Source organism: Dasypus novemcinctus, chromosome 13, assembly GCF_030445035.2.
Source record: "Dasypus novemcinctus isolate mDasNov1 chromosome 13, mDasNov1.1.hap2, whole genome shotgun sequence".
Classification (NCBI taxonomy): Eukaryota; Metazoa; Chordata; class Mammalia; order Cingulata; family Dasypodidae; genus Dasypus; species Dasypus novemcinctus.
Genome location: NC_080685.1, coordinates 48,934,476 through 49,222,833, shown reverse-complemented (window position 1 = coordinate 49,222,833; position 288,358 = coordinate 48,934,476). Strand labels below are relative to the sequence as shown.

General features: G+C 39.0%; 1 protein-coding gene and 1 pseudogene across 4 annotated transcripts; one reads left to right on the top strand and one right to left on the bottom strand.

Annotated features, from left to right (window-relative positions):
- Positions 1-96,065: 96,065 nt before the first annotated feature.
- On the bottom strand, positions 96,066-235,362 carry PRRX1 (paired related homeobox 1). 4 transcript variants are annotated; one of them, XM_004451537.5, is made up of 5 exons: positions 233,957-235,352; positions 180,500-180,675; positions 175,823-176,004; positions 171,947-172,018; positions 96,066-98,474 (listed from the first exon to the last, which is right to left on the bottom strand). In XM_004451537.5, exons 1-4 carry the CDS (start codon positions 234,195-234,197, stop codon positions 171,964-171,966), a joined length of 654 nt encoding a protein of 217 aa, XP_004451594.1. In that variant the 5' UTR covers positions 234,198-235,352; the 3' UTR covers positions 96,066-98,474; positions 171,947-171,963. The 4 variants fall into 4 exon arrangements, with proteins under 4 accessions (XP_004451594.1, XP_004451592.1, XP_004451591.1 ...); XM_012522576.4 differs by lacking the exon at positions 96,066-98,474 and adding an exon at positions 166,053-166,185 and having other exon boundaries at positions 233,957-235,349; XM_004451535.5 differs by lacking the exon at positions 171,947-172,018 and having other exon boundaries at positions 233,957-235,362.
- Positions 235,363-238,269: 2,907 nt separating this feature from the next.
- Positions 238,270-281,524, top strand: LOC101426043 (thiamine pyrophosphokinase 1 pseudogene; annotated as a pseudogene).
- Positions 281,525-288,358: the final 6,834 nt, after the last annotated feature.

Genomic DNA, 288,358 nt, shown 5'->3' with positions numbered 1-288,358 from the left:
GGGCAAGAAACAAGTACAGAAGACTTGGGAAAAGCTGAAGAGTTAAACATGAGTGGCTCTAAGGCTTCATATAAACTTGACCAGGCATCAAAGAAGAGATTTAACACATAGCCAATTTATAGTAAAACCTTTAGCAAGAGGGAGAAACTGATTTTTCAGAGTTAGGAGATCAACATAATCCAGACATATGCAAAAAGTTACAATCCATACTAAGAAATAGGAATATATGGCTCAGCCAAGGAAACAAAACTTCAGAGGAGAGACCGACTTTGGAACAGCTAATCAAAGATGTTCAGTCAAATCTTCATATAATTCAAGGACTTGAAGGAAAATATGGCTAGAAATACACTAAATATGAATTTAACGTTAAAGGTTATTAAGAAGACAGTGTGTGAGCAAAAAGAAGAATTAGGAAACTTAAAAAGAAACAACAGAAAATATAGGGCTGAAAAATACAATAAAGGAAGTTAAAAATACACTAGAGGCATAGAACAGATTTGAACAGGCAGAAGAATCAGCAAACTTGAAGACAGGATCAAAATCATACCATTGAAAGAGCAAAGAAAAGAAAAGAAAAAAAACAGAGCAGTTTCTAAAGGACATGTGTGACCACATGAAGCTTACCAATGTAAGCATTGGAAGAAGAGAAGGGAAAGAGAAAGATTATTTGAGGAAATAATGACTAAAATTTACCAACTCTTATGAAAGACAAATATACATGTCCAAGTAGTGCAATGACTCCAAACAGGTTAAACCCTAATAGACTTTCTCCAAGATACATACTAATCAGAAAGTCAAATGTCAAAGATAAACAGAGAATTATGAAAGCAGCAAGAGAAAAGCAATTTGCCACCTACAAGTGATCTTCAATAAGACTATGTGCTAATTTCTCATCAGAAACCAGAAATTAAGAAAGCAGTACTATATTTAAGGTACTGAAAGAGAAAAACTGCCAGTCAAAAATATTTTATCAAGCAAAACTGTCTTTCAAAAAAGAGAGTGTTTAAGACATTCTCAGACAAACAGAAACAGAGAATTTGTCACCAAATGACCTGCCCTACAGGAATTGTTAAAGGTAGTCCTTCAGGTTGAAAGAAAAAGACAGGAGAGAGTGGCTTGAGGCAGTGTGAAGAAGTGAAGATCTTCAATAAAGGTAACTAAGTGGGTAAACGCAAAATTCAATAGTACTCTGTCCTCAATACATACTCCACTCTTTAATTCCTATAAAAGTTAGAATCCAATAGGAAATAATCATATTTTCTGATAATGGACATGCAAAATATAAAGAAGTAGTGTGGGACAAAAACTACATTAAGAGGGGGAAATGAAGGGATATGAGAGCAGAAAATGTGTATGCTATTGAGGTTAAGTTGATATCTTTTCAAGCTAATAGATTAAAGACATAGGTTGTGTAGTACAAAACCCAGGATTACCATAAAGAAAATATTTTAAAAATGTACAGAAACTGAAATGATTAAAGGATCAACAAGATATATAGCAAAAGATCAGTTATAAAAAAGGAGGATGCAAAAAAGGAAAAGAAAGACAAAATAGGTATAAAACATATAAAAACTAAATAGCAAAATGGTTGAAGTAAATATTGTATTTACTGTAATAACATTGAATGCTAATGGATTAAACTCCCCAAACAGAAGACACAGATTGGCAGAATGGATAAAAAGCATGATGCAGCTGTTGTTTACAAGAAGATAACCTTAGAGCAAAAGGCACAAATAGGTTGAAAGGGAATGATGGGAATAGTAACCAAAAACAGCTTTATGTCAAAAGCTATTATAAAAGACAAAGGAGGACACTATATTTTAACAAAAGGGTCAATGCACCAAAAAGAAATAGCAATTATAAATATTTATGCACCTAATTACAGTGCACCAAAATACATGAGGATAACATTAGCAAAAAGGAACGTAGAAATAGACATCTCTAAAATAATAGTTGGATACTTCAACTCTTTTTTTTAATCAATGGATAAAACTTCAAAACAGAAGTTCAATAAAGAAACAAGGAACTTGAATAATAGGATAAGTGAATTAAACCCAATAGATATACATAGAACCCTGCACCCCAAAAAAAGCAGAATACATATTTTTCTCAAGTGCTTATGGCCATTTTGTAGGCTAGAACACATGTTAGGCCATGGATCAAGTCTCAATAAATTTTAAAAGATTGAAATTATAAAGTTTCTTCTTTGACAATAATGGAATGAAGCTGGAAATCAATAACAGAGAACTGGAAACTCCACAAATATATACAAGCTAAATAACACACTCAAACAACTAATGAGACAAAGAAGAAATCACAAGGGAAACGAGTAAATATCTTTAGATGAATGAAAATGAGAACACAACATACCAAAATTTATGGGATCCAACAAAGTCAATATTAAGAGGGAAATTTGTAGCCCTAAATTCTTACATTAAAAAAGAAGAAACTGACAAAATTAAAAACCTAACTGCACATCTAGAGGAACTAGAAAAGGACAGAAAACTCAACCCAAAGGAAGCAGAAGGAAAGAAATAAGAGAGAATAGAGCATACATAATTTAAATAGAGAATAAAAAGGGATAATCAACAAAACAAAAATTGATTCTTTGAAAGGAACAATAAAATGGCAAAACTTTAGCTAGACTGACAAAGAAAAGAAAGAGGATGCAAATAATTAAAATCAGAAATGAAAGGGGAGATATTACAACTGACCCCACAGATATAAAAAGTGTCATTAGAGAATACTATGAACAACTATATGTCAAAAAATTAGACAGTCTAGGTGAAATGGACAAGTTCCTAGACACAGACAAATAAGCTATATTGACTCTAAAAGAAATATATTTTTAGGACTTAGAATTGTCCTGGGTGGTATTGCAGGGACAGATGCTGGACATTGTATATCCTGCCATGGCCCACTGGGTGGACTGCAGGAGAGTGTAAACTACAATTTAAACCATTATCCATGTGGTGCAGCGGTGCTCCAAATTGTATTCACCAATGCAGTGAATGTCCCATGACGATGAAAGAGGATGTTGATGTGGGAGGAGTGGAGTGAAGGGGGTGGTGGTGGGGTATGTGGGGACCTCTTATAATTTTTGACTGTGACACTTAAAAGAAAATAAAGAGAAAAAATTTAAAAAAAATAAATAAATAAATAAAAGCAATGGAAGATCTCATCAGACCAATTATAATTAAAGACATTGAATCAGTCATCAAAAACCTCTCAACAATGAGAGGCCCAGGACCAGAAGACTTCACAGGTGAACTGTTCCAAACATTACAGGAATAATTAGCCCCAATCCTGCTCAAACACTTCCAAAAAATTGGAGAGGAAGAAGCACTTCCAAAATCATACTATGAGAACAGCTTCACACTATGTAGCTGTTTGGCATTGTATATGAATTCCAAAAATAGATATTGGATTATGTTTGTAAACTGTTCTGTTCCTCTAGGTGTGTTCCCCTTTGATTGTATTAAATTCAGAGGTTTCACTTTTACTTCATTAAATTATGGTGAGGACTTTGATTTGGCCAAGTCAGTAGGATGTTGAGTCACTGCCCCCGTGATGGGTGGGGACTAACAGAAAAAACTACACAGCAGAGGGGAGAGTTTTGAGTGTTCATGTTGGAGCACCTGGAAGTAAATCCACAGGAGAAGAATACAGAAGATTAGAGACAGCTCTGTAGACATGGCAGAGGCCCTGGGAAGACAATGAGCCTTAGAGCCGACAGCTGCAGCTGAGCCCAGAAAGAAATGAGCCCCCAGAGAGAGACAAAACTTATGACAACCTACAGCTGAGATTGGAAGAAGCTGGGACCACAAAACCTTAACAGGAATAGGAAGGCTGAACCCTTGCAGACACCACTCACCATCTTGTTCAACATGTGGCAAATGACACTGGGAAAGAAAGTATCTCTTTTGGTACCTTGAGTTAGCCTCTTTAGGGCCTGGTAGCTGTAAGCATCTACCCCAAATAAATACCCTTTATAAAACTCAACAGGTTTCTAGTACTTTGCATCAGCACCTCTTTGGCTGATTAATAAACGCTAGTACAAAAGTGAGATAAAAATACCACAAGAAAGGAAAATTGAAGACCATTATCTCTTGCAAATATAGAGGCAAAATCCTCAACAAAATATTAGCAAATCAAATCAAACAGCACATCAAAAGAATTACACACCATGACTGTATTAGTCAGCCAAAAGGGCTGTTGATGCAAAGTACCAGAACTCAGTTGGCTTTTATAAAGAATATTTATTTGGGATAGAAACTTACAGTTACAAGGCCATAAAGTGTAAGTTACTTCCCTCACCAAAGACTGTTGCCACATGTTGAAGCAAGATGGCTGCCAATCTCTGCAGTCTTTCTCTTCCTTCTAAGGCTCCATGGTCCCAGCTGCTTCTGATGTCATCTGTAGGCTAACATAAGGCTTATCTCTTTCCCTGAGTCTCATTTCTTTCCTGGCTTAGCTGTTTTGTTCTCTTCACAAAGTCAACTGTAGACTATTCAGCTCATCTCTCTTCCTGGGGCCTCTGCTATGTGTAGTGAGCTGTCTTTCTCTCTGTGTGTTCTTCTTTTTTGTGTATTTACCTCTCAGGGCTTCAGCATCAAAACTAAAACTCTTTCCTCTGTCGTGTTGTTTTCTGACATGGCTGAATCAAAGCCCTAATCATAATTTAATCAGGTAAAAGTGAAACCTCTGAATTTAATATCATCTAATAAACCCAGAGGAACAGACCAGTTTACAAACACAATCCAATATCTATTTTTGGAATTCATAAACAATGCCAAACTGCTACAAAGACCAAGTGAGATTTATCCCACATATGCAAGGGTGAGTCAACATAAGAAAAGCAATTAGTATAATGCACCACATTAACAAAATGAAGGGGAAAACCACATGATCATTTTGATTGATGTAGAAAAGGAATTTCACAGTATCCAGTATTCTTCTTTGATAAAAACAGAAAACTATGAATAGAAGGAGACTTCCTCAACATGATTAAGGACAAAGATGAAAGGACATCACTAATATCATAGTCAATAGAGAAAGACTAAAGGCTTTCCCTCTAAGATCTGGAATAACATGCCCACTGTCACCATTGTTATTCCACATTGTACTGGAAGTTCTAGCCAGAACAATTTTGCAAGAAAAAAATAAATAAAAGGGATCCAAATTGGAAAGGAAGAAGTAAAATTTTATTATTTGCAGATGACATGATCCCATATATAGAAAGTCTTGAAAAATCTGCAAAACTACTATAGCTAATAAATGAATTCAGCAAAGTGATGGGGTACCAATCAACATGCAAAAATCAGTGGTGTTTCTGTGCACTAGTATTGAGCAACCTACTGAGGAAATCATGAAAGAAACTCATTTATGGGGGCAGGGCAAGATGGTGGCTGAGTGAGCACACCTGAGATTCTCTCCTGCAAAGAAGCGGCTGGGCAGCGTTGGAAATTCTTCGGGACCAGGCTGTTTCAGGATTTTGCAGGGCAGGAGGTGTCTGGACATCGATTTGGTGGGAAGGTAACAGAGAAAATTCATGTATAAGATATAATTGAGACTCTATTACATGGAGGTGGGAGCTGCACGCAGGACGCTCCCTCCTGGGGTGGGCAGATCCATGGCACCGGCGCTGCAGTGGCGATTCCTGGAGGCTCTGTGGTACTGGGGAATTCATAAGCCCTGAGTGGGCTATTGAGGGGTTAATAGGACAGGAGGCCTTCGCAGACCGATTTGGGGAGACAAACTGGAGTTTTTTTGTGAAGCGGGGAATTTTTATTGCGGACACAAATAATAGCGCTTCCACCTAGAGCCCCGCCCCCTGAAGGCCGGCTGCTGATGTGAAGCCTTAAATTTTGCACAATAAAGAGACATCATCAGGAGACTGTTTCAGGGCCTGCAGGGTGGGAGATGTCTGGAAGCCGATTAGGGGAATATTTTGTGAAGCGTGGGAATTTCAGTTTTGGACTCTGTTATTGGCTTTTCTGGCTGGAGCCCCACCCCTGGGCCTGGCTACTGATCTGCATCATTAAATTGGCTGCAGTGTAGAGGCTCCCCCAGGTGGCCGTTCTGGGGGCTTACAGGGTGGGAGGTGTCCTGAAGTCGAACTGGTGATGCAGCCACAGAATAGACCCAGTGGGTGAGTGAATTGAGGGGTTCAGACACATAGGTCAGAGTTTGCGGAAGTGACCTCTCCCATAGGGCTGGCACACAGCTGCGGGGATCCTTGAAGGTTGTGTTGCACTGCGGTGCTCCCAGGCTCCCTGTTAACCAGATTTGAGGGTGCCAGGACTGAGTCCCCTAAACCCTGGTGGCCCACACCCCAGAGACTCACACCTCTTGAGTCTTCAATATCTCAGACTTTCCATCCCTGAATCCATCATGTCCTGAGGTCCATCTGAGGTCCTTGAATGTCCTAGCCCTCAACGTTTGTGTTTTTTCTTTTTTGTTTTGTTTTGTTGTGTTTTTATTTTTATTTTATTTTTTTTAATTTTTTAATGTCCTGATTGCTAACATTGCATTATCTCCTAGTCTTTTCTCCCAGCGTATCCCCCAAAGTCTTTTTTTTTTTTTTTCAGTTATTTAGGGGGGTTCTTTCATTGTTGCTGTTGTGGTTGTTCTATATCTTTTTTTTCTTTTCCCTACTTGTTCCCCTCCCTTTACCCATGCCCTTTTTCTTTCTTCCTTTCTTCTCTTTTTTTTCTCTCTCTCTCGTGCCTCATTTTCTTCTTATTTTATTTTATCTTAATTATACAATAGTTGCTGCAGGGAACACCTCACATTTGCTGGGTTTCCTCATCCTCCGCTGTCTCATTTCTGTGTGAATTGATTTTGGCTACCTACACTTTCCCCTTTCCCCTACATCTTGATATCCTACATCATCTACTGTCTCTCCTATAGTCCACCTCCCTTTCTTTGATCCCCAAAGTGTCCAATTCTTAATTTCTAATACCTTTGTTTTGTTTTCTGTCTTTTATCCACTCTTGAAACTATTGCCTTTCTTTTCTCTTTCCCTCTCTCACGAAAACACTAGCTTTTTAATTCATACCATATTCCCCCCATATTCAGTTGACTACCTCATTATAGCTACTCTACCTATGGCTATAACTCTACACAACTTACATGAATCTAATATCCATCCTCCCAGATCTCATATTGTTGCTCTGTTAACATTTATCACCAATACTACTTTACACTTTTTCCTTGCTTACACAATTGCCTTTCCCTGGCCCTAATACTTTCCTTTAAAGTGAACTCAACCAGCAATAAGAAATTAGAATAAGAAGAACAAAATGACAAAGAGAAGATATAACACTTACTCAAAGACAACAGTTAATTAATCCCCAAGACTAGACAAAGAAGCTAAGGAACTGATTAAACCCGTCAAGATAAAATGATGATCAGACAGCAACAAAAATCTACAAACCAAACCAGTAATCAGGAAGACATGACTGAATCCAATGAACAAACTAAAAACCAGGAAGGGGAGCAGAACTTCGCACAAGCAATTAAAGATCTCAGAACATTTATCACCGACAAATTTAATGAAGTAAAGGAAGAGGTTAACAACATGAAGACAACATTTGGAGGGGAAATTGCAGACATACGCAAAAAGATAACAGATATGATGGGAATGAACACCACAGTTGAAGAAATCAAAAATACACTTGCAGCAAATATCAGCAGACTAGGAGAGGCAGAGCAGAGAATTAGTGATGTGGAAGACAGTACATCGGAAATCAAACAGATAGTAGAATTGATCGATAGAAAGATAGAAAAAATCCAGCTAGGACTTAGGGACCTGAATGACAATGCAAAATGCTCAAACATATGTATTATAGGCATCCCAGAAAGAGAAGAGAAGGGAAAGGGGTCAGAAGGAGTGTTGCAGGAAATAATGGCTGAAAACTTCCCAAATCTACTGAAAGAGACAGATGTACATAGCCAAGAAGCACAGCACACCCCAATTGTCATAAACCCCAACAGGCCCACCCCAAGACATATACTTGTCAAATTATCCAATGCTCAAGACAAAGAGAAAATTCTAAAAGCAGCAAGAGAAAAGAAAATCATCACATACAAGGGAGGCTCCATAAGATTAAGTGCTGATTTCTCATCTGAAACCATGGAGGCAAGAAGGCAGTGGTATGATATAGTCAAGGTACTAAAAGAAAAAAATTTCCAACCAAGAATACTCTATCCAGCTAAACTAGCATTCAAAAATGATGGAGAGTTCAAAATATTCACAGATAAACAGAAACTGAAAGAGTATGCCAACAAGAAACCTCACCTTCAAGAAATTCTGAAGGGAGTTCTGCAGAAAGAAAGGCAAAAACAGGACAGGCAGAGTTGGAGGAGAGTGTAAAAGCAACAAAAAAGACAAAAAGAAAAGGGAAAAAAACAAACAAACAAACAAAATATGACAAACACAAGTCCAATCAAAATATGGCTAACACAAATAATTCCTTGAAAGTAATAACACTGAATGTCAACCGATTAAACTCACCTATCAAAAGATTCAGACTGGGACATTGGATAAGGAAATATTACCCATCTATATGCTGTCTACAAGAGACACATCTTAGACCCAGGGACTCATGGAGGCTGAAAGTGAATGGTTGGAAAACAATCTTACAAGCAAACAATAACCAAAAAAAGGCAGGAGTAGCTATATTAATATCAGACAAAATAGACTTTAAATGCGAAACAATTGTGAGAGACAAAGAAGGATACTACATATTAGTGAAAGGGACAATCTGTCAAGAAGATCGAACAATCATAAATATTTATGCTCCTAACAAGGGCGCCTCTAAATACGTGAGGCAAATGCTGGAAAAACTAAGTGAAAGAATAGATGCATCTACAATTATAGTGGGGGATTTTAATACACCACTATCAACTCTGGACAGAATATCTCAAAAGAGAATCACTAAAGAAACAAAATATTTGAACAGTATATTAGAGGAGCTGGATCTAATAGACATATACAGATCATTACACCCAAACACAGCAGGATATACATTTTTCTCAATTGCACATGGATCATTCTCCAAGATAGACCATATGCTAGGCCACAAAGCAAAGCTTAATGAATTCAGAAAGATCAAAATCATACAAAATAATATCTCTGACCACAGTGGAATGAAGCTGGAAATTTGAAAGGGCCAGAAGCCCAGATTTCACACCATAATTTGGAAATTAAACAGCACACTCTTAGAAAAACAATGGGTCAAAGAGGAAATCTCAAAAGAAATCAATGACTACCTTGAAACAAATGATAATGATAACACAACATATCAAAATTTATGGGATGCAGCAAAAGCAGTACTGAGAGGGAAATTTATAGCCATAAATTCATATATCAAAAAAGAAGAAAGAGCAAAAATTGAAGAACTAACTGCACATTTGGAGGAATTAGGAAAAAAACAACAAAGTAATCCAACAGGAAGAAGAAGGAAGGAAATAACAAAGATAAGAGCAGAACTCAATGAAATAGAAAATAAGAAAGCACTTGAAAAGATAAACAAGACCAAGAGCTGGTTTTTTGAGAAGGTCAATAAAATTGACAAACCTTTAGCAAGACTAACAAAGAAAAAAAGAGAGAAGATGCAAATATACAAAATAAGAAATGAGAAAGGAGATATCACCACTGACCCCACAGAAATAAAGACTACCATAAGAGGATACTTTGAAAAACTATATTCCAACAAAAATGACAATTCAGAGGAAATGGACAAATTCCTAGAAACACATAAGCAGCCTATATTGACGAAAGAAGAAATTGATGATCTCAACAAACCAATCACAAGTAAAGAGATAGAATCAGTCATTACAAAACTTCCAACTAAGAAGAGCTCTGGGCCAGATGGCTTCACAGGTGAATTCTACAAAACATTCCGGAAGAACTAACACCAATCCTGCTGAAACTATTCCAAAAAATCAAAACAGAAGGAACATTGCCTAACTCCTTCTATGATACTAACATTACCCTAGTACCAAAGCCAAACAAAGACACCACAAGAAAGGAAAATTACAGACAAATTTTGCTAATGAACCTAGATGTAAAAATACTTAACAAAATACTTGCTAATCATATTCAACAATGCATTAAATGAATTATACACCACGACCAACTGGGATTCATTCCAGGTATGCAAGGATGGTTCAACATAAGAAAATCAATCAATGTAATGCACCATATAAACAGATTGAAGGAAAAAAATCACATGATTATATCTATAGATGCAGAAAAAGCATTTGACAAAATACAGCACCCTTTCTTGATAAAAACACTCCAAAAGATGGGAATACAAGGAAATTTTTTGAACATGATAAAGAGTATATATGAAAAACCTACAGCCAACATCGTTTACAATGGAGAAATCCTAAAATCCTTCCCTCTAAAGTCAGGAACAAGACAAGGATGCCCACTGTCTCCCCTTCTATTTAACATTGTCTTAGAAGTACTTGCTCGAGCACTGAGGCAAGAACCAGATATAAAAGGCATTCAAATTGGAAAGGAAGAAGTTAAAATTTCATTATTTGCAGATGACATGATCCTATACATAGAAAACCCTGAGAGGTCTACAACAAAGCTTCTAGAACTCATAAATGAGTTTAGTAAAGTCGCAGGGTATAAGATCAATGTGCAAAAATAAGTAGCATTTCTGTACACCAATAATGAACAAGATCAGGAGGAAATCAAGAAACAAATACCATTCACAATAGTAAATAAAAAAATCAAGTATTTAGGAATAAATTTAACTAAAGATGTAAAAAACTTATACACAGAGAACTATACAAGACTGTTCAAGGAAATCAAAGAAGACCTAAATAAATGCAAGAATATTCCCTGTTCATGGATAGGAAGACTAAATATTATTAAGATTTCTATCCTACCAAAAACTGATCTACACATTCAATACAATCCCAATAAAAATCAATACAACCTTCTTTAAGGAACTAGAAAACTAACTATGAAATTTATTTGGAAAGGAAAGAGGCCCCGAATAGCCAAAGACATATTGAAAAAGAGAAACGAAATTGGAGGAATCACACTACCGGACTTCAAAACATACTACAAAGCTACAGTAGTGAAAACAGCATGGTATTGGCATAAGGAGAGACACACAGACCAATGGAATCAAATTGAAAGTTCTGATATAGAACCTCATATATGTAGCCATATAATATTCGATAAAGCCACCAAACCCTCTCAACTGGGAGAGAATGGCCTATTCAACAAATGGTGCCTGGAGAACTGGATATCCATATGTAGAAGAATGAAAGAGGATTACCATCTCACACCTTATACAAAGATCAACTCAAGATGGATCAAAGACCTAAATACAAGAGTCAAGACCATAAAGACCTTGGAAAGCAGTGTAGGGAAACATCTACAAGACCTTGTAATAGGAAATGGCTTCATGAATATCACACCAAAAGCACGAGCAGCAAAAACCAAATAGATAAATGGGACTTCCTCAAAATTAAAGCCTTCTGCACCTCAAAGGACTTTGTCAAGAAAGTAAAAAGGGAACCTACACAATGGGAGAAAATATTTGGCAACCATATATCTGATAAAAGACTTATAACTTGCATATATAAAGAACTCCTATATCTTGAAAATAAAAAGATAAACAACCAATTTAAAAAATGGGAAAAAGTTTTAAACAGACAGTTCTCCAAAGAAGAAATACAAATGGCTAAAAAGCACATGAAAAAATGCTCCAAATCTCTAGCTATCAGGGAAATGCAAATCAAAACTGCAATGAGATGCCATCTTAGTCCCATAAGATTGGCAGCTATGAAAAAAACAGAAGAATACAAATGCTGGAGAGGATGTGAAGAAATGGGAACACTCATCCACTGCTGGTGGGAATGCAGAAGGATCCAACTATTCTGGAGGACAGTTTGGCGGTTTCTCAAAAAACTAACCATAGATTTGCCATATGACCCAGCAATACCACTGCTGGGTATATACCCAGCAGAACTGAAAACAAGGACACAAACCAATATATGCATACCAATGTTCATAGCAGCATTGTTCACTATCACCAAAAGTTGGAATCAACCCAAATGCCCATCAACAGATGAGTGGATCAATAAAATGTGGTATATACATACAATGGAATACTACTTGGCTTTAAGAACAAATACACTACAAACACACGTGATAACATGGATGAATCTTGAGAACCTTATGCTGAGTGAAGCAACCCAGGCATTGAAGGACAAATACTACATGACCTCAATGATATGAAATAAGCAAGCTGCCTCAGAGAGCTAGAGACTGGAAGATAGGTTTACAGGAAATCGGGGGGTGGAGGAAGGATGTGAGCTGACGTCTGCATGGGTGGAATCTATGATAAGCTGGCGGTAAGTATAAGCACAAAGAAGAGATAAAATGGGGGCAAGGGGTTGCCTTTGGGTGGGGCTTTGTGGGTTTGAGGGGGGCTGGGGATGGGCGGATGGGTAATATTGCCCAAAAAATTGGGGGGAAGGAGGGGCAACATATGAACATAGGAGAGTGTCAGGTGTTGGTTGAGAGTAAAATGATGAGAAAACCGTATCAAAATATAATTAGGAGGGTTACCTGTTTAGGATGCTCGGAGGGGATGGTCTGACGCAGGATTGACTCCTGGGGAGTGTCTGAGTGCTCATTTTGCCAGGGTGGGTTGTACCATTGGGTAGAGACCCAAGTAGTGAGAGTGGGGGTGGACCCACATCCCGGGGAGGACTAATGCCATCAAATAGAGGGAACTGTATCTCTCAAGAGAAAGGGTGGCTCCCAGGGCATTAGGGCAGTTGAGCAAGTCAGGCCCTGAACACTGTTGCAAGTATCTCTGGACGTGGCTCCTTGGGAAATGGAGATTGGCTGTCGCTGTGGGCCCCAAGGGGAGGAGAAAATGGATGCTGAATGGATGGAACCAAGGTAAATGTGGGGGCAAGAGAGGATTTTCATGAGAGTACACAAGGATGGATATAAAACATGTAATATTACACCAAAAACATATAGGGGACGACAGACTAATAATGTAAACCATAATGTAAAACATAGGATAACTAAAAAATTTAGAAAACTGTATATCCTAAAGTATGGACCACAATGTAAGCAGAGATGTCACCTTGTTTGAAAGCTATTTTCTCAGAGTCTGTACATCAGTTTCAGTAAATATGATATGAATAAGTTAAAAGATTATCGCTGTGGAAGGGAAAAGGTTTTATGGTGGATGTGTGGGAGTACTGTATATTGTATATATGAATTACTGTGATCTAGGGCTCTTGCGAAGAGAAGCTCAATAATTAGGAAAAAAAGAAAAGAAAAAGATAGGAAGTAGAATTTTTCCAAATCAATATGTATTCTATATCTAACCTTTAAACTCATCGCTATATTCCATTTTACTAGTAAGGGAACCTGACATTATATTGGGCTTTACTTTTCAGGAAGTTTTGGATCACAGAGTGGTTCAACAATGGCAGCAGAGGAATACTGGTATGGGATGTTATTGACAGGCGATATATGGTTGACAGGGAGTTATACAGGGCATGTGTCCAGGGTGCATGGAAATGTTTGGATATACTCATAGTGGAAACAATTAAAAACAACAGTTGGGGGGGGTACTGGGTTACTGGCTGGGGGGGGCTCTGTCGTCGTCCCTAGGGGAGCAGCAGCAGTCCCCCAGGTGCAACGGTAAGGACCAGGAAGGAATGAGGGTCCAACAGTGAGCCCCTGATACTAAAGACTATGCTTATGAGCCTATACACCTGAAATAAGAACAAGGCCTAGAGCAGCACTGTGCCTGAGAGTTGCCTACTGACAGCCTCCGTGTTACTCAACTGTGGCCAGTCTCGAAGCCAAACTCAGCATGTAAATGCAATGCCTTCCCCCCAGCATGGGACATGACACCCGGGGATGAGCCTCCCTGGCACCGAGGGATCACTACCAAGTACCAGCTGATGACGTAACTAGAAAATGACCTTAAATTAAAGGTTCAATGCGGACCTGCAGAATATCCCTGTCTACATATAATAACAGGAGTTAAAAATGCTGTTTGACCTAAAGTAAGGGGGAAATGGAAAAGACAAATGAGTTCATATGGCTATGAGTTTCTAAAAAAAGAGTCTGGAGTTTGTCAGAAGGATTGCCCTTATGCACACCTGAGCAGAGTCTCAGAGACAGATAAAGTAGATACAACCCCAAATATTGGTCCTTTTGAGGGCTAAAGAGACCCACAGTTTCTATGTTCATGACAGATGGGGTTCACTGCCATGCTAGTTTGCCCTTCTTTGGTGCTGGTGTTTCTGCGTGATGGAGCTGGACTCAGATGGGATCTCTTTTCACAAGACTTTCATGCTACTTTACTGGAATTGTAGTTGGTGCTGGGGCTTAAGATATATCTAGGGGATTTGAATCTCTGGACTGACAATATGATAGCCAGGCCCTGAGCCTCAACAGACTTCAGCTCCTACACTCTGATTTATTGGACTTACTCCACTCAGCTAACATGGAGTTGAAGAATGTCAACCACCACACCATGGAGCCTGGAGTGCCTACAACTGAGAGCAGGAGGATTGCATCCAATATCCATGTGGAATCTAAACCCCCTCTTGACATGATGTGGAATGGACTCAACCAAGCCAAGGTCCACAGGAAGGAGGAATATAGTAAGGATCAGAGTGGACTTAATGATATTCTATTCATGAACTACTGTGGTTAATAATCGAGAGAATGTGGCATTGATGTGGAAAAAGTGGCTATGGTGGCTGTTGGGTGCGGGGAATGGGAGGAAGAGAAGAGATGTGGAGGCATTCTCGGGACTTGGAGTTGTCCTGGGTGGTGCCCCAGGGATAATTGCCAGATGTTGTATGTCCCCCCATGGCCCACTGGATGGAACGTGGGAAAGTGTGGGCTATGGTGTGGAACACGGGACATAGGGTACAGTGATGCCCGGAGATGTACTCACCAGATGCAATGGATGTGACATGATGATGGGGGAGAGTGTTACTGTGGGGGGAGTGTTGGGGTGGGAGAGGTGGGGGCAAATGGGAACCTCATATATTTTTTTAATGTAATATCTTTTAAAAAAATGAATAAATTGAGTAGAATTTGGAAAAAAAATAAAGACAAAAAGGATAGAAAAAAAAAAAGAAACTCACTTACACTAGCAACTAAAAGAATAAAATATCTATGAATAAATTTAACCAGGATGTAAAGGAAAACTGCAAGACTATGAAAAAAAATCAAAGAAGAGCTAAATAAATGGAAGTACAGTCCATACTCATGAATTGGAAAACTAAATAATTAGATTTTAATTTTTCCCAAAATGATTTACAGATTCAATGCGATCCCAATCAAAATTATAACAGCCTCCTTTGCAGAAAGGAAAAAGCTAATTATCAAATTTATTTGGAAGAGTTAGGGACCTGATTAGCTAAAACCTTCTTGAAGAAGAACTAAATTGAAGGACACATAGTTGCTGACTTTAAAGCTTATTATATATCTACAGTGGTGAAAACAGTATGGTATTGGCACAAAGATAGATGTATAAACCAGAAGATTTGAATTGAGTGTTCAGAAATAAACCCTGTCATCTATGGCCAACTGATTTTTTTACAAAGCTGCCAAATCAACTCAATTGGGAAAGAACAGTCTCTTCAACAAATGATCCTGGTAGAATTGCATATCCCATATGCAAAAGAAGGAAGATCCTTATCTCACATCATATACAAAAATTAATTAAGAATTAATCAAAGACCTAAATATAAGAATTAGAACTATAAAACCACTGGAACAAAATGTAGGGAAGCCTGCTCAGGATCTTGCATTAAGCAATAGTTTCTTAGATTTTACACTAAAAAAAAAAAAAAAAAAGGAGATAAACAGGACCACATCAAAATTTAAAATTTTTGTATCAAAGGACTTTATCATGAAAGTGAAAAGACAGCCTACCCAATGGGGGAAAATATTTGAAACTACATATCCAATAAGGGTTTAATAGGCAGAACATATAAAGAAATCCTACATCTCAAAAATGAAAAGACAACAACCAATTTAAAAAATGGGCAAAAGACTTGAATAGACATTTCTCCAATGAGGATAAACAAATGGTAAAAAAAGCACATGAAAAGATGTTCAACATCATTAGCCATTGGGGAAATGTACATCAAAACTACACCAAGATATGAATTCACACCCACTAGTGTACCTGCACAGAGCGCAGACAACCGGGGGGGGGGGGGGGGGAGAGGAAGAGAAATTTTAAAAAATAAATAAATCTTAAAAAAGAAAACAACAGAAAATTATAAGTGTCGGAGAAAATGTGGAGAAATAGGAGCACTCATTCATACAGGTAGGAATGCAAATTGGTGCAGCTGCTGGGGAAGACAGCTCTGCAGTTTCTAAGAAAACTAAGTATGAAATTACCATATGACCTGGCAATCCCTCTACTAGGTATAGACCGAAAAGAATTGAAAACAGGACTTTAACAGATATTTTCACACTGATGCTCATAGCAGCATTATTCACAATGGCAAAATAATGGAAGCAACCCAAGTGTCCCTCAACAGATGAAGAAACAAAATGTTATATATACATACAAGGGAATATTATTCAGTATAAAAAGGAATGAAGTTCTGACTCATGTAACAACATGGATGAACCTTGAAAACATTATGTTGAATGAAATAAGCCAGACACAAGTACAAATATTGTATGATCTCATTGATATAAGCAAACTTATAGAGTTAGAATCTGGAATGTAGGCTACCAGAGGCTGGGCTGGGGATGGGGAATGGGGATAATGCTTAAAGTGTACAGAATTTCTTTTTGCATTGATTATAAAGTTTTGGAAATGGATGGTGGTGATGGCAGCACGTGGTTAAAAGGGAAAATTTTAGGTCATATATATATTATTAGAATAAAAATTAAAAGATAAAATAAGGAACTATGTGACACAGTGAACCCTATTGTAAACAATGCACTCTAGTTAATAGTATAATTTAAAAATTCTCTTTCATGAATTGTAACAAAAACACTACACTAATGCAAGGTGTTAATATAGTGTAGTACATGGGAAAAAATACACCCTAATGTAAACTATGGGCTATAGTTAATAGTACAAATACAATATTCTTTCATCAATTGTAACTAAGGTACCATCTAATTCGAAGTGTTAATAATAATGTTAAAATATGGAAATGCTATATTTTCTACTTGATTTTTCTATAAACCTACAACTTCTCTAATTAAAAAAAAAACTTTAAAAAGAGTTGTATAGACATTTCTCCAAAGAAGATATACAAGTGGTCAAAAAGTAAGTGAAGAGATGCTCAACAGCATTAGCCATTAAGGAAATGCAAATCAAAACCAAAACATGATATCACTTCCTACCCACTAGAATGGCTACTATTAAAAAAATGAAAAATAACAAATGTTGGAAAGGATGTGGAGAAACTGGAGCACTCATTTTGTTGGTGTGAATGTAAAATGGTGCAACTGCTGCAGTAACACTTTGGTGATTCCTCAGAAAGTTAAGTATGAATTACCAAATGTCCCAGAAATCCCACTTCTAGATATATACCCAAAGGAGATCAGGGACTCAGTCAGATATTTGCACACTGATGTTCATAGAGGCATCGTTCACAATTGCCAAAAAATGGAAGCAGCCCAAGTATACAGCAACTGATGAATGGATAATCAAAATGCAGTAATGAAATATTATGCAGCCATAAAAAGGAATGAGGTTCTGATACATGCAACAACATGGATGAACTTTGAAGACATCTTGTGTGAAATATGTCAGACACACAAGGACAAATTTATGATCTCACTGATATGAATCACTTTGTATAAGCAAAAGTTCATCCAGTCAGAAATTTGAATATACTTTATAGGGCTTGTGGAGGCTGAAGAAAGCAAGAATAAAAGCTTAATTGGTACAGAATTTCTATTGGGACTAATGGAAAAGTTGTGGTAATGGATTACGGTGATGGTTGCACAACATGGTGAATTTAATTAATACCAGTGAATTATATATCTGAATGAGGTTAAAAGGGGGAATTGGGGGTTGTCTATATGCTATTAAAATGAAATTAAAACAGAAGACTACCAAATTCCAAGGGAAAAGTCCCTATTTTTTTATTTTTTACATTTTTTTTAGAGAGGCTGAGGAAGAATATTGGCTATTGGATGAACAACCAATGATGTCCTTCGGTTTTGTATTTGTTTTAAATAGTTTCAAGGCAAAGTCATGTGTGGAGAGAGGTTTCCAGTATCTGTGTAGAATACTAGAGAGCAACTGATTTAAAGACCCATAAAAACCTGGAGAGAATTGAAAAGTAGCAAAGAGATTTTGATATGGAAGATACTACAAAATGATGACATTGGACACAAAGCTGACATTATAGTATGAGGCTGAGAGGGTAAATGAGGAAGGGGACTCTGATTCGAAAGCAAGCAACAAGCTAGACAAGAGAACGTGGCCCTGGCTCTGCCCCTTGCTAATGTCATGGCCTTCGTCACACAATAAATTTCCTTCACCTTAATTAGTCTGTAAAAATACATAATGCTGCTTATCTCACAGAGTGTTTGTGAGGGTCAAATGAGATAAAGCATTCTTTTTTAATATACTTTCTTTTTTTAGAGAAGTTTAAGGTTTAAAGAAAAATTGTTCAGAATGTGCAGAGTTCATATGTATTCCCCCTTCCCCATCCTCACATTTTCCCATATTATTAATATCTAGCATTAGCTTGCTTCATTTGTTACAAATGATGAACCAATACCAATACATTATTATTAAGGATTCCCTCTTTGTATTGTGTAGTTTTATGGGTTTTGAAAAATGCATAATGTCATATATCCACCATGACAAGAACACACAGAATAGTTTCACTGCCTCCAAAATGCCTGTGCTCCACTTATGCCTCCCTTTGCCCTCCTGAAACCCTGGCAACCACTGATCTTACTATCTATGTAGGTTTCCTTTTCCCAGAATGTCATATAGTTGGAAGCATAAGATTTTGGCTTTTCAGACTGACTTCTTTCACTTAGCAATATGCATTTAAGGCTCCTCCATGTCTTTTTCTGTGATTTGAGAGCTTATTTCTTTTTTTAAAAAAATTTATTGCTGAATAATATTCACTCATCTGATTGTGCCACAGTTTGTTTATACATTCAGCTATTGAAGGACATCTTGGTTGCTTCCAATTTCCGGCAGTAATAAATAAAGCTGCTATTTAAAAATCATGAGCTGGTGTTTTGTGTGGACACTAGTTTTCAAACCATTTGGATAAATATCTAGGGACACTACTGCTAGATTGTACAGGAAACACATACTTTGTTTGGTAAGAAACTGCAAACTGTCTTCAAAAATAGCTGTACCAATTTGCTTTTCATCCAGTAATGAATGAGTCCTCCTGTTGCTCCAAATCATTCCAAGGATTTGGTGTTGTCAGTGTTTTGGATTTTAACTATTCTCATAGGTATGTTTTAATTTGTGATTCATTAATGACATATGATGTTGAAAATCTTTTCATATGCTTATTTACCATCTGTATGTCTTCTTCAGTGAACTGTCCAAATCATTTGACTATTTTGTAATGGGATTGTTTATTTTCTTGTTGCATTTTAAGAGTTATTGTATATTTTGGATACAAGTCCTTTGTTAGATATGTGTTTTGGTAATATTTTCTTTCAGTCTGTAGCTAGTCTTTTCATTCTCTTAATATTACTTTTCACAAAGGAAAAGTTTTTATTTTATTTTTATGAAGTCTAATATCAATTTTTCTTCCATGGCTCATGCTTTTGGTGTTGTATCTAAGAAGCGATGCCAAGCCCAAGGCCACCTATGTTAGCTTCTAAAATTTTTAGTTTTTCAGTTTATATGTAGACCTATGTTACATTTTGAGATAATATTTGTGAAAGATGTCCAGATTCTTTTTTTTTTTTTTTTTTTTTTGGCATGGGGATGTCCAGTTATTCAAGTGCCACTTGCTGAAATGATGGTCCTTTCTCCACTGAATTACCTTTTCTCTTTTGTCAAAGATCAGTTGACTGTATTTAGTGGGTCTGTTTCTAGGTTCTCTATTCTGTTCTCTTGATCCACTCACTGTCTATTATTTTGCCAAGATCATACTGTCTTGATCACTGTAGTTTCATAGTAAGTCTCTTCTTTAACACTGTGTTGGCTCTTCTGGGTCTTTTGCTTTTCCATATAAACTTTAGAATCAGTTTTTGGCATCCACAAAATAACTCACTGGGATTTTTATTGGTATTGAGTTGAAACTATAGATCAAGTTGGGAAGAATTAATACTGATTAATAGTGAGTCTTCCTATCCATGAACATCAAATATTTCTCCATTTATTTATACCTCTTTTTGTATCTTTCAGCAGCTTGTAGCTTTCCTCATATGCATCTTGTACATATTGTGTTAAATGTATACCTAAGTTTTTCTTTTTCTCTCTCTCTCCCTTTCTTCCTTGCCCCCCCCCCCCACACACACACACACTTTGGTGCTTATATAAGTGGTATGGTGCTTTCAATTTCAAGTTACAGTTGTTCATTGCTGTTCTATAGAAAAGAATTGACTTTTGTATATTAACCTTGCATCCTGCAACCTTGCTGTAATTTCTTATTAGTTTCAGGTGTTTTTCTGGTGATTTCTTAGGATTTTCTACATAGATAATCACATCATCAGCAAACAAAATTTTATTTCTTCTTTACCAGTCTGTGTAATTTTTGTCTCAATGCATTAACTAGGACTTCCAGTACAATATTGAATAGAAGTGGTGAGAGGGGATATCCTTGTTTTATTTCTGTTTTTAGGGAGAAAGCATTTAGTTTCTCACCATTAAGTATGAGGTTGGCTCTAGGATTTTTACATATGTTCCTAATCAAGTCAAGGAAGTTCCTCACTCTTCCTGGTTTGCTGAGAACTTTTATCATGAATTGATGATGGATTTTGTCAAATTATTTTCAACATCTATTGATAATGCCTACCTGGAATAAATCTCACTTGGTCATTGTTTCCTGGCTGCTAAAACAAATATCATACAGTGGGTTGGCTTAAATAATAGGAATTTATTGGCTTACAGTTTTGAGGTTAAGAGAAGTCCAAAATTGAGGCATCCACAAAGCAATTCTTTCTCCCTTAATACTGTGGCATTCTGGAGCTGGCTGCCAGTGATTCTTGGTCCTTGATTTTTCCACCACATGGCAATGCACAAGAAGGCATCTTCTTTCTCTTTCAGGTTCAATTGACTTCTAGCTACTGCCTGCCTCCTATAGCTTCTCTCTTCCTGTGTCCTATTTCCTTTGCTTATAACAGGGGTTCTTAACCTCTTTTGTTCCATGGACCTCTTTGCCAGTCAGGAGAAAACCAGGACCCCTTCTCAGAATGTAGCAGCAGATAGTTTTATGTCACGCAACATTTGCATGTCTTTAAATTAAATTTAGGATTATTCAAAATTATGTTTTACAACTTTCCCATAATTTCAAAACCTGATAACCTAATGCAGTTCAACATCTGTTAAAATGGCCATTTTCGACAAACATTCAGAAATTCAAGTTTTTCCATGACGTCATAAAACCATCTCCACCATCCTTACCAACTGTTTGCTGGCAGTTAACCACTATTCTCAGAACACACTACATCAAAATAAGAATAAAACTAAGTCCACACTATACTGTGTATTATTTAATAAATCTGTCACACCCGCACCAACATGTCCCCATAAGAACAATGTGTTTTTTCTGAATTTGCAATTCAAGCTCATGGACCCCCTGAAATCTTTCCACTGACCCCTTGAGGGTTCATAGACCCTGCGTTAACCCCTGGCTTGTAAGGACTTTAGCCATATTGTATTAAACCCCACCCTCATTCAGTTAGGGCACACCTTAATTAATTACATTTTCCAAAGTCCCATTACAAATGGTTTCATACCCACAGGACCCTTAGCTGGGATCTGAACATGCCTTTTGTGAAGGACATGGCTCAATTCCCAACACATGGTATTATATATAAATTCTTTATATACATTGTTGGCTTCAATTTGCTAATACTTGGTTGAGGATTTTTGTTTCTATGTTCACAAGAGACATTGGTCTATAATTTTACTTTCTAGTAATGTCTTTGTCTAGTTTTATGTTAGAATAATTCTGGCCTCATAAAATAAGTTAGGAAGTATTCACTCTGCTTCTATTTTCTGGAAGAGATGGTAAAGAATTTGTATAATTTCTTCTTTAAGTGGTTTTTAGAATTCACCAGTGAAACTATCTGGGTCAAGTGCTTTGTGTTTGGGAAAGTTATTAATTGTTGATTCAGTTTCTTTGACAGATATAGGTCTATTCATATAATCTGTTTCTTCTTGTGTGAGTTTGGGTAGACTGTGTCTTTCAAGGAATTTAGATAATGCATTCTTTCATTCACAAATTATTTAATAAATGCTTACAGTGTATCATGATACAATCTCTGGCCATAAAGAACCACATCCTAGAGAGACTTAGAAAGTGTTAATATGGGGCTAACTATTTAGAGTCTTGGGAGAAGAGAGGAATGACTCTTGACCCAATCTTGGTGAATCAGGAAAGTATCCCAGGGAAAATAGCATGTTACCGAAGAGAGAAAGAAGGAATATGAGTTAGCCAGGGGAAGAGTAATTCTAGTGGAGTAAAGTGCTGGAAAGTAGAGAAAAAGAGGGGGTAGGGGAGATAGAAATAATTCAAGACCCATAAGAAGTCCAGTGGGACTGAGAAGGTAGCATTAATGTGGGGGAATAATTAAGGACGAGGCCAGAGAGTGACAAATATTTTAAGTCAAATTAGGGAGTTCAAAATTCATCTGGCAGATGTCACATGGAGTCAGGCATTCAAGAGTTTTAAGCAGTAAATGACTTGACTATGCTTACCCTCCAGGAAAATGTCTCTGGTAGTGTGGCAGAGACTGCTTATCCCACAATATCTTTTCTCTTGTCCTTCTTAAAAGCAGAAATCACATTTTTAGCTAGACCCATGGCCACTTGAGATAAAGCCCACATTTCCCAGCCTTTCTTATGGATTAGTGTGGCAATACGTCTAAGTAGTATCTCTAATAAGATGTAAACAAAAGAAGTATGTTAAACTTCAAGGAAATGGGAAGCCTTCTTTGTCCTTTTCCACATTCTGTTAGTTGAAACATGCTTGAAACTGACAGCACTCAGGCACAGTTTGGGACCATGTAGAGAGAAAAACAAAAACAAAAAAAAAAACACCCCATATTCTAACAATGGCTTTAGATAGAAGGATCCTGTTTCCTTGCTAAGGAACTCAAGTTTGAAATATGGACTCACTTAACTTTAGCCGTCTTTTACATGAGAGAGAAATAAATTTCTATCTTGTTTATTTTAAGACATTTTGAGTTTTTTAAATTTTCATTTATAGTTAACCTTAACTTATATATGATGCATTCTGGAAATTGAATTGGACAGCAAAAAAATTGGAGACCACAGTTAAAAAAACGGACAAACCGAAGAGATATTTGGGAGCTAGAATTGACAGAAGCTGGTGATTGATGGGATGTGAGGGATACCAGAGAAGGGTGATGACACTAATGGCATGTTAGATTAGATAATTATTTGTTGTGGAGGGCTGCCCTGTGCATTGTAGGATATTTAGCAGCATCTATACTCTCTACTTACAAAATGCTAGTAGCAACCCTCTCCAATTGTAAAAATAAAAAATGACTCCAGACATTTTCAGATGTCCCCTGGTGATGTAAAATTGCCCTCAGGAGAGAAATCACTGATCTCAGAGAAATTTCAACTCCTTTGTAAGTAAAGCATTTGCCTGGTATTCCTCTGGCCTCTGGAATGGGCACATGACACATAATTCGCACCAAGAAAATGTTACAGGTTTTCTGGGAGTTTCTGGGAAAAGTGTCTATGCTATCAAAAGAGTGAACCAAGAAGGGATGGCTTTTCCTTTTTTAAATGTCTTCATGTGCTGTTATGAAGCCTGAATCCACTGCTGCCATCTTGCCTCCAGCTGATTCACATAGGAGTACAGACGTGAAACCACTGGATTGAGTCATGTTTCCTCATTCTTACCCCTTGTTGTCTAATTCTCTGAGCCAATAATCTTCCTTTTATAGCTTAAGCCAGTTCGTGTTGGGTTGACTATTATTTACAGCCAAACAATATCAGTTCCAGAGGAGTCATGAGGCAGAAGCCAGACTGGGATGGCTGAGGATTGGATGGGAGTGAGGAAGAGAAGACAATGGAGTGATGAAAACTCTTGGAAAGTTTAGCAGTAAAAGAACACAGATAAGTCAGTAGATGTGGATAGAATTTAACAGTTTTTTGCTTATTTAAATGTGTAGAGGAATTGAGTATGTTTAAATACTAATGGGAAAGGGCCAGCAGAAAAAGAAGAGGTTGCAAATTGAGCAATGAAGGGAAATTTTCAGTAAGCAAAGTCCTTGAAAAAAGGAGAATAAAGAGATGAGGTTCTGGAATAGGGGGAGTGGCTCATCCTGGGTAGAAGACAGAACAATACTTGCACATCAGAGATGGAAGAAAGAAAGCAAATAAACTTGTAAGTGTGGAAGTAAGCTATTAGGACAGTTCTTTTCTTACAATTCCAGTATTTTGTGTGACATAGTAGGGATAGAGGGGAAGGGAATATGAATGAAATGCATGAAAAATCCTTGAAAACTCTAAGGAGCTATCCAGATACAAAGCAATATGTTTAATTTGGAAATATTAGGGTAGTAATCAGCTGAGTTAAGATCACATCACTGGGCAAAATGAGATCCTGCTCATTCTCCACATCCTAGAGGATGCCCTGGAAACTGGTCAAAAGGTATGTGTGTGAGTGAAATCAAGCCTGTGCTTCATGTAATGAAAACTTGCAAAGGTCAAAGGGGGTCCCCTGAATGCTGGCTTTCTTTTCCCTGAGAAACTATTTCCTCTGTTCCAGGCCCTTCTCCTGAGATGGAGTACAGAGCTGGGAGAGTCATTACAGCTATTGGTTACTGAGCAAATGTGAGAAACGGCTGTTCAAAGTGCATTTTAACACAACTTTCCTCTCAAGCCTCTTGTCTGGACTTTAATAATCTAATGTTTGGAAATCGTTAAGTAGCCGCCTTGACTTGTTCAACTTGATGACCACAGACATTTCATCGAGCTGACATAGGATTTATGTCTCAATAACACAATAACATCTAGTGAGCACCATGGTTCCAGTACAATTTATGCCTGATCTGCAATTGAAGAATGATTCATGCTTGAGTGAGGGGCAGAATTATGAGAGGCTCCCTAAGACACCCTGTATCCTGTTGCTGGAACGCTTTCCACTGGGTCTGGAGTGGAAGATGGTGATGTTTGCGCTCTGACATATTTCCTTGATCGTTTTTCATTAGAAAAAATTAGAAGTCTGAACTAGCTCCTCTTTCTCTGCAAAATGTTTCCAGTCACTCTGGTTCCCATTAGTGATTCCTATAAACTCCAAATTTGTCTTGGGCAGTACAAGAATGAAAGCAGTCACAGGAACTCAACACCAGACAACACTCTTCAGTTTTTGCCATCACTAATTTGGCCTTACTGAAGGTACCACGGAATAGCTACACTTTGTGCATCTAGGTGTAGCCTGAATCAGTGACAAGGTCACTGGGTGCTCTTTTCAGGTCTGTCCTGCTATCCACAACAAATCAGCTAGTGAGTCTCTAGAATCCTAGGGAAGGATTTAGGACCCCCTGGATATGCAGATGCAGATGCAGAGGTAAACATCCCCAGTGGTTCGAGGTGGGCTTTGGAGTCAGCATGTCTGAATCTGCATCCTGGCTGCACCATTCACTAATTCAAAGATTTGTGCCTGCTACTTAATCCGTTTCTGCCTCATTTCCTCATCTATAAAATGTGACAATAGTACCTAACTTGGGTTTTTCCTGAGAAAATTTGACTCTGGGTATATAAAAAATGTCAATGGTGGGACAATGAAAAGGAAAAAAAAATAGAGACAAGAAGTGAGCAAACTCGTTTTTGTACATGAAAACAGTTTTAAAGCAGCAGAAAAAGAATTGGACTTAGAAGTCCTGGGTTTAAATTCCAGTTCTGCTACTTGTTAGCTATAGAAATGATAACAGGAATGCCATGGGGCTGTTATGAGAGACACATATGATATAATTTGTGAAAACACCAAATACATGGCACATATCGCATATAGGCTCATTTCAGTCTTTCTTTCCAAGCAAGAAGAAAAAGTGGATGAGCTCAAATATTGATTACCAAAGTGTTAGGTCATGAAAACTGCGTCAGTTTTGCTGGAGAGTCAATCCTTGCACAAAATTGTGAAGCAGGCATAGATTTTCTCTGACCTCCCCCCAATTTTTCTGTTAGGATCTTTTTCTCCCGTCAGACACAGCTATTTCCTGTCTTCAGACAGATTTGCCTTTTCAAATTGTCACAAGTAAAAAGCAGTCTCTAGTTTAGTTGTTAACCAATAATGGCCGAAAGGCTATGAAAACCAGGGGACTAGAACTTTAATATAAAACTCCAAGGGGAAAAAGAAGGTCTTAAAGACTCACAGTGCACTATACTGATAATGATGACATTTTAGAAAGACTTATTGGATGCAGGACTTTTCTAGCCTTTCCAACTTTTTCAGAATATAATCAAGCTAGAGAGCCTAGGGGCTGTTTCCAGGCTCCTCCGTTTTTTTCCCAAACCAGTTATCACCAATCTATTTTGCTGTCATGTGGCTTCATCAACTCTGATTCATTTCCTAAAAGATTCTGTCATTCCCCACATTTGTCACTAAACCATTTCTGGGAGTTCGTGCACTGGACTAGAAGGATGATGAGTGCATGTTGTCATAGCTCTTTTTCCTCCTTTTCCTCAGGTCACCTACTTATTATCATGCAAATAAACACCCAAATTAATAAAAATTTCTCATAAAACAAAGCTACAAAAGTTTTAATGCTCTCCATTTCTAGTTTATTAGAAATTTTCAGAAGTTGTTGGATTTAAATTTGTTCAAGAATTTGTTTTCTAAGCAACAAGCAAATGGGTAATAAGTGATCACAAGATTTGTAAGATTTTTCCAAATATTTCATTTTTCTTGGAAAGTGTATAAAATTATAATTGGTTTACTGCAAGCAAAATGTTTGAAGGTGAACAGAATTGGCTGATAGAACCAGGGTTACAATATTTCAATTCAATTCTGCATGCAGTTACTTTATCACCCACCACATACCTCACATTGCTGATATTGTCCAGGACACAGGTTAGACCTGGCTTCTGCTCTCCGAGAGTTTATAATAAATCCTTCTGCATATATAGGCTATGAGTGTTACTTGATTACATTCAAATCACCCATTTAAGTTGTCTTTCTCCCTATGTTAGACAGTGTGATCTTCTCCAAGGCAAGGAGAATAACTTAGTTATTTTTGTGAATCAGATGATTTTGACCCCTCAAATCAATTTTGATGCAGACTTCAATAGTGCTTAATATTCCCCAAAGGAAAAGAAGTCCTCTGCACCAAAAGCATTATAAAACAATAGAAATTATCCTGAAGTTTTTGCCAGAAATTTTGAGATGGGAGCTTACGCAATAAACCTGATAGTAAAAAACCCTTAAAATTCTTCATCAGATATGGGGTTCTCAAAAATTACCCTTTCCCTTTGAAAGGGTTGATGTAATTTTCAGATTTGAACAGTTGTATTAGTTCATCAAGTGGGGTGTAGGTCCTGAAGTCCAGCTGGAGCTTCCCTCTCCAAGCTGGGAACCCAAGCATGACCTGTAGCCATTTGATGAAGCAGACTCCTTTTGCTTTGCCCATAGTTACCATCCATTTTGCAAATCATGTGCCCCTAAGGACTACATCTTACCTCAAGGGGAGACTTTTCCTACTTCCCACATAAGTTCTGATGAGCTAGAGGTCCCTTGTCCCTCTCTGTCCTCAGAAACTTAATTCCCACCCTTCACGGTGCTCAGCCCCTTTCTCACACTCACACACTGGGAGGTAACCAATGAGAACAAAGATTTTTTTTTATTTGATTCTCTATTGCCTTAGAGAACTGGCACATAGTAGAACATGTGTGTTGAACTGAATCTCATTTGCAATAACGGTTTAAGAAGTGAGAAATAATTATAAAACAATATTACAGCAATATAAAAAATATTAGAGACATTAAATGCAAAGCAGTCTTATTACGGAATGTAGAATGATTTTTAAATGCCACTATATTATGCCAGTATGAAAGAATTTATCTACTGCATCAATATACTTCTTACTAAAGTCCAGTTTTATTATGTGAATATTTTATCTTCTTTGCACAGCAAAATCTGTAAGATATCTGTTTTATATCTTTTATAAAACTGTCAATCAAAGCTAATTTATGGCACTAGGAAGATGGAGAACGTTTGTTCTCCATCAACAAAAAATTTGAATTATAAAATATCCTTGAGAAAAAAATTTTTTTTTCACTTCTAATACTCAATAACTTCGAGCTAAGTCAATAAACTTTTGCCAAATGGAGGAACTTTAGTAATGTTTTAGTGAATGCATAAAAGTTTGTATTTGTATTTGAGACTTACATTCATTTAATAAACTACTTGTAAATAATTTAAGAGTAAATTTCATCTTCTCTTCTGTGAAAGCTATCATTTTTAGAAACACTGAAGCCCCATTAATTAGTTTATTTTACTTTTCCCCCATATAACTGCATATGTAGAAGTACTATTTCTCCTGCCACATCCTCCTATCTGCCTCTCACTCCAAAGTCCACACACATAGACACTGTTTTCCCTTCTAAGAAGTCCTCAGGGAAGAGAATGTAAAAGTATTCCTATTGGATGCGGTCAGGGCTCATAAATAAAAGTTAAATTTCAGTTACCTGGAAATAAGTACATCTTGCCAAGGCTGCAACCATTCCCTCACTTATAATTCTAAGTTTAAGTTAAACCAAATTTCAGTCTTTCTTAGTTCCAACCCTTCCCTCTTGGCGAAGCTTAAATTCTTGATTCAAAGAAAAGAAAGGCTTTCTTTTTTTTCTTTCAGGGGCTCAAGGCTTCTTGGACATCGAATGGCATTTACAAAGTACCATTTTGTTGAGTGCAAAAGAATAAGAAACAGCTGGTTTACATTTCCTTTGAAATGCACATTTAGTTAAAAATTAAAGACAAAAACTAAAAAGCACTCGAGAAAAACATTTTTTGGTTTTGCCAAGACCCAGATCATTTAAGAGAAAGAGGGGATAAGAGAGAAGAGAAAAGACTAGTCTGAAATATTTTGCCAGACCAGTTCCCCCTTCTGTGGTACTGAAGTTCATTAAGCCCAAAATAAAATAATCCAAGATACAGAATTAGTTCAGACTGGTTCTGGAAACAGTTATGGGTCTGTTAAGCATGTGGAGATTTCAATAAATATTTCTCTTCTTTCTTCTCTTTTACCCCAAGAATAGTTGCCGTCCTTTTTTTCTGAAATTTTCCAAACTATCCTTGATAGATAGAAGGTTCCTAAACAGAGGGATTGAATTTAAGTAGAAAACTACATTCTAGTTGCTTAAGTTCCTGGGAACATGTTTGTACTACAAATAGTAAATAAATAATAAAAGTGGTTCCAGGGAATGAAAAGTTGCTAGCTCTCTGCCAACTTGCTTTCATCACACAACAGAAAAACAAAAAGTCAATCTTGCCCTGGACTTATAGGTAAAATGGGCCCATATGTGCTGATGTTGACTTAAATTTAATTTAACAAACACTATTCAGCACCTACCATGTTCAAATCATAGAACTAGGTGCAATAAGGGGATTTAAAAAATGAGCAAGACCTTATTCTGGCCTCAAGGAGCTCAAATGGATAGAAGAAAGAGAAGGAAAAAAGTAAAATACAAAGTATAGTATAGAAAGAGAAAACTAACATCCCATCTTTCAACATAGAGACTGGCTTATTCAATTCAAGAGTTCTTGAGATTCAAATCTTTGTGCCAGTGTCTCTTTCCTTTAATAGTTTGCAACTTGGAGAGTATGTGTGTATGTGTTATATATATATATAAAACAATTATATATAGATACACAAACAATTTGGAGTGTGTGTGTGTGTGTGTGCATATATATATATCTCAAAAACATGAGCTATATCTCAAAAACATGCATAACAGGGCCATTTGATTATTCACTGTTCTAAAAACACCTTTTAAAACTTGTTTCACAAATAATGAATTTGGTGTGACTGTGCTTTATTTGAGGGTTTTCTCCCTTTAGAATTTCCAGAATGAAGTTAACTGACAAGAAAAGCACTTTCATGGTTTCACACATTTATTAGGCAGAAATTTAACTGCCTTATGTCAGTTTTGGCAAAATTGAGATTATTTTCTGTACTTAGCATTTTTCATCATTTCAGACTTCTTGCCATCCCCAACACAAACCCAAGAGACTCAAGTTCCTTGCTACACTTTCATGCTACCTGTCTTTTCCACTGAAAAATAAACTGATGTGCCCATAACACCATTAGCAATAACGTGACACATTTGATGCTTTCCTGAAAGTCTGTTCTTTCTAAGAAGATGTTTGAGAGAAGGCTTAAATAATCCAGAGAGAATGATTCCCATGAGGATTTGTAAGTAACCTAAGAAGACAAGATCTACAAGGAGAGGGCCTGGGCTGGCACTAGACAGAAACACCACGCTGGACACACACAGGGTTGATGGTAAGCCAGTTGCAAGTGCTAAGAGTGGGGAATCATTAGGGCAAAGTCAGGGGAGGCATGTATTATTGCAGTCTTCAGGTAGAATTCTGGAAAATCGTTGACCCTGGCGACCCAACATGAAACCCCACAGGTGAATAGCGCCCAGCAGCAAGGAATCCTGGGAACAAATAATCCTCTGATACTAGGAGTCCAGACTGAACCATAAGCACTGACCAGCAGCTTGACACTAGGGTACTCAGGCCTTAAGCACAAGGCTGAGTTTAGGGAAGAACTTCAGTGTCTGGAGCAGGAAAAGGTGGAGCCAAAGAAAGGATCTGCAAAAACAAGAGAATTCATCTGAAGAGGGTCCAGAACAGAAAGTCAGGAATGAACTGGTGACAGGTTTCCTGGTGGATGTAATGGATGAAGGCAGTGGTGGTCCATGAAGGGTAAGGTGCTTATGCAGATTTAGGCTGAAACCCATGAACCTTGCACTCCTGAAGTCCCATCATCAGTTTGGAGTCACCGCAGGAAGGAACTGTGTTTTTGAAACAAATGTGGGAACTCTTTGGACAACCCTGGACCTGACTGTGATTCAAGATTAGTTCAAGAATGGAGACTATGGCCGTGGGAAGGCAGAAGGGCAAGTAAAGGCAGGGAAGAGGAGTTAGGAGCTGGCAGAAATGGAACTCTTTAATGGTGGAAGAAATACACCATTCTTCTGATTAGACATTTATCTTAAGGTTATGCCAGTTTTGAAGTTGAATGCACCATGGCTTTTCCTTTTTTTGGTCCCTACTCACCAACTGCTGAAAGGGCAATAACCTGAGCTCAACTTTAAAAGTTTAATAGAGTGGGATTTGCATATTTCCTAAAGGGGACAATACAAATACTTTAAAATGGGAGAAGACCTCTAAAAGATTTCAGTAGGATAATCTCATATTTGTAAAAGCTGGTGAAACTTAATGACAATAAGACATTCTTGGGTAAATTCAGGATGGGAGAAACTTCAAGATCAGGGACCATGTCTCTCATCTATTATCATCCTCTTGAAACCCCAGAGATATTGGGGCAGACCTCTTTAAGACTGGGCTGGACAAGGTGATCCCATATATGACTGTCCAAATGCCCTTACTTGCCTTACCCAGCTCTGGCTTTGCATTGTTCAGGACCCCATTCTAATCAGGCTCACTTCTCAGGTCCATGGTCTTGTCTATTCATTCCCCACTTCTGTCTTTCCTTCCTACTTCACCCTCCTGCTAAGGTCCTGCCCTCCATCCTCTAGTCACAATTCAGTCAGCACCACAACCACAGCGTTGTTCTCACCTCAGAGTTTCCTAACAAGCATCTCTATTCTTGACTAAACCTAAGTAACTCATATAATGCTTAATAGTGCTTGGCACTCAAAAGTTGCTTGAAAGCACTTCATAAATTTAATTAAACTCTGATTAGAGTCTTCTCTTCACCAATATTGAATAAAAGTAGGCTTTTACAAACCATCCTATACATTTTATGGTGAAAAGACTTCTGATCTGCACTTGTGGTCAGAAGACCTGGTGCCTTGGGGGCAAGACAAATGCCGTCATGCTGCCTGTGTTGTGGGAGCAAGCTAGTCCACAGGTGGGACTAATAAATCCCCCCATGCATTATTCTATGGGTTGTTGCAAGGATCAAAATGAAATAAGGAGAAAGAAAAAAAAAAGTTTTCCAAGCTTTATTAAATCAGAGCACAAACCTAAATATCATCTGAAAAATGCATTTCTCTGGAACAGCTTGCTCCCTGTGGGGCTGGGTAAGTGAGATATCACCGTATTTGATTCTGTTTCACAAAGAACACAAACACTTTGGGACTTTTGAGAAAACCCTCTGGGCTTCTCTGGCAATATTAAGCCTGGCCACCAGCCACTCTGGCCGCATACTTGAATACTAAAAAGCCTGTTAATGGCAAAGACTCTGTTTTATAACCAAAACTTCAACCAGTCTCCCGTGTGACAGTTCACCGCTGTTGTCGCTGCTGCTGCTTGTTAACATAAAAATTTTCCAAAGTGAACTGTTTTTACTTTCTTTCTTTCATATCAAGGCATTTGGAACCCCCTTCTCAAATCTTCCCTTCTTATTCTTCATTCTCCTCTTTCCACCAGCATTCATTCCATCAACAGGAATGTCACTTGACGCATTCAATAAAGAAAGTAACATCTGGCTAAAAGAAGAGATTTGCCAATATGAAACAAGAAAATTCAGACCTGAAAAGGTCTTCAAGTAAAATGAATGTTTGTCTGTTTTTCAAAGAACCAAAAGAGGTACGTTTCTCCTAGGACTGGTTTCCTCAAACGACACTTTGTGCTTTGAGAGGTTTCGCTGGTCTCCAGAAAACTGCTAACAGTCATGGGATAGCCTTTCCACGTCCCTCCCTAGAAGTAACAGGTTGTCAAAGTGAAACTATTTCCTTCTTAGTTTCATTCTTGGCCACAAGAAAATAGGCTCCAACTACTGCCACAGGCCAAAGTAAGACTACCCTTGAGGGGCTTGCAAGAAAAGATGGCAAATTTGGCCTGACACCCACTTGGGAGCATAAAATATTTGAAGTTCAAGTGCCCAGGGAGAGCTAAACCAGAAAAGGATTTGTGAAAAGAGTTATTAGTGTCCTGAGCATCCCATCCCCACTCCATCCCCAACTGTAGTCCTAGGGAAAGGAGCATCTAGGAGAGTGTGACATGTGTCCCCCAGAGCTCTGGCTACAGGGAGTACTGACATCTGGCTCCCACCTGATGAAGCTAAAAGACAAGAGACAGTTGGCCGACTAGCTGGTCTGTTAGCATAGCAGAGACTAGGAGTATTGGGGGTGACCTGCACTGTCAGAGTGGAACAGAGGAAAGGGTGCATTTTGCCTGCGGGCTACCAGGGAGAGAGAGATGGATGAAGAGTGGCTGCCTTGGTCCTGCACAAGAGGAGACAATATAGCAGAAGTGGAAACATGCTGCCCACGAACTGAGGAAGGAGATGCAGGCGACCAGCAAGAGAGGATGAATTCACCTTCCATGAGAGAAAGGGTTGATGTTAAATACCTTCCCAAGCTACCTCACAACAGTACTAGTAGACCAGACAAACCTTTCTCGCTCCCTTTGGGAGTACTAAGTGGGAGGAGGGAAGGAGAAATGGATTACAAATCCTGCCTGCCATGGGTGCTGAGAGATTGAACCAGAGGGTGGGAACTGGGCTGACTACACAAATGACAGTGGTGACTGCCAGTTGCAGTAGGACTTCCAGGGGTGCACAAAGGTCCCTTTCATTGACTCGCCATACGCAATCATTTTGGAATGGCATACTGCTTTGAGAGTTTAATCAAAACTCCAAGTCTTTCTCCTTTCACAATGTTTTAAAATACAATTTCAGGGTGTTTCCAGACAACCTGAAGGCTGTCGATGTGTCACCGTTTCCTCTCTATTCCACCCTCCCCCCCCCCAATAAGTACCCCTGGTTTAACCCAACAGCCCAGGTTTCTGGCATTTTCTGTGTTGTTCTCAGCTTCTCCCGGAACCCTACTTTCATGCTCCCACTTCCCAGCCTGGGCCACTTCTTCCTGGTAACTGACCAGGTCTTATTTCTTCATGTTCTTGTTTTTTCCCTCTTAGACTTGGTCTATTGCTTTGTTCCCTCCTTGGCTATTAGAGCTCCAGGTTAATCTCTAATCATCCCCTGATATGGTTCAATCCAGCCTTTAAGAGCCTGCCTACTTCCTTGTTGGGAGACCATCCCTTAGAAAATATTTCTAAATTTTGCTTAGCTTAAGTATTTGGTCCAGGCTAAAATAAAAATGCCTGTGGGAGAAGTAACACTTAAGCTATTGTCTTTCATTTGCATTTCCAGATCATTGCTTCTGAGAGGATTTTTTCTGAGGAGAGTCTGAGAAATGAGTAGAATTGAGAGAAGAAACTCTACTAAGAGACAAAAAAAAAAAAAAAAAAAAAGGTAGGGTCTTTGCAGGGAAGAGTATTGAAATTATTAATTTAATTTTTCCTATTTCTAATTTTTTCTTCTCTTGGGACCCACATTAAGCTTAAGCATCTACAACATAGAAAAGAAAAAAGCTTTCTTGACAAAAAATACTTGGGTTATTGCTAAGAGTGTTTTTGGATGGTGTGGCATGCTGCCATGCCTTTGGCATTGATTACCACTAACAAAAAATGTGTGTTTATAGTGTTGATGTGTGCCTGATGGGCTAGAGATTAAACTACCATGCTCTGCCCCTAGGATTGGCCTCTCTAAAAGAGGTAGAATGGACAAAGCACACTCCCAAGGCTGCAGTTCTCAGTGGATCAGTAATAGACTTAGATCAGCAAACTGAGCAAACCAGACAGGCGGACTTTTTCTTACCCAACAGAAACTTTTATAAAATACATTCACATTTCATCATTTAGGGATTTATACATGCAAGTCTACTATCATTAAAGAGTTATGTGCACACATTCCCCTTTCCATTGTAGGGATTACAAACCCCTAACGACAGTAAATTATTCTCTTCTGCACTTTATACTACGCTTACTCTGTGGAATTTTCTAGGCTGTTTTGTACAGCACTGCAGCACTAATGAAGTGTTATTTATACTACACACTGATTTTCTATTTTATTTTTCTTGAAGTTTCTCCTTGTTCCATCTTTTTTGATTTATCATACATTTAGCAGACCTAAATATGAAAGCCATTTTTCTGTCACTCTTCGAACTTTAAATGAACAAGACTTTTTATGAAGTGTAATTTTCAATAACAATGAAATATTAGAAGCCCCTCTTGAGTTCCTTGTTCCATTCCTGCCTGTGTTTTTTCTGTTTTACTTTTTAACTTTTTTTATTTTCTGGTTTCCCATCAGTGCTGTCTAAGATTGCCATTGCCTCTGATATATGGAAGTAAGACTCCAGTGGAGGGTCAAGAAAGTTTTCTTTTACCCAGACCAAGAAGTAGCATGGACAAATGTACAACAGGCTGTACACATGACTAACGGACCAATGATCTAGGTTAATTTGGACTGTTGAGAGTAAAAGAAGTGCCAAAAGGCATTGGACTAGTTTTCCAGAAGAAGATGGCAGTTTTCCTCAGACACTGGCTTCATTTACACTTGTGTCTAAGGAATAACTTCTAATCATTCTCCCCTAAGAGGTAAAAAACATATACTTTCTAAACAATGGATTTAAATCATCACTCTGCCATTTTCCGGCTGTGTGATTTGAAAGTCTTTATAGAGCCAAGAAGAAAATGGGCATAATAAAAGTAAGTGCCATATGAAGAACACATGGTGAATTAAGTGAAAGGGACTAGCATAATTTACATAACAAATATCCAATAAACATTACTTTTTCTCTTCCTTTCCTTTCCTCCATTATAACAATTTCCATCAATCAAATTAGAACTAAATTGGTCCATAGGACAAGAAGACGATTGTAGTATCTGTGGCAGATAAATTTCATGCCTGCCCAACAACCATTACCACTCCCCCTGCCAATGCACCCCCTTCTTTTTCACTTACTAAGGACAGTTGACACCTTTAACAGCCTCAGAGAGAGAATCATCCTTGATCAAAACCAATCATAGTAATTCCATAGATCTAAGAAGGTGATTGGATTTAGGCATGGTCATGTGGCTTAATAGTAGTCAATACTACCTGCGGGAAAGCCTAATGGGGGCATTGGTGAAAAATGTTCTCAGTTAACTGGAAAGAGATTTATAGAGGACATGACCCCTCCTTTCCTAGAACTGCTGCAGGTATGCTTTTGACTATGAATGGGATATCACCAACACAAATGGCAGAAAAGAAGGATGGAATTCCCAGGTCCTTGATGACATCACTCTGCTGCTGAACAGCCCTCCCTCTTGATTTCCTGCTATGTTAAACAACACGTACTTTAGGGTTTAATCTACTTTTGTTCAGGCTTCTATTATCTGCAGCAGAGAAAAACTTACTAATAATGTGCTTACAAACCAGAGTTCAAGTCCCTGCTTCCTTTATGTGTCGTGCTGAGCGAGTTATCTAAAGTCACAAGCCTCAATCAATTTCCAGATCTGTATAACGGAGATGGTGATTTTACCTACCTTATAGATTAGTGTGATGATTTTAAACATTCACGAAGAATAATGCTTGCTAGATATAAAGTCCTAAGTAAATAATAAAATCCTTTTAAACATTTCTCTGATTGATACCCAAGAAAACCAGATTATACCTCTGAATACTGACATAGCTCACTGTTGATGATGTGGTTAAAAACTTCACTGATCACTATGATTGAATTCTGAGACCCTGGCCAGCTGGGAAGCAGTTCTCATCTTCCCTCTCGATTTTCTGTGTCTACCCTGAAGCCAAGGGCCCAGCTAGAGGATGAACACCCCATTATACTCACACATCAAAGGAAATATGAAAGGGCTTTGTGTTCATATGATCCCATCAGGAATCTGTGGTCTTGCTGAAAAATGTGAAACTTGTACTGCCTTTTTATTTCATTTTTTATTTTTGGAGCAGAGGGAGGCTGCAGAACTGGAACTCTTAATTTCCTTTTAGAATAACTCTTTCTGACACAGTACCCCAAAGTCTCTTCCTCTGGCCACCTCCAAGTTCTTTCTGTAGCTAGCCCTGTTGTTTCTCTAATGATCTCTAAATCAGGATCTCCCACATTATTTTCGCTGCTTTTAAAGAAAATTCCCAAGTATCATATAAAACAAGTCTTATTTTCTCAACCTTCCCTTGGATCCTTTCCAAACCTTTTAATATTTGTGTTTCTGTTTTCTTTCCTTCCTCACTTTGCCTTACGCTTGAACTTTTCCTTGATTCTTTTGAGCTTCCTCCTTCTCTTTATGCTTATTTTGTAACTTCTCAGTATCCCACAAGTCTACACAGAGATAACCAAAACCTGAAACCTGAGTCTTTCCTTTCTGCACTTATGCTGGCCATTTGGCATAGAATACAGGCACAAGCAGGCAAAATAGATAAAGCAGGTACCACCATTTCTTAGATTTAAAAAATTTTATTTATCGTTTTCGACTGTAAGGAAAGTCAGCAAGGTTTCCAGAAACAAAAACTCTGTGGAGGGTGGTTAGTGGACACTTGTCACTTTTTCTTGGCTGCCCAGCAGCATAGAACTTTTTCCCTGTGTTAGGGATATATCCCACTGATATAGTTGGGGTAGGAGGGCCCCCAAAGGCCAGAAAATCTGCTCCATCTGGCCCCTGGCAGCTAGGGAAATAGCCATGCCTATGGAGTAATCCTATAGCATGCCGCCAAGAAGCAGGGATTGTTTAGAATCTGTGTTGGCAGAACCCTGTGTCCCAGACTGGGGATGGTGTTAGCATCCTAACCACTCTGTGCTTTTGGACACTCAGTTTCCATTCCCAGACATTGGTTTTAGCTATTCCATCAATAGGAGAGCAAATACATACCCTTTCAATCACTTGCTTTTGTACTTAAGTTAGACAAAGTCTGTTTCTGTTGTTTGCAACCGAAAACCCTGAGTGATAGTTTACCTCCTCTCCTACTTTATTATGTTATGGAAAGGTTTTTAATGAAATTTTGTGATTAATAATTTTGTAGAAAACCAGAATTCCATGTGCACTGGTATTTTGTCCTAAGCTATCTTCCCCAAAGCCTCACACTTATAGAAATAGTATCGACTCTTTTTTTCAACATAACATTTTGATTACTCTGGCTCCAGCGAGTCTGCAGTTTGTTCTCTATTTGCATACTTTTTGAAAAAGAGGCTTTTTGGTCATGACAGACCAATATATGTACCTAAAAAGTTTCTTGAATAACCGAAGTGTTGGAATAAGTGCCAAGAAGGGTACAGGAAGAGTTAGAGAAGTCAAGACACATCAGGCAGAGTGAGCTGAAATTATTACGGAAGTGCTCATGGATAGGAGTATAGGGATACAAGTCTTTTGGAGCAATTTCAGTGAGACAAAGAATAAGACCATGAATGTTATAAAGTAGGTAGAGGAAATCAGTGTGATGACTGTTGAAACGGAGGCACTATGGAAATAGAATGCAAGGAAGGGGATAGCATTTGTTGAAGCAGAGAGCCTAGAAGGATGATGGCCATAAGAAAAATGTTCCCTATTATTAACATTTTGCATTAGTATGGTACTTTTGTTAAAGTTAACAGAGCAGTATTCATATAATTATGACATCAACTATGCTATATAGTTCACATTAGGGTTCACTGCTTGTGTTGTACAGTTCTATGGTTTTATAAAGTACATTTGTGTAACATATATAATATACCATTTCTGTTCTTAACCACATTCAAATATATAATTCAGTGGTTGTATAAATCACCACCATCCATTGCCAAAACATTTCCATCACCCCAAACACAACCTTGTCCCAATTAAGCATTAACTTCCCATTTCCCATGAGCATCTGGCCCCTGGTAAACTCTTTTCTAGTTTCTGACTCTACAAATTTGCTTATCCTAATTATTTCAAATCAGTGAGATAATACAATGTTTGTCCTTTTGTGTCTTGTTTATTTCACTCAATATGATGTCTTCAAGGTTAATCCATGTTATTGTATGCATCAGAACTTCATTTCTTGTTACAGAAGAATAATATTCCATTAATGTATTTACCACATTTTGTTTATCCTCTCATTTGGTGGTGGGCACTTTGGTTGCTTCCATCTTTTAGAAATTGTAAATAATGTCATTCTGATCATTGCTCTGTTGAATCCCTGCTTTCAATTCTTTTATGTGTATACCTAGAAGTGAGATTACCTAGTCATATGGTATGGCAGTTTGAAGATTTGGGGGACCCTAAAAGCTCAGGTCGTCAGAGTTAATCCATTCCTGTGTGTGTAAACCTATTATAAGTGGTTTACCCTTTTGATTAAATTACTTCAGTTAAGGGCCTTTGATTAGATTGCATGACCCAATCCTCTTATCAGAGTCCCTTTATAAATGGAGGAATAAAAAGCTGCAGATACACAAAAAAGTTGAGAGACAGAGAGGAGCCCAGAAGTTGTAAAGAAGGCTCCAGAAACCAGAAGCTGAGATCAACAGAACACAGAAGCTGAAAGGAAGCCACTTTAGCCAGAAGCTGAAAGAAATGAGACTCAAAGGAGAGAAAAAGAGACAAGCAAATGCTGCCATGTGCTTGATTGCCCACATCTGCATCTCAGGGAGAAAGTATCTTCTTATGATGCCTTCATTTAGACAGTTTCACAGCCTCAGACCTGAAGCTCATAAGTAAATAAATCCCCATTGTAAAAGCCAACCCATTTCTGGTATATTGCCTTGGTAGCCTTAAGCAAACTAAAACATATTTTAATTCTATATTTAACTTTCTGAAGAACTACCAAACTGTTCTCCACAGTGGCAGCAACATTTTATATCCCTATCAACAAAGAATGAGCATCCTCATTTCTCCAACACTTTTAATTTTCTGTTTTTCAATAGTAACCATTCCAGTGGGTATGAAATGGTATCTCATTAAGGTATTGCTTTGTATTTATCTAATGGATAATGATCTTGAGCATCTTTTCATGTGCTTTTGGTCATTTGTATAGATCTTCTTTGGAGAAATATCTATCTATATTTAAATTAAGATGTTTGTCTTTTTGTTGTTGAGTTGGATGACTTCTTTATATATTCTAGATATTAAACCTTATCAGATATGTGGTTTCCAAATATTTTCTGCCATTCTCTAGGCGGCTTTTTTATTTCATGATGAAGTCTTTGAGGCACTTTATATAATTTTTATAAAGCCCATGTATCTGTTTTTGCTTTTGTTGCTCATGCTTTTGGTGTAAAGTCTAAGAAATGACCTAACACAAGGTCCTGCAGATGTTTCCCTTTGCTTTCTTCTGGGAGTTTATATTTCTGATACTTATATTTAGATCTTTGATCCATTTGAGTTGATTTTGTATATGGTGCTAGGTAGGGATCCACCTTATTCTTTTGCATATGGATATCCAATTTTCCCAGCATCATTTGTTAAAGACACTCTTCTGGGAAGTGGGTTTGGCTCAACTGATAGAGTGTCTGCCTACCATACGGGAGGTCCAGGGTACAAACCCAAGGCCTCCTGTCCCATGTGGTGAGCTGGCCCACACACAGTGCTGATTCATGCAAGGAGTGCCATGCCATGCAAGGGTGTCCCCCACATAGGGAAGCCCCATGTGCAAGGAATAAGTCCTGCAAAGAGAGCCGCTCTGCACAAGAACAGTGCAGCCTGCCCAGGAAAGGTGCCACACACATGGAGAGCTGCTACAGCAAAATGATGCAACAAAAAGAGACACAGATTCCCAGTGCTGCTGACAACAATGCAAAGTGGACACAGAAGAACACACAGTGAATGGACACAGAAAGCAACAACAGTGGGTGGGGGAAGGGGAGAGAAATAAATAAAAAATAAATCTTAAAAAAATAAATTATTTTCCAATTGAGTAGACATAGCACCCTTGTCAAAAATCAATTGGCCATAGAGGGTTTCATTCATTTATTTCTGGTCTAGTCTGTTATTTCTTTCTCTCTACATGTGATGGGTTTAGTTTGCTGTTCCTCTTCACTCTGCCTCAAGCCACAATCTCTTCTTTTCCTTTCAACATGAAGGACTAGCTTTAACAATTGTTTTATTTATTATTTATTATTTTTTAAAAAGATATTTAGATTATATAAATGTTACATAAAAATGTAGGGGATTCCCATATGCCCTGCTCCGACACTGCCCACATTTGCCTCCATTAACAACATACTTCATTAGTGTGGTACATTCACTGCAATTGAAGAACACGTTTTGGAGCACTACCACTAAGCATGGATCATAGTTTACATTGTAGTTTACACTCTCTCCCATACAATTCTATAGGTTATGGTAAGATATATATTGACCTGTATCTGTCATTGCAATGTCATTCAAGACAATTCCCAAGTCCCCAAAATCCCCTGTATTACACCTGTTTTCCCTCTCCCTAATCTCAGAATTCCAGTGGCCATTGCCTCCACATCAATGATATAAATTCTTTCATTGCTAGATTCACAACAAGTCAATAATAGAATACCAGTAAGTCCACTCTAGTCCATAGTTCATTCCCCAATCCTGAGGATTCTAGGATAGTGATGCTCACTCTACCTCTAATTGAGAGGGCACTTCAGTCCCTTATGGCCAGTGGATGGGGCTCTCTTGCTTGCAGTTGTAGGCTCTCTCAGTTCCTTGGTATGGTGGTTGTCCATCATCATTGTTAGTTGTCCTGGGTGAGTCCAATGAGGTGGAGTATAGGTATTGCAACTCCATTGAGGTTCAGGCACATGTTGGCACATGGACAGTCCAAAGATTCAAGTCACTTGGATGTACCCCTACCAACTCCAGCACCAACTATAAGTTCAAATAGAAGGGACAAAAGAGCCATGTGTAAGGAAGTCACAGCTGAGTCCAATTATGTCACATTGGGGAGCACAAACACCAAAGTAGGACCCACTGGCAAGGCACCAAACTCATGAGCTATCTACCATGACCATAGTGCCTGGGTATTTCCAGAGCCCTCAGGAGCCCTGCTATTTGGGGTAGTGCTTAATTTGGCAGTCAATGAGATCTGCTGAGATGTGCATAAGGGTAACCTCGGACAAGACCTACCGACTCACTTTGAAGTCTCTAAGCCATATAAACTCATTTGTTTTTACCTTTTCCCCCTTTTGTTCAAGGTCTTTTTCCAGTTTCATTGCTAGTTGGTGCTTGGTAGTAATCCCTCAGTGCCAGGAAGGCTCATCCCTGGGAGCCATGCCCATGCTAGGGGAAAGTTATTGCATTTATATGCTGAGTTTGGCTTTGTGAGAGGACACATTTGAACCACAAGGAGGCTCTCAGGAGGTACACTTAGACATCCTATAAAATTATGCTAAGTTTCAATTTCACGAATAAAGGTTCATAAGCACAGTCATCAATATCAAGGACCCATCAATGGACCTTTAGCAATTCTTATACGGCAGGTCTTTAGGTGATAAACTCTCTTACTTTCTGTTTATCTGTGAATGTCTTAAACTCCCCCTTATTTGTAAGGACAGTTTTGCTGGTTTTTGATGACCAACTTAATCCCCTTTTTATAATTGATCTGCTGAGATCTTCTATTTCTTCTTGGGTCAGTGTAGATAGTGTGTTCCTAGGAATTTGTCTATTTTATATAGGTCATCTAATTTGTCAATGTACAATTGTTAATTGTATTCTCTTATAATCCTTTCTATATCTGTGGGGTTGTTAGTAATAATTCCCTTTCACTTCTAATTTTAATTATTTGTGCCCTCCAATTTTACTTTGACAGTCTGGCTAAAGGTTTGTCAATTTGCTTATGCTTTTGAAAGAAACAACTTTTGGTTTCATTGAGTCTCTCTAATTTTTATACTCTTTCATTTATCTCTGCTCTAATCTTTGTTATTTCTTCCCTCTGCTTGCTTAGGTTTTATTTTGCTCCTTTTTTTTCTAGATCATCCAGTTGTGAGGCCAGGTATCTCATTTGAGATCATTTTTCATTTTCTTGTAAGTATTTAGCCTATAAATTTCTCTCTCAGCACTGCCTTTGCTGCATCTCATTGTTAAATTTTTTTTTTCATTTAAGTATATCACTCTTACAAAAACATCCATAAAAAATAAGTGTATAACAATAGTTGTGAACTTACTAAACAAATACACATAACACCATACAGGGCTCTCATACTTTACCCAACCACCAATATCTTGCATTATTGTGAAATATTTTTAACTAATGATTAAAGAGCATCCTCAAAGTATTACTACTAACCATAGTATCTTACATTTGGTGTATTTCTCCCCAACCCACCCTATTATTATCATTTTTATATCATTTATACCTGAATATACATAAACAATAAGTGTATAGCAAAAGTTGTGAACTTACAAAGGAAAGATGCAGGGCATCATGCAGGGGTCCCATACATCAACCTACCACCAACACCTGGCATTGTTCTGAGACATTTGTTACAAATTATGAAAGAATATCACCAAAATCTTACTACTAATGATAGTCCTTATCTTACATTTGGTGTATTTTCCCCCCAACCTACCCTAATATTATTTTTTAAATATATTTTTATGACAGAAGTTGTAAACTTACAAAACAATCATGCACATGGGCAGAATTACCATACAATACCCTTCTATCAACACACCACACCATGGTGGAATATCCTTGGATATTACCAGATCCATAGCATACAATTGGCACACTTTTTCCATACTCTCCCATTATCAACACAGTACATCTTTGGTGTAGATTTATGAATATTACATTATTACTACTGTTAACCCCAGCCTTAAGGTCACTCCAGTTGTATTTTTCCCATGCTTCTCCACATTCCCACCACCCTACAATAGTGATGTGCATCTGCTATAGCTCACTCTTGCATGTGTACCATCAACCACAATTCTCATCCACCTCTGTGTTTATTGTGTTATTCAGTCCATAGAATATTCTCTAAATTTCTGTCAACTGGCATTCACATCCCTAGACTACCCCTTTCAGCCACATTCTTATTTATAAACCAGCTAGTACTCACTAAAATATGTTACCATCAATTCTATATACTTCCATAATTTTACAGTAAAGTTAATTAAAACTTCCATATACATTATGCTTCAGTAGCCCATCTCAGCCCTCCTTTCATCTACTTTAAGAATCCAACACCTACCACCAGATTTTGAATATATTTTCCTACATTTTCCTCTAGAAGCTTTATGGTTCTTGCTTTTACATTTAGGTTTTTGTTCCATTTTGAGTTAATTTTTGTAAAAGGCATGAAATAGTTGTCCTCTTTCCTTCTTTTGGCTATGGATATCCAGTTCGCTGAGTACTATTTGTGGAATGGCCTGTTCTTCCTGAACTGGGTGAGTTTGACAGGTTATCAAAAATCACTTGACCATACATGTGAGGGGCTGTTTCTGAACCATCAATTTGGTTCCATTGGTCTATTGTGTCTGTCTGTAGGCCAATACCAAGCTGTTTTTACCATTATAGCTATATAATAAGATTTAAAGTCTGGAGATGAGGGTTTGCTTTTTCTTTTTATGATGTTTCTCGCTATTCAGGACCCCTTACCCTTCCAAATAAATTTGATGATCGTGTTTTCAACTTTTTCTTTAATGCTGGTGGAATTTTTATCTGGACTGCATTGATTCTATATATCAATTTGAGTAGAATTTACATCTTAATGATATTTAGTCTTCCAATCCATGAGCATGGAATGTTCTTCCAGTTATTTAGGCCTTTTAAAATTTCTTTTAACATTTGACTTGCAGTTTTCTGGATACAAATGCTTTACATTGTTGGTTAAGTTTATTCCTGACTATTTGAGTTTTATCTGTCATACTTGATTTTCACCACTTTTGACCATTTTAGTTACTTTTATTGATATAATCTTCATTTCTAGACTCTTCCAGGCTTCTCTCTCCTGTCTTTTCTTTACAGGCTTTAGCACACCCTTTAGTATTTCCCAAAAATCTGGTCTCTTGCTTAGAAATTCTCTCAGTTTCTATTTATCTGTGAATATTCTAATCTCACCTTCATTTTTGAAAGAGTCTTGTTGGGTATAAGATTCTTGGCTGGAAGTTCTTCTTTTAGTATCTTAAATGCATCAGACCACTGTTTTCTTGCCTCCATGGTTTCTGGTGAGAAATCAGCACTTAATCTTACTGGATATCTCTTATATGTTATGCATTGCATTTCTCTTGCTGTTCTCAGAATTCCCTCTTTGTCTTTGGCATTTGACATTCTGATGAGTATATGTCTCAGAGTTTGTCTATTCAGATTTTTCTGATGGGAGTACATTGTGCTTCTTGGACATGGATATCCTTCAGTAGCGTTGGGAAATTTTCTACTATTATTTCTTCAAATATTCCTTCTGCCTCTTTTCCCTTCTCTTCTCCTTCTGGGACACCCATGGCACGTATGTCTGTATGTCTTTTGCTGTCATTTCATTTCCTGAGGCCTTGTTCAATTTTTCCCATTCTTTTCTTCATCTGTTCTTTTGTATGTTCACTTTCAGAGGCCATTTCTTCAAGTCCACCAATTCTTTTTTCTGCCTTCTCAAATCTGCTATTATATGATGCTAATGTTGTTTTAATTTCATTCATTGTACCTTTCATTCCCATAAGATCTGTTATTTTTCTACATATGCTTTCAAATTCTTCTTTGTGTTCATCCAGTGTCTTCTTAATATCTTTAATCTCTTTAGACATCTCATTGAATTTATTAAGGAGATTTGTTTGAACATCTATGATTAGTTGTCTGAACTCCCTCATGTCATCTGCAGGCTTATCTTGTTCCTTAACTGGGTCATAGTTTCGTGTTTCTTGGTGTGGATTGTAATTTTTTGTTGGTGTCTTCGTATCTGGCTTATTAAAGTATTTATTCCGGGTGCAGTTTTTCTCTTTAGTTTAGGGCTTCTTGCCCTTTCTCCCTTGCTTGCAGTAGGAGCCAAGCATGTAGTTGGTGCTGTTAAGCTGTGGAAATTCAAGGTGCCCTCATTGTGCCTGGGAACGATGAAGCTTCTTTCAATTTTCTCCTTTGTCAGGGGTAGGGAGAGTCACAGCCGTGTGGAATAATACAAGTTGCGCAGGCCTAGACTGTATTTGCCCGGAGAGACTGATGAAGCTTTACACTCCTTTCTTCCCTGCCTGGGGTGGGGAAGGAGCTTCAGGTGTGGGCAGCAATCTTTTCAGTGGGTCCAAGATGACCACAGTTGCCCTGGTACACTTCTGATTTTCAAACTATACCAGCCAAAGTTAACTGCAGTTACCTGGATAGGAATGGTGCAGGGTCTGCCAGCCTCCTCCCTGCCAGAGGTGGGGCTGAAACCTAGGCTAGGGCTGCAAGCCAATCTGGATGAAAGAAACTGGTTCCAAAAGTCACTGATTTTCAGTCAGCCCGGCTTCCCCTCAGGTTGGGGTCAGGAGTCAAAATGGTGGTCCCTGGCCTCTTTCCAACTTGGGCTGATTCACACCTAGCTGTTCCCAGGATTATATCTTAGCCAGCCGAGTCTACCAATCAGTAGCCGAAATCTGTGACCAAGCATCTCCTCCTCCCCTGTTTTTGGGAAATGGAGCTTCCAGTTCCAGACACAGAAAAGCTCCTGGGGAGGTTTGTGCCACCAGGGTAGGCTAATCACTGGCTTCCGGGGCTTGGCTGGTAATTTCCTGGAAAGTCTGGTGCAGGTCCCTGCAGCTTCCTCCCTGCTGGAGGTGGAATTTGGGCCTAAGCTAGAGCTGCAATCTGACCTGGATGGAAAGAAGCTGGTCCCCACCAACACTGGAATTTTCAGTCTGCCGCGCTTGCCCTCATGCCAGGCAAAGAGTTAAGATGGCAGCTCCCAGCCTCTTACTAACTTGGACAGGCTCAAACTTTAGCTGTTCTCAAGAATATACTTTAGCCCACTGAATTTAATAATCAGTAGCTGAAATTGGTGCCCAAGCACCTCTTCCTCTCCCATTTTGGGAAGTGGAGCTTTCAATTCCAGCCACAGAACAGCTTCTGAGGTGGCTTGTGCCTCCAGTGGAGGATGGGCATCAGTCTCCATGGTACGGAGTGCTCTACTTATGAGTCTTCTCTGAAGGTGGGCAGTCTTCTCCTTCCATTCTTTCAAGTATGTTGCAGGATGCTCTTCTGGCCTCCTGAAGCCCCCAAACAGGTGCTTAGCTAACTCGAGAGCATTGGGTGTTTACTAACTGCTCTGTAGCAGGAGCTGACTCCAGGAGTGCCTTATTCCACCACCATCTTGCTGGTTCTTGCCTTTATTTTTGAAAGACAATCTTGCCAGATATAAGATTCTTGGGTGGAAGTGTTTCTCTTGCAGTATCTTAAATATATCAAACTGATGTCTTTTTGCCTCCATGGTTTCTAGAGAGAAATCAGCACTTATATGTTATGCATTGCTTTTCTCTTGCTGGTCTCAGAATTCTCCTTGACTTTGGGATTTGACATTCTGATAAGTATGTGTCTCAGAGTTGGTCTATTTGGATTTTTTCAGATGGGAGTACATTGTGCTTCTTGGGCATGGATATTTATGTCCTTCAATAGGGTTGGGAATTTTTCTACCATAATTTCTTCAGATATTCCATCTGCCCCTTTTCCCTTTTCTTCTCCTTCTGGGACACCTATGACACATATGTTTGCACATCTTTTGCTGTCATTTAATTCCCTGAGATCTTGTTCAATTTTTTCATTCTTTTTTCATCTGTTCTTTGGTATATTCACTTTCAGAGACCATTTCTTCAAGCTCATAAATCCTTTTTTCTGCTTCTTCAAATCTGCTATTAAGTGATTCCAGGGTTTTTTTAAAAATTTCATTTATTGCACCTTTCATTCCCATAAGATCTGCTATTTTTATATATATGCTTTCAAATTCTTCTTTATGCTCATCCAATGTCTTCTTAATATCTTCACTCTCTTTAGCCATCTCATTGTATTAAGGAGTTTGTTTGAACATCCATGATTAGTTATCTCAACTCCTTTATGTCATCTGGAAGCTTATCTTGTTCCTTTAACTGGGCCATATCTTCCTGTTTCTTGGTATCAATTATAATTTTTTGTTGGTGTTTTCGCATCTGGCTTACTAAAGTATTAATTTTGGGTGCAGTTTTTCTCTTTAATTTAGGGCTTCCTGACTTTTCTCCCTTGCTGGGTGTGCAGTATAAGCAAAGGATGTAGATGGTGCTATAAGTTGTAGAGGCTTCAAGCTGTCTTCATTGCCCCAGGGAGGGACCAATGAAGTTTTCCCCTACTTTCTTCTTTGCCAGAGGTAGGGACAGAGTCACAGCTGTGTGGAATAATCCAAGTTGTGCAGGCCTAGGCTGTAGTTGCCTAGAGAACAATGAAGCTTCACCCCCCTTTCTGCCCTGACTGGGGCAGTGATGGAGCTTCAGGTGTGGGCAGTAATCTATGCAGTGTGGTTCCAAAATTGACTACAGTTGCCCCAGTAGGCTTCCGATTATTCAGTCTTTGCCAGCCAAATTTTCCTGCAATTACCTGGATAGGCTGGCTCAGGGCCCACCAGCTTTCTCTCTGCCAGAGATGGGGCTAAAGCCTAGGCTAGGTCTTCAGGCTGATCTGGGTGAAAGAATCAGGGTCTACCATCACTGTGATTTTTGGTCAGCCAGGCTTCCCCTCATGCTGGGAGCAGAGTCAAATGGCAAAGCTACTGGCCTCTTTCTGACCTGGACCAGCTCATACTTTAGCTGTTCTTAGGATTATACTTTAGCCAGCTGAATTTACTAATCAGTATCTGAAATCAGTGACCAACTGTCTCTTCCTCTCATTTTTTGGGAAATGGAACTTCAAATTCCAGCCACAGAATTGCTCCTGAGGTGGCTAGTGCCACAGAGTAGGATGAGCACTGGTCTCTGCGGTGTGGCCTCTATTCCCCAGAGAGGCTGGCGCAGGTCCCCCCAGCTTCCTTCCTGCCAGAGGTGGGACTGAGGCTTGGGATTATACTACAGCTGCAATCTGATCTGGATGGAAAGAAGTCAGTCCCTACCAGCACTGTGATTTCAGTCCCACCCTCTTCCTCTTCTGCCAAGGTGGAGTTAGAATGATAGCGACCAGCTTCTTTCTGACTTGGACAGGTTTAAACTTTAGCCGTTCTCAGGGTTATACTTTAGCCTGCTGAATTTACTAATCAGTAGGTGAAATTGGTGCTCAATAGTCTCTTCCTCCCCCATTTTTGGCAAGTGAAGCTTCTAATTCCAGCCGTGGGATAGCTCCCAAGGTGACTTGCTCCTGCAGTGGAGGATGGGCACCATCCTCCTGAGTATGGAGAACTCTACTTCTGAATCTTCTCTGTAGATGGGCAGACTCCTCCTTCCACTCTTTCAAGGCTGTTGTAGGATGCTCCTCTGGTCTCCTGGAGCCCCAGAACAGGTGCTTTAGATAGCGCTGGGTGATTACTAAATCTTGTAGCTGGAGCTGACTCTAGGAGTGCCTTATTCTGCCACCATCATGCTGATTGTTGCATCTCATAAGTTTTTAATGTGTTGTGCTTTCATTTTTATTTGCCTTAACATGTTTCCTAATTTTCTTCTTGATCTATAGGTTGTTTAAGAATGCAGTGCTTAATTTTCATGTATTTGTGAATTTCCCATTTCTCTCTCTGTTATTGGCTTTTAGATTTATTCCATTGTGGTCAGAGAAGATACTTTGAATGATTAAAATTTTTCTTTGATTTATTGAGTCTTGTTTTGTGACCTAACATATGGTGTATGTCGGGGAATGATCCATGTACACTGGAAAAGAATGTGTTTTCTTCTGCTGTTGGGTGAAGTGTTCTATATATGTCTGTAAGATAGAGTTGGTTTATAGTATCATTCAAGTCTTTATTTTCTTAATGATCTTCTTTCTGGATGTTCTATCTGTTATTGAAAGTGGCATATTGAAGTCTCCCACTACTAATGTAGAACCATCTGTTTCTCCATTTAAATATGTCCAAATTTACTTCATATATTTTGTGGCTCTCTCATTAGGTTCATAAATACATTTATACTGTCTATGCCTTATTGAATTTACCCCTTTATTAGTATATATGATCCTCTTTGTCAATTGTAAAAATTTATGTCTTAATGTCAATCTATTTTATCTGTTATTAGGATAACTACCACAGCTGTTTGGGTTACTATTTGCAAGGTATATATTTTTCTATCCTTTTAATTTCAACCTACTTGTGTCTTTAAATTAAAGGTGAGTCCCTTGTAAACAGCATATAGGTAGGTCTTCCTTTTTAGCCATTCTGCCAATCTCTGCACTTTGACTGGAGCATTTAATCCTTTTACTTTCAAAGTAACTATTTTAATGCAGGATTTTCTTCTGATGTTTTACTATTTTTCTTTGTAAATATACTTTTCTATCCCTCAATTCTTCCATTAATATGTCAGTTCACACTTATTTCTTTTTTTATTATACATATAGAGTCCCTTCTTAAATATTTCTGCATATATTTTTCATATATTTTCTTTGTGATTACCAGGGGGCTTAAATTAAGCATCCTGAATTTGTAACAATCACAATTGACTTGGTACCATTTAACTTCAATAACATACACATTCCCTGTTTCTTTACCCCTTAGTATCTCCACCTTTTTGTTGTACTTCTTACATATTGCATTTTCATACATTCTATTCCAAACCATATACTTATACTTATAAGTATATGTAAGTATACTTATATACACTTAAATATATATTTATATTTATATATATGGTTTTAAAAGTATATATACTTTATATGGTTTTAAAGTATATATACACATGTATATATACTTTTTATGAATTTACATTCTAGAAATTGGAAGAAAGTAGAGCACTATACTGAAAATCCGATACAATGCTATTGTCATCTACAGTTACCAATATGGTTACTTTTACTGGAGGTCTTAATTTCTTCCTATGGCTTCAAACTATTGCCTATTTTCCTTTCCTTTCAACCTGAAAAACTCTCTTCAGCATCTTTTGTATGTCTCTTCTAGTAGTAATGAACTCCCTTAGATTTTGTCTAGCTGGGAATGTCTTCATCTCTCCCTCATTTGCTTTTTAAAGATTTATTTCTTTATTTCTCCCCTCCTTGTCATTTGTGCTCTCTGTTTTCTCTCTGTCTGTTCATTGTGTGCTCTCTATTTCTCCTCATTTTCTTTTTAGGAGGCACTGGGAACTGAACCCAGGATGTCCCATGTAGGAGGGGTGCCCAATCGCTGAAGCCACATCTGCTGCCTCCTTGTGTTTCTCATTGTGTCTCTTGTGTCATCTCATTGCTTCGTATCTTTGCATCATCTCATTGCTTCATATCTTTGCATCAGCTCACCATGCCAGCCCATCATGTCAGTTGCTGTCTTGCTCGTCTTCTTTAGGAGGCACCGGGAACCAAACCTGGGATCTCCCATGTGGTCGGCAGGCACTCAATGGCTTGAGCCACATCTGCTTCCCTCTCCTTCATTTCTGAAAGACACGTTTCCCAGTTATAGAATTTTTGGTTGGCATTTTTTTTCTTTCAGCACTTTAAATTTGTAATCCCACTGTCTTCTTGCCCCCATTAATTCGCACTTAATCTTACTGAGGATTCCTTGTATGTGATGTGTTGCTTCTCTCTGGCAGCTTTCATCATTCTCTCTTTATCTTTGGCATTAGACAGTTTGATCACAGCATGGTGTGGTGTAGGTCCATTTGGGTTTATCCTGTTTGGGGTTCTTTGAGCATCTTGGCTGCATACATTCAGTCTTTCATTGATTTTGGGAAGTTTTCAGTCATTATTTATTTTGAATATTATTTCTATCCTTTTCTTTTGAATATTATTTCTATCCTTTTCTCTCTTTCCTCTCCTTCTGAGACACCCACAATGTATATATTGGTAAAGTTGATAGTATGCCACAGGTTCCTCAGACTTTGTTCACTTTTATTCATTCTTTTATCTTTCTGCTCTTCAGCCTGAATCCTTTGAGTTGTCTTATCTAATTCTTTCTTCTACTAGCTCCAACCTGCTGTTAAACCTCTCTAGGAAACTTAATTTCTCTTACTGTGATCTTCATTTCTGTTTTGTTGCTTTTCATAATTTCCATGTCTCTATTTATATTCTTTCCTTCTTCACCTGTCATTTTCTTGATTTCCTCCAGTTCTTATATATGATTTCCTTTAGCTCTCTGAGCATATTTAGGGCCATTTTTAAAAAGTATTGTCTTGGGAAGCAGATGTAGTTCAAGTGGTTGAGCACCTCCTTCCCATGTACAAGGTCCCAGGTTCAAGCCTCATTACCTCCCAAAAACAAAACAAAACAAAACAAACAAGGAAAAAACAATTCTTATTGTGGAACAGATGTATCCTCAGTGACTGAGCACCTACTTCCCTTCTCTTCCTGGCACCTCCTAAAAAAAATGTATTTGTCTTTTATGTCCTGGGTTTGGCCTTCCTAACTCATGGTTTCTAATGATTGAATCTACTCCTTTGACTGAGCCATCACTTAACTGTTTCTCTGTATGTTTTATAGCCTTTTGTTGAAACCTAGGTATTTTGATATTTTAATGATGTGTTGTTGCTGGAATTTAGACTCTGAGGAATATGTTCCTTATGCTTGTATCCAGCTAGTATTATTACAGAACTTCCCTTGATTGCCAGGGGCTGATGAAAGAGTAAGAATAAGAGTAAGAATAAAAATAAGAAAAGAAGAAAGAAGATGAAGGCAAAGAAGAAGAGGAAGAAGAAGTAGGAGAAGGAGAAAAGGAAGAAACAGGAGGAGGGTAAAGGGGGGTGAAAATGGAAAATACCTTTCCAATACTTTGCAGAGATTGATTTATGTAAGTGCTCTTCTTTAGGGCTTATCCATACAATGGATTTAGAGAAAAGCTCCAGGCCAAAGCAAAAAGGTCTCCCTGATCCTTTCTATACACACGTCTTTTCTTAGGCATGCAAGAGCAGACCTGGGAATTCTCTCGTTTTCTCAGTTCCAAATGTTCCCTCTTCCTTGGGAAACAGTTTCTTCACTGTCTTAGTCCGGTGACTACACTGTATGTCCTATTACTTTTAGTGCTTTTAAGTAGTCTTTTTCTTAATTTTATCACTCACCCTGTTAATTGCAGTCCTTTACCTGTTTTCTAGAGCTTTGAGAAAGATATTTCTGCTAGTTCTTGCTGGTTGTTCAAAGCTTCAGTGAGGAGAGTCCTTAACATTCTCGTTCTGCCATACTCAACAGGCCAGGCCTCTCCCTCATTTTAAAGGCTATAAACCTCTTCGTTGGCAATTGTTTTCTTTCATCACTTTAAATATTTCATCCCATTGCCTTCTTGCCTCCATGGTTTCTGATGAGAAATCAGCATTTAATTTTATTTGGGCTCCCTTGCACATATATTGATTTTCTCTTCCATCTTTCAGAATTCATTGTCCTTGTTCTGGAATGAGAGTGTGGCTCTCTTCAAGTTTATCCTTCTTTGCAGTTCATTGGATTTCTTGAGTATGCATATTCATGTCTTTCATTAAATTTGGGAATTTTTCTGCCATTATTTCTTTGGCTATTCCTTCTGTCTCTTTCACTCTTTCTTTTCCTTCTGAGACTCCTACAGTCCATATATTGGTATGCTTGGTGGTATCTTACTGGTTTATTAGACTCTATTCACTTTTTAAAAATTCTTTTGTCCTTTCTGTTACTAAGCCTGAAACATATCAATTGTGTTGTGTTTCAGTTCACTAATTCTTTTTCTTCCAGCTTCAATATGCTAGGGAATTTTTCATTTCAGTTATTGTGGTCATCAACTTCAGTATGTCTAGTTCCTTTTAAAATTTCCTCTCTCTTTGTTGAGATCCTCATATTATTCATTCATTGTTTTCCTAATATCTTTTGATTCTTTCTCTTTGTTTTCATTTATCTCCTTGAACATATTGAGGATCTTTAAAAAAAAAAAAATAGTTTTGCAGACATGCCCAAAGTCTGGCCTTCTTCATTGATGGTTTCTGGATTTTTATCTTGTTCCTTTGGTTGAAACATCATTTCCTATTTCTTTGTTTGCCTTGTAATATTTTGTTTCACTTTGTAATTTCAATATTTTAAAGTGTTAACTCTGGGTTTTAGACCCTGAGCTGTCTGTTTCTTAAGTTTGTACCTGGCTAGTGATATAACAGCAATCTCCTTACATGCCAGTAACTAACAAAAACAAACAAACAAATCAAAGCAAAAATATCTTTCACAGTTTTTGCAAATTGACTCTCCACTGGCTGATACTTTCCTTCAGAGTTTGACACTGCTAACAAGATGATCAGTCCAAGGCAAATGTGAAGTGCAGAGTCCTCTCTGTCTTTTCTGAGGCTGCATTTTTTCCTGAGCTTGTGTTTGCTTATGATCTGACAAATCTCCTTTTTTACAGGACTTCTAATGCTCCCTCTACTCTTATGAAACAGACACTCTTCCCCTTCCAGGTGCCCTGTTGTGTGACTTAAACTAGACAATGCTTTGCCCAAGATTTTCTGACTTAATTATGTCTTACACTGCTCTAATTGATCACAAGCTGCTTCTCCTTGCAGGGAAAATTCTGAGAGGATGAGCCAGAGAAGTGTTTCCTGGTTCAGTCTCTCAAACTGCCATGCAATAGATTGGCACCAATACATAGGTGCTCCAGTATGCTCAAAGGGGTTCCTCTGCCCCTCCAGAACAGGGTCAGAGACCTACAGTCAGAGCACAAGCTGATTCTACACTGCACAAGGTTAGAGGGATGGGCCAGCAAGAGTGCCATGAGTTTCTACCCTACTTAAAGCTGCCTTTTCTTGATTCAGCACCCAACCTGTTACTACAATCCTTTAATTTTTCTTCAGAGATTTGAGGAAGATGACTCTACCCATTTTTGCTAGTTATTCAAAGATTCTTTAAGGAATGGCACCTTGGAGTATCTTACTTGCCATCTAGGTCAATTGAATCATGGACCATCTGGGAGTGAAGGATGGGCCAGTAAGGGTGCCACACGGCTTCCTAGGACTTTTAAAGCTAAATTTTCTTGATTTGCCTAGTTACTGCAAACCTTTAACTGTTTTCTGGAGGTTTGAGGAAGATGGCCCTGCAACTGTTTACTAGTTGTTTAAACATTCTATAGGGGAATGGCACCCTGAAGTATTTCATATCGTCATCTTGGTTGACTGCTATATACAGTAAACTTTTGTGAGTTTTTAATATATTCTGGATATAAATCCTTTGTCAAATATGTGATACAAATATTATCTTCCCATCTGTAGTTTGTCTTTTCATTCTCTTAATACATCTTTTGCATAGCAGAAGTTTTAAATTTTGATGAAGTTCAATTTTTTTTCTCTAGTGACTTGTGTTTGATATAATATCTAAGAACTCTTTGTTTAATAACCAAGTCACTACAATTTTCCCTTACATTTTCTTCTAAAGTTTTATGTCTTTACCTTTTACATTTAGATCTTTGAACCAGTTTTAGTTATTTTTGTAAAAGGTGCGAGGTTGAAGTTGAGGTTCAGGGTTCTTTTGCGTGTAGATATCATACTGTGCCAACATCATTTGCTGAAAAGACTTTCTTTTCTCCATTTCACTACCCTTGCACCTTTGTCAAAATCAATTGGCCCTATTTGTCTGGGTATTTTTCTTTATTCTATATTCTGTTCCATTAAGGTATGTTTCTATACTTCTGCCAACACCACAATGTCAATTTCTATAGCCATATAGTAAGTCTAAAATCAAGGTAGTGTGGTTTCTCCAAATTTACTTCTCTTTTCAAAATTATTTTGGCTATTTCTGATCCTCTTCATTTCTGTATAAATTTTAGAATCAACTTGTCACTTTCTATTAAAAAAACAGGTAGAAATTTGTTTGCAATTGCATTAGTTTTGTCAATCAGTTTGGGGAGAGCTAAATTCTTTATGTCAGTCTTCTGTATCTTTTAACAGATCTGATGCCCAAACACTGTTTTCAATAGAGAATTTCAATCCAAAGATGGATTGGGCTGTCTAACTATTCTAACTGGTTCTTGAGAAGGCAAATATCCAAGCAATTACTTATAAGAGATCAGAACACAGACCAGAAATACTGCAGGTGAGATATTCCAACCATATCTCCTTATTCTATGCTGTCAGAGACATCTCAGTAAGGTCCTAGTTTAGGTTTGGTGCAAAACATTCTGATCTGGACCACTGATTTTCTACACAATACTGAGCAACCTGAACTTTGAAAGATATAGCAAGTTCAGACCATTGTGATATGTACGGTTAGAGGTTGGGAGGTCATGTCAGTATCTCATCCTAGTGATTGAGAGTTGAGTTTCCACAGAATGGAGTGATGTGGCCCCTGTCAATCATTCTGGGAAGAGCATTTTCTTTAAAAGAAATGTAGATAAGGGTTGCAGTCTTCAGACAAGGAGAAAGGAACAAATTCCTCCTACTAAGAAAAATTATTTAAAACTTGGAAGGGGGAAACGGACTTGGCCCAGTGGTTAGGGCATCCGTCTACCACATGGGAGGTCCGCGGTTCAAACCCCAGGCCTCCTTGACCCGTATGGAGCTGGCCCATGTGCAGTGCTGATGCGCGCAAGGAGTGCCACGCCACGCAGGGGTGTCCCCCGTGTAGGGGAACCCCACGCGCAAGGAGTGCACCCCTTAAGGAGAGCCGCCCAGCACGAAACAAAGTGCAGCCTGCCTGGGAATGGCACCGCACACACGGAGAGCTGACGCAACAAAAAGAGATACAGATTCCTGTGCCGCTGACAACAACAGAAGCGGGCAAAGAAACAAGATGCAGCAAATAGACACGGAGAACAGACAACCAGGGTGGGGCGGGGGGGGGGGGGGGAGAAATAAATAAATAAATCTTAAAAAATAAATAAATAAATAAATAAATAAAACTTGGAAGGTGTTCCTTTGTAGCAAAATGTCATTACACATTTCCCCCAAAGATTAATTATCTAGAGGAATGTACTTTCTTTGACTCACTGTTTGCCTTGGATTAAAGGTTCCAATTTTAGTAAATTACATTTTAACTTGTGGATTTTTTTCTGTAGAAAAGATAGCCACAAGGTTATTATACATTCCCCTATAGCACATTAACCATCTCATTTTAACTAGAACTCTTCTCTTAAAAGTCAAAAGAATATTATTTTTAATTGTAATTTAATTTTTATTGAATTGCCTATAAATTCTCAACCTCTCAAATGCTCTTTGAACCAGCTTTACCATCATCTTTCTCGCTCATAATGAGTTAAACAAAGTCTTTGGAAAGTCTCCAAAGTGACTCTGAGATTCTGAGTGAGAGTGATTCTGTTAATTTTTTGAAAAGTTAATTTAATGTCCTTTAGTCTACTTTTGGTGTGATTTTTTTACCTGGATCCTGAGGCACAAGGACACCTTAAACATTTCTAGTGGGGCAATGGGGAGCCAAGTGGGGGGGGGGGGGCGGGGGAAGGGGAGAAAAATACTTTTACAGAATAATTTTTCTAATGATTATCTTATAACCTAATGTCTGAAGGTTTCTCCATTCTATGTTAGCCAATAATAATCATGATCTCATTGACTTTCGTCTTCTCTTTTCCTGCCTGCTCTCACAAGACCTCAGATTCTTCTAAAACGATCCTTCGATGTTTCTAATTGTCCCGAGAGAAAGTCTCCAATGTGAACATGAACAAGATCTCTACTGCTGGGTGTTAAGGCAGTTTAAATGACATCTTTTGGGTACAACTGTGTCTGCCAAGTGGTGATGGCACTGCAGGACATCCAGGTCTCCCTTTGAGATCTGCTACTTTTCTGAAAAAGTACCACATTTTATTCTAGTGCCAGTCTCTTCCAAGGCTTTTGTCACAATTTTCTGAAAGCCTCGTTTCCAACATTGTGAGATGGCCTGTGGGAAAGTGAGGAAGATATTTTTCTTACTCTAGTGTTTTCATCTGTCAGAGGGTTTCCCAAGAAGCTCTTCTGTCCGAGAGTTCCATAAAGAGTTTAGCAGACAAACAGTTTTTATGTTCTACTTAGGACTTGGTCTTATGTTCAATGGAAACTATGTTGGGGGACAATTTCTATTGATGGATACCAGGTTCTGTTTAGAATTTTTCCTCCTTTCTAATAATTAAGTTATTATTTGATCAAATTTATTATTCCTCGCTCCTTATTTTCTAAGAACATGTTTTCTTCCTGAAGGACCCTCATTCCCCTGTAAAAGGTCATATCTTGAGGTTATCTCACCATTTCCCAGACTCCAGAAGATTCTCAAGTACCCATGCAAACAGGTTTCTGGTGGACCCCTCCCATCAATTTGCAGTCATTTTGGATTTCCATTTAGACTCAAGCTGAGATACTCTCTTCCCTCATATAATTTCATATAGCACAATACCTAAATCATCTCTGGGAAGAAGCTATTATAATACTATTCTAAAATACAGGAAAGAAGGCTAATGCCCAAACTCATTAAGGAAGTTGCCCAAGGTATTTCTAAAACTAGGATTTAAATAACAATCTTGTGACTCCAAATAATATTGCTTTTTTGATCAACTTATAAACAAGGTCTTAGAAGTCAGCCTGGTTGATTGTCTGCCAGTCTGTCCACAAATGCTCCTGGATTCACAATAATCCAAGCTCCTTCTGCATCCTGACTTATGGTAAAGGCAGAACAGAATCTGAATACAAGTTTGCTTGACCACAAGCCAAACTGAATTTGACATAGCAAAGAAATTAAAGCCAGAGTTTATGTAACCACGAACAATCCCATTTGAGTTCTACTCAGCCACTTACTTGGATAAGTATCTTAACCTCCCTAAGCCTCGGTTTCCTCATGTGAAAAGTAGAATTAAGAATTACCCAGAGGGTTGTGGAGAGTACTAAGCATGTGAAGTTTTTAGCCCAGTTCCTAAAATGTAACACACATGCTATGTAAACGTATGTTTGTTTGTTATATTTTGAACAAAGGATTATTTAGTAAATGGTGTCCCTTTTTAGAACACTTTATAATGTGTAATAAGTACCCATAGTTCAAGTGGCAGGCAAAATATGCACTTAAGTCGATTTTAAAACAGAATTCATGATAGGACAAGGGAATGCCAAATTGGACTGCCGAACAGGGCCCAGGAAATGAAATATGCTCAAAGAAATAAATTAAAATCTGGCTAAGATGTAGACCATTCAGAGCATACTGAAAATGATAGATGATTAAATTTCAAACATCTTTACTATGAAGAAATATATAAAGTAGACTCTAATCTGAAATATATTTTTTAAATTTCCTAATAAGCTGTTTTAGTCAGCCAAAGGGGTGCTGATGCAAAACACCAAAAATTGGTTGGTTTTATAAAGGGTATTTATTTGGGTAGGAGTCTACAGATACCAGGCCATAAAGCATAAGTTACTTCCCTCACCAAAGTCTATTTGGAGCAAGATGGCTGTCGACGTCTGCGAGGGTTCAGGCTTCCTGGGTTCCTTTGTTCCTGGGGTTTACTTTTCTCTGGGTTCAAGGTTCCTTCCTTTCTGGTGCTGGCTTCTCTTTCCTCTGGGAGCTGACTTCCTGGGTCTTCAGCATCAAACTCTAACATCAGAAACCCCCAACTGTGTTCTTCCCCATGCCTTTTATCTGTTGAGTCCCCACCCACCAAGGGGTGGGGATGCAACTCCCTAATTATAACTCAATCATGCCCAGGTACAGATCAGATTATAAGCATAATCCAATGTTTCTTTTTGGAATTCATCAATTATATCAAACTGCTACATAAGCAGTGAAGTAAAATAAAACCATCAGGCTTGTCCCTCATAAATAGTTGTTGGTACTTTTTTTGGTAAAAGCTCTAAGTAAAGATATTCTCCAAGGCACCTTTTCTTTTTATTTGCTTTTCTATTTTTTTAAAGAAAAGGTCACAGTAAGAAACAAAATTCCCCATTCTCAAACAGTTACATTTAGAGGCCATAATCATTATATTGAAGAGAATGTTAACAAATAAACTTACAATTTATCAGGTGCTGGTTCTATGGTAATCTACATGGTGAATTCAGACAAATAGAACAAGGAATTAATTATCTAAGAAAGGCAAGAGTGAAATACATAAAGCAATAAATATCAAAGCAGTCTCATAATCAAGCACTGAAGGTGATACACAATGGCTACATGGAATGATGGCCTTAGATCTCCATGAAGCTGACTTAAAAAAACAGAATAATTCCCTGATCAACTGACAAAATGAACCAAAAACACTGTGTTTCTAAAGGAAGATATAAATCCAGAGGAACACTGGCTAAATAGTCTCATGGATCAGGTAAAAATGCCAAAGTGACATTTTAGTTGTTTTAGTTTGTTTTATTGTTTTAGTTTGCTATAAACCTCTAGGATCAATAGACCGGAAATCAGTTGGCTTTTCAATGGGGATTTATTAGGTTAAAAGCTTATAATTTTGAGGCTGTGAAAATGTACAAATCGAGGTATGGGCAGGAATGCTGTCTCACTGAAGATTGCTGGTGATCCTGGACTCCCTTCTCATAAGGAAGGCACATGGAAGCACCTGCTTCTCTTCTGGGCCTTCTTGCTTCAGCTACTGGCTGCTCCACCTGTGTCTTCCTTTCTCCCAGGTCCTTCTCTGATGTCCCGGTTTCCTTCTTTCAGTCTCTGTGGCATTTTCCCTGAGTGTCATCTGCTTTCAGTTCTCCATTTACAAAGGACACCAGCAAGAGGACCAAACACCCTCTGGGTCAGGCCTCACTGAAGTAATCCAATCAAAGTTCCCCCAAAGAATCTAACCCAATCATAGAGTTCCACACCACAGGAATGGATTAGCTCAAAGGACAGTATCTTTTCTGAGGTTGTAAAAGGCTTCAAACTGTAACAGATATATTTTCAATAAAGGATTGTATCATGTTCATTTATGTATCCCCAGTATCTATTTCTATGCTTGGCTACATGTAGATGTTTTTTCCAGAAACACTTTAGAAGGTTCTAAAGATATAATGATGAACATGAGAGAAAAGTCCCATGATTTCATGGAACTTACATGAATATATCAGATAGTGACAAAAGTTATGAAGGGCCATATCACAGAGAAACCAAGGGGAGAGAGGGTTCAAGAAAGCCTCCTCTGAGCAGGCGTCAGACATTTCAGCTGAGACCTGAATGGCAGAAGAAGCCAGCCACTTAAGGCTCTGGAGAAACATTACAGGCAAGGAAACAGCTAATGTAAAGGCCCTAGCAGGGAACAAGTTTAGTGTGGTGTTGGCACAGAAAGAAAGTCAGTGTGGATGGAAGGTAGTGAACAAGGAGTAATATTAAATGGAGTTGGAGACATAGACAGGTCCTACCTCAACTAGGTCCTTGTAAGCCAAAGTGAATTATTCTAAATGTGATGAGAAAGCATTGAGCATTGAGAAATTCTGTGATGCTGTGATATAGTTAACATTTAAAAATATAACTTTAGAAGATGTGTGACACATGAATTATAGATGGACAAAGAGAAGGCAATTGAAGTGATCAAAGGAAAGATAATGATAGATAACTTGGACAAGGATGACAGTTTTTTGGATAGCCAGATAAATAAAGGGGAAGAAGAAATCTGACAATGAAAAGATGTGGAATTTCAAACTCTGAAAATTTCTGTGAAAGCTAGAGTTAGGAAAGTTGAAAGAGTACGTACCATCAAAGAAGAAGGTAAATTTTGTTTCATTTTGTAATGAAATATATATTCCCAGGATTCTTTAGATGACACAAGACTGAAACTAAGAAAATCAGAAATGTAAATGGTTGTTTATACATCATTCTAATAAATATACTAATAAAATCAGAAGAGTGAAAAAGGGTAGAGGGACAAGAAGAAAAAGTGAGGTATTCTTAAGAATACTTAGATGGAGATCTGGGAGCAAGATGGTGTCTGAGTGAGTGCACCTTACCGTCTCTCCTATTAAGAGGCAGCCAAGTGGGGTTGGAGTCTTGCTGGAGCGGGCTGTCTTGGGGGCTTGCAGGGCAGAGGGTGTGTGGACTTCGATTTGGAGAAAGAGTGGCAGAAGTGGTGCTTGCTAAAGGTAGAATTGTGGCTTACAAGTACAGAGGTCGGAAACTGTGGAATGGCAGGATCCTTCCCCCTGGGGCTGGAGGCCGAGGTGTTTCCTGAGAACTGTCGGCTGTGTGGTGGCATTCCTGGGCCCTGTGGTCCCTGGGTGTGTGGTCCCCAGGTCAGTGTCCCCTGAGCCCCCATTAGCCTGTTCCATGGATCTCTGTGCCCTGGGTCTGCAGAGTTCTGGATTTCCCTTTCCCAACTCCAGTGCTCCCGGAGTTCCAGGATTGCCTCCCGTTTTGGACTGACCCTGTGGGTGGGAGGGATTTGGTGGGGGGTGCAGTAGGCAGGCCTGGCTAGTGTGGGTTTGATTTTCTGGTGTTTCCCCTCCCCCCTTTTTTTCTTTTCTTTTTTTCTTTTTTTTTTGCACATGGGGGAGCATACCGGCTGGCTTGGGGAGAGTCTGGGAAGAGAGGAGTGGGAATCTGGTGAGAAAGCCCGATTCACCTAAATACCCTGGGATAGAAAACTTGGCCTGGGAGAAGGTGGAGTCAGAAAATCAACAAGCCCTCTCATAGCACACCTAAAGGAGAGGGACTGTAGGAGCTGCTTTCTAAGCCTCCAATATCATACTTGGGATTCCTGGTGAGATGTGGATGCTCTCTCTCTGGAAATTAAGAGTCATTGTTTTCTGTGTGAAGCTGATTCAACAAGGACTCACTTGATTCTCCTACTGGACCTCTCAGGCAGCTTTCCTGCTGCCTGGGAGAGAGGGAAGTGAGGAAGGAAAAAAAGGGGGAACGTCAGATCCCTAAGCGTTTTATTTAACTTGAAACTTTCCCTAGTATTTGGGTTGGTTTTTCCTTGTTTTTCCTTCCTCTTTATCTCCCCAAGGTCCTTTTTTCTTTTTTTCTCTTTTTCTTTTTCCTGCTTACTTCCCCACTCCCTTTTGTCCTTTTTTTTTTTTTTTCTCTTTCTTTCTCTGCTTTCTTATTCTTCTTACATTAGGTGCTGCAGGGAGAGCTTCACATTGGCTGTATTTCCTCATCCTCCATTTACTCTTTTCTGTGTATATTGATTTTGGCCACCAACACTATTCCCTTTCCTCTACATCTTTCTATCCCCCATCATTGATTGTTCTCTTACATTACACCTCTCTTTCTTTGCCCCCCTATTTTTTTGACTTTTTATTACTAATACCTTTGTTCTATTTTCTGCCTTATATTCACTCTTTATATTATTGTCCTCTCTTTTCTCCTTCCCTCTCTCCTGAACACACAGGCCTTTTAATTCACACTGTGTTCCTCCTCATATTCAGATTTTTACATACTCTACTTTTCTTACTGTTATAACTACATAGCTTACATGAGTCTAATATCCATTCTCCTATATCTCACATGGTTCCTCTGTTAATATCTACTATCAATACTACTATTATTCATTTTCTTTTCTTACTCCTTTTGCTTTCTCTTGCCCTAATATTTTCCTTCAAGTGAACTTAGCCAAGAACAAGGAAATAGAATAAGAAGAACAAAGTGACAAAGAGAAGACTTAACACACACGCAAAAACAACAACTAATTAAACTCCAAACTAGACAAAGAAGCTAAGCAACTGACTAAACCTGTTAAGATAAAATGATGAGCAGACAGCAACAAAAAACTACAACCAAACCAATAATCAGGAAAACATGCCCCAATCCAATGAACAAAATAAAAACCAGTAAGAAGAACAGAACATCAAGCAAGTAATTAAAGATCTCAAAACATATATCAGGGACCAATTTTATGAGGTGAAGGAAGAGATTAAGAATATGAAGAAAACAATTGGAGAGAATACAGAAGAAATTGCAATCATACACAAAAATATAACAGATATGATGGTGATGAATAGCACAATTCAAGAAATCAAAAATACACTCTCAGCAAATAAGAGCAGACTCCAGAGGCAGAGGAGAGATTAAGTGATGTGGAAGACCATACATCTGAAATCAAACAGATAGTAGAACTGGTTGAAAAAAGATAGAAAAAATCCAGCAGGGGCTTAGGGACCTGAATGACGATGCAAAATGTGCAAACATACATATTATAGGCATCCCAGAAGCAGAAGAGAAGGGAAAGGGGACAGAAAAGGTGTTGGAGGAAATAATAGCTGAAAACTTCCCAAACCTATTGAGAGAGATGGACGTACATGTCCAGGAAGCACAACGCACCCCAAACAGCATAAATCCCAACAGGCCTACCCCAAGACATATACTTCTCAAAATATCCAATGCTCAAGACAAAGAGAAAATACTAAAAGCAGCAAGAGAAAAGAGAACCATCACATACAAAGGAGGCTCCATAAGATTAAGTGCTGATTTCTCATCTGAAACCATGGAGGCAAGAAGGCAGTGGTATGACAAGGTACTAAAAGAAAAACATTTCCAACTGAGAATACTCTATCCAGCAAAGTTAGCATTCAAAAATGATGGAGAGTTCAAAATATTCACAGATAAACAGAAACTAAGAGAGTATGTCAACAAGAATCCTGCCCTTCAAGAAATACTAAAGGGACATCTGCAGGAAGAAAGAAAGAAACAAGAGAGACAGAATTGGAGGAGAGTGTAAGAGCAGCTAAAAAGACAAAAACAGAAAAAGAAAATCAAACAGAATATGATAAACAAAAATCCAAAGAAAATATGGCTAATATAAGTAATTCCTTGAAAGTAATAACACTGAATGTCAATGGATTAAACTCACCTGTCAAGAGACTCAGAGGGAAGATAGGATAAGGAAATATGACCCATCTATATGCTGTCTACAAAAACACATCTTAGACCCAGGGATTCAAGGAGGTTGAAAGTGAATGGCTGGAAAACAATCTTACAAGCAAACAATAACCAAAAAGGGCAGGAGTAGCTATATTAATATCAGACAAAATAGACTTTAAATGCAAAACAATTGTGAGAGACAGAGATGGACACTACATATTAGTGAAAGGGATAATCTTTCAAGAAGAAAGAACAATCAAAAACATTTATGCTCCTAACAAGGGTGCCTCCAAATACATGAGGCAAACACTGGAAAACTAAGTGAAGGAATAGATGCCTTTACAATTATAGTGGGAGACTTTAATACACCACTATCAACTTTGGACAGAACATCTCAAAAGAGAATCAATAAAGAAACAAAGACTTTGAGCAAAATATTAGAGGAAACTGGACTAATAGACATATACAGAACATTTCACCCAAATACAGCAGGATATACATTCTTCTCAAGTGCACACGGTCATTCTCCAAGATAGACCATATGCTAGGCCACAGAAAAAGTCTCAATGAATTCAGAAAGATAGAAATCATACAAAATAATTTCGCTGACCACAGTGGAAAGAAGTTGGAAATCTGCAAGGGCCAGAGACCCAGATTTAGCACCAAGATTTGGAAGTTAAACAACACACTCTTAGAAAAACAGTGGGTCAAGGAGGAAATCTCAAAAGAAATTAATAACTACCTTGAAACTAATGAAAATGATAACACAACATATCCAAACTTTTGGGATGCAACAAAAGCAGTAATGAGAGGGAAATTTATAGCCATAAATTCATTCATCAAAAAAGAAGAGCTAAAGTTGAAGAACTAAATGCACCTTGGAGGAATTAGTTAAAAAACAACAAAGTAACCCCACAGGAAGAGGAAAGAAAGAAATAACAAAGATCAGAGCAGAACTAAATGAAATAGAAAATAAGAAAGCACTTGAAAAGATAAACAAAACCAAGAGCTGGTTCTTTGAGAAGATCAATAAAATTGACAAACCCTTACCTAGATTAACAAAGAAAAAAAGAGAGAAGATGCAAATACACAAAATAAGGAATGAGAAAGGAGTTATCACCACTGATCCCATAGAAATAAAGACTAACATAAGAGGATACTTTGAGAAACTATATACCAACAAAAACAACAATTTAGAGGAAATGAACAAATTCCTAGAAAAACATAAGCAGCCTGCATTGACAAAAGAAGAAGTTGATGATCTCAACAAACCAATCACAAGTAAAGAGATAGAATCAGTCATTAAAAATCTCCCAACTAAAAAGAGCCCTGGGCCAGAAGGCTTCACAGGTGAATTCTACAAAACATTCCAGAAAGAACTAACACCAATCTTGCTTAAACTCTTCCAAAAAATTGGAACAGAAGGAACATTGCCTAACTCATTCTATCATGCCAACATTACTCTAGTACCAAAGCCAAACAAAGACACCACAAGAAAGTAAAATTACAGAACAATCTCTCAAATGAACTTTGATGTGAAAATCCTCAACAAAAGACTTGCTAATCATATTCAACAACACATTAAACAAATTATACACCATGACCAAGTGGGATTCATTCCTGGTATGCAAGGATGGTTCAACATAAGAAAATCAATTAATGTAATACACCACATAAACAGACTGAAGGAAAAAAATCACATGATTATATCTATAAATGCAGAAAAAGCATTTAACAAAATACAGCACCCTTTCTTGATAAAAACACTGGAAAAGATTGGATTACAAGGAAACTTTCTGAACATGATAAAGAGTACATATGAAAAACCCACAGCTAACATCATTTGCAATGGTAAAATACTAAAATCTTTCCCTCTAAGATCAGGAACAAGACAAGGATGTTCACTCTCACCCCTCCTATTTAACATAGTCTTAGAAGTACTTGCTTGAGCACTGAGGCAAGAACCAGACATAAAAGGCATCCAAATTGGAAAGGAAGAAGTCAAAATTTCACTATTTGCATATGATATGATCCTATACATAGAAAACCCTGAGAAGTTTACAACAAAGCTTTTAGAACTTATAAATGAGTTCAGTAAAGTCACAGGTTACAAGATAAATGCACAAAAATCAGTAACATTTCTGTACACCAATAATGAGCAATCTGAGGAAGAAATCAGCAATTAAATACCATTCACAATAGTAAATTAAAAAATCAAATATCTAGGAATAAATTTAACTAAAGAGGTAAAAGACATATACACAGAAAACTACACAACACTGTTCAAGGAAATCAAACAAGACCTAAATAAATGGAAGACTATTCTCTGTTCATAGATAGGAAGACTAAATATTGCTAAGAAGCCTATCCAACCAAAACTGATCTACACATTCAATGCAATTCCAATAAAAATCAACACAGCATTCTTTAATGAACTAGAGAAACTAACTATGAAATTTATTTGGAAAGGAAAGAGGCCCTGAATAGCCAAAGACATTTTGAAAAAGAAAAATGAAATTGGAGGAATCACACTACCTGACTTCAAAACATACTACAAAGTTACAGTAGTGAAAACAGCATGGTAGGTGGTGGACTTGGCCTAGTGGTTAGGGCATCCGTCTACCACATGGGAGGCCCACGGTTCAAACCCTGGGCCTCCTTGACCCATGCGGAGCTGGCCCATGCACAGTGCTGATGCACGCAAGGGGTGCTGTGCCACAAGGGGTGTCCTGTGTGTAGGGGATTCCTGCGCACAAGGAGAGCACCCCATAAGGAGAGCTGCTGAGCGCAAAAGAAAGTGCAGCTGCCTAAGAATGGCACCGCACACATGGAGAGCTGACACAGCAAGATGATGCAACAAAAAGAAACACAGATTCCCGTGCCGCTGACAACAACAGAAGCAGACAAAGAAGATGTAGCGAATGGACACATAGAACAGACAACTGGAGTGGGGGGGGATAAATAAATAAATCTAAAAAAACCCAAACAAACAGATGGTATTGGCACAAGGATAGACACATTGACCAATGGAACCGAATTGAGAGTTCAGATATAGATCCTCATATATACAGTCATATGGTATTTGACAAGGCCACCAAACCCTCTTAACTGGGAAAGAATGACCTCTTCAACAAATCATGCCTGGAGAACTGGATATCCATATGTAAAAGAATGAAAGAGGATTACTAACTTATACCTAGTACAAAAATCAACTCAAGATGGATCAAAGACCTAAATATAAGACCCAAGACCATAAAGATTTTGGAAAGCAAAGTAGGGAAGCATCTACAGGACCTTGTAATAGGAAATGGCTTCATGAGCTTCACACCAAAAGCACAAGCAGCAAAAGAACAAATAGATAAGTGGGACTTCCTCAAAATTAAACCCTTCTGCACCTCAAAGGAGTTTGTTAAGAAAGTGAAAAGAGAGCCTACACAATGGGAGAAAATATTTGGTAACCATATATCTGATAGGAGACTTATATCTTGCATATGTAAAGAACTCCTATATCTTGAAAATAAAAAGACAAACAGCCCATTTAAAACATGGGAAAAAGATTTGAACAGACACTTCTCCAAAGAAGATATGTGAATGGCTAAAAAACACATGAAAAAATGCTCCAAATCTCTAGTTACTAGGGAAATGCAAATCAAAACAACAATGACATACCATCTTACTCCCATAAGACTGGCAGCTATCAAAAAATCAGAAGACTACAATTGTTGGAGAGGATGTGGAGGAATGGGAACACTCATGCACTGCTGGTGGAATGCAGGAGGATCCAGCCATTCTGGAGGACAGTTTGGTGGTTTCTCAAAAAACTAGCTATAGATTTGCCACATGACCCAGCAATTCCACTGCTGGGTATATACCCAGAAGATTGAAAACAAGGACACAAACAGATATGCACGCCAATATTCATAGCAGCACTATTCACTATTGCCAAAAATTGGAATCAACCCAAATGCCCATCAATAGATGAGTGGATAAATAAAATGTGGTATATACATACGTTGGAATACTACTCAGCTATAAGAACAAATATAGTACAAACACATGTGATAACATGGATGAATCTTGAGAACCTTATGTTGAGTGAAACAACCCAGGTATTGAAGGACAAATACTACATTACCTCTCTGATATGAAATAAGTAAACCAAGCTGTCTCAAAGAGCTAGAGACTGGATGATAAACTTTAAGGTAGTTGGAGGGTATAGGAAGGTTGTGAGCTGACAGCTACTTGGGTGAAATTTATGATAAGCTGGAGATAAGTAATTGTACAGGGAAGAAATAAAATGGGGGCATAGGGGTAACTTTGGGTGGGGCTGCGTGGGCTTTAGGGGCACTAGGGATGGAAGAATGGGTCAGATTGCCCAAGAAATTGGGGAGAGGGTGAGGGGAACATTTGATCATGGGAGATTGTCAGGTATGTGGTTGAAATTGTGGTGTAGAGAAAACTTTAGAGAATGTAATATGGAAAGTTGCCTCTTTGGGATGCTTAAGGGGAGGGCATCTGACACAGGGCAAGCTTCTGGGGACTGTGTGAGTGCTCATTTTGTCATAGTGGATTATATCATTGGGTGGAGACCATACAATGAAAGTGAAGGTATCCTCACATCCTGGGGAGGACTGATGTTCTCAAACAGAGGAAACTGTATCTCTTGAGAGAATCAGTGGCTCCCAATGGGTTAGGGCAGTCAAGTATGACAAGCCCTTAACATTTTTGCAAGTATCTCTGAATATGTTCCCTCAGGATATAAAGATTGATAGTCATGGTGGGCCCCGAGGGGAAGGGGAAAGAGGTGTTGAATACATGGAATCAGGGTAACTGTGGGGCAATGGAAGTATTCCACAAGATCATGCCATGATGGATATAGGTCATGTTAAATTACACCAAAAATGTATAAAAGTCTATAGGCTAAAATGTAAACCATAATATAAAACATAAGATAACTAAAATTTTAGAAAATTGTATAGTGTGAAATATAAACCATAATGTAAACCCAAATGGAACCATGTTGGAAAGCTATCATTTCAATATCTGTACATTAGCTGCAGCAAATATAATATGAACATGTAAAAAGATCACTTTTGGGGGAGGGACAAAGGGTTTGATGTTGGATATGTGGGAGTACCATATATTGTATATGTGAATTACTGTGACCTAAAACTTATGTCAAGAGAAACTTAATAACCAGGAAAAAAAAAAAAAAAAAAGAAAGAAAAGAGGACACTGAGGAAGAAATGGAAGAAATTGCCGTGCCACTGTACGTATATACAGGGCAACACCTGTAGCAGTGACGAAAGGCAAAATGTCAAAAACAAAGCTTTTTCATTTTTTCATTTCTTTGATACCCCAATTTATTTTTCCTTTATTTAATTTTTCTAAATTTCTATATATTCTATGTCTAACCTTTAAACCCATCACTATATTCCATTTTTCTATTAATGGAAACTGGCAATACATTGGGCTTCCTTTTTGAAGAAGTTTTGGACTACATAGAGGTTCAACTATGGCAGAGGAGGAGCACTTGTGTGGGGTGTCATTGATGGGGGGCACATGGTTGGGAGGGAGTTCTCCAGGGCATGTGTACAGGGTACATAGAAAAGTTTGGATATTTCCATAGTGGTTTCAGTTGGAAACGACAGGTGAGAGAGTACTGAATTCTTGACCAGGGGAGCTCTATCACATTCCCCAATGGAACAACAATCCCCCAAGTGCAATGGCAAAGACCAACAAAGAAGGATGGTCCAACGATGAGCCCTTGATTCTGATAGCTTCAATTATGAGCCTGTGTGCCTGAAATATGAACTAGGCCTAGAGCTGTGGGGTGCCTAAGAGTTACCTCCTGAGAGCCTCCATTTTGCTCAAATGTGGCCACTCTCTAAGCCAAACTCAGCATATAGATGCATTGCCTTCCCCCCAGCGTGGAACATGACTCCCAGGGATGAGCCTCCCTGGCACCAAGGGATTACTACCAAGCACCAGCTGATGATGTAACTACAAAAAGACCATGAGGTCAACTCAGACTGGCAGAATATCTCAGCCTACATGTAATATCAGGTGATAAAAACTGCATTTTGATTTTGGATAAAAAGGGGGAAATGGAAAGGACAAGTGAGTTTATATGGCTAAGAGTCTCCAAAAAAGAGTTGGGAGGCCATCAGGGGGTGATGCTTATGCATGCCTTAGCAGGGTACCAGAGACAGCCAAGGTAGATGGAAACCCAGGTACTGGTTCTCCTGAGGCCGCAGTGACGCACAGTTTCTATGGTCAAGGCAGTGGCTCTGGATTTCAATGCCATGTCAGCTGGCACTACTTTGGAGTTTGTGTTCCTGAGTGGGATGGAGTTGGACTCAGATATGATCTTTTTACACATGCCTCTTCTGTTCCTTTTACCAGACCTGTGGTTGGTTTTTGGGTTGGTGTATACTCAGGAGACCTGAATCTCTGAACTGTCCATGTGACGGCCAGGCCCTGGGCCTCAGCAGACTTGTAGCTCCTACCCTCTGGTTTCATGGACTTACCCTGGCTATCTGGCAGGGAGGAGAAGAATGTCAACCATCACACCAGGGAGCCAAGAGTGCCTACAGCTACAAGCAAGAGAATTGCATCCATTATCCATGTCGAATCTAAACCCCCTTTTGATGTAGAGGGGGACTGGACATAGCCATCCCAGGTCCACAAGATGAAGGAATAGAGTATGGATTAGAGTGAATTTACTGGTGTTCTGCTGGGGAACTGCTGTGATTGGTAAGGGAAGAAATTATAGTAGTGATATGGAGAGGGTCGCCAGGATGGCTGCTGATGGTCAGGAGAGGGAAGAAGAGATATGGTGTGGGGGCATTTTCAGGATTTGGAGTTGTCCTAGGTGATGCTGGATGTTGTGTGTCCTGTTGTGGCCCACTGGGTGGACTGGGACAGAGTGTGGACTACAATGTGGACCACTGTCCGTGTGGTGCAGCAGTTCTCCAGAATGTATTCGCTGGGTGCAGTGGATGTGCCACAATGATAGAAGAGTTTGTTGATGTGGGAGTGGTGGCGTGGGTGGGGTGGAGGGTATATGGGACCTCATATTTTTTGAATGTAACATTTAAAAGAAAATAAAGAAGAAAAAAAAGTGAATTTGGGGAAAAAAATACTTAGATCACTGATAAAGGTCATTCATTTTCACTTAAAGCTATAGTCTCACCTCTCTAGTGAAAAAGATTGCAGCTCTTGGGCCAGGGGTGCCAACCTGACCTCGACAATGTAATCTGTCATTTGTTGCCTGATCACTCTTTTGTCAATATAAAAGACAAAAGGATCCCATCACTCCCCATTTATATAAAGAGTGCTGTGTGTCCCCCCATGAGATGGTAAATTGTTTAATATCTAGATTTTTATTTCATTAATTTTTGTATGCTCTAAATTTTCTTGCCTAAGGTCTTGCATATAGTAGCAACCAATAAATATTTGTTGACTTAAACCACATAGTGTATTAACTCTTCATCCATCTTTCTATTACTAGTATATTGCTTTCTTCTTATTCCACAGTAAGAAGACCACTGTCTCCTACTTCCCCGCTTTCCTGAAGCATTTATGGCGCTTTGTGTGGATAGTTCTCACTCTGGGTATCACCAAGGTTATTTCGGATCCAATTTGTGTGGCTGAAGCTATTCACTAAGGAAACCTTATGAGGAAATATATGGGACTGCTATTAATATAATGCTCCAGAATATATAGGCCTGGACACTGCAGAAAAGGAATTAAGGGTCTATCCTCCCACCCCCACACCCTACAAAAGACCCAAACAGAGTGTAGGAAAACAAAATCACACTAAACCAGGCAATACTGTTAACCCCAAATTCCTTCACACAAAGAGTCAAAATAAATTTTAAAATGTTACAAAAAATATATAGCAATGTATGCAAAATATGAAAGGCTCTAAACATTTGGGCATAGACCTCTTGCCACCTTCAAGAAGGTTTAAAAGTAAGGTACTAATAAGAGATACTCAGTGTCCTCATGAAATTCTGGGATCCAGGCACCTGAAGCCTGTGGCCCTCAAAACATCTCCCAAAGCACAAGCAGTCAAAAGCCTTAGGCCTCCAAAGAAGCTATCCATGCCTTAGGGATTTCTTCTACATTCATCTGCCTTCATTCCTGGCTCATGCCTCCCTTGGGAGCCTATCCATGATAAGGCAGAGAGAGCCTACTCCTCCCTCTCTACAGAGTGCGGCCTCAAAGAGGATGTTTTACAGTTACCTTACTTCCTTTTAAACCCAGTAGTACCCAGAGGTCCATGTCAAAATCAGACAACAATAAACTTTTTTTATAGTCACATACCCGCCATTAGATTGTGCATCAAATAGCACACTTGTATCTTACTATAAAACATATTTCACTCTACTGGTCTTAGACTTAACTATTCCCATTTCTTCACTCCAGGAGTGATTTGCCTCCCAAACAAAACAAATAACACTGTGGGAAAATTTATCCTAACCATTAGCTTGAATTTATTGCTCTAAAACTTTAAATCTTCCTCCTTCCTGAACATTGGAAACTTTAAAAGATTAGTGTTTCGCTACCCACATCCCTGCTGACTTTTGACTTCACCAAGCATAGTCAAATCTCTCATTATTTCCTCAATCTAATTCCCAATCCTTCAAATCACTCCTGTTTTTCTTTTCAGTCTCTGTCAGTCACCCGCATCTTTGTTGCATTAAGGGCCCCAATATTTTTTCCTCTCAGATAAGAGAGTCTCATTGAAAGTCTCCTCTTCCTTTCCTAAAACTCAGCAGAGGCCTTGTTGATACATCAAATATTGATTTAACTTTCTGTCCAATGTAATCCACGGAAATGTCCACAACCCAATTTTATCAATTTACCAATATTCTTGCTATTCTAACAACTGTGACGTCTCCCAATTAAAACTCATTTCTTATTGCTCAGAAGCCATTCAATTGATTGGTAACACTCCCAATTGTAACATTATCCCTTAGTTTTGCTTTGCCTGACAGACAGTCTCATATTGTTTGACACCACGATTAGCAATGTAAAATTCACAGTTAGAGATAACACACAAAGATTTTAATTCTATATTGACGAGAGTATTGACGAGAGTCATTAGCTTAGGTCTTTTGTAGATTTTTTTGGAATTCATTTAGTTCCAAATATTCTCAAAAAAAAAAACAAAACAAAACCTTCAAGACAACAAAAAAATTCTGTGCAGTCTTCTGTACTTATCGATATATAAATGTTCATTTTAAAAGCGTAAGTTGAATAATAATACCAAGCCAATTTAGATTGGAATGCAATCTAAACACCTCAAGGAAAATAAAATCTGAGTCTGACCTGCTTGCCCTTTGAAACCGTGAGAGCCAAGATTGTGCCAAATGTGAGAGCTTTCATAACTCTTACCACATACCTGACATTGGGATAAATCCCTCAGAAGGAGTCTAGCCAACATCATGATTTTCTCTAAATATTTCCCCTAAGCATTCTTTAGTAGAAGTTTAAATTTCACATCTTCAGGCTAACATGAAATTCCTTAAGTCTTTCCTTGCATGACTTGTTTTGAAACAGAATAAGCTTTCTCCTGATTGATCAAAATAATTATGGCTGTGTACAGTTTCCAAATTTAAATCGAGAATAAATCTTAGTAGGATAAAAAGTCTGTTGCTGTTCTTTGCTTGGTATAAAGAAATTGGGGTGGGAACTATGCCCTTAAATTATTTTAAAGAGAATTCAGTGTTTTTGAACAGTACCTCTGTCATCTAAATACTGAATAACATCTCCTCAGTAACCCCACTTCACTAGCTCCAAATCACAGAAATTTGGGCAACACCTGGACTTCCCATTCCTCCAGGCAGCACAGGAATTTCAGTTGGGATTGGTTTTGGGTATAAGTAGGACTGTGACACAAACTTTTCAGGTTTACCCCACACTTGCCAGTTTAACTGAAAATGCAGTCCAAACTCCTAAATAGGATTGTTATGGTAGAAGGAGAAAATAATTTAATTTTTATTACTTCTTTCTATAAGTATGCAATGACTGTCTCTTATAGGGTGGACATCCTTCTGACACAGGAAATGTAGTAGAGAACAAATAGGTAAACCTCTCCCATGTGGAGTTTCTGTCTAATAAGGAAGACAGGCAATAAACATGATGATATTTACTAATTAAAATGCCAGCTATATTAAATAAGTACTAGCGCTTAGGAGAAAAACTAAAACAGGGAAGCGGGAGGTGAAAGATGGAAGAGGGTGACCAGTGAAGGTTTCCTTGATAAGCAACTTTTTAATAAAGCTCTGAAGGGAGTGTGGACACTCACCAAGCAGATATCCAGAAGAGCCTTCCAGGCTGTGGAACAGCCAGTGTAAAGATCCTGAGGTGGAGGAGGTGGGGCAAGATGGCGTCTGAGTAAGTCCACCATCATCTTTCTTACAAAAGACCAGCTGTGTGGTGACAGAGTCCTACCGGAGCAGGCTGTTTCAGGAACCTGCAGGGTGGGAGGTGTCTGGACATCGATCTGGAGAGACTGCAGCAGAATTGGTGTTTGCTCAAGGTGGAACTGCAGGTTTCTAACACTGAACACGGAAGCCGTGGGAAGGTAAATCCCTCCCCCGCTAGGGCTAAGAGCCACAGTGTCCACTGAGAACTGCCAGTGGTGGGGCAGAGTCACCAAGCCCCCTGTCCCCCAAATGCATGAACCCCAAGCCTGTGTCCCCTGAACCCCCGCAGTCCATGCTAAATACCCCAAGTCCACATTCTCCCAGATCTCTGTTTCCCAAGCCCAGGACTCCCGGAAATCCCACATTCCCCCACCCCTCCTGACACAGACTAACTCTGGAAGTGGGAGAGTTTAGGTGGGAGGTGCAGAGGAGCCAAGGAGTGTAGGTTCAATTTTCTGGTCCCTTCTTTTTTATTGAGTTTGGAGGAGATATTAGCTGACTTGGGGAGAGCCTAATTGAGAAGAGGCAAATCTGGTGAGAGAGCCCAAATTACCCAAACGCCCTGGGATAAGAAATTTGGTCTGGGAGATGGTGGAGTCAGAAAATTAACCAGCCCCCTTGTGGCACACCTAAGGGAGAGGGACAGTAGGGAGTGCTTTGCAGACTTCCAATAGCATATTTAGGGTTCCTGGCAAAGGGTGGGGGTTCTCTCAAGAAATTAAGAGTCATTATTTTCTCAGGTGAGTTGGTTCACCAGGGACCCATTTGAATTTCCTACAGGAGCCCTCACATAGCCTTTCTGCTGCCTTTGGAGAGAAGGAAGTGAGGAAGGGAGAAAGGGGGAAGATCAGACTCCTAAGCAGTTTATTCATTGCAAAGAGGATTCTTTGCCTGAGGCCGTATCTGGTCTTTTTTGTTGGTCTGTTTTCTTGTTTTTCTTCCTATTTATCTCCCCTCTGCTCCCCCCCCCCCTTTTTTTCTTTTTCTTTATTCTCCCCTCTCTCTGCTTTTTTTTTTCTTCTCTCTTTCTTTCTTTTTTTCTTTTTTTTATATTAGTGCTGCAGGCAACATTTCTTATTTGCTGCGCTTCCTCATCCTCAATTTTCTCTTTTCTGTGTGTACTGATTTTGGCTACCAATGTTATCCCCTTTCCTTTACATCATTCTCTCCTCCATCATTTATTGTTTCTCTTACATTACACCTCTCTCTGTTTAGCCCCCAATATTTCTGACATTTTATCTCTAATACCTCTAATCTGTCTTCTACCATTTATTCACTCTTTATGTTATTGTCCTCTCTTTTCTTTTTCTCTCTCTCCTAATCACACTGACCTTTTAATTCATAGTATATTCCTCCCCATATTCAGTTTAATATCTCATTATAGGTACTCTACTTTTTTACAGTTATAACTATACACAGCTTCCATGAGTTCTATATCCATTCTCCTAGATCTCATATGGTTCTTCTGCTAACACTCAATATCAATACTATTATTATATTTTTCTTTTCTTACCCATTTTGCTTTCTCTGGACCTAATATTTTCCTTCAAGGGAACTTAGTCAACAACAAGGAAATAGAATAAGAAGAAGAAAAAAGTGACAAAGAGAAGACTTAACACACACACAAAACAACAACTAATTAAACCCCAAGGCTAGAATAAGAAGATATTCAACAGAATAAACCCAACAAGATAAAATGATGACCAGACAGCAACAAAAACTACAGACCATACCAATAATCAGGAAAACATGGGCCAATACAATGAACAAACTAAAAACCAGGAAGAGAAATGGAACACCAAACAAGAAGTTAAAGCTCTCAAAACATGTATCATGGACCAATTCTATGAAGTGAAGGAAGAGATTAAGCATATTAAGAAAACACTTGGAGAGCATACAGAAGAAATTGTGATCATGCACAGAAAGATCACAGAGATGGTGGAGATCAATACCACAATCCAAGAAATGAAAAATACACTTTCAGCAAATAACAGCAGATTTGAAGAGGCAGAGGACAGAATTAGTGATGTGGAAGACAGTACATCTGAAATCAAACAGATAGTAGAATTAATTGATAAAAAGACAGAAAAAATCCAACAGGACTTAGGGACCTGAATGACAATGCAAAATGCACAAACATATATATTATAGGCATCCCAGAAGAGAAGAGAAGGGAAAGGGGAAAGAAGGGGTGTTGGAGAAAATAATAGCTGAAAACTTCCCAAACCTATTGAGGGAGATGGATGTACATGTCCAGGAAGCACAACACACCCTGAAGAGCATAAATCCAAACAGGTCTAACCCAGGACATATACTTGTCTAATTATCTAATGCACAAGACAAAGAGAAAATACTAAAAGCAGCAAGAGAAAAGAGAACCATCACATACAAGAGAGGCTCCATAAGATTAAATGCTGATCTCTCATCTGAAACCATGGAGGCAAGAAGGCGGTGGTATGACATAGTCAAGGTAATAAAAGAAAAGAATTTCCAATCAAGAATACTCTATCCAGCAAAGCTAGCATTCAAAAATGATGGAGATTTCAAAATATTCACAGATAAACAGAAATTAAGAGAATATACCAACAAGAAACCTGCCCTTCAAGAAATACAAAAGGGAGTTCTGCAGGAGGAAAGGAACAAATGGGAGAGACAGAGTTGGAGGAGAGTGTAAGAACAACTAAAACTACAAAAAAAAATCAAACAACATAAGACAAACACAAATCCAAAGAAAACATGGCTAATAAAAGTAATTCCTTGAAAGTAATAACACTAAATGTCAATGGATGAAACTCACCTGTTAAGAGACACAGATTGGAAGACTGGATAAGGAAATATGACCCATCTATATGTTGTCTACAAGAAACACATCTTAGACCCAGGGATTCAAGGAGGTTGAAAGTGAATGGCTGGAAAACAATCTTACAAGCAAACAATAAACAAAAAGGGCAGGAGTAGCTATATTAATATCAGACAAAATAGATTTTAAATGTAAAACAATTGTGAGAGACAAAGGTGGACACTACATGTTAGTGAAAGGGATAATCTTTCAAGAAGAAAGAACAATCATAAACATTTATGCTCCTAACAAGGGTGTCTCCAAATACATGAGGCAAACACTGGAAAAACTAAGTGAAAGAATAGATGCCTCTACAATTATAGTGGGAGACTTTAATACACCACTATCAACTTTGGACAGAACATCTCAAAAGAGAATCAATAAAGAAACAAAAACTTTGAACAGTATATTAGAGGAGCTGGACCTAAAAGACATATACAGATCAGTACACCTAAATACAGAAGGATATACATTTTTCTCAAGTGCACATGGATCATTCTCCAAGATAGACCATATGATAGGCCACAAAGAAAATCTCAATGAATTCAGAAAGATTAAAATCATACAAAATAGTTTCTCTGACCATAGTGGAGTAATGCTGAAAATCTGCAAGGGCCAGAGGTCCAGATTTCACACCAAGATATGGAAATTGAACAGCACACTCTTAGAAAAACAGTGGGTCAGGGAGGAAATCTCAAAAGAAATTAATAACTACCTTGAAATTAATGAAAATGATAACACAACATACCAAAACTTATGGGATGCAGCAAAAGCAGTACTGAGAGGGAAATTTATAGCCATAAATTCATACATCAAAAAAGAAGAACGAGCTAAAATTGAAGAACTAACTGCACACTTGGAGGAATTAGTGAAAAAACAACAAACTAACCCCAAAGGAAGAAGAAAGAAAGAAATAGCAAAGATAAGAGCAGAACTAAATGAAATAGAAAATAAGAAATCACTTGAAAAGATAAACAAAACCAAGAGCTGGTTCTTTGAGAAGAACAATAAAATTGACAATCCCTTAGCTAGATTAACAAAGAAAAAAAGGGAGAAGATGCAAATACACAAAATAAGAAATGAGAAAGGAGATATCACCACTGATCCCACAGAAATAAAGACTATCATAAGAGAATACTTTGAGAAACTATATTCCAACAAGAAGGACAATTTAGAGGAAATGGACAAATTCCTAGAAGCATATAAGCAGCATCTATTGATGAAAGAAGAAATTGATGATCTCAACAAACCAATCACAAGTAAAGAGATAGAATCAGTCATTAAAAACCTTCCAACTAAGAAGAGCCCTGGGCCAGAGGACTTCACAGGTGAATTCTACAAAACATTCCAGAAAGAACTGATGCCAATCCTGCTGAAACTCTTCCAAAAAATTGAAACAGAAGGAACATTGCCTAACTCATTCTATGATGCCAACATTACCCTAGTACCAGAGCCAAACAAAGACACCACAAGAAAGGAAAATTACAGACCAATTTCTCTAATGAACCTAGATGCAAAAATCCTCAACAAAATACTTCCTAATCATATTCAACAACACATTAAATGAGTTATACACCATAACCAAGTGGGATTCATTCCGAGTATGCAAGGATGGTTCAACATAAGAAAATCAATTAATGTAATATATCATATAAACAGATTGAAGGGAAAAAATCACATGATTATATCTATAAATGCAGAAAAAGCATTTAACAAAATACAGCACCCTTTCTTGATAAAAACACTCCAAAAGATTGGAGTACAAGGAAATTTTCTGAACATGATAAAGGTTATATATGAAAAACCCACAGCCAACATCATCTACAATGGTGAAACCCTAAAATCTTTCCCTCTAAGATCAGGAACAAGACACCCCTTCTATTTAACATTGTCTTAGAAGTACTTCCTCAAGCACTGAGACAAGAACCAGATATAAAATGCATCCAAATTGGAAAGGAAGAAGTCAAAATTTCATTATTTGCTGATGACATGATCCTATACATAGAAAAATCTGAGAGGTCTACAACAAAGCTTCTAAAACTCATAAATGAGTTCAGTACAGTCGCAGATTATAAGATCAATGTGCAAGAATCAGTAGCATTTCTGTACACCAATAATGAGCAAGATCAGGAGGAAATCGAGAAACAAATACCATTGACAATAGTAAATAAAAAATCAAATACCTAGGAATAAATTTAACTAAAGATGTTAAAAGCTTATACACAAAGAACTACACAACACTGTTCAAGGAAATCAAAGAAGGCCTAAATAAATGGAAGAACATTCTCTGTTCATGGATAGGAAGACTAAATATTATTAAGCTGTCTATCCTACCAAAACTGATATACACATTCAATGCAGTCCCCATAAAAATCAACACAGCATTCTTTAATGAACTAGAAAAACTAGCTATGAAATTTATTTGGAAAGGAAAAAGGCCCCAAATAGCCAAAGACATATTGAAAAAGAAAAATGAAATTGGAGGGATCACACTACCTGACTTCAAAACATACTACAAAGCTAATGTAGTGAAAACAGCATGGTATTGGCACAAGGACAGACACATGGGACAATGGAACTGAGCTGAGAGTTCTGATATAGATCCTCATATGTACAGTCATATAATATTCTATAAGACCACCAAACCCTCTCAACTGGGAGAGAATGGCCTCTTCAACAAATGGTGCCTAGAGAACTGGATATCCATATGTAAAAAATGAAAGAGGATTACCAGCTCACACCTTATACAAGAATCAACTCAAGATGGATCACTGACCTAAATACAAGAACTAAGACCGTAAAGACTTTGGAAAGCAATGTTGGGAACCATCTATAGGACCTTGTAATAGGAAATGGCTTCATGAACTTCACACCAAAAGCATGAGCAGCAAAAGAACAAATAGATAAATGGGACTTCCTCAAAATTAAAGCCTTCTGCACCTCAAAGGAGTTTCTCAAGAAAGTGAAAGAGAGCCTACACACACAGAATGGGAGAAAATATTTGGTAACCATATATCTGATGGGAGACTTACATCTTGCATATGTAAATAACTCCTATATCTTGAAAATAAAAAGACAAACAACCCATTTAAAGAATGGGGAAAAGATTTAAACAGATACTTCTCCAAAGAAGAAACACAACTGGCTAAAAAGCACATGAAAAAATGCTCCAAATCTCTAGTTATTAGGGAAATGCAAATCAAAACTACAATGAGATACCATCTTACTCTCATAAGATTGGCAGCTATGAAAAAAATAGAAGACTACAAATGCTGGAGAGGATGTGGAGGAATGGGACACTCATCCACTGCTGGTGGGAATGCAGAAGGATCTAACAATTCTGGAGGACAGTTTGGCAATTTCTCAAAAAACTAGCTATAGATTTGCCATATGACCCAGCAATTCCACTGCTGGGTATATACCCAGTAGAACTGAAAACAAGGACACAAACCAATATATACATACTAATGTTCATAGCAGCATTGTTCTCTATTGCCAAAAGTTGGAATCAACCCAAATGCCCATCAACAGATGAATGGATAAATAAAGTGTGGTATATACATACAATGGAATACTACTCAGCTTTAAGAACAAATACACTACAAACACATGTGATAACATGGATGAATCTTGAGAACCTTATGTTGAGTGAAGCAACCCAGGCATTGAAGGACAAATACTACATGACCTCTCCGATATGAAATAAGTAAACCGAGCTGCCTCAGAGAGCTAGGGACTGGATGATAGGCTTAAAGGAAATTGGGGGGTAGAGGAAAGATGTAAGCTGACACATACATGGGTAAAATCTATGATAAGCTAGAGGTAAGTATTTGTACAGGGAAGGGATAAAATGATGGCATAGGGATACTTTTGGGTGGGGCTTTGTGGGCTTGAGAGGGGCTGGAGAGGGGAGAATGGTAATATGACCCAAGAAATTGGGGGGAGGGTGGGGGAACATATGGACATAGGAGATTGTCAGGTATGTGGTTGAGAATATATTGTTGAGAAAACGTTTTCAAAAATATAATAAAGAAGGTTACCTGTTTAAGATGCTTAAAGGGGAGAATCTTACACAGGATGGGCTTCTAAGGAATGTGCAAGTGCTTATTTTGTTGTAGTGGATTATATCATTGGACAGAGACCTATACAATGACAGTGAAGGTATACCCACATCCTGGGGAGGACTGATGTTCTCAAATGGAGGGAATTGTATCTCTCGAGAGAAATTGTAGCTCCCATGCATTAGGACAGTCGAGTATCTCAAGCCCTCAATATTCTTGCAAGTATCTCTGCACATGGCCCTTCAAGCAATGAAGAGTGATTATCACTGTGGACCCTGAGGGGAGGGGGAAAGAGGTATTGAATAGGTGGAATCAGTGTTGCTGTGGGGCAATGGAAGTGTTCCACAAGATTAAGCAAGGATGGATATAGGACATGTTAAATTACACCAAAAATGTATAGGGGCCTATCGGCTGAAGCTTTTCAATTTTTAAAATTTTTGATACCCTAATTTATTTTTACTTTAATTTTTCTAAATTAGTATGTATTCTATATCTAACCTCTAAACCCATCAGTATATTCCATTTTACTATTAATGGAACCTGGCAATATACTGGGCTTCATTTTCAGGGAGGTTTTGGACCACAGAGGGGTTCAATGGGGACAGGGGAGGAATACTGGCATGGTGTGTTATTGGTGGGATGTGCATGGTTGGGAGGGAGTTCTCTAGGGCATATATGTGGGGTGCATAAAAATGTTTGGATATTTTCATAGTGGATACAGTTGGGAACAATGGCTGGGGAAGTGCTGTGTTCCTGGCTGGGGGAGCTCTGTCACATTCCCTAATGGAACAGCAACAATCCTCTGAGTGCAATGGCTAAGACCAATAAGGAAGGATGGTCCAACAATGAGCCCTTGATGCTAATGACTATGCTTGTGGGCCTGTGGGCCTGAAATAAGAACTAGGCCTAGGGTTGCAGGATGCCTAAGAGTTACCTCCTGAGAGCCTCCATGTTGCTCAAATGTGACCAGTCTCAAAGCCAAACTCAGCATGTAAATGCATTGCCTTCCCCCCAGCATGGGACATGATTCCCGGGGATGAGCCTCCCTGGCCCTGAGGGATTACTACCAAGTACCAGCTGATGAAGTGGCTGGAGAATGGCCTTGAATAAAAGGGTCAACTCAGATCAGCAGAATATCTCAGCCTACATGTAATATCAGGAGTTAAAAATGCTTTTTGACCCTGAATAAAAGGGGGAAATGGAAAGGACAAATGAGTTTATATGGCTATGAGTCTCCAAAAAAGAGCCAGGAGGTCATCAGAGGAGTCGCCCTTACGCACACCTCAGCAGAGTCCCAGAGACAGCTAAAGTAGATACAACCCCAGGTATTGGTTCTTTTGAGGGTTACAGAGACCCACAGGTTCTATGGTCACAGCAGATGGAGTTCAGTGCCATGTCAGTTGGCCCTACTTTGGAGTTTGTGGTCCTGAGTGTGATGGAGTTGGACTCAGGTGTGATCTTTGTTCACAATCCTCTCCTGTCACTTTTACCAGACCTGTGGTTGGCACTGGGGTTTAGTGTATACTGAGGGGACCTGAATCTCTGGACTGTTCATGTGATAGCCAGGCCCTGGCCTCAACAAACTAGCAACTCCTGCCATCTGGTTTATTGGACTTACCCCAGCCAACTAACAGGGAGGTGAAGAAGGTCAACCACCACACCATGGAGCCAAGAGTGCCTACAACTGCAAACAGGAGAATTGCATCCATCATCCAAGTGGAATTGAAGCACCCTCTCGATACAGAGGTGGAGTGGACATAACCATCCCAGGGTCCACAGAATGGAGGAATAGAGTATAGATTAGAATGGACTTACTGATACTCTATTCTGGAACTAATGTGATTAGTAATGGAAGTAAATGTAGCACTGAGATGGAGAAAGTGGCCATGGTAGCTGCTGAGGGTGGGAATGGGAAGAAGAGATGTGATGTGGGGGCATTTTCAGGACTTGGAGTTGTCCTGGGTGGTACTGCAGGGACAGTTTCTGGACATTGTATGTCCTCCCATAGCCCACTGGGTGGACTGGGGGAAAGTGTAAACTGTAACGTGGACCATTGACCACGTGGTGCAGCAGTGCTCAGAGATGTATTCACCAAGTGCAGTGACTGTCCCATGATGATGGAGGAGGTTGTTATGGGAGGAGTGGGGTGAGGGGGGTAGGGAGTATATGGGGACCTCATATTTTTTGAATGTAAAATAAAAAAAAACAAATAAGGACAAAAACAAAACAAAACAAAACTAAAACCTTTGGAAACTTGACCCTGCAAAACAATGGGTTGAGTGATGAGGAATGATTCTGTGTCTTGCTAGAAAGGAAGTGATGCCCCAGTTGTCTGCTCCAGCCCTCTTCAGCCCACAACACTGATTTCTTTCTTGTTTCCATTTTTTAGGACCATTTGCTTAAATATACTCACTGGTTCCCCTCCAACCCTAGCCCCTGAATTAGCAAAGGTTAACCATTTGGTACTTGTCCTTCCATATATTTTTCCATGTTTATGCAAACATAAACACACATGTTTTTTCTTTTAAAAGTTTCTAAATCAAAATGAGATTATACTATATGATTTGCTTTATTCATTTAACATTATATGCCATAGATGATTCATTCAATTCATAAAACTAACATTTTCTTTTTAATGCTTATATAATAGTCCATATTCTAATTGTACCTTAATTTATTCTACAGTATCCTATTTATGGGTATTCAGGTTGTTTCCAGTATCTTGTTATTACAATTGAAGCTGAAATAAGCTTTGAATAGACTGCTATACACTGATGATTTATCTCTATAGAATAGATGCCAAGAAGTAGGTCAAAGGAAATGCATTTTTTAAAAATTTGTAAACATAAGAAATTTCACTACAGTGAAATCATAGGAAAGCATGACATTCTCTGGGAGAGTTCCCAAGTGATTGAAGGAGCAACATGCAGGAATGTGGAAAAATGACACCCATTTCAAAATGTTGCATAGTGTTCACTCAATCCATCTAACCAGTAGAGTTATGTACACCTTACGTGACAATCTGTTTTCTCCCCATCTCATTCAGCACCACATGGCCCTGATTGAGGAGCTTGTGCTGATCAGATTTACATTTTGTAGTTTAAGTTCATTATAAAATGTTTTATAGGCCATCCAGAAGCCTATGCAAGTTAAAAAAAAAAAAAGATTAATCTATAAACTTTTGGCAAACAGACATCGTATTCACAAGTTGTGTGTATGGTGCTTGACTTAACTCCCATTCCTTTTTACCCTTTAGGATTGTAAGTCATTGGACAAACTCTTGGCTTTGGCTCTGACTCTAACACTTGGCTTAGCTCTTACTGAGTGTCTGGGTCAGCCACCCACCTAGGACCTTACCTGCCTCAGCATCTCCCATGGCCTCTGCTTGAACACTTTGAATGTGAGCAGATAGCTTCTTCTAACAAGCTTCCAAAGCCTGGCTTTTTTCCAGCCAGTCAGTGTTCACTATTTCTCAAGGAAAAGGAAGTGATTTGACTTCTAACTGCTGTATCCCCTGGATGTCTACTCCAACACCTTTCTGGGCCCACACATCTTTCAGGTGTTGCAGGGCTGTGCTTCTTTCTGGAAGCTCTAGGGGAAAATCTATTTCCTTGCCTTTTCTGGTTTCTAGTGGCTCCCTGTATGCCTTGGCTCTTGGCCCCTCTTCCCCATCTTCAAAGTCAGCAGTATTGCATCTCTCTGGTCATTCTTCCATAGTCATATATTTTTCTGAATTTTCTCTTCTGGCTCTCTTTTCTACTTTTTAAGGATCCTTGTGATTTCATTGGACCCTTCTCTCCCAGATAATCCAAGGTCCTTAACCTTAATCATATCTCAAGGTCTCTTTTACCATGTAAGGTAACATCCTCTGGTTCCAGGAATTAGGATATGAATATCCTTGGGGGACCCATTATTCTGCATAACACATGTTGTTTTTGACATTCAGGATTTTTCACTTTTACTTTCTTGAATGACTTGTTCTTTTACTCTTTACTGTATTTCATATTGCCTTTAGGCTTTAAAAACCATTTTCCATTCTAAGGTCAGCTAAATATATCCTATATTTTCTCCTAAGTTGATTCTTATTATTTCTTTTTTAGCATTAACTCTTTAATATATCTAGAATTAGTTTTGGTATATCACATAAGGTAAGAATCTAACTTTTTTTTTTCTAAATAATTTGTCAATTTTAATACCATTATACATCTAATTGAATGATACCTTTAGTTTATAGGTATCATGAATAAAAGAAAACAACAAAATTAATAGTTACATAATCAGATGTCCAAGAGACCTATTAATTTTAAGTCAACCAAAGAATTTACTAATAAAATGATCTAAATAACAACCTATTGGCACAAGGATGATTGAAGGAACAAACAGTCATTTAAATACCTTATAAAATATATTCAAATATTATAAAAGAGTTTTTTATAATAGGAAAGCTGTATTCTTCCTCCTCTCCTCATTAGATAAATACTTCCTCCATCCCTACTTATACACAGACAATCCTAATCTTCGTATCTCCTATCGTCCAGGGTCTAAAGTTTTCCTCAGAGCTCCATTCTCATACCTTATAGCTTTCATTTTTGTTAAAATTCTCTAAGGAGAGCTGTTACTTCATGCTGTTCTAAGCCTCCTGTAATAGAAAGAAAAGGCAGCTTTGGAACTGGATAAGGCTTGATTCAGGACTTAACTTGGCAACTGAGTCATTGTTTGCTTGGGACAAATTACATGTCCACTCTGGATCTTACCTTCCATATCTGTCCATTGGAGATTTCTGGGACATAAGATTTGTGCTAATCTGAATGTACTGCTCAATAACGGGAAATTATTATTGTTTTGTGCTGTATGAACTTGGTTAATCCATAGGTTGCAGACCCTTGAGACAAAGTTGACAACAGAGTTGGAAGATAAACACATATCACTCCATGATCTTATGTAGTGATGGATAAGTTTGAGGTTATCTACTTCTGGAGAGGTGAATGTATCTTTGTGAAATATTTGCATTATAATAGACCAAACAATTTTTGAACATTTATGTCTATGAATAAAAGTGTGGCTATTTGGACAGCCAAAGACATGAACTATGTGGACATTTGTTGTTTTGTCACTTAGCACCTATCTTCTAACCTTTTGGGAACAATTCTTTTCCACAGTTAGATGGAGCCAAAGATCAAAAGCTCTGTACTTCTCTAACTGGACGATAAGCAAAGAATCCAAATTAGGCTATATATAAACTTTCTAGAATTTGAATCTTTACTATTGATGAAAGGCTGAAAATGTCTGAACATTATGCATCCAGAGACCAGGATTATGGAATAATGAGTTGTCATTTCTTGCTACCTGGATGTCTAGAGCAACCCTGGTTTCGTTCTTCTTAAGCTTGGTTCATAGCTTTCCCTGTGATTCTTGTACTGCCCCATGTTCTGCCAATAAGTTAGCCAGAATCAGTCCCTATTTCTTGCAACCATATAACCTGAAGTAGAAGCTGAGGCTTCAGAAACTATGTAACTTGCATAAAGTTTCACAGCCTGTATATATGAGCCGGGATATGAACTCAAATTTTCTTCTGATACTGACTCCTATGATACATGGCCACATTTGCTCTGCTGTGATCATTGAGTTGTGCAAGCCTCCTCTTATCCTGCAAGTTAGTATACTGGTGCCAGGTTTAGAAAAACAACAACAATAAGCAATAGATCAAACAACACTCCTTAGAGATTTCTCTCTTAGACTGCTTCTTCATCATGAGCATTCTGAAGGGTAAAATTTTTGCTATCATTCATTATTTTCATAGATCAATTTTTTATACATTTCCCAAAAATGGAGGAGGAAGAGACAGCCAGACACTGATTCCAGCTAGTGATTAGTAAGTTTGGCTGGCTAAAGTTCAATCCTAAGAACAGTTAGAGTTTGAACCTATCCAAGTAAAAAAAAAGGCCAGTGCCCTCCATGTTAACTCTGCCTCTGGCATGAGGGGAAGCAGGGCTGATTGAAAATCACAGTGAAAGTAGAGTCCAGCTTCTTTCTACACACCTTGGATTGCAGAACTAGCCTAGGCTCCAGCTCCATTTCCAGCAGGTAGGAAGCTGGAGGGACAATGATCCCTCACCATCTCCATACAACAGCAGGTGCTTTCAGACTGCACAGATAGATTGGTAGGAAAACCTGTGGATACATCTCTGCCGCCAATAGGATAGGTGGGAGGTGGTGTTTCCTTAGCCTTTCTGGGCAACTGCAGGTGCTTTAAGCCCATATAGACTAGAGTGTCAGGCTCTCCAGTGGCTCTATCTCCACCCCTGAAAGGGCAGGAGGTATAGTGTACCTTCAGCCTCTGGGCAACTACAGCTGCTTTCAGCCTGCATAGGCTACTAGACTGTTGGACATATCTCTGACTCAATCCCCAAACCTGACAGGGTGAAGGGTAGGATAGTGTATCCTTAGCCTCTCCAGTCAATGGCAGTTGCTTTTAGCCTGTATGGACTAGATTGGTGGGTAAACATGTAGATACATCTCTGCACCCAAAAGGATAAGAGGGGGGTGGTGTTTTCTCATCCTATCAGAGCAACTGCAGCTGCTTTCAGCCCACAGAAATTAGATTATTGGACACATTTGTGGTTCTAACCCCACCCCTCACAAAGCAGGAGGAGGGACAGTGTTCTGTCACCATCTTCAGGTAACTGCAGTCACTTTTAAACTGCATGGACTAGACTACTGGGCACACTGGAAGCACCATCCCTGCCCCAGGCAGGGGAGGAAGGGGCATGAAGCTTTTTCAGTCTCTCTGGACAACTACTGATGGTCTTGGCCTGCATGGCATGGATTACTACACACAGCTGTGGCTCCATTCTTACCCCTGGCAGGGGAGAAAGTTGGAAGAAGCTTCATAGGTTCCTGAGTCAATGTGGGCAACTTCAGCCTCCACAGTTTACAGTACCAACCACATCCTTAACTCCTGTTCTGCAAACAGCAAGGGAGTAAGGAAAAGAAACTGATGAAACCAAGTATCCAAGAGAGGCTGTAGCACAAAGCCAATCAAATAAAAACCTTAGACTAAAGAGAAAAAGGGGACCAAGAATAAATATTTCTAGTAAATCAGATGCTGAGACACCAATAAAAAATTACAATCCATACCAAGAAACAGTCAGATATGGCCTAGTCAAAGGAACAAGATAAGCCTCCAGATGACATAAGGGAGTTGAGACAATAAATGATAGATGTTCAAACAAATATCCTTAATTAATTCAGTGAGATGATTGAAGAGATTAAGGACATCTAGAAAACACTGGGTGAGCAAAAAGAAGAATTTAGAGGCATCCATAGAAAAATAGCAGCTCTTATGGGGATGAAAGGCACAATAAATTAAATTAAAAATATACTGGATGGGAAGTGGCTGTGGCTGAATCAGTTGGGCTCCCGTCTACTATATAGGAAGCCCTGGTTTCGCATCCCAGGACCTCCTTGTGTAGGCAGGCTCACCCACATGCTGTGGAGAGCCACCAGCCTACAAAGTGCCGTAGAGTGCCAACTCAGCAAGGTGACACAACAAAAAGAAAGACAAGTAAAAACACAGAAAAGTGCACAGCAAATGGACACAGAGAGCAAAACAACAAGCAAGCTGCAAGGGAGGGGTGGATAAATTAAAATAAATACAGACACACAGAAGAATGTGAATGGACACAAACAGCAGACAGCAAGCAAGCTGCATGTCGGGGGTGGGGAATAAATATATATATATATATACTGGATGCATGTAGCAAAAGATTTGAAGAGGTAGAAGAAAGGATCAGCGAGCTTTAAGACAGGTCCTCCAAAAAGGAACATAGAAAAGAATGGAGAAATTAGATGGGGCCTCAGGGAACTAAATGATGGCATGGAACATGCAAACACATGTGTCACAGGTATCCCAGAAGGAGAAGAGAAGGGATAAGGGGCAGAAGGAATATTCAAGGAAATAATGGTAGAAAATTTCCCAATCCTATTTAAGGACATAGATATCCATGTCCAAGAAGGACAGAAAACTCCATTCAAATATATCTGAATAGACCGACTCAAAGACAACATACGAACCAGAATAACAAATGCCAAAGATAAAGAATCCTAGGCGCAGCAAGAGGAAATCGATTCATCACATGAAAGAAATACCCAATAAGATTAAATGCTGATTTCTCATCAGAAATCATAGAGGCAAGAGGGCTGTGGTATGACATATTTAAGACATCGAAAGAGGAAAACTGCTAGCCAAGAATCTTATATCCAGAAAGATTGTCTTCCAAATATGAAGGTAAGTTTAGAATATTCACAGATAAACAAAAATAGGTAGAGTTTGTAACAAAGAGACTGGCTTTGCAGAAAATACTAAAGGGAGTGCTGCAGCCTGAAAAAAACAGACAGGAGAGGGAAACGGACTTGACCCATTGATTAGGGCATCTATCTACCACATGGGAGGTCCGCAGTTCAAACCCTGGGCCTCCTTGACCCATGTGGAGCTGGCCCATGCGCAGTGCTGATGCATGCAAGGAGTGCCCTGCCATGCAGGGGTGTCCCCCGCATAGGGGAGTCCCACAGGCAAGGAGTACACCCATAAGGAGAGCCACCCAGCGTGAAAAAAGTGCAGCCTGCCCAGGAATGGCGCCACCCACACTTCCCATGCTGCTGATGGCAACAGAAGCGGACAAAGAAACAAGACACAGCAAATAGACACAGAGAACCGACAACCGGGGGAGGGGGCAGAATTAAATAAATAAATAAATCTTTAAAAAAAAAAAAACAGACAGGAGAGAGAGGCGTGGAAGAGAGTCTAGAAATGAAGATTATATCACTAAAAGTAACTGAAAGTGTAAAGAATGCTGAAAACAAGATATGACACATAATACCCAAAGATCAAAATGGGTGAAGTGGTCCAAGGAATTTGGGGGAGAATTGGAGGGAGCAGGTGAACATGGGGGATTGTCAGGTATGTGGTTGAAACTATAATGTTGAGAAAACTCTTTAGAAAATGTAATAAGGAAGGGTTACTGGTTTAAGGTGTTTGACAGGGGCATGTGGGAGAAGGTGCCCTTGGGGCATCCTTCTAGGGAGTGTGTGAGTAATCATCTTGTCATAGTGTGTTATATCAGTGGGTGAAGACCCATACAATGAATGGGAAGGTGTTATACCCCATTCTGGGGAGGCCTGATATTCTCAAACAGAGGGTGTCTCTCAAGAGCACGGGTGGCTCCCAATGGGGGAGGACAAACTAGTATGTCAAGCCCTCAGCATTGTTGCAATTATCTATGAATCTTGTCCTTCGAGCAGTGATGCTTAGTTGTTACTGTGGGCCCTGAGGGGAGGGGGAGAGAGGAATAGAATAGATGGAAGAGGGGGTAACTGGGGGGCAGTGGAAGTGTTCTGCATGATCCTGCAATGATGGATACAGGGTATGTTAAATTTCACCAAAACTTTATAAAAGTGTATAATTTAAAATATAAACCATAATGTAAACCATAATAGGACCATGGTTAGTAGCTATGTTTCAATATCTGTACATCAGTTGCAGCAAAGGCAACATCCACATGTAAAAAGATCATTACTGGGGAAGGGGGAAAAGAGTTTGATGTTGGGTATATGGGAGTCCCCTATATTCCATATGTGACTTTACCATGACCTAAAACTTTTTTGAAGACAAAATTTAAAAAAAGAATGTAGACACTGAGGAAAAAATGGAAAAGATTGCCTTGCTGCTCTGTATAGAAGGCAAAACACCTATTACAGTGATGAAAGGTAAAATGTCAAAAAATATTTTATTAGTTTTCATTTTTTAATACCTGTTTATTTTTTTACTTTATTTTAGTTTTTCTAAATTAGTATGTATTCTATTTCCAATCTTTAAACCTATCCTTACTATTTCATTTTCCTATTAATTGAATTTGACAATGTATTAGACTTCATTTTGAAGAAGTTTTGGCTCACAGAGGGGTTCAACTATGGCAGGGGAGAAGCAATGATGTGAGGTATCATGGATGGGGGATGCATGTGTGGGAGGGAGTTCTCCAGGGCATTCATATAAGGTATATAGATATGTTCAGATGTTCATCGGGTATTGATAGAGTGGGTAGAGTTTCACACGACAACTGAGGGAATGCTGAGTTCCCATTCCAGGGAACTCTATTGCACTCCCCAATGGAGCAGCAACAATCCCCCAAGTGTAAGGGCAAAGACCAGTGAAGAAGGATGGTCCAGTGATGGGCCCTTGATACTGATGAGTATGTTTATAAACCTGTGTCCTTGAAATCTCAACTAGGCCTAGAGCTGCAGAGTGCCTAAAAGTTACCTCCTGAGAGCCTCCATGTTGCTCAAATGTGGCCACTATCTAAGTCAAACTCAGCATATAAATGCATTACCTTTCTCCCAGTATGGGACATGACTCCCAGGGATAAGCCTCCCTGGTGCTGAGGGATTACTACCAAGCACTAGCTGGTGATGCAATTAGAAATGATCTTTAATAAAAGGGAGAAATGGTAAAGACAAATTAGTTTATATGGCTAAGAGACTTAAAAATGAGTTGGGAGGTCATCAGAGGGGTTGTGCTTATGCATGTCTCAGCAGGATCTCAGAGACAGCAAAGTAGATACAACCTGAGGTAGTGGTGGTTCTGAGGGCTATAGAGAGACACCCAGTTCATATAGTCATGACTGATGGCTCTGGATTTCAGTGCCTTGCCAGTGGGCCCTACTTTGGAATTTGTGCTCCTGAGTGTGATGGAGCTGGACTCAAATGTTGCTTCTCTACATATGCCTCTTCTGTCACTTTTACTGAACCTATGGTTGGCACTGGAGTTGGTGTATGCTCAGGAGACTTGAATCTCTGGACTGGCCTTGTGCCAGCTGGGCCCTGAGTCTCACCAGAGTTCCAACACCTGCTCTCTGGTTCTTTGGACTTACCCAGGTCAGCCAGCAGGGAGGTGAGGATGGTCAACCACTACACCAGGGAACCAAGAGAGTCTACAGCTGCAAGCAGGAGAATCCCATCCATCAGCCATGTGGGATATAAGCCACCTCTTGATTTAGAGATGGTGGACATTGCCATCCCAGGATCCTCAGGATGGAGGAATAAAATATGGATAGAGTGAACTTACTGATATTCTACTATAGAATTATTGTGACTCTAGCAATGGAAGAAACTGTATCATTGATGTGGAGAGAGTGGCCAGGGGAGTTGATGAGAGCAGGGAGAGGGAAGAAGAGGTGTGATATGGGGGCATTTTCAGGACTTGGAGTTGTTCTGAATGATATTGCAGGGACAGATGCAGGACATTATATATCTTGCCATAACCCACTGAATGGACTGGAGGAGAGTGTAAACTACAATGTAAACTATAATCCATGCAGTGCAGTCATGCTCCAAAATGTATTCACCAAATGCAAGTAATGTGCCACAATGATGAAAGAAGTTGTTGATGTGGGAGGAAGGGAGGGGGGGGGGGGGGAGAGAGTAGGGTGTGGGGTATATGGGAACTTCTTATATTTTTTAATGTAACATTTTTTGTGATCTATGTATCTTTTTAGAAAAAGGCAATTTTTTAAAAAGTAAAAAAGAAAAAGAAAATTAAAATAAAGAACAAATAAAATATATGTTTTGAGATATTTAAAAAAAGAAAGTGAAAGGCTGGAAAAAGATATTTCATTTATGCAGTAATCAAAAAAAAAGCTGAAGTAGCTGTAATTATATTCATTGAAAAAGACTTTAAAAGCAATGCTATTATTAGAGACAACGAAGATAAATATACAGTAATAAAAGGGGAAATTAATCAGGAGGAACTATTAACAATCATAAATGCATATGCACCTAACCAGGATGCCCCAAATTACATGAGGCAAACCACCAGCAAAACTGAAGGTAGAAATAGATGTCTCTATAATAGTAGTTTGAGACTTCAATACACCAGTCTCATCATTGGATAAATCATCTTGGCAGATGATAAATAAACTCAAATAATATTATAAATGAACTAAACCTAATGACATATGCAGAACATTACACCCCCAAAGAGCAGGATATACATTCCTCTCAAGTACTCATGGATCTTTTCTCTAGCATATACCATAAGGAATATAGTGATGAATGGGAAAAATACAATTAATGTAACTTGTGAACTATAGTTAACAGCAATATTTTAATATTCTTGCATCATTGTCAAAGACGGTCCTGTATTAATGCTAAGGATCAATAAATCTGGGATTTTTTTTCTTTTGGACTAAGGAAAAGTTCAAAGGCTCACTGGGATGATGAATGCACAACTCTGTGATGAAAGTGAGAGTCACTGAGTGTACACTGGATAGAATGTACAAGGCATGGAACTGTATAACACAGTGAACCTTGTGGTAGAAGATAGACTGTGGTTAACAGTACAAACATGAATGTTCTCTCATGAACTATAATAAATGTACAACACTAATATATAGTGTTTATAATAGGGGTATATGGCAAAATATAGTGATTGTACACTATGGACCATAGTTAGTGATAATAGTCTGATCACTTTCTTTCATAATCTGTAATATATGTTCCACAAAAATGTAAGGTTGCTGGAGGTTTGATGTGTGGGAGTAGTGCACATTATGCATGATTGTTTTGTAAACCCACACCTTTTCTAAAAAAAAAAAAATGGAAAAAAAAAAACCAGGAGGACAGATATGGAGTATATTATGTAAAATGGTTATAGTATAGGTAAAGTAATATGATATTACTTGATTAACTGTGATAAAGATGTATACTATAAACTGTAAAGCCACCACTAAAATAATAAAACAAGGATTTATAACCAATAAGCTAGTGAAAGAAATGAAATCAATGAAAAAGAGAAGGCAGGCCTGCCCCAATCAAAATGGCAGAGCTTCAGGGCTCCATTTCCCACAGAAAATTTGAACCAGCAACAGCCAGCAGAAACATTTTTCTCATAGTTCAAGAAAACAGCCAAATACTGTAGTAACAGGGCAAAAGCTGATATAAGAAAAAGGCTACTTAAAGTAGTTGGATATCGTGACTCCATGGCCCACTTTTAGAGCAGATCCCTAGTTCTGCTTCCAGAGGGAGCAGAGTAGCCTTCGTGCACGTATTGGGAGCGTGTATATCTGTTCCAGTCTGTCCGGTGGTCGCCTGAGGGAACTTAGTGTCTCGTTGTCCCAGATCTTGTCCTGCACATAGAAGGCAGCTCACAGAGCTCTCCTGCAGAACGCTGTGGGAAGCCGTCGAGTGGCTGCTGGGGCAAGGGATTACTGACTGTGGGGTGTCCAGTTCAATGTCTGTCCGCTCCTGCTACCAGGAGGAAACTGTTTCCTAGGGAAGAGGGAATTCCTAGGGCCGCATGCACGTACCCAAGAGAAGAGGCATGCACAGAAAGGACTAGGGAAGCCCCTATGCTTTGACCTGGAGATATTCTCTAAACTCATTGTATGGATAAACTTTGAAGGACTTTCACAGGTCAATCTGCAAAGACAGAATGAGTTAGTGGTATGTCCCTTCAATTCCATTATCCCTGGTACATATCTCTATCACGGACATTTTTCATACTGTAATTGTTATTTCTTGATTACCTCTATTAGATGATGAACTATTTGAGAAAAGAGAAATCTTCACCAACCTATCAGTAGTACCTAGAACAGTACCTGGCAGATAACAAGTACTCAATGAATATCTTTTGAACTAATAAATAAATGCAGGCATAAATACATGCATGAATGAATTATACTTAAATTTTTGTTCCCTGTCATTAAGCTTCTCTATTAATAATTCTCTCTATACGTTAAAAAGATATAAACATTATTATCAGGTGAATATAATTCTAAGGCTAACAATGCTAGTGAAATTAAAGTTACTTTTATTATTTTATACTGAAAAAATTTTCAAATCCCTTGAAGTAGCAGGTACATATTATTTCCAAATGAAAGTGGAACATGGTTAGGTTCTATGTTAGAGATAACATGAAGATAACAATTTATTGAGCACTCAGTCTGCATCAGTGTTCTGAGTGTGCTACTTCTAACAAGTTATTGGATCCTCACAACATACCAATGAAATTGATACTATTTCATTTTATAGATGAAAACGCAAAGCGTAGTTAGGTTTAGTAACTTGCCCAAAATTAAACAGCTAGTAAGCAGCAGAACTAGTATTTAAACCTAAGCAGTCAAGCTGCACATTGGTTGTCCACGTTTGAGAACCTTCTTGTGTGACTGCTGTAGCCACCCTTTGACTTATCTTCCAATCCTTGTTATATCTTCATATGTAAAAGTGGAATCTATTCCACTTAGACTCCACAAAGCCAACTCAGAATTAACTTTATCCTTTTTAGCCAAAAGAACAAATGCTAATAACTATTCTGATCATAAGGTAATGTAATATCTCCATGTGTGTGCACTATTTTCCATAAATTTGAGCCAGCGTGTGTGTAGAACTGAATTTCTTTCCTTCCTAAGTCTCAGGACAGGCTTTGAACTTGCAGATCCCAGTGCAAAATTGAAAATGCAGGGCCCCTTGTTTAAAAATTTCAAGATGGTGATAGCAGAGTATCAGACCCAGCATGGAACTCTTCCAAGAACAGAGCCCCACACAACTGCTCAGGGAGGACACCCATGAAGCCAGCCCAGCAAAAGTGTCCTTCCTGAGAAACACAGAGAAACCAGCCACTTGTCTGCAGTTGGTGAACTCTTTAAAACTATGCTGCTTTAGCTTTTCTGTATATAAGAGCAAGAATTCTATCATCAACCTTAAAACAGCATCTTTAAATTATTTTTAAGATGGCAGTCCTCATTAGTACCATAACACAGAACTTTTTAAATCAAAGAATCTAGTATATATGAATTATCTCTGTGTTTCATCCACCATAGCACCTACTTTTTCACAACTCTATGAGACAGAAATAATTATACCTTTTACAGATAAACAAATGCATTGAGAGATACTAAATAATTTGTAAAAGGCCACTTAGCTGGTAAATTGAGGATCTAGTAGCTAAGCTCAAAGTTGCCTGCCTTCAAAGCCCACAGTTGCCCACAGTTGCCCACAGTTTTTCCATTATACCACTCTTCGTTTTGTGGCAATGAAAAAAGGCACCACCAGTATTAGACCAAGAAGTTGAATTATGAGACATTTAGTTTTTGCCTTAAGCAAATAAGCAAATGAAAGCCTGTGTATGTGTGTATGTGTTTCTACCCTGTTGATCCCAGAATCTTCTTGCATGAGCATGAGTGCACAAGACAATATATGATTTTTAAAAAGAGCAAGGCTATCTTCTGTGGCTTGGTGACATCCCTACTGGGAGTGATGCCATAGCCACTCTCAAATATCAGGGGCAGATGCATTCTATTAGGAATTACAAGGCCAGCTGTTGTTTTATATCATTAGGCTTTTGCAACCAACTGGGAAAAGTCTGCTTCTGCCAAGAGGCAAGTCTCCAGGCTCTGCAACAAATATCAATTTCAATTTGGTTGAAGTTGTGCAGAATTTTTTCTGATTCTCATGGTTCCAGAAGTGATTCTCCGCACATTGATTGGCACTCAACCTGAAGCATGTCACATTTTCCATCTCAATTGAAGAAGGGTATTTACTCATGACCTCTTAAAAAGAGCTGAAGCATAAACTTGTATGGGACGTTGAGCTGAAAAACAATGCAAACTTTGTGGAACCAATCACCTTGCCTTAGACAATGGAAAGAAAGAATTATAATGTATTATTCTTTCTTGTAAATAGTTATATTGTACAGTCAAGTTTATTAGCAATCCAGTGATTCACTAGTGGCTCTCCTTGGCAAAACTTGGTTTTGAGTTTGACAGCAAATCTGATGATTTCATAGCATTTTAGAATCATGAAGTGTTAGCATTGGAAGGGACCTTAGAGATCACATAATCTAAACATCTTACAGATGAGGACACTGATGTTCAGAGATGTTTCAGGGTGGCTGAAGTCATAAAGTTAGCATAAGAACTAGTCCTGGAATCCAGAGCTCCTGATCCCAGTTGAATTCTTCCATTTCTCTACAGCTGCCTCATTTTACTCAGTTGACATGTCAAACTCCATTTACTCTTACTCTGCAAGCAAATTCCAGTTCCGTGGGGAAACTCTTTGAAATAGACACAGTTAATGAATCAAGATTTATTGAGCATATACTTATTGTTTTATTTTAATATTCAACACAGTAATTGGTATGGTGCCTTGTGCATAAGGAGCCTTCCGTCATTCTTCCATCGATTTGTTCAGTCAGCAAATATTTCCTGAGAACAAAAAGTCAGAATAGGTGCTTATGAAAATGGAGTTCATTGTTCATTTCTATTATAAGATAAATAAGACATGCTCCTTACCCTAAAGGAGCTTATAGTCCAATGAGCAAACAAATAAATAAATAATTAATAATTGTTCCATTCATAACTATATGCATACATCAAATAATAAAGGGACAATAAAACTACTGCAGGAAGAAAGATGAACTTCGGGAAAAAATATGTATAAGTGTGTGGTATATGGCATCAAATGATGTTGCCAATAGAATCATACATGAGGAACATCACTACAGGCTGGGAGAAGAGAGTGAAAAAAGTAACAGAAATGTGACAAGTTATACTATAACTGAAATCTTGGTGGAGTATAGGTTGTACCGTATTAGAACGGAATATGGAGGTGGAAAGGCTGAATTACATCAGATCTTGGAAGCTTTTGTACCTCAAGCAGGAATAGAGATGCTGTCATGCAAACAATGGTGACATTAAGATTTATTGATGAGGGAACTGAGATGATCCAATGTGTGTGTTTGGTGATAGAGTAAAAGTTGTACTAGAAAGGCAAAAGAACAGAGATGGTCAGTAAATAATTACAAATATATTTCTACTCAGAGTAAATGAGATAATCCCACTAATTCTGTGCCATTTGGTCCTCACAATTGTTCTCTAAATTAGGCTGAGTGAGGATAATATCCTTATTTTATAGATGATGAAACAGAGGCTCAGAAAGATTAAGATAAATTTATTGAATGCCTATCAGTCATTTTATTATAGGTCTCAAATTCTGGAAAGTCACACATCTACTAAATGACAGTGATGTCTCAGGTCCTTGACCTTTCTCCTCCAATGATTTTGTCCTCCCCAACCTCAGCCACACACTGCTATGGTCATTTTCTGGACTTTGTCCCCACAAATAACTTCAATTTTATTCATCCTACTCCAGTTTTTACAACTCATTCTCTTTAGAAATCCAACCCTAATAATCCTTAAACCTTACCACAATTGATAATTCTACCGCTTTATCACTGGACCTCACTTCTTTGATGTCTCTATCCCTCTCCCTTACACAGTTTAACTTCTATAGCTAATCATAATAATCACTCAATTATAGTGCTCTCAATAACCTTCCCATTTCCCACTTTGTCATACTCACTTGGCAAAGCCATTAAATCCAATTCCCCATCTCTTCCACGCTGACACTCATACAGTTGAACATTGCTGGAAAAACTATGCAACCACATTGCCGGATGTCACCTTAACTTCACCATTAGGAATTTCAAGTAGGTCTTAATGTTATCAGAAAATCAAGCTATCCATCTGTAGCAGTTTGATATAGTTGATGAATTCCAAAAAGAAATATTGGATTATGCTTATAATGTGATCTGTACCTGGGTATGAGTGAGTTTTGATTAGGGCATTGAGTCCCTAGTCCACACCCCTTGGTGGGAGGGGACTCACAGATAAAAGGCATGGCAAAGAACAGAGTTGAGGGTTTCGACGTTGAAGTTTTGATGTTGAAGTTTGATCCTGAAGACTTAAACTGGCACTCCAAGAAGTAAACGCACAGAGGAAGGAGAAGCCAGCACCAGGAAGGAACCCAGAGAAAAGCAAGCCCCAGGAACATAGGAACCCAGGAAGCCTGAAACTTCGCAGATGTTGGCAGCCATCCTGCTCCAAATAGACTTTGGTGAGGCAAGTAATTTATGTTTTATCGCCTGGTATCTGTAAGCTCCTACCCCAAATAAATACCTTTTATAACGCCCAGCAGATTTCTGGTATTTTGCATTAGCATCCCTTTGGCTGACTATTACACCATGCCTCATCCACTTACTCTCTCACTGTTTTAAATGACTACTTAATACCTTTTCTTTCTCCTCAAATATCCGTCACCTCCTCTGCATCTTCAACTGATGACTTTGTTTCCTGCTCTCCAGAGACAACTGAAGCAATTAGAATTTTCACACATTCCCATCATTGCGTCACCCTACCTATCAGCATATGCAGGCACATAATCTGCCTTCTTGCCTGTTGCCACGCAGGAATTCTCTCCATTCTCCTTCCTAAAGTCAATTTATCCCACTTGCACAGCAGATACAAACCTTTTTACCTGATCAAGACATTGCTCTAGCAGTTCTTCCCTCTCACTAACACATCATCAATTATCCCCTTTGCACTGGAAAATTCCAATCATCATTTAAATATGCTGTTATTTCTTCCATCCCAAGACCAAAATCACAAAGAAAAAAATTGCTTCCCCACAAACTATAACCCCATTTCTTTGTTTCTGATTGCTCCATTTCTTAAACTCATTTTATTCAAGCTATCACTTCCTCCGTCATAAAAACAGCTCTTGACATGGTCACAGATGGCCTCTACTTTGCTAAAGCCAGTAGTCAATTCTCAGGTTTCCTCTTATTAATTATCCTTTTCCACCTCCCTTTACTGGTTTCTCCTGGTCTTCTTACCTCTTAATATGGTGGTGCTCCAAGGTTCAGTCCTTGGTCCTCTTTTCTGTATATATACTCACTCTTTTGGTCATCTCACCCAGTTGCTTGGCTTTAAATGCATTTTGTATGCCAGTTGCCAGTGACACCCAGTTGACAATTCTTCCCCAGACTACAGATTTGTGTATCCACTAATCTAGTTAACATTCCTACTTGGATGTCTACCGAGCCATTCCCAGCTCAACATATCCTCCAAAAGTTCCTGATCTTCTTTACCACTCTCCCCAAACCTGTTCCTTGTATGGCATTAGATATCTCTGCTGATGACAACTCCATTTTTCCAGTTGCTCAGGCCAAAACCTCTGAGCCATTCTTGACTCCTCTCTTTTTCTCACACTCCATATCCAAGTCAGCAGTAGTTCTGTTGGGTTTTAAAATCTATACAGAATCCAACCACTTCTCATCTTGTCTTCTGCTACCACCCTGGTTTGAACCACCATAATCTCTAGGCTGGATTATTGCAGTGGCATCCTAAGAAGTCTCCCTGTTTCTATTATTACCCCTCAACAGTCTGTCTTGGTGGGGGTGGGATGGGGCGATTTTTCACACCCCAGTGGACATTTAGCAATGTCTGGAAACATTTTGAGTTGTCACAACTGGGGGAGTGGTGCTACTGCTTCTAGTGGGTAGAGACCAGGGATGTTTCAAACATCCTTCAATGCACAGAACATCCCTCCAATAACAAAGAATTATCTGGTCCAAAATATCAATAGCACTAAGGTTGAAAAACCCTGGTCTATCCTAATCACAGCTGCTAGAGTAATCCTTTTAAAACAAAATAAAACCAGGATATGTCTCTGTTAAAAACTCTCCAGTGATTTTCTATCTAACTCTTACAAAGACTCATGAAGCCCTATATGATTTGGCTCCCCATTAGCTCTTTGGTTTCATCTCCTGCAATGCTTCTCCATGCTCATTCTGCTCTAGAGGCGCTAGGCTCATGGATGTTCCCCAAACATACCCTTATGCTTCAGTCTAGACCTTTACTCTTAACCATTCACTCTGCTGAGAAGTGGTTCCCCCAGAGAGGTATTTTGCTAAGTCCATCACTTCCTCTAAATTTCATCTCTCTGGTTAGTTAATATTATAACCTGCTCCCTTCCCTGGAATTCCTGATTCTCCTTGCTCTTTTTATTTTTCTATTTTTCTTAACAATTATTACCTTCTAACACAGTATAAAATTTCCTTTATTTTGTTTGTTTGTTTTGTCTGTGGAACAGTGAGCTCCATATACATAGGATATGGATCTTGTTAGCCAATGCATCCAAGTGTCTGAAGCATACTTCCAAGCAGGAGGTACTCAATAAATATTTGCTGACTGAATGAATTATGTTGCTCACAGTTAAGAAGCCTAACCATCTCAGGGTCCACAGGATGGAAGAATAGAGTATGGATTAGAATGGACTTACTGGTGTTCTGCTGGGAACTATTGTGATTAGTAAAGGAAGAAATTGTAGTAGTGATGTGGAGAGGGTGGCCATGGTGGCTGCTAATGGTAGGGAGATGGAAGAAGAGATATGGTTTGGGGACATTTTCAAGATTTGGAGTTGACCTAGGTGGTGCTGCAGAGACAGATGCTGGATGTTGTGTGTCCTGTCGTGGCCCACTGGGTGGAATACAATGTGAACCTCTGTCCATGTGGTACAGTGGTGCTCCAAAATGTATTCGCCAGGTGCAGTGGATGTGCCGCAATGATGGAAGAGGTTGTTGATGTGGGAGGGGTGGGGTGGGTGGAGTGTTTATGGGGACCTCATATATTTTTAATGTTAACATTTGAAAGAAAATAAAGAAGAAAATAAGTTAATTAATTAATTAATTTAAAAAAAAAACAGAAGAAAACTGGTTATGTTGGCATAAGTATGTAGATCAGTCCATTATCATAAAAAATCTAAGAGGAAGACATTTTTAAATCCATTCTCCAGATGAATAAACTATGACATGAAGTTTAAATGACTTGCCTAAAGACACACAACTAGTAAATAATGGAGCCTGGATTCTATCACAAGCCTACCTGACTCCAAAGCCAGTGCTCTATAAATGGTGTTAATGGAAACTCAGGGACTAATATGTGAGTAACACAGAGCTGGAGGAGGGGCACTTATATGGCCTTCTCCACTGAATAATCTGAGAAAAATAAAGGTGGGGGAAATATCAGACAAGTACAGAAGGGAACTAAAATTTTTGTCTGAAAGAATATAGGTGACGAGAGCAAAATAAAAGGTGCAAAAGGAGAAAATATGGTGTTCTCAGAGAACACAAAGCTGGCAGCTACTTAGAGATCACACAGCCTCATTTAAAAAATGAGGGCACTGAAATCCAGGGGAGTAGGACTACTAATTGATTTTAAAAATAACTTTTACTTGGGAAGCGGATTTGGCTCAACTGATAGAGCATCCGCCTACCATATGGGAGGTCCAGGGTTCAAATCCAGGGCCTCTTGACCCATGTGGAGAGCTGGCCCATGCCCTGTGCTGATGCATGCAAGGAGTGCCGTGCCATGTGGGTGCCCTATGTGGGTGTCCCCCACATAGGGAAGCCCCATGTGCAAGGAGTACACCCCATAAGGAGAGCTGCCCCATGTGATAAAAGTGCAACCTGCCCAGGAGTGGCACCACATACACGGAGAGTTGATGCAGCAAGATAATGCAACAAAAAGGAGACACAGATTCCTGGTGCCGCTGACAAGACTATAAGCGGACACAGAAAGCAGACAACTGGGGCAGGGAGAGAGGGGGAAGGGGAGAGAAATAAAAAAAATATAAATCTTAAAAAAAAACAAAAACTTTTACTTGGCAGAGCCCAGATAGAAACTTGGATATCCTCTCCTAATTTAGTGCCCCATTTATCATATCTCCCTCATCTGTCTGTAGAAAATAGAATTGCTTTGCAAAATGAAATTGGCCACTGTAAGAAAGTATAGTGAAAACTTGAAATTTTTCATTTAACTCAAGGGTGAAAGAGGTGATCACTCAGAATAATAAACTAGTTTCTAATTATTTTCAAATTCATGTGATAGCAAAAACTAAGTTTAAAAACTACTGTTAAATAACGATACTTTATGACTTGCTTTAACAACAAAGAATTACAATGAGAATATTTTCATGTATCAATTACTTCTGCAATAACTAAAAACTGTTTTCTCACTTAAAGTATTAAACATTTTTTAGGCTATGATTATACCTCTAATCTAGCAAATATGTATTTATTTATGTCTGTGCATGTGTTTTGTATATATGTGTACTCATCTATCCCTTGTCTCTGAGCATCTGAGCATGCCAGGAATATGTTCTCATTTCCCTCCCATGTGTATTTATAGCCACCAGAGCTGTGCACAGGGTGGGCGGGTTCTCCAAATCCCAGCAAGAAGCAGACTTCCAGAGTCTCTTTTCTCAGAGGCCAGTACACTTCTGGCATTAGGGATACCATTATGGCTTTGGACAAACAGCCATGACAGATACAAAATGGAAGTAGGGAGGGTAAGAACTGGATTCTAGAGGACCTACCCCTGATATCAAGTCTTTTGGGTTAAAACTATAAATGTATAAATGAATTACTCAGAATGGCCACCATCACATATCTGTTGCGTTTTTTCTCCCTAACCCTGGTCCCCCAGTCAGTGGGTGACATCTCACAAGGTCATGGGACATTCCCCTTCACTGATGCTCCTGCTGCCCATAGTTCTGTCACCTGATGCTCCTCAGTCTTCTCCTCCTCAAGGTTTTAGAGCTGTCTGTAGTATAAAAACACAATAGATAGAAGACCTTTCTCGTCTCTCTCCACCCATCACGTAAAAAGTTTACTGTCATAATACCCGCACCAGATTTTCTGCTTGGAGAGAGAAATGATTTGTTTAAGAAAATACCTGGATACAAATTATTAAATACTAATTACTTTGGAATGAAATATTGAGTTCCTTATTATTGTGATTAATTTCTGAATTTTATATTACTTTATGTTAAAATTTGTTTCATATAATTCAAATGAAAAAATAGATTTGATATATTTTTCCCCATCCTACATTTGTAACAAATGTTCCAAAAGCAATGCAAGGTATTAGTACTGCGGTGATGTTTGGGAGCCCTGAATGGTATGCATGATTGCTTTGTAAGCTCACAACTCTTCTAATAAAAAATGTGTATAATTGCAGAAGTAAAAAATAGATTTTCCAGGTTGCTTTCATTTTTTATTCAAATGTGAAAAGTAAAATAGCAATGCTGTATATTTATTTCTTAATGTTGTAAATGGTTGTGACATATTCTGAAACAGTTCAAAACATAGCTAAATAGATGTTTCTTTTCTTTCTTCTCTTGGTACCATTAGTCCATCAACATTTTATGGTCATTTTCAATGGTTACATGATTGTCAGTGAAGTCCTTATTCATTTTAAGTTAAAGATTTTTAGTAATGTATGTCAAGTGTCATCTTAAAGGCAAATTTAATTTTCTTAGTTGACGTGGCTTTATATAATGTCTTCAGTTCTCAAGGCCAAGGGGCTTTTATCTTTTTGCCTATGGTAGCCATTTTTCATTTGTTGGAAATATAATTTTATGATGTATTTCCTCTAAATATGGATAAATTTACTTTTAAATACCATCTGAAGATTGTAAAGTCACCTTTCTAATACATTCAAGTTAAATTTATATGTTTATCAAAGTGTTTGTGATAATTGTGAGATTATTAAAATATCTTCCTAATTGAAATGGGAAATTACTTGTTGAGGATACTATGCAATGTTTTACTTTATAAAATGTTGGTATTATATAAGTGAAGGGCATTTAAGTTTAACAAATAAAAGTGAATATTTGCAGAAAACTACATATAATGCAAGAACATATTAATAAAGCAGTGGAAAGGCAAAGTAAAGAAGTAAAAGGTTTGTGGAAATAAATTCATAGTCAATGCTGACTCATATTTGATGCTTGTTTAAGGGAAAGTGTTTTGTGCTAAGATAAGATGACTGGTCTTCATAAAATCAGGGTGGAAATACATAAGACAAGGCTTGAATGAATATAAAAAGTTGTCTAAGGTATTGTAGAAAGTAGCATTTATGTGTTTTGTAAAGGTGAAATTTGTCTTGAGGTAAAGTAACTAGTTTATGTGGTTATGGTTGGTTATAGGAAGTTTGAAAAAGCATCTTCTACACTGAGGCATTTAAATGACAAATTCCAGAAAGCCATTAGTAGATAGAAACTCTAAGTGACCTTGATAACAAAAAGTAACTCATGATTAATTATAAGAAGTTTGTAAAAGCATTTTCTAAACTGAAAATTGTAGTGTCAGTGACTGATTCTTGGAAACCATTATTAAGTAGAAATCTAGGAGTTATATTAATTTTTTTTAAAAGGTAGATTTATAGCAGGAAAAAAAAAACTGTTGGACAACCTCAATTTATTACGACCTGTGCTAACAGATTTGCTTACTGAATGATGTACTGATGCAAAACTAAAATTTGGCTTTCTCTCTCTGTTAAAGTAGAAAAAAACTAGTTTTCTTTCAGTACTGCTGAAGTTTCTTTGTGTTTTTCAGTGTGTTTCTAAAAGAGAAAACATAAAAAAGAAATTAAATGTATAATTTACTTGTATATTTGGGGATTGTATAAAAAATTCTTAAAGACTTTTAAAAGTTTTCACTGTTCATTCTAGCCCAATACTGATCCTCATGGTAATAGTGTTAGTTATGGTTTTAGTTATTCTTAGAAAAATGTGATGCAATGAAAACAATAAAAATCTCTTAGTTACACTATTTTGCTCTGATTCTTTTCTAAAAGAGCACACAGTCACCCCATCATAAACAAAAGGGGGCTTTAAAAGAAAAGAAAAGAAAAGAAAGTTTATGGTATGTTTTGCTTGTTGATTAACATAATCTTGGTACAGTATAAAAGTTAAAAAGTGAAGTAGTAAAATAGTTAAGTTCATTTGATATGTTGGAAACTGCCCTGGAGTATTTAGAAAGTGTATGAAAATAGACTTCAATACTGTCAAACTCTCTTGTGCATTCAAACCATTATCTTGCATGGTGAGTTATTGGCTAGGTTGTTCACTAAAATCCCTAAAATAATAAAAGGATCTACTACATGTCTGGACATGGTTCCTGAAGTGAATGGAATGTACACTGTAGTTTCTTGCCACAGGTGTAATAGCTCGGTTTGGCGAGATTTACAATTGATTTTGCCTCCAAATTGGCTGTTTCATAGTGCTGAAGGGCACTATACACCAAGCTGGTGAAATGTTGGAGCTTCCCTCCAAAGGCCAATGGTGCTGCAGCATGCTGGCTGTGTGAAGGATATACCAAGTGGAGCAATAATTACCAGAGTGATGGGAATAGAGGAAGCTGAACAGAGAATTGGCATTATGGGGCTCAGCTTACCAGCCTGGCTGAGGAGCCCGAGGTCAGGCCACAGTTACCACTTTGTCGGCTTCTGGTCCCTGGCCCCTCAGAGGCGTGGCATGTGGAGTGACATTGAAGCAGCCATGGGTTTCAAGGTGGCACTGCTGAGCCTTGCTTAGGCCCCGGGACACAGCCTCCACCACTTCAAACACAGATCCCTCTGCCAACTCTGCAGCAGCCTGCCCCACGTGGTAGTGAGAGATGCCTCCCAACTCCAGAGCAAATATTTCAGAACACAGAACAAGAATATAGTCATTACCAGAGGTGGACATTTTAGAAGTTGTTCTTATTCAGAGTGAAGCTTGTACTTTGGAAAGTCATCATCACTCCCCAGCACTCACAGCACCTGGTTCTCCAGGTTCCTCCTGCATGAAGAAGGACCAGCCCACTTTATCCTCTGTCAAGTTGAAGTAATATGTGAGTGTCTCTTAAAAGACAACAAAGTTAAAATTTGGGAGGGCTAGGAGCAATTTCTCAATACCGAACTAGCAGAACAATATGAATCTTTTGTGAAATTTACACATGATCAGATTATGCAATGATATGTGTCCTGAAGTTTTCTTGCATATCTGAGTGCCAGGTTTGACCTCAACAGATGGCTACTGTACATTTTTTGCACTGGTTTCATTCTGAGATTTGATATACAATTTGAAAGACCTTGAAACTTTCTGGTTGCCACAAGCATATTTCTTTCCTGCTCATTCAATAAATAGCTGTGCCCTACTGTGATAGATTTTCCAAACAAGAAACCTGGAGCAGGAGTTTAGCAAAATATGCCTTCAGTGGTACTCAACAAATGGAGTTTCCCCAAGCACAGTTCTGTAAGTGTGTGTGTGTATGTATTTTAAGTTATTATTTGTATTGTGCACAGTTTTTGATCTTGGGGGTTTTAGCTGTGAATTTGATACACAATTATGGCTAAAAACATTTCCTTGGTCTACAAAAGATCATATAAGTTGTAAGAATGGATGTTTTTATGTGTAGGGTTAAATACAGGGACTGTTTCTAGGCACGGAACATGAATCATAAGTTAGGATGGACATTAGATGTGATTATGATGACATAGTGAAAGTCTGTGATCTAGATAGATCTACAAATGTGTGGTGAGAAATTAGAACAAACTGGAGATGGGCCATTTGACACATGGACTCTACCTAGCCATGTTAGAAAAATGCTTTGACTCCAAGCCTTAACTGCCCACATGGAGTCCATGCTCACCAAATTCACACAATCAAAGAGTTCCCTGGATCCAGAACCTCTCCAGGAGAAAGATCTCCCCTAGTACAGGAACATCAGGGTTTGTTCCATAGCACAGCATAAGTGCATATAGGGCTGTGCCAGGACCCAACAGCACTGCTACTTGGGCAGAATTTGGGTCCTTTCATCAGGTTTCCCCAAATTCTTTTAAAAAGTGCCCTTATTCAACTGCTTGGGCTTTGTTTTAGCAACCCTTTCCTGAGGATGGTTACAGGCTGTTCTTTACTTTGTTTCCAAGGTTGAGGAAAAGAAAGTACCCTCTGTTTTGAGGAGATAGAATTTAAGTATGCATTTATTTTTTACTTGATTTGTTCAGGACCACATTTTGCAAAATGCCTGGTTTCTGGAAAGGAATGTTCTATTAAAATTGTTTTAGTTTAATATAGAATAATTTTGTTAATTAGGGCTTACTTTGAAAATTTCTAATTTAATTCAAATGTATGCCAATACCTTACAAAGTAAGGTAATATTCACAGTTGTTCTGATCAGATGACTTAGAGAAATTTCTGGAATATTTACATTCAAATATTCTTTTTTTTTAATCTTTTTTTTGGTCTTTATTTATTTTTTTAATGTTACATTAAAAAAATATGATGTTCCCACATACCCTCCCACCCCCTCACTCCCCTCCTCCGCCCATAACAACAACCTCCTCCATCATCATGAGACATTCATTGCACTTGGTGAATACATCTCTGAGCACTGCTGTACCTCATGGTCAATGGTCCACACCATAGCCCACCTCTCCCACAGTCCACCCAGTGGGCCATGGGAGGACATACAATGTCTGGTAACTGTCTCTGCAGCACCACTCAGGACAACTCCAACTCCCACAAATGCCCCACATCACATCTCTTCTTCCCACTCCCTACTCCCCGCAGCCACCATGGCCACTTTCTCCACACCAATGCCACACTTTCTTCAACTACTAATCACAATAGTTTATGAATAGAATATTAGTAAGTCCACTCTAATCCTTACTCTATTCCTCCATCCTGTGGACCTTAGAATGGTTGTGACCACTCCACATCTATATCAAAGGGGGTTTAGATTCCACATGGATGCTGGATGCAATTCTCCTGCTTTCAGTTGTAGGCACTCTTGGCTCCACGGTGTGGTGGTTGACCTTCTTCACCTCCATATTAGCTGAGTGGGGTAAGTCCAATAAACCAGAGAGTAGGAGTTGTAAGTCTATTGAGGCTCAGGGCCTGGCTATCACATGGTCAGTCCAGAGATTCAGGTCCCCTGGGTATACACTAAACCCCAGCACCAACTACAGATCTGGTAAAAATAACAGGAGAGCCTTGTGGACAAAGATCACATCTGAGTCCAGCTCCATCACACAGAAAACCAAACTCCAAAGTAGGGCCAACTGACATGGCAGTGAAGTCCATCTGCCATGACCATAGAACATGTGGGTCTCTGTAGCCCTCAGAAGAACCAATACCTGGGGTTGTATCTAATTTATCTGTCTCTGGGACTCTACTAAGGTGTGCATAAGGGCAGCCCCTCTGATGACCTCCTGGCTCTTTTTTGGAGACTCATAGCCATATAAACTCATTTGTCCTTTCCATTTCCCCCTTTTATTCAGGTCAAAAAACATTTTTAACTCCTGGTATTATATGTAGACTGAGATATTCTGCTTGCCCGAGTTGACCCTTTTATTCAAGGTCATTTTCTAGTTACATCATCAGCTGGTACTTGGTAGTAATCCCTTGGCACCAGGGAGGCTCATCCCCGGGAGTCATGTCCCACACTGGGGGGAAGGCAACACATTTACATGCTGAGTTTGGCTTTGAGACTGGCCACATTTGAGCAACATAGAGGCTCTCAGGAGGTAACTCTTAGGCACCCTGCAGCTCTATTATTATTTATTATTATATATTATTATATATTATATATAATGTAATATATATTATATTATATATTATTTCAGGTGCAGAGGCTTACAAGCATAGTCATTAGTATTAAGGGCTCATTGTTGGACCTTCCTTCTTTTTTCGTCTTTGCTGTTGCACTTGGGGGGATTGTTGCTATTCCTTTAGGGACTGTGATAGAAGACCCCTGGCTAGGAACTCAGCACTCCCTTAGTTGTTTTTTTTTTAAATTGTAACCACTATGAAAATATCCAAACATTTTTATGTACCCTGGATATATGTCCTGGAGAACTCCCTGCCAACCATGTGCCCCTGTCAATAACATCCCACACCAGTATTCCTCCCCTGCCAGGGTTGAACCTCTCTGTGATCCAAAACTGCTTCAAAAATGAAGCCCAATATATTGCCAAGTTCCATTAATAGTAAAATGGAATATAGTGATGAGTTTAAAGGTTAGGTATAGAATACATATTAATTTAGAAAAATTAAGGGAAAAATAAATTGGGGTATTAAAAAATTAAAACATGCAAAACCTTTGTTTTTGATGTTTTGCCTTCCATCACTGCAATAAGTGTTGCCCTGTATGCAAATCTTCTGTCTTTTCCTCAGTGTCTATGTCCTTTCTTTTTCTTTTTTTTTCTAATTATTAAACTTATCTCCACAGAAGTTTTAGATCACAGTAATTCATATATACAATATACAGTACTCCCACATATCCAACATAAAACCCTTTTCCCTTCCACAGCAATAATCTTTTTACATGTTCATACTATATTTACTGAAACTGATGTACAGATATTGAGGCAAAAGCTTTCAAACAAGGTAACATTTGGGTTTACATTATGGTTTATATTTTAGACTATACAATTTTCTAAAGTTTTAGTTATCTTATGTTTTACATTATGATTTACATTTTAACCTATCAGCCTCTATACATTTTTGCTGTAATTTAACATGTCTTATATTCATCCTTGCATAATCTTGTGGAACACTTCTATTACCCACACAGTTACATTGATTCCATCTATTCAATACCTCTTTCCCCCTCCTCTCAGGGTTCACAGTGACGGTCAATCTTTATTGCTTGAAGGGCCATGTTCAGAGATAGTTGTAACATGTTGAGGGCTTGACATGCTCAACTGCCCTAATGCATTGGGAGCCACCATTTCTCTCAAGAGATGCAATTCCCTCTATTTCAGAACATCAGTCCTCCCCAGCATGTGTGTATACCTTCACTCACATTATATGGATCTCTATCCAATGATATAACCCACTATGACAAAATGAGCACTCACACACTCCCTAGGAGCCTGTCCTGCATCAGATTATCTCCTTTAAGCATCTTAAACAGGTAACCTTCCTTATTATATTTTTGAAAAAGTTTTCTCAGCATTATACTCTCAACCAAATACCTGACAATCTCCTATGTTTGTATTTTCCCCCACCCTCCCCCCAATTTCTTGGGCAATATTACCCATCCTCTGATCCCTAGCCCCCCTCAAGCCCACAAGGCCCCATCCAAACATAACCCTATACCCTCATTTTATCCCTTCCTTGTACAAATACTTACCTCCAGCTTATCATAGATTTCACCCATATAGGTGTCAGCTTACATCCTTCCTCTACCCCCAATTTCCTTTAAGTTTATCATCCAGTCTCTAGCTCTCTGAGGCAGCTTAGTTTACTTATTTCATATCATTGAGGTCATGTAGTATTTTCCCTTCAATGCCTCGGTTACTTCACTCACCATTAGGTTCTCAAGATTCATCCATGTTATCACGTGTGTTTGTAGTGTATTCATTCTTAAAGCCGAGTAGTATTCCATTGCATGTATATACCACATTTTATTTATCCATTCATCTATTGATGGGCATTTAGGTTGATTCCAACTTTTGGCAATAGTGAACAATGCTGCTATGAACATCGGTGTGCATATATTGGTTTGTGTCCTTATTTTCAGTTCTACTGGATATATACACAGCAGTGGAATTGCTGAGTCATATAGCAAATCTATAGTTAGTTTTTTGAGAAACCACCAAACTGTCCTCCAGAATGGCTGGATCCTTCTGCATCCCCCCCAGCAGTGGATGAGTGTTCCCATTCCTCCACATCCTCTCCAGCATTTGTAGTCTTCTGTTTTTTCCATAGCTGCCAATCTTATGGGAGTAAAATGGTATCTCATTGTAGTTTTGATTTGCATTTCCCTAATAACTAGAGATTTGGAGCATTTTTTCATGTACTTTTTAGCCATTTGTATTTCTTCTTTGGAGAAGTGTCTGTTTAAATCTTTTTCCCATTCTTTAAATCGGTTGTTTGTCTTTTTATTTTCAAGATATAGGAGTTCTTTATATTTGCAGGTTATAAGCTTCCTATCAGATATTTGGTTACCAAATATTTTCTCCCATTGTGTAGGCTCTCTTTTCACTTTCTTGACAAACTCCTTTGGGGTGCAGAAGGCTTTAATTTTGGGAAGTCCCATTTATCTATTTGTTCCTTTGCTGCTCGTGCTTTGGGTGTGAAGTTCATGAAGCCATTTCCTATTACAAGGTCCTATAGATGCTTCCCTACACTGCTTTCCAAAGTCTTTATGGTCTTGGGTCTTATATTTAGGTCATTGATCCATCTTGGTTGATTTTTGTATAAGGTGTGACTTGGTAATCCTCTTTCATTCTTTTACATATGGATATCCATTTCTCCAGGAACCATTTGTTGAATAGGCCATTCTCCCCCAGTTGAGAGGGTTTGGTGGCTTTATCGAATATTATATGACTATATATATGATGATCTATATCAGAACTCTCAATTCGGTTCCATTGGTCTGTGGGTCTCTTCTTGTGCCAATATCATGCTGTTTTCACTACTGTAGCTTTGTAGTATGTTTTGAAGTCAGGTAATGTGATTCCTCCAATTTCATTTTTCTTTTTCATATATCTTTGGCTATTCAAGGAATCTTTCCTTTCCAAATAAATTTCATAGCTAGCTTTTCTAGTTCATTAAGAATGCTGTGTTGATTTTTATGGGGACTGCATTGAATGTGTAGATCAGTTTTGGTAGGATAGACAGCTTAATAATATTTAGTCTTCCGATCCATGAACAGGGAATATTCTTCCATTTATTTAGGTCTTCTTTGATTTCCTTGAACAGTGTTGTGTAGTTTTCTGTATATAAGTTTTTTACATCTTTAGTTAAATTTATTCCTAGGTATTTGATTTTTTATTTACTATTGTCAATGGTATTTGTTTCTTGATTTCCTCCTGAGCTTGCTCATTATTGGTGTACAGAAATGCTACTTATTTTTGCACATTGATCTTATAACCTGTGACTCTACTAAACTCATTTATGAGTTATAGAAGTTTTGTTGTAGACCTCTCAGATTTTTCTATGTATAGGATCATGTCACTGCAAATAATGAAATTTTGACTTCTTCCTTTCCAATTTGAATGCCTTTCATATCTGGTTCTTGCCTCAGTGCTCGAGCAAGTACTTCTAAGACAATGTTAAATAGGAGGGGTGAGAGTGAACATCCTTGTCTTGTTTCTGATCTTAGAGGGAAAGATTTTAAGATTTCACCATTGTAAATGATGTTGACTGTGGGTTTTTCATATATACTCTTTACAATGGTCAGAAAATTTCCTTGTTTTCCAATCCTTTGCAGTGTTTTTATCAAGAAAGGGTGCTGTATTTTGTCAAATGCTTTTTCTGCATCTATAGATAGAATCATGTGATTTTTTTCCTTCAATCTGTTTATATGGTGTATTATATTGTTTGATTTTCTTATGTTGAACCATCCTTGCATATCCAGAATGAATTCCACTTGGTCATGGTGTATAATTTGTTCAAAGTGTTGTTGAATACGGTTAGCAAGTATTTTATTAAGGATTTTTGTGTCTAGGTTCATTAGAGAAATTGGTCTGTAATTTTCCTTTCTTGTGGTGTCTTTGTTTGGCTTTGGTACTAGGGTAATGTTGGCATCATAGAATGAGTTAGGCAATGTTCCTTCTGTTTCAATTTTTTGGAAGAGTTTCAGCAAGATTGGCATTAGTTCTTTCTGGAATGTTTTGTAGAATTCTCCTGTGAAGCTGTCTGACCCAGGGCTCTTCTTAGTTGGGAAGTTTTTAATGATTGATTCTATCTCTTTACTTGTGATTGGTTGGTTGACATCATCAATTTCTTCTTTCATCAATATAGGCTGCTTATGTGTTTTAAGGAATTTATCCATTTCCTCTGAATTGTCAATTTTGTTGGAATATAGTTTTTCAAAGTATCCTCTTATGATAGTCTTTATTTCTGTGGGGTCAGTGGTGATATCTCCTTTCTCATTTCTTATTTTGTGTATTTGCATCTTCTCTCTTTTTTTCTTTGTTAGTCTAGCTAAGGGTTTGACAATTTTATTGATCTTCTCAAAGAACCAGCTCTTGGTTTTGTTTATCTTTTCAAATGCTTTCTTATTTTCTATTTCATTTAGTTCTGCTCTGATCTTTGTTCTTTCTTTCTTTCTTCTTCCTGTGGGGTTACTTTGTTGTTTTTTTAATAATTCCTCCAAATGTGCAGTTAGTTCTTCAACTTTTGTTCTTTCCTCTTTTTTGATGTATGAATTTATGGCTATAAATTTCCCTCTCAGTACTGCTTTTGCTGCATCCCATAAGTTTTGGTATGTTGTGTTATCATTTTCATTAGTTTCAAGGTAGTTATTAATTTCTTTTGAGATTTCCTCCCCAACCCACTGTTTTTCTAAGAGTGTGCTGTTCAATTTCCATATCTTGGTGTGAAATCTGAGCCTCTGGCCCTTGCAGAAGTCCAGCTTCACTCCACTGTGGTCAGAGATATTAATTTGTATGGTTTTGATCTTTCTGAATTCATCGAGCCTTTATTTGTGGTCTAGCATGTGGCCTATCTTGGAGAATGATCCATGTGCACTTGAGAAAAATGTATATCTTGCTGTATTCAGGTGTAATGATCTGTATATGTCTATTAGGTCCAGCTCCTCTAATATACTGTTCAAAGTTTTTTTCCTTTTTTTTTTTTTGATTCTCTTTTGAGATGTTCTGGCCAAAGTTGATAGTGGTGTATTAAAGTCTCCCACTATAATTGTAGAGGCATCTATTCTTTTACTTAGTTTTTCCAGTGTTTGCCTCATGTATTTGGAGGCACCCTTGTTAGGAGCAGAAGTATTTGTGATTGTTCATTCTTCTTGAAAGATTATCCCTTTTGCTAATATGTAGTATCCATCTTTGTCTCTCACAATTGTTTCACTTTTAAAGTCTATTTTGTCTGATATTAATATATCTACTCCTGCCTTTTGTTGGTTATTGCTTGCTTGTAAGATTGTTTTGCAGCCATTCACTTTCAACCTCCTTGAATCCCTGGGTCTAAGATGTGTTTTTGTAGACAGCATATAGATGGGCCATATTTCCTTATCCAATCTTCCAGTCTGAATCTTTTGACAGGTGAGTTTAATCCATTGACATTCAGTGTTATTACTTTCAAGGAATTATTTATGCTAGCCATATTTTGTTTGGACTTGTGTTTGTTATATTTTGTTTGTTTGTTTCCTTCTCCTTTTGTCTGTTTTGTTGCTCTTACACACTCCCCCAAGTCTGCCTCTTCTGTTTTTTTCTTTCTTCCTGCAGAACTCCCTTTATTATTTCTTGAAGGGCAGGGTTCTTGTTGGCATACTCTTTTAATTTCTGTTTATCTGTGTATATTTTGAACTCTCCATCATTTTTGAATGCTAGCTTAGCTGGGTAGAGTAGTCTTGGTTGGAAATTTTTTTTTCTTTTAGTACCTTAACTATATCATACCACTGCCTTCTTGCCTCCATGGAGTCAGATGAGAAATCAGCACTTAATCTTATGGAGTCTCCTTTGTACGTGATGGTTCTCTTTTCTCTTGCTCCTTTTAGAATTTTCTCTTTGTCTTGAGCATTGGATAATTTGACAAGTATATGTCTTGGGGTAGGCCTGTTGGGATTTATTGTGTTTGGGATGCATTGTGCTTCCTGGACATGTACCTACATCTCTCTCAGTAGATTTGGGAAATTTTCAGCCATTATATCCTCCAACACCCCTTTTTCCCCTTTTCCTTCTCTTCTCCTTCTGGGATACCTATAATATGTATGTTTGGGCATTTTGCATTGTCATTCAGGTCCCTAAGTCCCAGCTAGTTTTTTTTCTATCTTTTTATCGATCAGTTCTACTATCTGATTTCAGATGTCTTCCATGTTGCTCATTCTCTCCTCTGCCTCTTCTAATCTGCTGCTATTTGCTGAGAGTGTACTTTTTATTTCTTGAACTGTGGTGTTCATCACCATCATATCTGTTATCTTTTTGTGTATGACTGCAATTTCCTCTCCAAGTGTTTTCTTTATATTGTTAATCTCTTCCTTTACTTCATTAAGTTGGTCTCTAATATGTGTTTTGAGATCTTTAATTACTTGTCCAATGTTCTGCTCCTCTTCCTGGTGTTTATTTCGTTCTTTGGATTCGGCCATCTTTTCCTGATTATTGGTTTAGTTTGTAGTTTTTTGTTGCTGCCTGGTCATCATTTTATCTTGATGAGTTTAATCAGTTCCTTAGCTTCTTTGTCTAGTCTTGGGGATTAATTAGTTGTTGTTCTTGCCTAAGTGTTATGTCTTCTCTTGTCACTTCGTTCTTCTTACTCTATTTTCTTATTGCTGACTAAATTCACTTTGAAGAAAAATATTAGGGCCAGGGAAAGCAAAATGAGTAAGGAAAGAAAATATATAAAGTAATATTGGTAGGAAATGTTAACAGAGCAACAATATGAGATCTAGGAGAATGGATATTAGACTCATGTAAGTTGTGTAGAGTTATAGCAGTAAGTAGAGTACCTATAATGAGACAGTCAACTGAATATGGGCAGGAACATAGTATGAATTAAAAGGCCAGTGTTTTCATGAGAGAGGGAAAGAGAAAAGAAAGACAACAATATCAAGAGTGGATAAAAGAGAGAAAACAGAACAAAGGTATTAGAAATAAAAAGTCAGACAATTTGAGGGCCAAAGAAAGAGAGGTGGAATGTAAGAGAAGCAGTAGATGATGGAGGATAGAAAGATGTAGGGGAAAGGGGATAGTGTAAGTGGCCAAAATCAATACACACAGAAAAGAGGAAATGGAGGATGAGGAAACAGCACATCTGAAGTGCTCCCTGCAGCACCTATTACACAAAGAAAATAAAATAAAAAAGAAGAAAAAGAGAGAAAAGAAAAATAAGAGAAGAGAAAAAGGGAGGGCAAAGAAAAGGGGGGAAACAAGCAAGAAAAAGAAAAAAGAGAAAAAAAACTAAATAAATGAAAAACGGACCTTGGGGGATAAAATGGGAGAAAAGACCAGGAGACAATGCAGTATTAGCAACCCCTACAAAAAAAATAAAATAAAATAAAATAAAAGAACCAGCGTTTCAAGCTAGGAATTCTCTTTGCAGTTAAATAAAATGCTTAGGGATCTGACCTTCCCCCTTTCTCCCTTCCTCACTTCTCTCTCTCCTAAGGCAGCAGGAAAGCTGCCTGAGAGGTCCAATAGGAGATTCAAGTGGGTCCTTGTTGAACCAACTCAACACAGAAGACTATGACTCTTTATTTCCAGCGTGAGAGTACCTATACCCCACCAGAAACCCCAAATATGCTATCGGAAGCTTGGATAGCATGTCCTACAGTCCCTCCCCCTTAGGTGTGCTAGGGGAGGTCTAATTGACCTCCACCTTCTCCCAGACCAAGTTTCCTATCACAGGATGTTTAGGTAAATTGGGCTTCCTCAGCAGATTCGCCTCTCCTTTCTTCCCAGATTCTCCCCAGGTCAGCTGGTACACTCCTCCAAGCTCAAGGAGAGAAAAACAACAACAAAAAATGCAGAGGGCTACGGTAATCAAGGACCTCAGATGGGCTTCAGAGCACAGTGGATTCAGTAATAGGAAGTCTGTGATATTGCAGACTCAAGGTGTGTGGGTCTCTGGAGCGTGGGCTACCACGGTTTAGGGGATACAGACCTGGAACCATGCATCCAGTTAACACAGGGTTTGAGAACACTGCAGCACAACAAAGTTTTCTAGGATCACTGTGGCCAGGCCGCCAGACCTAGGGGGAGGGGTCCCACCCACAACTTCTGACCTCCGTGTCAGAAACCCAAAATTCCACCTCTCATAAGAATCTCTTCTGTCACTGTCTCACCAGATCGACATCCAGACACCTCCTGCCCTGCAAGCCCCCAAAACAGCCTGCTCTGGGTTTGGGAACACCTCAGCACAACAAAGATCTCAGGAATCACCACAGCCGGGCCACCAGCTCTAGGAGGAGGGGTCCCACCCACAGCTTCTGACCTCCATGTAAGAGACTCAAAATTCTACCTCTTGCAAGAATCTCTTCTGTCACTGTCTCACCAAATTGATGCCCAGACACTTCCTGCCCTGCAAGCACCTGAAACAGCTGGGTCCAGCAGGATTCTGATCCTACTCAGTGGCTTCTTTGCAGGAGAGATTATGAGGTGCACTCACTCAGATGCCATCTTGCCCCACCTGCCCCAAATATTCCTTATTAACAAATGTCTTTAACTTAAATCTAACCAAAAACTGCAACATTATTCTTCGTACATTTTCATTATATAGTGTTAACAAGCTTAATTGCAAACAAATAAATTACTTAAGCTATTTGTTTTTTAAAAATTGGCTTTGTGGCCTGGTCCCATGGAGAGAAAACATGTATGGTATTGCAAACCTGGACCTTAGATCTACTAACTCATCTCAAAGAAGAATTTGTGCATTGATAGGGCTTTGATTAGTATTAAGTGTGAATCTGTATACCTGATGAATATGATATCTCTTTTATTCTAGATCATACGCAGACGGGTATTGAACATGTTAAAAGTCTTGGTAAACCATTCATTTTTCTAAGTAATTAATGAATGTACCAAAAAGAATGGCTTTCTTAAGTATTGTCTTTATTTTGCTTGCCATATACTTATCTTATGCCTACCTTGTCTTTGTGAGCTTATGTCTAAGGTGGTGCCTGTTGTCATACCTTTCATAGCAGTCGTAGGCATAACCATGACTATGGGAACTTGGAGTAGCAGTTTCTTATGCAACATTTGAAATGTACAAGATCAAGTGCATCAACTTTGGGAAGATGTAGCCTCTGGAGGCTCCTGGCTTTACTCATTCCCATGGCCCATTATGTCAAGTCTGTCCTCCTTTTGGGGACTGCATCCACCATTTTCTTTATTCTTTCGGTAGGAAGAAATACCTTCAAAATTCTAACATAAGTTTATTTCTTCCAGAATCAATGCCTTCCAGAACAAGGTATTCATCATGAGGAGATTTTCTCCACTTCCAACCACAGTGCTGGACCTCAACCTCAATAGAATAGTTAGACAGTTTCACACCTGGTCAGGCAGGGATACTGCTGTTACCCGGCAGGAGGAAGCTACAGAATGACCATTGCCCTTCAGCTCCCTCTTAAGAATAAGGGTGTAAACTCCCTAAGGGGGGAGTTGAGGTAGGTTTGTATAAGAAACAGGGAAAGTGGCTAGCCACAATAGAGCCATAATATCTGAGGCCCTATGTGTGCCTATGTAGACTATCTTCTAATGGAAATGTTGCTTATATATAGTTTTATCAGCACAATTTGCCTCTTATTGTTCCCCATAAACTCCTTTCTTTTTGCCCATAGCACCCTAGCCAAAACCTTTCTACTGTGGGCTTTAGTAGTAACCTATGCCCACAATCAAACCCAATGTTGGGTTTGCACAGACTTACCATCCTTGGTGCTACTGACTTTCCTTAGACCATAAATCCTGCAAATTGGACATGTGGAACACCTTGCTGGCAAGGCAAATTACAATCCATCAACAAAATTTGGAACAAGACCTTTTCATTTAAGACTGAGATTCAGCTGCCATCTTTCAATGAAACTCATAATTATATTTTTTCCCTTGTAAGGGAACTGGTGAATAAGCCCAGGCTTTTATTAGGTTATGCTGTATATAACAGTTTAGGATGGTTAGCCGCTGAGTCTGTCACTCTAGATTGCATCATCCCTCTCTTCATGGAATGACAAGAGGGAATCCATGATGTGGGGCGGTTATTCCCTGAGTTGTGTAATTTTACTATCAAGGCTTGCTATGGAGTAAAGCATGCCTCTGGTGGTTCTACCCATTGGCCATTTTTGTGCCAAGTGGAATTGCATTGGTCACTGAAAACCACATAATGGCTTTAGCTGTTGTCTTTTATAATGTTGCTATGGAGTGTGGATACAATGCTTGTCCTATGGTCAATGTAGGCCACTATTGGGGTGGATTGTGGGGACCCAGATCCCTTCCCAAGTCCTTAGCATATTGCTACCTGCATGACTTAGACATAAGTTAAAAGTTAACAATCCTTCCCAGAGGGGAGAGAATGCATATAATCTTCCCAAAGCAGTAAATGCCCTTGGTAAATGTCCTTCCTATGAACATATGGAAAAAATCACCAGATCCCATGTGTATGCTTCATGTGACTCTACAGGAACTTTGTTCTCATACTCTATGGAATGCGCTTATATCACCCCTTGTTTACCTTTCTCTTGACAGAGTGCTATCTTCATTCTCTGAACCTCCACCATCAGAGAGCCTCTTCTGTCTGTAAGTCCCAATAAAGTTTATGCCTGACAAAATGCCAAGTATGTTCTTTGGTCTTGCAGACACAGCAACTTGTGCCCTTCAGGAGTTGGGTTGTAACAATTTCCTTTCTACTGCATCACCTATAACCTGGAATCACTTTCCTACTTCTGATCTCATTTACCTTTATGGTTCTAATCAAAGATCTATACTTCATTCCTGCTACCATTCCTTCATACATTCCACAGAGTAATCAAACATTCACTTCTTTTCCACCCCAATCTAGTTACTCACTCCTAGGCTTTCCAACAGTCCAGTACAGGCTATTTTGACACTCATCTGTTTATTCTTTTTTTTTTTTTATTGTGGTAACATTTATGCAACATTAAATTTCCCATTTTAACCATTTCCAATTATACAATTCAGTGGTATTAATTTCATTCACAGTGTTTAGCTACCATTACCCTTATCCATTACCAAAACCTTTCCATTGCCCAAAGAAGAAACTCTACACCAGTTAAGCATTAACTCCCTTTCCCTTCATTATCCCTAGTGACCTGTAATTTACTTTCTGTTTCTATGAATTTGCATATTCTAGTTATTTCATGCAAGTGAAGTCATACAATATATATACTTTTGTGTTTGCCTTACTTCACTTAAGATGATGTCTTCAAGGTCCATCCATGTTGTAGCATGTGCCAGAACTTCATTTTTTATGGCTGAAAAATATTTCATTGTATGTATATACTACATTTAGCTTATCCATTCACCTGGTGACAATTCTAGCTATTGTGAATAGTGCTACTATGGATACTGGTGTGCAAATATCTGTCCAAGTCCATGCTTTCAATTCTTTTGTATATATACCTAGAAGTGGGCTTGTTGGTCAATGGTAGGTCCATATTTAACTCATTTTTCTGCATGCTCACCAACACATTTTCTTTTCTTTTTAAGTTGGTGAGAAGTGACATCTCATTGCAGTTTTCTTTTGCATTTCCCTAATGTCTAAAGATATTCAGGGGAAATGGACTTGGCCCAGTGGTTAGGGCATCTGTCTACCACATGGGAGGTCCGCGGTTCAAACCCCAGGCCTCCTTCTCCCATGTGGAGCTGACCCATGTGCAGTGCTGATGCACGCAAGGAGTGCCCTGCCACTCAGGGGTGTCCCCCGCATAGGGGAGTCCCACGCGCAAGGAGTGCGCCCCATAAGAAGAGCTGCCCAGCGCGAAAGAAAGTGCAGCCTGCCCAGGAATGGCGCCGCCCACACTTCCCGTGCTGCTGACAACAGAAGCGGACAAAGAAACAAGATGTAGCAAATAGACACAGAGAACAGACAACCGGGGGAGGGGGGAAATAAATAAATAAATCTTTTTAAAAAATAAATAAATAAATAAATAAATAAATAAATAAATAAATAAAGATATTCAGTATCTTTTTATCTACTTGTGTATTTTCTTTGGAGAAATGTCTATTCAAGTCCTTTGATCATTTTTAAAATTTGGATTGTTTGTCTTTCTTTTGTTATGTTGGAGGAAATCTTTATATATTCTGGACAATAAGCACTTATCAGATGTATAATTTCCAAATATTCTTCCATTCTGTAGGTTGACTTTTCACTTTCTTGATAATGTCCTTTGATGTACAAAAGTTTCAATTTTGGTAAATTCCCATTTGTCTATTTTCCTTGTTGCTCATACCTTCATGACATGTCTAAGAGTCCATTGACTAACACAAGGTTCTGAAAATATTTCTTCATATATTCTCCTGATTTTTATAATTTCAGCTCTTATATTTAGGTCTTTTATTAAATTTCAGGTTTTTTTTGTTTTTGTTTTTGTTTTTTTATATTATGTGAAGAAGGAGTCTACTTTTATTATTTTGCTTGTGGATAACTAGTTTTCCCAGCACCATTCATTGAAGAGATTATTTCCCAATTGAGTGGGCTTAGCACCCTTGTCCAAAATCATTGTCATAGATATATGGGATTATTTCTGAATTCTCAATTCTTTATCATTGGTCTATACATCTATCCTTGTACCAGTATTACACTGCTTTAATTACTCTAGCTTCGTAATAAGTTTTGAAATCGGGAAGTGTGTGTATTTCAACTTTTTTCTTTTTTATATCCTTCCCTATGAATTTGATGCTGCCTTTCCCAGTTTTGCAAAGAAGGGTCTTGGAATTGAGATTGGAACAGCATTGAATCTATAAATTGCTTTAGGAAGTTCTGACAGCTGAATGATATTAATTATTCCAAACCATGAACATAGGATATCTCTCTTTTTATTTAGATCTCCCCTAATTTTTTTAGTAATGTTTTGTATTTTTCTGAGTGCAAGTCCTTTACATCTTTGGTTATATTTACTCCTAGATATTTGATTCTTGTTGTTGATATTATAAATGGAATTATTTTCTTGATTTTCTTTTCAAAATGTTCATTGCTAGTATATAGAAACACCACTAATTTTTGTGTATTGATCTTATCTGTCATTGTTGCTGAATTCGGTTATTAGCTCTAATACCTTTCTTCTAGATTCTTTAGCATTTTCTATTTATAGGATTATGTCATCTGCTAATAAGGATAGTGTTACATCTTACTTTCCAATTTTCTTGTTGTTGTTTTTTTCTTTCAAATTTGAATGCATTTTATTCCTTTTTCTTACCTAATTGCTCTGGTTAAAACTTCCAGGATAATGGTGAAAAATGGTGAATGCAGGCATCCTTATCTTGCTCCTGATCTTAGGAAGAAAGCTTTCAGTATCTGTTGAATATGATATTAATGTGGGTTTTTCATACCTGCCCTTTAGCATGTTGAGAAGTTTCCTTACATTCCTAATATTCTGAGTATTTTTATCAAAAAAGGGTGGCGGATTTTGTTAATGTTTTTCCTGCATTAATTGAGATAATCAAGTGGATTTTTTTCTTTAGTTCTGCTAATACTGTGTATTACATTGATTGGTTTTCTTATTGAATCACCTTTGAATTGCTGGGATAAATCCCACTTGATCATGCTGTATAATCCTTCTAATGCACAATTAGATTTGGTTTACTAGTATTTTTTTGCTATCTTCTTTTCTTCTTATAATTTTTTCTAGTGTAGTATTTCTGGCCTCAGAATAAGTTAGGAAATGTTCCTTCTTTTTCAATTTTTGATGTGGAGGAGGGGCAAGATGGTGTCAGAGTAAGTGCACCCACATCATCTCTCCTTACAAAGGGCAGTTGAGTGGGGGCAAAATTGTGGCTGAGTGAGCTGTTTTGGGAACCCCCTAGGTGGGAGGTTTCAGGGTATCAGTCTGGAGAGACTGCTGCAAAAAGAGTGATTATTCAAGGTAAAACCATGAGTTTCTGGTGTTTGAGGCTGGAGCTGTGGAATGGCTAAGCCTCTCCCTCAAGGCAGGAAGCTGCAGCTTTCCCTGACCCTTGCCAATCAGTCAGCTGGAAGAGACAAACTCTGAGAGTGGGAGGGTTCTGGTGAAGGATGGAGAGAGATCCCCTGAGGCAGTACGGGTTCTATTGTCTGGACCCCCTTATTTGAGCTTTGAGGAGCAGACCAGCTGGCTTGAGGAGAAACCAGGAAGAGGGGAGATATGATTCTGCTGAGGTAACCTGATTTACTTAACCTACCTGGGATAGAGAAAATTGGTCTGGGAGAAGGTGGAATCAGACAATTAACTAGTCCTATGCAACTCACCTAAGGGAAAGGGACAGTAGAAAGTGCTTAATAAGCTTCCAAGAGCATATTAAGGGTTCCCAGCAAGGTGTGAGTGCTCTCTCTCAAAGAGAGTCTGAGAGTCATTTTTTTCTGTAGTGAGTTAAGTCACCAGGGTCCCATTTGAATTTCAAAAGGGAACTCTCACACAGACTATTCCTTTCCTGCTGAATGACAAAACAAAACACAGATATACATTATAGGCATCCCAGAAGAAGATGAGAAAGGAAAGGGGACAGAAGGAGTGCTGGAGGAAATAATGGCTGAAAACTTCCCAAACCTATTGAGGGAGATGGATCTACATGTCCAGGAACTGCAGTGCACCCCAAATAGTAAAAATCCTAACAGGCCTACTCCAAGACATATACTTATCAAATTATCCAATGCTCAAGACAAAGAGGAAATAATGAAGGCAGCAAGAGAAAAGAGATCCATCACATACAATGGATGCTCAATAAGATTAAGTGCTGATTTCTCATCTGAAACCATGGAGGCAAGTAGGAAGTGATATGTCATAGTTAAAGAAATAAAAGGAAAAAATTTCCAGTCAAGAATACTTTATCAAGCAAAGCTGGCCTTCAAAAATGATGGAGAGTTCAAAATATTTACAGATAAACAGAAACTGAGAGTGTGCCAATAAGAAACCTTGAAACAAGAAATATTAAAGGGAGTTCTGCAGGAGGAAAGAAAAACAAAAAAAATCCAGGAGAGACAGAGTTGAAGGGGAGTGTAAGAACAAATAAAAAGACAAAAAGAGAAATAAAAACAATGTACAACATACACAAATCTAAAGAAAATATGGCTAATGTACGTAATTCCTTGAGAGTAATAACACTGAATATTAATGGATTAAACTTGCCTGTCAAAATACACAGACTGGTAGAATGGATAAGGAAATATGACCCATCTATATGCTGTCTACAAGAAACCCACCACAAACCCAGGGATTCAAGGAGGTTGAAAGTGAATGGCTGGAAAACAATCTTACAAGCAAACAGTAACCAAAAAAGGGCAGGAGTAGCTATACAATATCAGACAAAATAGACTTTAAATGCAAAACTATTGTGAGAGACAAAGATGGACACTATATATCAGTTGCAGTCACCCCTCGGGCTGAAGTGTGGTTTGCTGACCTGGTGGGGGGCGGCGGCCGCGGTAGGCCTATTCCAAACCGCTGCCCTCATAATAGGGTGGTTGGTCGGGCCCACCACCTCCCCTGAAGGAAGCTCGGCATGGGCGCAGAGTGCCCTCGGGTCTCCCCTTCTCGGCAGCCATGCTTCCGTGGCCGCCCCTCCTCCCAGATAGCGCCACACGATACCTTCTTTCTCCCTGCACAGGCGCAGGGCGGAAAATTCCAGTCCGCCTTTTCCCCTCCCCCCGACAGCAGCAACAGCCAGGCGTGGGCAGGAAACCCAAGCCTGCCCTCTACCCCAGCAACAGCAGCCACCAATCCCTAAATCCTGCTACTTCCCCCAGCAACAGCAACAGCCAATCCCTAATCACCACCCCTCCCCCATCCAGTACCTCCCACTGACCTTTCTCCAGCAACCAATCAGAGCAGGGCGTGGCTTCAACCAATCAGCCTTCCCCAGCCCCTATAAAACTGTTGCCTCTCCCTCAATAAAGTTGGACTTGCATGTTTACCTTGTCTCCACAGTAGTTCTTCTGCTGTGCGCCCCTCCAGTCCTGAGAGCCCCCGACAAGGGCCTGGCCTCCCTTGTCCCCAGTTCGTCGCCTGCTTCTCCGGGCGACCCCCTCGTCGCCGGCTTCGCTGGGTGACCCCGTCAGCCGAACCGCGCAACCCCTGTGAGACCGACCCCTCGTCTGCTGCCAGACGGACCCCTCGTCCCAAGTGGGACCGACCCCTCGTCCCAAGCGGGACCGACCCCTCGTCCCAAGCTGGAACGAGCCCTCGTCCGCAGCCAGACCCCACCTCTACCGACCGAGCAAGCCGCCGCAGCTGGCGCCCAATGTGGGGCAAAGCAACCCCACCACAGCCTCACTCCATAACCTGGCGGCGCCCCCCCCTCCTCCCTTCTCACCGTGGGGCTTCTCTCGTGCAACATTGCTGCTACCTGAGCCTTGGCTACCTCATATGATCCACGGCGGTCTGGGAGAATCGCTGGATGGCTTTCTCCTTCCATGTCGGGGGCTTATACCGACCCGCTATGATTAAGAGGAGCCTTGGATTTCTCGGGAGCGCATGATTGCACGTCTGAAGTAACCCTACCACAGCCCTATGCCCTCCTCTTTTCTCACCCCTATCTTTTCGCTCTGCATTGCTGCTCCTGAACCTAGGTGACCTCATACGATCCACAGCGGTCTGGGAGAATCGCTGGATGGCTTTCTCCTTCCATGTCGGGGGCTTATACTGACCCACTATGATTAAGAGGCGCCAATAAAACTCTCAGGAGCATGTGCCTGAGCACCTCCACCTCTGCCTTCACCTCTGCCTCCTCCCCTCCGCGCTTGCTCCCCTTTGCCTTGCTTCACCGCTTGTCATTCCGCCTTCCCCTCGTCAGGGCCTTCTTTTGGCCTGCGACCACCGTCAGAGTCCCATCGGCTCCGACCCCTCGTCTCACCGCGCACCTCGGCTCCCATCGCCGCGCTCTCAAGGTAAGGGCCCCTTTCCTTATTGGTTCCAAAAGGCCATTAGCAATGGGTAACATCCTTTCTGCTAAGCAAGCCCTGCAAGTTTGGGCCCTCGCCGGTCTCCTAGACACTCACCGGTGTAAGATCTCTTTGAAACAGCTCCAAGTATATTGGGTCTCCCCTTTAATCCGTGGCTTACCACATGTCATCTCTGGGACCCGGATACCTATACTCGCCTTATAGATAGGGTCACTTCTGCCGTGGAGCAGGAAGGTAAAAGATTCCCTCCTGGCTTATTACCGGCGCTTTTTACCATCCGCTCCTGCCTTCAAGGCGCCCCTATCATCAACTCCCCCCAGCCGCGCCACCGCCGCCACCGTGATTGTCAGGACGGCGACTTTAACCGGGATCCTGATCGGGATCCTGATGCCGGCTCCGACTCCGACTCTGAGTCGCTTGTCGAGTGCCTTAATAATGCGCTTGAAAATTGCCCCCCTAAACAGTGTAATCTTGCAGTGCCAAGCGCCGGTGAAGATGGCGAACTTCTGCCTTCTTCCTCGCTCGAAAAGGGGAAGCACTCTCAAGATGGCAGACTTCTGCCTTCTTCCTCGCTCGAAAAGGGGAAGTCCCTTTGCCCCTCCCTCCCCCCGATGACTTCCTGCCTGGGTGGGTCGGAAGCTCTCTCCCCGTCATTTTACCCCTCCGCGCAGGGCGGCCCGCAGCCATTTTGTAACATCACATGGGCAATGGCTCCTCTCGCGCCCTCCGCACCAGCGGCCCCCCCCAGCTCCGCCTCCCCCTGGCAGCCCCCTCCATCCGATCTGTGGCAAGCTGCCGCATGCACAGCACCCTGTAGCCTATTTTTGGGCCCGTATTCCTCCCCCGCCAGGGCACCTCCGCCTACCTCCCTGCCACCTCTGCAGCGGATGTCCCGCAGGGAACAGCGCCAAATGTGAGTGATCCAGCACCAACTGAGCCAGCTCACCCCCCACCCCGAGAGGCAACCATCCAACCTTGAAGTCCGTTCGCTGCTTGCACTCTACCATCAGTGCAGACGCCGCAACCCTCGCCATGCTGCCGAGCCAATTAACATAGTCTCTCTCCTCCTTATGCTCTCCCTCGCCACCTCTGGCCAAGCTAACCCCTCTCACCAGCCCTGCTAAACGACCCGCAACCCACTTTCCCTGGCCCGCGGCTTGCAGAGCTTCCTCCTGTCTCGACCTCACTCCTCTTCTCAGCCTTTCTAGTCCCCCGCCCCCCTCCCTTTTTCTTGCTTGAACCCCCGTTGCGTTGCAGATTGGGCCACCCCATGTCGGCCCGCCCCGTTAACATTGGCCTCTCTCGTGCCCGTGGAGACCTTGGCCTTCTTGTCCTCGCCTACGTCTCCACCACTCCCGACGCTGCCACCACTACTGCTGCTGGTGCCCTGACGCTACTTGTCCTCACAGCTGTGATCCTCCAGACCATCACACAGTCTGCCTCTGCTGCTCTTCGCCACCAAGAAGAGATCAACCACCTGTAATGCGCTATCATCCTGGACTTTTAACAGCAGATGGACCTTATAGCCGCTGAGATCAACGAGAATTGGACATTGGCCACCCTTGTTTGCAACGGCAAGATACCGCTCCCCAAATTGTACATTTGTATCCCCGTCATACCCACCTCCCTCTTCAGCCCCGCTTCCCTCATTGCTTGCTGCCTCTTGGGCCTCGGCTACTTGCTACTGCTGCCATCCTGGCCCTTATTTGAAAAGAAGGGGGAAATGCGGTCACCCCTCGGGCTGAAGTGTGGTTTGCTGACCTGGTGGGGGGGTGGCGGCCACAGTAGGCCTATTCCAAACCGCTGCCCCCATAATAGGGTGGTTGGTCGGGCCCACCGCCTCCCCTGAAGGAAGCTCGGCATGGGCGCAGAGTGCCCTTGGGTCTCCCCTTCTCGGCAGCCATGCTTCCGTGGCTGCCCCTCCTCCCGGATAGTGCCACACGATACCTTCTTTCTCCCTGCGCAGGCGCAGGGCGGAAAATTCCAGTCCACCTTTTCCCCTCCCCCCGACAGCAGCAACAGCCAGGCGTGGGCAGGAAACTCAAGTCTGCCCTCTACCCCAGCAACAGCAGCCACCAATCCCTAAACCCTGCCACTTCCCCCAGCAACAGCAACAGCCAATCCCTAATCACCACCCCTCCCCCGTCCAGTACCTCCCACTGACCTTTCTCCAGCAACCAATCAGAGCAGGGCGTGGCTTCGACCAATCAGCCTTCCCCAGCCCCTATAAAACTGTTGCCTCTACCTCAATAAAGTTGGACTTGCGTGTTTACCTTGTCTCTGCAGTAGTTCTTCTGCCGTGCGCCCTCCAGTCCTGAGAGCCCCCGACAAGGGCCTGGCCTCCCTTGTCCCCAGTTCGTCGCCTGCTTCTCCGGGCGACCCCCTCATCACCGGCTTCGCTGGGCGACCCCGTCAGCCGAACCGCGCAACCCCTGTGAGACCGACCCCTTGTCTGCTGCCGGACCGACCCCTCATCCCAAGCGGGACCGACCCCTCATCCCAAGCTGGACCGACCCCTCGTCCGCAGCCAGACCCCACCTCTACCGACCGAGCAAGCCGCCGCAATCAGTAAAAAGGGTAATATTTCAAGAAGAAAGAACAATTATAAATATTTATGTGCCTAACCAGGGTGCCTCAAAATACATGAGGTAAACACTGGAAAAACTAAGTGGAGGAATAGATGCCTCTACAATTATAATGGCGGACTGTAATACACCATTCTCACCATTAGAAAGAACATCTCGACAGAGAATCAATAAAGAAACAAAGATTCTGAATAATATACTAAAGGATCTGGGCCTAACAGACATATATACAACACTACACCCAAATACAGCAGGATATACATTCTTCTCAAGAGCACATGTATCATTCTCCAAGTGAGACCACATTCTAGGCCACAGAGAAAGTCTCAATGCATTCAGAAAGATTGAAATTGTACAAAATAATTTCTCTGAACACAAGGAAATGAAGGTGGAAATCTGCAAGGGCCAGAGAACCAGATTAGGCAAAAGGACATGGAAGTTAAATAACATGGACTTTGACAAACTTGGATCAAGGAGGAAATGTCAAAAGAAATCAGTAATTATCTTGAAACTAATGAAAATGACAACAAAACATATCAAAACTTATGGGATGTAGCAAAAGCTGCACTGAGAGGAAATTCATAGCCATGAATTCATATATTAAAAAAGAAGGAAGAGCTAAAATTGAAGACCTAACTGCACACTTGAAAGATTTAGTACAAAAACAACAAACTAACTCCAAAGAAAGAAAAAAGAAATAAATAGCAAAGATTAGAGCAGAACTAAATGAAATAGAAAATAAGAAAGCACTCAGAAAAATAAACAAAACAAAGAGCTGGATCTTTGGGAAGATCAATAAAATCAACAAACCCTTAGCCAGACTAACAAAGAAAAAAAGAGAGAAGATGCAAATACACAAAATAGGAAATGAGAAAGGGGATATTACCACAGAAATAGAGTATCACAAGCTACTACTTAAGATACTATTCAAAGATATTACTCTTTGAAAACTATATGTTAACAAGAAAGACAATTCAGAGGAAATGGACAAATTCCTAGAAACACATAAGCAGCCTAGATTGATGAAAGAAGAAATTGATGATCTCAACAGACCAATCACAAGTAAAGAGGTAGAATCAGTCATTAAAAACCTCCCAACTAAGAAAAGCCCAAGGCACAGGTGAATTCTACGAAACATTCCAGAAAGAACTAACACCAATCTTGCTTAAACTCTTCCAAAAAATTGAAATAGAAGGAACTTTGCCTAACTCATTCTATGATACCAACATCACCCTAATACCAAAGCGAAACAAAGACAAAAGAAAGGAAAATTACAGACCAATCTCTCTAATGAACCTAGATGCTAAAATCATCAACAAAATACTTGCTAATAGTATACAACAACACATCAAATGAATTATACACCATGACCAAGTGTGTTTCATCCCTGGTATGCAAGGATGGTTCAACATAAGAAAATTAATCAATGTAATACACCACATAAACAAATTGAAGGAAAAAATCACATGATCATATCTATAGATGCAGAAAAAAGTATTTGACAAAATATAGCACCCTCTCCTGATAAAAAAACACTGCAAAAGATAGAATAGAAGGAAACTTTCTGAACATGATAAAGGATATAGATGAAAACCCACAACCAACAGCATGTACAGTGGTGAAATCCTAAAATCTTTCCCTCTAAGATCAGGAACAAGACACTATCACACCTCCTATTTAACATTGTATTAGAAGTACTTGCTCAAGCACTGAGGCAATAAACAGATATAAAAGGGATCCAAATTGGAAAGGAAGAGGTAAAAATTTCACTATTTGCAGATGACATGATCCTATACTTAGAAAGCCCTTAAGAAATCTACAAGAAAGCTTCTAAAACTTATAAATGAGTTCAGTAAAGTTGCAGGTTATAAGGTCAATGCATAAAAAACAGTAGAATTTCTGTACACCAATAATGATCAATATGAGGAGGAAATCAAGAAAAAAATACCATTTACAATAGTAAATAAGAAAATCAAATACCTATGAATAAATTTAACTACAGATGTAAAAGATTTATACACAGAAAACTATAAAACACTCTTAAAGGAAATCAAAGAAGACTTATATAAATGGAAGAATATTCCCTGTTTATGGATAGGAAGACTAAATATCATTAACAGGGAAACGGACTTTGGCCCAGTGGTTAGGGCATCCGTCTACCACATGGGAGGCCCGCGGTTCAAGCCCCGGGCCTCCTTGACCCGTGTGGAGCTGGCCCATGCGCAGTGCTGATGCGTGCAAGGAGTGCCGCGCCATGCAGGGTGTCCCCCGCGTAGGGAAGCCCCACGCGCAAGGAGTGCACCCATAAGGAGAGCTGCCCAGCGCGAAGGAGGGAGCAGCCTGCCGAGGAATGGTGCCGCCCACACTTCCAGTGCCGCTGACGACAACAGAAGTGGACAAAGAAACAAGAAACAAGACGCAGCAAAAAGACACAGAAAACAGACAACCGGGGGAGGGGAGGGGAATTAAATAAATAAAAATAAATAAATCTTTAAAAATATATATATATCATTAAGATATCTATCCTATGCAAAATGATCTACAGATTTAATGCAATCCCAATAAAAATCAACACAGCATTTTTTAATGAACTGGAAAAACTAACTATGAAATTTATTTGGAAGGGAAAGAGGCCTGGAATAGCCAAAGATATATTGAAAAAGAAAAATAAAATTGGAGGAATCACACTATTTAACTTAAAAACATACAACAAAGCTATAGTGGTCAAAATGGCATGGTATTGGCACAAGGATAGATATACTGATTGTAGTAGTTTGATATGGTTACGAATTCCAAAAATATATATTGGATTATGTTTGTAATCTGGTCCGTACCTGGGCATGACTGAGCTATGATTGGGGCTTTGATTGGGCCACATCATTAGAGCATTGAGTCCCCACCCCTTGGAGGGTGAGAACTCACAGATAAAAGGCATGACAAAGGACAGCATTGGGGGTTTCTGAAGTTGGAGTTTTGATTTTGGAGTTTGATGCTGAAGTCTTAAGCTGGAGCCCCAGAAAGTAAGCTCACAGAGGAAACAGAAGCACGCCCTGGGAAAAGAGGAACTGAGCTAGGAGAAAAACACAGAGGAATAGAAATGGCTCCTTAGACATGACAGAAACCCCAGTGAGAGAGACAGAGCCTTTCACCTGATAGTCTACAGCTGACGTTGTGTAGGAAACAGAGGAACTGAGCCCAGAGGAATCCAGGAAGCCTGAAACCTGGCAGACAGGCAGCAATCTTGCTCCACACATGAAAATAAACTCTGGTGGGGGAAGTAACTTATGCTTAAGACTTGGTATCTGTAAGCTCCTACCCCAAATAAATATCCTTTGTAAAAAACAACGAATTTCTGGTATTTTGCATTAGCACCCCTTTGGCGGACTAATGCATTTGAACTAAATCATTCAAATGGAAACGATTTGATAGTTCTGATATAGATCCTTGCATATAGTCATCTGATATTTGACAAGGTCACCAATGGAGAACTGGATATCCATAGGCAAAAGAATGAGAGAGGAATACCATGTCACATCTTATGCAAAAATCAACTCAAGATGGATCAAAGACTTAAATATAAGAGCCAAGATCACAAAGACCTTGTAAGACAATGTAGGAAAGCATCTACAGGATCTTGTAATAGGAAATTGCTTCATGAACTTCAGACCCAACACATGAGCAATGAAAGAAAAAATAGATAAATAGGACCTCTTCAAAATTAAAACCTTTTGCACCTCAAAGGGGTTTATCAAGAAAGTGAGAAGACATCCTACCCAGTGGGAGAAAATATTTGGTAACCATATATCTGATAGGATATATATCTGGCATATATAAAGAAATTCTATATCTCAAAAAGAAAAAGAAAAACAAGCCATTTAAAAATGAGCAAGATATTTGAACAGATGCTTCTCCAAAGAAGAAATACAAATGGCTAAAAAGCACATGAAAAGATGCTCAACCTCACCAGCTATTAGGCAAATGCAAATCAAAAATACAATAAGATACCATTTTACACTCATTATATTGGTGACTATTAAAAAAACAGAGGACTACAAGTATTGGAGAGAATGTGGAGGAGTGGGAACCCTCATCCACTGCTGATGGGAATTTAGAAGGATCCAGCCATAGTGGAGGACAGTTTGGCAGCTCCTCAAAAAGTAACTATAGATTTGCCATATGAGCTAGCAATACCACTGTTGGATATATACCCAGAAGAACTGAAAACAAGGACATGAACTGATATATGCCCACAAATGTTCATAGTGGCATTATTCACTATTGCCAAAGTTGGAATCAACCCAAATGCCCATCAACAGATGAACGGATGAACAAAATGTGATATATACAATGGAATACTACTTAGCTGTAAGAAGGAATACATTACTAACACACGGGATAACATGGATGAATCTTGAGGGCCTTATGTTGAGTGAAGCAAACCAGGCATTGAAGGACAAACAGTACATGACCTCTCTGATATGAGTTAAGCCAATCAAGCTGTCTCAGATAGCTAGAGACTAGAAGATAGGCTTACAGGAAGTCGGGGGGGTGGGGGGAGGAAGGTTGTGAACAGATGCCCACATGAGCAAAATCTATGATAAAGTGGAGGTAAGTAGTTGTGGTGAAGGGATAAGATGGGGGTATAGGGATAATATCAGGTTGGGCTTTGCAGGCTTGTGGGGGGCTAGGGTTGGGAGGATGGTTAGATGGTCCATGGAATTAGGGGGATGGTTGGTGGGGGAGCAGGTGAATATAGGAGATTGCCAGGTATGTGGTTGAAACTATAATGTTGAGAAAACTCTTTAGAAAATACAGTAAGGAAGGATTATGGGTTTAAGGTGTTTGATGGGGGGCATCTGGCACAGGGTGCACCTGGGGCAGGCTTCTAGGGAGTGTGTGAGTGCTCATCTTGTCATAGTGTGTTATATCAATGAGCAGGAAGGTGTTGTACCCCAATCCAGGGAGGCCTGGTGTTCTCAAACAGAGGGGGCAGTGTCTCTCAAGTATATGGGTGCATCCCAATGGGGAAGGACAGACTAGTATGTTAAGCCCTCAGCATTGTTGCAGGTGTCTATGGATCTTGTCCTTCAAGCAGTGAAGCTTGGTTGTCACTGTGGGCCCCTGGGAAGGGGAGAGAGGAATAGAGTAGATGGAAGAGGGGATAACTGGTGGACAATGGAGGTGTTCTGTATGACCATTTGGTGATGGATGCAGACCATGTTAAATTTCACCCAAAAGTTGTAGAGGTGTATGGCCGAAAATGTAAACCATAATGTAAATCATAATATAAACCATAATGTAACCAAAAATTTATTAAAGTGTACAATCTAAAATATAAGCCATAATGTAAACCATAATGTAACCATGGTTGGTGGCTATGTTTCAATATTTGTACATTAGTTGTAGCAAATGTAACATCCACATGTAAAAAGATCATTGCTGGGGAAGGGGGAGGAGCAGGAGGATGTTCGGTTGGGAAAGTGGGAGCCCCCATATTCTATATGTGACTTTACTGTGACCTAAAACTTTTTGAAGACATAATAATAATAAAAAAATGTAAGACACTGAGGAAGAAATGGAAGAGATTGCCTTGCCACTGTACATACAGGGTAACACCTATTAGAGTGATGAAAGGCAAAATGTCAAAAAAATTTTATGATATTTTTCATTTTTTAATACCCCAATTTATTTTTCACTTTATTTCAGTTTTCCTAAATTATTATGTATTTTATTTCTAATCTTTAAACTTATTATTACTATTTCATTTTCCTATTAATTGAATTTGGCAATATATTAGGTTTCATATTTTAAGAAGTTTTGGATCACAGAGGGGTTCAACTATAGCAGGGAAAGAGCATTGGCATGGGGTGTCTTTGAGGGAGATGTATGGGTGGGAGGTAGTTTTCCAGGGCATGCATATAGGGTATATAGATATGTTTGGGTGTTCGTTGGGCATTGACATAGTGGGTAGATTTTCACATGACAACTGAGGGAGTGCTGAGTTCCCATTCTCAGGAGCTCTGTCACATTCCTCAATAAAACAGCAAGAATCCCCCAAGTGCAAGGGCAAAGACCAGTGAAGAAGGATGATCCAATGATGGGCCCTTGATACTGATGACTGTGCTTATGAACCCGTGTGCTTGAAATCTCAACTAGGCCTAGAACTGCAGGGTGCCTAAGAGTTACCTCCTGAGAGCCTCCATGTTGCTCAAATGTGGCCATTCTCTAAGCCAAACTAAGCATATAAAGGCATTACCTTCCCCCTAGTGTGGGACATGACTCCCAGGGATGAGCCTCCTTGGTGCTGAGGGATTATCAACCAAGCACTGGCTGTTGATGCAAATAGAAAAAGATCTTGAATAAAAGGGGGAAATGGTAAAGGCAAATGAGTTTATATGGCTAAGAGACTTCAAAATGAATTGGGAGGTCATCAGAGGGATCACACTTATGCACATCTCAGCAGGAATGCAGAAACAGCCAAAGTAGATAAAAGCCCAGGTAGTGGTGCTCCTGAGGGCTATGGAGACACCCAGGCCCTATGGTCATGGCAAATGGCTCTGGATTTCAGTGCCTTGTCAATGGGCCCTACTTTGAAATTTGTGCTCCTGAGTGTGATGGAGCTGGACTCAGATGTGACTTCTCTACACATGCCTCTTCTGTCACTTTTACTGAACCTATGGTTTGTGCTGGGGTTGGTGTATGCTCAGGAGACTTGAATCTCTGGACTGTCCATGTGCCATCTGGGCCCTGAACCTCAGCAGAGTTGCAATGCCTGCTCTCCAGTTCATTGGACTTACCCAGGTCAGCTAACAAGGTGGCGAGGATGGTCAGCCACCACACCATGGAACCAAGAGTGTCTACAACTGCAAGTAGGAGAATCCCATCCATCAGCCATGTGGGATCTAAGCCTCCTCTCAGTTTAGATGTGGAGTGGGCATTGGCATCCCAGGATCCTCAGGATGGAGGAATAAAATATGGATTAGAGTGGACTTAGAATTATTGTGACTCTAGCAATGGAAGAAATTATTTTGTTGATGTGGAGACAGTGGCCACAGGAGTTGCTGAAGGCAGGGAGAGGGAAAAAGACGTGTGATATGGAGACATTTTTGGAATTTGAAGTTGTTCTGAATGATATTGCAGGGACAGATGCAGGACATTGTATATCCTGCCATATACAGTCCATTGGATGGACTGAGGGACAGTGTGAACTACAATGTAAACTATGGTCCATGCGGTGTGGCTGTGCTCCGGGGTGGATTTACCAAATGCAATGAATGTACCTTACTGAGGAAAGGGGATGTTGATGTGGGAGGAGCTGGGGGGGGAGGGGGTGCAGGGAGTGGGGTATATGGGAACCTCTCATGTTTTTTAAAGTAACATTTTGTGTGATCTATTTTTTTTTTTTAAAAAAGACAATAAAAAATAAAATAAAATAAAATAAAATGGAAATAGATAAAATATTAGGTAATGGCATTTCAAGTCAAGGAAATAATTTTAAGTTATATAGCTTTGAGCTTATTTATATATGTAGGAGGAGAGATTGAGGGAACAGGCTAGAAAAATTATGTAAGCACAAGGCAAGAAATATTATTTTTCCCTGAGTGGGCATAAAAGGAAATATCAAAAGGAAGGGTAGAAATGGATTTAAAAGTGGTGATTTTCTTTTCATAATTATTTTTAAATTGTCTTTTTGAAGTGATACTGCATTCACAGGTTTCAAAATGAAATTTACAAACATGTTTTCCAGTTGCATCTTCTATTCGTTCAATAAATATTGATTATATCTTTTGTTATAGCCTAAATATTGCTCACCTAATAACTTATGTATTCCTTGCAATACACTTTAAGGTAGATATTTTCTTCCTTACTTTTCAGATTAGGAAACTGAGTCTAATAAATAAGGAGTCCTCTTACATTCACATAATTAACCCTGGAAGAGAGGTGTGGAAACTGAGGTCCATGCCTCAATGAAGCACCTGTAGTTTCCAGCATACTAGTTTGTCTTTCAGATAAGAGGAAACAGCCTGGTCTTCAAGCAATATACCATCTACAGGAGGCAAAAGACCATAGCACAATATTGTAAATGTAAGTAAGAGCACAGAATTATATATTTTTGGTGTGGTTAAAAGGGTAAATTTTAGGTTGTATATTTGTTATGAGATTAATATTATTAAAAAAGGCTGTACAACACAGTGAACCTTAATGTAAACCATGAACTGTATATTTAATAGTACAATTATTAAAATGATCTTTCATCAATTGTAACAAATTTGCCACACTAATGTAAGGTGTTAATAAAAGGCGGTATGTAGGAACTCTGTATTTTATACATGCATTTTGTATAAACCTGTACCTTCTCTAATTAGAAAAAAGACAAGTAAAGTGGACAGTTACCACACACACAGCATGCACTGAGCCCCTTCCTACTTGGGGAACATCAGAGCAGATATTCATAAAATATAATAATTTAAAACATTTCTTTGAAATATTTTAAAAACTATTTCTTATATTTAGCAAATTTTCTAATTTCAACTGTACGTATTTTTGTGAAATTTTCACAGCGCCTTGGAGTAAGGAGCTGCTGGGGAGAATTTTTATACATTTAATAGTCATAGTGCAATTCTTTTTGGAGCCACCAAGTGGTATTGTTGTGCAATTAAAATAACTGCTTCTTTTTAGCAATCTGACCTTTCCCTTCACTAGTTCTAATCTACAGAATATCTTTCCTGAATCTTACTCTGTGAGTCCATAATAGGTGCTTATATTTTTCCCCTTTAAGGGGATCAGATAGAACTTTTTTTAATTTAAAATATTTTTTTTATTTTTTCCAGGTAAAGCTTTTTAAGAAACTATGTTCTCAAATTTCTCTAGAGACTGAGGAGGGAATTGACTGGTCAAATACATTTGTTCAGGAAAAGCACATTTGCCCATGTCATTACTTCAAGAAAGAAAAGCAGTTCTGTCTTTGATGGCTGGCTACATTCCATCACAGTATTTCCCAGGATAGAAGTGCTTGGCCACAGGTGCCCACTGAGGAAGATCTCACAGCCTGTGCAGAAGATAGCCCTACCTGGACACTTCAGCCTGATGATGGTTCTCTGAGGTCTTCTATTGTGAGAGGCACATAAAAACACATGAAAAATCAGGCCTCCCTTTTATAAGTCCCTAAGAGGAAGCTACTGCTGGGGAAGGGCAGTGGAATAGAAGGGGCACCCTAGACTTTGGAATTTGCATTAAAAGTTCTGAAATCTCCTTGGTACCTCTATAAAGTTCCAGGCCTAAAGTTTCCCATCTGCACTTGGAATATTATTCTTATTTTCTCCCCATCACAATCATCATCATTAATCTTTATTAAGCTTTTACTGATTTTTCTTTTTTTGCTATCCCATCTAGACATCCCAAAGGACAATTCCACAGACACCATCTGAGAATGTATTGGAAGAGAGAAGACAGCACAACAAATCAAATACAAAGATACACTTTAATAAAGATACACTGAAATTTTTGTTACTTAGGAATTTCCAAAGTGCTTTCTCATATATTATCTTGTTCATTCTCACAGCAACTGAGGAAACCTAGCTTCTAAGAGGTAAATGTTTTTCCTCAAATCCTAAAATGACAGAGGCAAGGTGGAGCTCAGGCTTTTGATTTGTAGTGTGCTGTGTTTCTATCATACCTTAGCTGTCCAGCTAAGTGGCAGAATATTACAATCAAATGCATGTCCAATAAATAGAGTTTAGGATAAAGGACAAGGGAATTGGGGATCTTAGGATATAGATGAGGTGAATGAGATTTTAATAATCAAAATGTAGGGCATACTTTGAACTTCCATTAGGCAGAATTCCTACAAAATAACTTGGAAGGAGGGTGTGAAGTTGATTCTATAGCTTGCCAAAAAAAAAAAAAAACCTCTCATCAGCTAATGTTTGTCATGTCTTTCATTTGAAAATGTGCTTTGCACATGTGAGTGCCTTATAAGTGCTAGTTGATAATGACAATGAAGACTGATGAACTGAAATCACCTTTGGCACCAAACTTGTCAGCTTTCACATGAGTAGCACATGATGAAGAATGCTGTGTCCCATTAACAGCATGCTGAACATTTGGGTCTGGACTAGTAACTTTTTGAACCCACTGTGGTGGAGGTACAAGGGTTGATAACGCAAGACTATATACACACAATGCCAATCATTCCGATGAAAACTGAAAAATTCAGTCAATCATCTAGGAATTTATATACATGACACTGAACATCTGGATGACTGAGTGTTTCCAGTTTTCACCAGGATGGTGCCATGTGGATGTCGACTATGAGAGACCAGTGATGCTCTGAGATAAATAAACCTAAAATTGCATGGCAAGTTTGGGGCAACTATGGTATATTTCATAACTATATTCCCTGAGTAAATCCATTGGTAAGAGAGAGTACTATGCATGTCCAATTACTCTTTTGGTGCAAGGAACCAAATATAAACAAGTCAAGTCCCTGCCCAGGCCCTTGCAATCTATTGAGAAAGAAATAGTAGTTCTAATATAATGTAATAAAAAGCTTTCAGAGAAGCATAAGCAAAATGTTAAGGCAATGCAAAGCAGAAATGAACTGTCCCTGCCTAGGACAGTTTGCAAAGCTTAAAAGGTTGAGGTGGCATTTGAACAAAGTCTTGATACTCTAATTGAGCAGGTATGGGTGCTTAGGTGAAAAAAAAGGGCAGAGGGAGTGACATATGCAAAGACAGAGAGTTGAAAACACTTTTTAGGGAAAAGAAGAAATTGGGAGGAAGTAGAAAAAAGTGTATATTGTCAATTCCTGGCACAGGATCTGTGCTCTAGAGAGCCAGGCTTCAGACCTCCTCCAGCTATACACCTGCCCATGAAACAAGAAACCCTGGCGTCAACAGGACATACCCAGAGCCCTCACTCAATTTGCTTGCTGCAATCTTGTTTCCTAGGAAGGCCCCCAAACCCACTTCAGGGCCTGCACAGGCCTCTTGCTGAAGTCCTTTCTCCCAATGGCCGAGGGTACTACTGATGTGAGCACGCCTCCACTGAGGTGAGGCCAAGGGGCAGCCACTTGGGGGATATGGATGAACCTGGATGTGTGAGCTGGAATGTCCACATGCCATGCAGGAGGCCCCTTGGACGCCCAGGAGCCCAAGAATCCTAAATTTCAACCTAGACTTCCAGATTGGTATGCAGGTACTGTTTGGCAATATGGAATAATACAACATATGTTTTTAGCAGTTTACCAAGCTCTGTAACTTTTAAATATTTAAATTTATGGTATGTGAGCCTCCAATGATACTCTTGGCCCGGGCATCAGAAATACTAGGGGCAGGCTTGGATTTGGGGAAACTGGTAAGGTAAGAAGCTGGAGAGAGAGGCTGGGAGTAGATTGTAAAAGATTTTACACAGCAGACAGAAAATGCAAATATACTAGAGAGAAGGAAAAAGAATAGTAGCTAGGTATGGCAGACAAGGCATAGAGAGATTGAGAGGTGATGAGTTTTGTTTGTTTGCTATTATTATTTTTTTTAGAATAATGAAAGTGCCCTGGGAGTGACTGGGGTGATGAATGCATAAACACGTGATTACACTGAATACCATTGATTGTACTCTTTGGATGGATTTATGTTTTATTAATATGTATCAATAAAATTTTAAAAATGCTTAAGAAAAGAAAACTATGAATGTACAAAATAAATTAGAGAGACGGAAATGAAATAGCAGCTATGTATGGCAGGGGAAGCTTAGAGAGATTGAGAGGTTAATATACAGTTTTTTGTCTGTCTGGTTTTATTGGTTTATTATTGCTATTACTATTGGATAATCAAAATACTCCAAAAATGATTGAATTGATGAAAGTACAACTATGTGATTATACCAAACACTGTTGATGGTATACTTTGGATACATTGTATGCTTAATTAATATGTATCAATAAAACTGATTAAAGAAAACAAATATTTGAGATGTTAAATGGGTCAAATCCTTCCCTTTTCACGTCCTCCAACCACTCCAGCCCCCAGATAAGGCTTTCATTTCTGAACTACAATTATATTTATTATCCATAGCATAAAATTTAGCTCTTAATTATAGAATATCTAATTGCTTAGTGAATATCAATCTTACGTCCCCAACCTGTCTGTAAGATCTACTATTTGATAATAAATATCTAGGTTTTTTTTTTTTACCTTCCATAGGTGCCATCATAGTTTTAGGTGGTAGTTTTTCAAATAACTACTTGAGATTCATTTTAAAGAATCTGTTGAAGGAAATCAAATTCCAGAGTCTCACCAAGCTATATTTTGATGCCAATCCCCTTGGATCTCTCTAGCCCTTCAGCAGATAAAAAGATAGAATGTGAAATCCTTAAACTTATTTGATATTATAAACAAATAAATGAAGTAAATATTAATATTTCCATATTATATGACAAAGTCAATTTTCAAGATGCCAAGAAGCTTGTCCAAAGCCTCCTAGAAGGCAATATCTGATGAAAGGCTTATATCCAGCTTTTCTAATTTCCAAACCAATACTTGTTCACCATTCCTTGCTCGGGCACTTAACATCAGAGCCCTAGGACTCTATTCTAGAATGATGCTTCCTCTAAGTTTACCCAAGGCTAGTGTTTCCAAATGCCCAACAGATATTAACCTTACGGATCAGGAATGAGAAGTTAGAATTCCTGCGAATTCTGGGAAATCCCAAATGATGTTACTCTTAAAACACATCCAACATTTTTTACACTCTACTTCTTATTATGGATATCTAAAAATGTTTATAAATAAGAATTATTGTTTTGCAGTGTCAAAACAAATGATAGCCTATTCAAAGCATTGGAAATCCCAATACTGTCCTTATAGGACAGTATTGAATAATGTAACATTCAAATCATCTTGGAAGGTTAACAGCATCATACAGAATCATGTGTTGAAATTTCCAATTAGAAAACATATTTTGCTTCCAAAACCTTTTTTGTTTTCCTTGGAATACCACACAGGGGTCTGTCTATGGTTTTATTTAAATTAATTTCTTGGAACTCATAGAAATTTTCATAAATAGACCAGGTAATTTAACTTACTAGTATTTATTTATTCATTGTGGGAATGGTACCATTAGCAGTAGATAGGGCCATAAGCACACACTTACACCACTAAATTCAAGATGGACTGATTAGACTGATTCTTCTCTCCTGTGCATTACTGTCTTTGTACTGGAAATGTCGACCTTAAACTTTCACTCCATGTGTCACCATTTCTTTATTCCTTTAATGAAGTAACTTTCCTATGCTGTTTTTTAAAAACTAGCGGGACGCGGACTTGGCCCAGTGGTTAGGGCGTCCGTCTACCGTATGGGAGGTCCGTGGTTCAAACCCCGGGCCTCCTTGACCCGTGTGGAGCTGGCCCATGCGCAGTGCTGATGCGCACAAGGAGTGCCCTGCATGGCAGGGGTGTCCCCCCGTGTAGGGGAACCCCACGCGCAGGGAGTGCGCCCCATAAGGAGAGCCACCCAGCGCAAAAGAAAGTGCAGCCTGCCCAGGAATGGCGCCACACACACGGAGAGCTGACACAATAAGATGACGCAACAAAAAGAAACATAGATTCCTGTGCCACTGACAACAACAGAAGCGGACAAAGAAGAAGACACAACATACAGACACAGAGAACAGACAACGAGGGCGGCGGTGGCGGCGGTGGTGGCAGCGGCGGCGGGGGAGAGAAATAAATAAAAAAATAGAATCTTAAACAAAAAAAACACAAATCATTATCATTGTTTTTTAAAAACAAACATTATTAATAAATTAATAAAGCATACAATTCATCCAAAGTGTACAATCAATGGTATTTGGTATAATCACATGGTTGTGCATTCATCACTTCAATCATTATTAGAGCATTTTCATTACCTATACTGTTTATTAAGTTTAATTCTCAAAGGATATAATACTTATTTCCCATTTCCTGACTCCTTGACTGATTGTTCTTGAGATTCGGGATTTAGAATTGTGTCTATGCTTATGTAAAAGCTTTATATGAAATAAATGCTGGGAAGGAATTCCCACTATGCAACATTACCTAGGACAGACAACAATCTGAGATCATGAGCCTTTGAGTGGAGAGTTAGGTCAAATTATTTGTTTTCTAAAAAAAGGATGGACAACAACCATCTAAATTAGGTTTTTAACAGAACTTCCTCATTTTTCAAATAAAGAACCTTTTAAACCTTATGTTAGGTAATGAGTGTTCTATGTGGAATTAAAATCCACTATCTTCCCAGGAAGTACTATTACTTAGGAGTTAATTGCTAGTTGCTTGTTTACTCTTTCTGTGGCTGTCAGATTATTGCTGAGTGGGGGCCTCATAAACAAGAAGCTTCCTAGCCTGTCCTCGCCAGACCAAATGGACATGTGTTTCCCATTTAAACATTTCATTGCCCCAACTGAAAACAAATCAGCTGTGTCTTTGGGATCTTAAAGGGAGAAATTTGGGATTTATTCCTGGACAAGCCTGAGGAAAACATTACCCTAATGGATGAAATATGTTTGTACTAAAGACTTTGTAAAAGTGTTAAACTAGTCTTTCCAAACTCCATCTCTACTTCCTTGAAGAGAGAAAATGCAGAGGAAAAGTCCATCCGGTATTAGCCTAGCTTTGTTTTAAAGGAGAAGTAATGAATAAACCTAGTTTTGGTTCTAAAGTATCAGAGTAGTCACTGTCTAAAGCAGGGGTTCTTAACTTTTTTTTGTTCCATGGACCCCTTTGCCAGTCAGGTGAAAGCCACGGACCCCTTACTAAGTCCACATTATAACTGTGTATTATTTAATAAATACATCACACCCACACCAACACGTCCCCACAAGGATAATGTTTTTTTGAATTTCAATTCAGGCCCACAGACCCCTTGTTAAGAACCCGTGATCTAGAGTTTACTAACACACCTTCAACAATGTGGTTGAGAAGTCCCATTCTCTCTTTGCCTTATAGAAGCCAAATGCCTTCATCAATCTAATTTTTCCCAAGAAAGCTCTCACTGATTTCTCAATGCTCAATGAGGCCAATAAGAAAATTGGTTCTGGAAAAAATAGTTGAATTTCTGCATAAAAAATAATGGCCTCTGTAAGACTGCAAGCCCACTGTGGAGGAATTTTGGCTTATTGTATGTTTTGTACCCTGTTGAAGCACAGGAAATAGAAAAATAGATTCTTTTCTTTGGCAGACCTGATGTGCGTTTGGTTTAGCAATTGGACAATCTTTAGAGTTCAAGGTGGGTAGCATAACATGAATCCACTCTTAAAATTGTGTGTCAGATCCTTAAGCATAATTAGGAAATTTCTTCAGCACTAATGGTTTTATTCTGAATTTGTATGATAGTACTGCCAAGCAAGCAGAATATGTTGGTATTTTTTTTTTCTTTTTTGAGTATGACTTTGCCATAAAAAGTTTAGAAACTCAAAGACACTTGAGAGCTGGCAAACCCCACAGTATAACCAAAGAATAGCACTGTGCTAGCTAACCAGAAGCTGTCATCCTGTTCTTGTTGAGGTTATGTCACTCAAGCACTGGAAATATATCAGAATTGTGTAAAAAGGGTATTTAAAATTATCCTCATACAGCTATCCAATTCAAATTTAGAATGAAGTGTAGAAGTCACTTTTCCATTACTCAAATTGGAGGGCCTCCATCTGGAGAGAGTATGATATGTAACTCTTTGGGATTTAGGTTTGCCCGTATAATCAAACCAGATTTGTGTCTCCTAGTAAAGAAAATTTTACAGAAGTTATTTAGATAAAACTATATTTTAACCCCTAATTTTAATCTCCTCTCTTTTATATTCCATGACTATGATGCCTATTTTTTTATTTTAAATTTTTAGTTAAATTAAGATGCTAGGTTTTCCTTAGAATTTCATTTTGCAATGTAGAGTGAGACCTTGCTTGGCAAGATAATTCTTACGCATATGAAATGTAAGTTTATTTTCTTATGGGAAAAGCATGTTCAGTTTGTATTGGTACCAACAGTGCATCCAATAAGAGACTTTGCTTACATTTTAGGAAACTTCAGTATAAACAGAGTGACATATTATTTGCCAGGAAGAGTGTAAACATAAAAAATAATAATTAACATCCTAATAATTATTATCATTGCTTAGGTAATCATTTCCTGTGGCTTCTATAACAAATTGCCACAAACTAGATGACTTAAAACAACAGAGAAATATTCTCTCGCCGTTTTGGAGGACAGAAGTCCAAGATAAAGGGTCAGTAGGGACGTGCTTCCTTTAAGGGCCCTAGGGAAGACTCTTTCTTGCCTCTTCCAGCTTCTGGAGGTCTCCCTTGGCCCATAGCAGCATCTTTCTGACTTCTACCTCTTTGGATACATTACCTTCTCCTTTTCTGTGTACCTGTTTCTAAACTCCCTCTTCCTCACTTTTATAAGAATGTATGTGATTGCATTTAGGGCCCACTCGAATAATACAGGATAATCTCCTCTCAAGATCCTTAGCTGAATCACATCATTTGCCAATTAAAGTAACATTCATAGGTTTCAGAGATTTGACACAGATACCTGCTTGGGGGCCATGTTTTGATCTACCACGGCTTGTTTTCAGACCATTGTCTATATCCTTTAGGCCTTGAGGGAAGTTTGGTATATACAATATTTTCTGAAATAGTGGGAATTTTGTTTTCTGGTGTGGATGCCCAGTGAATTGAATTTATCACACATAAGCTGGAGTTTGTTTATTGTTTTGCAGCTAAGGCCATTAATCAACAAATTCTCTTCCCATATCCCACTTCCCTGCAATTCTAAGCCTTCATCACAGGGTCATTCATGGACCTTCTGTTTCCACTACTACATGCATACTGGTTTCCCTTCCACTTTTGCTTAGATTCTACAATCACATGATTTTTCAATCAACTTCATTGAAGCATAATTTACAACCAATAAAATGTATGTATTTTAAGAGTACAGTTTAATGAGCTTTGGCAAATACCTACAGTGATATAAACATCACCCCAATTGAAACATAGAATAGACACATTATAAAAGAAAATTCCCTTTGTGGTCAATCTACACTTAACCCAGCCCCAGGTAATCCACTGAATTGCTTTCAATTGCTATAGATTAGAGCGGTCTGGTTTAGAGTCTCATATAATGGAATCAAACAGCATGTTCTCTTTTGTCTCTAGGTTCTTGATTTCAACATGGTATTTTTGAGGTTCATCCATTTCATTTCATGAATCTGTAATTGTTTCCTCCTCACTGCAGAGCAGTATTCCATTGCACGAATATACCAAAAATATGTATTCATTCACCTTTAGTGGTCATGTAGCTTATTTCCATTTGGGACTATTACATATAAAGCTGCTATGAACATTTGTGGATAAGTCTTTGTGTGGAAAAATGTTTTCAATTCTCTTGGGTAAATACCTAGGAGTGGGATTGCTTGGTAACTATATTTTCAACTTGATAAGAAATGGACAGACTTTTCCAAAGTGATATCATTTTTCATTCCTACAAGCAATATGTAAGATTTCGCATTGCTTTACAACCTCATCAACATGGGCATTAATATTAATTTTAGTCATTTTAGTGGGAAAGTAGTGAAAATAAGACTAAAGTTGCTGCTTCGGGCAGGTTTAGTTTCTCTTGAAATTATGAGCCTACTACCCACATTATCTAATACATATTTAAAATGAGAACCATTCTAGAATGAATCCTGTGATTTAAATGCATTAGCTATTCCATCAAGGCTTGGGTCACTTGAAATTTTAATGAATACAGATTTTTTTATTTTTGTAAGTAATTGTTTAAAGCACTGAAAAATAGTAGGCCTACAACAAAGTCCTGTACTATGCCAATGAAGAACCCTAACATTTGGATATGGTTATTCAGCCAGTCAAAATTTTATCCAGCTGTCCTATATCATCATTGTATTAGTCAGCCAAAGGGTGCTGAAGCAAAATATCAGAAATCAGTTGGTTTTTATAAAGGGTATTTATTTGGGGTAGAAGCTTACAGTTACCAGGCCATAAAGGGTGAGTTACTTCCCTCACCAAAGTCTTTTGCCATGTGTTGGAACAAGATGGCTATAGACATCTGCCAGGGTTCAGGCTTCCTGGTTTCCTCTCTTCCTGGGGTTCATTTCTTTCTGGGCTCAGTTCCTTTATTTTCTCCACAAGGGCAACTGTAGACTATGAGGCTCTCTAGGCTTTGCCTTTCTCCACAAGGGCAACTGTAGATTATCAGGTGACCAGTTCTGTCTCTCTTCCCCAGCAGATTCTCTCCAGGCTCAGCTGCTCTCCTCCTCTGTGTACTTACTTCCCAGGCTCCAGCTCAAAACTCCAACATCAAAACTCCGACTCTGTCCTTTGCCATGTCTTTTATCTGTGGTGGGTGGGGACTAAACACCCTACTGATGTGGCCCAATCAAAGCCCTAATAATAATTTAATCATGCCCAGGTACAAACCAATTTATAAACATAATCAAATATCTATCTTTAGAATTCAAGAACCATATCAAACTATTACAATCATCTATCCCAGATTTCTCTATTTTTTACTATTAAGAAATGATAAACTTACTCAAAAGGCCTTTTGGATATTTTCAACTTTCTAGCTACCAGACTGAGCTGTTAACTTCTGAGAGTGCAGAAGCCCTGCTGCAATAAATTTCCTTATTTTTAAAAAGATTTCCAGAAATAAGATAACTGAGTTCTTTAAAATTGCCTTATCAACCAATCTGCTAATCCTACCAATATAAAAGAACATAATGAACACATCTTATTTTCTGTGATTGTATTTCTCTCTTTCTCTCTCCCCCCCCCATCTTTAAATTTCTCAAAAGCATTTATTTAATAGTTTTCTAGGAATAAGAATCAAACTGGACTTAAACAAATTTTAGCAGGGGGCTTGAACTAACCAAAAGACCAAATTCAGGCATGGTTTCAGTAAACCAAGGCAGACTCAATTTTCTTAAAGAAGTTAGTGTTGTCAGGAATACAGCACATTTTCCACAATAGATGGAAGGGCAAGTTTCCACACCCTAAGATCCTGCATAGTTATGCATTATAATGTATAAGTGAGAGTCACATCAGCCTTCAGGAAGCTCTATGTTCCCTCAGGTTCATTCTTATATAAAGCTAGGGAAGTCCTCATCATAGGTTAATATCCCTATGTATACCTGGATGTATACCTGAGATCATCAAACTCATTGTTACCCAGTATGATTATGGTATAGCACATTCAGGCATCTCCCTCAGCCTCTGGAGGCCAAAATGAGCCTGGTTCAAGTACATTCTTGAACTCAGTAGAGTGGGTAAGGACAAGAATCAGTTACCCTGGTATCTCCAGTAGAATCACTGATGGTCTGTAGAGACAATCCCCCAAACACATATAGATATAATACCTATATGTTATATCCCTTCTTTAAAAATATTAAAGTATCTTCTTAGCCCACTCTTCTAAATCCTGTCTACTATCCATGACTTTTCACACATGACCTACAATGTTTCCTCCATCATATTTCTTTTGTACTGATATCATATTTAATTGATGTATAGTTTTTTAAAAAGGTGACCTATATAATATTTGTTTTTATATTTAAAAATTATTTTATATTAACAATATTCTAAAAATGAAGCTTCTTAATTGTCTTGTTCAACTCTCCTATAAGCTAATTGCAATCTTTATCATTTACTGAGAGAGATATGTTAAAATTTCCAAGAGTAATTGTAGATTTGTAAATTTGTGTAATTCTGAATTCTGTTAATTTTTGCTTTAAAAATTCTGTTATTAAGTGTTAAGAATTATTTAAAATTGTTATATCTCCTTGTTGAACTGTTCCTTTTACTATTATGCAATGATATTCCTCATCCCTTATAGTGCTTTTTGCCTTCAAGTCTGTATTGTCTGTCATTAATATGGATAGATCAGCTTTTTTTGCCTCATATTCATCTGATTTATATCTTCCCATGCTTTCATCTTCAAAAATTTGGCGTTCTTGCATTCTATGCATCTCCTGTCACAGTGTATTTGCAGGATATTTTTTTAATTCTAACTGACCACCAGTGATTTATTTGGTGTTGGGGTGAGGTGGGGAAGGACAACCTTTTTCTGTTGCTGAGAGGGCAAGAATTGAATTAGGTACCTCGCGGTCCAGACAGCAGGGGCATGTGAGAGTCTGCCACAGACATTGATTTTCTGAGGCTTGGAGAAGGGCAAGTTAGCAGTCATTCTTAGGTCTAGAAGGTGACCGCTGGGAAGCAGACTTGGCCCAGTGGTTAGGGCATCCGCCTATCACATGGGAGGTCCGTGGTTCAAACCCTGGGCCTCCTTAACCTGCGTAGAGCTGGCCCACGCGCAGTGCTGATGTGCGCAAGGAGTGCATGGTGTCGCCCACGTAGGGGAGCCCCACACGCAAGGAGTGCACCCCGTAAGGAGAGCCGCCTAGCACGAAAGAAAGTGCAGCCTGCCCAGGAATGGCGCCGCACACACGGAGAGCTGACACAAGATGATGCAACAAAAAGAAACACAGATTCCTGTTCTGCTGACAGCAGCAGAAGCGGCCAAAAAAGAACACGCAGCTAATGGACACAGAGAACAGACAACTGGGGGTGGGGGGGAGGGAAGGGGAGAGAAATAAATAAAATAAATTTAAAAAAAAAAAAAAGGTGACCGCTCTTTTCTTCACTGGCCAGCCAACAAACAGTTGACTTCACAAAGACCCTTTGAAAACTCACCTGGAGCCAGGAGGGGTAGATTTGGGGGAAAGAAGGAATAGGGTGTGCTCTCAAGGTTGAGGAAAGTTCTCTACAACTGCTATCATCTAATACTCCATCGTTGACAAGAAGGGGCATTCTAAAACAAGGTGTGGTAGGGAGAGGGGATTGAAGTAAAGCACTTCCAGGGATTTTTCTCCACTTAAGCAATTAACTCTGTGCTGGACTATTTTGTTTTACTAAGGAGAAAGAAAAAATGCATTAGAATTCTCCTTCATTCAGTCTTCTGTAGAATTTCCTTGGAAGGGAGCTTTTAAACTTCTAAGTGCCATTTTTTGTACCCAAGCAAAAAAACAAACCCTAAACCCTCAATTTTGCATTTGTTAGGCAACACAGAAAACATCTTGTGCATACTTCTGGGAAGAGCAGGCAGTCACACACATTCTATACTCCACCCCCTTTCTTTCCTGCCTTCTTCCTCCTCTCGCTGCCACACTTGCCTCATCCTTAAATTCCTTCTATTATGATTTGGCACAGAGTCTGGGACTCTTTCCACTATATCTGAGTTGTCCCTTGAGTGTGTGAAAAGAAAAGGGAACCTACTACGTGATATAGATACTGTGCTAATGCTTTACACGTATTGTCTCATTTAATTCTCCCAATCTATGATGCTGCTATCATTTTTCGAAAGAAGAAAATAAGATTCAAAAAGAATGAGTAGCTTGTCCAATAAATAAGTTACTGAAAATGAGTAGGCAGGCAGTGACTGGAATCAAGGCCCTGGTTTTCCCATTACAACATGTTATCCCTTGAAATTCCCTTCTGTACAGTTCCCGTCAATGTACTATTTTGCAGAAGAAACTCCAAGCCCCACACATACTCCATTCTTGTTCCGATCCTATGCATCAAAACTTGATCCTATTCCTTTAAGACTGTGCAGTAGTGATCAAGGCTAATAGTAACTTCCAGACAGTTAACATTTTGCTAAAGCAAAGTTAAGGATTACACACGCACACTCACCCCAGACCTGTATTTCCTCCGGCAGACGTTGCCCGTGCCCATTCTTTTTTCTACATTAAAAAGTTTGAAATATAGCTTTTCCAGAGAAAAGTACAGAGATTAACACCATGAACACACTGTACTCACTACCCAACTTAGTCACATTTTAATATTTTCCCATATTTGCTTTTCTTATTTAAAAAAAAAAGAGAAATATTCAGATAGATTTAGAGACTACAGTATACCCCAGGGTATAAAAATTTCTTTAAAAAGAAATTGTTTTTCTGAAATTGTTAGAATGAAATAGCTTTTCATTTTCATGCATTTTTATATGTTTACCCACACAATTATGTGTTTATGAGCAATGTATCATTACAGTGTGCATTTTAAAATTTTATATCAAGAGTGTCATGTATTCTTCTGCAACCTGCTTTTCCCCTCCTAGTTACATTTCTGAGAGGTATCCAAATGGATGTGTATATGTGTGTATACAGTTCATTCATTTTTTTATTTCTGAATAATATGTCATTGTGTGAATACACTACAGTTTGTTCATTCTCTCATTGATGGACATTTAGTTTGTTTCCAAGATTTTGTTATTATAAACCATGCTGCAGTGAACATTTCTGTTCTTGTCTTCCTGTGCACATGTGTGAGTTTCTCTAGCTGTCCAGGATTGCTAGCCTTATTTTACCTCTGCTTAACTGAATGACACTAAGCAAATAAATAAGTGACTCTGAGAAATAGTTTTCAGATGCCTTCAATTTGTAAATGACCTGGCTATTTTCCTCTCAGGAGTGATGCCTTTTTAAACTAGGATAATATTTTGAGATATTTTCCAGGAACTCCAGAGTGTCAGGCATTAATTTATAGAAAATGTTATTGTATTCATCATAACATTTAATTATTTTTTCAATAAACATTTTGTTTTGAAATAATTACAAACAAAGGACAGTTGAAAAATATTATAATACAAAACCCATACAGGCGCATACAAAGGCAATATTCCTCCCCATCCTGATATTCAGATCCAGCAACATTTAACATTCTGTCACATTTGCCATATGTGATTGTTACGTTCATGGGTCACCTTATCTAGGTTATGGTATCCAATTGTTCAGCCAAGCTAAAAGCCTGTGAGGGTATTTCGTAGGTGGGTTTTCATGTATAGTTGGTTGAGTGCATCTAGAATCAACAAAGGAGATTGCCCTCAGCAATGAGGGGAGTCTCCTCATTACATCAGCTGGAGGATTTAAAGTCAGAACCGAGAACTGCAAAATCGGAAAGAAGAATTTGTATCTTCACTTCTACCGGCCAGCTTCTCCTAAAGAATTCAACGTCCCATCAGACTTTCCAACTTGTGGCCTGCCTTTGGAATTCAGTCTTGCCAATCCCCACAGTTGTGTGAGCCAGTTCCTATAATAAATCTCTTAATATTTACACACATACATGTGTACATACTCACATGTGTATATATATAAAGGGGGCACCTGTTGATCTGTCTGTTCTCTTTATCTGGAGATCCCTGGTTAATACATTATATCATTCTATCTATCCTTCTATCTACCTAACTGTCTATCTTTTCTTCTACTTATTTTAATATCTGAGAGTAAGTTGTGTGCATCCTGTTCCTTGAACACATAATACTTTCAAGTACTTTTCCTAAGAACAAGGATATTCACTGTCTAATCACCTTAAGTAGAGTTATCAAGTATAAGAAATTGAACAGAAATTTGTCATGTATGTTCCAGTTTTTTCATGTGACTCAGTATTGTCCTTTGGGCATTTTCTCTATTATTAGGCCTGGTCCAGGGTCACTTAGTTGTTATTGTCTCTTTAGTATTTTTATTTTTATTTTTAATTGTGGAAACATACACAACATGAAATTTCCTGTCTCAACCACCCCAAGCATACAATTCAGTGGTTTAATACATTCACAATGTCATGCTACCACCACTGCCATCTGTTACCAGAACTTTCCCATTATCTCAAATAGAAACTCTGAACCCATTATGCATAACTGCACATTGTTCACCCCCCACAAACCTGTTGCCTCCTTTCAGTCTTTATGAATTTGCATATTCTAGCTTTTCCATATAAGTGGAATCATACAATATCTGCCCCTTTATGTCTGACTTATTTCACTTAGAATTATATCTTCACAGTTCATCCTTGTAGTAACATGTATCGGAACATCATTCCTTTTTTTTTTTAGGACTGAATAATATATATATATCTATATATATACCACATTTTGTTTATCCATTCATCTGCTGCTAGACACTTGGGTAGCTTCCATCTTTGGGCTATTACGAATACTGCTGCTATGAACTTTGGTGTGCTATTCTTTTGGGTATATACTTAGAAGTGAAATTATTGTATGTTTAACCTTTTGAGGAACTGGGAAAGTGTTTTCCATAGGATCTACACCATTTGACATTCCCCCCCAAAATGTACTAAAGTTCCTATTTCTCTGCAATGCATCAGCGCTTGCTTTTTTTTTTTTTTTTCTGCTTATTTAATAATAGCCGTTTAGTGGATGAAAGGTAGTAGTATCTCACAATTTTTCTTTGCATTTCCCTGATGGCTAATGATATTAAGCATCTTTTCATGTATTTATTGGCAATTCATATATCTTCTTTGGAGAAATATCTATTCCAGTCCTTTCCCCATTTGTTAAATTGTTTATCTTTTTGTTCTTGAGTTGGAGAAGTTCTTTACATATTCTGGATTTTAAACCCTTACAAGTTATATAGTTTCCAAATACTTTCTCCCATTCTGTTAGTTGCTTTTTCACTTACTTAGTAATGTCCTTTGATGCACACAAGTTTTTAATTTTAATGAAACTCTTATCTTTTCTTTTGTTGCTAGCACTTTTGGTATAATAGCTAAGATCCCACTGCTTACTACATGGTTCTGAAGATATTTTCCTATGTTTTCTTGTAAGATAGTTACAGTTTTTGGTCTCTAATTTATGTATTTGATCCATTTTGTGTTAATTTTGAATGTGGTGTGAGATAGGTGTCCACTTTCATCTTTTTGCATGTGGATATCCAATTTTCACAGAACCATTTGTTAAAAAGACTACTCTTACCACCATAGAATAGTCTAAGAACCATTGTCAAAAATCAATTGGCCATAGATGTGAGGGTTTATTTCTGAACTCTTTATTCTATTCCATTGTTCTATAAGTCTGTTCTTGTGTTAGGACTATACTGTTTTGATTACTGTGGCTTTGTAAAAAGTTTAAAAATCAGGAAATGTGAATCCTACAACCTTGATCTTCTGATATTACTATAGAATTGTCTATTTCCCCCTTCAGATATGTCCATGTTTGTTTCAAGTATTTTGTGGCTCTGTTGTTAGGTGCATATATGCTTATAACTGTTATATCATCTTGGTGAATTGGTCCTTTTTATCAATATATAGTGCCCTTATTTGTCACTTGAGCAGTTTTTGACCTAAGGTCTATTTTGTCTGATACTAGTATAACCTCCCTCCCAGTTCACTTCTGAATCTTATTTGCATGGAATTTTTTTTCCATCCTTTCATTTTCAACCACTTATGTGTGGATTTTAAGGAAAGACTCTTATAAACAGCATAGAGTTGGGCTTTACCTTTTTTTAATCCATTCAGCCAATCTCTGCCTTTTGTGTGAAGAGTTTAACATTTAAAGTAATGACTCATAATGCAAGACTTAACTCTGCCATTTTGCGCTTTGACTTTTGAGAGTCTTATATCATTTTGTCCCTTAATATGTCCATTATTGCCAATTTTTGTGTTTATTTGATCTTTTTTAATGAACCCTTTTAAAATCCCTTCAATTCCATTCTATGTATATTTTTTGAATATTTTCTTTGTTGTTACCATGGGGCCTGAATTTAACATCCTAAATTTATAGTAATCTTGATTGATTCTAAATAAATCTAACTTCACTAGTATACACAAACTGTGTTCTTATACCCCTCCATCCTTCCACCTAATGTAGTTTTGTCACAAATTACATAACTACACATCATAAGGCCAAAATCATTTATTTATCATTATTTTTTTGTATTTGCATTTTAGGCCCTGTAGGAAGTAAAAAGCAGAACTATAAACCAGGGGTACAATAATATTGGTATTTATTTCTGCCCATGCCTTTTCCTCTACTGGTGATCTTTATTTCATGGTGCAGTTTTGATCTACTGTCTAATGTCCTTTCCTTTCAACCTGAATAACCCCTTTTAGCATTTCTTATAGGGCTGGTCTAGTGGTAAAGAACTCCCTAAGCTTTTATCTAGAAATGTGTTTATCTCTCCCTCACTTTTGAGAGACAATTTTGCCAATATTGAATTCTTGGTTAGCATTTTGGGTTTGTTTGGGGGGTTTTTTGCTTTCAACACTTTCAGAATTCTCTCTTTACCTTTGGCATTCAACAGTTTATGATATATTTCTGCATGGGTCTCTTTGGGTTTATCCTCCATGGAGTTCATTGAACTTATTGGATGTGTATAATATTTTCTTTCATTGAATTGGGGAAGTTTTCTGTTGATATTTTTTCAAATATTGTTTCTTCCCCTTTCTGTCTTTGTTATTCTTTTGGGACACTGACAGCACATATATTAATATAATTGACAGTATCCCACAAGTGTGTCAGGCTCTATTCACTTTCCTTTATACTTTTTCTTTCTATTCCTCAGGCTGAATAATTTGTATAAGTGAAGTAATTCACTTATTCTTTCTTCTGCCACTCCAATCTGCTGTTGAACCCACTAGGAAATTTTCATTTCTGCTATTGTGATCTAGAGCTCTATTTGGTTCCTTTTAATCATTTTAATGATGTCTGTCTCTTTAGTGATATCCCCCCTTGTGTTCATCTATCATTTTCCTGGTTTTCTTTAGTTCTTTTTCCATGTTTTCCTTTAGCTCTTTGAGTATATTTAGAACCTTTTTTTAAAGTCTTTGTCTAGTTTGTCCAAAGTCTGGTCCTTCTCATTAATGGCTTCTAATGCTTTATTCTGCTCCTTTCCATGATCCATTTTTTCATGTTTTTTTGTATATTTTGTAATTTTTTTGTTACAAACTGGACATTTTAATATTTTAATATGTCATTCTCTTGAATTTATGCACTGAGGCATCTATTCTTTCAACTTGTATCCAGCTAGTGTGATGAAAGTAATTAAATACCAGACACTAACAAAAAAGAGAAAAAGGAAAAGAAAACACCTTTCCCAGTCATTGAAGATTGACCTGTACAAGTGCTGTCCTTCAGATCCTAGCACTCCTAACAATAAGTTTAGAGAACATCCTGTTTGGAAAGAAGGAAGGAAGAAAGGAAAGGAGGGAGGGAGGGAGGGAAAGAGGGAGGAAGAAAAGAAGAAGAAAGGAGGGAAAGATGAGTTGGAGGGATAGGAGAAATAGAGGGAAATAGGGAAGGAGGAAAAGAGGGAGGGACCAGGAAGGAGGTGTATTAGGTTGGGCTGAGTTGCAGTAAAAGAAAAAAAGTAGACTTTATTATGTAATGGCTCAACAGAATAAAACTGTATTTCTCTGTCATATTACACTCCAGGAAGGTTCCAGTTGAGTGTGAACTACAGTTTTGCTTCATATAGTCATTTTTCAGGGTCCCAGGATGACTGCTGCTTTACCAGCTTTAAAATGTGGCTCCTAAAGTTAATTGGAGGTTGTCCTCCCAGTTAACCAGAAGGAAGAAAGAGCAAGGAAGTATACAAATGGACAATACTTTTATGAGCCAGAACTGAAATTGCAAGCACCACTGTTCACATTCCATTGGCTAGAAATTAGGCATGTGACCTCAGCTAACAGCTAGTGATGCTGGGAAATGAAAACTACCTGTGTGTCCAGAAAGAATAGCAACTGAATTTGATTGAAATGCTAGTTCTTTTTTACACAGGGAGGAGGAAAGGAGTCAGCATGGTTTTAATTGAAGTATTTACAGCAAATATTTGCTGACATTAGTAAAAAGAAATAGTTATTATGAACTGAGCTAGAAAAAAATCTAGTTAAAAATTCTTTCTCTCTTTTTCCTTGCTCTTAGTGAACATAAGCTATTTTTGTCTGCCTTTATTTCATTCTTCTTCCTTCTTCTGCTAACAAAAGTTCCCCACATGGTTTTGATGTCGGTGCCCCTGGCAAGACAGAATAGGCCTTGTCTTATCCTGGGCCCCTCAAAAAGTGGAGTGTGAGCTAGTGGCCAGCATGCAGGTGGTTTATTTGGAAAATGATCATAGGGAGCAAGAATGAAAGGCTGAGGGCATTGACTAGGTAAAAGGGAAAGCCAACACAAGGATACACTATCAGGTGGTCACCACCAATATGGTGACTAGTGCTCAATCATTGTCTGCCAGTAAATCAAAGTGTGGAGCATGTATTCATTGTTTCAGCTGAGATTTTGTCTGCAAGGCTGGTAGAAATCTTGGAGAATGGTCATTGCAATAGTGACTAGAATAGGAGGTGGGGGCAGGAGAAGTTGCACTGACAATCAAGTGGTATACGATACAGGCAGGCAACTCAGGTATGGCTACTCAGAATGCCTCCATCTCCACAGCACAGTGATTGGTTATGGGTGTGTACAAACCAAGCCAGACAAATAGAGTCTTCTCTCAGGATTGTTATAACAGGAGTTTGTTTCTCAGATCTTTCTTCCAGAAGGTCAATGAATGTAAATTTGCATTCTGCCAGCAGCCACTTTCCCTACTACATGGGAAAAACTCACCTGCAGATGTGAGAGATAGTCCTGGTGATGTGAATCCTCAGCTTCAGTACCTGAAGATCTCAGAGTTACTCTTATTCTCACAGTCCTTCCTTCCACTCTGTGACCTATCCTCTATCCATATAATCAATTCTCTGATTAAACCTTATTAATCTAATATCAGTTGGATTTCTGCCACTTGCAACCAAAATGGCATACCTGACAATATAGAAATCCACAGGTGAAAGTGGCATGCCAGTAATTATAGGCCTTAAAATCTAGAACTAGTTGACCTGAAGGTTGTTTGAGGACCAGGGAGGATCAAAACCCAAGGCCAGCTCTCCAAGACTTCTGAGAGTCAGACATTAGTAAATTCTGTCAAACTACAAAAGCATTTTCCCCTTTTCATGCAAAGTCAAAAACTTTGAAACACAGCGGGCTTAATAAGAGTTATAGAAATGACTAGAAGTCTCCTTTCTTAAACCTTTCTACCTGTCCCTTTTCCCTACTGGCTTGATATGATGTAATAAACTGCCCATTTACTATAAATCACAGTCTACTAGGATGCATCCTGAGGATAGGGGACATACTAGTTGTCTTATCTCCCAAAACTCTTGTGTAACCCTGTCCCAAAGCAAAAGACAAGAAAGAAGCCTGTAAGCTAAGGTTTTGAGGATGAGCAGAGCTCAATCCTGTCATTAAGAAATAAGTGGACGGAGGACTAGGGTGGGTTTGATTTCAAGAATTATGACTCAATGAGACTTCGAGCATTGGTTACTAGTAATGGAATCTCTGGAAATTGAATCAAAACAAGTAAAGTCAGGTTTTAAAGGAGATGTATATGTTGCTCATAGCTTGCAGTGCTAGAACAGTGCAGCAACCAAGAAATGCCTTCCCCAGGCTTTGCCATTAAGTTCAATGGTCAGAGGAAATTGGGATTCTATCAGTAGGCTGAAGTGGACACAGTCACATTGGCTGGCCAAGAAACTCTCTCATGACAAATACCACAAACGTATGACCACTATATATCATTTCCCCTTCTCCCTTTCCTAAATGGGGATTTTTATTGTTGTTAACCTTTCTTTTCCACTCCCATTAGAAATAGTTACAATAGTAATTAAGCTATAGACTGTAGGATCATAAGAAGTCACATATAGGTCTGATTGAAAAATACATGTTCCTCAAAGTTCCTGGATAAGTGCTTTCGGGCGTGAGTAAAAGTGTCTTTAGTATTTGTTAGGCAAAGGCATTTTTGTAATTGTGTGAATATGAAGAGGGTGATAAGTGTGTGCTGGAAAGTCAAGCATGAAATGTATTGGACCTGTGTTGTTTTGCCAACCCATTATCCCTTCTCTTCTCATAATAGCGTTTACTCTTCTTATAGAAGACTGCTCCTGCTCCATAACCATTTCCATCTGGTACTAGTGGAACTGCCAGTCAGAGTATCCCACGTGGAGGATTCTGGCTCATCAGAATGACCACAATGACTGATTTCAGGATGGTTATATTCCTAAGCCAGACCAATAGGATCCCTCCCCACTCCACGTGCCTCTGGAAGATCCCTTGCCTCTTACAAGAATTTGAATCTAAAGCTGCCACTAGCCATCATTTCTGTCTGCTCAAAAACTGATGAATTAAAAAGATTGAAGATAAGTACGGAAAATAAGAGGCAGAAGACTGATAGCAAAATAGACAATCCTGGCCAGGGCAAGAGTACAAATAAAGGTTCACATATGTATATCTAAGTATTTATGTTATAAATCCATCTAGCCAATTGTTAAACAAATTATGTTCTACCCTTCCACCTAAAACAAATAGACCTTCATAATGACCTGAAAATCTGCATTTAAGTTTAAAAATCTCAGACTACTTGGTGTTCATTCCGAGAACATGGCAGTGTGTCGAGAGTCAGACACTAGCCCCTAGCCTGTGGCCTGCCTCACTTCTCTTCTCAACCTAGTCCTATCCTGAACAAAAAATGGATGTGTGTGCTCCCAAATGACAACAGCAGCATGCATTTCCCAGATACATCTACACCTCTCCATTCTCAACAGTGGTCCCTTGGTCATCTCTCTATTGTATGAGCCAGGGGAAGAGACCTATGCAGACCCCAAAAGTGAGAAAATTTGGGCAGGAAATTCTAAATTCCAGGTACCTGGAGTGTGGTCTAGAATGTGGAGTGCAGGCTTCAGGTGGGAATATCTTCTTGGGCCATTAGACTCTTCGCAGAGGAAAGGGACACAGTCAGAAGAGCACTGGTGGGCCCAGAGCAGAGAGTGTGGACCTTACCTGGTCTAAACAGATGGGATCCCTGCAGCTGCTCTGGCCAAGGTAGCACTTCTTTGGGTCCAATAAACTATTCCAGTGTTCTTCAAATAAATCCCCTTGCAATTTTAACCACTTTAATAGGTTTCTACTATCTGCAACTAAAAGAATTCTCATTAATAAGTCTATGCCAAAAGTCTCAAGTAAGTGGTCAAAAGCCACTACTTCCATTTTTAAACTCTGGGATAACAACCAAGTTTGATTCTCCTTCTCCTTCTCAAACATCTGTTGCTTCTAGGAGCCATCTCCCCAACTAGAGATGTTTTTCAAAGTCCTGTCTTCCTCCCTGGACTGAAGCTACTTTCAAAAGCTATTTACCAAAGTAATTACTTTGAGTCACAATAACACTTTCTCATCCCAAAGAACCTATTCACGTTATACCTTAAGGCATCACCTCCTTAAAGTTTAATTCCAAATTTAACTCCTGATCCTTGATCTCCATACCAAGTCCTACCTTCAAGTCTTTCCTTACTGAATGCTTGTATCTGAGTTTTCAAATTCAATAATATATTAAAAACTGAAATTATCTTCTCTGCTTTTGTCAGTTTTGTTAGCTTTGTAAGTGATTCATTCTCCCAGTCCTCAGGTCTGAAAACAGTGTCATCTTTGACTCTGTTTTGTCTTCCTATTGATTCTTCCCTGGCGAGATGTTTCCTATTCATCTTTTCTTTTCTGATTTCCCTTGCAACAATCGCTATCTGTTCTTCTGCCTCCAGTCTTGTTCTGCTCTAGTTTACCTTTATTCTCTTACCAGAATAATCCTACTGAATTAGCACTTTTTGCATGGCATTTTTTGTTCATTTGTTTCTGCTTAAAAACTTTCAGTGGATCTCTATGGCCTGAGTAAGATTTCAAATTTCTTTGTCTGACACCCACACCCTGCAAGAAGTCTCAATTTGAATTGCCAATATTTCTTCCATTCTGCTTCAAAATAAACTCTCCACCGTGTCTGGGTCCATCTCCTCATGGTTCTCTGAACACAATTTTCTCATTCTTATATTCCGGTTTCATCCTTTTTCTCCACCCTGGCTCTCTGCCGACCCTACCCTGCATTTGAAAGACCGTCTACCTCCTTGGCACCTGTCCACATTCTGGCTGATGAAACTCAAGCCTGGTTCCTCCATGAAACTCTTCTCTTTCTCCAGTTTACGGTGCGACTTTTTCATTTTCTGGGATCCTTCTACCAGTACTATTTGTCTGACACTTATTAATTCATTGCCTTGAACTGTTGCATGTATGAGTTCTTGCTAGACTTGCCTTTTGAATTGAACTATATAATTTGTATGAAAACAGAATCTATTAGGGATTGAATCATGTACCCCATAAAAGACATATTCTTAATCTTTTCAGTGGCGGTGAACCCATTTGTAAATAGGACCTTTTAAAGATATTAGTAGCTAAGATGTGGTCAAGTTGAATCAGGGTTGGCCTTAATCTATATTACTGAAGGTTGTATAAAGAGAGGAATTTGCACACAGTCAGAGAAGCCAGAGACCAGCAAGAGAGGAGAGAAAAATTACCATGTGAAGGAAAACTGCCCTCACCAGAATGTTACTGACCCCAGAAGAAAGTATGGCCTTGCTGACATCTTGATTTTGGACTTCTAGACCCAAACTGTAATAAATTCTTGTTGTTTAAGCTAACTCACTGTATATGCCAAGGCAGGTCTGGAAAACTAAGGCAGAACGCATGTCTCATCATTTTTTAAATCTATCGTCCCTATTACCACACTTCCAATGCTGTGTGCAGTGTGCTTAAGAAATCTTATTTTACTACAGCTTTTTTCTAAAATAAAATGCTGTACTTCATACAATTTTTTTTTGTCATGTGATATCTGGTATTGTGAATGCTAAAGGGGCTGGTAAAAATTATAAACTCTATCATAAAAATTTCCATTCAATACCTCCCCATTATTCTAAAAAATGCCCTCTCTTCTTCCTACCACTGTCTTTGCTCTTAAGGAGTAATAAGCTATTTTCCTTTTTCATGGGAAATAATATCAGATTCTGATAAAAATTTGGTATTTATAAACCTTTCTCTTCACTCCTTTTGGACTGTGATTTAAGATCCTAGCAGATCTGTAGTTTGAAGTTCAGAGAAAAGAATCAGCAGACTCAAACTTACGACAAACGACATAGTAGTATCCTTCTTTCTTTTTATTGAAAAGAAATTATTTCTATTCTAGAGCAAACAATGTATATTTTACATCATAAAGCAAGATATAATTTACATATTACATCTCTTATGAGATCTTTTTACCCTAAATGTCATTCCCTTTTTTATTCCATCATCTATTCTGGTATGACTTAACCTGCTGAGTGCCCTTCAAATCAGCATCTTGTTTGGGGTGGGGTTGGGGACACAGATAGATCATTTGAATGTAGTCATCTGTTTCTGGGTATGGGGATGGTGAGAAGTAGCGACATACTTTAAACTTGGCCTGAGACCCTCAACTGACACTAGCCTAGGAGCCAGAAGACTGCTCCTAGGAATCACATATAAACAATATATTTTTAAAAATCGTTAATAAATGAACAAAACTGAGTGCTTATTCCATGTGTATACTTCTTGATCAAGTGCTTCTATAATAGATGCTTGTGGTGGCGGTTCACCAGCAGTGAATGTTCCTGTGGCCGAGCAGCACTGACTACTCCGTGTGTGATATTCCCAGACACTGCGAATGTTTGCCCAGTTTCACCTAGCATTCAGGTTATGGGTTCAGTCTTCTCTGTTCTCCACTGAAATTGATGTCAGATTGAAAGTCTCAAGTGGCTTCGTTTCACATGACCCTCTGTCTCTCTACTCCCTCTTCAAAGATCCTCCCTTCTCAAGAAAACCTGCCCAAGTATGATGTCTTCACTGCACTATGACAGAAATCACCTTTTAGCCATTCTTCCCAAACCCCAAACCACAAGAGTTGACTTCGGGGGTTGCACTTATTTTACAAATCGAAGAATGCTTCTGTCTATCAGAATACACTGTTTGTTTGATAATTTGATAATCCTCAGCAGCTACAAGGATGAAAGAATGAGTTAAGGGATCCTTTAGAAAGTAAATAATAAGAGTGTTGCTCAGCCAGCCTATAAGAACCATTCAGTAAGAAATGTTTTAATAGTGGATTAAGAGAAAAGGGATTCAGCTGGAGAAAGCAAAATGAATAAGACGGGTTTCCTTCTTGTTATTTTAAGAAGTGCAGCTTCAACATATGAAATACATTTTCAGGTTGGTGGCTGAAAAAATACCACTCAATCTGCTATGCCAAAGGAAATACCAATGTGCACTGAAAGTGCATCTTAAACCCAAAATTTCTTGTCACTCACAATACAAAGTTGGCATACTTTGCCAAAATCAATCTAAAGCTTTGAATTACTGATAATTAAAATTATTATAACCAAGCAAGTCAGGATGAGAATATAGGCCAAAATTTGTATGTTATGAATGTTCTTTGGTCAAATACGTGATTTTTGAGAGATCGGCAAATATAAATCTATTTTTCAGATCCCAATATAAAGTTTTAAATATTTACAGCAAGGTAGCTTTCCCTTGCTAGAAAACAAGGCTTCCAGGTATCATCATTCTGTTAACATTGTACACTTTCATAGTTCCTTCCTTTCCATGGCTACAAAGTGCTGGACATACAGAGAATTCAGAAAAGAAGGAAGGAAAAAATGAATAGAGCCTCACAACACCCCTGTGAGGTAGGTAAGCATTGTTAAACCCATTTTACAAACAGGTAAACTGAGGCACTGCATGGTAATGTGGTTTGGTCAAGACCACCTAGCAACTTATGAAAGACTGGCTGGAAACAAAGAGAAAAAAGTAAAGAAATATTCCTGGCTTTCAGCCTGAGACTCTAATTTTATTTCAAGCTAAAAAATGAAAATAGCTCACAATTATATTTTAAATATTTGGAATTAAGACAAACCTTTATGTCTTTCACTTAAATCTGTGACTTTTCAGATTCCTCTTGAGTGGAGAAAGGGCAGGCAACTGACAAAAGGCTTTTCCTCCTCTCTCTAAGACTAGTTCCTGAGATGGGCCAAGTCACATCATTATTCTTCCAGAGCTCAGGTTCCAAACTCAAGGACATTTTCACTGTCTCAAAGAGTTTCTAATTCATTTAAAGCCACAGTGTGAAAATAAGACCTGTTCTCACAAAGCTGCCCTATCAATTGCTCTGTGGCCTTAATGGGAATTTTGTATACAGGAAGGAAAAAAAAGCAAGATTCTTAATAATTCTTGTCACTGTAGCGATCAGGACAGCAGTGATGGTGTGAAATTTGCTCTTTATAGTGTCTGAGAAACTGCAAACTCAAGCTTGCAAGAATATTATATATATATAATATATAAATATATACAGTGTATATATAAGTGTGCATCTGACTACCTTTTACCCAAGGCACCAAAAAGATGTAGGCAATGCCTCTCAGAACTCAACTTTTATTTCCTTAGAGAAATTTCTCTCCCTTTCTCAAATGAAAAACATTTCTACATAGCCTGTGACAGCAAATCATTCAAAAGCAACACATATTTTTAACTTAAGAGGGCTGATTTTGTGTTTGGGGTTGAGAGGTGGTAGAGATGGTGATATTTTAATCGATAGTTTAAGAGTTTAGATCTAGAGGTTATAGTTTAGAATTAGCCAGACACAACCACATTGGATCAGACAGGCCCACAACTGGATGTTGTACACAATTTTTTTTCCCCAGTTGCCAATGCAAAACACTGACAATGACTGACGGAGAAGGAGACACTGAAAAGGGGAATCTTGTCTAGCACAGATCCTTCAGCAAGATTTGGCTTTTTAGAAGTCCCTAGAGCTTCAATACAGAGAACTGTTAAGAAGGGCAGGGCAAGGCACTGAGGTTCCATCAGGTCAATGAGGAGACTATTAGGCACTTATTCTTAGTAAATATATGGTTTCTTTGGCTGCTGCAGATTTTTTTAAACCTCATACAATCATGGGGGTAGGTGGGCTGAACCTAACTGAAAAAAGCTGGGATTATATAAAGCAAAGCATGAATGGAAGAAAAACGAAATAAACACACGCAGAAACAAGTGGTGGTAGTATCCCAGAGGGAGGAGAAACATTTGTTAACTAATTTTCATTTTGCTCCTCTCCTGCTTTTCTCTGCCATGGTCCCAATATTTTAGTTCTGTTTTTTGTTTGTTTGTTTGTTTTTATTTTTTTCCAGCAGATGAAGAAATGTCAGAGCAGGGTAGGTGTATTATGGTTTTTGATTTCTTCTTAGGCCTGTTTTATCTTATTTTTTTTTCCTCAGTTGACTGTTGGCACTTGGTTCCTCTGTAAACTATATTCCTTGGCCTTCAGTCTCAGGTTGGCAATGCTGTTGGCCATGTTGATGCCCTGTGCAGGGCTATTGTTGGCACATGTGGCAGAATAAGTAGCCATGGCGCTGTAGGGACAAAGGAGAGAGCAGGGAGAATAACAGGCATTAGTTTCACAAAGCTGCAAGTCTGTGGCCCACGATGGATGCATTCTCAGGAAGGGGGTCGGGCAGGAGCAGAGGGTTGAACTAGATGACCTCTAGGGTCCCTTTCAGCCCCAGTTTTCCATGAGTCTAAGGCACTTGGAAAAGGTAGCAGCATTTTAAAGGGCAGTGGAAAACGATGGAGGTTGGGGCAGGAGTGGGTGGGTATTTGCTGTGTTGGATACAGTGAGTAATGATTTATTTCTGGGGTGAGAGAAGAAAGTTGCTTATGTGGAATAGCAGGTGTTTGATCAGCTGACCAACAAAAACAGTATTTAATTTCTCTTCCTGCCTACATTGCCAGCCTGTAGAAGCAATGATGAAAGGAAACAGGCATCTGGAAATAAGTTAAAAGGAATTTTGCCTTCCTCATTCTTACTCATCATTTCAAGGTAGCTGACCTTATTTCTAAAATATTTGAGATAAACAATAAATACTGCATTAAATAGTGTGCTGGGAGAATCAACTAAACAACCCAAGATAACTTCTCTGACATTCTTGATTCAATTGGTTGATAGTACACCAAGTATTGCTGAATCAAGAGGTTTCCCCATCCCCATAGCCTTGACTTTATAACTTCTCTTCAAAAGTACTTGTATAGCTCACATTGACTTTTGGGTCAGTTATTTTGGAAATGTTTAAATTTCCTGAACTGTCAAAGACTCTAGTTTCAGGATTCCTGGCCTCAGAGGTCATTGTTTCTTGTTTTCCTTAAGGCTTTGAAAAATCTGAAGTTATTTTCCATTGTCAGAGATTGTAATTAAAACCTAGGAACACCACTGGGCAGAAATTTGTAATTGGTAATTTGTTAATTACATCCACGCATTTCTTTTAAAGGAAAAATAAATGCACCTTTAGATTTAGATGCAAATTATCCAGTACTTTGCACAAAACAGTTAAATAAGGATTCATTTTAATTAAATGGACATGTTTCTAATTATTTCTAAGCTCAGCAAAATCCCTTTAACTGCAGGGCTGGAATGAGGTAGACTTATAAATGGAATGACGTGCATTTCTGTTGTCTGCATTCCAATGACATTTTGTCAGCCACACAGGAATTTGTGGTTCTAGGGTTCAAGTGACAAGACCAGAAAGAGAGAAAATTAAAGCTACTCTACAAATAGGGAGAATATGTGATTAATACTTATTTGGAACACCACATAGTCAAGACTCAACAGTCAAGATTCATGGTTGAACTCACAGCAGCCTATTTCAACTCAGCTAACTAGCAATTAGATCAAGAAAATTAGGCTAAAGAAATATTACTACAGACCACTAGGTCTTTGAGAAATACATATCCTTAATTCAAAATCTTTAAACACCAGTGTATGTGTATGTGAGATGTGGGTGGGTGTGTGCATGTGTGTGTGTGTGTGTGTGTGAGATGGAAAAAGGAAGATTCCAAAGGGTTACAAAAGAAACCTACTTTCTTCTACTTCATTTTGCCTGCTTCCCTCTCGCTCATCATTTCTAAGTAGACGATCATAACTCTCTGGACAAAGTTAAGTTCTCCTGTCACACCCTGTATGTACACTTTCCTTTTAGCACGGACTTAAATGATAATTAATAATTGGTTTAATATCCATCACTTTTTTCATCTCTAAATTTTTTCCATTAGAGACCACATCTGCCTTGCTCACTATTCTATCCTCAGGTAGTGCTAATAACATACCTGGCACATATTTGGCGCTCTTTAAAGGGTCTAATTAACAAATGAGAACTACCAAGAAATAGTATAATTGAACTAATTCCTGATCAGTATTATTAACCGCTGTCATCCTATTATGACCAATGATAAGTTTACCAATATGCTTTTATTCTGTATTTAAGAACTAGTCCTTATTAATGTTTTTGCTATATTAATAGAAAGAGGAAAAGCAGATTAAGAGGGACATGACAAAAGCCAGGGTTGATGATTGCACATTCTTGGATCTTTCAAAAAATATCTTTTAAGAATAAAAGATGAACAAATATTAGTACAGGGTAGACCTGTAGAAGGGATTGTCACAACTACAATTGTCCCTTAAAGGACAGAGGCAAAAGAAAAGGCCCCCATTAAGGTAGGTTTCAATTAAGCGTGAGATAAATTGCTAGAACAACCTGTTAAAGTGGGTCAAGTTTTTTTTTAACAATGTACCAAGAAAAGTCATTTATTTTCAAAATCTATTTGTATACATATATTCCTATATGAACTACATGATTCTAGACACTACCAAGAATGTATGCAAACTCATAAGGCCTATACTCAAGAAATGCTAGGATATACCAAGGGCCCAAAGATCAAGTAGCTAAGGAAAGAGACAACCAGATTTGGGAAATGTATGTAAGTCATTGATTATTGTGAAATCAACTGAATCAGTCTTTCTCAGACATTTCCGTGAGAATATTAAGCCTCAAAGAGGGTACAGAGTTAATACCATCCCAAATATGTAGGAGAGAAGCTGAGTTGGAACTACAAGTTATTTGATTCTTTTTTAGATAGTGAGAATAAATTTGAATGGCTCTGAAAACAAAAGACTAAAAATCCATGCAAGAGCAAAAAGAGAAAAATTCTCTGATGGTGAATGGTAGATTGCCATGGAGTATTTTGATTTTTAAGTACTTAGTCTAATTTTCTGAAGAATATATTTTCTATCCTTTGAAAGTATGTTCAAAGTCCTATTTCATAAAGATTCTCTCTTTGACCTTAAAGGGTGTGGTTAATTCCTTAGCAGGCAAAGGGAATCAGAACCTTGGGGAATCATTTTAGTTTGCTGAAAATATTGTTCCTCTTTTTATTTTTTAAATGTTTGCTATAGTAGTGATTTCAATATTATTTATTCTATAACCATTTTTTATGTAGTTACTTCATAGTCTACTAATTTTATCATCTGATATTTAATCTGAGGACTTAATATGATAACACATTTCTTAGAAATCCTGAGATTCACTCTCTAATGCAAGCCAGATATCCCAACAAAGATGAATGTTGATCCACTTTCTATTTCAAAGCCAAATTTATAGAAATTAAGATCATATTCTGAGCAAGACATTGGATTTTCACCAGGACATTTCCACTTAAATGGCAGCTTGACGTTTCCAGGATGGAGAGCTGTGCCCTTGAGTGGTTGTTCCCTATTATTGTTCTAAGGACACCATCATATTAGTGAGCTGTAGGTAGCACTCAAGTTAAAAGAGTGTGAGGCTAAGGAAGCAATTGATATTAGTTAATGAGTCTGGTAATCCCCTAGGAATTAGATAAGTGATATTTGCACTTGATGAATGTTCAGGAAAGTTGCAAACTTTCAAAAAGTTGATCTAATTTATTCCAGCATTCCATGCCCCTAAGTAGGACAAGAAAACAGAGGCAGCCTTAATTCTCAGACTCATAACAAAAGTTTAGACTATGTGACAATACAAACAGAGACTCCAGTGATATTGCAAGAGCCTGTTTTCCTTCCAGGAGACTCTCAACTTGGGCTAAGTGCCATATAGGCAAGCAGTGGGCGGTCCTTTGGTATACCAATGACAAGCAAGACTTGTTACAGGCCAGGAAAGACAGAATTAATGACAAGGTAGTCTAAAAGTAACTTAGTCATGCTTTTAAAATGGCATTAGATGTAAGATGGAGAGGACTCGCTTCCTAAAGTGAGAACAGATGCAAGGGACTCTTGAGTGGCTGCCAAATTGAAAGGCTGCTCATGACCACCTGTTCTTCGTGTCCTCATAACTTCTAAAGCTCTAGTTCAGGAAAAGAAAGAGAGCTCTGAAATGTTTTCTCACAAGACAGAAACCAGTGAGGCTGTTAGCTATGTTTCCAAATGATTGTGTAGGCCCATTCAAACCAGGTGAAAAGACCACTCCTTCCCCTACAGGATTAAATGTCCTGGAATAAAAAGATGAGATCAATGCTAAGACATCTGTATAGATTAAGCACATGAAAACAACCAAGAGCCTGCTTAACAACACTCAGAGATCCTGCCCATTGGTCCTTTTGGGTTTGCCTTCTGAGCAAGAACCATTGATTTCTCTAAGCATTGTACGGGTCCTGACATGCTCTGAGTCTTGAGACTGGGTCTACTAGGTTTTGGCTAAAGCACTTATACTCTTATGTTTTTAAGAAAGTAAAGATCTTTGTGTCTGTGACCAAGAAGCTATATTGCTGAAAAAAGTGCATTGATAAGTTAGAAATGAAAAAGAAATACTTTTATCCCATCTGTCGATTCAGCAAGTCTGTACTGGGAGTTGCACACAGCTGACACATTTACGTAAGCTTGAAATCTTTCCATCTCCATATTTGGAGATTTCTAGCAGATGCAGCTACAGTCATAGGCAGCAGATGTTAACCACTATCGGTGTTAGAGTTCTGTTTTCCCTGGGGACACATCCTTTTTCTTCATTTCAACCTACTCTAAAAGGTTGTCATGAGGGAGAATGTGTTAAAAATGATTACCAAACACCAAGAAGTATGGAAGATACTATACGAGGTATGACTGTTAAGCCAAGAAACTTATGGACTTCTGCCCCTCTGCTTTCTAATCACCCATAATATAAATCCTACAACTCACAGGACAATTGAGAATAGCTCAGAGAAAAACATTATCTGACCCAATTTTCAACTCTAACTTTGTTTTCTAATTGGCCCTTTTGGACAAATGATGACCGCTGTTGAAAAGTTCACCCCAAAGACAAATCTGTCAACCTAAGAAGTTTGAGAATCTTCCTGAGAGCCAAGGACTTCTCAAGCTCAGGATTTTTTCAAAGCCTATACAAGCTTGCATTTTCAGACTCTGGTTGCGGATTGGAGATTACTTCTTTGGCTTGCCATTTTGTCAATGTAAGAAAAGAGGTGTACTTGCTGCAACTAAGAAAATTCAACACCAGTTTTCCTAGGAAAATTTACTTTTAAAAGAGAGATCCCATAAATCCTTTTGGAAGTGATATTTTGTGATTTAAAGCATCATTCTAACTTCTGTTTTTAAAATTCAGAAGTCAAATTTTTAAATATATATTTCACACTTAAATCGAGCACATGTGGATCTCATTTCATTTGTAAGCACTGCCTGTTAAATGATCTTTGTGCTATTTTTAACTTTTCTTTATAGAAATTTCAATATAGAGACGGCATTGTGCATTTTTCCATTGTCTCAAGGTTTTTTTAATTTCTTTTTTTAAATTCATACTGCTTACCTATAGGCTCCAAACAGCCCTGTGAGCTATGTAATAGGGAAACTATTGTTAGCTCAGTTTCAGATATTAAGGCTACATAAAAAAAAGTAAAATAAAATAAATTGATTAACCGACTGTCCTGAGGTACAACAGGAGCCAGGACAAGAACATAGTTCTTCCAACCTCTGCTCCCTACCCTAGAGCCATCTAAAGCCTGGTTCTCAAAGTGTGTTCCGCAGGTCAACAGCATCGGTATCACCTGGGAGCAATAAAATTGCAGAAACTCAGGCCCTGCCGCAGACCTACTAATCAGAGACTGCATTATAACAAGATTCCAGGTGCAGACTCAAGCACAGTAATCTTTGAGGAGCACTGCCTAGGCCATGAGACGTTGCAGCTCTGGTTTCCAATAATATTCCCCACTCAGACCACTCAGACTTACATTTCTAGGACTGCAAGCCCCACTTTCTTGAACACACTTACCTCCCACTTAAACCCTACCCCCAGCAGCCACCCTCCTCCCCCTCTGACATGTTACCTTTTCAGTGTCTTCCGTTAGAATCCGTTATGAAGCCCCTCGTGTAAACAACATCTTGGGAGGGACGAGGATCTATTTTTGAAAGTGTGAAAGGGAGAAATGAGCCAAATGCGTTCAGCAGATGTCAGGCAGCACCGTGACCACGATCGAATGAGGGGAGGGGGAGAAGGATGGGGAAGGGAGACTGCGGACAAGGAGAGCTGGCCTCTCTTTATTTGTTGTTCACTTTAGTTTTCTTTCCTTTTATTTTTTCTCTTTAAAGCCCAGCCCCCCTCTTGGGAAATGGCATTCCAGGCCAACACTGCAAAGCCAGGCCAAGCTCTGTCTACCTCTCATAGTAAAGGATGTCTCTGAAGAAAGGATTCTTGGCTATTTCATCTCAAACAACAGTTAAGAAGCCCAGGACCTAGTTAATCTCTTCTACCCAAGAGGTAAACCACTGCAAGAACTGTTTATTAGGAGAGTCTTAATAATATGGTACCTATGTGTGCTTTTATCCTCACAACTTGCCTAAGGAAAATAGTTCTGAGCTAAGCAGTGGGTATCTGTGCCAAGAACAAGCTTCCTTCCATTGGCCATGGGTAGATAAAGGAGCACCTGCTAGGATAGTAGTGTCTGTGTTAGAGAAAGCTTTACTTCTCTGGTGGCTCAGTTGCCTGCCTGACCTCATAACCTCGAACATGCTCAAGGGAATGAACCAGGTCACGATGTGCTGTAAATAGAGTGAAGCACATGTCCCAGTTTGCCAGGGACAATTCCAGTTTATGCCTGTTGTCCTAGTGCAATTATTAATAACATTCCCCTTTCACTCTCCAAGTGCTCCAGTTTGGACAATAAATATACAGCCACTCTGGATACAAATGACAACCCAGAAAAAATGTTTGTTGGCTATTTCCCACCCCTTGACTCTCCCAATATGTAAACAATTGCTTTCGAGCCTTGGTTTCCTGCTTTCTTCTTCAAGGCGAGAGCCCTGGAAGTCAGCAAACTGTCCTCTTTGGCAGAGCTGCCTGTACTCCATCCCTGGGTTGTATGACCAAGCCACACCAGCCATCCCCAAGGATGCTCAGATACCCCTGAACATGAAGCTCAGCTCTTCACTCATCAGAGAACAGATCCAGAATCCAACGGGGATGCTTAGATGGTTTTCCAGCTTAATACACTTTACTGCTTTCAATATACTGTAAGTTTTGGTTTTAATGAAAATATCGTCATGGATCCTAGTATGTAGGTCAGAAACAGGGATCACAAGCACTGATTCTAAGTGCTTACTGAGGATGTAATTTGGGCAAGTGTTCAGTTTCCTCTTCTTTGAAACTGGAGCAAGGACAGAGCTACCACACAGGAGTGTTTCAAGGATTAACCAAGAGAAATGCCTTTTAATGAATGTCACATATGAGATAACTGACTTGATATAATGCCACCAACAGGAATACCGAGTTAATTTCCCATAGCACACAAAAGAGCTAACATTTCCTTTGCTTTTTATCCCTTGTTTTTCTTTTCTATACCTTTAACAATACTTCTGTTTCCTAACAAGCTACAAAATGTGAATGAAATGATAATGTGTTTTCATTCCAAACATAGAAAAATTTCCAAGTAACAATAGCTTTGTGCTACTCTTAGAACTGACCAAAAAATATAAACACTTTAGTCAACATTGGGTCAAAAACACTATTATTGATTAAATTACTGCTTTCAACCATCACTTCTCTACTTATATCTGAAGAGTAATTTATTCTTCATCCAGAATATTAACATTCAAATTCTATGATCCTGTTTTAGTCAATTTTTACAAACTTTTCGTCTAAGAAAGAAACTATATAAAAGTATACCATGAAATTAGTGAAAAGTACTAGGTTATATGATTTTAAGTGAAAAGAGAAGTATACAAAATAATATGTACACTAAGTCTACACCTAGATAAAATATTGAACTCTAATAACAAAAATGAGCAAACTGGTTATGTCAGGATGGTAGAAGTATGGGTGTTGTAAAAATGTATCTAGTATTTTCTATCCAAAGTTTTTGTTAAAATAGAATATTTCCCCAAAAGGCATACTTTAAATGCCATTTTAATAATTTCAGTTCGGTTCTCATATGCAAAATACAAATGATGTAGACATTGGGCTTGAACTTCTGCTGAGTCCAGTTGATCGAATCCAATATTAACTTGAGGGATTCAGTCCCCCACTCATGCAGTGTCACCCTCAGCAGCTGACTGGCAAGGACCACATGACAGCCATCTTGACTGTTCATAGCTGGTGTGAGAAGATCCAAGCAAAGACCCAGGCAGGAAAAGGAGCAATACTTCCTGGTTATAACCAAATTCAGACAGGAGACATTGAAACATCAGACCTTGAACCATACACATTTCCCAAACCATTTAGCAGGTCTGTCAATAACTAGTATTTATAAGAAACAAAGCAGCCTTCCTCTTATTTAAAATGGTAAAGACTATGTGATTTCAGAATGGTCTTCAAAATGTTTTTATAGTAAATCCTATAGGAGAGGAGTCTAAATTTTCAAACACAAAATCAGCAAGGTATACCACCACGTTTTTTAGCAAATGGGGTCTAGAAGGACTTTTCTATGCATGGTGTCTATAGCCTTCATTTCCAGGAGGTGAAGGGATATTAACTTCCAAATGCATTAACAATATTTCTTTCAAGGGACTGATCTGGAACACAATGGATATTTGGGAGGCCTTTTGCTTTGATTAGAGTTATCAGTCTTTAAAAAGCATTTGCATTTCACAAATGCGGCATTTCAGGTCATAAACTCAGCTTCATTTGGGAGACAATCTCCTATAATTAGTCTAAAACCATTTCTTAAGTCAATAATTAACCTTAACAATAACAAGGTAAATGAAAGCACAATAAATGCATTTGTGAATACTCCCTACACTGAAATCGATTGTTCAGAGAGGATCTTCAGCTTTGATCTGGTTTCTAAGAGTACTCAGGCTTGGGTTCAAAGAAAGGCCTCTAGCCTGATCACAGTATGTTAGGCACTTGTGTCTCAGCTCTCCATCTGGAAAACCAATATTGTCAGAACAGCATAATAAATGGAGGTTAAAATCTCTCCAGGAGATTGGCATAGTTTTTTGCTATTTGCATCTTCAAAAATTTTCAACTTTGTAATATCAAAGTTTAGTGTAAATTATATATCCTTTTTGTGTAAATTATATATCCTTTTTATTAAAAAAAAAGAAAAAAAAGGTAACCCACACATACAAACTGACCCTCAGAGAAACCTTCAAACAAGTAGATAAGAATTAGCAATAGCATTGGAAGGCATTTTGGGTAAGACATCCTCTCCTACTAAGGAACAGTGGCATGAAAGCCCTTAGAATGAACTTGGGTTCCCTCTCTCTACTTCTCTCAATCCTTCCTGCCTCTCTCCCTTCCTTCTTTTCTTCCTTTTAATTTGAAATCAGTTTTACTATGAAGTTTGCCTTCAGTTCCACTCTTAGAGCCTTAACACGTTAAATTCCCACTTGAGCACAACAAAACAAATCTATCCTCTATTTGGAAATGGAGTAAAGTTTTGTTCCAGAATGGTTGCAAGAGGGACAGTGGACACAGCTTAATAATGCTCTTTTCTGTTAGGTTCTTCCCCCTCTTTGAAAACCTTTGTAAAAGTTCCTGAGTCCAACAGAAGACTGCTGATAGGCTGCCCCTCTCTCTTCTGCCCCAAACCCTGCTCCTGGGGCAACTAGTAATCTGTAAAAATCTGGGGATGTCAGCAAGTTGAATGTCTCTGAAGAGGTTAACCCAGTAAGAAATGTCAGCCAGCTGCACAGGCAGCTTTGAACATGACCGATGCTGAGAAACATGTGGAGGTGGAGCAAGGGAGAGTGGGCCAGTCATTCACCTGTACGGAGAGGCTGTCCCCCAGGAGAGATAATCGGTGGGTCTTGGAGCAGGACGAGGTACAATGGGCTGCTCCACAGCAGTCACGTCCCCTGAGTAGGATTTAAGGAGGGAAGCATTTTTGTTGGCCAGCATGGCTCTCTCATTCCTGCGGAACTTAGCTCTTCGGTTCTGAAACCACACCTGGAAGATGATAGGGAGGAGAGAAAGGCATAAAGAGATAGAGGAAAGGGGGGGGGGGGGGGGGAAAGAGGTTACATGAATTAAGTTCTGGCTAATTTTACTATATAATATTTTCCCAAGGACAATATAGGATGGATATTGAATTTTTTATAGAACAACAGAAATGCTGTTTTCCTAGTGGGCCTTGATATAGAACTATTAAAGGTTAAAACTATTATAATTGGGCAATGAGGTATATATGCACTATGCAAGCCTCCAGAGATGGGATCCATGACCGATCCATATAGATTATTATTCCTATTGTATTCAGTGATCAAGAAAAAGAAGAAAAATCTCATTAGACTTCTGTCACAGATACAATTTCTAATTTTTTTTTCCCAAAATTCTTCAAAATGTGAAAACGCCATCTGCTTCTTATTAGACACTTAAAAGTCTGCATTCCATCTAAAGGAGACCTGAGTTAAGGATTTAAGAAGCACATAGTTTATTTGGGATGTGCAGGGAACACTAGTCTGGGAATGAGCAAGTGACACAGTGCAGGATTGACTAGAGCTCAGTCCCACAGGGACTCTAAAGATCACTATAGTACACACACTGCAGAGTTATCCCACCTAAGGGGTGAGGTAGCTGGGTATTTGCATACAAGTGACAAGACACTTGTGGAATGCTGAGAAGAGGCAGAGCAGTCTCCCATAGTTCTAGAAGGAAACTTCTGGCACAAAAATACAGCTACTAGAGTTTGCAAGTTGGCCAGAGGACATTTAATTGTGACATTTGAAGAATAGGAGCAGCCTTGACAGGGTCTGATAAAAATGAACCTACTATTTATTAAGTGCTACCCCAGGTAGGAATTGATCTAGGCCCATTATATGCATTACTTCAAGTCATCACGTCAATTCCACACATAGGCTTTACTATTTCTATTTTAGAGTTGAGGACACAGAGGTTCAATGAAGTTAATCTGTTCAAGGTCACACCAATAATAAATGGCTGAGGTTTTTAACTCAGGGATGTACAGTTGATCATCAGGCAACTATTCTAGACTACCATGGAATTTTATTCAATCATTTACTCATTCAAGAAATATTTACAGAGTGCCTGTTGTATTCCAGTCCTTGTGCTAAATGCTGAGAATAGGGGGTTGAGAAAGACTTATTCTCTGCTCTTAACAGTTCATAATCTATTAACAGAAGACAGAAAGGTAAATTTGAAGAACTGCAAAACAAGTATCATAAATGCAATTATTGAAACACATGACAAGGTATAGGAGAAGAAAATTGTATGGTACAGAGTGGGGCACTTGCACAGCTTTACGGGGCAATAGTCACATAAAATACCATGTAATTGGTGCCCTGTATAATTGTGCAGCACAAAAGCTGTGGGTAGAAATCAGTAAAGGTGGAACATGGCCATCTCTTCTCTGGCTCCCCTGGCTTCCCAGCTTCCCAGCTCTTCTGTTTCTAATATGTCCTTCACATTGCTATTAGAATTATTTAAAATTTGAATCATCCACTGGCTCCCCTTTACTCACAGAATAAAATCAAAACTTCTTACCACTTATCAAAGGCTCTTCAGGAACTGGCTCTTGTCTACCAATCAAGTTACATCCCACATCACTTGGACCTCATGCACTGGCCCTATAATTCCAGCTCCTACTCTGGGCTTAAGACTACCCATGCAGACTCCCAAATACATTAGGCTCCTTTCCATCTCCATATACTTGTACCTGATGCTCCCTCTGCCCATAATACTCTTTCCCTCTGTCAATACCCACATATTTTTCAAGATTCAGCTTTAATATCACCTCCTCTGTGAAGTACTATAGTGTAAAAAAAAAAAAAAAGTTAAAAATGCCAGATCCCCTACTTTAAAGATTTATCCTTGGAAAAGTTATTTAATTTCTCTGATCCTTTGTTTCCCAATCAATAAAGTAGAGATAGTAATACCTACTCAAAGGGTTGTTATGAGATCTGGCACAGAATGGGTACTTAATAAATGTTTATTCTCTTCCTCTTTCTCCAGGCAGATTCAATCCCTCCATCCTCTGGGCTATCACTAAATCTTGTTCATTGCTTTAAAGTAGGAACTATATCTCATTACCTTACATGAGTATGACTTGTACTTCCGTCTTCTCTGTCCCCAGTTCATAGCATCCTTCATGGGAGAACCCATGTCTTATTCACCCCCAATGCCAAACTCAACTCCCAAGAATACCATAGTATTCAGTAAATGTTTGAGTGGGGAAATAGAGAGGAAAAGGAGGAGAGAAAAAAGAAATGAATGTTGCAAAACTCATTTAGATTCTGTGGGACACACAAAGATGAAGAAAAGGTGGCTTCCATTCAAGAGGAACTCACAGTCTAGTGGAGGAAGTCAACCCAAATAAAACGCAATATAATACCTGTCATGTCATAATAAATGCCATAACTGTATAAACAAAAAAGTCCAGAGTCAGAAGGGATTGGTTTAGACTTGGAAAGGGTAAGACTTCATGAAGGAAAAATATTGTTTCTGTCCTGTTCCCTTCAGAAATGTTCATAGCTCTAAAAGTCATTAGAGCATAGTAGGACGGGGAAGGAAGAAGGTGAAACAATTTCAACATATAAGAAAGATATTTGCCTATTGTTGTGAAAGAGGAAAGATAGTACCCCAAACCAAGAACTGCTCTTTCACAGAATTTTTTTTTTCCAGCATTAGCAATTCCAGCCTTGCGATTTTCAGGTTTCCTTCTTCAAAATTCAGTGATTGCAGAAGTGGTACTTTAAGTTACTGTGGGTTATTGGTCTAAAATAATTCATCACAACATTGCATACAGAGCTTAGAACATAAAAGATTTGGGACTTTTGAGGGAGGAAGGAATGAATTTAGCATTAGAAATTAAAAAGCATAGCAGACGAGCTGTGATAAGAAACACAAGGAGGAGGCGCTGGGAGGGCAACCTTACAGTTCTGCTATGGATGGCTAGATAGAAAGAGCAGAACTGATTTTTGTTTCCCTGGTTTACTCTCACCTGAGCCATCAGGGATTGTCAACCAGTAATGTATGTATCCTCTCTCACTTTGTCCTAACCTAACCTCAAGTGGCCCCAGAGCACCCAGACAACTTTCCCCATTGGTCACTGCTATTTTCCTTTTTGTCTTTTGAGCATTTTTAGGTGAATTCACTGTCTTCTCATGGGGAACACTCTTGCACAATTTCTCCTCAGGCCAAAGGGACTTCGATGACTCTCCCCTTCAACTCAAGTGTTTATCACACTACACTGTGCCTCCTGCAGGAAACAAAGTCCTCAAGGACCTCCCGGCCTACCTCAAGGTTCCACTCCATCAAGAGGGTTATCGTCTGCGGGCTACATAAAAGTAAGAGCCCCCTCAAATCCAGACTGAAGACACATGTACAAACAACAATTTCTTCAGGAAGAAAAGACAGATTTGGTCATCCCCTTATCAAAACAGAAGTTGTATTCCTATGACCACTGGCAACATGGAAAACAATAAAACCTCTGTGACCTTGACTTTCAGCAGAGATTGCAAATCACTACTTAAAAAAAACATTGAGCCATAAGAATCTTATTTCTTCAACATCTCTTGTAGTTGTTAAAAGCACTGGGTTTGAGTCTCTCTGTTCAAATCCTCCCACTTACAATTGTGTGACTTTGGCCAAAATATTTTACCCTCTGTGCCTCAGTTTCCTCTTCTGTAAGATAAAGAACATTTTCCATTTCATTGTATTGTTATGAGGATTAAAAAGATTAGTTTATGTAAAGATCTTAGAACACATTTGGCATATAAGGGTCCAAAGAGTGTTATTATATTATTATTATTATTGTCACAATTATTATTAATCACAGATTGTATCATTCTCTAGATGACAAATATGCCATTGATATATGGCATGGCATTAGTGTTAGAGAGAATTGCTATTCTCTCTTTATCCTGTCTTACCTGCCCTTGCCCTTCTTCACTTCACAGAGATTCTGTGAGGACAAACAAAATCATCTACTTGAATGTGCTAGTAAAGTAGTTCCTAAGTGAAAGAACTTTAATATACTCATTTCCCACTCCCACCAGTATCCATAATTATGTGTACTTCTGAAGAGTCTCTTGAGGGTCTGCACATCTCCAAAGGCTGGGGAAGAAAATTGAGGTAGGAGAGGAGCCAGCCTATAGTTCAAATTGAAAGCTGGGGATGCAAAGTCAAATGCTCAGAGGGACCATGTAGTAAGATGAATCCAGAAGAGAGTAGCATAATGAGGAGGAGTAGGACCTGCAGCAAAGAAAATTCTACCCTACCTAAACATTCGATTCAATTTTTAAAAATTTTGATTCTGCCCAAAGAAACACAGGAACTGGATTCTCCCATTACATTGTCCATTTTTACACATAACCTTTTTTAGTGCCGGCCTCAGTGTGAAACCTGACACCTGCGTTTTAAACAATGTTTGGAGGCTGGGAAGGGGAATGAATGCTCGGTGCCAGCCTCCCACAGCATGACTCACCTGCACTCTGGCCTCGGTGAGGTTCACCCTGCGAGCGAGGTCTTCTCGCACAAAGGCATCAGGGTAGTGTGTCCGCTCAAAAACACGCTCCAAAGCTTGCAGCTGGCTGCTGTTGAAGGTGGTCCTGTTCCTCCGCTGCTTTCTCTTCTTCTTCTCCTCTGAGTTCAGTTGATCATCTGGAATAGAAGAAACTGATGAGAAGGAGCCAAAATCATTTTGCAGGTCTCAGTTTACTCCATAGCTACAGTGAGATGTTGCTTCATTTGCTCACAGCCATATCATCGAATTGCAGCCCCATGCCAGTTTCAATATGCAAATATCAGCACCGATGCTCACAAATTCTTATGCCAAGAACCCCCAATAGTTCTGTCTTGCTTCCAAATCTGGGACCAGACCAGAACTATCAGAAGGACCTTTCTTGCAGGGTTCTTGAATCCTGCTTTGTCAAAGAAGACTAATGGAAGATCTCAGAACCGTCCATGTTCTCTGGGCTTCTCCAGGGGAAGAAGAAGATTGCTTTGTACCTTATTTGTCTTAGACAATATCCTGTTCATTCAGATAGTTTCATAATTCAAATAGACCAACTATCCTCTGGTTCTTTCTCCACAACTTATGCACACGAACACAAATCAGAATTAAAGAGAAGAAATCATGTTCAAAGCAAATTAGAGGGATTTCTGTTTTCCCATGCTTCCTCATAGAAACAGCAAGTAATTCCCAAATGCATTCATTCAAGGCTCTATTCTGTTGCTAAGGTGGTTTCAAAGGTTTCAGCCTAGTTTGAGGTTAGTGTTCCAACAGCAGTAACCCAAGCTAATGTCAGCCTAGGACTCACCCCATGAGAACCCAAAACAAGGAATGGTACTGAAAGTCCTGAAATAGTTTCATCCAAAATCAAGTTACAGGGCCCTGGGGTCTTGGAACTGTTGGAGAATCATGACCCCAAATTTTCTCTATCAAGATGCCTCCTTGGTTTTCTCTGAGTAACCCCAAAGGCACCTTGAAGAGGTAACCTTCCAGCCTGCCCAAGGCAGTGAGGGAGTAATATGCTCCTGTCCTGCTGCCCTGCTCAGCCCCAGCAGGGAGTGATGGATGTAGGAAACTGAGCACCGTCCAACACCACCGTCCAGCCATCACCCCGAAGCTCAAGTCACTGCACAGCCTGTATGGTTGACAGAGATTTACAGCACTAGCCTTCAAGGTCCAAGCCAAGCACTCAGTCTGATTAACCAAAGTTACATTCCCACTAGTTAACTCCTCCCACCCATAGGCTCAACCCAAAGAAAAGTACAGGTGTGAGAGGGAGAGTGGAGGAAAAGGAGAGATTGGCCACTTGCTCCACATTCAGCAGAAAGTAGCTCTCAGCCATTTCTTTCCAACATGTGAATTCTCCTAATCCTCACTGATTATAAACAGCCCAAACACCCAACAAACTTTGAGCACAGATCATGCTGTCCTATGAATAACGACATCTCCTTTAGCTATGATATTAATCTTATTACAAGTTGAGGGCAAGTTCTAGATTTGGGCATGGATTCAACATGTAGCTTAAATCAAGGATGGGTTCAAAATGTAGTGCCTAGTCCAGATTCTCAATGCTTGCCCACTGAGGTCTCTGAGTCTTCCTTCCCTGATGCTGTTTTGCCAGGAATGCCCTTGGATCTTAGAAAGGATACTGTCATCTCTCCTTGATATTCAAAGCACCCAGATTATTGAATTAGTTCTCAGGGAAAATATGGGACTTCTTATGTCCTTAAAAATTTGTTTCTGCAGGAAAAAAAATCAGATCTGAAGCATTTTTCTCTAGCCAAGAAGCTGGTGACACCCAATCTCCCTGCTTAATAGTAGTGCTGAATTTGACCACTTTTCTGGTTTTTCACATCGATGGTACATCAACCAGGAGCTCTGGCTTGATGGCACTTCTGTGACACTTTTAGTCAGATCAGTGCATCTTGAGAATAGAGCCAATTTAATTAGCATGATTTCTGTGATCTATGAAGAACTGGAATATTGCAGCCAACATCACTGATTATACAACTATATAGACATTACGAAAATTACTTTGCAGTAACATCAATACTGGAGTTCAAACACCTAAGATTAAACACCTTTCAGCAGGTAGCTTGTATTAGTACTCTCATTCCTAGGTATATATTTGGAGACATTCTTATTGCCCTTATTCTTGTTTATAAGTCTTTTTGTCTCTGGTTCTATGTATCTTGCATGTCAAGTCTCTGTAGGTCATCCAGGCCTTTGTGACTGCACCACAACCTCAATTACATGCCCCAGGTTAGCAAAAGTCTGTCAAAAAACTTATGTCCCATACCTACTCCAACCTGAGACCAATTAGACACTAAGATATTTTTAATCCTATAAAGGAAATCCCTTAGTAAGCCAATTGCATGATTTGTTCTCTTTCCTCAAAGTAAATTCTTTCTCAGGTATAACCACAAGCTCTAAATCCTTTATGCTGCTTGTAAGCCTATTTCTTCTTATACTGCCAAAGTGCAATTAAGACCAAGAGTATTTTATGTTTTGTTCTTAGCACTAAAACCTGCTACATAACTTCTCAGTAGTTCTTTGAAATCTTCCACTGCTCAATCAAATTCCACTGATAGTCCACTATAAACCACCAACTCCCCTGACGTGGGAGTGAGGGAAATGGAGAATTATAGTTTATGACAGGGAATAAATAGCTATGATGACCTGAAACGATTCCAGCAAAAGTTTCCCAGTGAATGTTCTTGTTGTTTTTAACAAATGAAAACACCAGTCCAGATCATGTTGAAGGTGAGAAAAGACACACAAATAACCAGGGTCCAAGGAGTCTGGATCTGGCAAATGTCCTTGGAAATGCAAGTATAATAGAAAGAGACAGTGAGCGGGCAGCCGAGACAGCTTGAGCGGCAGCCCTTCAGCTCATCTGTCTTTGCTCACTAATCACAAACTGTGAGCTCCCTGTTTTCCTCCACGAACAGTATCTTCAGCAGCACCAGAAGAAACATAAACTCCGTAGAGGTTTACAAATGTAGGGCACGTGGAAGACTTCCCATAACACTTTTATCAGATTCTGAGTGCTGCTCAAATATAGGGAAGAGAAAGCAGTGTGTTTTTATCATTGTAGGAGGGTCATCGTTCCTATAAGAACAGAGACAATGAAGGTTGATTTTGAAACATGCAGGCCAAGGGATACTGATGTCCACTTGGACACCAGGAAGCTTCTCATTCTTGAGAATTCTGAAGTGGATAGGATTCACCACACTGCAGAACAAGAACCACAGGGAACATGGATGCATTCTTATAAAAATCATGTTTCAAATCTGAGGTGATTATGGATTTTATATTTTTACTGATGACTGTGTAACTTGCAAGCAAGCAGTTGTTGCCACGCTTTCTAATAAAAACAAGTAAAATGACCTGATTAACAGGCAAATTATCACTTGGAATCATGAGTCACAAAATATTGGCAACCAATAAAATGAAATAAATTATCTAATCCAAATCCTTTGTTTTACAGATGAGGTAAATGAGGCATAGAAGAGGGAAGGGACTCCCCTAAAAAACAGTGCTAGTTGGTGACTGAGCTAGAGCTAGAATCTAGGACTCTTAATACACTCTTCAGTGAAGAAGACATTACATATTCTATGCACGAGAGGAACAATGACACCTCAGAGACATAAAGAGAAACCACTACCCAGGAAAATATTTTGGGGAAAAGCAGGTTTTCTTCATACTAGCTATTACGAAGAGTGTCTAAGAGAGTCCGTGTATGTCACATGTTGTCACTCCTACCAAAACAGCCATAAAAAAGTGCAACCAATTTTCATCTAGAATAGCTACTATAATCTGGGTGTTCTTGCATTTTCCTTTTCAAAGACCTCCATCTTGTTCCCACAACCATATTGACACTTCTCATTTTAAGACACGGTTCAAAATCTCTGTTTTCCTAAGACTCATCTTAAATAATCCCTCCTAGATGAGACTTTCCTAATGACTCCACACTGTCCTGTCCATTCTCTACATTCTGATAGAATATATTTTAGTATGTAATCAAACGCTTTTTAAAAAATATGGTCCAATTCTTTCTGTTTAAATATTTTGTCACCTCAATATATTTAGGTTTTCCTATAGAAAAGAGATAGGGTCCCTTGATAAATTAAATGACAATAAAATTTGAAAGAGTTTGAGTCATATTGCAGAAAATCAGAAACTTCGTGATTCATCTGAAGTTTTAAAGGACTGGGTAATTTCTCATTTCCAATTCTTTTTAACAGGATATAGCCAAATAATTAGGTTGGCACTATCATTTGACTCTGGATAGTGTTACCTGTGGAGGAATAAAATCTATCATCACAGTGTTCACTTTTTAAGTTTCTGAGATCTTTGTAAATGCAAAACTTTATCCTTCATTTTAATTCCTTTCTACAGAAGTAGCCCCAGGATAAATGAATGATTTAAACAAACAGGAATAAAAAGGAAATCTATGCTGCTAAGGAGAGTGGTGTTTCCAATGGATTGGGCTGTTAGAATACATAGGAAGCATTTCTGAAGGAAAGAAAGCCATGAGCCCAAGGTCAAATGGCCTCTGTGTATTCAATATGAGTTAAAGAGAATATTAGCTCTGCCCTAAAGTTCTAACATCAATTCACTTGTGACAGCCAAAGTTGGAGGGAGGATGGAGAAGACACATGAAGTGCCATTCTCAAGCTTGAGGACCAAGTAGCATAGGGTGATCCCTCTTTACCGCACACCTTCCACTCCCCATGCAGGTTTTAGGTAACCCCAAAAGTCCCTGACTCCCTTCTCTGCATCCTGGGGAAGGGGCCTTGGGGAGACTCAAATCAATGGTTGGCCAAATGTAATTTAAAGGTACAGCAAAAACATATTTTAGGAATAAAATCTGAAGAAAAACGTGTTTGGTATGCCTGAGTCACATCAGTTTGGGAAGAAATCTGATGCAAGAAGATAAAATGCCAGCTTCAGTAGCAGAAACCAACTGCCACATCAAAGCTCATCATCTGCCTCTTGGTTGAAAACATGGCAGGCAAACGGATCTAAAGTGCAACCCGCTGATCATTTTATGGGCATTGAAGAATGTTTTGAAAGGAACTTATATTGCACAACAGCTACTTACTTTAATGGGATTTGTGTGGTTCAGGCCCTGTAACCTTTGGAAAATTGAAGGGAAGTATAATTGCAAAAGCCACTAAGAACTGTTTAGCTTTTATTGCAAGGCCTATGAAAAGCAGTGAAATACAGCTGTGGCATTCATTTGAGTTTCTTTGGTTACACTTAGTTCCAACTGCAATTAGGACAGCGTCCTTTTAATATGTACCCTGATAAATGGCACACAGTTCACTTCGCTGAGATGACTGTCACAGAGCAGATCAAACTTATGCACTGGCGCAAGCCAAGTTTAGTGGCACACCTATACATTCTCCACAGCATACCTGGTGTCCTCCACCATTGAATCACAGCAACTGTCAGGAGTGACCAGGTATTTGCCAATACAAACAGCCAACTGTACAGTGATTGTTTGCTTTAGGATGCATTACCACATTACAGCTGCCAGACCCTGAACTTTGTATGATGGTCTTTGATGTGTCTATTTTTTCCTTTACTGTCAACATGCCGTAGACATGGTTTACTTTTAGCCAAACATCAGTCTGAACCTTAGAAAATAGCATTAAAACACCTTAGATGTAATTTTGGGGAAGACATATGTTCTTTGGAAAATAAAATACCCCCCAAAATGTGAAATTACATTATTTTGAAATGCTTTTGATCAAAAAGAGCCAGTGGCTTGGTGTAAAGCCACAGTAGTTCTTTGTAGACACAGCTCAAAATTTAACTCTCTTAGTATAACGAATATTCCTTTGAAAAATGCGAGGTACCGTAATGCAACTTGAACTACTTTTGACCTCATTATACATATTTTCTTTCATCTCTCTAGGGTCAGTGCATTCACATAGAACCAAAAATGTTCTAACAATTCTCATCACCTTATGCGCTTTAATTCTCCTAAGGCGTTTTTCTTAGAAGATTCCTGATTGGAACCCCTGAGGATAGCCAACACAAAGCAAGCTTTCCCACACAATCCTATATTGCAACTCTTGCTTTATTCTGAGGTTATGTTGATACGTCCCCATGTTCCCATATTTAGTGTGACTATGTATCTATTTTAGACTATAAATCCAGAGTACAAAGTTTATGGTTATATTTCATCGAAGCCCATGTCAATGCTGAGTAAAAACAAATTAATAATCAGACACGAAATAGTCATATATTAGAATTGTTATTCATGAATTGAGCTAGAAAACAAGCAGATTCTAGCATTCAAAAGCAGGTACACAATCAGCAGTACCTTTAACAATCAGTATCACTAGAAATTTTTTGAAAGAAAAGGAAAAAGGAAGAAAAGGTCCCAGGGCTAAAGCCAGGGTATGAAATTTCAATTATTTCCCATCCAGTTTGCCTTGGGTTGACTAATTTGGTTGTCACATGTCTAAAACCACAAAAGTCGGGTCACATTACTCACTAAAAAAATTCAGTGAATTTTTATAAATGCCTGAGTGCCATGATAAATTCCAAAAGGATAAAACAAAACCAAGGAAGGCAAAGTTTCTGGGAAAAGAGTGAGTTCTGACTGAGATTTTTAAAAACTGTGTCCAAACTTGCAATATTCCAGGTGTGTGGTCCACTTAGCAGTTGGTGAGGATGCAGACCTGTGTTCTTACTCTCTTCTGGTGGTGTTTTCCTTTACAGTGAGACTGTTGGCACTTGTAAAATGTACAACATCAATCTTGACAATACCAGTAGAAAATTGGTATCTTCATATCAGACAACCATATGTCATCTTTTATTCATTTTTTTTGGTAATAGTTTTTCATGTTCTAGAGAAAAATCTGGCAAAAAAAAAAAGCAGGTTAAAAAACACTACTAGACAGGAAACGGACTTGGCCCAGTGGTTAGGGCGTCCGTCTACCACATGGGAGGTCCGAGGTTCAAACCCCGGGCCTCCTTGACCCGTGCGGAGCTGGCCCATACGCAGTGCTGATGCGCGCAAGGAGTGCCCTGCTACGCAGGGGTGTCCCCCGCGTAGGGGAGCCCCACGCGCAAGGAGTGCACCCCGTAAGGAGAGCCACCCAGCTCAAAAGAAAGTGCAACCTGCCCAGGAATGGCGACGCTCACACTTCCCCTGCCGCTGACAACAACAGAAGCGGACAAAGAAACAAGATGCAGCAAATAGACACAGAGAACAGACCAGACAACCGGGGGAGAGGGAGGGAATTAAATAAATAAATAAATAAATCTTTAAAAAAAAGAAAAAACACTACTAGAAACACACAGCACACAATAGAGGATATGTATGTAAGTAAGGAGTAAGGTCAGCTCTCCGATGAATAGGAGTGGTGGAATAGGACACTTCCTCTTGTATACAAAAGACAATTATAAGACATTTGAAATCTTGAAAATAGAAGGGTGATATGTACCTCCTTATAATTATTTCATCTCAAAATAAAAGGACAAGATGTCTATAGCAGAGAAAACCATAGGGAACAGAGAACTAGCTTTTCATCACAATAAGAGATAGAGCCAAGATGTATTCTGTAACACTGTATAGAGTAAAGGAGAAGGGCTAATGAGAAAATTACAGCTCCCCTCAGATTTTACTTTCATCTCTCATACCAAGCTAATCTGAAGACTGAAACATGCTAACATGGTCCATGTAAAACATTTAGTATTTTTAAACATTAAGTGGAATAAAACAAAAATTATTTCAAAGATCAAGAAAAGCCAAAGTGTATGCAATGATATGAAATCTGACATTTTTAAAGGAAAGTGCCACTCTGTAATATCTCTGGGTTTTAATTTTCTTAAATATAAAATGAATTGCTTTAAGATATAAAGAACAGGTGCATTTAAAAATGTTATGAATTGAAGAAAGAAAATAAGAAGACATAGCAGAACAGGGAGTTGAGGTGGCACAAGAGAGTAATTGCCTCTCTCCCACTCTGGAAGGCCCCAGAATTGGTTCCCAGAGCTGCCTCATGAGAATACAAGCAGATACAGAAAAACACACAGTGAATGGACAGAGTGAGCAGACAACAGGGGGAATGGGGGTGGGGGGAGAAATAAATAAAATAATTCTTTTTTTAAAATGATATGAATTATAACAACTGGTACACCATTTGCCTTATATTTTGCTTGCAATTGTATTATGGAGCAGTTATAGAAAGGCCTTTGGATTGGAAATTAGGAGGCTCAGATTCTAATTTGATGGGGTTCTGGCCAAGTCTGAATGTTAGGCTTCAGTGCCCTTACTGGGAAAACTATAAACTGGACTAGCTGATTACGGTATCTTTCAAATCCAGCATGGTGGAACTGTAGGACTGGTTTTATATTTTCAGTAGCTAATCATACAGAAAAATTTCAGTAAGTGTTTGTCTAAGATGGTGATTGAATTATGTCCTTTGTTACCGCTGTTATTTAGAAAATCTTTGGCTGGATGAGATATCGGATGAGGACTGTTCATCAATTACCCTTGCCTCAAGAAAGCTCAGGTAATTGACTTATTTCTCCATGCCCAAAGCACCCTGTAAGGGTAACTCTCCAAATAGCAATAAATCTGACTCTTTATTTTTAAAGCTAGTTCACCTATAAGCATAGTAAAAAGAAAGAGAAAATCTGAGAGGTTTAAAGAGACAGTGCTGCTATCCTCTAAGTTTACTGAAAGGAAATGAAAATAAGTACACATTTCTTTTCTCTTCCTTACCAGCCCTGAACTCCTAACCCTAGGTTGGGTAGCATTACCCTTGCTGCAAACAAAATTTATGTCAACTACATTAGGCTAAGCCCAAAACCAGTGCTACCAAGAATGGTCAGACTTAATCTTGGCCTGCACATTTTCTCATTCATTTGAACAAATATTTATTGAGCACCTACTACATGCCAGGCAAGTAAGTGCTCTGAGAAATACAGAGTAATATTACATTTAGTCTGCCCTCAAGGCACTTTATACCTTATTTGGAGAAAGAAGTCACAAGCAACTGAAAAGAAAACTAAGAGTGAAAAAAAAATTTTTCAGTAGACTTGGTGGCCATCAGATCCAGTAATAGGCTGGGGAGGAAGACAGAAACACTGCAGTAGGTGCTGGGTCAGAAGACATAGTTTGCATGAGCCTCTCTGTGTCATTCTCAGAGTTTATTAGCCCTTTCTCAGCAGCATCATCACTTTTCACTTCAATCACCCTACTCTTGTTGTGCTGCTTATGGTGGGGGGAAAAACCTGCTTTCCTTGTCATTCACTTAAATTCTTTTTTGCCCCTATCTCTCTTTGCCTAAATCCACATTCTAGGACTTACCCTATCCATTGATCCTTTTTTTTTTTTTTTTCATTTTTAAAATTTTTATTTAATTGCCTTTTTTAAAAAGATACATAGATCACAAAAAAAAAAGTTACATTAAAAAATATAAGAGGTTCCCATATACCCCACTCCCCACCCCCCACTCCTTCCACATCAACAACCTCTTTCATCATTGTGGCACATTTATTGCATTTGGTGAATACATTTTGGAGCACTGCTACACTACATGGATTATAGTTTACATTATAGCTTACACTCTCCCCCAGTCCATCCATTGACTCTTTGTATCCATAGCTCCTTCTCTTTATTCAAGTCATAGTTTACCTTCCAGCTCCTCACAGGGACCTCCTCTGATCATTGATCAGAAGTAGCCCTTCCCTCGTTATTCTCTCCTAGCAGCTTAATCATATGCTTTATAACACTTAAGACAATCTGTAATTATTTATGGGAATATGAACCTCCTAAGGGCAAAGACCTTGCCTGACTTGTAACTGTGGTGTCACAGAATCTGGCATTGGTGCCTCACATCTTATAGGCACTTTTCTTAGAGTGACTGAATGAACAGGTTAACAGTGCCTGAGGAAAAACCCATTCTGCCCACACTCAGCCACCAAGCCTGACAGCCCTTTCAGGGATGAGTTTCTGTTAAAAGGTTTTGACACACCACCTTCCCCATTTTGAAGGCTTACCCTTTTCTTTATGAAGCATGTAAATTCCGGGAGCATATGCTCTCCAAGTCTTTCATGTACTGCGTGATTATTGCCCCAGTTAGACTGCATTGAAGGCAGGAACTATGAACAAAGTGCGTAGAACAGAGCCCTGTGAATCTTAGAAGCCCTCAGTATATGATAACCATGACATGTATGGAGTTGCTGGCCATTTTTGGCCCAAGCAATGACAAAGAAAGTCTCAAAAGACATACCTTGGTATAGTTATTTCTATATTTCATAAAATACAAGTTTATGTTGTATTCTCATCTAGGTAGTCATTTCTAGTCACTGTAGTTTCAAAGAAGCTTAGAGAAAAGCCTGGAAAATTCATTCTCTGACATAGGAACGTTACTGCCTGTAATCCACACCTAAATCTTAATTACGTGGCAATTTCCTCACCAGGGATAGTGACTGAGTTAACTAGTTTGGATGCTGATGCATTAAGATCATACAAGGGGGAAATTTTTTAATTTGAGCAAAACACCATGCGGAATAATCTTATTCCACTGAATCATGCCCCTGTTGTTGGACAGCCCTAAAGTGCTCCTTGTAAATGGTGATTTTGTCTGCCTGGAGTGGGAACCTCTGAGTAAGCCGTGTGTCACTGTGACTCATGTCATGGCCACCACTTCTAAATCCCTGTCATCTGAAAGTTGGCAAGAAGCATAAACACTGCTCAACTCATTACAGGAAGAAACTAAGATGGAAAAAAGACCTAATTTTAAAAAAAGATAATTAGAAATGCAGAATAACCAAGGATAAAGATGTTGACTCTTTAATCACCACCTAGATTGTTCTCTCCTTTGGCATCTGTTTCCAGTGTGTTTCCCATGCTAACACAGACATCTTTCTGTTCATATCCTCAATTTTTATTTGTTTTTGTTTTTTAGGTTTCCCATATTTTAAAAATTTTCTAACTTCTGAGTCACTTTTACAAAAGCACTTTGACAATAGTTGAATCAAGAGCACAGATAAACTGAGATGAGCTAATATTTAATTCCACTGTAAAACCATCCACCCCAACCATTGATAGAAATTTCATTTTTCAGCTTTCTTCTTATTTCTTCTCTACACTCCTGAAATTCCAATGAAAATGGCACAGGGTTTAGTGATGTGATTAACCTATTTGAAAGTAGAAGTTAATACTTTGTAAAATGAAGTATCTTAAGAATAAATCTGACAACTTTAACTCAAGGCATTCGTATAAAAAATGTACTGAGAAGGTAAATAGATTGCAGAAGGGATTTTCAAAAACCAGATGTTTATAAAAATACAGCATTTGCCTTAAATTGGTTAATGGAAGTGGTATGGTAACTGATTTGAGTAAAGGTGGGACATTTTAGGCTAGTGTGTTAAAGTTTTTTTATCTAGCCAAAGACATTATCCACAAGAAGATCGACCCCTTTCTTGTTAATCAAACCTTTTCTGTAGACACCTGATGGGCCACTTCACTTTGTTCTTAATTCTATACTAAAGTTTTCTAGGGGAGGTAGTCAAACCTCCCCAGATAGCTTCCTTTGCTACAGATCTGTTTGTTTTGGGAAAATGCTCCTTGGTGAGAAGGATCATTGTGATTTTCTTTCCTGGAGATTTCCAGTTTTAGCCCCAAGTAGCCAATGGCACTGAGCTTTCCTGACCATTATGCCTAGTTGGCCAGCAAATGATAGCAATATAGTTAACCCCTCCCTGAAATACCATTTTGCAATATCAAAGCTTATCTCAAATTTGTCATAGCCATAGCTCAGATTTACACAATGGTGATTTTATACCCTTTCCCATATTTTTAGGAATATAATATTGGTAAAAGTTTTTTGTGGAATTTAATCATAAACACGTTTTTTAGTGTGTGTTTTGGGAAGCAGGGGGAGGAGGAATTCCAGTGGATTAAAAGTCAGAGAATCTGGCTTCTCACCCTGACTCTGGCCCTAAAAAGTCATGTGATCTTAATAATGTCACTTTGTCAATTTGGGCTCCATTTCTATTGCAGTCAAATAAGGGAAGCCCTGGAATGTTTTTAACATCTCTTCCTGATTTTAAATGATAATTTTCTCTTCAAATGCTTGACCAACTGATAAATGTGCACACTCTAAGAGGCATATAGTAAAGGATAATATATTTATTTGCTAATTATCTCCAATTTTTGGAATCCACGAATTTAACAATGGAGAGACTACGGATAGTGTTAAGGAAATCAAAGGCAACTGTTAAGTGGCTGTTGCACAGACTTCACCTATTCCCACCAGTTTCTCTATTGTGTGCCATTCCACAAGCTGGGGGAGAAATTAAGTCTAATGAAAAGAGCCCTTCAGACCTTTAACTGGAAAGGAAACTGGGAAAAAGCACCCTCTATGCCTATCAAAACAGGAATCGTAAGCACAGGAATTCTTAGTGGCAGGGAACCTTTCCCCTCACACACACCCAGATGGATAAAAAGCCACCCTCAAACAGTATAGGTGTGTTTCTCTCTTCCAGCATGATATGGGGCATGCGCGGAGTCATTTTTGGCCACCTCGGGGGACTAGCCATGACAGGACTTCTTCCTCTGCTCATTTGGATTCTTTGTGCTGAGTAAGTGACAAGGAGATTAGTTGTCCTTTCTGGACTCTTTATACTGCACGAAATAAAGGGATCATTTGGTAAAAGTTTCTGCTTTGCCCTCAGCCTTTGTTCCCACAACATGCCATTGAGGCAACTTGCTTTACAACTAGATATTATGTAATTCCATGGATACACATTTTTGTTGTCACATCTTCAATGTCCTTGATGTTTTTAAAAAATATATTAGTTGGGTAGTGGGTGTATCTCAGTTACCCGAGCACCTGCTTCCCATGTAAGAGGTCTTGGTTTCAATCCCCAGTGCCTGATGTTAAGGTCATTTCAACAAAGTATAGATGCTTACTTTTCTTCTAAATAATTTTTAAAGAAAATGTTTAGGTTTAGCATGTATTCAAACATTTTAGAAGAGAACAAAGATGAAAAAATGTTTTATAAAATTCTGAAATTTTGAAATAATTTAACATTCCAAGATGAGGGGCAGAATTTCTAATAAAAATGTGTGTGTGTGTGTGTGTGTGTGTGTGTGTGTGAGCTCAGAGAATCCTCAATTGAACTGGTATCTACAGTGATACACATATGAGAACTAGCAGATCCAATTGCCCACACTAGCAAGGACCACCCTGTTGCATTGTGAGAGATTTTACTTGTTTGAGCTCTCTACATAAACTACTAAAACTGCTGAGAACTATCATTATTACTTAGTTCAATAATAATTATATCTGTTAACTCACTTTTATATATAAGCTTCTAGGTTGGAGCTCCCAAACAACAGCTCATATGATACCACTGCCAGCTGGACTCCACTATTAACAAAAAATATAGTTTAAATAGATATTTCAGATGTTTAAAATTTAAATAAATAGACATTGCCAAGGCAAAGTATGTAAGGTTCCAAGTGAAGTCATTGCCAAGCTGTGCTGGTTGGTGCAACCAAGTATTCTATCAACAGGGTCTTAAACTCCTGCATGATGGCATCTTAAATTGTTGCATGATGGACAAGAAGGAAAGGGAGCAAAAAAAGGAAGGAGGTGTATCAAAGATGAATCACTAAGGATGGGCATTTTTCTTTCATTTTCCTTTGAGATTTTATACATTGAGACTGTCCCACTAGGACTCAAGTAATATGCGAGCCTTTGGAACATTCTCAGTGCACATTTTGAAGCCCAGACCAAAGCCACTAGGTAAGTTTTATGGGTCCCTCCAGAAAAGCAGTTTCTTGTCTGGGCTGGAAAAATAATGGCACAAAGGATCCAATAACAACAGAATCTAAGTCTGTTAGTTAGATTTCAGCTGATGCCTCTTCCAAAAGGACAGCATCCAGAGAAACAATTTATTCCCCAGACAGAGACTGGAAGTCTGATATTTAAGATTAAGAAAGGTTTGGTGTATAGTCGATTTACTGCAGGAAGATAAAGGATGGAGATCTGGTGGAACAAAACTGTTAACCATCTCATGTGTTTCAACAAAGTCTTTTGGGAAGGTGAATTTCTCCGAAATCATCGCTTGTGGGGCCTCAGGCCAGGAGACAGGAATATCTACATCACTGGATTTCTACACTACATCTTGCTTCTCCAGGTTCCTTTAAGTATATAGCACAGCTGAGAAGGCAAGTTTGCATACAGCCCTGTACAATGGCTGCAATGACTAAAGGCCAATAAATCAATTGCTTTGTATGTGCCCTACTTAACCTTTGGTTATGATGAATATTTGGAGAGTGTTTTTGTGGCCTCAAGCCTGCAGTTAACCACAGCTTAGAGACTTCTGAACCTCAGGAAAAGTACTAGAAATCTATGTTCCCCCACATTATTTTCAGTGCAATTGGAGAGAACAGAATTCCACTAGAAAGACACAACGTAATTGTGTTCATAACTTCCAAGGGTTGAGATGTAACATTTATATGGTGCCTTTCTTCCAAAGAACATAAAACAACTCACATATGTTATTTCGTTTATATTCCCAAAGTCCAAAAGGACTTTATAGAATACAATTTAACAAAAGTAAGCAAAGTAACATTTACCAAAGTATTATATGAAGTAAACCAATATTTAATAATATTTCAGAATAAAAAATGGTCAATGACTGAGTTCATTCTTTTTACCTTTAAGTAAACTTTAAAATTTTTATTTTACTTTTTCCCACTCCTGTAGGTCACATTTCTTATTCTCTTTTCTTAACTCTAATTGGACTTGGCACCTGATTCACGCCATTTAGCACATTATTATTGTTATGTTGTCATCTTTGTTTTCCACATCTTCCATCACCTACTTAGATGGAAGGATTGGTGTGTACTGAAAATGACACTAACTAGTGTTCCATTCCTGACTCTGTCACTCATTGTCTTTCAGCAATCTCACCTGTCCTTCCTATGGTCCAGTTTCTTAACTAACAAATGGGAAAAAATTTTAAGTCCTAAATGCTTGAAAAGGTTGTTATGAGTCCCAGATAAGATGATCTAAAAATGCTATGCATATGAGTTAGGCATTTTTTTTTATTGGTTTTATTCCCTCCTATCCAGCACTTAGATCTTTTTTTCCCCTTCCCCTCCACCCTCCTGTTGTTTTTGTTGTCTGTGTCCATTCTTCTGTGTGATCTTCTGTATCTATTTCTCTTTTTGTCTTCTCTTCTCATCTTTCTCCTCTAGGATTCACCAGGATTCGATCCTGGGGACCTCTGATGTGGAGAAAGGTTCCCTGTCAATTGTGCCACTTCACTTCCTGGTCTCTGCTGTGCTTCACCTTGACTCTCCCCTTCGTTTATCTTTTGTTGCATCATCATCTTGCTGCATAACTCACTTGCGTGGGCACTGGTTCACCATGTGGGCACTCATGTGGGCACTTGGCTCACCACACAGGCACTTGGCTTGCCATGTGGGTACCCACATGGGCACTTGGCTTGCTGCTTGGGCACTTGACTCACCACACGGGCACTGGCTCACTGTGCAGGCAGGTTTTCTCTTCTTTTGAACCAGGAGGCCCCAGGGATTGAACCCAGGTCCTCCCATATGGTAGGCAGAGACCTTATAACTTGAGTCACATCTGCTTCCCTAGGCATTCTTATTATAAATTCTGAGAAGACAGTGACAATGTCTTGTATTTTTCCTATATACTTTACAAGATCGAATATAATAGGATTTTCATTATAAGTACTTAATAAATATTTCTTAATTTCAAACAATTATTGAGTACTTACTATTTTCTAGGAAGCTTTGTGTGCTTTACATGGATTACTTCATTTAGTCTTCACAGCATCTCTATGAGGTGGTATATTATTATTCCCACATTGCAGATGGGGAAGCTTAGCCTGAGAAGTTGAGCAGCCTGGCCAAAGGTACTCAGCTAACAGTTGGCACCTGGTAGTTTGGCTCCAGAGCCCAAAATCTGAAATTCTCTGTTGTACTTGATGGTTACAAAACCCATGATCCTGAAAGAATGCTTCAGTATTGCAGAGAAATATCCTTCCCAAAAACCATAAGCAGTGGAAGAACTTTTAAGAAGTGGTAAGAAATTTGTGAGAATGTACTGGGTATAATTTTAACACTGCAATTAAAACAGATAAATAGATCAATTTCTTGAAGTCCCATCCAGAAGGTGCAAGCACATAACTTTCATAAGAGGTGATTTCTCCAGATAAAGGCAACTAGGCATTTGATTTGCAAACTTACAGAACTAAGTTCCAGCCTGCGAGATATTTCTCTCCTTCCCCCCATCAACTAGTTACAAATTCCTCCCAGAATCGTGGGAGCATAATCTGATTGTGTACAGGCCGATGGGAACAAGATAATTGCATATATCTAGGTCCCATCCATTACATTCAGCATCATAAATCACTGAACTGCCACAACGTCAGCTTTCTGGAATCCCCAAGTTGTTTGAAATACTTTGCTATTGCCTTTTGTGAGAGAGTCATATATACTGTTTTAGCCTTAAGTGTTACAAAAATAAAATAAATTCAAGTGCTTGCCCTTCATAATGTGCTCATAGATAGAACAATAGAAAATAACTAAATAGAAAATATTTAAAAATCACTTCTAAAGTGAACATGGGCAAGCACTTCAATCTAAGAACTTAAGAAATTAAGTTGGATAGTTCCATTTTCAGTCCATTTGTGATAAAAATTGCATCTGTTAGCAGAAATGTGAACACACACCCATCACACTGTCAGTTCCACAGAGAAGTCTGTTTTAGTGTGCCACAGGGCTGCCGATGCGAAGTACCAGAAATGTGTTAGCTTTTATAATGGGAATTTATTTGGGGGTAGAATCTTACAATTCCAAGGCCATGAAATGTCCAAATTAAGGCATCAGCAGAGGTGCTTTCTCATCAAAGTCAGCTGCTACGTGGTAAAGCAAGATGGCTGCCAATCTGCTGAAGTCTCTGCCCTCCCATCCAGAATCTACTGTCTCTCATAACTCAGCTGAGGGAACCAGATATAACGTTTAACTCTTACAGCTTCACATATTTCCCAAGTTCAGCTGCAGGCTATCAGGCATATGGCTCATCTTTTCTTGGAGCTCAGCTCCTTAAAATTCTCAGAGGCTTCTCTCCTTGCAGCTCAGCTGTGGGCTAAAGCAGAGTCCTTTCTCTCACACAGCAGGATCAATATGGTGGCTTCTTTTATCTGTGTGTCTCTCTCTGTGTCTTCATTTATATCAGACCCAGCAGGAAAGCAGAGACCCAAGCTATCTCATGCCTCATTGACATAGTCCAATTAAAAGCCCTAAAGTGATCTTATCAAGTAATCTCATGAAATGACCCTCAACCTAATTTAATGCAATCAAAGAGCACCTGTAGCACAGGAACAGCTTAAGTAAAAAACATAATCTTTCTCTTTTTGGGATTCACAAAATTCGAATTGTCACTAAGTCTGACAAAGTGTAAACCTTGAATAAAGCAAGCAAAGCATTTGGGCTGAATAGAGATGAATGATTAGATGCCCAACAATTATACTGAGTTCAGGTCCAAGGCTTATGTGAGCTTTTAAGCCATGTGATTCAAATTAAGTTGCAATGATGAATCATAATTTAGTTTCCAGCTTGCATTTCCTTCCCCCTCCACCCCCCAGATGGCTCCATCACCTGTCTGCTTATTGTCTGCTCATCTTTAGGAGGCACTGGGAACCGAACACAGGCCCTCCCATGTGGGAGGCAGGCACCCAACTGCTTGAGCCACATTCACTCCCCTATGTCTTCCTTTTTTTCTTATATTTATTTTTAAAATTTATTTCTCCCTCTTGTGACTTGATTATTATCTGCTCTCTGTACCATTCACTGCGCTTTCTTCTGTGTCTCCTTGTCTGCCTTCATTGTGTAATCTTGCTGCGCCAGCTCTCTGCAGGAGGCCCTGGGATGGGAACCCTGCTTTTCCTTTTTATTCAATGTAACAAATGATTATTGAACACCTACAGGACAGTGTGTATGAGAGCTCAATGGCCCTCACCACATAAGGAGCTCAGGGTTTAGCAAGAAAGATAGATATATAAAAAGTAACTTCAATATGTGAATTAAACAAGGAAGGGGTATACATAATAAAGTTGTGATACAAAGGAGGCATCAACTGTACCTTAATATATTAGAAAAGAGTCACAGAAAAAGGGAAATTAATTGTGCTAGATTTTGAAGGAAAAAAATCCACATTTTACCAGTGAAAGGAACAGGGTGATCAAAGGTAGAATTACTGATTACTAACAGTAGATTTCTCTTTTTCTCTCTCCCCTTTCCTGCCCCGCCCTGCCCAGTTGTCTGCTCTCTGTGTCCATTTGCTATGTGTTCTGTGTCCACTTGTATTCTTATCAGCAGCACCCAGGATCTGTGTCTCTTTTTGTTGCGTCATCTTGCTGTGTCAGCTCTCCGTGTGTGCAGTGCCATTCCGGGCAGGCTGCACTTTTTCCTCCTGGGCAGCTCTCCTTATGGGGCAGACTCCTTGCGCATGGGGCTCCCCTAAGCGGGGGGCATCCCTGTGTGGCACAACACTCCTTGTGTGCATCAGCACTGCACGTGGGTCACTCATCGCACAGGTCAGGAGGCCCTGGGTTTGAACCTTGGACCTCCCATGTGGTAGGCGGATGCCCTATCCGTTGGGCCAAATCTACTTCCCCCTAACAGTAGATTTCCACCTCATTTAATCCTCCTGATAGCCTTACGAAGAACAGTGACATAATTTCACAGGTTCAGAAAGGTTGATTTCTCAAGAAGAGCTGGCTGGTACTTAGGATGATTGTGATTCTCCTGCATTGCCACCACTGAATATTTGGAAGTTTGAGGAAAGAAGATGAAGTAGTACAGAAAGTAGTGCCAGATGGTGGAGGGATTCTTGCAGCATGTTTAAATGTTTGGACTTTATCCTTCAGTGTTGGAAGTCAGAAATGGGTTTTCAGTAGGGCAATAGGTAACGGGAGTAGCTTTGCCTTTTAGACAGCAACCTGGTAATTGTATGGAATTGGTTTGGGCTGGACATGTGACAACCATGGATGCTTCAAAAATTCAGCAGGTCTAATAATATATACTAATAATATGGTCCTGTCCTGCCACTTTTAGTGGTCAGGATGCTCCTTGAGGCCCCTCTCCTAAACTTCTACCCATAATTTCCCACATTCTTCTCTTTCTGAGCCTCTCATTAACTCTCTTGATCATCTTTCTTTAAATCTGTGAAGTGTATGTATATTCAGATCACTAAAAAGGCAGAGCACGAATTCAGGAGACAAGGGTATGTAGTCTTTTAATGTATGAGAGAGTTCAAAAGGACTTTCTACATGATCCAAATATATATCCAAAAGGTGACACATTTCATCAAAAACTCAATACTACCTCAAAACACCTCCACCCTCCAAAATTTCACCTGAGACCTACTGAGACCTCCTGGTCTCCTCAGAAGCCTCCCTTCCACCAACCTGATTTTTCATAAAAAATTTTTAAAAAGAGCGAGAGTTCCAAAACCATAAAATCATAAGTGGCAATTATTTGCTTAAAATTTTTTTTGAACAGCGCATGCTTTTGAATCACTAACCCTATTGGTACATTTTAAATATTATAATATTTATATGGAAAAAAAAAACAAACAGAAGCCCATCCATTTGTGCTTTGAGCATACTGGTATTTCATCGGTGTATTTTTGTGCTGTGATCCCAACTCAAATGCAAGCAAGCTTATCTCCTTTTGAGTCCAAAGGAACCCATATTACTCTCCCCTTTGCCATCCCCCAGCCCCTTTCACTATGTTTCCCTTCAGTTGTGAGATGGATAGACCCCTTGGGAACCACTTTCCCAATCCTGTTGCCCACAATACAGTTTTCTGTGAAATGACCAGTCACTTTGTTGCCACTTATCTGGAGCGGCTGTGTGTAAAGCCCTGGCTAGAGCAGCGAAAGAAGTGAGTCACTTTTAAAAACTCAAAAAATCCTTCTTTTTTCAAGGAACCAAACATTTACTACTCTAAAGGGTTTTCTAAAAGAATAAAATGAAAAAGTAAAAATAATAACAATAATAAAAGCCTTATTAATGTTTTCTGGAGTAACAGAAAATCATTTTCCACAAGAAAAGTCCTTTCTGTATTGGACTTGGCAGCAGACTGCCTGAGCATTTATCTCCTGCATAGAAAGTGCTCTGTCAGGCAAGCTGTGACTAACAATAAGCTGAAAAACACGCCACAGACTTCCACTGTATTTTATTTGGCAGAGAGGAATTATTCCTCAGCACAAAGTATTTGCAACTGGCATGAGTTAAACAAGAAATTACAATCTTTAAAAGCCCTATTTATCATTAGCTGCAAAAGTGCAGACTTCACCGTCAATTACACTGACAAAGGATTACAGACCATCAACACCACACAACGGATAACAACAGTCTTGGCGGCCGACAGGCCTTGCTGAAGGGAGGATGAGAAAGTTAAGAGCCAGAGCCCCTTTTCCAGAGACCCCCTGGGTCCTTCCTCACCCCCCTCCTTCCCCTTTCTGGGCTGACTCTCCCATCTCTAGCACTCTCTCCCTTCACCTGGTCTAGCAGAGTCTCATGGACCAGCAAGCATTCAGCAGAAAGAGGTGATAGTTGTGAAACTTCTCAAGAGTCATCAGCCAAATCAAGTCAGCAGCAACTTTACTTCAATTCTGCTCTGAATATGCCCTGTTGATAAAATGGAAATTACAAGATTGGTTTCTGAAAACTAAAGAAACAAATGGTGTTATTCCTCTCAGCTGCTTCAAGAGGCTAAATTGTCAGAAAAAATAGTGGATTTTACTAGGCAAAAGGCTTCTATTGTAATTCTAGAGCAACCTCCCAGGACTTGAATGGTGTGCATGTATATTTGGAATAAGACTTTTTGCATTTCAGGAAGGCATTGAGACAGGTTAATATAGGGAACCAGGAGACATGTCACAACATGGCTGACAGACCAACAGGGCTGCGGGAACCCCCCTCCTCCTGAGAACTTGACCTCGACCTTGAGGTCCCAGTTGGGACTTTCCCGGGAAAGGGGAGGCCCCAGATATTCCAAACAGGCCTTACCATAGGCCCCACCATTGGTGGGGTAACCAGTAACAGCTGGGGCCCTTCCCCTTAGCATTAGCAAAGGGAGGAATAATTAATTGCCTAAAAGGTGACCACATAGCCAAAGCCTGCTCTCTCTGCCTAGAGGAGCCCAATCAAATCTCAGGGCGTGCTGCCATCCTTCTTTCCCATTTCTTAGCAAGCTCTGCTCTTTTCCCCCATGTCTCAACAAATCCTTTTTACCAACCTAACTAAATTGGCATGTTCTTAAATTCTTTTATGCAACATAGCCAAGAACCTAGAGGAATCCAGCACTTCCTTGGTTTCAGTGTTAACCCATTTTTAAATGACTTCATTCCTTAGGAACAGAAAAACAAAGAAAGGCTTTGTTTTCCAATGTTCAGTTTTTTTAAAAAAAATTTTCTCAAATGGTTATATAAATGATAAGAGACCTCCCTCAACACACATAGATATCCTTTCTTGGCTATAACTTTCCAAAAAAGTGTGAGGTCGTTACCAATTTACTGTTACCTGGTGGCCAGCTAAATTACGCTTTAGTGGTCCTGAAGTCTCTCTCAGAGGCACAAAACTTACAGAAAATATTATTTTTCTCTTCATTAACAAATTTATTAACTTATTTGCCTCAGTATGCAAACGTTAAAAGTCATGAAAAGGAAGAGAGAGAATATATATAAGCCTCATACACAAGTGTCTGGCACATAACGTTCAATATACTATGATGAAGATGGTGGCAATGATAGTGATACAGATGATGATGGAGAGACTAGTCATTAAAAATTATGTTCACAAAGGATTTTTAATGGTATGGAAGAATACTCTTGAGATATATATATATAGTTAAAAATACAGGATGCCAGTTACATATATGAAATATTCATAATTACACACACACACACACATACACACATATATATATATATATAAACTCAGAAAACAAAGACAGAAAAGAAACAAGCCAAAATGTTAAGAGTGGTCATCTCTGAGTGACACCATAAGGATATTTATTCCCTTATCTTCTTTTCTATGCTCTCCTCTCATTTTCTACAGTGAGCTTGCATTACAGTTATTATCAGGAAAAATAGAAAAGGCCAATACAATCAAGGAAAAAGCAAAACTAAAATATTACAATTGTAACTATGAATTTATAAACTTTTCACAGACATTAGTATAACCCTTCAAAGAAGACAATTATTTCCTTTTTACAGTAAGGACAATGTGATTCAAAGAGATTGGTGACTTCCCCATTGGTGATAAATTAAGCGTCACAACCAAAACTAAGACACAAGACCATTTTACTTCTAGGCTTACACACTTTCCATTTTCCCTGGCTGCCCCCTAGATTGATGAGTGTGCAGGGAGTGTGCCCTTACTTGAATGTGTATGTTCAGACTCTGTATCTTTTCCTGTTAGTTCACATGAGGCACCTAATCTCTCCAGATTAGAGAATGTTCCTTCACATTGCATCTGCTGGGTCCACAAAAACTCTCATGGGGCTATCACTTATAAATGATATCCTCCAAAAATCAAAGGAGCTTGGAGAGCTTTATTTAGCTCTATTAAGTTCGAAGAATTGCCAGGCAGATTCTCAGTCCAAAAATAATCTCCCTTTATTGGTGCTCAAATTTAACTCAAGGAGGAGTGTGCTGAGCTAAATTAAAGCATTCATTCGGCACAGCCCTGGGATTTTTACTGAGTGGTAAACGTTTTCTCTCTCTGTGAGAATTTTACTGTTTCCTTCCTCTAAGAGGCTGTGCTTAGATGCAAAGAAAGTAGCTCAAAGCAGATCTGCAAGAACTCAGTTTATTTGACAAAGACTCTTAGTTTAAATCCCCGGTGTGGAACATGTAAAATTTTATAGGTTTTCTTAGCTTTTAAAGTAATTTGCATGTAAATAAAAGGATACAATACCTTAGCACAAATAGAAAAATATATTATTTACTCTTTTTTAACTGGAAAATTGGATTCCTACATGTCATTGGGTGAGGCATTTTTACTTATAAGTGACTTCAAATAGCTTGATAAATCTTAACCACATCCCCTCTGGACCACCAGCTGCACCTTATGTTATCTTTTCATAACTACTGGAATACTACGGTACATTCCTCTCTGAGAACTGCACACTAAGGAATAGGCAATGCTAAGACATATGTAGGATATTGAGATTCAGGGCTGTCTCTTTTTCTTTAATACAGACATGTCCATGCTAGTCTGCTATGTTCATAAAAACTATCACGGGGCTATCACTTGTAGATAGCCTCTTCCAAAAATCATGGGAGCTTGGATAGTTTTATTTCATCTGGTAAGTTCAAAGAATGTGCAAGGTAGATTCTCAGTCCCACCATTCCTGCAGTGTGGGGGTAACCCCCACTGAATTTTCAAATAGCCACAGATGAGCATGCTTGGCTTCTCTTACGGTCACATGGACCTGGGACTTTTCATGTGTCACTCTCTTCTTTGCTCCTGCTTACCTTGCACCTTGAATGAGTAACCAGTGCAGGTGTGAGACACATGTGGATCCTCTCTGCCTCTTTTTCTCTGCTGGTTTTTGGACACGCATGCCTCTACAGACAAAGGAAACTACAGTGCCAATGCCTTTTATGTTGAAGACTGGAGAAAAGCATGTTTATGTTTTATGTCTCTACACTAAACATCTAGAAGATCCAGAAAATCATCCCAAATTGTTTGAATGCTGTGCTGTGCAGCACCTGAGTTTCAGCCAAGGAACCAGAGAACAGGGCATAAAAAAGAGTATACACAGGAAAAGAGATGAAAAATTTAGGGGTCAGTTGGGTAAAAAGATGAAAGTTCATACTTAACAAAAAAAAAAAGAAAGAAAGGGAGAGAAAAAGGGAGAGAAAGAAAGAGGCAGAGAATGAGAGAAAGTGCTCAGAAACCTCATAACAGATTTTTTGACTAGAGAAACAGATTTGAACTAATAGAAAATATAATTGACTGGAAGTTGGTAGTACAAGTGAAAAGAGCTCCAGCCTGGGGTAGTATAAAGACTTCTGGCCCTAAAGGAAAAAAAAAAAAAAAGACTTCTGGCCCTAATTCTCTCTGAAGAAGAAAATATTTTCCCCTCTAAAGCTGTAGCTAAGGTGTGCAGTGGTATACATATTCCCAGCGTAAAAGACTGACTTTTCTATCAGACACTTCCTCCTTCCACCAAGTACATATAAAACAGACACATGACACTAGCAACAAATATGTTCCATAAAGATTTTGGTAAAAGGACTAAAAAGGAATAACTCATACCGCATCCTCTTTCGTGTCTACTGCCATATTGCAACCATAGGAAAGCCTGTGTTGGAACATTATGGGCATTAAACTGGGACTCAGGTTCCAGTCAGTTCTGCAACAAGCTGACTGAACTAGTGAAAAAAATCACCTCAGTTTCCTCATTTTGCAAGTAAAAGGTTTGAAAGCACACCCTCTCTAGCCCCTTCTTCTAGCTCTGATAATCCATGCAGTATGTGGTCACTTTAGAGCTGTATGTACTCCAGAAAAAAACATGTTCTTGAACTTAATCCATTCCTGTGGGTGTAAACCAATTGTAAATTGGGCTTTTTGAGGAAGTTACTTCAGTTAAAGTGTGGCCCATCTCAATCAAGATAGATCTTAATCCTATTACTAGAGTCCTTTAAAAGCAGAATGAAATTCAGATTGGGAGAGAGAAAGCCATGGGAAGCCAGAAGCTGAAATTTAAGGAACCTGGAAGAAAATTGAAAGACCAGGAGAGGCAGCCATGTTTGTTGCCATGTGACAGAAAAGCCCAGGACCAAAAATCACCAGCAGCCCCAGAATGCCAGTCTTCAGGAAGAAAGCAATGCCTTTGTGACATCTTGATTTGGACTTTCTCTTAGCCTCAAAGCCATGAGACAATAAATTCCTGTTCGTTAAAACCAACTCTTTGCCTCGTATTTGGTTGAACAGCCAAGGAAACTAAAACAGAGTACAATTATCTCTCCTATCTATACTAATAGCAGGTACCTTGCAAATCAGCCCTCCTAAGACATTCCAGTGAAACTTTCCCACCATCACTGAGGAACAAGACTCTCTCCCAATGCAGTGATATGAGACTGTGCCAGTTTCCTAATTTATTACATGAAGAGGCTGACTGACGAATTAGAAGACTTGATGCTTTAGCCTCCTCTTAATTTTTAAGTCTACTGTTATTCTAACAAAAATAAAAATCCTTAGATGTTACCATACTTTCAATTTTTATCTATAGGACCACTTCAAGCACAGCTGTTACTCATTAGACTCCAGTGGCTGAAAGCATTTAGTTACTACAGGAAAAGGAAAAAAGAAAATCAGTAAAGTTTCATTTACAATCTGCTTTCATTGTGAAATAGAAGCCCCTGAATCAATAAAAAGAAGTGCATGGTACTAAAAGCATAAATACACTTTCTTAAGAGCAGTAAATACTATGGGCACATTTCCAAGATTTTTAAGAACTAGCCCAATTCTGTCTTTTTTCCCCCACAAACGTATTCATACTTCTCAACCACCTTGACTAGCTTTTGAACAAGAAAACAGTTATAAAGGGAAAATGCCTTTCTAAATGAGAATATATATAAAATGCAAGCAAACACATGCACTGAATTTTCACATAAACTTTATAAAAATAATTTCTACCCTGCAAAGGAAAGAGGTATGTTGCAACATAGTGAGCTCCCTATCTGTGGAACTCTTTAAGCAAGGCTGGATGCCATCTTCCAGGAATGCCAGAGAAAAAAATTTCAGTGCCCAGAATAAATTTGGCTTGATTGCTTATAAACTCTCTTTCAACTCTGAATCCAATGATTCTGTACATTAATATTTTTTCCTAATTTTGTTTAAAAAATTGATCCAACCCTCTACTGTGTTTCATGTGCTGGCAGGTACTATAACAAACACAAGTGTGAAAATGAAACCTTATGGTGTTGAAATTTGGATACATTTGCACCTGGAAGTTTGGATACACTGCACCTGGAAACCCACACATGTGGTAATAAAGTCTTTCATGGCAGCAATTTCCCTCCAAGAAAACTGCAAAGTGCTTTAGAAAACCATAGTTGTATTTGCCTCATGGAATCTGTGTGTGGTAAACAGTATTATTCCCACTTCCAGTAGGCAGAAAATATGTGAAATTAGGAATCAAGTACATGTAAACAGAAGCAATTATTGTCCCCAACCATTTTGCTTGGTGGGCGCAAAACTCGCCTGACTTCTGTGCTAGGCAGACACATTTCCTTTCAATTACCTTCCCCCAATTAGATCAGATTTCTCAGAGAATAAATTTCTCCTGATCCCCTTTCTCATCTCGTAAATTAAGTCTGATTCAAGATACAGCTTCTCATCTTTTTTGATTCAATTTCCAAAGAAATCGCAAATAATAAATTTCCACGTTAATGCCATTACCCACCCTCCGTCATACTGTCCATACAATCAAACATCGAATTCCTAAAAGTTTTCATTTTAAGAGCCTGGCTGAGCAAGTTCTGCAGAGTAATTCATATTTTCAGATTATTTGTGATTTTGATTGCTGAGTTTGGCAGGGGTGGAGGAGGGTGCAGGGGAAGAGTGGATCACAGCCCAGCAAGAAAGTCAACTCTTGTTCTTTCCTGGTCCCCTTCGCAAGTAAGGCAGTGCTGCCATACCAAATATCCTGTTTCCTGAAAGTCTGCCCCTGAGATTGGTACATGCAGGAAATTACATCATAGCAGAATTCAGTCATGCTGACCCTAAGTGCACCCATACTCCAGCGTTTGCCCTCTCACCCCACCTCCCTAATCATATTTGCATACTGTCTCCACTCTTTATAGTAATACTTAGAACTTTTCTGTAGCATTTTCTATTTTGCAAGTCATTTATCGACACTAATCCATCCCTTCTCACCTTCATTCCTTTGAGGTAGAGCCCTGAGATTAGTAATAATAACAAAACTCTGGTTCTTGGCATTTCTATAGCTTCTGTCTCCTGAGAACTCGGCAAATACTAACGGCATGCACAGCCGTCTCCTAGATGGCTGAGGTCACCAAAGGAATGGGGAAGAAGGCTATGACTAGCCTAAGTGGAATAACTTAAAGGTTGAATTGGAACTGAATCAAGATGCTGGTGTTAACATGCCTGACTATTTAGAAAAAGTTCCAGGATCACTTAATGATGAAAACCAATAAGGCTGTCAAAATATGCCTGGAACATATATAGGATTAAGCCAGCTTCTCAAGTTTCCCAAGGTACCTCTGGGTCAAGGGCTTTCTGCAGAAAGTAAAATTTTTTTATGTTATAAAAATTTCAGAAGTCCCAGTTGCAGAAAAATGGAAGAGGTGTGTGTGTGTATGAGGGAGTTAGTTAGTTAGTTAACTAGGGTTTCTATTACTTATTTCTACCAAAGTTCTCTATTGGACCAGTCTCAACCCTCAATACTTATCATACACCATCACCTCTTTTCTTGAAAAAAGAAATGATTCTACAGCTAGAACAGACTTGATTCTTAAGTAATGAGAAAACGCCAAGCCTGAAATAAAAATGACTGTAATTTTTCATCAAGTAGATCCAGCACCTTAACCATAATGTAAGATGATCCTATTACTATATTAAAAAGTTAGCTACATTCTAAAAAATAATTCATAATGAATCAAGGAAGGATACCCAAACAGATTCACTAACTCCATTCATTAGGCTTTTTCGGTTCTTCTCTTGAGTTAAACCATTTGAATTTGGAACTTAATTAAAAAAAAAGAAGAAAGAAAAAACTTTTGTAAATATGGGGGAAAAAAGAAATTGTATTCTTGACCCATAGGATTTATGTCAAGGATCAGGGAGGACTTCCTGATCAAGGGCAGTTGTTAATGTAAATGTACGGTCCTTCTTGGTAATGTCAACCTGAATAGAAGCTACTCCAATTTTGGACTGCCAAGATAAAAACGACTCCTCAATTATATCATTTGTTCCTGTCTCATGACATAACACTTTCTACTTGATATTATATTTATTTGCATGTCCCTTTGGAGTCTAGACTCTATACCTAGCCACAAATTCTAAGTTTCTTCAAGGACAAGGAAATTTGTATCCCGCCGAGGGCTTAACACAGTGCCTAGCATGCAATAGTTGTACATTAAATGTTTCCTCAATGTTGTAGAAAGGCAGGCTTAGAGAATACTACTGCCCCCAACCCCAACAGAAAGTTGCAGTTACTTGGAACCTACTACTGAAACTCGGTCAACCACCCAGAGCACAAGGGTTAATATTTTCCCACTTCACGTTAAACCCTTGTGGCTCTGTTCATTTATTTCATTTCTTTTAAATAGATTCTCTGTCACAACACACAAGAGTAAGGGAGGAAGAAGAAGGGAAGAGAAAGGGAATGGAGAGAGAGGTGGGGTAGGAGAGAGGGAAGGAGAGAGGAAGAAAGGAAACATTCTTCTCAGTGATGTCTGAATCCATTTGAACAGTGACTTTATAAAAACACATTTGTTGTCATTACATATATGTCTGGCCTAACTGAATCCATCAACAGTCTCTTAAAACACATTACTATTTCACTTCTAGGTCAGTTAATATATTTTTTCAATCCAATCGTTGTTTGCTTGCTCGTACCTAATCCACTCGCTTTATTTTATTCATTCATTCATTCATTCACTCATTCATTCATTCATTCATTAGATATCTTTTGGGCAGCAATGTTCCAGGCCCTGCGACAGGCACTGGAAAAACATGCCCTTCATTTGAAAGGTTCACACTGCATTCTAAAATCCAATCGAGTGTTATTTTCCATCTCTGACTTTGGTCAAGTATCATTCTATCACACTTGACTCTATGCACTCTGTCTGCATGGACAAAACCTTTAGTACATTCTCCCTATTACTAAAAGTAAAAATACCTTTTCTGAGGGACTACCTCTGGGCAATTCATGCCTTCCCTTGCTCTGATGCTCTTGACAGTGACTGAATCAAGCCAACTTGCTCTTCTTTCCCTTCTCTCTTACACCTTCCAAAGTTTCCATCTCTCTGTATAGTTTCAACATTTATTCATACTCTTCCCAAAGCCACACTTCTAGGATTTCTCTTCACATAATTCAGATGGTCCATAATTCTAATCCATCCTGATCCAATGAAAAAAACATTTGAATGTTTAAAGCCCAATTGGTATTATAATTACTTCTAACACAAAAATTCTTCTATGGTGGGAGAGCAGTTAGAGTTGAGTTTTACCAAACATGTTTTTCCTCCCATTTTCAATCTCAAAAATTAGGCTACTAATGGTAACTGCTGATAGTGCTTATGAGCATGGCTATGAATAAATGTTAAGACATTACTTGCCCCCACCCAGTGTCTCTCTTACAGGCACATCCATATGCTTGCTTGAACTGCTCATAGCAGCAAAATTGATCATTGTAATTACTTTCCTCCCCCAGTCTAGTCTCACCCATGAACATTTATTCATCTTTCACTATTCAGCTCAAAGTTCCTATCATCTACATAAAGTTTTCCTTATCGAGAGGATTGGCACCTCCTTTCTTTGTGACCTTTCTATATCCTGCCTTGACCATGACTGCCTCCTCATAAGACAGTGCTGATTTAGGTGTTCACGTGTTTGCCTTTTCCAAATTATAAGCTCCTAGGTGAGAGGGACCATAACTTATTGGACACACCATTTCTAATGCGTGTTACAGTACATAGGACATGCTCAGTAAATGTTGAATGCATGGGTGGAAGGGAAGAGGAAGGACCTTATATATCGTGAACTGCTAAACAAAATAGCTAGTAGGAGCTGGAGCCTTTCTGGAAGCTCCTAAGTCTTCCAAGTGATCTATTACCTGGAATTTGTGGTGAAGAAAGATGTTTCAAACAGACGAATACAAACCTAGTCTTTCTTTGCCAAAGTGTAACCAATATGTTAGTTTCTCTTTTTTGACTGAGTCTGCCTTTTTGTCTGTCTGTCACTCTCAAACACACACACACATAAGCACACAATTAAATCTGGTCCGTTTGCTCTCCATGTCTTCACTTTTCATTTTTAACTATGACATGCTCCAACTTCTGTGCTCCATGCACCCCACAGTTCACCTAATATTGCCACCTGGGCCCCAAAAGAGAGAAAAATATCTAATAAATGAAAATTAATAATTTTTATAACTGATAAATATTAGGACCCTGCAACCATATACTGAAAGTTAAAAAAAAAAAATCACAGTCATCTCGGCATAGACTTCTGGTCACAAAGAATAAACACACAAACCTGCCTCAGAACACAGCTTCATCTCCATTCACATCTTAACAACAACAAAAATATCTGATCAATGCTCTCAATCTTTGCAGACCTACAGATCCCCTTCCCCAAGGATATTATGTTTTAAATTTTGTCTACCAAATAAACCACATTCTGTCATGTGCATTAAGTAAACTCAAAATTGCCAATCTGAGATACTGTTTAGACTGCAATAGCCTGGACTATCATTCATTCTTTCATTCATTTGCTCTTTAGTAAGTTCCTACTGCATTCTAGGAATTGTGCAAGGCTGCAAAGAAAGAATCACGCTAGAATGATAGCGATACAATCAAAATTTTAAATCCTGAAATTTGTTTTGTCTGCAAAGGGTAAATACATTTTCATTAGGCTTTTTGAAATAACTGAAAATAAGTACAGCTCCCTATTATTAACCCCAAGAAGCTGGGGAATCTGAGATTGGGAATCACTGGATTAGGAAAACTACTAAAAAATACCTAAAGAAGTAAGCAAAAATTTAAGCAACAATTCCTGAAGAAAAGTTTTCAAATATCTAATTTTAGTTCCAATTATCTTTCAATTGGTTTTAAATATGCAATTGGTTGTTAGTGTATATTGATAATGATGACTTCATTGTTATAGAACTGATAATCAAGATATATAGCTAAAACTAGTATGATTTTACTTGAATTTAAGTCACTTCAAAATCATCAGATGAGTTTCAAAAATGAAATCAAGAATTATATAGTGAAGCAAAGTAGAATATCTTAATCAGAGATTCCAAGCCAAAAAGCTTTCAAGTTTCCACAATAAAATGGGGGAAATAAGTAAAACAGTCTATTTTTTCACAAGCTAAATATATCTATTTACTTATTTTGAGATTATAGTCATTTTATTATTTTGGCTCTAAAATGCCATTTATGAAATGACATTGTCAATAAATGGTAGGAGGTTTATTTAAATGTCCTTATTTGGCTAAATAAATAGGGATATGTCTTTTTAAAATAAAGTTTAACTAATAAATAAATGCCTAAAGTCGGGAAAACCCTAAGCATGAATCTGAAATTAATTTTGAAGGACTGAAAGTTGGAAACCTGGTTTTATGTTATCTTTAAGAGAAAATAAAAAATCCAATTGCTTTTTCAAATGGTCAGGTTAAATAAAGGCAATTTTAAAGAAAAATAGAAAAAAAGCAGATACTTTAAGTTTCTGCCATAAATTTAGTCCAATTTTAGAGATTATATTAACAATATGTAATTTTACATCTTCGTGAGCCATGTTGTACTTTGAGTATTACTGTTAGCTTGAGTTCTTATTTTATATCACTTTCTGGGTCCAAAGCCAACAGATGGGGTCCCAGGTTTTATTTTGACTCCTAAGATGTCTAAGTTCACAGAAAAATTATAATAAAGGAAAAAAAAACACAAAACAATAGAATTTTAGAAAATAAAAAATGTAATAATAATAATTTTAGAGGTATGACAATGGATTTGGAAGTCACATAGCCAGTAAATGAATGTATAGCCTAGATGGCCTATATGCTCTAACAGCTAAATTACTAGAGTAAGGAACATACAACTCCTCAAAAATATTTTGATCCTTAGGTTTAAGCAAAAGCTATTTCCCTCTCCCACCCCTTCTCTTTATCCCTCTTTCTTTTTTTCCTTTTCCCTTACCACATATGTTTTTGGATTGAGTAGAAGTATTCGGTCACTTGCTCTTTGACCCAAGAGCCTCCTGGGACTATATATTCATTTAAAGAATGAGTCCCTATAGTTACCTAAAGTGTCCTCGAACCAAATTGTTTCCAGATGTTTACAAATATTTCAAGGAAATATCCACACCGTTTTTATGGCCATGTGATAAAGGACTCCACAGTTTCTGTTGAGTTGTAAAATACAAACCAAGTCCTTATTCCAAAAAAAAACACAAACTTCCATTTGGCAAGTATCTGCTATATGCCAGGCACAGTGCTAAGCATATCAAGACCTTGTCTCATGTAATGCTCACAAAAACCCTAGAAGGGAGGTATTATTATCCTCATCGTAGAGAAAAACCAAGTGAGTAACTGCACAGAACTAGGAAGCAGGGGAAATGGGAAGTGACTTTCCCAAGGCCACTTTCTTAATCCATGTGTGCTGCTGCTCTCTCTGAGCAAAACTTTTCTTCCAGCTTAAGACAAGAAGGAAAAGAAATAACTCACATAAATTGTGTGACATCCTTGAACATCCAAAAAGATTGCATTTAAGAGGCTAGAGAGGGAGACTTGTAAACCAAGAGCTCTTCTTTAGTTTCTTCGGTGGACTCTCACAGAATGTGATTTCAACAGACTGCAAATGTATGATGTCAAAATTTTCTCAGTATTTAAAAATATTTTTTTCACATATGGGCTTTTGAAATTTGCTTGTTTAGTGTTTATACTGTTCTGAATTGTAAAAAATAAATCCCAAATGGTGAAGGTGAACTTTTTTTAAAAAAAGCTCTTACACTCATGGAAACTATGCTTTTATTTTTAACCACACAGTACCTTGAAAAGAGGCTATTATTAGTAGGAAAACGTAATTGAGTTGCATTTGGGGTGGGGTGGAGAAATGTCCAGTTAATTCTTGATGATTCTATTAGAGAAGCAAAGCATAGCTATTTACAATGCCCTCAATAATCATGAGCTCAGTTGCCTTCAACAAAAGATAGGCAAAAAGTCTTCTGGATTTTGTTCAGAAAACATTTTATAGTTTCTTTGTTTTCATCACTTAGGAGGTAGACATTTCTAGTGAGTTTTGCCCAAGTTTAATTTCCAAATGATTTTAGATTCTCAAAGTATAGACCCTTTGACAATGAAATGAAGTAACACTGGAGAGCGCGAGTTAGGGAGGGGTATCAACTGTAGATTTATGAAATCTACCAAGTGGGAAATCCATATGCAGGCAATTAAGAGGTGACTCTGTTCTGGAAAAGTCTCACATGGAATTGACTGCCCAAACTGCTGCAGCCCCGTCTCCTACCAATGTTAAATGTCATCTATTCATGCCACCTCTTTCTCTGTTCTCATCAAATAGTTACCCCCTAAGGCTAGAATCTGAATCAGTGTCAGAAATTGCTGACCTTGGCAAGTCACATTTTTCCTTAGTCCCACTCCCCAAGGCATCACAGAACTCTCAGTCTTTTGACCTTGCTGAAAACTATGGAATTATCTGAAAGAGAAATTCCCTTTCCCCTCTCCTCTTCCTTCCCCTTCTGATTTCTCGTCTCTCCAACACCACCATAGCATTTTTTTTTTTTTTTTTTAAAGAAAAGCTGGATTATAAAATGTAGAGCTGCCTGCTTTTGCCCTCTTTGGTTTTTGGTCCACTTAGCCAGCATTTTTTCCAAGTTGCTTTTCTCCACTCACCAGACCATATTTTTTAGAAGTATCTGGAACACAAACAGCAACTTGTTTTTCATACCTTGGACTAAAAAAATCCTCCAGTCTTTTTTATGTAATGTTGTTTCAAATCATTCTTAAGTGACTTTAATGCTGGTGAAAGGTACCAGATTGACAGCCTTGGAGGCAAATGGTCTGTATTTTTAACTATAGGAGGATGAAGCAACATCAACCACTGCCAAGGAAATTCACAGCCCTCACTCTTCAGCCCTGGAAGGGTACTTGTCGGATCAAATAGGTACATGTCCAAAGGAACACTCAGTCCCAGCTTAATGCTGCCTCCTCCAGGAAGCCTTTCCTTACAAATCCCTGCCAGATGTGACAAACCCAACTCTGTACCCCCAGCAGTTTGCTCTTCTCTGCTTATTGCAGAGCTTTGTATTAGTGTTGATTAGACCTTAATCTATATGCATACTTTCCTCCACATTTTGCTCCCTCAAACCACATAATCAGACAGACATTATCCTTCCCATTTTACACTTACATAACAGAGGCCAAATGTGGCACATTTAGGCAGAAAAGAGCCAAGATTGAAATCTATATTTTCTGACTCAAAATTCAAAATTCTTTCAGTCTTTTGTCTATCAAAACAAATCATTTTCAACCTTCCAAGTCTGGATGAAAGTAAGATTGCCTTTACAAATCCCCTGGCTCTGAATCAGCCTCCTAAGGGCTGGTGAGTTGTTTCCCAGTCTGCTGCTAGTCCAAACTTGTATCATCCTTTGACAAGATTTCCCAAAGCCTGATTCAACGCTGATCAGCCTTCCCAGGATGTAGGCCTTAGCCTGCTCATCACAGTCCTCTGTGCCTTCCTGCTTCAGGAGATGTACAAGGAGGGCGGGTCCAGCCACAGGTGATGTAAACCAACACATCCCTGCCCAATTTCCTCTGTCTCACTTTTTTCAGCTCAAAATGAAGACATTAGAAGAAGCTCAAAAGATATGTTTACTAAAAACTCAAGAAAATCCTCATTCAAAGCCAACATTTCAGCCTTAGGAAAAAATATTATGTTCCCTATGCTGAGAAATTAATAAACTGATTGGCCCTAAATTGTAGTTTGGAAATCAGGTGACTGTCACCTTGATTCAAGGTTCACTTTATATGAAATCTGGTTTTCCTTTTCAAACAATGTACTTCTTTGCACAGTTTTCTCAGTCAGTTGCAAAATTATAGGTTTATGCTGACTATAATTTATCACTTGCCAAATTATTTTGAAAAAAAACCCCAAAAAGTGTTGGAAGGTTCAGAATGCCGAGGAAGATAAGGCAGTGGGACATTTCTTAACACTTTTCCAAGATGCTACAAACTGTAGAATGCCTAAAGCATTTGGGATTCAAAATCTTCTCTAAATGCAAGAATATATCTGTTTTAACAGTGTCTTCTGATGATTTTCCAACCAGTGATTTCTTACAGGTTGAAATTCACGTAGTCTGGAATCACTTCAGGGTCATAGAAACTTGTCAGGAACTACAAAAAAAGATCTGTCAAGGCCCTGTGAAGTAAGGGGTCTGCCCTGGAAAAGAGAGGGTAGAACTGAGAAAGAGGCTTGTGGAGTGAAAGCAAGGGAGTTGTGGTTGTTACTTAAGTTTGGAAGTACCCTTGAATGACAAGAGAAAAGGGCAGAAGCCGGTTTGGAGGAGCAAGGATCTCAGGATTGGGCATGTTAAAAGTACCCTGAATGCAAGGTCTGTGAGGCACCTTGATAGATTCATCTCTCCAGTTATTTAGTTGGCTCTTTTGTCTAGTCCATATCAGTATCCTCCAAAGCTTGGCATGATGCTGAACACAATGAATATCAGTTAGCTGACTGATTAGTAATAGGTGCATTTTCTGCTATCAGCTTACCTGCAATACAATTAATCTTTCATTGTTTGCAGAAAAGCACTGACATATTTCTGACCTTTGACTCTGTGAATGTAGATGCACTAAAGGGGAGGGACTCACGCTTAGGAAATGTAAGTAACTTCTTAAGTCATTTCAGCCATACAGGTCTTCACAAATCTGAAATTGTAGCCCTTAGTGACGGAGTCTTCTGATGTTTTGTTAAATTACAAAGAGACTACTTTACCAGAACTTAAAAAGAAAACCTTCCTTTCTGGGAAAATTATAGGCAGTGCCTGAATTACAGGCTCTAACTCTCAAATAACTGGAACTCACAAAATAATTGCTCCCATTTCACACCCCACTGCGCCCAAACATTCCCTCTCCTCTGTCAACTGCTTCCAGGGAGCTTATGATGAAAAGGCTTAAAAGTTTTAGAGAAAACTGGGGTACAGAAACAGAGGCAAGGTGAGGTAAGGAAAGCAAGCACCCTGGGTCAGTCCTCCAGGCAAGGCCACACAGCCTCATTAACAATGTCCCCTCTTTTCCTCTTTCATCTGTTGAACTTAGCTTGATCCCTTCAGCCTCCTGAGCCACTGTGGTCAGAGCATCCTGGCTGTGTATCTCTGCTGCTCAACTCTGCATCCATATGGCTGGTTCAAAATACCACCATCTCTCACCTGGACCACTGCAATAACTTCCTAACTGCTTCTCCTCCCTCCTCTAAAATCCATTCTCCATGTAGCAGCCAGGTTGTTCTTTTTAAATATATAAATCAGATTATCTCACTCCCCAGCTGAGCTCCCTCCAAAGGCTTGCCACTGCCACCACACTAGGAATATAAGCCAAACTCCTCACTGTGGCCTCCACAGGTCTTAATACCTGGCCCCTACATACCTCTCTGACCTCATCTTCTACTAAACTCCTATCACATCATACTATCTCCCAGTCACACTATTTTCTTTCTGCTTCATGGATGTGCCAAACTTGTTCCTGCCACAGGGCCTTTGCATTGTTGTTCCCCATTCCTGGGAGGCTCCTCACCTTGACCTTGATATGTTTAGCTCTTCTTTTCACTCATATCCCTTCTAAATGAGCGTCCTTTACTTACTTTATAAATGTACTGTTATTCATAATTGAATTACGTATCTACATGCTTGTTCGTTTACTTACTTTTGGTCTCTCTTTCCCAGAGAATGTAAGGTCTATGAGAAGAAGCAATTTATGTCTTGTTCATTGCTGTATCTCCAGCATATAGGGTAGTAACTGGCACACAGCAGGTACTCAACATATATTTGTTGAATGTATGAAAGAAGGAGTTAGGAGAAATGAAAGAGTGGAATGGCAGTTTGTCCTGCAAACATGATAGGCCTAAACATGTTTCCACCTTTGTTTTATCAGCCAGTCCCAGACGGTGACAATATGGGGTGCCCAGGGTTTACTGCGTGTCAGGACAATGACAATTCAGCACATACTTTCCCACTTGGCTACCATTCTATGTATTTATCTTCTTCAGATGGAACTCTAGAGAGGAGGGATGAGTAGGTTGATTGAGGCATGAGAAACCCATCAGCATCCCTAAGAAACTATGTAGTATGACAATGCTATAAAGGACAATGTGAGAGCACACAAAAGGAGCACCTAATTCGGACACTGGTGGTGAGGAGGGATTAGTGCCAGAGAGAGCTGCCCAGAGATTAGATTCATCTAGTCCTAAATGTAGCTTAGCACCACTCCTATACCAGTAAAGAGGGAAGGGTCATCCTTTTCCTTCTCACTATTGCACCACACAGCCACTTCCCCCCAGGATGCAACACTCTGATGGCTTCATCTAAATCATAAGTTTCTTAGTCTTTTGGAGGCTGTCTGGGAGCACAATCACCATTTATAACATTGCATCTGGACAAATGAATCCCCAGTTCCAAACAATAAAATTAGGAATGACTGTCTGTATATTTCAAATAGAATCTTAACTAAAAAAAAAAAAAATTGTCTCCTTCCCATATCAGAAGAGAACATAACCATTAAAAGTCCCATTGCAGGAGAGAATATAATCAGATATTTTGGACTGTCAAGGTTTTTGCGGGTTTTTTTTTTCAGTGTTTTACAATGCATTATTAGAATTCTGATGTAAGGTAGATCCATATGTACCTGATTTAATCTTCAATAATCTTGTTAAGAAAAGATTGCTATTTTTCCCTTTTCATAGGATTAGGCTCAAGGTCAACCCTTTGCCTTTAGGAAACCTTTCTGGCGCACCCTAGTTCCTTCTCTCGTGCTATCTTCCAAGTGACTTCTTCATTCAAGTTCACTGAGCCCTGTAATTAACCTCAGTTTTGCTGTTTAACTGCTATTGATGCATCCAGCACCACCAGGGAATTTTCTTTATGGAGACATAATTTTCGGCATGATTATTTGCATATTTTCATTTGTAAGCCAACACATAGTCCATACAGCAGTTACAGGAGCTCTGCGATCCACTGGGGAAAAAAATGTCACAGAAAAGCCAGTCAACTCAACCATCTCCTTCCAATTTTCTAGCCACTGGAGGATAAGTGAGAGGATAAGGGGATACAGTATACCACAGGGTCAATGCAAGTTCTGGTTTTATCTCTAACTTTGAGGCTTTGGGCAAGTGACTACACCTCTCTGAGACTCAAAACCCTATTTATAAATTGAGGGTGACAATATCTACCATTTAGCATTATAGTGAATATTTTTTAAACATTAACATTGGGATCACTTGGTTCATGATGGTTGCTCAAATAATCTTAGTTTCTTTCCTTTAGCTCCCTTCTTCCACTGAGAGACCAATGGCACTAAAGAAGTGGGGTCACTTTTTAGCCACAGAAAAAGACATAAAGAAATATGGAAAATAATCTGAATTCCCCTTGGTTACCCTGAAACCTTCTTTTTTTCCTCATTGATACATTTTACATCCCTGTGGGTTAATAGGATTAGAACCACATTTTACAGTTACATTATAGAAGTCAATCTCACATGGGGGATTATCTTTGTATGGAAGCATTATGCTTGTTACTCAAAAATTTGTATTTAAACCAAGGAAGTCCAGCTGTCTTTGGTAACAGTTCCCCAAAATGGAAAACTCATTGAGAAGGTGAGTCAGCTGGGATAACTTTCAGGACACTCACAACCCAAGCCAGCATCTGCAAGTTCTGAAATATGGGATGTTATGACACTTGGTGAATTACTTCTGACGTACTTAATTATGCAACAACAAGATTTGCAGAAGCATAACCACATAGTTCCCCTGGGTATGCTGCCAGTGTGCTCCACAAATGATTAAATATAAAATAAACAACAGCCAACTGTGAATTATGAAGTTGTAATTCCACCAAGGGGGGCTCCAGTGATGTCATAAACCACTAGAGCAAAGCTCCATGTCACCAAAGGATCCCAGATGGGCTTAGAGGCCTGGAACTCAGCAGTGGTCTCTGCTGCAGAACGTGTCTCTAGGAAAGCATTTCTCCTCTAATTGTGTTCCTCTCCATCTATGCAAGAGCTGCCCTTTCTTGTTCTTTTCCTCTGAGCTTCCTAAAAATCACACCAGCCCTGCTTTTCTAAATACAGTTCCTTTTTAAGTATTCAAATCATCAGTCATTTAAGAGGTTATCCCAACACCCACCCATTATACAGCAGTCTATGAATTACATATACTTTATTAAAGAAAGTAAATCCTGACATTTAATAGAAAATCCATTTAGGACAAGAACCCTGGAGCACACCTTAGAAAGGGATATTTGAGATGCAACTTCAGTATATGCCAAGCCTAGCACTTCACTTATGGAATAAACTTGATTGCCTTTAAGCATGGTAAACTTGGAAAAATTACACTGCAATTTCAAATACAACCTTCACACAGGTCAGTTTCTAAAAAAAAGGTAAATTAAAACTTGTTTTTCTCAGACCATGAGGATGATATATAAATAAAAGTACATAAATATCCAAAAGACTGTTTTATCAACCATTTGAAAGTAAAGACATTGTAAGAAAGATGGTACAAAATACTATAATATAACTACTTGGATAAGGCAGACTTTTATTTAAAAGTTTACTTATAAATAAAATTAAAGTTAAATTACAAACATTCTATCTGTGCAATATATGGCCACTTCTTTGACACATGCTTTGTCTTTTACAATAAGAGCTGAAAAAGTAATCACCTAAAATTAGTCTTAATTGGGAGTTTTACAATTTATTTACCTCCAAATAAATTTGTTTTATATAAAACACTGAGGACAGTCCCAGACATCTAGCAAATAGCATGTGTGTGCTCCTTTTTATTTCTTGCTTGTTTGTTCATGCATGTGTTGATTTAATAGTCATTTACTAAGCCACTTATAATGTGTAAAATATCATGGTAAGTGCTCTGCAGTATTAAAATTCTGCCACTCTGCCTTTGTCCTCAAAACCATGTACACCTGATTGAACACACAGGCCTGATACTTACGAAGAGTTAAATAATATATTTTGTCTCCCTAGCCACATAAAATAACACCCACAATAAGGTGGATGTCACAAGGAAATACATCATTCAATACCAAACTACTGTGGGATAAAGTGGTCTCATCAGTGTTTTCAAACTTTGAGGTGCATAAAAATCATATGCGTTATATGAAAGGCACGTGTTTTAGAGATTTTGATTCACGAGGTCATGGCGGGGCCCTGGAATCAGCTTTTTAAAGATGGTGCCATTCATTCTGATGAAGGTAGCCAAGGCATTCAGTTAGATAGCAACCCCATGAAAGAAAGAATTCAGCTGCTTGCTATGCTATCTCTCTTTACCGCTTTTCTCTAATTGATTAGAAATGTCTGCATACAGGACAGGCACAGACAAAAGAAAGAAAAAAAGAAAACAAGGACAGAGGAAACTTCCTAGATGGAAAGGACTTCCAAGCTCTCTAAAGACGAACAGCAACCCCAAGTCATCCGCACCTCCAATTAGCACACCATATCATAGATCCCATTCAACAATTTTAGCAAACAGACACAAACACTTTTTCATGTCAGAACTGATACTCCCAACAGAGCTCTGCTAGTCCTCACTTAGCAGGCATAGGAAATGCCCTGCCTTTCTCTTACATGAGGCACAGAAGTCCTTCTTCACTAGATCCACAGTGGGTGGTTTTCCAACATGTAACACAATGGTTAGCCATGCTGACCTACTGCCCAAGAATACCAGAGAGATTTTTTAGTTACTTGGCCATAAAAAAAGAGTCCTGGATACTTCATGATATAGAAATGCAGTCTGTATGTCTTCCATACTTATCAAGTTTCAAAGCAATACATATGAAAACAGGTCACATAGCAAACAGAAGACAGAATGTTTATCTTACACAACTGATTAAGAATTCTAAGTTAGCAAAAGAATGGCAACTTTATGTATAATTATAGTCAACATAGTATTATTCATGTACAAAAAATTAAGTAAACCCCACAGAAATCTCAGTGAACAGTAAGACAGTGTTATATTAGGGACATTATATTACAGAGAGAATTTAACATGGTTAGTCTCCTAGAAACATACTGCCTGTGTCAGGTGTAAAATAAAAGTCTCCAGGTCTCCTAACCATATCCTAGCCTTTTGTCATATATTCTACATAAAATTCAGTGGCTCCAATTATGGGTTGGGGATTTGTCTTCTTCAGTCACTCTAAAGTCTGCAATGATGGCTGAAGCAAAAGGAAATATAGAAGTTTGATGCCATCTGAAAGTTTTAGAAGATTTGCACTGCTGTTCTATACTACAGAAAGGAAGGGTAGCCTAAAATGATCTTCTGACCCAAAGTCCGGGCTCTACCAGGGGCTCATGGTGTATTTTATGAGTGTAACTAAAATCATAAAGCATCAACTTCTAACTGCAGATCAAAGTGGATGTTGACTTAGTCACTCAACAGGGGAAACGTGGTTAGAGTGTGACTTTTGGAGTATGGAAACATTCCTAAATTCAGTTGGTATTGAATGTCTTCTAACATTGTTTGGAAAACCACATTGAATATATATCTGAGCCTGCAATGAATGATATTTATCAGAGATATTATGGAAATGGGGAGTAGGAAACAAGCTAGTATTTATTTGAGTGATTTCAATGGGAAGCTGTTAAGATGCTGGGCACTCCTCTTACATTATCTCATTATTCCAAGCAACAAATCTATGTGCTAGTTATTAATGTACAGTTTTACAGATAAGTAAATTGATGGCCACAGATTTATCTAAGGTCAAGTAGCAGGAAATGGCAGTGCCACAATTTAACACAGAACTTTTTTATTCCAAGAGAAAACTCTGGGAAGCTTGTGATGTCCCTAAGTATAAATTTAAAATTCTCACTTTGTAAGGACTGGGTATAAAGCTAATGAAATGTTTTCTTCTTTTTTTTTTTTTCTTTATTTGATGACTTAATTTAGAAAATTCTCCATTTAAGCCCAGTTTAATGCCTTCTGGTAATAAGGCACATACATTTAGCCTTTTCTTTCTCAAATATTTTCACAAATATACTCTTTTTGGCTTGCTACATTCTCATGAGTAATAGTGTATCTAAGAAGATATAAATTTATATAGCAGTCCATATATTCTGAGTAAAAATGATCACATCCAGAAAAATCTCCTCTTCCCTGAGGAAAGCTAGGAACAGACTAAAGGAGGCAAAACGTGCAGTGATGTTATTTTCTGTTTCTCTTGTCAGAAAGGATTCAGTCTGTGAAATATGTCTAGCTAACCCGCTGATTTCAGTTCCATGATTAATGAATTAAATTATGTTTTATTTCTTAAATGTGTTGAGGATTCATACTGTGGTCTTCTCCTGACCTTGGGGATTAGAGCTGCTGATCAGCACATCTGGACATGGGCTGAGAGCTCTCTGGGTGGTTCTCTTTCTTCCCTTTCTTAGAAATAGGCAAGATGGGGAGCGGCAGAAACTTTTATGGGGGAAGTGTGGCTTTTAATCCTAAAATTGCTGGTTTCTCTCTCTTCCCCTTATCTCATTAGAAGAAGAAAGGTCAACTATTAAGATTTATCTAAGTCATTCTTTTCAAAATTTTTTTCTTTTGGTTATATATCACTTGTTATTATGTTCCCTAAATAAGATATTACTATATCAGGCAAATGTTTTGATGTCAGCTTGCCGGGGAATAATTGTTAAATACACTTTAAAATAATTATTTCTATTTTCTCTGCAATAATCACTTTAAATAAGGGTCTGGGTACTGTAGGACTTTCACATCAGGACAAATGCATTATCTTTCATTTTCATCCATTCTTTTCCTTCTATCAAAACACATTACAATGTCCTGGAATACGTCCCTATCCTACCTGATCATCAGGCTACAGGATGTAGAGAAACAAATGTTCTTTTTCTCCTTTTTCTAAAAAAGCATTTATGAGGCTTAAAATGTCTAACAAAATACAATGCAAGAACCAAGGATCTACAATAATAGAAAATTTTCAGTCCTCTATACTTACTCCTCTACTTATTTTACCATGTCCTTACTAACAAAACAATGTAAATCTAATTTTTCATCAGTAATTCTCTGTGCTCTAGGAAGGTCCCGTAGGTATTATACAAGCTTTTCAAATGTTCAAAAAGAAGAAATGTGCTCATGTCTAAGACAGGTTGCCAGCTAGAACCAGCAAAAAAGAAAAAGAAAACTGTTTACTCTGAAGGACTTGATGGCTAGAAATATCCCCACTGGAACTTGAGGAAGCTGAGAAGCAACTGATGTTACAGTTCTCACAATCACTGGAGAACTTTTATTTGTTGTTTATGTGTTTGTTTGTTCGTTTGGTTTTCATATGAAAGCAAGTTAGATAAATGTTTGTATACTTTCTTCATTTGGGGGAAACACAATCTTTGAAAATTGAAATAAAAACTCCTCTCTTGATTAAAAAAATCAGTAATCAAGACTATTAATATGATATTATCTAAATTTGTGTAAAATGTCTTTTAAAAAATTTAACACCAAAATATTGACTGTGTCTACCTCAGAATGGTGAAATATGGATAACTTTACCTTCCCAATTAAATTTTTAATGTAAAAATAATATATTTTTTAAATGAGCATCATTTCACGTTGGAGTTACCTTTATAGTTTAAAATACTTTAAAGATTACAAACATCCGTAGTATAACTATATATATATACTTTTTTCCTAAATGCAGTTGTGGAATACACTCCTCCCCCCCTCCACACACACACACAAAATCTCTAATATTAAGAAAATTCTCAAGGTAAGTTAACAAGCATAAAATATTTAGAAAATAAACAACTTATTTTAACACTTATAATAACACTATAATAATAACACTTACAATACCACTTATAATAATATAGAGCAAGCACTGAGAACAGGAATAAGGAAGATCTGACAAGAGATGTGTGATAGGAGCAGCACATAGAAAAGTAGCACGTGGCGGATTGTAAAAGGAAGCACAGAGCAAGGACATTTCAGGTAAGAAATCAGAGAGGCAGAAATGAGAGCAGAGGGCAGTAGAAAATGTACTGGCCTAACTAGCACACTGGGGGACAGCAGGGAAACAGTTTGAATCTGCAGCCACATGTGTAAACAGGCAGGTTGTTGAAGCAAGGACGGGACTATAGACTATAAAGGGGGATTTTAAGGGAAGATGAATAATTTGGTCTTGATGTAGAAAAGAATAAAAAGTGGTTGTGAATTAAAGGGGAGAGGCATGATGGTTTTAAAATGTGTTTGCAGACTATGGTAGCATTCATCATGCATTCACTCAACAAATATTCTTTAGGGATCTATTGTATTTACTTGCTTGTCACCTACACATAAAGGGGGACAAGCATGGATTGTCCCAATTAATGTGAAGGCTGGTACAGCAATGGAGGTGAGATTTCATGGAGACTTAAGAAGTAGACGGATTCAAGCGCTTTTAGAAGGCAAAATTGTTAGAACTTGGAGATGGATTGGACAGAAGCATAAAGGAAGGAATCAAGGATAAGTCCAAAATTTCTGGGTTTTTCACCCTGAGGTCACCATACTGGAAAATAGGAGAGCTATAAGAGCATGCGATTGGGGAGGGGAACTTGTTCATTCCACGTTTTGTCCTTTTTGAGGTTTTGTGAGCTTAACCTGTAGATGTCAAGTAGATGGTTGCATATATGGATCTGCAGCTTCAAGGGAGGCTTTGAAACTATAAGCTGGAAGTCATTAGTATAAAGATGGTAATTGAAATGGTCTGCCTAGATATAATCTCTTAGGCAAAAGGTATAAAGTGGGAAAGAGAAGGGAGAGGACCCGATACTTAGGCTATATTGAAAAGAGGATCCACTAAAAATGGGGAGCTCATGCTTTCACTTCATAAGCAGTTCCTGAGCACAGGCAGTAGTTTGGCAGTTATCTCAAGAGTATATGACTGTTTTAATACAGACAAATATTTGGGGAAGTACCTCTGATTAAAAATTAAAATTTAATTTGTCGATTCCCAGATGTGAGGGTTTAGATTTAATACCTATTTCCACTGAAACTTTTTAAGTTTATATTTTTATGAGCTCCCTGAGATAAGAAATCATTTCCCCAAATCTCAAACCCTAAGAAATCACTAACTGGGCTATTATAAAATGAATTAGCAGAGAAGAGAAATACCTGTGCATTGCCTATCATTGAGTTCAAAAGTCTTCTCCTTTTCTGAGGATTATAGAAAACAGCATTAAAGGAGCCTTTGCAGCACACAGATCTTGGATTGCCAGCTGGGACAGAGGGAGTGCAAAGAAGAAAGGGCAGTAGACAAGGACAGGAGGTTGGGACACTGATTCTCCTACCTCCTCCACCTCCTCCTCCCCATCCAGGCCAGCAATTTACACAAAACCCTTTGCAGACCAGCACTGAATTTGCGTGGATAAATGGAAACTTGAGAAAATGTGGTTCTCTGTTTATATCTGAAGTTCTGACTAGCCCTTACACTTTGCCCATAGTCAGGCTAATTGGACTTAGCATATCCTGGCTCAAATTTTGATTGAGTTGGGCCCCTTGACCTTTAAGCTGTATATCTGAATCCTCTTTGAAAAGATTTGGCCTCCCCATATATGTCTAGAGTACCTGGAGAGCACCCATCTGTTTTTATGCTTATTTATAACTACACCACCTTCCAGCACTGTGAGGGCCTTTAAATATAATGACATGACTGATGATAAGAAATTAAGTGAATGGGGTGAATGTTCTTACTCTCAGAGAAACGTTTATGGGGAAGCAATTTCCCTTACAATTCTGGCCTCGTGCTTCTGTTTCCAGGGATCACCCAAGCTCAGAGTCTCTCGAAAGGTGGGTATTAACCACCGCCTGTGCTGAGAAGCTAAAACATTCATCCTGCCAGTTTGTTGCTCCCACTGTTGCCTCAGAGTCCAGGTTTGGTAAGGGGAGAAGAAGAACATCCCGAAGGGTCACAGAGTGGGGAGGAGGTTTTAAAAATTGATTCTCCTCTGTCCTGTAGGTCCCTAAAGGGAGATCAGCAGAAGCTAGGAGCCACCTCTGGGGGCTAGGAAAGGCTTTGGGTGCCTTAGTTGCAGACACACAGCAGACGGCCTAACTCTAGGGTGGCCTGTTTTCTGCACCATCTAAAAACTCCAGATACCATGAGAGTTTCTGCGTCAGTTTTGTAGCCCCCATCTTACATATCTACCCCTTTTTCTTAAACACACCGGTTGTTCATATGCAGGGTCACACCTTTCTCCAGGCGGCAGACCCTCTCCTTCTACATGGAACCCAGTCATCCCGGGAACCCACAGTTCTCGGGCCCCATTCCCCTCCTGCCCCTTTCTGCTCACTCTGGAATCATGACCATCATCATTTCAAACCAGAAGAACAAGGCTGTACGCCTCCCAACTATCTCCATGTTTCCGTTATAACCCAACGCACGCATGGAGCAAATACACACACTATCCCCGAAGCGTCTTCACGCCATCGATATTTCCATCTTTCTCTACTTGTGCAGAGGGCCCTTCCAGCTTGTCCATCTCTTCTGATCGAATCCCAGTTTCTGACGGCAGAGTAGTCCCAGCCCCGGCCTGGGAAGAAAGCGCCCCCTTTCGGCGGGAGAAAGCGAGGAGTGGCGATTTCTGGCAAGGCTGGCCGGCACATGCCACCCGGTGGAGCGCAGGGCCCCAGCGCCCTCGGAGCAGGGCGGGAAGAGGCGGCAGCGGGGTGGGGATGTTTGCATCTTTGCCCCGGCTGAGACGGAGAACATTGAAACCTACAATACTGTGGGCCTTGTTTTAAAAGTTGAAATTCTCCTCCTAATTAATTCCTCCTTGTCCTATCACCCCACCGCTCACCGCCACCACAGAAGCTGAGATTCAGGGAGAGCGTGCCGCCCAGGCCCCGACGCGAGCTCAGCGCCTGCGCCGGAGCTGCCCTGCCAGCCTCTCCTCGGGCTTTAAGAAAACCTCCAATCGCCTGCAAATAACCCCCGGAAAGCACAGAGCAACCAGAGGACCTGCCCTCATCCTTTCTCATAACTGGGTTCCCCGGGATTCAATTAATACACGTTTCTCAAATTTATTTCTCCCTTGAAGTTTAGCCTGGGGGAATCAATAGCGGTTTGAAAAAAAAAAAAAAACTTAAAAAGAAAAGTCCCAGAGTTCTTGAGAATTACAGCTCCCTCATTACGTGTTCAGAGAAGGGGCTGGCACTTACAGTTACCGGAGCAAAGGTTGCTGGCCATAACCCTGGTTTCTGTGCTTGAGCGCTGCGGGGACAGCTGCGGGGACAGCAGTATCCTTATGATTCTGATCGCAAACTCTCCTGAGAAGTCACTTACGTAAGTGATTGATTTGTTCTGACATGTTTTCTTTATTCCCTTTCATAGAATTTCCTTTACCAACCACTATTTGTGCAGCTTTCATGTTTGTTCTCCTACTCTAAAGGGGCTATCTCTCCTGTAATCGGCTTCCCAGATAATTTTTCTTTAAGAAAGTTGGTTCCAGTACAAGCAAAAATGTAGTAGTTTTCTTTAGGCTTAAATTTCAAATCAATAGTCCTTAATTCTCTGTTCTACTAATTTCCTGAAGCCAAAGCATATTAAACAGGTGAGGACACCAAGGATTTACTAATATTCAGACCACAGTAGAGATCTCTTACTTAAGAACTTCCACATATGGCAAACAAACCCACTGACCCCGAAACACCCATGTCCAGCTGTCCCTCCTCACTTTTCTCCCCAATGTACAGCCACTATGATTTAATTTTTAAGAGGGAATTGTGACAGTTCGTTGATATTCGTGTTGTTTAAGATCCTTGTTTTCTAATTGTGTTGTTAACCTGCTCGCCAAGCTATTTGATTTTACAAGAATCCAAATACTTGTGGATACATGGTAATGCTGTTAACATATGCATCCTCTTTCTATCGCTGAAAAGGTAGTTAAAGGACACCAAAGTGAGGGGTGGTACTCTGCTGCATCACATTAAAACACAGACTTTGACAGTGAGTGCCCAACGGTGTTACAACGGCCACACTCAACAGGTAGTTCTATAAATGTTTGGACATGAAGTGACCAGAGAGAGTTAGACCTTTCTTCAAATATTTCCTCTGGACATCTAATATCTAACTCCAAGGAATACTTGGAGAGCAGGTTTCTGTTGAATAAACTTACAAGGTGGCTTGGATGGTGGATGCTGATGCTTTACTTTTTCTTTGGGTGGAAGGGTGAACTCTTCCCCAAAAACTCCTACCCTCTCTCAAAAAAAAAAAAAAAAAAGCAAAATACAAATCTTATCTTCTCTACACACTCTCTATATTTTTAAGGCTATAGCTCCTGTGATTTCTGCTGATTCTATCTCTCCTAAAGGGTAGAACATAAATACATTTTCCCAGAGCGGATGAAAGTCGGTACCGCCAGGAGCCAGGCGCTGGGGTGCGCGAAGCTCGCCGCGGTCGCACCGGCACGCACAGGTATCTGCATCATCCCTAGCCCCGACCCTGGCTCCTCTGCGAAGGAGGCTTAGGGTTCTCCAGAAGCTTCGGGTGTGCGTTGGTGGTGCGTCGAGATGATGGAGGGAGTGGGTCAACAGGATACAGGAAAGAAATTATAAAGGAAACACACCTTTTAAAATAAAAATCAAATTGATCTGTGGAACCTATTAGGTGAAAATCTGCAAATACCATTTAGTGTAAAAAGGTCCCGGGGATGTTCAAAGCAATGATCCGAGAGGCCCTGGGTTGGTGGAGTGGGAAGGCATTTACTGCTTCTGAAGTTAAGGGACTTTTTTTCGCGGGGTTAGTGGTGGTGGTGAAGGTGACAACTTGATTTGAAGACGAATTGTTCGCTCGTGTTGTAAAATCTGAAATGACGCCCCTGGGCGGGCGAAGGAACTGCAGGGACGTGTGTGACCCAACGCTGCCTGCCTGACGCCCGAGTGCTCAGACCTGAGCGCTCCGAGCAACCACGCGAAGCAAAAATACTAGGCTGCCGACAGCCTAAGGCGCGGGAGAGACTTGCTGGAAGCTGGGGAAGGGTCTGCTCGGTGAAATGAGCGGTGAGGGTAGTGACTGTCTTCCAGGGTGGGAGACCTATCGCCCCAGGAAGGACTGAAAGCTTTGGGCCACGGGCTTTATAGGTCCAACTCCCCGACACTTCAAACTCGAAACCAGTCTTTGCCTAAAGCAGGCGAGTGTTCCTGGACTGACCATTTCTCCAAGATATGAGGAGAAGGAGGCCACCAGTCCTCTGACCCTACACGAAAAACAAACAAAATTCACGGCTTCTCTTCCCCGGCCTTGACATTCAGCTTTGGGGTTCAGTGGCCTCTCCGGATCCGGGATCTCACCGCCCCCTCTGAAGAGAAAAATTTCCGGGCTGTCATTAAAACACTTGATTTCATCAGCTCCCGTCCTGAGTCGGGATAATCGAGGCCCAAATTCAGGGCGCCAGCACGGACTTCAAAAAGCTGAGCTTCCTGGGGAATGAAGATATTCTGATGCGAATTCCAAGTGGGGAGCGCCCTAGAGGAACGTTCCTTCACCTCTGGGCTAATCTCTGGCGAAGAAGACTAGTCAGAATTGGGCCCCCAGGAGTGTGGCGGGCGGGTTGGGCGGCTGAGCCCTTCGCGTCGCGTTTGCACCTCTCCCTTTGTGACAAATCGATTTCCCGCGCCGCTGTTCTGCATTTGCGTCCCGCGGTGGTCGGGGGCCCAGCTGCGCCCGGTGCACACTTAGCACGGGCTTGTGAGTGTGTGCGTGTGCGCGCGCGTGTCTAATTGACTTTCCGTCTACCTTTTTATGACTACATGTGTTTCCAACAAAAGGTCTTATTAGGACAATCTGGTTTCACTAATTTAGAGGTTGGGAACGTGGAAGGCAGGCGCTGCTTTTTTTTTAAGACTGCAGAAATTCAAATTAAAAAATGACAGCGGGATGCATCGTCCTCCTTGGAGTAGGTCGGCCTATTTTTATGACCTGTTCCTCTTTCCTCTTCCCGACTACCCCCATTCTAGCCCTCCCCTCACTCCTTTCACAATCCGCAACCCCTCATGAATCTTCGGAGTCCTAACTGTGTTAAAGAACCATTTCTTCAAACACTTAGGGTGTTTGAACTCAGAGGTTTGAGAAATTTACTGGTCTGGAAGAATCCGTAAAAGTCGGGGGAAAGAAATCTTTCTGTAGAGAGAAAAGCAGAGTGATTCTCAGCCGGGGTGGGGGGTGGGGGTGCCGGAGTAAGGGAGTAATTCCTGGAGAGTGTGTGGGGGGAGAGCAAGCGATGGGAAGCCCTCGTTTAGGACAACACTTAAATCGTCTTTGCAAATCTTGGCCCAGATTATAATTCGAAAAGCTGCACAATTAAGGAGCTGGTATTGATACTGAGGGCTTAAGTGGCGTCTATTTTACTAATTTTAGACGAAAAGGAAATTTAGGAAAGACAAAGATATGAACGTGCCTGTATAGTTGTATAGCATCTTTTAAGTGTTTCTCCATGCTCTCTGAAGGACATGTTCATTTCTCACACTGGGGTGGACCCCCAGCAGGCTGCAAGGAGTGCGTGACTCCGAGTGTGGCCCTCTGCCCCCTGCGGGCCGGAAACCCTGCTCTAGCTCTCCCCTAGGCTGAGACGCCCCTCTTCACCTGATCCATAGCCTGTGCCTCCTGTCCACCCTAGGTTGGAGGCCCAGTGACGTCTTGAGACCCGACTTCAGTAGCTCATAACAGCTTTCTCGGCAAGGAGGAGGGTCCCCCTGAATGCTCGCGATCACCCAATTTATCAGGCCCTTCTGTTCCCATCCCCGGAGGAAGGGAAGGAGTTTAGGGAAATGCTGCGTCGAAAAGCAACAAACTGTCAGAAGAATAGGCCTTGCCATCTCTCCGGAAGCAAAGCCGGATATGTGTGTACGTGTGTATCTGTTTTCGGAGAATTTCCCCGCCCCGGGGAATGGTCTGTCTGTCCCCACCACGACGCTCTGCAGCCTGCGACCACGTCGCGGAGTTTTTCTCAGCTCTCCTTCCGCAGCGCCTCTTCTCGCTGGCTCATCCAGGAAGTGGCCCGAGACCTCTGGGCCTTGCTCTTCTGAATCTTCTCTCCCCCTGGGCCTCACTGCTTGTAACTGCGAGATGAGGTCAGAGTACCTAGCGGGTTGGTTCCCGGAGTCTCGATCACTTCTCTCGGACACTTAGTTCCCATCTCCCCTGGCCCTGCGCGTGTCCGTGCGAGCCCGGGCAGATGCCACGTGAGCAGCGCCAGCGCGGCCTGCGCTTCTCCTTGGGGACACTCCCACAGCCGACTTCCTCGGGCAAACCTCGCTTCTTTGCCCATTACAAGGCCAGACGAATCCTGAGCTCCCTTCTCGTGGCGTCCACTCGGAGCCAAACGACGGGGACTGCCCGCTTCCCTCCAGCCCTGCTGTATGGGTGCCCACCGCCGTCGGCCTGGGACCCGGCCTTGCTGCGGCCGCTGGGCCTTGGGCCTTAGGCCCGCTTTTCCTAGTGCTCTGCCTGCTCTTGCTGGGGTAAAGCAACTCTGGCCGGTCTCTCCCTCCCGGTCCCCGTCTTCTACGCAGCAGTTTCCCGGGGCCTTGTTTCTGCTGTGGAACTATCCTCCAGGCTTGAAATCGTGATAAATGTTGCGATTAACAATTAGTCACGCCAAAACAAGAACAGCCAAATGTGCAGAATTGGTGAGGCTGAGTGATAAGCCCATGGAGGTTCGATATACTAATCTGCCTACTTTTAGTACGTTTTAAACTTTCTTTAGTAAAACATTTCAAAATAATCATAGTATTTTGAAGTGCATTTTCTTAGCGCTCACAGTGCCTAGCTACGCAGACACTTAACTTCAGGCTGCCAGCACGTGCAGCAGGAGCTGCCACCAGCACCAATAATCTAAAGAGGACACATTTGCCTCTGCGCACAACTCCTTACCGCGGACTTGGGCGCAACAGGGTCTTCATTCCTCAGAGCTGGCCAGCTTCCCCAGGGAAAAGCCAAGTCAGACCTCCCTCAGCCAGCACCCGTCGCCCTCTGCGAGTACTGGTGAGTAGGCCCCCCTTGAGGCTAAAATACCGCGGGGCACTCTGACCTGAACCAAGGAATCAGGTTAAGGGTCAGGTGCCCTGCCTGAGAGGGGTTATCCCTGCGGCCTGCTTTAGCGCAACTCCGGGGCTCTGGCCACTTTGTCCAGGTCTTGTTTCCAGCTGTTCTTGAGTTCGGTTTGTTTTGCATATTTATTTTCTGAGAGTCTGAGATTGGCAATGAAAACCATAGAATCCCTGCTGGCCTCCTGGTTCCACAGATTCCAAATTTGAAGACAAAACAGCAGTTAGGAAATAGTGATGTGGAAAGCAATGCGCCTCATTTGAGAACTTCCAGCCAAATTTAGACTCTTGCAACCTGGAGGAGAGCAGGGGATATCTTTGTCTATCCGGCCTCATGTCACCGGGAATGAGTCAAGTGACAGGTCTGTTACAGACTCGGGGACCTGTAGATGCACTTGAAGTCACATTTAACTTAATGGGGAAGGGAAGAGAGGGAAGGAAGACTGTGAGTGAACTTTTCCTGGATGTCCCGGGACCAAGAGGGAGAGCTCCTCAAATGTGACACCCGGGCTCCACAAGGGAGCTCGCCCTTCTCCGCGAACCTCCAAAGATGCGGGACCACAAGGAGCAGGAGCTCGGGTTCCCCCCGTAAAGGACACTTCCTTTGCTTCGTACGAGTCTTCCCGAGTCAGGTGGGTCTTTGGCTCTGTCGGATCTCAAACCCATTAAAGGTGGAGGCAACAGCAGGGGGCAGAGAACATCTGGGACGGCTTGGGCTCGGCTTTCCGGTGGGACTTCCCTAGCGCGCTGAGGCCTCCTGTGCCCAGGCCGGGTGCATAGAGAGAGCCGCACAGATCCCGCCGCCCATGCCCTGTGTCCTCCGCCCCCTCTGCACTGACTGCGCCAGACTCCGCATACGCCACCCGGGAGAAGCCGTCCCCAACCGACTCAGCATCTTTAGCTCGCTGCCTTCTCTAAAGGGGCGGCCTCCCCAGTTTGCGCCCCTTCAGGACCCGTTCCCCAGCCCGGCCCCTCGTCCTGCCTGCGGGACGAGCAGGCGGCCGCGCTGGCCGGGGAAGGAAAGGCCGCCTACTCCGCCTGGGCCAGTGCCTGCGGCGGGCGGAATCCGTATCCCCCACCGCAGGATCGAGGAGCAGCACCCCGGCCTCGAGCCTCAGCGTCGGCCTCGACTACCCTCTCCGCGGAGCCCTGATTTTCGCAGCCCTTTCCCCTCCGCCTGTGACCGTCTCTTCCTCCAAGAACCCCTCCTTGCCCCCCGACCGCCAGTATTGGTCTCGGGTGGGCTCTTGCCGCCCTGTCCGGAGCGCCGCCCTAGGTCCCGGACACACACCCCCACGGGCACGCGCCCCTCACTCACTGTCCTGCTGCGGGGTGTCACTGCCGCTGGTGAGTCCCGGCGACTCCAGCAGGCTCCGGCCCGCCTCGCCCACGCTCTCGTCCGCCTGCGCCGCCACCATGTCCCCGGCCTCCTCCAGGTCTAGCAGGTGACTGACGGAGAAGTTCTTTTTCGCCTGCAGGGTGTCGAGGTTGCCCGGGCTGTCCAAGCGGCCGCCCAGCGCCGGCTGCCGCTCCAGAACGTGCCCGTAGCTGGAGGTCATGGTCTCCCCCTCCGATCCCACCCACCCCCCTCTTCCCGCTCGAATCAACACCAAACGCTGTGGGCGCGAGGGGGGAGAGGAGCAGAGTGGGGAAGAGAGAGGGGGGAGTGGAGAGAGAGAGAGGAAGAGGGAGGGAAGGCCAGAAAAAAAAAAAAGTGGAAAAGAGGGCGGGGGACCCTCTTCTGAAGAGCAGAGCGTCCTGCACCGGCAGCCTAGGCAGCCTCGGCTGCTTTCTTGAGGCCAAGTCCGGCAAGGTCCAAAGAGATAATCCACACTAAAAACTAAAATTAAAGTCACCCTATGTTCAAGTCAGGAGAGAGAGAGAAAAAAAAACGTCCAGTTCTCCAATAGCGTCCACACGCTCACACTAAAAATAATAATAAGGGGGAGAGAGGAAAAGGGAGGCCAGGAGGGCGGGGGAGTTAGGCAAACAGAAGAAGAGAGAAGAAGGGGTGGGAGAGAAGAATCAAAGTGGCTTTTTAAAAAAGGTTAAACAAGTTATTCCCAGGCAAGAGTTCAAGCACCAACAGAAGAAGGCTTGTTCCAGCTTTAAAACATCTTCAAGAAAACGTGTTCCCCCTCTCTGCACTCCTGTGGATTCTCAGGAGTGACTAAGGTTTCAGGAGGAGAGGGTGATGTCTTGCAGATGTATTGGAGAGCAGGATTCTCACTTTACTTTTCGTAAGGAGTAAAAAAAAAAAAAAAAAAAAATTAGGGCTTCAAGAGTCCGAAGGAGGGTGGTGGTGGATCCCCCCCTTTTCTCCCCCCACCCCTCTCTCCCTCTTCTTGCTGAGCTCCTTTTTCCTTCTCAGTTGGATCAAGAAGCTCTCTGGCACTTCAAAAGGCACAGACTGGCATGCAGAGGAGGCTTTGTAGGGAATACAAGAAAATTGGAGACCCCTGGGAGGGCAGATCTCGACTTAATAGGAGCCTGTAATTACGTGGCAAAGCCTTTGTGCCGTGCCTGACGTTTTACAGACCCCCTTTCTCCATCACAATCTCCTTCTTCCTCCTTTCCCTCGGACCGAAAAAACAGTCTGATTAAGAAAACCCCCTTTGCCAACAACTGAGCAAGAGAGAAAGGGAGAGGGAGGGAGGGAGAGAGGGAGGAGAGAAGACTGGGGGAGGAGAGAGCGAGAGACCCTTTGGATTTTTTTTCTGTAAAGGTCTAATTATCATTCCCCTGCAATAGTATCACCGGGAGAAAAGACAAACTGAAACCCAGGCACTTGAAACGGGCTGATTATTTTGCTTCGGCATTAACTCCTCCAGATTTGTTTAAGATCCTGTTGGAAATTCTCATTTGCATGTTTTCGCAACAGCTGAGAGGAAACTTGTTGGGAAAAAAATCCACAACTATTGCAATCAAATTTTCTTTTCCTTTTGCCTTTTTTTTTTTTTTTTTTTTTTTTAACGTTTCCTGCTGTTCTAACAGTTTGGGTGGGGGTAGGGGAAGCGGTTGAGAGAAGGAGCTGTGGAGCACTTTAAGGCTTCGTTAGGCTCGGCAGAGAGAACCCCTTAATAATGTAATAAAATAACAAGAGCGATAATAATGGGAGGCTCTCCCACGCTTCTCCCGCGGACTTAAGGAGGGTTGGGGAGACCCAGGAGGCACCAAGTAGATTCGAGGCTCTCCGCGGCGCTAGGAATCCCGAGGCCAGGATAGTAGGAAATTTACGTATTTTTTTTAGCCGGTCGAAAGGACTCTACGAGAATATCATAATCGCTGCCTTCCCCACCCGCCAGTTTGTGACCTCTTCGGTGTGGCGAAGAGCGCTTCCCCCGGCGACCACGCTGCCCAGTCACGGAGCCGGCGGGGACTAGCAGCGCCGCGAGCCTCCAGCGCCGTGCAGAATCCGGTGGGGACGTGGGGTTAGGGAGGACGGAGAGGGACGCAGAGGAAATCTCACCCAGATCTATGCATAATGTCCCCTTGTCGATTCTGCCGAGCCCTAACTTGACAGAGGCCGGAGAGGTGCAGAGCGATTTTTTCACGACCTGTTGGAATTTGGTAACAGCTATAATAGTCTCATTAGAAATGAGTTACTGTATGACGAGTAAGAAAAATATTAAGTGCTTATTTGTGGCGTTTTATGTTCTTTAAACACACACATACACACGTCCTCCCTCACTCCCTTGATTGCTAGACTCTTTTTTTCCCCCCTCTATGTATAGCTGAGAGGCTCGACTGGGGAGAGGGAGAAGGGTTCGAGTGTGTGTAAATGGTTTCTGGGCTCCAAACGGCCATAGTTCGCCCAGAACTTCCAGCCCTGATCTGGGAAAAGAACATTTGATGCCATCAAAGGGCTGCAGATTGAAACCAGATGTGCTCGCCTCGGTTCTTTCCATGCATTTAATTAAGAAGCCGGGATGGAGGAGACTTTTTCATCATTAGTCCACCCACTCCCCCCTCCTCTCTCCACCCTCTCGCCCTGCCCCCCGGCCCACTTGCACCCCCGACCCGGTGCTCAGAGCCCCGCCAGCGCCCCGCTATGCGTCATGCCTTTCGCTCGGGCTCCCCAGCGGTTTAGGCTCTAAGCGGCGAACATCTGTCCGCGTCTGGCCGGGGCTAGCCGGACGCCCGTGGGGCGCGGGCGCGCATCCGAGGGGGCCCGCTCCGAGTGGGAGCGTTTGAGGGGTGTCTTCCGCCGGCATTTCCAATGCAACTGCCTCCGCGAGCCTAAACCGAGCGCCGCACGTGCGCTTGCCACCGGCTGGAAAGTACATGACTTCAATTTTTCAGAGACGTTTCCACCCGGCGTCCTGCTAGATCCGCTTAGGAGAAAGTGCGGAGGGGCCGCTCCTCTCTTCCCCTCCCACGCCACGCGCGGTCGTACCGAGTTTGTCCCGGCAGCCGGGTCAGCCGCCTCGGATCTCCCCAGTACCGGAGAAACCCCTGCCTCTGCCTCCTTCTCCCTGATTCTTCGCCCTTATTTACATGGCTGCGTGGTAAAGCTTCTTTCCGACCCCGACATGACAGAACTGCCCTTTGTGACAAAAGTCTGGGGAAGGGGTCAGGGCTTTTGACACCCGGGACGTGCTGTTTCCCCTGGACACCCACCGACCTCCAGTTAGCTGGAGGAAGTTGCCTTGTTTCGGTGTGCGGTCTGCAAGGTTGGCAACGGAGAGGTAGCAGCAGGGAAGCATGCTCGGAGCTGGGCAGCGGAAAAGGTGACCCAACGTCTCCGCTTGTATTCGATTGTTTTCTCCCGAAGGGATCAGGCTCTTCACTAAATTTCACCCACTTGTCATCCCTGTCAATAAATAATATCAATTATACCAATACTAACTAGGATCCGTACTGTTTCAACCAAAATACCACTCACATTTGCTAGACACTTGTAGACCATATTATATGGACATAAAATATAGAGAGAGGCACATATAATATAGGTATTGTGTAGGTGTGTATGTACGTGAATATATACGCGTGTACATATTTATATACACATATATGTGTATATCTGTGTCTATACATATACACTAACAATTTTTTTACCTGCAGTGTTTTCTCAATATTTCTCTGGGACTGAGAGCTCAAACACCGCCCGACTGAGCCGAGCTGGTTCAGGCGGGGCAGCGCGGCTCGAGTCGCCCGCCCAAAAGGCCAAGGCTCCGAGCTGCTCGGGGCCGGGCCGCCCCTTCTCTAAGAGCGAGGTGGCCTTGGAGGTATGCGGGGTACATAGTGTCCCCCGATCCCAGAAGCTGTAACTCGGAACAGAGTCCAGGGTCCGAGGGAAGGGGAGATGCAGGTGTCGAGGGAGGCAGGGTACAGGGCCCCCTCTGGCCGCACCGCACACTTTTCACCGAATTCGCCGATGGCAGCCGGAGCGCGAAAACTCCTTGCCTGGCCGGGAATCCCGCAGGCCTCAGCTGCAGGCATCAGTCCCCGGCCTCCTCGGGACCGACATCACCGCCGGGAGTTGAGGCAGCTGGGTGGCCTGGGGCTGGGGACGCACTGGGAGTTGATTCCCTTTCCTTGCTTGTTTAGGTTATTCTGTGAGGGTGTTTCTCGGTTTTGTTGTTGTTGCTGTTTTTCTAGTAATACTTACACATGTATTGGATCCACATTATGGTTATGTTTACACACAACATAAGTAATTTGTTGCGATTCAGGATTGTAATTAAAAACCATCAGAAAACCCTACAGGGGAATTCAAGACAGGGCAGCGAGCGCGTCCACCCGGTAAAAAGCGAAAGGCGTCGGTTCCAAGAAGCCAGAAGGCGCTGGCGGAACCCTCGGAGCCAACGCGACGCCGAGCCCTGGTCGCCCAGCGGCCAGGCGCGGAGCCCCTTCCCAGACCTCGAAGGGACGCCGCACCTCGCCTCTGCTCGCCGTCCAGGAGCCAGGCTCTGTTCGCTGGAGGTGGAACGCGGGCAAATTGGTGGATCAAAGTGCTCTTGGTTCAGTTTGCAGGAACCAGGAGGGCTAAGCACCTCCGGAATGCCGGAGCGACCATCTGGCAGAAAGGAGGTCAGGAGAGGAGACTTAGGGGAGGCTGCGGCTAAGGGCACACGCTTATCCCCCAAGCAGGTGGCAGGCCGGGCCTGGGAATTCAGAAGGCCCCGGAGGAGGATGCCCTTTAGTTCTATAATCACCACCTTCCTCTCCCGTGTAACTTCCTTTTGGGGAGAGTTGGAAGGCAGGCGTTTCTAACTCAAAATCTCTCAACATCTGTAGGCCTTTCCTTGGCTTTAGCTTTGACTTCCATCCATTAATCAATATTTATTAAGAATTTTAAGCCCTGGATGATGTAACTAACCAGAACACTCTTCCTCTCGGACCCTTCCAGCTTCTGAGATTGGCTTTTCAATCCTTCTTTCTGTTTCACCTTCTTTAAAATAACTCCTGATTTGGGATTCCTCCCCACATAAGCAGGAGCAAAACTGGACTAGCAAGGAACTTGCCAGTGGATCAGACCAAAGTCGGAAGGAGATTTGATTCCCAGCCATGCACCCCTTGGGTGGTACTAGTCATAGTTTGGTACTGATTACTGCCCAGGGTTTCCCTGGCCCTGGAATTTGGCAGAACTCTGCCTCATCTGGCTAGCAGAATGCCCCCTGCCTAAGCGGTTTCTCCTCTGAGGTAGAAAGGAGGAGTTCCACTCCTTGAAATGTTAATCAGTTGGCATGATATTCACATGTGACAGGTCACAGGTTCCATGACACAAGAATAAGACAATATTACCCTCATGCAAATAGACATGCTGTGGGGCTGGCAATGCTTTGTTGCTTATGGCTGACAATTTAGCACATATTCATTAACAATGAAACAGAATAAAATATAAGACGGGTGCCCAAGGGTTCCCACATTTTAATATTTCTGAGAAAACTTTATTCCAGAACTGAAAGAAACTCCCATTTCCCCTTTCCAATTTGGTTCCTGTAATCATGTCATTTCAGGGGTATTCCTCCAATGCGTGGGTCAATCCCCCCTCACTCACCTATCCAATAGCCCTATGGAATAATTTTGAAATTTTGCAATAATAATAATATAAAAAAGGACTAAAAACACATTTCCAAAGTAGTGAGTTGGTAATGGGTCCTTTCTGTTACAGGCTAGGAAGCCTAACATATTCATTTGGGACCTAGTACAGTTTCACTGGGTCCATCTACTCCTCCAACCACTAGACACTAGCTTTGCTTACCACAGCTTTTTGCCAGCTAAAGAACCCAAAGACTTGCACATCAGCAAATGCAATAAGAATTTTAAGTCCTTGTTTTGTTAAATGCCTCTGCTAGAATTGACAGAATTTCTTTCTGAAATTTCTTATTTTAGACCTCTATTTCTCTGACCACTGCTTCTCTATCTTCTCAGAGTATTCCTTTTCCTTCACTTATACTAATATTCTCTGGTACTCTGTCCTTCATCCCCACTGGTTTTCCCAATAAACAGGTTCTTATCAGAAGTTCTGGACATTTCATGATTCAGTGCCACCTGTTTGTCGATGAGCCTTAAATCTAAATCTTAAGCTCTGCTACTTACTCACTGTTTCCTTGGCAAAACTGGGCAAGTTACTTACCTCTCAAAGCCCCAGTTTACCTCATCTTTCAATAGGAATGGTCAGGGTACCTACCACATAGATTTGCAATGATCAGATGAGAATGCACATAAATTATTTAGCATGGTGCTTCGCATAAAGCCAGAACTGGAGGGAAAGATTTCTATCTTCTTGCTTTACATGCATATTCATTGAGGAGCCTCAAACTCAATATTACCAAAGTTGAACTCACTACCTTCTGGCCATGCTTGTCTCTTTCCCCAGCAAGAAACAGAAATGACACCAAATTCCTTCCTCTCTAATACCCTTTTATCATATCCAGGTATTTGGTAAGGCCTGCCTATTTACTGATCCTGTCACAAAATAGTAAATATATGTCTATCAAATTGAAACTAAAGATTAAGTAATCCTGGAGCAGATGAATAGGCAACACAATAAATATTAATTACATATTTCATTAAGTCATGGATAATTTAGCAACATTACATGCAGGTATAATAATATAATAGTATAATAATGTGTTCATATTATACAAACAACAATAATTAGTAGTTCAGGTGGCTTGGCAAATGCTCTCGGAGGAAATACGAGTGTGAGCTGCCATAGCTTTTCTGTCCTGAAGAACTCAAGCTTTATTTATAAGATTCAGATTTACCACAAATGACTGTTGAGAAGATCAGAGGAAACAAAGGAAAAATGTTATACCATAGTCAATATTCAACAACTGTTAATTCTTTCCTCTACTCTTTGCTTTACATGCAGATGGTTCAGGTTAGTTTCCTGTGGGCTGCACAGAAAATCAGAAGACTCAATTCTTGCTCTCTCATTTTAGGGGAGAGATACAAGAATGGGCATATGCATATGAATAAGATGCTGAAAACTAGGCATGGTTCTAGGCAAGCAGCATCACACAAGCATTCCAGAGAAACCATTGGTGACCCCTTAATCCTTTATTAGGAGAGCTCAAGCCTGGGGTGAGGGGGTTGGTTATATCTCACGCTGAGAACCAGAATACCTGCATGCTCACTGGATTCTTGGTCCTGCCTAAGACAACAAAGCTGCAAGCTTGCTGCTGCCTGTGCAAATTCTCCAACTATGGGCCCTGGATCTTGTGAGTTGAAATCTTACAGGGTAGGTACAAAATACTGTGGGGATGGGTAAATTTTGCTGATTTGAAATCCTGGAAGGTCCTTCAGCTGACTTTAGTGCTTATTTATGGCAAAGCCAGCGGGTGTGCCAATTTGGATAACCTTCTTGGCTTGTTGCCTCCATAAATGTGAATCCAAGTACAGCCCTCTTTCCCTCCCTGAATCCTTCTACAACTCTCTCATTTTCTAAACAGGTCTCTCTCTTCCCTTCTGGCAATTCTTATTCTTTCCTGTAGTACTGGATCACAGGGAAATAATCAAGTTGCTTACATTTTCCATTTTCTGGTTATACTTGTTGAGTTAGGTATATAATTTTCCCTTCTTTTTTTCACTCTCATAAATAGTGATAATGAAATTTCAGAGGCATTTTTTTTCCCTGCCTGTCTCACAAGGATGCTCTAAGATGACATGTACATGAGGGAGTTAGTGTAAATAGCATGTCTGTATACAAGACTTGCCCAGTTGTCATTGTTTCCTGCCATTCTTGTCTTACCTCTCATCACTACAGATAAGAAGGAAGGATTTATATAGGGGACGTTTAGAAGTTGGTTTTTAAAAAACCTGAAGTAATGTGTTATTTCAACACTTTGCAGGTCATGAACCTATTATTTCAACATTTCATTCAGTCACGATTCACCTTTTCATACAATGTATACCTTCGCCCTCCGTGAACTTGGTGTCCAGTTCTGCCTCTAAAGCATCAGAATACTGCCCCTGATGCCTACCAAACACACACATTTAAAAATAGTATTTCCTTTAGTTACTCATGCCTTTATCCTTTCCTCTTTCTTCAATTTTTCTTTTCAGTGTTTTCTAATTGATTAAGCCAAAAGCCTGAAGGATGAGGTTTACTTTTCTCTCCAATATTCATCTCTGTTGGGTATCTTAGTTTCTCCAATAAAAATTATTACACAAGACTTCAGATATCAAAATTTATATGCCATTTTGAAACAAATGACATAAAGTAGGGGTTCACCATCAATCTTTTACCATTACTATATATTCTATTATGTCTCACTTTGGGCCCAGTATGGCTGAAAAGAGTAGAGACTTTGGAGGTCTTGTAAGAGTATTACTTGGCTCTGCCTCTTGTAAGTAACCTTGAAAAAGTTACTTAGTTTCTCTGAGCCTCATGATCTCAACTTCAATCTCTCAAAATACTGTAGAAATAATGAGATAACATAGGTATTGATATAACACAGGACCTAGAAAATAGTAGATACTCATTAAAAGTTATTTGAGAATTTCTATTTTTGGCTATTATGGAGTAGCTTGTAACAAACTTAGAATGCTCCCACCAAGAGCAATTAAAGAACTGAAATATATGTATCTTCTCCTACACCTTATGTATCAGAGAGCTGCCAAGACACCTAGGACTTCAGCAACCAAGTTCCAAAAAGGAAGGGTAAACCAAACTTTCTTCATTCCCCTTTTATCCTTGGGTTATCTACCATATTTTAGTGTAGAACAAGAGACTGAAAAAGGAGAAAGTACTTGTTAAGAACACACCAAAATTTTAAGAAATTGTGTGATGCTGGAATAAGAAAAATTAGGACTTTTGAATCACAGATTTCACAGAGAAGAAATGAAACCAACATTCACACCAGTTTCCCTTCCAGGTATTTGTCCACTAAGCTGTACATGCCCAAGTCTAAGAAGCAGAGCATAATATAAGAGCAGATCAGAGTTTTTAGCACATTGACAGTGTCAGAGAAGCCAAAATTGAAATTCATTACTTTCAAGGAAGAGATACCATAATAAAACTCCAAACTTTTTATTAAGAGTAATAGAAAGCTATGTCCTTAAAATGTAAGAAAATTAGATGTAGACTGAGCCTTACAAACACTGAGATCAGTCCCAGATAAGATTTATCTGATCAGCCTCTCTGCTTTTTTCCAAGGTATGTTGAACCCTCTTTGGAGGAATATAATATCCAGAATCACTATTATTTTCATAGAAAATGTCTAGCATTTGACAAAAATTAGTCAGGCATATCAAGAAGCAAGACCAAGAAAACCAGCACACACCAGAAACAGGTGGCCCAGTTATTGGAAGTAGCATACACTTAAAAGTATGTACAATTAATATAATCAAAGCAATATGGAGAATTTCATAAGAAAATGTGAACCTTGTAAGAGTCACATGAAATTACTGACACTAAAATCATATATCTTAGTTTAAGAACTCATGAATTTAACTGGATATTGGACATAATTCAATAGTTGGAAAATAAGTAAGAAGAAAATATCTACATTGAAGCATGAAAAGCAAAAGGGATGGGAAATTTAGGGGAGCAGAAGTAGCTCAGGTGGTTGAGTGCCTGCTTCCCGTGTATGAAGTCACAGGTCCAATTCCCAGTACTTCTTAAAAACAAAACAAACAAAACAATGAAAAAATCAACTCCCTTTGGGAAATGGATGTAGCTCATTGGTTGGATACCTACTTGTCATGTACAAAGTCCTGGGTTCAATCCCTGGTACCTCCTAAAAAGAGGGGCGGGGGAAGTGGGATTTAGAAATGGCCAGAAGACATATGAGAGAAGATCTAACATATATTCAGCTGATTTCAGAAGAAGAGATAGGATAAGGAAGAAGCAAATTTGAAGAAATTGGATTGGACTGAAATGTTTCTGTAGCTGATGAATGATATCAAGGCACTTATTCACGAAATTTGATGAACAACAAGCTTAATAAATACAAAGAAGACAAAATCATGCCTAGTCATATTAGAGTAAGACTGGTGTGACACAACAAACAAAAGAAAAACAAAATCAACAAAGAACGTCTTTATAGAGCCAGAGAAAAGGACATATTATCTTCAAAGCAGCAAAAGCAAAAACAAAAAACAAAAAAACACTTATTGCTGCCTACTTAACAGAAAGAATGAGAGCCAGAAGACAATGGGCTGACATCTTTAAAATGCTAAAAGGAACTAGCTGCCCATTTGAAATTCTATACCCAGTGAAAATAACTTTATTAAAGCAAAACAAAGATAATCCCAGACAAAGAAAAGCTGAGATAATTTCCTGCCAACAAATTCATAGAAAGAGGTTGTTCCTTAATGATTCTATATAGAAACAGAAATTCAGAAAGGGATAAAGTACAAAATAAATGATAACTCTGTGACTAAATCTGAATGAATATTGATGATATAAACAATTATAATAATGATTTGTGGGGGGTTAAAATCTATGTATGTATAATTAAAGGCAACAAGAAAGATATGAGTGAGAGGTAAATGGAGTTAGAATATTGTAGGGTCCTTATACCACTGGAAAGTTGTAAAAGTACTCATTTATATTAGACTGTAATAAGTAACAAAGCCACATTGCAATATCTAGAATTATCACTAAGAGAAAAGTACAAGTAAACATAACTAACAATGTAATAGAAGGAAAATGAAATACTTTTTAAAATTATTTGCTTATGAAGAAAAAAAGAAGTGAAATATAGAAAATATGGAATCAATAAAAAATAAGAAGACCATAGGCATAAATTCAACTATATCAGTAATTACATTAAATGTAAATGGTTTAAATATATCACTTAAAATACAAGTATTGCCATACCACTATATGCTGCTATAAGACACATTCCTTAAATATGAGGATAAAGAGTAAAAGAATGGAAAAGACATCTCATACAAGCATTAGGTAAAAATATCAATATTAATATATATGACAAGTTAGGCTTAAAAGCAAGAAGCAATTTTGGAGATGCAGAAGGATATATAATATGGACAAAAAAAATCAATGCTACAGGAACACACGCTATATAAATTTGTATGCATCTTTTAACCTGGCTTCAAAAATATATCAGCAGAAATTGGATGACTGAGAGTAGAAATATACAAATCCTCAATCTTGGGGGAGATTTAACATGTCTCTCTCAGTAGCTGACAGAAAAAGCCAACCAAAAAAATCATTTAAAAAGAGTGTTTGATTTAACTGACACATGTAGAACACTTCAGTCAACAATGACAGACTATATATTCTGTCATATGCATATGGACCATTAACCAAAGCTGACTATATACTGATGTGGACCATTAACCAAAGCTGACTATATACTAAGTCATTAAAACAAATCTTAAAATTATTCAAAGGATTAGACCTAGTTAAATAATCAAGCTTGAAATCAAGAGAAATTAAGCTAGCAATCAATACAGATAACCAGAAAATCCCCAAATATTTGGAATTTAAGCTATTAAACTCTACATAAACCATCTGTCAAAGAAAAATTAAAATGCAAAGTAGAAATATATTGTACTAAATGGCAGTGAGAACCCTATTTATCCAACGTATAGAATGCAGCTAAGGGTGTGCTTGGAAGGAATTTTATAGTCTTAAGAATATATTAGGGGGTTCTCAGCTCCCAGTGGAAGCATCTTATTCCTAACTATGGACAGGAAATGTTATTTCAATCACAGAAAGTTTTTTCCTTTCGGCTTGACATTTTTCTACTCCTTGATTTTTCCTATTCATGACACTTTTATTGTTGTAAGTCCTTTCTTAATGGTTAGTACAAGTTGTTAGAAACTGTATGGGTTTGAAATTTTCTGAGCAGATGAGTTTTTGAATATGGATAAATCAATAACGACCAATATCATTAATCTCTCTAATGCTAAAACTAAACAAGTTCTGTATTTCAGGGAATTTGGTAGTGTTTAAAAAATTTTTTTTTAAAGAATATATTAGGGGGGAGCAAATGTGGCTGAAGCAGTTGAATGCCCACCTCCCACACGGGAGGTCCTGGGTTCAGTTCTGGTGCCTCCTAAAGGAAAACAAAAACAAAAACAAAAACAGACAACAAGCAAATAACAAGCAAAGCAAGCAGATAACAAGCAAAACAATGAGCAAATAATGAGTAAACAATAAGCAAACAGATGAGGGAGCCAACTCAGAGGAGCCAATGTAGCACAATGGTTGAGTGCCAGCCTCCCACATAGGAGATCCCGGGTTCAATCCCTGGTCCCAGTACCTCAAAAATAAATAAATAAATAAATAAATAATTAAAAGCCATCCCATTAAAAAAGGAATTTGTTATAAAAGAAGAAAAGCTGAACACCAATGAGTTAAATTTCTGTCTCAAAAAAATATAACAGCTACAGAGTAAATGCTAGGAAACAAAGATGAGAGTTGAAATTAATAAAATAGAAAAAGTATAATAGAGAAAACCAACAAAGCTATAAGACCAAGAAAATGAATAAACCCTTGAGATGTCTGAGCAAAAATAAAAGAGAAAAGGGCAAATTAACACTATTGGTGACATCAGTACAGATCCAGTAAATAGTAAATAAAGCTATCTGCCTTGACTATAGTAATGTGACAACTTTTAAAGAAACTAAAAGTATTAATATAAATTCTCATAAAGAAATTGTTAGACCATGTTGTCACTGATGGCCAATTCTTTCAATAATTTAAAGAAGAAATAATACCAATATTACAAATCTCTTCTCAAGAATAAAGAGGATGCACTTCTCAACTTGTTTTATGAATCCAGCATGTAGCAGTAGATAGTATTCTATTATAATTATATTTCCATTTTGTTATTTCCATTGTATAGTCCATTATAGTATAAAATTAAATTCCACTGTTTGTTGCTGAATATTTCAATTATTTACTTTTTGGGTCTATTACAAATAGTGCTTTTATCATTAATTTTTACATTCCTTTTGGTGCATATATAGATACATTTCTGTTCAATATTTACTTAAGGGTAGAATACCTGGATCATAGTATATGCATATATTTAGCTTTAGTAGATACTGCCAGTTTTCCAGAGTTGTACTACTTTATATCCCCTCCAGTGGTATATAGGAATTAGAATCGGTAGTAATAAGTTACCAGCAGTGTGTGAATGTTCTTGTACGTAAGAGTCGTATTCTAATTGTTTTAAATTTATAAAAGACTTGGTTATTTCATTTAGCCATTCTGGGGAGTGAGTTCACATAAACAGAGCTTTACTTCTTCCCTTTCAATACTTTTACTTTTATTTTTTTCTTCTTTCTTATTGCACAGCCTAGGCCTTCAAACAATGTTGAATAGAAATAGTGTTAGGAGGCATCCTTGTCTCATTCCAAATCTCAGGGGGAAAGATTTAAATATTCTACCATTAAGTATGATGTTTCAGTGGATTTTTCACAGATGCCCTTTATCAGATTGAGGAAATTCCTTTCTAATTCTAGTTTAACGGATTTTTATCATGAATGTGGAATTTCATCAAATATTCTTTTTCTTCATGATTTGAGATAACTATATATAATTTTTCTCCTTTATTTCATGAAAGTGTTGAATTTTATTAATTGATTTTAAAAATATTGACTCAACCTTGCATTTCTGGAAAAAGTGGAATAGTGAAGTATTATACTTTCTATATGTCATTTTATTTGATTTGTTAATATTTTTTATTAGTTTCGTGTTTTTATTCATGAAATTATAATTCCATTGATTTAATTAATTAATTAATTGATATCAATTTTTGTGATTTTTCTCTTCTTGTAACATCTCATTTCAGTTTTGTTGTCAAGATTATACTCTGGCCTCATAAAACAAGTGTTGAACTAAAAGTGCCAAACACAACAGACTTCAATGCAAAAGAGTACATTGCATTAATTTTTCCCCAAAAGTTGCTTCCCTCAATACGCCATTCCTCAAACTGAAGAAAGTCCATATTACATATCTTATGGATATAATTCAAACAGGAAATCAAGGCCAGTTCTGCCATTTATCTACTACAGAGCATTTTTATAATGATGAGTAGGAACATGTGAATAAAATGCTTAAAATGGAATGTGAAATTGTCTTAACAAGCACTAAATACTTTCATAATTTGCCTTATGACATTTAGCTGGATTTTAGCTATGTTTTGTATGTCAAATCAAATGATATATGAAGCATGCAGTCCTGCACACAAACGCTTGAAATATATAAGGCTGTTATCATCTTTGCTCAGCTATACAGTTGTTTATTCTGACCTCAATTTCATGATCATGAAACTGCAATAATAGTAAATAATTGATGAGTGTTTACTATATGCCACACACTGTACTCTTCATCATAAGCCCATAAGGTAGGTTTTAATTTCTCCTTTGATAGACAAGAAAACCAAGGTTAAGCGATTTGCCCAGGTTAACCAACTATAATGAGAACCTATATGTTTCCCTTCCCTTGGGCTCTACTTTACCTTCCCTTGACCCTCTTGAGTCACCCTACACTATAGCCGACAATTGAAGAACTAGAAATAGCACAAGGAAGAAAAGAATGCAAGGATGGTCACCATTGGGTGTTTTAAATAATTTTGCCTGGTCTTGGCTTTCTTCTCTCTGGCCATGGACTGAAGTGGGAAGTTGTGTGGTCAGTGTCAAGACCTGCTGCCTTTCCTTGGTAGAACACTGGAATAGAAAGAATTATAAAAAGTATACTCAGGTATCTTAGAAATCACAGAATACTTTATTTAGATTATTTTTTCTCTTTACCTTTATACCCATCCCCTTCCTGAGAGGTGTTGATTATTTGTAATGAAAGACTCCTCCGCCATGTTGCATTGGGAGGCATATTGTGCAACATGCATATGTTCCTCAGGTACCAGGAACCAGTCTCCTGTTTTTGAACAGTAGAGGAGAACTGTTACTATGACCATGCCTTTGGATTGTGTGGGCAAAATATATTCTTCCTGGACAAAACAGCTTCACTTGAAAAATGAATCTGTCCTGATACAGGTTGAAGAATTTCAGCTACTGCACCCTGCCACAGCGAGAGGAGTAATAAAAACCTTGAACCCATTACTCATGTATAAGAACAAAGGGAGCTTTATTGAAGATCAAATAAAAAGTATAAATATCAAGTCAGGCAGCGTGCAAAGTGAGGATTCCAACATTCTTTGTTGCCCATATTGCTTTTAACAGCATCTGAGATTAAAGGTCAAATACAATTCAATACAATAACCCTTATAAGATTTGTCTATCATTGCAGAGTCTAACTATTGACCTTTTCACTCAGAACTTCTCTTCTCAACAAGATGTCTGTTTTTACAGTGCTTTTCTTATCTTGTTATCTCAAAATCTACTCAGCAAAAGGTTTACTTATTAAAAAAACCCTCAGGCCTTTCTGCTTTAGATACTTATTCATTCTTTCTCTCACTCAAGCTGTGTTGAGTGCCTATAACTCTAAGGACTAAAAAAAATTCAAATTCAGTTCTTCCCATAGCATGTTCACTGTCTAAGAGGGGAAATAAAAGATTGATATTTATAAAGTGATTTGTGTGGCAGAGCTAATGAGAGAACACACAATCTTTAAATTAAAACAAGCAAACAAACAAGGACGTTCAATTTCTGTACCTGACATATTCCCCCAGCCCTTCATCCAGCAGGGTAAGGGAAAAGCTTAAACTCAAGAACTAATAGTGTATCAGACTCCTGGGGGTGAAGTCTCATAAAAGCAATTCAATGTCTTTTGTGATGCTAACGCTCAATCTTTCTGCTTGCCTTCCCTTTCTGGGGCTTTCCTCAAAAACTGAATTTGGGTATGTTAGGGAGGGCCTTCAAGTCTCATGGAGGCGTGGGAGAAGGGGTCTTAGAACCACGAATGAAAATCCTGTGTTGCCTTCCGGTTCTTCTGTGACAAGGCAGGTGATCTGCACCAGGTCCTGGGCTCTATTTCACAGCGATGGTTGGTCGAGGTGTGTTTTCTTTCTCTTAGCTGGTGAGCTTCACCCCCAGCTCCACTCCTACTCCTGGCAATTCCACCATTTATTTTGATGCAGGATAGCATCAAGAGAGGCCAGCTGGTTCCAGGATTTCCGACAGGAAGTGAGGAGAAAAGAACTTGGAGTTGGTGGGGGAGGGTGAACCTTGTGGGGAGGTTGTTGACCACTTACCTCCTCCTCCTACCTCTTTTTCTCTTTTCCTTCCCATAATCCACTAGGCCTGAAGGGATGGAATTTCTCACTATCTTTCTTCTAAATTCTCTCTATTCCTGGGAACTTCATGTCAGGTCCACAGGTCCTAGTTTTTTATTGGTTTGTTTTTTTTGAGGTACTGGAGCCTGTCTAGGACAAAACTGGGACTTAACCGGGATCTTCATGTGGGCAGGAGGCTCTCAACTGCTTGAGTCACATCTGCTTCCCCTTTTGATATATTTTTTTAAAGATTTATTTATCTCACCTTCCCCGCCTCTCCTCCCCATTGTCTGTTCTCTGTGTCCATTCACTGTGTGTTCTTCTTTGTCTGCTTGCACTCTTGTCAGCAGCACCAGGAATCTGTGTCTCTTTTTGTTGTGTCATCTTGCTGCATCAGCTCTCTGTGTGTGCAGTGCCACTCCTGGACAGGTCACACTTTTTTTGTGCAGGGCGGCTCTCCTTGCAGAGTGCACTCCTTGCATGTGGGGCTCCCCTACGTGGGGGACACCCCTGCGTGGCAAGGCACTCCTTGCACACATCAGCACTGTGCGTGGGCCAGCTCACCGCACAGGTCAGGAGGTCCTGAGTTTGAACTCTGGACCTCCTATATGGTAGGTGGATGCTCTACTGGTTGAGCCAAATCTGCTTCCTCTTGATATTTTTAAAAGGAGCAAAAATAAAATTAGAAATTATTTTCTCTTTCCACAATGGCTGGCTTCTAGGAATGTTCTCATAAAAATATCTTGAAAATCCCATTTTTGGTAGTGAATAGTTGAATATCAACTACTTTCTTTTCCATTCCTATGATAGCTCCCAGCAGATGGATACCTCTAAATAACTAGGGAGTTATAAATGTGGAAATATAAAAGTATATATTTTGATATTTATTAAATATTATGATATATTTATTCTATCTTATGACATATTTACATATTAGCCATTGATACTTTTGTAATATATCACTATTATGATATTATGATATTACTATTACATAATATTTCAAAATATATTATCATCATTTTAAAGTATAAGCTCTAACAGAAACACCAAGAAGAAATATATACCTGTATAGATGGTTAAGGTAAAGTATTATGAATTAAAGCCAGAAACAGATTTAATTAAATTGCTAGAATTAGTTTCCCTGTCGGAAACTGACACAAGAGATGCAATCAAGCTTCTTGGTCTTCTTATCTCTCAGGATTTTCACTGATGGAGCACAGATTTTTCAAGCACACTGTCTAAAGTGGAGTCTACTCCAGTAAATCATTCAGACAGAAGGAAACCCAGATGTGAAACCAGAAAGCAATTTAGTAAATTAAGTAATAGAAAACTTTGGGTCCTCTGGGACAAATTTGCTTCACCATCTCTAGAATCATTTTTAACTAATATTAGTATTTCTAATATTGGATACTTTGAAATGTATATGGGAGCATAAAGCTAGAAAACTTGTGAAAGAAGGATTACAGACTGATATTCTAGGTAGGGCATAGAGATCTATTCAGTCATTGATACACTGTACATATCACCCTATGCCCAGCTGAGACTATTCCCCCTTTTCCAATGCAAGCAGCAATTTAACTCTGCTAATCTATAGGTTGCTGAAAGAAGTTTGACTAATGAAGTTACATGGTGAAACACTGTTGAATTAACAATTCTCAATTCTCTTTGATGCTATTGTTAACACTCGGAGTATTGCAGAGAGGGGCAACATTGCTGAAATATGCTATTGACAGGCAGATACTAGGCAGTGCCATGATATCTTTATCTATCTATCTATCTATCTATCTATCTATCTATCTATCTATCTATCTATCTATCTATCTATCTATCTATCTATCTGCTTCAGTTGCCTCTGTCTCAGGCAGCAGTGAACTGATCTGTTAAGGAGTGTGTATCATTCTGTTAGCAGAAGATATGTAAGACTTAGACAGTCAAAGAATATTCATTCCATTGGCTTCTGTGATTGGTTGAACAAAGAAGCTTTCAACTAGTTGAGGTTATCACAATGAGAAACCATTTATTATTATAGTTAGTGCACAAAGAAAGCCTCAGGAAAGCAGAACTAATATAGGCATTCTCTGACAATAAGCCAATAAAGTTCTTTTTTTAAGTATATGATCAATGAATTAAAACTAATGGGAAATTAAAATTAAAAATTCATAAAAATGTATAAATCTAAGCATAATAAACTATTCTTATAAAATATTTAATAAACTATAATAGACTTCTGTTAAATACGGCAGGTTGAGTAGACAAATCTAAACTCACAAAAAAGGAATCCCTGGAGCCAGAAAGGAGGCCCCGAAGAAGACCTAAGAAAATAACTTCTACAAAGTTTTCCTGTTTGGTTTTTATTTTCTCTTTGCCTTTGATGTTTTTGATTTCACTACTCTTTGAATAAGTGTGGGTTTGTTTTTATGTACCTACTCAGGATTAGATATTTTCCTCCTCATCTTTTTTCAACTCTGGAAAATTTTTAGCCATTATCTCAACCATAATTGTCTCTCCCATTTGCTCTGTACCCACTTCTGGAATTGCTTTTATGCATATCTTGGATAGCATCCTCCATGCTTCCTAACTTATCTGTCATATATTCCAACTTTTTATATCTCTATGCTGTGATTTGAGTGACTTCCTTAGATTTCTAGTTTATTATTTCTCTTTTCAGTAAGATCTGATTTATTATTTAACTCAATATTAAACTATTTTATTTTAATAATTGTCTATATTAGTTGATTCTTTTTCATACTCTTATGTACTTGCCTAATAATTTCTATTACCTCTCTTATTTTATTTAATTCTTTGAATATATTTATTAAATGTTTTAGCTTACTTATCTTCTCTTAAAGTAAAACTTTTCCTATGTGTACATTCAATGGCTTTCGCTCAAGGCAGGCAGTTTGTTCACTTGTGATATTTGTTGTTTTTTATGAATAACTATAAAAATAATCACAAAATTGGGGTATTTCAAACAAAGTTTAACAAAAAATATAGACAAAATGACATGGAAATAAAGTGTGGAGTTAAATACTTTTAATGCCTTTGAATTGTTTAGGAGGAAAATAGAGATATTGATTAATTTTAGACCTTCTTAAACTAAGTTAAATAAGTTTGCATGTTACAAATGTGATGCTCACCACTAAAATAATATAAATAGAATGTATAATTTCAAATCATTAGAAGAAATTGAAGAATTAAGAAAATTCAATAAAGTTAATAGAAAGAAAACAAGAAAATATAGAGGGGCATAGTAAATATGAAACACAAAACCAAATGTATGAGTATTCACAGTATTATAAAGAGATTAAGAGCATCTATTAAAACCCAGAATTAGTCAGACCAGAGTTCAAGGAACTCCAGTATGATAACATTTATATACTTCTAGAAACACATAAAGCAATATGTATATTGTTCATGGATTCATAGATTTGTGAGATTTTAAAATGTAGAATTGACAAGTTCACACTAAATTCTCAATGGTTGCCTCTATAAAAGGAAGGACAATAATCATGAAACAGAGAAAAAAGAGAACTTAATTTTTGTCAAAAATGAAGAATATAATAATATAATAATAATACACTCTTCAATAAAGTAGTAATAATAGGTACAATTGAACACATTCTATATTTCATATATATCTCTATATATATTATAACATACATAATATTCCAATAAGATGGGAATATAATATCAAATATCTAAGGATAAAATGGAAATGAAGGGTATAGAACTTAGAGAAGGAAAACTACAAAGCACTACTGAAGGACATAAGAGGAGACTTCACTTGAAGTGGAAAGACATACCAAGTGCCCAGATAAAAATAGTCAATATCTCAAAAATGTCAATAAGCCCCAAATTAATAAATTTTATGCAGCCTAAATTAAAATCATTTTTTGAAATTTGACAAAATTGTTCTAAGAGTTCAGCTAGTAGAACAAAGGTATGGAAAGAGTCCAATTTTCTGTATAATAAATTGGAAAAGTATATCAAAAGTACTAAAATAATTTCTATTTCAGCCCCTATCTTTACACATTCAGTTTCTTTTGTCTGGACAACCTTGTTCATTCTTCATGATTCAGTTCCAGCATCACCTCTTTCAGAAAGCCTGGTAGATGACCACTCTTACCTTTGGGGCCCTGTTGAATCATACTTTATCCTCTTATCATAGAATCTAGCACACTCTATTTCTTTTAGTAGTCCATCGGTCTATTTCTGCCTGCTTGAATGTAAGCTCCTTCTAAGCAGAGATTGTCTCTTTTCCATCTCTGTTCTTCCATAGCATAAAGTTGGACCTCAGTAATCAATCAGAGTTTGTTGGATGAATAAACAACTGTTCTTTTAAATGTTTCATAGCAATTGTTTGAAATCTTCATTTCTTTGCCAAACAATTCAAATAAAAACTCATCATGAGATTTAATTTATACTATGAAGGAAAGACAAGAGCTTTCCAGAGGAAACTTTGAAGAAAAACTCATCTCTCTGTAACTGATTTTTTAAAAAATATCAGCCATAAGTCATTCTACCTACATGACCTGGTGTTTTCCCAATATCACCAATAGCTGTAACAAAACATAACAGTCAAAAGGTTAAATTCACTGACATCATCAGCCTCAGCCAAACACCATCCTCTACCGCAGCGGCATGGCGTTTTGACAGGATAAATTGGGCATGGTCTGGAATTCCCAAATCCTTGGTTTACATTTCATTCATGCTAACATAATCTCTGATCACCAACTCTATAATGGAGGCACCCTATACTTGATAGGGCTAAGCTTTGGGAAACTAGTTCTATCACAGAGGAACTGGAAACCTTCCTCTGGTTTGGAATAATTCTTTATTGTGCTTTCTACCTCTAGGTTCACAGTTGTGATATTATTTCCTCAGCTTCATACTCACATGATTGTGCAAGGACAGCTTTTCAAGCACAGATGTGCATAAAACAACTGTTACTGCAGATGTCAAGATGCTTTTATAATGAATGACTGCCTCCTTACTGGGATCAAGGGGAGACCTGATGTGTTTGTTACTTTTTAGATATTAGGTAATGTACAAAAGCACCCAGGATTTCTATTCCACACTCATTCTTTTCTGGAGCAGAAAGCAAATGCTATAACAGCTGCGTGTGTATTTGTTTTCTTTGGGGCAGGCAGAGGCCAAAGAAACCACAAAAAAGTCTAAGTCACAGCTCTCCCTTTAATTACGTAAGGATTACAGAAGCAGGTGCATAGTGTTTGTTTCTTCTGGGAGTATAAGAAGACCTCTGAGTGTTCATATTAATAATTTATCAGCAGTGTTCATTACTGTCATTAGCACAGTGAAAGTGCTGCCTTAGCTGCAACATAGAACTTCTTTTAAAAGTCACATCTGATGGGTATCTCATTCAGAGGTTCACAAAGTCAAGAATCACACTATAAGATATTGAACTAGCACCCTCATTCTAAACATTCTAAATTTCAAGGAGCCAAAAGAGTCACACAGAAAGTATTTGATGTTTTAGGGGTATTTTCAGCTCCACTCTTCCACTGATTGTTCACTAAGGTAAAAGCAGTCTTTTTCAGAAAAATCCACATTTCGTAGCACCTGAAAATTAAGACCAGCCTTCTTCCTATTTCTCAAACACTCCAAGTCTGTTTCTCAAACACTTAAGGACTATGTGAAATGATTTGGACATTGGTCATTATTAATTTCACATTTTTTAGATATGGAAAAATTGTGAAATATTGAATTGCAAAGAAATTTCTCAGTTGGCACTTTAAGTAGGGACATGGGCTGTGTGGTTTACAATACTCTCAACAATATTTACTAGCAAATTCAACATGCTGAAAGAGACTAATCATAATTATTACCAGGAAATGGGTATACAAAGAAGTGGCTTTTGCACTGATGGAACGTGGGAGAGTGTGGGCTATGATGTGGACCATTGACTATGGGGTGCAGCGATGCCCAGAGATGTACTTACCAGGTGCAATGGATGTGTCATGATGATGGGAGAGAGTGTTGCTGTGGGGGGAGTCGGGGGTGGGGGCGGTGGGGTTGAATGGGACTTCATATTTTATGAATGTAATATTTTTTTAAAAAATGAATAAAGAAAAAAAAAAAAAGAAGTGGCTTTTGAAATTCAGGGTTGGCTATCCAGTTTGCTTCCCCTGATAAACTGGAGTCAAGGAATACTGTTTTGCACATTCTGTGCTTAATGGGGTAGGAGAATCCTTTGTTTTCTGTGTCTGGAAACAAGGGACTATGATCAGAGGCAGCATCCTAAGGTGGCGTCAGGTGAGGATCAGGACAGCCTGAGGGTGGGTCACCGATATTATGAGATTCATTGAATACAAAAGAGGCTGGAGATTTGGAGAGAATTTGTGAGGCCCAATTTGAGAGCCCAGAAGGATCAGAAATTTGGAATTGTTCCTGAGCGGAAATGCAAATAATTACAGCAACATTTTATGTTACGCTTATAGCAGCTGTCATGTTTGGATCAAGAATGTTTGAATGGGTGGACACAGTGGACAGGAAGAGGAAGTACAGCAATAATGATATAAAACAAGGCCAAGTCGTGACACAGGTAATGATTAGGGGATTGTAACACTGATCAATATTGGAATTGTTACCCTTCTGAGTTGGTTTATACTGAGTTAATTTAGGTTGGGCTTAATCCAAAGTGATTTTTAACAACAATGAAGTCTATTTTGTCTAAGACATCTATGTTTCATATCTATTAAGTATTTAAGGATGGTGAATCCTATTTTAAAAAGAACTAGAGAAACAACTATCCAAATCATTTGTATCCTTAGAAGTATACCCTTCATTTTAAAAAACAAGAGCATAAGTAATTGTGAAAGTGTCTACAAATTCAGGTCAGAAAGAGATATTGCAACCTCCTTTTCTCCCATAAATTATCAATTCATATTTTAAGACCCACATAAATGTTGCAGAACACATGGCATTAGACCCTCCAGGAGTTCTCCTTCCTGGGTTATAGCACAGTTCTTACATCTTCTATAGGACAAAGATATTGGGGGAGGCACATAGGGATTCTGAGCTTCAGATTGGTAGCACTGAAATGCCTGCCACATGCATTACCCTTTTGATATCGACAGTTTCTTACTGCTTCTGTACAAGTCTGGAGAGACTGCCAGTGCTTCCATCTGCCTAAGCACCACTCAGCACATTCCCTGCGGTGCTTCTGAGACTCTGGATGCAAGTTTCTTCTACTCCAAAGACTCATAAATCTCTATCTTCTCTTTCCTACACCTAGCTCAGGGCAGTGAGAATTGGGAAGGGGTTGATTTTTGTCTGATGGGAATCCTTTTCCATTTTGTCCATGCATTTGAATTTCCTTATTTCCACTTCCTTATCAAACTCTATAACCCAATTAATTCTCCTAAAGCTTTAGAAAACAATAGGCAGAAAGACTTGTTGTCTGCTTTTGCTTCCTTTCCTGCCCTGTATCTTTTCTGAGGTGATGAGCACAGGGCTAGCAATCTACTTGATCATGAAGAAGGGGAGGTGGAAAATAGAGGGAGAAAAAGTTAGTGAATTTCACCAAGTATTATTCCAGGCACATAATAAAGGCACAAGATATTCTCAAATCAGCTGCCTCCACATACACGTCCAGCCACAACCAAGACTGCTTTGCAGGGTAATACCAGGCAGGAAGCATAAGTACAGAATCCACATCCAGAATCAGCTGCCAACTTTATCATCTTGCCAGGGGAAGAACTCGGTGAAAACTGACCTAGATAAAACTTATCAGTAGTTATTCTATTTAATTCTTCTGAGAATGGTCTGAGATAAGCCCTTTCAGTTTAGAGTTCTGTAGTCTCTGGAATTTCCCAGTGCTTCACTGCGACTCTGCTTTCTCCAGTCTAGATGTAGCTTGGAGATCACTGACATCCCAGCCACAGCTTCAGCAAAGTATGAGCCAACAGGAAAACTCTGGGACACTCTCCGTTGTATCAACATATCAGGTTTTGAGGAAGAAAGAGAAAAAAATAAATAGAAAATTGCAGTGCCTTCCAGAGATCTGGGTGCCTTAGTCTGCATTTTGTTCACCCCACCCAAGATATGACTATTACAAAATGTATTTTTTAAGCAATGGATGCCAGTCTTCTGGGGTCCACTTAATTTCTTCCATACTTGTCTTCCACAAAAGGCAGATATTCCTGAGCTTCTTCATCTATGAAAAAAGGCCATCCTGATATCTGGCTTACAAGAATGAGTACTCTTTTTAAATTATTAAGTAGCTGCTGATGCTAAGATATCTGTTCTGACATTACAATGATTAAAAATACTGTGGCTAATAAAAAGCTGCTAAACTGACATAGTGAAATTAAGATCAAGCACCAAAGTAGAGAAAACATTGAGATATTATTTCCTTATTTCTCACAAATAATGGCATCTATGCACAGAGGGACAAATGAGCTCTCACTATAATTTAAGGGACAAGCAATTAGCCAACTGCATGTATAATTTTATATTTTACAAACCATGGGGACTCTTCAGAAGATGAGCTTGCATACTTCCTTAAATCACTGAATTTGAAGAATCGGAGTTTTTGTCATCAGAAAGTCATGAATAATAAGGGTATTCTTTTGTTCCTTTGTTCAAAATATTATTCCATGATCAATACTATAGGTCATCTCTACCAATTAAATAGTAGATTAAATTTACTCAGCAAATAATTATTGAACACATACTAAATGCCAGACCCTGGTACTAGCGAAAAGAAAAAATATGAAAAGAGCCATTTCTGCCCTAAATAAGTATAAAATTTAGTGAAGATACTGAAATACAACCACCACCACAACAAAACAGTAAGATAATAGGTAATAGTAGGATATGCACAAAGTTAAATGGTACCTTCAGAGGATCTTGACTTTATCTGGAGATATCAGGCAAGGCTCGTTAGAGGACACAGTAATAAAGTTGAGGCTCAAATGATAAGAGGAGTTTGCTAAGGGATGATAACAGAATGTACAAAGATATAAAGAAGCATGGCATGTTTAGAGAATGCCAAGTGATTTGGTATTGACAGAACTCAGTATGAGAAGGAGAATGAAAATAAGACTGGACCAGTGAGCAAAGTCAGATACAAAAGGTCTTGCATGATTGCCCAATTGGTGGTTTTGTGTTGTTGACTTCTTTTTATTTTTTTGTAGGCAACATGTATTCATTGAAGAATATTGTGCCATAATAAGAAAAATACTAGTAACATTCATTGACTGTTACCATATGCCAGGCTTTTCTAAATGATTTACATATATTAATTAATGTAAGCCCACAATAACCTGTTGTAAGGCATGGCATGGTTAAGTTACTTCCCAATGATACATAATTCAGTGGCAGAGTGGGGCCATGTTTAGAATTATCGCATTTGTGTTTAGAATTATCCCTCTGATGGTCATATAGAAGATGAATAGTAAGGGTGATAAACTAGGACAATGGCCATGGGAATGGGAATGGGGAGGGGTGCAGATGTTCAGGAAGTAGAATTGACAGGATTGGTGATTGATTGGGTATGCTAGGGCAAAGGGAAGAAAAAAATCTAGGAAGACTGAGGTTCTCAGCTTGAAAAAATGGAAGGAGATGATGACTTCCTTCAGAAGACAGAAAATATTGGGAGGGAAAGAGTTCTGATAATATTTCATTTATTCATTTATCCAGCCAATACTGAGTAATTACTCCAGATCAGGCCTTCTATTAAATGCTGGATACCCAACATAGAGCAAATTAGACAAAATTCTCATATATCTTACAGACTGAAAACAAATTCAATTTTTGGACATGTTGAGTTAGAATCATCTCTAGGTCATCAAGGTTAACATGTCTAGGAAGAAGCTGGATACCTAACTTTTTTCTGATGAATCCCTAAAATTTACTGGAGATCAAACATTTCTCTGGACCCAAGTGATGTCCGGTCCAGAGTCAGGCTCTGAAACATGCCTCGGACTCTGTTCTCCTTCACTCTGGTCTAGGCCAGAAGAGGGGCCCAGGCTGTGATCCCTCAACAGTAACCCTGCAACAACCTTCCCCACCTCCCTGGGGAAAAACGAAATTCTATCCCAGGGAAAATAGGTCTAGGAGCAGGCCATTTATCCTGCTTCAAGAGAAATCTGAATTGGAGGCAGAGATGTTGACATCACTAGCCAAAGGAGATTAAGCCACTGGTGTCAATGACACTGAGAAAAGCAGAGCCTGATGATGGTGCTCAGAGTAAATATAAGATGAGATGCCCCAGAGAAGACAGAAGAAATAACCAGAGAGGTAAGAGGGAAAGCACTGAAGAGTAGACTCACAGATTACCAGGGAGAAGAGAGAATTAAGGAGAGAATAAAATAGAGAATAGAACAAAATGACTCTGAAATATATATAAAGCATGGTCTGACAGTCTCCCAACAGTCTTAGAGGACAACTTCTGAACAAACAAAACTATGTCTCGTGTATTGACTCATCTGTACTGACTCTTCATCCATTTATATATGAAGAGTCTTTGTTAGGAATTTTGATGTTCTTAACAATGGGTTTCTATCATTATCACGAGTTCTTGGACCTATGTTATACTAGCTCTAGAGTGTTTGGGGGCCAGAAAGCATATTCATGTCGATCAGCTTGATGAGGTACTCATCCAAGATGGTTTGTTCAAATCAGAAATCTTAGAAGCATATCTGTTGCAGTCCTCTATTGTTGAGTTTTCATCTATACCTTTAGAGGTGTGTTTATAGCCAAAAAAAAAAAAAATGCAGACTCAATATTTCTTCTCTGAATAGTTGATGTTTTGGGATGGAGTCTAATTTGTGGCAAAACCAAATAATCATAGACTTGATTACAAATCATAGTTTTAAAAATATTTATATAAGCAATGTTTACTTAGACTATCTTCTGTAATACCATAATTGACCTCAAGAATTAATATAGCATCCCCTTTGTCTGGGCATTTATTTTTTTTTTAAAGGATTCTTTTACTTGCTTATTTATAAGCCTTTAATTCAATCAGATCTAGGTCATTTATTATTTAAATGAATTTGGGCAAATTACTTAACCAATATGAGGCTAAATTTTCTATTCTGTGAAATAGAACATAAAAATGCCTTCTTGTTCCAGTTACCTATTGATATGTAACAAACTACCTGAAACTCAAAACACAACCATTTTATTATGCTCATTGATTCAACATGTCAGACATTCGGACAGAGCACAGTAGATATCTGTCATTGATATCTGGTATATATGGCCTCAGGTGGACAGATTCAAACAACTGGGATATATTCAAATGCCTGGAGGTCAGAAACATCTATAGGCTTCTTTGCTTACATGACTAGTACCTAGTCTGAGATTACTCAAAGACTGAACTCAACTTGGGCCATCACCTGAAGCTCCTACATGGACCATGTGAACTCCCCATGTGATTTGGGTCTGCTCATAGCATGGTAGCATAAGCATAGTTGGACTTCTTATATGATGATTCAGGACTCCATGAGTAAGTGTTCCAGCAAACAAGGTAGAAACAGCATGGCCTCTTATGACATAGCCTAAAAATCATGTAGCATCACAAGCTCACCCAGAATTAAAGGGAGAGGACATAGACTCCCCACCTCTTTATGGGAGGAGTGTCAAAGAATTTACAGCCCTGTTTTAAAATTGCCATACTCATCAAAGGTGTTGGGAGGATGAAATATCCACAGAAATGATTAAGATTGCCTCACTGTATGCTATGATGTGATAATGGCATGTAACTTTAATGAGAAAGACTTGTGCTAGAGTTAGGTTCCCAAAGTCCAGATTTTGTTTAAAGAAAATTATCTCGATTCATTTGTTCATTCATTAAAAATATTGAGAATACTGTGGCAAAAAGACAAAGTCTTTGCTCTCATGAAGCTTACATTCTGATAAGAAAAAAGAAAGTTAGGAAACAGGTAATGAAGAAGTAAATGAATACATAGAAGAGATCATTCAGAATAGTGATATTTGAAGAAAACAAATCAGGTTGACAAAGATTTAGCATTTGAGAAGAACTTCAATGCTAGACCAAAGGATTGAATTTACCACACTCATGACAGCATGGGACAGGAGTTACATAAGATACAGACAATCTACATAAGGAGGAAAAGAGCTGAGATGACAGAGGTTGACTGCTTGGGCAACAATTTCAGGGAACACAAAATATCAAACCTGGGATGTCAAAGTTCAAAGGACATTGAAAAGATCAGAGTTGGGGTCAAAGGAAGGAATTGGAGTCAGAGTCAAAAATTAGCTGTGACAAAATAGGATTGACAGAAAAGCAAAGTGAAGTTGCTCTAAAATGTTTTTTTGGTCATCAACTCTGTGTGGGCGAATGGAACTATCTTAAAGAAAAGAAGTGAGGCATGCCCTTATACATAGAAATCTATAAATAATTTAAGAGAAGACACATAGTAGAGGGAAATTATTTGCAAGCCATATCTAGACTATATTAAGAACTCCAACAAATTAGTGTTAAAAAGTCAGAAAACCCAATGGAAAAATTGGCAAAGAATATGAACAGGAAAATCACAGAAAAAGATATCAATTTATTATGATAAAAAAAATACAAAATAAAACAGTAAAATAAAATGTGCAGCATAAAAATGCAAAGTAATGATAGAGAACTACCATTAAACAGCCCTCCTCCTAACACACACACAAGCAGAATAATTTTAGTGGTTAGAATGATTAAACTAGCTATACGTATATCAACTTCAATAAATGTTGAAAACTGTGGGGGAGAAAGCACATGTTGCAAATGGATGAAAACAACATGATGTGATTTGGGTAAGGTTTTAAAATTTACCAACAAGGCTTTTGATACATCCACAAATAAGAGAAGAATGAAAACATCAACAAAAAGAATACATACCAATTTCAGGATAGTGTTACCTCTGAAGAGGGAGGAGAAGAGATTGGGTGCAGAAGCAGGGAGAATATTCCATTGTGGGTTTCAAATGTACCTGCTACACCTTCTTGCTTAAAAAAGAAAAAGATCTGGGGAGCAGGTATAGCTCAGTGGTTGAGTGCCTGCTTCACATATACAAGGTCCAGGGTTCTCTCCTGTGTACCTGCTAAAAAAAAAAAAAAAGACATAAAGCAAATGTGTCAAGATGTTAAGATTTGTAGAATCCAGCTGGTGATAGTATACCATTTTCTATATGCTTGCAATATTTCATAATAAAAAATTTTTTAAAAGTATCAGAAACATAAACTATACTGAATGTTAACATTTACTTCCTCTTTGTGGAACAATTGGTCAAAGCCACTTGTTCATATCTGGCTGAGGGAAATAAGTGTGTCCTTGTTCGGTTTAGGTCACATTCTCCCTTTTCTGTATCCCATGTAGGTTTGTCCTATAGTTCATGATTTTTGAGTTTCCATACATACATAGATTTATTTATTTTTTCTCTCTTTATTTTTTTTTAAATGTTACATTCAAGAAATATAAGAGGTCCCCATATAACCTCCACCCCCCTCACCCCACACCACCCACATCAACAACCTCTTTCATCATCATGGGACATTCACTGTATTTGGTGAATATATTTTGGAGCACTGCTGGATAATGGTTTACATTACAGTTTACACTCTCCCCAGCCCGCCCAGTGGGCCATGGCAGGACATACAGTGTCCAACATCTGTCCCTGAAGTACCACCCAGGACAACTTCAAGTCCTGAAAATGCCCCCAAATCATATCTCTTCTTCCCTCTCCCTCAGCAACTACCGTGGCCACTTTCTACACATCACTGCTACAATTTCTTCCATTACTAATCACAATAGTTCCATAATACAATATGAGTAAGTCCACTCTAATCCATACTCTAGTCCTTCACCCTGGGATGGTTATGTCCACTCCACCTCTATATCGAGAGGGGTCTTAGATTCTAGCATATAGGAGATGGATGATGGATGATGGATGCAATTCTCCCACTTGCAGTTGTAGGCACTCTTAGCTCCCTGGTGTGGTGGTTGACCTACTTCACCTCTCTATTAGCTGGCCAGGGTAAGTTCAATAAACCAGAGGGTAGGAGTTGCAAGTGTGCTGAGGCTGAGGGCCTGGCTGTCACATGGACAGTCAAGAGATTCCAGTCTCCTGAGTATACAACAAACCTCAGCACCAACCAGAGGTCCAGTAAATATGGCAGAAGAGGCATGTGTAGAAAGGTCACATCTGAGTCCAACTCCATTACACTCAGGAACACAATTTCCAAAGGAGGGCCAACTGACATGGCACTGAACTCCAGAGTCATCTGCCAGGATCTTAGAACTTGTGGGTCTCTGTAGCCCCCGGGAGAACCAGTACCTGGGGTTGTATCTACTTTGGCTGTCTCTGGGACCCTGCTGAGGCATGCATAAGGACGACCCCTCTAATGACCTCCCAACTCTTTTTTGGAGACTCATAGCCATATAAACTCATTTGTCCTTTCCATTTCCCCCTTTTATTCAAGGTGAAAAAGCAGTTTTTAACACCTGATATTACATGTAGGCTGAGATATTCTGCTGGTCTGAGTTGATCCTTTTATTCAAGGTTTTTTCTAATTACATCATCAACTAGTGCTTGGTAGTAATCCCTCGACAGCAGGGAAGCTCATCCCTGGGAGTCATGTCCCACACTGGGGGAAATGTAATGTATTTACATGCTGAGTTTGGCTTAGAGAGTGGCCACATTTGAGCAATATGGAGGCTCTCAGGAGGTAACTCTTAGGCACCCTGCAGCTGTAGGCCTAGTTCATAGTTCAGGTGCATAGGCTCATAAGCAGAGCCATCAGTGTCAATAGAATTTTAATATTAGTTACAGAAAATTCAATAGTTTGTGAAGTTCATACACTAAGTGCAGTTCTTTTCTTTTCCTTTTTCACCCCCCCCCCCCCCCCCCCACAAATCGACATGTCTTTCTGAAAAATACTGACTATAAGGGTCTTTGTGTTTCTCTTATGTGAGAGTTTTCAATCTTGCTCTATTCCATGCTGTAGTAGGAGATGGGGGTTTTCTACCACTAAACTTTTGGGTGGGATGGGAAAAAAACAGATGTGAAAAAATCCTCATTCATTGTGCAGATATTATGAACTTCATGATTTTTTTTAATCCCCCCTTGTGGCTTTTTCTGTGCTGTCTGCTCTCTGCGTTCATTTGCTGTGCATTCTTCTGTGTCTGTATTTATTTATTATTTATTTTACTCCCTCCCCCCCTTGCAGCTTGCTTGCTGTCTACGCCTTCTTCTGTGTTTTTTAGCTTGTCTCCCTTTTTATTGTTATTACATCACCTTGCTGAGTATGCTCTCTGTGGCACTTGCAGGCTGGGCGGTGCTCCACGGTGCCTGTGGGGCGGGTGGCTCTCCACAGCGTGTGGGCGAGCCTGCCTTCACAAGGAGGTCCTGGGACATGAGACCAGGGGCTCCCATATGGTACCATGGGAGCCCAACGGATTGAGCCACAGCAGCTTCCAACGTCATGATATTTTATTTCCAAAATTATTTAAACATTGGGTTCCAACTCCTAAGAAGCATCTTAGGATGTAACTGTTGGTTTGTTAGGTTGCTGCCTGGACTACACAAGAATTTGATGTTTCAAAATGCAGGAAAGTAATTCCCAAGAGAGACTTGTACAAGTGGCACCACCCTTATGTAGCACTTTTGCAAAAGGTAGGTTGTTAGTTAAGAGTAAACTTTGTAGCAATTTAAATGCCAAGTCAAATGCCCCAATATTAAAAGACATTTGCTCCTTTCTCTGTCTTACCCTTAACCCTTAAAATGGTCACAATAATTTTGGAAATTGCTTCCAATGAGATTTTGCTCAAGGTATTACTGCTACAGTTTGATTTCCTCTTCTTGGTGACATCATTTCCATACTGAGCACTCATCCTTCTGAATAAGCTCTGAGCTTTGACGGGGGCAACCTGAGACTTGCTTTCTTCCATGCACACAGGAATGCTCGACTCACAATGGTTTCCAGATATATCAGTTCCCTTCCTGTCTAGGACATGGCATTGCCACATGACCTTTGCCAAGTCACTTCTTTCTGCTCTCCCATAACATAAGGTTGCAATTATGATGATCTCTCTTGTAAAATGTGATGAGAAGCTATTCATAACAAAGACTGTAAAAATTGCAAACATGATGAGAGAGGCAAATACTAAATATCTTTAAAAGTTCTAAATTGAATATTCACTTCCTCCCTGGCACCACATGCATTTAAAAATTATTTGTCAAGAGAAATATAGCAAGATTCCTTGATTAGGCCCTTCTGTTAATATTATCCACTAAATAAATATAATTTTTCTGACCCCAAATATTTCAGAGAAATATTTCATGTGTTTGTGTGTATGTGTGACATATCTATCTTTTCACTGTTATCTGATCAGCCACACACAGCCTTTCTGGTTTTTGACTCCCAAGAAAACTGAGGTCATATAGTTGATTTGAAATTGGCGACGTGATCTTGTTCAGTGCCAGACACATGACATGTTCTAGTTGCTGTCTGGGCTTGGGTCTAGGATCATATTCCCTTCTATCCCTAATATATGTTCCAAACACTGTGAGCATGCAGGAGGGCAGAGGCTTAAAGAGGTGAGATCAGGCCAGGCTGGCATCCACTCTGTAGGGTTCAGGGGCAGAGTCGAACTTCAAAGTGGTGTGTGGGAGTGATTGACAATGCACCAGGGCTGCTCATGGTAGGTGGAGGGACAAGGGAAAAAAATAAGCTGCCTTAGTACATTTTTTTCAAGTCTCTGTTTATCTTCCATCTGTGGACTCTTTAAGCTGCCTTCATTTTTGGATGTGGACATTGAAGAATTGCTGACCAATGCCAGAGTCACAGGAACATCCTGCTGTGCTTTTGATCTTCCCATATGACTGGATTTCCTGAATCATCATGTTACTGTGTGTGTGCACATATGTGCACACGTGAATCTTCTGGCACATCTCCCAGAAGCTCGAGTTCTGGGACAAAGGGTCCATTGGTGCTTTCAGAATGTAATATTGATCACTTTGGCTTTCCTTGGCTTAGAGCCAGACACTTTGTCTTTCACTGCACAAGATGGCTGCCAAATCCATAGGCTTGTCTCATTGTGATGGAGCTCAGCAGTATTTCCTGGAGAACAGAATGATTTTTTTAGGAGTCTTAAAAAAAGTTATTTAAAAGTGGAGACTTTACATTTTGTCAACTATGGCCAGTGCTTGGAATTTTATTTCTAATTTCTAGCCCTTAAGATCTGTGGTACATTCTTTATTTTGTTAAACTTTGTTCTTCTATACAGTTAAGAAGGAAAGTAAGACAGAATAACTCATTAGAATTTTTGCTCTATGGTTTTGCCCAATCTGCTGTCTAGTAATAGCCTTAGCCAAATCCATAATTGGAGCTTCAATCTCAATGATAGTCCGAAGGTCAAATTTATAAAGACGCAGGAAAGAAATCTCCCACAGTTTCAAAATGGATCCTTCATGTGTAGTACTATCAAAACTGTAAAAGTGAAGAATTCAGAAAAAAACGTGATGCCACTGCTTGACCTTTAAAATGACACAAATCATCAGTGACCAGTAGAATATGTAAAAAAAAAAAAAAAATGATTATCTTCAGCAGACTTCCTCCAAATGAAGAACATGACTACAAATTTCAGACCCATTCCAAGCTTCTACAGTACTCAATGGAAAGTACCTTAGACTTTTATTTTCTCTTATTTTTCCAAGTACTCTATCTAGGACTTGAAATAGACAAAGTGTTCTTTTCTTTCCTCTCTGGATTTCCGCTCCTCATTTTGGCCTTATCACCTCCCAAATACCTAAAACAGGGAAAGGCAGATTAGTTACCACATACCTGGGTGTGAATTTATTTAATGTATAACTTTTTCCTCTTATTCACAGAAATTGCTTTTTGAAAGAAGGAATTAAGGAAAGAATGCTCATAGCAGACTTTCAGATATCACAGGATCTTTGAGAGTAAATGACTGGAGAACAGAGCCTTCAGTCCTGCTATGATTTTATTCCAATAGGGTGGCTCTGTCCCTTGCTGCTGTAATATGCTATACTTTGTCAGGAGGTGAATCAGCTATTAATATTTTCATTGGACTCTATTTTATATGATTCCTCAGAGATGCCACAGGGCATATCTTTAATCTGGGACAAAACTGAATTAAATCTGAAATCCAAACATTCCAGTTTTAATGCAAATAGCATATGTTTTGGAATCAGACTGACTTGCCTGAGACTCCTCATTCTATCACTTCCCAGTTACGAGGTCTTGGGAAAAAAAGAATATAATCTCTTGAAATCTTAAATTGCTCATATGTGGAATAAGGATACCAGTACTTAGCTCATGGGGGTATTGTGAGGCTAAATGAGATGATGTATGTGAGCCCTAGCACTATATGTGACATGGCTTATTCTTTTAATAAGGTACATTTCTTTCATTGTGACTCCTGTGAGTTTGGTATTCTATCAAAATTCCATGTGACTTACTTCTTAATGTCAATTTACATAATCCAAAAATTCAGCTATGATTTTTTTTTTAAAACTATGTTCCATGGTTATGATATCATTAGTGTCAAATTTATTTATTTGATGGCAGCACAGCTATGAACTTTGGGTGTCATATGCTTTGAAAGTAGGGCGATGTGACTGTCCTGGAGAAAATTTCCATGTATGGCATTCATCGGGTACACTTGTTAGATTCTTAAATTCCCAGACAGAAAGGACTGATAGCATCTTTTTCGTTTACTCTGAATAGTCCAACTCAAATCTTTGCTTTGAAAGTAGAAAGATTGTAAACAATTGTGTAGTGGTATCATACACAATATATTACTGTCATGTATAAGTGGACCCAGTACTCTGAGGTTAGTGAAAATCTATTTTGACTTATGTTTCAAACTCACGGAGAGAGAAACTTAATAAACAAGGAATTTTAAATTAGAGAGTGAAATTAGATGGGTTCAGTGATAAACCTAGGACAGTCTGGTGGCTCAACAGTATGGCATTAGCACACTTCTTTGGAATAATAATAATAGCCTTGAAAGTTGCTATTTTGACCCAGGCTCATGGAAACCATTAAAGATTTGCTTGTCTCTCTCTCCACACTCTTGAGGAAATATGGTCTTTTGTTATAATTGTTACATAGGGTGTTTGGCTCTGTCTATCTAATCCTGCACATCTTGATGTCATCTAGAAAATTGTAAAGCAGGTTGTAATTAGGAATAGGGTTTAGGTTAATACTGGTACTAGAGTTGATAGATCATCAGAGCCCAATCAAGAATCAAGCAGGAATGCAATTCAAAATCTGGATTTATGGCCCTTCTCCATATTTTCAAATCATGCTTGGGAGAAAGTTGGCATCAGTTCCATTGAAGGTACCTGGTCTTTCTGGCCTTCAAGAGCCAAGGAGGAACAAAGCAGACTGGTTGAGCTATTATCCCCGTCATTTGAAGAGAGAGAAGAAAGCTGGGAATTGAAAGTTTTTACACAGTACCTCATAGGGGCTGGTCTCTTGTTTGTAAAGGTTGCTTCACCTTCCACCATTCAAGGACCTGTAGTCACTTGGGGTATTTCAATAACTATACAATTACCTCATGCAAAAAAATAAAAATAAAAATCAATCACAGAGGACCCAGGAACCCCTGAGAAGAAGATAGGTCATAGTGCACAGAACATTCCCCAGAGCTGCTGAAGGAGACAGGTGACAATTTATAAATATTCAAGTGCGGTCCCAAAATAATTCCTCTATCTACAATTATATTTTCTAAACTAAGCAACTCAGTAAATGCATTGATGGAATGAATGGTTACCACCAAGATTCAAATTGTTGACCTGGAATGTCAAGTAAAAGTAGTATCTCAAAGCACAAAATAACATCTCAAGGATATTGAAATAACACAGGAAAAAGAGACTTGGAGGTAAAACAGGAGCCCCATATGTGCACAATGGGAGTTCTAGAAAAAGGCACAAAGGGAGGAAAAACAATGAAAAAGAAAACAGATTTTCTTCAAGTTTAAATAAATTTGCCAATTTGCCAATTGAAAGGACAAATGAGAAAAAACTTAAACCCAAAAGATAGATTTTTGAAAAAGATAAACTTAGAGATATGATTAAATTCTCTCACAAAACTGCTTAAGGAAAAAAAACAAAAGCAAAAACAGATAATGATTAAGAATTTTAAAAGATACATTGTAGGGAAGTGGATGTGGCTTAACCACTTGGGTGCCTGCTGACCACATGGGAGGTCCTGGGTTCAATCCCAGTGACTCCTAAAAGAATATGAGCAGATGCTGCCTCCCACCACAACAGAACTAGGCACTGCTGGAGTAGAGCTAGACACCCCGCAGCAGAACTACATAGACTCCGTCCTCCCTGCAACAAGCAGAGGCCATAAACCAGTGTGGCTCAGTCTGTTGGGTAGTCCCCTCTCAGGTGGTAGGTCCTGGTTCCATTCCAGGTGCCTCCTGGAAAAGGTAAGCAAACAATTAGCAGACAGCAAACCATCTGGGGGAAGAGAGAAATAAAAATAAAATAAATAAAAAAGAATTCTTTTAAAAAATATATCATAGATTCAGAAAAGATAAAAAGAAGTAAAAAATAATATCTTAGGAACAAATTTGAAAAAGTTAAAATAAGAATAATTCCCTACCCAAATAAAATTGCCAAGATGACTCAGAAAGAAGTGAAAATCTTCAATGGTTCAGTTACCACAGAAGGTATTGTCAAATGATTAAAGGTTTATCGTAGAAAATAGTACCAGGAACAGATGGTCCAATAACTAAGTTTTATCTGACTTTTTAAAAACAGAGCATGCCAATGCTAGTTTCACTATTTAAGGCCCCGGAAAAAGCTGGAAACTCTGCATAGCTTTGATGTCAAAATTTAACAATAATGGTGCAAAACAGAAAAGTAAAGACCAATCTCATTATAGATATAGTGATACAAAAAATCCATTAAAATTTTAGCAAATATATTCTTGTGATATATGAAAAGAATAAACAATTGCTTTAAAATGTAGAGTTCATTACAGAGATGAAAAGGTATTTCACTATCAAGATAATCCTTCCACATCAAAAAATGTAAAGGTAAAAATTAAAATAATTATGTCACTAGAATTAAAATGTAAGTTGATAAATTCAGCTGCAATTCCTAATTTATAAAAAAAGTAATTTACCAAAAAATCAAAAGGTAAGATTATCCTAAATGACAAAATAGTAAACAAATTTCAACAAAAACCAGGAATAAGACAGAGTAAGTGAGAATAGAGTTATTATCGAACATTATATTGGAGGTAGGTCCTAGCAAGTAAATCTCATAGAAGAATTGAGAAAATACTTAGAGAAAAAAATTTTGAGGGAATTGGGCATGGCTCAACCAATAGAGCATCTGTCTACCATATGGAGGGTCCAGGGTTCAATCCCCAGGCCCTCCTGACCAGTGTGTTGAGCTGGTCCACCCACAGTGCTGCATGTGCAAGGACTGCTGTGCCATGCAGGGGCACCCCCGCATAAGGGTGCCCCACGCGCAAGGAGTGCGCCCTGTAAGGAGAGCTGCCCTGCATGAAAAAAGTGCAGCCTGCCCAGGAGTGGCACTGCACATACAGAGAGCTGACGCAGCAAAATGATGCAACAAAAAAGAGACACAGTTTCCCCGTGCTGCCAGATAATGCATGCTGACTCAGAAGAACACATAGCGAATGGACACAGAGCAGACAACAGGGGGAAGGGGAGAGAAATAAATAAAATAAATCTTTTTAAAAAAATGTTTTTGAAAAAGGAATAGGGACCATATGAAGAAAAACATAAAATCATGTTGAGAGATATAAAAGTCTTCACAAATGAAGTCTTTACATATTCCTTGATATCATTATATCATATGCAAATATAAATTTGCATATAATTTTTAACCTAAATAAAATCGCCAAGATGACTCAGAAAGAAGTGAAAGTCTTCAGTGGATCAATTACCACAGGAAACACTGTCAAATGGCTAAAGCTTTGCCATAGAAAACAGTATAATATAGCAAATTTAAGTTTGCCAAAAGTTAATGCTTAAATTTATTTAATATCAATTTAAATCTTTACAGAGGTTTGTGAAATTAGATAAAAAATTTGTAAGTATGCATAAATTTATAATAGCCAATTTTCAAAAAAAACTTTATTTTATTTTCTTGCCTCTACCCCCACCCTGCCCTGCTGTTTTTCCTGTCTTTGTCCATTCACTGTGTGGTCTTCTGTATCTATGTCTCTTTTTGTCTTCTCTCATCTTTCTCCTCTAGCATTTACTGGGATTCGATCCTGGGGACCTCTGATGTAGAGAGAGGTTCCCTGTCAATTGAGCCACCTCAGTTCCTAGTCTCTGCTATACTTCACTTTGACTCTCCCCTTCATCTCTCTTTTGCTGGGTCATCATCTTGCTGCATGACTCACTTGTGTGAGCACTGGCTCACCGCACAGACACTCAGCTCACTGTGGGGGCACTTGGTTCGCTGCACAGGCACTGGCTTGCCACATGGGCACTCACACTGGCACTCAGCTTGCAACACAAGCACTCAGCTCGCCACACAGGCACTCATACAGGCACTCAGCTCACCACGTGGGCACTGGCTCACCGTGCAGGCATGCTTTCTCTTCTTTTTCACCAGGAGGCCCCAAGAATCAAATCCGAGTCCTCCCATATGTAGGTGGAGGTCCTATCACTTGAGCCACATCCACTTCCTTAATAGTCAATTTTTTAATAAAATAGAGAATAGAGACTTGCCTTACTAAATATTAGAATATACTATTAAACAACCAAAATCAAATTAATATGGTTATAGGCTTAGGAAGAAACAAGTAAATCAGTAGAAGAGAGTAGAGAATCCCAGAAAATACATGATTTAATATACAAAAACTGATTAAAAATAAAAAGCATCAATGACTTTTAAAATAAATAAGGCTGGCCCAAAAGGCTACATCTTTGAAAGAAAATGGAATTGGACTCTATTTTATACAAAAATAAATTCCAGATGGACTAAAAATTTAAATATAATAACATAATAATAGAATATTGCAAGACAATCCTGTAAGCAAGAAATAGTTTCCAGGGTCAGGAGAGATGCAGCAGCATAAAAGACATTTTTGACCAGTGAAAATTAAACTGAATTGCAAAACAATTATATCACTTATCAAATAGTATAGATGTCATAACATTCCACATTAATTATATCATATTTAAAATAAATTCAATAAATTTATAAAATTGATTGGGGAAAAATATTTGCAATGCAAAAGATCAACAGATATTTCCTACAATAGTAATAAAAAGCTCTTACCAAATGACAAAAATGGGGCATGGATCCCTGTAGGACAGAGTATAAAGAGGCAACCAGTATGTGAAAATACCTTTATTTTAATTTGCATTTTCTTGATAGCTCTTTATTTCCCATTAGATTGGCAAAGTTAATATGTGCCAAAATTTCACTTTTGTGGGTTCATAAGGACATGGATTGTCTTACTTTTGCTGGTGAAAATGTCAATAGTTTCAGCCTTTAAGAAAACTAACATGGCAAAACATTAAAACTAACAAAAAATATATATTTTAACCAATAAATATCATCCCTGGAAATATATCCCATGGAGAAAAAAGTCATCAATAAAAAAGGATTTATACTGAAGCATTGTGATAGTGGCAAAACAAATAGAATAGAGTAAATGTACTTCAGCATAGGAATGGTAGAATAAATTCTGGTACAACCACTCTGTGGAATATTGTAGTGCCATTAAAAAGAATTAATTAGAGGTCTGCCAGTTGATTTGGACAAATTTCCAGAAGATATTGTTGAGTAAAAAGAAAGATGCATAGAAGTACAAATATGATTTTATTTTTATAAGATAAACAGTGACAAAACTCTGTATCTCTATATGAGTGCATATGAACATATACATTTGTACATAGAAAAACGTGAACATAGAGAAAATGTGACTGGCTGCATATTAAGTTGTTAGCATGGTGTGGCAGAGTTAGTTAATACTCACTAAATATTCCCTGGACCTCCCAACATTTCCCAACAATCTTTGTAGTTACATTGTGGTTATGTGCCAAATTCTTGCCAGTAGACTGTAAGTAAAAATGACTGAGTCACTTAAGAGATTGTACTTCCTCCATCTCTCTTCTCTTGTCCTGACAAGCTTGGAGCCACCTGTTCCAGATGGCATAAATATAAGTTTGAGGAAGAATTCCAATCCATATCAAACTTTACGTGAAGAGAATTAAACTTATTTTGCTCAGTCTTTGAGATTCTGGCATTTTTCTCTTCTAGCAGTTACATTACTTATTCTAACTTACAGATTAATATTTTGAAGTGAGGTGTTGCTAAAATTTAAAAAATTATAGTATATGCCTTTTAATAATGGGAAACAAAGAGAAATTTGATATTGGAGAAAGGAAAGTTAGAAATTAATGCTATTCAGTGACAAAAAAGTTAAACCATCACATGGTAACTTGGGTAGCAGATCAGACCTCATGCATAGCAGAAGAGATTAGAAGAGACAACAATTAGACTTGAATATTGGCTATTATAGATTGTTTTAATCGAAGTATTATAAGAAAGCAATAAACACTCAAGAAACTGGCTTATTATCAAGAAGAAATTAAAAGGAATAGAGAAAGAACATGAAGGATTGCAAAAGCTGATTATCAACCTTAAAGAGTATGTATGAGATGGTAACAACAACAACCAAAAGAGTTTAGAGAAAAGAGAATGGTAAAACCTCCTTGTGGGAAAAAAATGATCCCATTCAAGTTTCTCTCATTAAAGGTAGCTACAATTCAGATGAAAATTAGAAATCTGAAGATGAGAAAGCAAAAAAATAATATAAATCTGAAAACTATGACTCAAAAAGATTTAGGGTGTAGTGATGGGAAAATGGAACTGAGTCTAAACAAATAGATGAGAAGTCTCTTCCATCTTTAAAGTGTTGAGTCTACCCAGATTTTAAGGTGCTCTACTGACAAATAAATTATTAGTATAGACCAACATGAGACTTTAACTGTTTAAGACATGGAGACTTCTATGACTTAACAAAATGGATTTACCATCTAGCCTAAAACAAGTAAGAAATCAGAAAAAATATATATGAAAAAATGATTTTTGACAAAATGGACATGTGGTAGTGAGGAAAATTATCCTTGAGAGATGGGAGACAAGCAAGGTGAACCCTGAAATTGTCCTATCATACGGCCTAGAGAGTTTCCAGGCTAAGGAATAGACGAGGGATTTAGTTGTTACTCCACTTCTTGAGTTGAGGAGACAGAGCTAGGCACTTGGAGAGTACAACATGGATAGATTTTGCCAGGCAGAATTCTGGAGAGGAGGCAGCTGCATGGAGAGAGAATACAAGGCAATTACAGGAGTTCTTCTCAAGTATTTAGCTGAGTACTGACCAGAAAATGAATATGAAGAAATATGTGGGATTTGGGACAAAATCTAACAGCATTAGAGGAAACAATTCTATCAGCCAGAGTGAAATACTTAATAGTGCATGGTGCTTTGGGTAGAGTATTCAGAAGGATTTTGTCTCTAGGTAAGGAAAAAAGTCTAACTAAAACTGCTATGGCCATAACAAAGTTTAAAACAATACCCAAAAGAATAAAATTGTTTCCATGTAATTTAACCACATCTCAGATAAAGCTCAAGAATATTTAAAATAATAAAAAACATCACCAAACAAGGTAAAATTCACAATTTTCTGTCATCCATAAATAATTATCAAGCATATAACCAATATGAGTGATAATATGGCGAAACTCAAAACTCTTTCAAATATGACACAAGTGACAGAATTATTAGACAAAGATTTTAAAACAATGATCATAACTGCATTATATATGTTCAAGAAGTTAAAGGAGAGAATGAAAAAAAGTGAGTAGAGATGGAAGATATAAATAAAGAACCAAGCTGAACTCCTGCAGATGAAACTATAATGTCTGAAATGAAAAATATACTGGAGAGAATTAATAGCAGATTAGTCATTGCAGAGAAAAGATTAGTGAACTCGAAGATATAACAATAGAAATTAATGAAGTGAAACACAGAAAGGAAGAAAAATACTGGAATGAAAACAATAAATGAGCTTCAGCAAGTATAGTGCAACTTTAAGCAGCCTAATATATATGTAATAGTGGGCCCTGAAGAAGAGGAAGGGAGGGAAAGAAAAACAATTGAAAAAATAATGCCAAAATAATTGCCAACAGTTTCCAAATTTAATGAAAACTATAAATTCACAGACTTAAGAAGTTTGAGGAATACAAAACACAAAAATGTGAGCAGAACTACACTGAAGCACATCTTAAACAAATTGCTTAAAACCAATAAAAAAGAGAAATTTCTTAAAAGCAGCCAGAGGAAAAGACATTGTATTACATATATAGGAACAAAGATAAGGATGGCAGCATATTTCTCATCAGAAATAATGAAGGCCAGAAGGCAGTGGAACAACATCTTGAAAAAACTGAGAGGAAAATACAAGTCAACCTTAGAATTCTTTAGCCAGTGAAGTTATCTTTCAAAAACAAAGTGGAAATAGTCATTTTCACACATAAAAAGACTGAAAGAACTTGTTAGCAGCAGACTTGCACTACAATAAATGATTTCAAATGGAAATTTGGATCCACACAAAGAAATAAAGAGCTCTGGAAAGCAGTTATATGGGTAAATATAAAGGTATTTTTCCTATTATTAAAATGTTTTAAAGTGATAACCTACTTCTGGCTATGGCTAAGTGAGGAGAGCAGCATAACCTCTTCCAAAGATGCAAATACAAAACTGGACAAAAATGATCAGAAACAAACAAATAAACAAACAAAAAAACATTTGAGTATTCCGGAAATGAACCAAAGGCATACAACATCCTGTGAAGCATTTATGTTTGAAAAATAGCTGAATTTCATCTAAGAATAGTGGGAAGATGTAACCTTTTAACCTGGGATTTCTCCCATTCTGTCCCCCTAGTTTGGCATGAGAGCTGGCATTTTCTCAGCTATGGATGAAAAGGGTTCATTCAGTTTAGAACAGTGGGTAATGCCCAAGTGCAGTGGCATTTCACTATAAGTGACTTCTGGAAGGCAGTAGAATGGAGGAGGCCAATGGATCAGCCCTACTAGCAGTTGTGGTTAAGGCAAGCATATTTCTAGATGGAACTGTGCACATGTCTATGAAGACTGGAGAGAGCCCAAATTGTTCACACATACCTGGCCTACCCAGAGGCTGTGCACATACACACAGAACAATGAAAATGATCTGGTGGGAAGTAAAACCTCAATTAGATTTGAAATGGACTGAAATTTGAATGTGATTCCCTCACCTATACACATATTTTGCAGAGAACAATAGACTTATGGGCTTGAGGTGTTTGAGCATAACCTCTGTCAAATCATTACATTGAACTGAAAGATGATGAAAATAAATCCTATCAAAACATATGGGATTCAGCTAAGTCAGTGCTTAGAAGAAAAATTCCTGCTTTAAATGGCTATATCAAACAAGAAGAAAAGACTCAAAACAATGACCCCAGGGAAGCAGGTGTAATTCAGTGCTTGAGCACCTGCTTTCAGGTAAGAGGCCCTGGGTTCAAGCTCTGATAACTCCTAAAAACAACAATGACAACAACAACAAAAAACAATGACCCCAGCACCATCTTAAGACACTAGATAAGGAGAAGCAAATGAACCCTGAAGCAAGCAGAAAAAAAGGGAACCACAAAGACTAGAACAGTAATCTATAAAATAGAAAAGAGAAAAATGACAGATAAAATCAATGAAAATAAAAACTGGTTCTTTGAGAAGACCAATAAAATTGATAAAACTCTAGACAGACTGGTTAGGAAAAAAGAGAAAAAAACACAACTTACTAATATTATAAATGAAACACGTGATATCATTACGGATTCTACAGATATTAAAAGGATGATGAAAGAATATTATGAGCAACTTTATGCCACTAGATTCAGCAATGTTGATGAAATGGACAAATTCCTTGAAAGACCCAAACATAGAACTATTATTCAAAATTTCCAAAAGATGGAAGTAACTCAGCTGTCACCAACCAATGAATGAATAAACAAAATGTAGTATATATATACATGGAGTATTATTCAGCTGTAAAAAGGAATGAAGTTCTGATACATGCAACAACACTGATGAACCTTGAAGATATCACTTTGAGTGAAATACGTGAGGCATAGGAAGCAACTATTGTGTGATCTCAATAATATGAAATAATTAGAAAAGGCAAATGTACAGAGACAGAATCTAGAATATAGGTACCAGGGGTTTGGATGGGGATAGCCAATGCAGAGTTAATGCTTAATTTTTTCAGAGTTTCTGGTTGGATGTGGGAACACTGAACATTCATCGGTAATGAATGGTAAAAATTTTAAAAAGCATAAACAGTGAACACTAATGTAAACTATGGACTGTAGTTAATAGTATAATTATATTAATATTGTTTCATCAACTGGAACAAAGGTACCATACTAATGCAAAGTTATAATAATAGGGAAAAGTGCATGTGTGAAGGGATGGGGGTATATGGGGACCCTGTGTTCTTGGCTTGATTTTTTTAAACCTACAACTTCTCTAAAAAAATATTTTTTAAATAAAGAAAGAAAAATCCAACCATCTAAATAGTCCTGTATTTATTAAAGTTTTAATTATAAATCTTCTCATAAAAAATTCTATGCCCAGAAAGTTTCAGTGGTAAATTCTCTGAAATATTTAAGGAGGAAATAATACTAATTCTATACAAACTCCAGAAATGTCAAGAGAGGAGAATAATTCAAACTCATTCTATGAGGCCAGGATTTCTCTGACACCAAAACCAAAGTCATTAAAGAAAGAAAACTAAAGATCAATATCTCTATGAATATAGACACAAAGTTCTAAACAGAATTTTGGAAAATCAAATTCAACAATGTATAAGAAGCATAATATGGGAAGTGGACTTGGCCCGTGGTTAGGGAACCCGTCTACCACATGGGAGGTCTGCAGTTCAAACCCCGGGCCTCCTTGACCCGTGTGGAGCTGGCCCATGCGCAATGCTGATGCGCGCAAGGAGTGTCATGCCACGCAGGGGTGTCCCCCGTGCAGGGGAGCCCCACATGCAAGGAGTGCGCACTGTAAGGAGAACCTCCCAGAGTGAAAGAAACTTCAGCCTGCCTAGGAATGGCGCCGCACACACGGAGAACTGATGCAGCAAGATGATGCAACTAAAAGAGACACAGATTGCCATGCTACTAACGACAACAGAAGCAAACAAAAGAAAAAAAGAACACGCAGCAAATGGACACAGAGAACAGACAACTGGGGGTGGGGGGGAGGTGGGAAGGGGAGAGAAATAAATAAAAATAAATCTTTAAAAAAAAAAAAAAGAAGCATAATACATTACAGTCAAATCAGGTTTATCCTGGGAATGCAAGGTTGATTTAACAGTTGAAAAATCAGCACAGTTCAGCATATTAGCAAAAGAAAAAAGAAAAAAAAATGATAATTTAAATAGATGCAGAAAAAGCATTTGACAAAATCCAACTTTCATTCCTGACATAAACTCTCAGTCACCCAGGGATAGAGAGAACTTCTTCAACTTGAAAAAGGGCATCTACAAAAGTTCTACAGTTAATATCATCCTTAATGATGACACTGAATATTTTCTAAGTCCACAGACAAGACTAGAATGTCCACACATTCATCATTGGACTAGAGGTTCTAGTCCAAAAAGCATCTAGATTGGAAAGAAAGAAGCAAAATCTACCTTTTTTCCCCCGGTGATATACAGATTACTAAGGAATCTTCAAAACAGCCACTAGAACAATTAAGTGACTTTAGCAAGTTTTCATGATACAAGATTAATATACAAAATTAATATAGTTCAAAATATAGAAATATGTATTTCTAGATACCAGCAATGAACAATTATTGGAAATCAAAGTAAAAATACCATGCACAATAGCATCAAAAATAGGAAATACTTAAGGATAAATTTGACAAAATATGTAAAAGGCATACACACTAAAATCTCAACATTGCTGAGAAATTAAAGAAGACTAAATCGATGTAGAGCTATATTGTGTTCATGGGTCAGAAGACTCAATACTGTTAAAATGTCAGTTCTCCCCAAATTGACCTATAGATTCAGTACACTCACAAAATTCCCACAGCCTTTTTTAAAAAAACTGACAAACTGTTCTTAAAATTCATATGGTAATGAAATGTCAAAACCGTTTTGAGAAAGAAAAAGTTGGAGGACTTATTCTGCCCTATTTTAAGACTTATTATAAAGCTATAGTAATTAAGACTGTGATTTTTTTACATAAAAATATACAGATAAGTCAATGGAACAGATAAGTTAACGGAACAGAATAGGACCTGAGAATAGACCCACACATTTGTGGTCAATTGATTTTGACAAAGGTGCCAAGGGAATTCAGTGGAAAAATGACAGTATTTTCAATAAATTATGCTAGAACAATTGGATATCTATAAGCAGGGGGAAAAAAACTTCTAGAATGTCTAAGTGCGACTGCAGCCCCCAACAACAGCATGTGGCTGGGAGCAGCAGGGCGTCTCTAGTTTACCCATTCCCCGCAAGAAGCCAATAATCCAGTACGGAGCACGTGTTTATAACATTGGAGCCCCTGCTTCTCAATGGGAATTTGAAGTACTCCCTTTTGATTGAGTTAGTCTTTGGACAACTGTTTTCATCATATTTGGAGCAAAGCTCTTTTAAAAGTCTGTGCTGGAAGAAGTACCAACTGCTTACATGTTCCCACTTAAGGATAGCCAGCAAACTTTTTGTCTGAATTCATCAGTGGAGATTTTTATTCCATCAGGACTGAAAGTCAAAGTACTACACTATTAAGGGATGTGAGCTGATTTCAATTCCTGATCAAGACCACACTGACTTTACCAAGTGCCTACTAGTGCTCTCAAAGAAGATAGAAGAAAAAGACCTACAAGTTGACATGATGAGGCATCTGTGAGCACCCTGTTTCAGGCGACTGGTATCATGCCTTTGCCAATCATAATCATTCAAGAGAAATCAGTCACCTATGTGCTCCTATCAGGCAAGCACAAGTTGCCTGTCAGCACTGGAATAGAGGGTGATTGGTGTGATCTTATTTCTGTTGGACAACCTTGCAATCACGTTACCACAATAGGCCTAAAGTGGAAAGTCACAGATCATGTGCTTGGTTTTGGAATACTGATCAGTACTTCTAATACTTACAATGGATCTGTGGAAACTGATCAGCCACTCCTCTGGATCATGGCCATCAAAACCTAACCTATCTACCGGTATCCATAGGTGTGCCTCTACCTTACCTCTTTGCCAATGATTTATTGCTCAAGAAGAACAGTTCACCTGGGTTTACAGGAATCTATACTTCCCTGGGAAGCCTACTAGCTTTAAAGATGTTAATGCTTAGATAATCCAGGAACATTATAAATGACAGATCTGAATTTTATCGTGAGAGGCAAAATCATTTGTTAGGAAAGTAAATGTGCTCTGTTGCTTTCATTTGGAAACTAATGTGAATCATTCCATTAGAAAATTCAGTAGAGATTATTCTTGGGCTATTAATCATTCCTTTCATGCTAGAAAAATGTTTTTAATTTTGAACGTGATAAAACTTTTGGAGTCTAGCACATCACTCACCCTTGCTGCCCATCCTTAAATGGTTTTAATAACAAGAGTTACTTCTGAATGTCTTTTAATATTATGTATCTCTATATAATTTACATCACATTTTACTGAAAAAAAAATTCCTTCCAGATTTGGATATTAAAACTATCCTGGCTTATTACTGTCTCTGGTATTAAGTAAATCAAGTCATTGACCTAAGTATTAAATTTGAGAACAGGTAATTATGTAAGTTATGGGTGAAGAGAGAAATGATATGGAAGATGTATGATAATTCTTGAAGCCTATCCTACAAATATATTAACCCCAAACTTAACTTATGAAGTAAATGCCCTAAACCTTATTAGAATGGCAGATCAGAATTGTCCCCATCGTAATTAGAACCCAGACTGAAAAAGTTGTGCAGAAGAAACTTAAGCATAAAAATTCATTTTTTTTCAGACAGAAAAAAAAATTTAGTTCATAGAGTACAGTTTTATTCAAATACCAGAAAATAGTTTGATGGTCTATGGGGATAAACAAACATAGTGTATTAAAGAGCCTAGTACTTAGAGCCTGTGCTCTTATCCCAGTTCTGCTATTTGCCTAACTCCCCCCAGTCCTTTCCTATCTGTAAAATGAAAAGGGTTAGACTGATTGTATCTGGGGTGCTTTTCCACACTTAAATTGTAAATACTGGCATTTTGCAATTGTAAGGCAGATAATGTACATGGTTACTGACACAGCCAGGTTAAGCAACCTGTCCATTGAATATATTCAAGTTTATTTTATAATGGGCTACTCTTCATTATTACTTACCCTTTGCTGTATGTTTACTAAACCAAATGTTGCCATATAAACAATTACGTAAATGTGAACCTGCCCAACATGTTTTGTGTACACACAATTCCTATGTTGCTGTAAGGAAAGGTACCAGCAGCTATTTTCTTCTTGTTGCTAACAATTTTGATTATGAAAGGACAATATGAGCCTTAGACTGTAAATAGAAAATGAAAAGGGGATCAGTTGAACCAGCATGCAATTCTGAATAGTCACTGATTAGAAAAAAAATTATTTTATGCAAATACATGTCAGATTGAAATCTGGATGTCAAATTAAAATATTTAGTTATTTAAAAAACCCCTATCTATACCTTGCACCATATAAAAAATCACTCAAAATGGATCAGAGGCCTAAGTTTAATACCTAAAACTATAAAACTCTGGTTAAAAACAGAGGGGGAAATCTTTGTGAGCTTGGGTTATGCAAAAAAATTTTTAGACACAACTATGAAAGCATGATCCACAAAAGAAAAAAAATTGATAAATTGTACTTGATCAAATTGAGGAACTTCCGCTCTTCGAAAGATACTGTTAAGAACATGAAAAGACAAATTTCAGGTTGGGAGAAAATGTTTGTATATCATATATCTGATAAAGGATTTATATTCAGAATATAGGAAGAACTCTCAAAAAATCAATAAGAAGAAAACAAGAAGGCCAATCAAAAAATGGGTAAAAAGATGGAACTGGCACTTCACCAAAGAAGATATACTGATGACAAATAAACACATGAAAAAAAGCTCAACATCATTACTGTTAGAGAAATGAAAAATTAAGACCATAATAAGATGATGCACACCTATTAAAATGTTTAAAATTGAAAAGACTGACCATGCTCAGTATTGCCAAGGATATAGAGATATTGGAACTCTCATACTCTGCTGGTAGAAATGTAAAATGGTACATTCACTTTGGAAAACAGTTTGGTGGGTTTTAAAATTTAAATATACAGCTAGTATATGACTCAGCCCCTTCATTCTTAGGTATTTAACCAAGAAAAATTAATTCATATGTCCACACAAAGACTTTTTTCATGTATGTTCATAATAATTTTATTTGTTACTGTCAAAAACTGGAAATAATCCAAATAGTTATCAACAAGTTAATAGATAAATTATGATATATCCATACTACTGAGCAATAAAAGGGAATGAAGTATTGATACGTGCTACAAAATACATGAATCTCAAAACAGCTATGCTGAGTGAAATAAGCCAGACTAGAAAAAAAAAGTACATGCTTTATGATTCCATGCATTCAAAATTCTAGAAAATGCGTACTTACAGAAAGCATACTAGTGGTTGCCTTAAGATGAGAGGGTAGAAAGGGGTGGTGGAGAAGAATTCTAAGGAGCTTGAGAAAATTTGGGGTTATGATAAATGTTTATTATCTCAATTGTGGTAATGGTTTCATGGGAATATATACATTCCAAAACTAATCAAATTATATTTTAAATGTGGGTAGCTTACTATATGTGAATGTATCTCAATAGATCCGTTTTAAAAAAGAACACTTGGGTCCTCAAGCTTTTAAAGACAGAAAGTGGACTGAGAACAATATTTAAGTCCAAGGACAACACATTCCCTAAAGGTTTTTTTCAGATGTGGCCAAAGAGGATAATCAAAAAAGAACTTCCAGGTGATGAAAGGTTACTGAAGATAGTGGACAGAGAAGATTCTCTCAGAGAGCAGAATCAGGGTCTAATCAAGGCCCTTTCCCCTGATACATCCCCATCTGTCCAGGAGGCCTTCAGAATTGCTATGGACTGCTAAAAGTCTCCCATTCTCTTTCAAAATGGGGGTGTTTGCCATTCTACCATTGTTTATTGATGTCTTTGGCGAGAGGGTCTCCTTGGTTCAAGAGCCTCCAGACCAAGAGAAACCACATCCAAACTTAATGGAAATACTAATCTGCAACAAGGACTCTGAGCTGTAGGCAGTGCCTGGGTGGGACTTGAGTTGTCTCTTTTGAGAAGATATTGACTGTGGGGAAAGAAGTAAAAAGGGGCTTTTTATGGCAAACACATTCATTTTCACAAAATATTCCACAGGCTGCCTTTAATTTACTAACCTTTTTTAAAGTTGAGTTGGGTTTCTGTGACCAGCTTCCTTAATGGTCTATAAGCAGAGGCTGCGTGTCACTTTCAGGCCAAAATAGTTATGAACTCTCTTCTCCTGCAATAGTGATCTTGGATATGATGTATTTTAAATGGTGTAGTTATAAGCTGGAGGAGAGCCACCTTACCTGTATCAGATTTGAAATAATTAGCAAATTTGTATTGCATTAAGTCATGAGATTTCAATGATGGATATTAATTTAGATTATTGGGATGGAAGAGGAAGGGAACAGATGAAAAGTGGAGGGAGGAAAATAATTAAGAAGACCATTTAAAATGTATAAATATGATCAATTTATTAATTGCTATAAAATTATATATGTATTTACGGAAATTAAATTTTATTTTAAAATAATGGGGCTATTGATAGAGGAAAAACAAATATTTCTACACAACATAACCGCTTGTCATTTTTTATGCAAACATTATTATAATAAAAACTCTGTAGCAATGCTGTAGAAACTTAGGCAATTAAGAAAAAACTTCCTAAACAAATCCCCTGTTGAAGCAATTTTGAAAGTTTCTACATATTTTTTTCAGACATTATTCATCTGCATTTACATTTCCTGGAGTAGTAATAATATAAAGGCAATTGTTATAATTCACTTAGTATGTAGCAGTATCCATTTTAGTAGTTGTTAGCATTAAATTGCGCATTTTCCCATTTTTGCATATTTTTAATGCTTTCAAAATTTTGCTATTGTGAATATTTTCCCACATATAACTTTTTCCTTTAGATTCCAAGAAGTGTGCTTACTGGGTCATTTTACATCTTAACTTCCTTGACTCTTGTCACTCCACCACTTTCGCAACTTCATCTTCTGGATGGAATGCATAGGACTGACCACTGTTTTTGAGCTCTCCACCCTCTCCGTTTCCCTGCTTCCAACTTGAATCTCTGGACCTTATGATCCTATCTTAAAGCCTCTGTCTAAAGGCATGGAACAAGCTTTCTTTTTTTACTATTTAATTCTCCACTATTTAAAGAAAAAAATGTATTGCTTGCTTTAAGAAGATATATTGCCTGTAATCCATGAAAATATATAGAATTAAAAGGTTGAAAAATTCCTCAGTGAGAAAAGAATGGCTGAGAAATAGCCTTATCAAGTGGAGAATAAGTTAAGTTATCCAAAGAGTCTTCATTGAGGATATAACTTAGTTGTGGCTTAATACATATTCCGGGCCTAACTCTGAGAAAAGAAAGATAAACAACCAAATGTGTGTGTGTGTGTGTGTGTGTGTGTGTGTATATATATATATATATATTTTTTTTTTTTTTCCCTAAGATCTTTTCCTTTTAAGTACTCTGTTTCAGACTCAGCAAAGTTAATTAAGAGATGTTGGCTAAAGAGTGAATCGGAACCCAGTGGTAGTGCAGGGCGTCAGATTGTCCGACTCTACCACTTACTAGCTATGGGTACTTGAGCAATTTACCTAACTTCCCTGAGTCCTAGCTTCCTCATCGACAAACTTGGAAGAGTTATATGCACGTCATAGGATGTTAACATCTATAAATTACCTCGACAGGCAGGCGTTCAACAGCAAGCAGCAATAGCAATATATCAAAGTCTTGTTCCCAGTGGTGTGTGGCCTCTTTGGGCTTTGTGTGTTTCATGGCCTCTTCCAAGCATCTATAAAATGTGTTCTAAATATCACAAATAGTTTTATATAAAAAGTAAATAATGCTGGTTGAATATCATTGGATATCAGATTCATCATCCACCGTGGAGAACCACTCAATGATTTCTGTTAGGTCAAGACAATTAAATGAAGCAGAACTCACCAATTCATTCCAGAGTACTTGACAAAACCATTGGATTCTACTATGTCTTTGAGAGAATGCTGGACTCTTTCTTAGTGACTATATGAAAGAATATACAGGTTAAAGGAGCCCTTTCTTGTCTCTAGGGGAATTGAATTTATGGTTCTTCTTTTCCTTTCTTTGTTTGGACAAAAGGGAGAATAATGCAGCAAACTTTATAAGAGTTTTTAAAAAACCAATGGAAATTATTTGAAGAGCAAGTATTACAAATCACCTTTTAATTATCAGATGTTAATTAAATAGTCTTTAATGATTCATTTGGGGCCCTTGCTTTATACCTTATTAAGGATTCTAGCTAGGGTGAGAATGACTGAGCAGTATTGGAAAAAGTACCCAGCTCTTTGGGAGCCCGTCTTGGAGAGCAGAGGTGACAAGGACTCTGAACAAAGTCTGCACCTGATCCAGCTTCAGTGGCACTTGAAATGGGGAGGGTGGGAAAAGTGTGTTTGCCTTTGCCTCTGTGGATCTTTACTGCAGTTGGCCAGAGAGCTGGACTGTTTTCCGAGAGGCAACAGGCAGCACCTTGTTTACCGTCTACATAATTGAAGAGATGGACATCTCTTGATCGGCTTCTTTACTGCACCCTCTACCCTGGTTCAGGGATTAGAACGGACCCTGCTGATTTATTTTCACACTTTGAGGATAGGAATGGGGTTTAAAACACATTTTATTTCCAAATACTAAGTTGAGTTTGAAACACACACATTTAGTGCCAGGGAAAGCCCAGGGCTTATTACTTTTTGATTCCCAGCAGCACTATTCTCCTTTCAAATGCTGATTTCTCTGGCCTCTCCTATAAACATTACCAGGTCTTTTCCCTGCCACAGAAATCCCATCCATTGAGGATTGTGAATATCATAGATTTTGTCTCCTTTTAGTGTCTAGCAGCCCAGGAAAATAAACAGCTAAACTGAACAAAGTTGATTCTTCCTGAGTTATGTAAATAAAATAAGACATTTTTACCTAGATATAGTGAATACATAACTATACAAAGGTTTCTAGCCAACTAAATGTTTTTCTGGGACATTTTAGGAGTATGTTGTTTTTCAGAGATACCTGATGCTAACTGTACGGGTTTTGCCTTACTCTCACCTCACGAACTATTTTAGTGTTGTAACATCCATTTTAGGAAAAGAAAAGAACAAAGCACCAAATATTTCCCCCAGTTTTCCCCTTGTATTTCCACTTCTCCATGTCTCACCTACACCAAGAGTAAACTGGCATCCTTGACAATGCTTTTGAGCATCTTCGTTCTAAGTTGTTCCCTCCGATCTGCCATGTGGCATTCTGGTTTGACAAAGGCTGTCTTCAGACCCTCTCTGTCTTCCTTGGTTTGCTTGTTTGTATTACCTGAGGTCGGGCTGACTGTGGGGCTTTCCACAGAAGAAGCAGGAGTTTGGATAAGCCAGCAGTTTAAGTAGGTTTTATGACCAGCCAGTGTAATAAAATGCATTCAGGGGTCACCCGAGAAACTTTAATCAGCACCAGGGGTCACTGGATAGCACTTCGAGACAGGAGAGAAAGAAACAAGGAACAGATTCCAAAGGGAGGAAGGAGAATTGGGGGAAGGGATAGGCATCAAAGGTTCTCAAGTTATCAGAAATTACTTTTTTAAAAAGCCAGTGTGTTTTGTAATCAGAAATGGTAAAAAAATAAAATAAAATAAATTCACAATTGCCCTGCAGAAACTAGAGACCTGCTGCAAAAATTTAGATGAA

Bases quoted from the DNA above. Each gene is read 5' to 3' on its own strand.
- PRRX1 (XM_004451534.5), bottom strand. From the start codon at position 234,197: ATGACCTCCAGCTACGGGCACGTTCTGGAGCGGCAGCCGGCGCTGGGC. The intron at 180,676-233,956 runs GTGAGTGAGGGG...CTTCTATTCCAG, and splicing joins TGACACCCCGCAGCAGGACA to ATGATCAACTGAACTCAGAG. The intron at 166,186-175,822 runs GTGAATGACTGG...TTGTCCCTACAG, and splicing joins GGGACAGCCTCTCCGTACAG to CGCCATGGCTACTTATTCTG.